The following is a 243793-nucleotide window of genomic DNA, read 5'->3' as shown; positions in this document are numbered from 1 at the left end:
GGCACTGCTGGCCCTGGAGCCGGGTCTCCCCACCAGGCAGCTCTTATTAGCTGCACAAGCAGTCAAAGGGGCCTGGGAGTTGAGGAGCTGCTGCAACCTGGAGCCCCGAGCACCAGCAGCAGACGGGAGGTGGCTGACCACTCCATGGACCAGTGAGAGCAGCAGCTGCCCCAAAATGCCTGGCTCTGGCACTGGCCTCTGACCTGGCTGGGAGACGGGGCCCTGGGAAGTGGGGGAGAGGAGGCAATGGGGAGGTGTGGAGCTGCCCCTGGGACTGCCTGCTCTGGTTAGGACACTGCAGTTTGCGGGGGCAATGCCCCCCATGTCCTCCTCCAATTCTGCCCATGGGCTCAGGGATTCTGCCTCACAGGGCACCGGGGCTCGCAGACCCCCCTGAAACTGGGTTGCAGCTCCCCAGGGAGCTGCAGACCCATGGTTGAGAACCACTGCCTTAGAATATGTGCTAACTACTTATGCTAAACAGAGGTGGATTAGGGGTTTGTGGGGCCCTGGGCCAGAGCAAGTGGGGGCCTCTCCCACCCCTTCCGCCTGCAGTCCCGCCACTATCCCCCCCGCCCCCCTTCACGCTCCTGCCAGGGAAATGGGGTCAGGGCACGGGGGCTTGCTCTGCTCTGCCCGGTGCTCCTGTTGGGGAGCAGGGTTGGGGACAGGAGCGCTGGGTGGAGAGAGTTGGGGCATCCATTTTTCCAGGGGCTCGCAATTGGCTGTGGCTCCTGGGCACAGTTGGCCCAGTGGCTAATCTGCCATTGATGCTAAACAATCCATTCCACCTGTGAGTACTCCCAGTGAAGTTAATGAGAATAGTCACAGGGCTAAAGTCAAGACAAGCGCATGTGTATGTCTTTGCAGGATCAGGGCCAAAGTCAGTGGTAATGTGAGAAAACCAGCACATTAAAGAGTTAAGTTTCCTGTGGGGGCACTGTGACTGCAGAACTCTCTGCTATAAATTCACCCATGTTTTACCACCCCTTTCATTCAAACTCTCTTTAAACTGCACTACTGGGTTTAGTTGGGCCTTGATTTTAAACTAGGTAAGTTTCCAAAATATTTTTTAAAATCTTTTCCTTTCTTAAGCTCAAGCATATAGGTTATCCCTTCAGTTCTATCTGTTTAATTTTAATTACATTTTATTTATGTTTTTCTTTTACTTAAAGTCTGGAAAAAGAATAAGGTTTTCATATAGCTGAGGGAATGATGCAAACAAAAAGGAGAAATGGTAGAAAAAAATAGTGAGTGGCTAGTTTTGAGGTTCTGTCTTCTAGGGGGCTTCCCTCTCCCTGTAATACAGCTCCATACTTAAATTGATTGTAAATTTGGTTTAGCTAAAATTATTACTGATAACATTTGGTTGGCCATAGTTGATGAGGGGGAGGCAGGGAGGATAATCTGTGTTAGATAATGCATTAGCTTGAAGCATGTTTAAACTAAACTTAAAATTTATTCCCTAGGATGGGTAAAAATATCCCCTTACCAAAGTCTTCAAGAAACTAAATGTATCTTATTTTAAGTAATTCAGGAATTAAATAGTCTCTTACCACCTCAGGACTGTCACTTGGTGTCTTGCAGAGTAACTATGCAGGTATAAATTTAGTTACTATGATGGCAAGGATCGTATCATTACTGAAATAGCTACTTTTCCTCAGTTTTTGACTATCATACTTACCTGCTCCTGAGGGCCCACTTCTCAGAGATCTTCCAAAAGAAAAGGCTTACTGGTTTTGAATTTTCAATTTGACAACTAATACACCTCATGTAGCCCCATGGGTGCAATCGCTACCACCATAACACTTAGTCTTTTCTTTAAAAAAAATTATGTATATACCTTCATATTGGTGGGTTCTGACTCTTGCATGGAAAATTGTACCACTACATGATCATGGAGAGCTATTCTAGGAGCTCTTAATACCAAAGAGACATTAGTTTGCTTAGTGGAATAATCATAGGACTGGGGAACTAGAAATAGCAGAGTTATACTCAAGTTTGTATAACTGACTTTTATTGTGACTTTGAGAAGTCCCTTGACTTCCTTGTTACTTCTCTGTTTTCCTCCTGTAAGATGTGGTATTCAAATATCCCATTTCTGTTGTGAGGACTAAAAGCTTGAGTCACAAAAGGACGTAGGTGCCTAACTGCCACTTTAGGCACTTAAGTCCTAGAACCAGGCCCCACTGGGATTCACAAAGCCCCCACTCAGCTGCAATCAAACCCTATAGGTGTCTAAACTTGCTTAGCACCTCAACTTTTGCAGTACAAGTTCCCTAGGTGCCTGTGTTTCTTCTTCTGGGTATGTGCACTGCAGCACCACAACAGGGATCTAAATGTCTAAGCCTCAGAGTGCTACATGAACTGTGGGAAGATAGGCAGTCCTCTACCTAACTCACAGCTGGACCCCCTCACTTATAGGTGAATGTACACAGAATGGGAAGACCTTTCCTCTTAACTTTCAGCTCAATGGCTAGTATACTTGGCTGGGATGTAGAAGACCCCTGGTTCAAGTCCCCATAGGGAGGGAGGGAGAGGTTTGACCAGGGGACCTGTAACCCAGGGACTTCTTGGTGTCAACTGGCAGAAGACATAGGGGCAGGGGCGGCTCTAGGAATCCCGCCGCCCCAAGTAGGGCGGCGCACCACGGGGCGCGCTCTGGCGGTGCCGGTCCCGTGGCTCCGGGGGACCTCTGGCAGACGTGCCTGCGGAGGTTTCGCTGGTCCTGCGGCTCCGGTGGAGCTTCCGCAGGCACGTCTGCGGGAGGTCCACCCGAGCCGTGGGACCAGCGAACCCTCCGCAGTCATGCCTGCGGGAGGTCCCCTGAAGCTGTGGCTCCGGTGGACCTCCTGAGCCGGATGCCGCCCTGCCGGCAAAATGCCGCCCCAAGCGCGCGCTTGGCGCGCTGGGGTCTGGAGCCGGCCCTGCATAGGGGTGTGTAAGGGTTACAGGGATCATCTACATCAGAGTGGCCAGCCTGAGAAGGAGCCAGAATTTACCAATGTACATTTCCAAAGAGACACAGTAATATGTCAGCAGCCCCCTATCAGTGCCTCCCCGCCTGCTCCCAGTGCCTCCCACTCACTGGCAGCCCCACCGATCAGCAGGAGGCTTGGAGGGAGGGGGGAGCGAGGACATGGCAGGCTCAAGGGAGGGGGCAGGAAGGGGCAGAGTGGAGACAGGTTGAGCAGTGAGCACCCCTCAGCACATTGGAAAGTTGGCACCTGTAGCTCCAGCCCCGGGGTCAGTGCCTATACAAGGAGCTGCATATTAACTTCTGAAGAGCTGTGTGTGGCTCCAGAGCCACAGGTTGGCCACTCCATATCTATATAGTTAGCCAAAGAACTTCATGTAAGTTGTCTACTGAAAGCCTATATCTTACTGATCATCATAATACTTGCAAAATGTATGGATGGATAATATGTAAGGAGTTATGTGAAATGTTATTAAGGTCTATGATGGGGCTGGTCACCAAAAGATGAGAAACAGCCTTCTTTCAGACAAGGGATGTTTATCTATTTGTCTGGCTACATGGAAATTGAGTATTGTATGGTTCACAATAGACGCCCATTTACAGTCTGAGCCTAATGCTAATGAAGGTATTGTAAGAACTTCCAGAAAGAGAATTTACAGAAGAATTAAACCAGGAGGAAGGAGCCCTCCTTACAAGATAAGATGATGTATTTTTGGACTATAACTGTAGGTACAGAGCTACACTCTGCATCCTTTACTGAGAGGACAGGCTGAGAGAATGTCTTGTTTTACGACTATAAAGAGATCACAGCCTTCCGGGCTGAAAAGCACTGGTGAGAAATACTAAGTTCTAGAATGCATATTATAATTTTATATGTAGTTAGTTTCCAATACTTCCATCAACATGTTGCTTCTTGAATCTATTGTTAGGGGGCTTATTCCTTCACCCTCTCACTTCCCTGGTCCTTCTCACATGAACAGAGAGCAACAATACCCGAAGTCCAAAGGCGCAAACAATTCAGTGTTTATTGGGGTGAACTTCCAGCAAGCATGATTCTAGTTTTCCTCCTTAGTATCCCCCTTCCCAGCTCTGACACCACAGAACCTTGCCTGTATCCCTGTTCCCATCCCCTGTTCCCATTTTCCCCTTTAGCAAGACATGATTTTAATTCCCCCATCCCCAGTCCCTGTTCCCATTTCCGCCCCCCCATTACTTCCTGATTGACTACAGACTATATAGTAAAACCTGCATTTTGCTTAGCTATACTTTAACCAATCATTTTACTGAAATTTAACTAACCAATCCTAACATTGTAAATTGGTTATTTAACCAATTATATTCCACCACCTTCATTGCTTTACACCCAACAAAATTAATTATACAGCAGACAGAAACAATTACAGAACCAGACAGAAACCATGCAAATAAACATACAAAACAATACAGAAGTGAGGATTTCAAACAACATCTATACAGACATAAGGGTTTTCCAGCTGTGTCTATTGATAAGTGAGTTCTTGCCAGACAGGATGCTATCAAACTAAGTTTCCTTTTACATCTTCTAGGCTTAGTCCTCTCACCTCTAGAGAAAGGGTAATCAGGACAGGATTGTATTCCTAATAGCCCAATAGCACCTTATTTCAATGTGACTAGTTTGGAATGTGAGGATGTGACCATACACTTCCCAGCTTATGGCTGCCTTTGCTGCTTAGCCGAAGAACCAGGCTTTCAGACTGTCACAGCAAAAGAAGGCCATTACACAGATAGTGATTTTTGATTCTTTCTTTTATACCTCTATAACTAGCTAAGTGATAAGAATACACCTAAATTCTTAAAGTATAGGCCTTTGCAGACAAGTCTGAATATCTATATCCTAACCTCTATTAGGTATGTTTATAATAAAAACAAGAAGTATATTTAAGCACTGTGTGTGGAGAAGAGTGATCTTGAGGTGTACTGCAGGCGATGGGGTTCCAGATCCAGGGCAGCCTGTCATCCCCCTGGCAGAGGGGCAGGCATACCAGCACCTTGGCATGCTGACGGGTTTCTGTGTCCAGCAGACACCCGATTACATCATCCAGGAGATCTTGCAGAATGCTGCCAAGATTGACACCTCTCTGCTGGCACTGTGGCAGAAGATAAATGCCCTGAACACCTTCCTGGTCCCCTACATCTCATTCGTCCTAAGGGGAATCTGTGATGGGGAAGGTGCCCCTCAACAAGGCAGACAAGATTGTCTGGCAGCTGGTGAAGAAGTGGCTGTTCCTTCCCCAGAGAGTCAGCAACGAGCTGGTCTACATAACCCACAGGCATGGTGGCGCCAACATCCCCCGCATGGGCAACCTGTGTGATGTTGCTGTGATCATCCGCGCTGTCCACCTGCTGACATGTCCTGACGCCACGGTAAGGAACATTGCGGCAAACGCCCTGTGTGATGTGAAAAAGAAGTGGATCAGCAGAGCCCCCTCCAACCAAGACATCGCCACCTTCCTGTGCGGCTCCCTGGATGGCGAATTCGGACGGGATAGGTGCGACATCGCTTCACTGTGGTCCCGTGCTCGCAACGCCATGCGTTGCTTGGGGAAGTGCATCAGCTGCTGCTGGGAGTGGTGCAAGGAGCGCCAGGAGCTGGGAGTCCTGGTGCCGCAGATCAGGTCCGATAACACCATTGTCACCCTGAGCACCGGGGAACGCTGGAGAAGACTCTGAAGGCCACCGTCCACTCACTGTACATGGAAACCCTGAAGCATAAACCGGACCAGGGTAAAGCCTTCGAGTTGACCAGCAAGTGGGACGGCAGCAACCACTTCCTCGCCGGGAGCAGCTTCACCCGTTTTGCCAACTGGTGGTTCATCCACCGTGCCCGGCTCAACTGCATCTCACTCAATGGCACAGTCCTCCCTGGGAACCGAGACAAGCGTTGCAGGAAGTGCGGCTACTCCAATGAGACCCTGCCCCACGTCCTGTGCAGCTGCAAGACCCACTCCAGAGCCTGGCAGCTGTGCCACAATACCATCCAGAAGCGCCTGGTTAAAGCCATTGCACCGTGCCTGGGGGAGGTCACCGTGAACTGCGCCATCCCCGGTACCGACAGCCAGATGCAACCTGACGTCCTCATCACTGATGAGGCCCAGAAAAAGATCATCCTCGTCGATGTTATGGTCTCCTTTGAAAACAGGACCCCAGCCTTTTGTGAAGCCCAAGCTCATAAGATGGGAAAAGTACGCTTCCTAGCTGACACCCTGATGGCTACGAGGTGCAGATGGATGCCCTGATCATCGGAGCCCTGGCTGCCAGGGCTGCCCAGAAGATTCAGGGGGCCTGGGGCAAAGCAGGGGAGTTGCAGCGCTGGTACTCACCCGGCAGTGGTCCGGGTCTTTTGCGGCATTTCGGCGGTGGGGGGGCCTTCAGTTGCTCTGCACCTTCGGCAGCACTGAAGGGCCCCCTGCCACCGAAGACCCGGACCGCTGTTGGATTGGGGCTCGCAGGGCCCCTGTGGGGCCTGGGGCAAATTGCCCTACTTGCCCTCGCCTCTGGACAGCCCTGCTGGGTGCCTGGGACCCCTGCAATGAGTATGTGTTGCGGACCTGCGGGATTGGTCGATGCTACGCACGGCTCATGCAGTGCCTCATGGTCTCAGACACCATCCGATGGTCCAGGGACATCTACACCGAACACATCACCAGCCACCAACAGCACCAGGAGGCATAAGCCGGAGCAACATTGTGCATCGACTACAAGAAAGAGACTGAGAAACTCCTTTCTGTTGGACCATGTAAACTGGAACCATAAACCTCACTGAACGTTAAATCTCCTCAAATGAGGGTCAGTCCATCCTCATATGGACTCATTATACTCCACACCTGAACATGTTCATTATATGAACAACATACCCTCATATCTCAGTGTCTGTACTTTGACCCGTTAACCTTTTACCCCCAATCGGGGATATTGCAGATTATGTATTCCTTGTGCCATCTGATTTTAAACTGAACTTCGCACCCCTTGATAATCTGTACATTACTCCTGTTCACTTTTTTCTAAACATATTAATAAAAATTTTAATTCCTTGGGGGGGTAGTGGATCTGTGAATTCTGTGAGTGTCTAGTGGAACTGGTTTTGGATAGCTTAGATGGATGCTCAGAGTGCTCAGGGTAGGGGTGCTGGAACAATTTTTATAATGGGGGGTGCTGAGAGCCATTGAACCAAACTGTAAACCGGGTATATGATGGAAGCCAGGGAGTGTGACATCATCCCCCACACCTCTAGTTTTAGCATTTATGGCTCAGGGTTTGGTGTGCACGTATTGTTAATCTGTAAAGAGAGCTAGGGCTGGCTTCTGGAGGCTTGGAAGGCAGTGGCTTGTGTTGTCAGAGGCTGGCGGTGTTGGGGAACTGACACACAGCAGGCACTGACAAGGCTGAGAGCGGGTAGTAGGAAAGTGCCACACAACCATGGGTACTATCACGCTTTCCCGCCAGGGGCAGCTCTAGGCATTTTGCCACCCCAAGCACAGTAAGCAGGCATGCCTGCAGGAGGTCTGCCAAAGCTGCGGGACCAGCGGACTCTCTGCAGGCATGCCGCTGAAGGCAGCCTGCCTGCTGGCCTCACAGCAACTGGTAGAGCACTCCCAGTGGCTTGCCGCCCCAAGCACGCGTTTGGTGTGCTGGTGCCTGGAGCCGCCCCTGTTTCCCACCCCTCAGTGCTCTAACCACTGAGCTATAGGTTATTTTATTGGGGGTGGGTCCTTTAGTCTCCCCCCTCCCCAAGTTGTTTCACTGTGGATTAAATCAAGTCATTGAATGAAAGACCGACTCTGTAGCTTCATGGTTAGAGCACTTATCTGGGAAGTGGGAGACCCAGGATTCAGTTTTTCTGTTCCAATAACTGTATATACAATTTATTCAGTGGAACAGCTGTAACAGAGAACCCTATAGACTAGGAGCATGAAACGGGCTTGAATTAACATAAAATTATAGAAGAATCTTAAATCTGCTGAAGGGCCAGAAAAAGGAACATAGCATAAGAGCGGCAGGGCCCTGGCAGCCCCGCAGGGCCCCCTGCATACAGAAAAGAGGCGCCTTCTACCCACCTTCCACACCCCTTAACTAGGTAACAATAAGAGGTGCTACTCTGAACTGCACACACGCGCCCTGCGCTAACATCGTTCCATGGCAAGTCGACTGCGCATGCGCCATCCTGCATCCCGTTCTATAGCTTCATCCTGGAGCCACGCTCTCCCCGGCCGGCTATGACGACACTAGTCAGCGCCCCTGCCAATAGCTGAATTCCCCTGTTCGGCTTCACGCTGGCGGAAGTGGCTCGGGACGCTATAGGTCGGACTGCCCCTCTTCCGGGTTTGGCTTCAGGTCTGTGTGGGTGGGGCGAGTCCTTCCCGGGCAGGGACCTGAGCGGTTCTCGCGAGAGCTCTCCCTCTTCCTAGGCCGGCGCTGAGAGAGGTAGGAGCTTGCGGCCGCCGCCGCGTCGCGTTTTACCCGCTGTCCCCGCAATACCGCGCCGAGCGCGCACCAGCCCCTCCGGCCGGAGGAGTCGGTTGGGGATGCGTCCGATTAGCGGCCTCCCGCGGCCCGATGGCCGCCCGGGGACCCGGGGCACCCGGCCCCGCGGAGCCTGTCTCCTCCGGGCAGAGCTGGGGCCTCCGGCCGGGCTCGGGGTGGGGGGGAGCGGCTGTGGGGCTTCTGAGCCGGGGGCCCCTGGCCAGGCCCGGCCCGGGATCTGTGCGGCTCCTCTGTCCAGAGGCCGCCCCAGTGACTGATGGGCTCAGCGTGTGGCTCCTGCCGGGCTCGGGCAGCGGGGGAAGGGAGCGGCCCCCGACCCGTCCCCCTCGAAGAGGCAGTGGCCCTGCAGCGCGGCGTGGCCAGGACGCTGCTGGCCCTGGTGCGGACCCGAGGAGAGGCTGCGTCTGTCCGGAGCCTGTTCCCGGGGAAATCTGACCTGTGACTCCCCTGCTCGCCTTCCCCATGTGACCGCTTTGAACTGTGCGCGGCTTGTGAAGCGCCTCAGGTCTGACACACGGATGAACAGGCCTCAATCTCTGCCGTGTCCAACTAACAGAAAGCCCTTGGCTCTGCACTGTGGCTAGTAGTCGTGTGTCTGCTGACAACTGAGATGTTTCTGTTCTTTGGGTTGTAGAAAGGCCATGTTCAGTTCTAGCGCGAAGATTGTGAAGCCCAATGGTGAGAAGCCAGATGAATTCGAGTCTGGTATTTCCCAGGTATGTCGTTACCTCCACTGTCACCTAATAACTTGAACTAAAAAAAACTAATGGAAGCTGTAGTCGTAGCTTATTTCAGAACTGGTCTTTTGATTCAAAACTGAAGCTAAACTTCCCAAATAAGTCTTAGTTTCCTTAGGAATTGCAGATTTTTGCTTCATATTCTGCTTCTGATGGCAACATGGCTTATGCTTCAGATGGAAGTGTAAGAACTAGCCAATCATGCAGTGAATGATGTATCCATTTGGGGTGGTGAGGGTTAGGGTGTTTGTACGTGACCCCATAGATCAGTTTTCCCCTGGAAACAAATATATAGAGGTCGTTTATAACAGATGATTGCTTAGTGTTTAGCAAACTAGTGCATGTACACAAATGCATCAGAAAGTAAAATGATGTAAGAGAAAAGGCAACTTTAAAATTGTCAGTTATCAAAATTTGTTCTCGTTAATTCTTCTCTGTAGGCTCTCCTGGAGTTGGAGATGAACTCTGACTTAAAAGCTCAGCTGAGAGAGTTGAACATCACAGCAGCTAAGGTATGTTTAAAAAAACTCACACCCCATCCAAAAAAGGTGTCTGACTTTGTTACACCAACATACTGAATTGTCAGTTGGCATGTCACAAGTGGTCAAAAAGTTTGAACTAAAGATTAATGCAAGATTTCATGGGATTGTCTTGCTGAATACTGTTGTGACTTAATGGGAGGAGGCAGACTTCAAGCTTTGTAACCTTGTTTATTGGAGCTGACTGCTGTAGCTTTTTATTTTTTATTTAAAATACAGTTCTAGTCTGAAAAGTGACCGTAAAATATGTCATTAGAGCTTCCACAATTCTGACTCCAGATAAACTGATCAAACTTAATAAGTATAAAACCTATTTCTAACTTCCCAGACTAAGTTTGCAGGACTGGATCTAAAAATCCAAATGGCTCCTTGCTTGCTTTTCTAACACTGAAGTTGCAATTTCAGAACCTTCATCAATGAAATGCAGACTAGAATTGTCCTATTTTTATAGAACAGCCCTGGGATGTCTAACGTGTCATTATAAAAAAAATCACCAACTTGGACTATATAAAATGGGAGTAGATCAAGATACCAGTCACAGAGTAAGTGTCAGCTCTTCAAAGTTTAGTTTTTAGTCTAGGATATGATTGTGACAATAGCATGAGGCCTGTATTTAAAAACAAAAAAACCCTTCAGAACAAAATGTATTCAAATTACAAATTCTTTTTCCAGCCTCGCACAGCAAACCTGAGATTCAAAGGTGATCTTCGTACATAAGCAGTAATAAAACTTATGCAGATTCTTGTTGCCCTAATGATATCTCTGCAGATTTGTTGGCGTCTATACAGATATATTGACTGGAATTAAGTAAACAAATCTGAAGTTGCAAACTGAATAGTGGCAAGTGGCGGCAGTGTGCACACTGACTTCTAATGGGGTCTGAATCTGTCTCAAGAAGCTTCTCTTGGGAAGTGCAGTACTTGTGCCAAGAGGGCTCTTCCTAATGAGATAAGAGGAGCTATTGTTGAAGAGATTTTGAAACAGTGAGGACACAATGCATTTTTAGTAAATCCAACATGGCATCCAGTGAAGTGGGTTTCCTAGGGCTCTACCCAAGTGGCTTTTGGGAGCATAGCTCTAAGACAGAGATGAGGAACCTTTTTTCTATCAGTGGCCATTGACCCACAGAAAAAAAATTAGTGCAGGCCACACAGTGAGGGGAGAAACTCGGGGCTTAGGCTCTGGAGTGGGGCCAGAAATGAGGGGTTCAGGGTGGGAGGGGGTGTGGACTCTGGGGTGGGGATGAGGGGTTTGTGGTGCAGGAGAGGGCTCCATGCTGGGACCAAGGGGTTTGGAGTGCAGGAGTGGGCTCAGGACTGGAGCAGGGAGTTGGGATGTGGGGTCTCGGAAGGAGTTAGGGTGCTGGAGGGTGTTGGGGTGTAGGAGAAGATGGGAAGGGTATCATTGAGGCTCAGGGCTTTCAGCATGTGGCACAGAGATTTGCTGCAGGCCGGATGAAATTAGGCAGTGGGCTCAATCCGTCCCACCGTAGGTTCCCCACCACTGCTATAAGGAGTAATGACCTAGAGTCCCATTCTATGATGTTGGAGGATAAGCTTGTGCCCAGCAGTATGGCTGGTGAGGGAAGCATCAACTTCTTAGTACTTGATTGCATACTGGGGAGATAAACCATTCAGGACACAATCATGTTACCGTGTTTATAAAAGTATTTGGAGAGAGGCCAAGTACTATTGAAATAGCACTGTGGATCTTTGCAAATCAGTAGATATGACTGACTAAGCTACCTTTTAATATTTGTATGAAGATGTTGTGTGGAAGACAGTGGAGGGGGTTTAGGTGATCAACCTGTTTGTTGATTTTTACCCTTTTATGTACGCCAGGGGTAACATTACTTTTATTTGAAACTTGATCTCAGTACCAGCCCCATGCAATTTTGTTGCACTGGAGACCAGTTAGTCTACTTACTGATGTCTACTTCTGTGATTCTCCTGTTTGAAAGGGTCAGTGAATCTGAATTGTAATTGCGACAGTCCCATGATGTGTAGGGATACTAGCCTAATGGGTTAAAAGGCTATTCGTTTCATGCAGCAATTCACAATTGCAACAAAATTCATTGCAGCAAAGCTTGCAGGAGAAAACTGCCATTATTATTATGTTTAATGGATTTTGTCTTAAGTGTCTATTTGTCTTCTGTCTTAGGAAATTGAAGTAGGGGGTGGTAGAAAAGCAATCATAATCTTTGTACCAGTTCCTCAGCTGAAATCTTTCCAGAAGATCCAGGTCCGACTAGTTCGTGAGCTGGAGAAAAAATTCAGCGGCAAGCACGTGGTGTTCATTGCTCAGGTAAATAGTTGATTATTTTGTGGTTTATCACTCTGTGGCATATTGGTGCTCTGAACCTGTTGGGACTGGGCAGGTAAACGTACTGTTTTTTTGTTCTAGCTGTAGTAGTTCAAATACCTTTCTAGACACTGTCAGTCTGTTGCTGCACATAAGTCCCAACCGCTTGCATGATTTTACTTTAAGCAGTAGAGAAAAACTATATAGGATGGTTGAACCATACTCTGAAAAGGAGAAATAACATGTAGCTGGAGTAGAGTCCTAGAAGTAATGAAACTTAAGCAGGAAAAATGTAAGCAGAGTATTTTTGCAGACTCTACAGCAGGGATAGGCAACCTATGGCTTTGGCACGCGAGCTGATTTTTCAGTGGCACTCACACTGCCTCGGTCCTGGCCACCGGTCCAGGGGGGCTCTGCATTTTAATTTAATTTTAAATGAAGCTTCTTAAACATTTTAAAAACGTTTACTTTACATACAATAGTTTAGTTATATATTAGACTTTTTAGAAAGAGACCTTCTAAAAAAAGTAAAATGTATTACTGGCACACACAACCTTAAATTAGAATGAATAAATGACTCGGCACACCACTTCTGAAAGGTTGCTAACCCCTTCTCTGCAGTGAAAGTAGAATAAAAGTAAGCTTTAATACAAGTGGTAGGGAGGGGGGAGTTTTATTTGCTGTCTTTAAAGTGAAAAGGAAGAAGCTAAATCTTACTCTGGCTGGAAGACAATAATGTTCAGATGGGGCAATGCTAGTGAGATCTGACTTCCTTTAATCTTAAACTCCCCCCTCCCCCCCACCTTCCCCTACCCCACTGTTTAAGCCAGGGGTCTCAAACTCAAATGACCCCGAGGGCCGCATGAGGACTAGTGCATTGGCCCGAGGGCCGCATCACTGACACGCCCCCTTGCTGCCCCTGGCCCCACCCCCAATCCACCCCTTCCATGAGGCCCCGCCCCTGCCCTGTCTCTTCTCCACCTCCTCCCCTAAGCGCGCGGCTCCCCGCTCCTCCCCCCTCCCTCCTGGAAAGTGCTAAGCGCCACCAACAGCTGTTTGGCGGCTTGGCGGCAGGAAGCGCCTGGAGGTAGGCAGAAAAAAAAAGAAGAGTAATATAGTAGTATAGTATTAAAATATAGTATGCTATTAAAAGTCAATTTATTAACTTTTTTATTAACTTCTTTAACTGTAATGTGAAACGTCAGTGCTAATTTTGACGTTTTGTCAAATTTTGTACTAATTTTGGTTATGTCATTGTGACAGTGTTGGTTGACACTTTAATGTAGAATCTACAGTTTTAATAAATATATACACTCAGTAATGCACCTCACTCAAAGGACAAAACACGCACTTAGATTTACTGCCTAAGGCTCTGGGAGGGAGTTTGGGTGGGGGTGGGGGAGGGGGTCTGGAGTGCAGGCTCTGTGCTCGGTGCAGGCTCCAGGCTGCGGCAGAGGGTGGGGGTGCAGGCTTTGGGACGGAGTTTGGGGATAGGAGGGGGTGCAGGGGTGAGGGCTGTGGGGCTGAGGGTGTGGGGTTTGAGGCATTGGAGAGGCTCGGGGCATTGGAGAGTCTCAGGACTAGGGCAGAAGGGCAGGGGAAGGGCAGCCTGCCCTGGCCCTAGTGCAGGGGGGCGCTAGGACCCTGCGGCAGCAGGTGATGCCGGAAGCCGGCATAGCGGAGGAGTGGAGTCAGCCTGAGCTCCCGGGCAGGCTCCCGGGCGGTGAGGGGGCAGCAAGTGGGGGCTGGGAGACACTGGGGGGAGGCGCGTGGGGGCAGAAGGTGGGGCCAGGGGAGAGACCCGGCCCCAAACATTGGGGAGCAGCGCAGGGGGAGCTTAGGCACAGAAAATAACTCGGGGAGGGGGGCGGGGTGAGGGGAGTTTGGCGGCGACAGGCAGTAAGTGGGGGACAGGGCGGGCTCTAGGCACCAGCGGGCCAAGCACCCGCTTGGGGCGGCATCCTGGGGAGGGCGGCAGATGGCCCCGGTGGACCTCCCTCAGGCATGCCTGCGGGAGGTCCACCGGAGCCGCCGACCTGCAACCGCCAGAGCGCCGCCCCCCGCCCCAGCAAATCCTAGCCGCGGCTGGGAGTTAAAAGGCTCTGGGCTCCCTGCCGCGGCTGGGAGCCCGGAGCCCCCTCTGATTCCCAGCCGCGGCTGGGAGTTAAAAGGCTCTGGGCTCCCTGCCGCGGCGGGCAGCTCGGAGCCTTCTGATTCCCAGCCGCGGCTGGGAGTTAAAAGGCTCTGGGCTCCCCACTCTAGAGCTGGCCCTGGTGGGGGAGCTCCGCGGGCCGCGGCCCGCGGGCCGCATGTTTGAGACCCCTGGTTTAAGCCAAGAAAAGCTTTTTGAGGTGGGAATAGGTGGATGGGAAGCTAACATTAGGAAGAGAGCAAGCTCTTGGAGTTCTTATTACCATGAGGATAACTTTAAATGGATGCATGTGTGTTTTCTTAATAGTTATGAAGGCTACCCTTCATCTGTGAAGGGAAGAAGAGATCCATTTTTTTTGTATTGTGGTTTAAAAGGATCAAAATACCTGAATTGAATTCATGCATGACTGGGTATATTCTGCACAATGAAATGCCTCTGCTAATCCTCCACTTTAAACTTTGGGCTCTCATGCTCATAAGACAAACCTGGGTGTGAGCTGTCACGTAACACAATAACAAATGTATAACACTGTTAATTATTGAAATCTTTAATGGTATAAAAAGGGTGACAAATGTTTTTTAAAGGAATATAACAAATCATACCACTGTTTGTGGGGTACTTTAGAACATTTGTCTTCAGTGGTAGTGGCTTGGCGTTAGCAAGCATGACAGTTCTGGATACTGCAGTATTGGAGCCAAGGCTCAGAAGGCTTGTCTTCACTATGGTGGGAAGTCAACCTAAGTTGTGTTACTCCAGCTACGTGAACATGCTACTCCATCGACATAGCTTAGGTCGACTTACTTTGGTCTTCACTGCGTTGCATCAATGGGAGACGCTTTCTGGTCAACTTCCCTTGCTCTTCTTGAAGAGCTGGAGTGCTGGGCTCGACCAGAGAGCGTTCTGCCTTCAATTTAGCGGGTCTTCCTTCACTAGACCCACTAAATCAATCCCTGCTGAATTGATTACAGCAGCAGCGATCTCCCCATAGTGAAGATCAGCCCTAGAACTCCTACCTTCCTAGTTAAACAATGAAACTTCTCACAACATAAGACAAGGCTGCCTATGATGAGTTGCACTGGCTTACCTAAAGGGATGTTTTATGCTGATTTTTTTTAAACTGGTGTAGACTGTCCAAACAGAAGTCTATCTTAAGAATCCATTTAAGCTAAAGGAAAATCCATTAAAACAATTAAGCTAAACCAGTGTTTCCCAAACTTGAGATGCCGCTTGTTTAGGGAAAGACCCTGGCGGGCCAGGCCGGTTTGTTTACCTGCCGCGTCCGCAGGTCCGGCTGAGCGCGGCTCCCACTGGCTGCAGTTTGCTGCTCCAGGCCAATGGGAGCTGCTGGAAGTGGCGCGGGCTGAGGGATGTGCTGGCTGCTGGAAGCAGCAGCTCCCGTTGACCTGGAGCAGCAAACCGCGGCCAGTGGGAGCCGTGCTCGGCCGGACCTGCGGACGCGGCAGGTAAACAAACCGGCCGGGCCCGCCAGGGTCTTTCCCTAAACAAACGGCATCTCAAGTTTGGGGAAACAATGAGCTAAACCAAAGTAACCCACTTTTAAACTAACATAAGTGTCCACATGGACAGTCAAACTTCTATGCTATGTCTACATGAGGAAGTTGTAGGTGTCCAAAGAACTGACACCAGGAGCAGATTAATAACAATCTCAAGAATAATCTAGCGGGAAATCACAATGGGCAAAACTCCCTGCAAGTGTTTTTTAGCAACTATTTCTAGAAAAGGTTCTCTCTCCTTCTACCCCCCACTCTCCCCTCCATGTGGGTGAACATATTATCTTGGCTTTTAGCTTTGTTAAATACAAACTATTCTCCCCCCAAACCTTTCCTTCTTCCCAATGAATATATTGGGCATGAAAATTTAAGTTTGAGGCTTCAGCAATGCACTACAGAAACTGACTTTATCATAAAGCTTAACTTCTATAATTAGAATGTGGTTTGGGGGTATTCCTTGAGCATTCCTTGATGCTATGTGGAAACAGTTGTGGGACTTCTGCAGGAGAATGGTAACACTTGAAAGAAAGTCATGTTTATGACTTCAAATATGAACATCTCTGATTCTGAAGATATTGACTAAATGTTTCATGAGGCTTGTCATCACTTTGCTTCACAGAGAAGGATTTTGCCCAAACCAACAAGGAAAAGCCGTACAAAAAACAAGCAAAAGCGTCCCAGGAGGTAAGTAAATCTTATGCTGTTAAAGTGTGTGCCATTCCTCTTGTATGACTTGCATGAATGCCATTTTGATCATATGTAAAAGATCTGAGAGATCACAAAACAAATACACTGGGACACTGGCTCTGCAAAGACTCTTCCTTTTGGCATGTAAGGTTAAGGTACAAATAGTGCCCTTTATCATCCCATACTTCCTTGCATCTTCAATATTCAGATCGCTTCTCTTCAAAAATCAGTCCCTCAATGTGTTTTGCCGCAGGTGAGTAAGGGGGAGGTGTCCTTTCCCCAACCTCTACTGTCACTTTCTAATCTTGCAGTTCTAGAATGGCTGTGAAATAGCAGTGAGGACTGTGTTCTACCACATTGGCGTAGTTGTCAATTCTGAGATTTTTCGTGTATTTCTTTAAATACTTGGTTTGCCTAGTTTCTGGCCTTACCTGAAAACTGACAGTGCATTCTGAATGTTATACACGTTTTCCCAATCTTTCCATCTACATCCAGCAGTCTTCTTTTTTTTTTTTCCAGTAGTTGCTAGCAAATATTTGCCAAAAGCAATTACAAATAACTTCTGTTTTTTGGTCTGCCCAGCCACAGTCTTAAGATTGTTTTCCGAGATGCCCACAATGAGGCAATGTATGTAAACTGAGTAACTTAAGTGGGTTGGGCTGGGTTCCTCTCCCAAAAACTTGTTTATCTGTTGTAATGCTAGCCTTGCAACAGATGAACATCCAAGGAATGGACACTAACGCTTCATCTCTACTGCAGAGAATTCAGTCCAGGAATTACGTGCTAGCTAAGCTCTCTCTAAGCTGTGCAGCAGGCTATCAAGGGCCATGCAAGTGGGAAGAGGCATCCTCCCTCCCTCCCCTGGGGCAGCCTGCTCCTCAAAGCTCTCATCCCTGGCTCCACCCCAGAGCCTGCACCCCCCCCAGCTGGAGCCCTCACTTCCCTGGAACCCAAATCCGCTATCCCAGTCCTGAGCCCCCTCCCACACTCTGAACCCTTTGGCCCCACCCCCACCATACATCACCTCCATATTGGTGCACATACACCTCTACCCTGATATAACGTGACCCGATAGAACACAGGTTCGCATACAACATGGTAAAGTTCTGACACGCTGCTCTGAGCAGCGTGTTATGGGTGTCGGGCCAGGCCGGGGCTGAGGGGTTTAATAAGGTGCAGAGGGTCTCGGGGGCGGTCAGGGGCTCCCCTCTAGGGCCTGGGGGACAGGAGCTGTGGGAAGGCACTTTTGGGGGCCAACAGTCCCAGAATGTCCCGGGGGATTAGTGGGGGGCCAGGAGCAGCCCGCTCTGCTTCCCTCGCCCCAGCCATGTCGCTCAAGAGAGGGGACTTGGGGGAGGATTTCCCCCCCCACACACACACACAGCAGCGGAAGCGGAGCAGCCTGGCCCCAACCTGCTCCACTCCGCCAGTTCTCAGCCGCAGAGCTCTGCTTCCTGCCGCAGGTGAGTAAGGGGGAGGTGTCCTTTCCCCAACCTCTCTGCACTCACCAATGGCAGGAAGCAGAGTGCTGTGGCTGGGAGCTGGCAGGATGGAGCGGACTGGGGCCCGGCTCTGCTTCCCGCTGCTGCTGGTGAGTGCCTGTCAGGGGGCAGGGAGGAGTGGATAGGGGTCAGAGCAGTCAGGGGTCAGGGGGTTGGGTAGGAGGTGGGATCCTGGGGGTGATTAGGGATAGGGGTCTCTGCAGGGGACGGTCAGGGAACAAGGAATGGCGGGGGGGAGGAGTCAAAGCAAGTTTGATATAATGTGGTCTCACCTATAACGCGATGAGATGATTTTTTTTTTCTGTTGGTCTCCCGAGGACAGCGTTATATCAGGGTAGAAGTGTAACAAAATTCATTCTGCACATGGATGTTAAAAATTAGAGGGAACACTGCATGCTAGCAATAATTAGACAAGGTAAAATTATAAAATTTGAATGGTGATCGCAGTGTGCATGCCGAGGGATGTAGATGCAACATACTCTTATGTTTTTTGCCCCAAGAGATTTGATTTTTATTTGTGTAATTTTTTGGATATACTCACTTTTGTAGTTTGGTGGTATTTGTTGTTGCTGCCTGTGTGGGTGGGGAAGGAGGCTGGGCTTGCATGGGAAGCTGTGATCCAGGAGGGAATTTTTTTTTTTCTTTAATTCTAACTTGGGGTAGAGAAAAAGTTATCACTCAAATAGTGTCATTGGCACTCTACATTCAAATCTAAGCAACAGTTTGCTTCTGTTAAACATTTTCTCTAGCTACTTGGTCTGACTGAAATTGTGGACTGTCTATGTTCACTGAGTAACTTGCACTTGGTGTTTGTATCCCAGAAGGAAACCATCAGTTTCACTGTAATTGTAATGTCAAGGATAATATTTTATACACTGATTTTGGAACATATGTAAATGGGTATTCAAAGAACTTCATAGGGCACTTAAAAGGAATTTTTTGTGATCTAAGATGTAGAGAACTCTCAGACACTGCAGCAATAGGCTATATGGGGGAAAACTTGCATTATAATTCCCTTAAAACTGCAGACGCTGTTCTACGGCACCTGCTACATATGAGTCTGTGGTCCATTACAGAATCATCTCTAACACTGCAAGTGGGGCATTGGAGGGGAATAACCCAATCTTTTTGCTAAAATGACCGGTTGACACATCCTAACTTAATGCAGTAAATACACTCTTAAAAGTAGTATCCCTCAAATTCTTCATTTGAGGAAGTATTGATCACACTTACAGGTGGCACTGTATATAAATGTGATAACTTTATATAAATACAACTTACACTGAATAGTGAAGCATCGATAGAAATAGTACAGTCTCAGATATCCCTTTTTCTCTACAAACTGCTCAGTTTTATTTTGTACTGCCATGTCCCTGGCTCCTGGAATAGCTTCTGAGATGAATTGTGGCATGGTCACAACTAACTTGTTGATATGTTGGAGTATGGAATTCATGTTAACAGTTTATTTACCAGCCCATACATTCCTTTATCCCAGGAATTGTGGTAGTATCTCGTTGGCAGATTATAGGGGAAGTATGTTTTATAGTCAGACTAAACTTGCCAACCCCTTGAAGGTTTAAATCAGGAGTTCTCAAACTTTGGGGTCAGAACCCCTCAGGGGCTTGCGAGGTTATTACATTGGGGGAAGGGGAGGTCACAAGCTGTCAGCCTTCACCCCAACCCCGCTCTGCATCCAGCATTTATAATGGTGTTCAATATATAAAAAAGTGTTTAATTTATAAGGGGGGATTGCACTCAGGGGCTTGCTGTGTGAAAAGGGTCACCAAAGCAAAAGTTTGAGAATCACTGGTTTAATTCATTAAAATATTGCATTTCAGCCGTACACTTACTGCAGTGCATGATGCCATTCTCGAAGATCTGGTCTTCCCTAGTGAAATTGTGGGCAAGAGAATCCGCGTGAAACTAGATGGCAGCAGACTCATAAAGGTCCATTTGGACAAAGCACAACAGAATAATGTTGAACACAAGGTAAGGAACTAACTTTATACTCTTCTCTGTAACACAAGGGTTGTGATGAGTCATATAGCTGAGTTTAAAACTCAAAACTGCTGCACTGGTGAAGGTGTGAGAACTATGCCCTGATTTTTAATTTCCTTTTGGACTAAGGAGATGCTAATAGAAGGTTTAAAATCAAACTTTAGTTGACTGCACTTGACTGCTTTACACTCTTGGTTAGCTGATTTGTGGTGACCTTTTTCCTACTTGCTCCCTTAGTATGAGTAGTAGAAGATGGGCTTTTTATTTAGAATTAAACACTTGATCTTCAAAGCCAAGGTACATCATGGGGTGGGGAGGCAACATATCTGTGTGGCTCATTTTCAGCTGCCTTGTGGATTGAACAGCTCTGAAAGTCTGAGTCTGTTCTGCTGGCAAATCCTATATGATTGATTAATGGGTTGAGTCTTAATGTTCTGCAGAACATTATCATCTCCCACATAAAGAATTCTGGGAAGTAATCTCTGTATGGAAGAATTGTCGTCATCAATTTAGTATTTCACTCAGTCTAATTTTTCAGGAAATGTGGCTTGATTAGTGCCCCTATATAACCAGGGCTGGCTCCAGGCACCAGCCAAGCAAGCTTGTGCTTGGGGTGGCAGATTCTAAGGGGTGGCATTCTGTCCAATCCTAGGGCGGCTCGGCCGCCCTTTGTTTGCCACTCTGGCTGCCCTGTAGGGGGCGGCGGCAGGGAGGAGGGGAGCGCCCTGCTGGGAGCAGGCTGCGTGCCTCCGTGTGCCCCAGCTGGTGCCAGGTCTGCAGCAAGCCTGGCAGCCCGCGTCCTTCCCTCCCTGCTGACCGGAGTGGCACAGAGCCCTCCTGGCAGGCGGTGCAGCGGGTGGGGCCGAGTGGTGAGCGCCCTGGCTGAAGGAAGCCCTGGTCGCCCCCACTTCTCTCTCTTCTTCTCCTTTCTCCTCTTCTCCCCCCGCTAGCCAGGGCCCGCACTCCACTGCTCGGGGAACGTCTGCAGCGCAGGGAGTCCTGCTAGCTTAAAGTTTGAACCCCGGCTCCGGCCGCCCCGCAGATTGGTGGTTTTTGTTGTTTTTGCTTGTGGCGGCAAAAAGGAAAACAGCGGCCCTGTACATAACTTAAAAAAAAAAAAACTCGTTTAAAATGAGTGGGAAGCCTATCCTTTCCTGTTGATATAGGATTTCTTAGCAGTAACTTAAGAAACTATCCAAATCAAACTTGGAATAACATAATTTTGAATGCTAGATTAAGTTAGTCCTGAATGCACCTGTCATCTTCACCAATATGGTAATCCATTGAGGTTACTCGTGGCTCTGTCCAAGTGGTATATGGGAGCAAAGCCCTAAGTGCAATGGTGTACAATCCCCTTCCACAGTGTTGAAGAGCAAGCCTCTTCTCTGATTCTAGAGCTGATGAGGACAGCATCCTATATATTTTTATAACTTCTTGGTCTCTAGACAATTACTGAGGAGAAACCATGCAGGGTGCAACTTGAAACATACTATACTATATCTGAACTGTACAGCAGAACATGCAGCTTTTATAAAACCTATTGAAAGTAAACTAATGCTGTTAAACTTTGACTTTCTTTCCAGGTGGAAACATTTTCTGGTGTCTACAAGAAGCTCACTGGCAAAGATGTTATTTTTGAGTTCCCAGAATTCCAGCTGTAAAGTGCAAGAATGACTGAATAAACAGTTTAATTGTTCATATCTTAAGCAATTTCATTAAACTAACACTTTTTATAAAAGCACACTACAGAAGAAGAAAGTAGCTGACTTAGGTGACTGATAATAGCTTGGCTATGGAACCTACTAGTTTAACTGAGTTGCATCTATTAAAGTAGGTAAGAACTCATGTCACCAGTACCTAATGGTAACTAGGTAAGAGACTTCAGTTTCTAGGGGACATGTCCATATCCTAAATCACACAGAAAGCCTTGGTAAGAAAGTAAACTAAACAAGCCTAAATAATAATCCCTTCTCTGAGGATGAATTGGCCTGGCAAGGCTGTGCGCAAAACCTTAAACTCCTGAGTTTTGCATTTATTTAAGAAACTCGGGTAGAATGGAAACCTACAATTCCCAAGGTTGGTGGGAACATTAACCTACATAATAAATACTTGGCTTTAGATATGACAGCCTTGTATGGGGCGGAGGCAGACAAAATTCCACTTGCTTATGGAACACAATTCTTAAACACCCATTTCAAAGGTCACAAGGCAGAAATTTAAGCAGTGTTCTTCTCTGCAGATTAAACTGTCTTTGCTGTAAATTGCAACACTACTGCTAATGGGAGAACATCGAAGTACAATGCAGGTTTTGTCAGTCCACAGGTTCTAGCTCTACTCTTGCAAGTCTGTAGGATATCAAAATAGATAAATATGGGTTTCTAGTTGCTTCACAGCTGGAGGGTTGTGCTAGACCCTCGGAGGTGTGTCAGTGGGATTTGTTTGAAGTGGTGTGGGGAAGCCTACATTGTTTACCTCAACAGCTTGAGACATTGCTGATACTTCTGAAAGACAGGTGGGGCGTCTCTGAAATGGATGACTTTTAAAAGTCTACAAGCAAATCTAAGGCATAGGATGACACTCCCAGTATGTAACTGTCTTCCTGTGGTGTGAGGACTCCCAGTTGAAGACACTGGGAATCTGAGTTCCTAGCTAAGCAAGACTTGACTAAATACTAGGGCTGACAAGCGATTTAAAAAAATTGTGTGATTAAACAATAATAGAATACCATTTATTTAAATATTTTTGGATGTTTTCTACATTTTAAAATACATTGATTTCAGTTACAACACCGAATACAAAGTGTACAGTGCTCAGTTTATATTTGATTACAAATATTTGCACTGTAAAAAAACCAAGATAATATCTTTCTGTTGCAAGTACTATAGTGCAATCTCTTTTTATCATGAAAGTTGAATTTACAAATGTAGAATTATGTTTAAAAAACAACCCTGCATTCAAAACCAAAACAATGTAAAACTTTAGAGCCTACAAGTCTGCTCAGTCCTACTTCTTGTTTTGCTAATTGCTCAGACAAACAAGTTTGTTTACATTTGCAGGAGATCATGCTGCCCGCGTCTTGTTTACAATGTCACCTGAAAATGAGAACAGGCATTGGTTCACATGGGACTGTTGTAGCCAGCGTCACAAGATATTTACATGCCAAATGCCCTAAAGATTCATATGTCCCTTCATGCTTCAACCACCATTCCAGAGGACATGCGTCCATGCTGATGACGGGTTCTGCTCGATAATGATCCAAATCAGTGTGGACCAACGCATGTTCATTTTCATCACCTGAGTCAGATGCCACCAACAGAAGATTGATTTTCTTTTTTGGTGGTTGGGGTTCTATAGTTTCCGCATCAGATTGTTGCTCTTTTAAGACCCTTGAAAGCATGCTCCACACCTAGTTCCTCTCTGATTTTGGAAGGCACTTCTGAAACCTTGGGTCGAGTGCCGTAGCTATCTTTAGAAATCTCACATTCGTATCTACCCTGCGTTTTGTCAGATCTGCAGTGAAAGTGTTTTTAAAACTAACGTGCTGGGTCATCATCCAAGACTGCTATAACATGAAATATATGGCAGAATGTGGGTAAAACAGCAGGAGACATAGTTCTCCCCCAAGGAGTTCAGTCACGCATTTAATTAACATTGTTTTTTCTTTTTTAATGAGTGTCACGAGCATAGCCTCTGGAGTGGTGGCTGAAGCATGAAGGGGTATATGAATGTTTAGCATATCTGGCATGTAAATACCTTGCAGTGCCGACTACAAAAGTGTGAGCACCTGTTCTCACTTTCTGGTGGTGTAACTAATAAGCAGGCGCATTATCTCCAGTAAATGTAACCAAACTTGTTTGTCTTCATGAATGGCTCTACAAGAAGTAGGACTGAGTGGACTTATAGGCTCTAAAGTTTTACATTGTTTTGTTTGAGTGCAGTTTTGCAACAAAAATCTACGTTTGTAAGTTGTGCTTTCATGATACAGAGATTGTACTACAGTACTTGCATGAGGTGAATAGAAAAAATCTAATTTTGTTGTTTTTAGAATGCAAATATTTATAAAGAGCACTGTACATTGTATTCTGTTGCAAGTGATATCAGTATATTTTAAAATGTAGAAAGACATCCAAAATATTTAATAAATTTAACTTTCTATTCTATTGCTTAACAGTGCAATTAATCAGTTTTAATCAATTTTTTTTTTTCAGTTAATCACATGAGTTAAGTGTCTGGTTAATCAACAGCCTTACTAAATATCCATGCTACTTTAAACAGTTGACTGTCATCTCCACTGCATGTGGAGTAAGGCATCTCGTTTGCCCAGAGCAATATCTGATAGCTACTTTCGCAAGTGGCCTTCCTGTTGTTGCAGTCGGCATTCAGTTAGAAGAATGAGTTAACATTTACCTCCCTATCTTCTAATATATCTTAAGAGCTTTGGTGTTTTAAAAAAAAAAGAAAACAGCGCCCCTGGGGAATGCTTAACAGCACACATCTCTTCCTACCTATTGAGTGGCTCCAAGAGGATCCTTTACTCAGCCATTTTATGGGTTTCTGATTTTACTGCCACCTTTTTTTTTTTTTTCTTTTTTCTCTTGCTCCCATTTTCCACTGTCCTAGCAATCTGTTCCTTTCCTGAAGCTGTGCAGGAGAAGGACTTTGCTGCTTGCACCTTTGGTCCACCCAGCATGCCCTCTCTTTAGTAGGACAGAAGCAGCCTTGTATTAAGAGGCACCAGCTGCTCACTCTCTCTTCAATACTGCAGAAGGAATGGAACAATTCTGCAGCAGCAAGAGGACTCCTCAGCATTTTTTTTCTTTTCTTTTCTTTCATCATCCCCCACCCCCTGGTGCCTGGAGTGTATAGGGCAATATCTTAGGGCTTGGCTACACTTACAAGTTGCAGCGCTGGGAGTTACAGCGCTGGTCATGCAGCTGTGGAAGGGCCAGCGCTGGAGTGTGGCCACACTGACAGCTACCAGCGCTGCAGTGTGGCCACACTTGCAGCACTTTCCAGCGCTGTATTGAGAGGTGCATTGTGGGCAGCTATCCCACAGAGCACCTCGTCCCGTTTTGGCGCCGTTTTGGCGCTGAGTATTGTGGGAAGGGGAAGGAAGTGTGTGGGTCATTCCGCTTCCTGTTCCAACGCCCCGTGGTGCATCGCTTCACATCCCAGCATTCTGTCTTTCCGGCAACATTTGGCGCCATTGTGAGTGTCTTTCTGTTTTACTCTGTGTGTGAATCGCGATTTCTGTGGGAAATGGAGCCCGAGCTGCTGAGGACTGTGCTGATGAGTGTCGCCAGCACAACACGTTTGGCAGTCGAGCTATTCCTTCAGCTCCAAAGTGACAGTGAGGAGTCTGACGATGATTCGATATCGATTCTCCTGCCGCGTGTGACACCAAAGTGCTTGTGGCATTCACAGAAATGCTCAGCACCGTTGAACGCCGCTTTTGGGCTCGGGAAACAAGCACTGAGTGGTGGGATCACATCGTCATGGAAGTCTGGGATGACGAGCAGTGGCTACAGAACTTTCGTATGAGAAAAGCCACTTTCATGGGACTGTGTGCTGAGCTCGCCCCCACTCTGCGGCGCAAGGACACAAGATTGAGAGCTGCCCTGACGGTGGAAAAGCGGGTGGCTATTGCAATCTGGAAGCTGGCAAATCCAGACAGCTACCGGTCGGTCGGGAACCAGTTTGGAGTGGGAAAGTCGACCGTTGGAATCGTTTTGATGCAAGTTTGCAAGGCAATTAATCGCATCCTGCTAAGAAAGACCGTGACTCTGGGGAGCGTGCAGGACATGGTGGATGGCTTTGCACAAATGGGTTTCCCTAACTGTGGAGGGGTAATAGATGGGACGCATATTCCTATTCTGGCCCCCCCCCCCCACCTGGCATCAGAGTACGTTAATCGAAAGGGGTATTTCTCTATGGTTCTCCAGGCGCTTGTGGATCACCGCGGGCGTTTCATTGACATTTACACAGGCTGGCCTGGAAAGGTGCATGATGCACGCATCTTTCGGAACAGTGGCCTGTTCAGGAAGATGCAGGCAGGGACTTTTTTCCCAGACAGGAAGATCACAGTAGGGGATGTCGAAATGCCCATTGTGATCCTTGGAGACCCCGCTTACCCGTTACTGCCTTGGCTCATGAAACCCTATACAGGGAAGCTTGACAGGAGCAAGGACCGGTTCAACTACAGGCTGAGCCGGTGCCGAATGACTGTGGAGTGTGCTTTTGGCCGTTTAAAGGCACGCTGGCGTTGCTTGTATGGGAAGCTAGACTTGGGGGAAAGCAGCATCCCCGCGGTTATATCCGCTTGCTGTACCCTCCATAATATTTGTGAAGGGAAGGGTGAAACATTCAGTGAGGCATGGACCACCGAGGTTCAAGTCCTGGAGGCTGAATATGCACAGCCAGAGAGCAGGGCTAATAGAGAGGCCCAGCACAGGGCTTCAAGGATTAGGGATGCCTTGAGGGAAGAATTTGAGGCTGAAAGCCAACAGTAATGTTTGCTGACTTGCATGGGAGTGAATTGCACTGTTTACACTGTTATTCTATTATCCCTAAAATGATTTGCAGTGCCTCTTTCTTTACTGGGCTAAGGTATCTTTCACTATCTGCTATAATAAAGACTGTTTTCAAAGCCAAGAATTGTTTTATTGTAAAGAAAAAAAATTCCTTGACAGACAGACAGACACACAACATTTCATGAACACAAGAGGGAAGGGGTGTGGGTTGGTGAACTGTACAGTCACAAGTTTGCATATGTCCTGTCTGGAGTGCTGTTTAACGATTCCTGCACTTCAGGGTGCATATACTGCATGGTTATGGGGGTTGAGTGCAGAGGGTAAGGGTGGTAGGTATCAGGGCTGGTTGGTGAACGTACAGGTGTTGGAGGCAGCTGGTGGTGGTAAGAAACTGAATGCTGGGGAAAGGCGGTTTGAGCTGACATTGGGGCACAAGGAAAAAAGCTTTGGGACGGGGGGGGGGGCTGTGGGGCAGCACGGGACTGCTCTGCCTGCATGGCTACGATAGCCTTGAGAGAGTCCGCTTGGCTCGACAGGATCTCTAGCAGCTGGTTTGTGCTTTTCTTCTTTGCCACAGCGTTTCTACGCCAATGTCTCTGGCGGATCATGCTTTCCTTCTCTCGCCACTCCTTCAGTTCCTTTCTCTCTGCAGCAGAGTGATGAAGAACAGTCTTCAGCATGTCCTCTTTGCTCTTTCGGGGATTTCTTCTCAAATTTTGTAGCCTCTGTGCTGTGGAACATCTGCCCACTCCAGGAGTCAAGGTCACTGTAGAAACCCAGAAATGAAACATTTAACAGGGGCAGCATTGTATCCACTATCTCCAGACATGAATTGTTACACTGAGGGAGTTCGCACTTTAACATTCTTTTCCCACACGCATAACACGACAGAAGCCACGAAATGGTGAGTGAGGGGTGCTTATAGAAGGAGAAGTGGGGCTTGATTGATAGAGGGGGGCTGGTTGCTTCGGGTAATCTGGAGTGATAGAGGGGTTGAGTGAAGATGCAGCTGCAGGGGTGATCTTCACTATCTACCTATCTCTTCACTAAAGAGTCTCCCAACATTTTTCACAGGAGTTAATCCTGCAAGATATCTCCCTGCTGCGAGTCACTAGGGGACAGCGGGAGGCTCTATTACAGCAATGTGGATTCCGCCCGGGACCCTACGCGGCTTCCCTGTGTTCTGAAATGATCTCCCCCCCCCCCACTCGGGGAACAGTGGCGCGGACGCGTCAGCGTGACTGGGACAAGAAACACAGTGGCTCTCCCTATAAACCTGCGCAGGCATATTGCCCACGCTCTGGCTGAAACTTTTGCTGAGATAACTGAAGCAGATTACCGCGACGTGATAGACCACATCAACGGGCTATTCCACATCTAGAGGCTGGCATGCATGCAGCCATAACCCCCCTTCCTCTCCAGAAACATTTCCACCCAGAAAATAAAAGCCGCTTACCGTTAACCCGCTCCTCTGCTTGTCCTTCTGCAACTGCTGGCTGCTGCGATTGGGTACTTTCCTCCTGGCTTGAGAAGAGCTCCTGGCTGCATGCCCACTCTGGGGTGTCTTCCCCCATCCCAGTAGCTTCACTCGTGGTTTCCTCCCCGCCTCCGCCTCCGCCTCCGCCTCCGCCTCCTCCTCCTGTCCCCCAGCCTGCTCAGAAGTGTCCATCGTTATCCTGGGATTGGCAGTGGGGTCACCCCCAAGTATCTCGTCCATCTCCCTGTAAAAACGGCAGGTCGTGGGGGCAGCTCCGGATCGGCGATTACCCTCGCGGGCTTTGTAATAGGCACTCTGCAGCTCCTTAACTTTCACCCTGCATTGCAGTGCGTCCCGATCATGGCCCCTATCCAGCATGGACCTTGATATCTGCTCAAAGATATCGTAATTCCTACGGCCGGAGCGCAGCTGTGCCTGCACTGATTCCTCCCCCCAAACACTGATGAGGTCCATCAGCTCGCCATTGCTCCATGCTGGGGCTCGTTTGCCACGTGGAGGCATGGTCACCTGGAAAGATTAACTGATTGCACTCCACACCTGGCTGCAGCAAACAGGAAGGAGATTTTTAAAATTCCCGGGGCATTTAAAGGGCTGGTCACCTGAGGCAAGAGCAGTAGAGTGCAAACTGATGAGCAGAGTGGCTGAACAGGAATTCTGGGATAACTCCTTATTCCCTGGAGGACACTTAAAGCGCTGGTGAGTGTCCACACCTGCTGAGCAGCGCTGGATCACCAGCGCTGCACTCCTTATACCCCTGCCGGGATGGGTTTTCAGCCAGCGCTGCAACCAGGGAGTTGCAGCGCTGGTTGTGCCCTGCAAGTGTGGACGGGGTGTAATTGCAGCGCTGGAAAGCCTCCACCAGCGCTGCAACTTGTAAGTGTAGCCAAGCCCTTACCCTCAGTGGAGAGGGCCACTAATTGTGGTGGTAGTTTATGGGGTATAAATTTGACTATATACTACCATCTATCCACATGATGCTCACTGATTATCTGTGGGAAATGTACAGGAATCAAGGGTGGAATCTGGGCTAGAATAAGTGCCAGTTAATACAGTGTCAATTGAAGGAAAATATACTCACTGTGCCACCATCACTACTTCCCTCTTTCATGTCTGTCTCCTGTTCTTCCTTGCAGTAACTTAAAATTCTATCTCCTTGGTTTTAATCCAATCCCTGTTTCATTTCATTCACTAAGACGATTAGTGACGTCTAATGAAGTGTTTTGGATTTCAAATTTTGTGCTCCAATTAAGTTAATAGAAGACAGGAGCATTAACATTGTCTGAAGCTATCTGTAGACTCACAACAGCATCACTGCATTGGTTCATATTTGGAAGGCTTTTTGCAGCCTAGAAACTTCAGAATGTAGCTTCCATTATTAATAAAAATGTCCCGAAGGCCACAGATACAAGCAAGTTGAATTTGGTTTCTGAGCCATATGTTGGACAGTCTTGCTACAAGGATCAAGGGTAGCACCTCTCTCCTTAAAACATCTCTAGAGCAGTGGTTTGCAACCTTTTTTCATGGGCGGGCCCCTAAAACACTTCAAATGGAGGTGTGGACCCCTTTGGAAATCTTAGACATAGCTTGCCCAGTGTGATAGTTTGGTCAGACACTTGTCTGGCCATTGAAGCTGATATTTGGGAAGGCAGTGTGTTCACAGGCAGGCTAGTAATGGAGATCTCCTATGCGATCAAAATTGCTGGTTTTGAGTCAGTAACCCTTTGCAATCTCATCAGCTGGTAGCTTGCCTACTTGTTAAGGTGGAGTGGATTGAGTGTGGGTTTGGGTGGGTGGGAGGGGGAGATCTTGTCTCTTACAGATAATGTGTGACAGAGCAACATATTCAGAAATTAGTATATCTGCGTATTGCAGTTCGGATGTGCAGGTCTGTCTCACAGCATTCTAGTTGCCCGCTAGTACTGTAATGTCTGAGCATCTCACAATTTATAAACTCATTATTCCTCACCGCCACCCACCTTGTTCCCCTGTGAGATAGGGAAGTGCTATTATCCCTTGTGCTCTAAGTGACTTGCCCAAGGAAACATGCATGGGAGGCCTTGCTCTTACTAAATCCTATGCTAGTGCCCTAACTACATCCTTCCTCTTCATTTTAGGAGGCTTGCAGAACCTTGGTGCTGTATCAGAACTTCATAAACTTTGCAAATAATTTTTATTAGGTTTAAAAACTGGCACAATCCTACTCTAATGAAATCCCAGTAGACTAGGTTGTCCTTAGCAGGAATATGGCTGAGCAGGTAAGGACGCTGCCTCCTTCCTAGCCACGCTGCCTCAATTGCACCTTTGGCCACAAGTTGGGTAAACAGGGTCCATGGAAGTGGCTCTCATGCTGAGGAAGTGGGTAGAGATGTCGCTCTGCCATGTCTCCCCTTGTCCCTCTTGCAATGATTACTAGAATTGGACAGATGGGATAGAGGAATAAGCACCCTGAAAAGTGCTGCAGTAACTTACACTACACTGTCCCAGAGTAAGGGGAGCAGGGGAGAAATTGACACTCAAACATCTGGTAAGCTGCTCCCTACACAAAGTTGAGCCTAACAGCTTCCTCTAGCCATTGTTTGGGTTTGTGGACTGTCTTGTGACCAAGAAGAGGAAAGTTTCTTACTGCAAGATTTCCTTCCTCACAGCACACAGATTCACAGATCCACGCTGCCTCATTAATTACTGCAATCAAGGTTCTCTTTTATGGGCTTTGCAACAAGTTGCTATAGTCACAGTTAAATGATAAATTTACTGTTTAGCCAGCAAGCACTCTCAATTGGACATTATTGCACTGGCAAGCTCTTCAGGAGGAAGCACATCCCCCTTTGTCTCTGACTCAGATTTAATTTGTCTCCAGAGCAGCAAGGGAGAGACTGGGGGTATATCTGCGCAGCAGTTGTGTGGGTGCTTCCCATCATGGGTAGACAGACACATCTGAGCTCTGCTTGAGCTAGTGTGCTAAAAACAGCAATGTGCTGGTGGCGGCTTGGGCTAGCCATCTCAATATGCACTTGGGGTCACATGGGATCGTACCTGGGTGACTGGGCTGAGCTGTCCCTGTGGCCACACTGCTAGTTTTAGTGAGATCTGCTTGAGCTATCAATCAAGACTGTATAATCATGCTGGGAAGCTGCTGTGCTGGCATACCATAAGGGCAAGATTTATAAAGGTATGGAGGTGCCTAAAGTTGCAGATTGAAGAACCACCTATCTGCAGATGTACACCTAAATACCTTTATAAATCTGGTCTTAAAACTCAGTGGTTGTTAGATTAACCTTTTCCTTCTGATATTTCCCATGTTTGTAGATCTGTGTTGGTAGCAATGGTGGGAATACTAATGTAGATTGTCTGTTTCCCATTGTAAAATGGGGATGATAATACTTATTCCAGGGGTGTATTAATGCTTATGAAATGTTCTAAGATCCTCAGAGGATAGGCCCCAGATTTATCCCCAGACTTTCCTTGGCCCTGAATAACCCTCTATCTCAGTGGTTCTCAAACTTTTGTACTGGTGACCCCTTTCACATAGCACACCCTTGAGTGTGACCCCCACCCCATACATGGAAAAACACTTTATATATTTAACACCATTATAAATGCTGGAGGCAAAGCAGGGTTTCAGGTGGAGGCTGACAGTTCGTGACCCTCCATGTAATAATCTTGCGACCCCCCCCGAGGGGTTCCGACCCCCAGTTTGAGAACCCCTGCTCTACCTGTTGTTGTCTATTTCCCGTGTTGCCATTCTTGTCTATTACAGTGCTTTCCTATCTGCTTCATGCAGGGACAAAGTGTGTTTAGATACCAGCCCAAATGAAGAGTAGCATAGATTTGCACTGCCACAGGCAGGGCCGGCTCCAGCTTTTTTGCTGCCCCAAGCTTCGAGGAAAAAAAAAAGAAAAAGAAAATGATTAAGTTTCTGCCAAAGTGCCGCCAAGGAAGACAGGGAGTGAAGGACCCGCCACCGAATTGCCCCAGAAAATAAAGTGGACTGATTGAGTTGCTGCCAAAGTGTCACCGCCACTTACCCGGACGTGCCATCCCAACAATGGACAGACATGCCGCCTCTTTCGATTGGCCGCCCCAGGCACCTGCTTCCTTCGCTGGTGCCTGGAGCCAGCCCTGGCCACAGGGTGAGCACAAGACGATACATTCCCTTTCTGAATGGCCCAAAGGGCAGGGGTTCTGCACTGGCTGCACCACGAGTGAGCTGTTGCACAGGAGGGCAGGATCACCGAGCTGCTGCTGCTCCCCTCCCTGCCCCTTTGTGCAGTGCTGAGTGCCCACAGAGGAATACAGGGAACAGTTGCTACTCTCTGAAGTACTGGAATTGTATTTGTGACACTCTGGTTAAAACTGTTTAATTTATTATTTTAAATAGCTTAAGGTTTTTGATGGGTTTTGTTCCCTAGGCAGAACTTTCTCCATAGGGTGTGATCCTGCACTCCATTGACTTCAGTGGGAGTTGTTTCAACTGGGTTAAGATCGCTCTCAGTCTTTTCTATTTATTTATTTATTTATTTATTTTAAGACGTGGGTTTAGGGGTCAATGCTTTATTCCAAGTGCAGGGTGAATTCCTGGTGATTTTTGGGAAAAGCACCTTCCAGCTTTCAAGTGGTTTTGTTCGATAATTTTTTCTTCTACTTGTTTCCTGCTAGGAAATCTGTCCTTACCTCTCCGCTAGAGAAACCATTTCTTTCTCCTTAAATGAACCAAAGTCATTAATGATTTCTCTTTCTTTTTTCCCCCCCCTTTTCTTGGGGAAAAAAGCACTCAGGAATGCATTCTCATTACAGTGCCTGGTCTTCCCCTTAGCACTCTTTGATTTAAAAAAAAAAATTTTTTTGCTTCTTTTATTCAACCTTCCTATATTCTTATTTACTTGTAAATCCCTTAATGTTTAATATCTCTTTTCAAAGATTTTTTTGATTCTCTTTATACATCCCTTCTTGTCTCTCAAAGTTGTGTTATGTAGAGAGATTTAAATATGTATCTAAATATGTTACATTGCCATTGTAACATGATCTTCAAAGACTTGAACTGAATGCATTTTGCTGCATTCTTTATGTCAAACAGTTTCCTTAGCATTCCATTGGGAGCATTGCTATATGTACCCAATTCTGTGTAATGCTAATTGCCCCTTTATTGTCACTGAAGTCAGTGGCACTTCTTATGTAAGTAAAGGTAAATAGGATTAGACCCTTAATTTGACATTGTGGCCTTTCTACATTTACATTAGTATGTCCCCTCTCTTTGAGCTTTTTGCACTGACATAATTTTACCATCATCTAGTCAAGTTTTAATCTCTAATAATTATTGAAAAATAATTTTAAAAAGTGAGTTGTTTGCCAGGTTCCAGCCTAATGTGGAAATGAAATGGCCAAGAGATTAAACCCTGAGGATCTATATTTATAATGGAAAAAGTGGTTCAGATTTTTAACTCTAGCTGTGCTGTTGATATTTCTGTAAGAAACTTTACATTGCAAGTTACTAACAAATGTATGAGCCCTTTGTTAGAGACTAGTTAATTGTTAGTATAATGTGGGCCACAGTTGTTGGTTGTGGTGACAAAAAGGGGGGAGTAGGTTTTTTTAACGAATCTGCCTTTGCACATCCAAATGGCTCCCTAAGGGCTTTATCAGTGATACTGACTGTTCAAAAATGCACATGGGGCTTAATCCTGAGCTGTGCCAAGCATGAGCTTGACAAAGCTTGTGCTGGGGTAGTGGGAAGGGAGACAAAGGTGTCTAAATCACCTTTTATGTCCTCCTTGATCATCTGTCCAACAATGGCCAAGATCAGTCAGAATGCGCAGGATTTATCTCTGATCCTTGTCCATCCCTGATGTGTCTCCTGTGCGGAGGGTAGGAGAGCCAGCGACAATGACTTCAGAACACCTGAGGATTCCCATTGGCAAGGTGACTTTTTGGCTGTTCCTTTAGGACCATGGGGGGGAAAATCTGATGCTTAAAGTATGTATGAATTACTTCTCTCTGCACTGAAGTGCCATTATATACCAAAGGGTTAAAGTGTGACAACTGTTTAAGAGTAAACAGCAACAACATAATAGACCAATTCAGGAGTTATACTGTAGAATTTCTGACTGTTCTTCTCCCTCAACAGGCATAGAACTTCCCTTTGTCAATGGGTAGTTCCATATGGGTAAAGAAAACAGAAAGGCTTGGAAGAGACCAGCCATGTGGAGAATTGAGTATTTACATTATTGTGCAGTGTGTGGAGTTTCTGCTCTTTAAACAGTGGTATGCTTTACTCCAGAAGTGAAAAATACTTTAGCCAGTTGAAAAAACAGGGGAAATTGGGGTAGGCAAAGAATGTATTAATTACATACATTAGAATTTTAGTAGGACCCTTGACTCACCAACTTTTGAATATCAGCTGCTGAAATGAAAGCAATGTAGGAAAAGTTGTGCTCTGGTGGGAATGTGTGTGTGGTTAGTTGGATCTAAATGGTTACAAAGGGGTTCTCTGTTAGTGAGGGGGAGGGGACAGTGAGAATGCATTCCCAAAAAAGTACATTCCCAAAATAAGCAGCTTACATCATAGACCTCTTCAGTTTTCCCACACTTCTTTCCTAATTATTGTGCTGCAGGACAGCTGATCTATTTCAAACAGGAAGTTGTTTACAGATAACACTTGCAACTGTTCTGTCTGATTTGTTGAACTGTCCAAAAGCAAAAGACAACATCTTTTCAAATTAAAAACTGTCAGATTTCTGTAAACAGCAGCATGAGGGTCATCTGTGCAATTTCCCTGAAGGCAGAGTGTGCTCTGCAGTCCTCATTTTCTCAGCAATCATAAGGTAGGAGAGACTTTTGCGTTTTACTGATTAGAAGCATGTAAGGAGGAAAAAGTCTGGATGTAAGATAGAGACTGGACATGTGAGTGGCAACATTCAAAGTATGTCGGACAACTGGTGTGGGTTAGGTGCAGGATAAGAAATAAAGTTTGATGTATTGTATTCTGAGAGATAATGTGGAACTTCCTGCTTGCAAAAGCCTGATTTAGCTAAAAAATAATCCCTGTTTAGCTTGGGGTTTGTAAGAGTGTCAAAGATACTTCTGAGCAAGAGAAAGTGAATTAAAATAAGATTTTTTTAAGTTTTGTTTTGTTTTTAACAACTGAAATTGAAATGTATTAACTTTTCATAGCCACTGGTTCTGATTTTAGTAATTTCAGCATATCATATTTGTCTGGTTAGAACACACATGATTTAATTGCCAGAGTGGCAAGAGAGGACCTGGCTGTGATTCTTCATAACATAATCAATATAGCCATTTAAGACTAGAAATGCTGAACACATTTCTCAGTCTCTCAGTCTGTCTTGTTTTGGGGCACCAGGATGTCTTAATCTATTACGAAAGATGAGTTTATAATATAGCCCCCAAAGCAAAGGATAGAAGACATGTGGCAGTAGTGACATACTGAAGTAGATTGTAGAGGATCCAATAATGATAGAATACACCAATGGCTAGTAAAGGGGTAACTCAGTAGAGATTGAGTCAAGGATAATTAGGACTGGGATTAGTGGTATATTGGATAAAGGGAAACTTTATTAAAATTAAAGGTTCATATATATGCAGCTTATAGATATGGATATTGGCTGTGAGGTTTGGGAGGGGAAACATTTCTTATAAAATTGAGTATCTAATTAGAGAATGAAATGCACCACTTTATTTTTCACTTTTCATACAAAGAAATAAAAGAAACTCCTGAGATTAAATTATTACAAATTACTAGTCACTAGTTACTCTGAAAATGTAACTGAAAGATAATAGCAATTTTTCCATTCTCAGCAGCTGGTTTTTGGAGTATTTTGGTGTTAGATACTTCATATTTATGAGCATGCTCGTTTAAAGCAGTAAAGATATTGGAGGATGTAAACCAACCATTGATTTAAAGAAAAGATCATTGATGTCATTTTTATGAATCAAATTCCCAGTCCTTCTATGATATCACTTATTAAAAATGCCTGTAAAATTTTGATCAAGATACCTAAATGTATATTCTTTAAAAGGTATTGCATTTTAATTTTAATGCTTTGAAATCCAACTGATTTTGATTAGAACTGGAACAGATACCAGGCAAAAAGATGATATTGTGGCTCTAATCCTGTAGTTGATTCTGTGAATCTTTTCTTCCATAATCTTTTCATTTATAGTAACCTGAAGGATTACTTGTAAGCTTCTGGGGCAGAGACTGACTTTTACTGTGTTTATTCAGTGTGTGACATAATGCAGTGCTGATGTTGGTTAGGGTCTCTAGACACTGCTGTAATACAAATAAGAGATTAAAAAAATGTTACTGACAAGAAGTGGGTTTTTTTACATTGACTGTCCCTTTAAGAATGTTTGATTGTCTTTAGAAAATTCACCCTAGATGTGAACATCTGCCAACATAGAATCACCTAAAAATAGCATGTTCTGTATCACTAACACTTTTAATAGGAGTATGCAAGTCATAATCCATATTCATAGCCAAACCTGCGACTTTGCCTGATGACCAATACAAAACTGCATTGTGGAAGCAGCAGAGTCCTGTCCCATAACTTGTAGTGGGGCTACCATGTTGATATCTCTCTGAGTGAATTCATGTAGCTTTAAAAACTTCATTTTTACTCTGTTAGGGATTGCTCAAAAGTTTTCTGTTTAAACTTTTTTTTTGGACAGAAAATTGGGGTTTTGACACAACTTTTTTGTAAAGCGTCTTTTCTGTGGAAAATTTCATTTAGTTTTCTTTTTAACCAAAATATTTCAGCCAAAACCTAAAAGTATTTTGGCTAAAAATGGAAGTTGTAGTTTGCTGCAAGTCCCCATTCTTCTCTATGGGCTGGGATCCCTAGCTGCACTACATCTCCTGCACTACATCACCCTTTTGCAGAGGTAAATCCGTGCATTATGGGAGATGTAGTCCAGCTGGTGACCTTGGCCGATAGAAGAGAATGGAGACATGAGGAGCATACTACAACTCCCCGGAGGCATTATATCTCTTGATTTTTGGCTCAAAACTTTCAGTTTTGCCAAAAACTCAACACTTCGTAAGGAAATCTTCCACAAAAATATTTTTTTTTTCATTTTTTGGTCAAATTTCTATGGGGGAAAAAATACTCTGTTTTACTCTCCCACCCACCCTTTACCAGCCCCCAAATAACCCAGAAAATTAGCCGAACTCTAGTCATCAGCCACCTGCAAACTAGCCAGCCTCTGAAATGTTAGCAGTTGAAAACGTCATCTGTGTTTGGAAAACCATGTTGGCTCATAGGCAGTATCAAATCCCAATGCTTATCATGGATTCACTCATATCGAACTAAGGTATTTCTGTGGCCTCCAGATCCTATCATGATGAGCACCTCACCATCTTTAATGTAGTTATCTTCACAATCACCTTGTGAGGTAGGGAAGTGTTATCCCCCTTTTACAGAGGGGGAAATGAAGGACAGAGAGACAGATTTTTAAAGGTATTTAGGATTCTAAAGTTTTAATTAGGCTCCTAGGTGCTTTTGAAAATCCCACTATACACCTAACTCCCAATGGTGCTTTTCAAAATGCCATGAAGGGTGGGATCCTAAAGGGATTTAGGGGTACCAATGCTGAGCATCCCAGAGTCTAGAAAATGAAAGGAACAACACTGTGATCCACAAAGCCTGAGTTGGACATCTAGGTTTCCTATACAACACATGGAGGGGACAGAGATGCCTACCAATGCCATCTCCAAAAGCCAGCACGCTAGGTGGGGGGGGAACTGCTAAAATTAGCCAGGGGAAAATGTTGAGGGGGGAGAGTGTGCTAAGCCCTGCCCGTCTCTCAGAGATAGGCACCTAAGTCCAGACTGCAGGGAGATGCCTAGATTTGCTTAGCATTACATGAATGGGAATGTGCCTCTTGACTCCAGGTGGCTTAGGCACCTAAGATATTTCTTGTGGGACTGAGTTAGGCTCTCCACACAAAGCAGGGGGAAGACGAGGTGATGGTCCCCACTTCTATAACTCTTAGTCTAGCAGTTAGAGCACTCATCTGGGATGTGGGGATCAAGGTTCAATTCCCACCCCACCTTTACCAGAAGAGGAGAGAGGATTTGAACAAGGGATCTCTTAAGCATGCTCTAACCACTGGACTTCGGAATATTCTGATGTGGGGGCTCTCTCATTCTCTCCTGTTGAAACCATTCCATTGCGGATAAATAATGAAAGAGTGATTGGAGTAGGGGGACTGGACCCAGGGTCTTCTACCTCCCAGGGAGGGTGCCCTAACCAGCAGGCAACAGCATCATTCTCTCTCTGGTGTTTGACACTCCTGTCATTAATAGGGTCACTGCAAGTAACCTTCTAGACTGAATCACAGAAGAGAAGGATCTCATAAAATGCATACAAGAAGTTGGTAGCATGGCAGAAATCATAGAATATCAGGGTTGGAAGTGACCTCAGAAGCTCATCTAGTCCAACCCCCTGCTCAAAGCAGGACCAATCCCCAACTAAATCATCCCCGCCAGGGCTTTGTCAAGCCTGAACTTGGAGATTCCACCACCTCCCTAGGTAACCCAGAAAGGGCCAGCTTAAAGAAGAGCCAGTGCAGATATTAAAAAGGGACAGCACCCTATGTAACCTGCACTGACTGTGAGTAGAGCTCCAGGTGTTGGTTTTAATCTCTAAAGCCTTAAATAATTTACGAGTGGGTTACCTGCTAGATCACCTCTCTGTGGTGCCATATTGCTGCGCTTGAGCCCAGAACTTGAGCTAGAACTCTCTGAATGTAGAAAGGAGGAAGCTGCTGGTAGCTATGGGTCATGTTTCTCTCTGCAGCTATTTGGGGAGGATTCGAGAGTAGAAAGGCTTAGTTTATTAACATCCTTATTTGCCATGGAGTTTAAGCCATTACAGCTATATGGAAGGGTTGCCAATTCTCGTGATTTTATTGTGAGACTTGGAATATTAGGTAGTTTTTAAAAGCCCTGGCTCCTAGAGAATCTCAGCTTCCATTTTTTTTTAAAGTATAAGTTTATAAGTGCTTGGATTGTAAAGAAGCTTGTAAATATGACCTGCATGCACCCTAAAGGCTCAGAAATCAATAACAAACTAAAATAAATTGGCTTTTTTTTTTTTAAATCATGATTCTTTGCAGCTTGACTCATGATTTTTGAATACTTGGGGTTAGTAACAATGTAGATCCCTTTCAGCTGAAAGTGCCAAATTTCACACAGCTCTCCCCTGATTTTACTACACAATAAAGAAACAACATTTATTCCAATTTATGGCTAATATTTTCAAAAGCGTCCACTAAATTAGGGTGCCTCACTCTCTTGGTTCCTACAAATAAGTGCAACTGGGTGCACTAACGAGGTCACATGCAATCATTTTTACAGGGGTAGGGCATAACTGAGACAATGGGGGGCCCTGGTTTTCAAAAGTGTTGAGCACTTATAATTGAACCCCCCGGGGAAGTTTGGGTGCTCAGCATAATTGAAAATTAGATCCAATGTGTCTCAAGGTGGGTACCCAAAATCACGGACTACATTTGAAAATCTTGCAGCAGGTGAAAAAGTATCAGGGATCTTGTCATCTGACTGAGACCATGAGTATGATAGTCTGAAAGAAATATTATGTAACATATATAGCAATCAATAACCAATAATTAATGAGAAATGAAATAAAATTATACACTTGTTTCTTTATATCATGTAAAATCTTTACATCTTCAGCTCACATGTAGTAGAATAAACTTATCCTAATATAATTCCATTGATTTCTGTTGGAGCACACCAGGAATAAATTTGGTCCATTGTTTTAAAAACATTTTTTTCTCTGAGAAACTAGTCAACCTCTCCAAGTGTGGTAAGGGGAGCCATATATACACCCAGGTCTGAATCTCTCAAGCTCTGTAGTGGCAGAATAGCTCTGTTGAAGTAGAGTTAAATGTATGTTTATGGAGTAACCCATGACTTCCTATGAGTCAATTAGCCTTCCTGAACGTCACATCAGCTTAGATTTACTCTTTTGCCTTCTTCCACAAACCTTATGGTTCTTCAGCAGCAGAGTCCAAAGTGTGCTATATTTTTGACACAACCTTTTCCCTGCTTCTTGTGTTGTAGAATTTACAGTTTTTTAATGGAGTTTACAGTTGGTTAATGACGCCAACAGTTATGTTCCCATTTACAGAAATCTGTAGCATTGACATTTAGATATTTTTTTCATGTCTCTAGTTTTTTGTCTTTGCAGCCCATCACGCAAACCTTTTAAGTCAACCGTTAGCATTTAATTTCCAAGTATAACAATGTATGAAAATGATCCACCCACCATCATTTAAACTATTTTACTAGTTAATCTTTTTCAATATATTAACATTAGTTGCTCTTATTCCCCTTTTAAAAATAATTACAATAAGAGACAGGTGGGAATCAAAACCTTGCATCAGAACATGTCAAACTTTAGAGCTGAATCTAAACTTTGTGTTTGGCCCCTATCTCTGCAGAATGCACCAACAAATCACTATATCTGAAATGCCTCCAAAACCTGGGAAAATTTAAATCCAGATCTGTATTTGAACTTTCCAGCTTGGGCTGTCCTCTAGTTTCATAATCAGAATGGTTGTACACGGTGTTCCCTCTACACTGCATGGTCGTGTGGCCACCCAGGAGTGAATCAAGGGCCGTGCACTTTGTTAACAGAGCTGTGCACAGTGGTGATGTGTTCAAGTGCCCCTCCCAATGCTGCTCCGCAGCTGTGTTGCTCCTCTGCCTTGGAGCTCCTGGCCAGCTGCTCCCGGGATCCTCCTGCTTGCTGTGCAGAGTAGGGGATGGGGGGATGACATCAGGGAGTCCCCCTCTCCCCACTTTCCTCCTGCCCATGTACCCCATCTCCACAGAGTGGGGGACAGGGCTCAGGAGCAGGAGAGCTCAGCTCCTGTGGTCTGAGACTTCTGGTGTGAGTGCCTTAAAGAGACAGTGCATGGTCTCCCATAGACTTCCCCATCAGCCAGCACTCACACAATCTGTCTTTCTGTGTGTGCGTGCGTGTCTCTCTCTCTCTCATGCATAGGCATACGCACATGCACACACACGCTGTCTCGGTCGGTCTGTCTGTCTGTCTCTCTGACACACACACGCATACTATCTCTGACACACTCACCTCCCAACACATGCTTGTGTTGTTGTTTTGTTGTTGGTACTTCTTGGTACTTCCTGCAATGCACATATATTCTCTGTAATTTTATTCTTTGACTAGTCTATGCATTTCATAATTTTATTTCTCTTATGCTTAATTTTAATTAGTTGAGTAGTGAGTTCTAAAATGCCTAACCTCTCCTGGCTGGAGTAATTATCCCTATGATAACTTTAAAATATATATATATTATATCTAGGTTTTTTGCTTCTACGGGTGGCGCACACCCACACTTTGCCTCGATATTGGTGCAAATAACAAAATTCATTCCACACATGGATGGAAAAAATTAGAGTGAACATTGGACTTGTACATACTTTGGAGAACTGGCTCTATGAGCCAGCAGCAATGACTGAAATGGCAAATTTGTTCACAGTTCTCAGTTCTTGAAAGGCAGAGGACATTCATTGTAATAGGAATTTCTGTAGGTTTATGCAAACCCTAAATTCAAGAATATACAGGAACAGACAGTCTTTTACTTGCCCTATTGTCCAGGCAGTGGCTCCAGTCAGCACAGATTTTATTCTAAGGCCTGGGCTACACTAGCATGGGAGTTCGAACTAAGATACGCAACTTCAGCTATGCTATTCGCGTAGCTGAAGTCGAAGCATCTTAGTTCGACTTATCTGGCTGTCCTCATGGCGGCAAGTTGACCACCGCGGCTCCCCCATCGACTTCACTTACTCCTCCTGCTGAGGTGGAGTACGGGCATCGATTTGGGGATCGATTTATCGCATCTAGACGAGACACGATAAATTGATCCCCGATACATCGAACACTACCCGCCGATCCGGCGGGTAGCATAGACGTACCCTAAGACTCTTAATTCTATGGGTGTCATTGGGCAGACTTGTTGTTAGTTCCAAGGCCAATTTAAGGCAAATTGGGACCACAGGCCCATCCTTACATGGATTCCCCAAGGACCAACCTCCATACTGTGGCCCTGTCCTTATGCTGTGGCCTCATCCCTCTCTGGGATGGTAGTTCCAGGGGCCATCTACATGAGCAGTGTGACGTGCTGGTACAGGGGCCCACCATCACTTTTATTTGGGTTGGTTGGGGCATCCTCCCTTCATCCTGAACCACAACTCCCTCTCTTCAGGTTGACATCATCTGTTCCAGAGGTGGGAAAACTCAGCTCCCGCCTCTCTGGTTCTCTGATGGTCTCTTGATGATCTGTTATTTGGAAACTTGAATGAGTAAAAATGTTCTCGGTGGCTAAGACAGTTTCCCTAAAGTTCCACAAGTCACAAAAGCTTTTCTAAAGTTGTGTTTGCATCCCTAATTGTATTGCTTGTTTTTTTTTCTAACTCCTCTTTTCCGCTGATGCTCCAGGCAGTACTTTATTCCACATCACCCTGCTTAAATCTTTCATGTATGAAAAGTTTTTCTAGTCTACAGCCTTCTTTTTTGGGGGTGGAGGGGTATGGGGAGGATGGTAGCAGCGAGAGGGTGGGATTATTTTTGAAATGATTAAAAATAAGAGGTTTAGGAAACATTACCAATGAGGAAAGGTTGAAAGAACTGGGCATGTTTAGAGAAGAGAAGGCTGAGGGGAGACATGATAGCAGTCTTCAAATACATAAAAGATTGTTATAGAACACAGAAATGTCCAAACTGGGTCAGACCAATGGTCCATCAAACCCAGTAAACTGTCTTCTGACAGTGGCCGTTGCCAGATGCTTCAGCGAGAATGAATGGAACAGGGCAATTATCGAGTGATCTATCCCCTGTTGTCCAGTCCTACCTTCTGGGAGTCAGAGCTTTAGGAATACCCAGAGCATGAGGTTGTGTACCTGACCATCCTGGCTAATAGCCATTGATGGATTTATCCTCCATGAATTTATCTAATTCTTTTTTTAACCCAGTTATACACGTGGCCTTCACAACATCCCTGGCAATGTGTTTCACAGGTTGACTGTGTTGTCTGAAGGAGTACTTCCTTATGTTTGCCTCAAACGTGCTGCCTATTAATTTCATTGGGTGACACCTTGGTTCTTTTGTTATGTGAATGGGTAAATAACACTTACTTTTTCTACACCATTCATGATTTTATAGATCTCTATTATATCCGCCCTTAGTCACCTCTTTTCTAAACTGAACTGGTCCAGTCTTTTAAATCTCACCTCATATGGAAGTTGTTCCATATCCATAATCATTTTTGTTGCCCTTCTATGTACCTTGTCCAATTCTAATATATCTATTTTTTGAGATGGGGCAACCAGAACTGATGCAGTGGTCAAGGTGTGGGTGCACCATGGATTTATACAGTGACATTATGATATTTTCTGCCTTATTATCTGTCTCTTTCCTAATGGTTCCTAACATTCTGTTAGCTTTTTGACTGATGCTGCTCATTGAATGGATGTTTTGATGACTCCAAGATCTCTTTCTTGAGTGGTAACAGCTAATTTAGTCCCCATCATATTTCATGTATAGCTGGGATTATGTTTTCCAATGTGCAGGACTTTGCACATCAACATTGAATTTCATCTGCCATTTTGTTGCCTAATCGACCAGTTTTGAGAGAGCTCTTTGCAGTCAGCTTTGGGCTTAACTATCTTGAGTAATTTTGTATCATCTGCAAACTTTGACACCTCACTGTTTACCGCTTTTTGAAGATAATTTTTGAATATGTTGAACAGCTCTCTCTGGTCCCAGTACAGATCCTTGGAGGACCCTACTATTTACCTCTCTCAACTGTGAAAACTGACCATTTATTCTTACCCTTTGTTTACTATCTTTTAACCAGTTACTGATCCATGAGTGGACTTTCCCCCTGATCCTGTGACTGCCTACTTTGCTTAAGAGCCTTTGGTGAGGGATCTTGTCAAAGGCTTTCTGAAAGTCCAAGTACACTATATCCACTGGATCACCCTTCTCCACATGTTGTTGACCCCTCAAAGAATTCTAATAGAGCAGTGAGGCATGATTTCCCTTTACAAAAGCTGTGTTGACTCTTTCCCCAACATACTGTGTTCATCTATGTGTCTGATAATTCTGTTTTTTAGTATAGTTTCAACCAGTTTGCTTGGTACTGAAGTTAGGTTTACCAGCCTGTTGTTGTCAGGATTACCTCTGGAGCCTTTTTTAAAAATTGGCATTACAAGCTATCCTTCAGTAATCTTTGGTACTGAGGCTGATTTAACCAATAGGTTACATACCACAGTTAGTAGTTCTGCAATTTCATATTTGAGATCCTTCAGAACTCTTGGGTGAATCCCACCTGGTCCTGGTCACTTATTACTGTTTAATTTATCAATTTGTTCCAAAACCTCCTGTGCTGACCCCTCAATCTGGGACAGTTCCTCAGATTTGTCACCTAAAATGAATGGTTCAGGGGTGGAATCTCTCTCATATCCTCTGCAGTGAAGACCGATGCATAGAATTCATTTAGCTTCTCTTCAATGGCCTTGTCTTCCTTGAGTGTTCTCTGACTTCACACCCCTTCCAGGATATGGTAGCCCATGTGGGGGAATAAAGGGACCCTTTTGTGCTCTTATTCCTCTGTGTGGAAGTGTAACCACGGTCAGATCTTAGCCATTAGCATTGTGAGAGTGATTCAGACTGTATGCTCATTCAGTATTTAGCCTTGCTGCTGAGATTCCCATCAAATGTGCCAATTTTGATGGTGGGGTTTGTAATGTGGATTGCATTTGTAACTGGACTGAGACCACCTGCTCATTTCACACTGGCTACTGAATACAGCAATCAAATGGCAAAGACTTTCAATTACAGTCACATTAGGCTAGATTTAAATTGATGGCATGGGGTGAAATACTTTTTTGTTTTGTTTTGTTAAGAGAGGGGAATTTTACTCAGAATCCCATCTTTTTTACCTAATTTGTCTTCTGAATTTTACCTCAACCAGTGTAGTCTTAAAAGGAACTGCTGAATGACCATAAAACCCTATTGTACTGTACAACATATGTTTATTAGGCATACAACCTGTACACATTCTTTTCATGCTATTTAGGCTATCGTATGCACAAACATACTCCATTTGTGGTGCCACACTGCATGCGCTTAGAAACTATTAGAAGCCTTTGGAATTCCCATGACTGTTTATTCATTCTTTTGTTTAGGAGTCAGTGACCTGCAAGCACTCATTATGAAGAGAGATCTGTTTTTTCTGGTGACTCTAATTAGCCTTGCCTTCCTGTCACTGTTAAGATCTGGATATCCTCAACATATTGCAGAAGAGTCCTGCTCTGTTCAGATTCTTGTTCCAGGCCTCAAAGGTAAGGTTTGAGTCTCTCCCTCTGCCTAAATATTAATCCCTTTTTTCTTACAGATTTATTTGAACCAATGACAAGTCATATGCAATTTCTAGCAGGGGCTAATATCTCTACAAGGTGCCTTACAATTGCCCTTTCCATAGTAGGATTTGAAATAATTTTCCAAACATGGCCAAGCACAGATTGTAACATGATTTGTGTCCATTAAAACAACATGGTTACAAACTGCAGGCCTGACTCTGCAAAGCCCACTCATGAAGAGTAGCCCTCCTTACTCAGATGGGTTTTCCTCATGACTTCAGTGGGTTTATGCTCATGAGTAGTACCCAACGTACATAAAGGTTGCAGAATCTGGCTCTGTGTTCTGACAGTCTAGAAAACATTTTATAAGCCTTTATTGCCCCTTTGAGAGGGTTTACTTGGAAGTAATCAATTACTATATTTTCTAAACTGAAGTACACCTTTCTTTGTGGCAAACTTTGAGAATGCTGAGCACCTTCAACTTTCATTGACTTAAATGCTCAGTGCCTCTCAGAGTTTGGCCAGATATGAGCATGAAACTAAAGCTGCTTACTATTTGCTCTACATTTTGGCCAAGAATATTGCCTGATAAAGATGGTATGACAAAATATTGGTCTCTTCATGTAAAGGAATACCTTGGCATCCGTAATTTAAATAGCACAGCACTTCTAAATTAATTATTGTTCTGAAGCAATAGCATGGGTTGCCAACATTATACATAATGATCTGAATTAAGGGTGTGTGCAAAATTTTGGCCCTATTGAAGTCAATAGCAAAACTCCTATTGACTTCAATAGGGCCAGGATTTTGCCTAAACTGTATATAAGGATGTTATATGTGCCATTCCCAATACATGTGTATGGCAAGAGACTCTGTGAGCTACAGACCAGGAACAATTAACGTATCATCAGCTGACAAACTTGCATTGTTTAAAAATTATACAATTTATCTTACAGTTTTTCTCATGGTTGTGCCTCTATTGTCAGATGATGTCACTCATTTAAGATGGGTGCCACCAGCGTTAAGCCCAGTAATAAAACTCTTATTTTTACTGCACAACTTAGAAATGCTTTACCTTATGAGTTTTCAGATCACTGACCTGAGAAAAACGGTAGAGTTTTCTTTTCATAGGCTGGCCCCTGAACTCTTAACCATGTTGACACTAAGGTGGGGGTGAAAAGTAGAGCAGTGTTAGTTTGAAGCATTCAGACAATCCATGATTTGACTGAGCCTTAATTGTTTCCATTCATCTGCTGTCTTTAGTATGGCTGTCACACAAATAACAGCATTATCACATTTACTATTGCATAACCTAGTGATAGAGAAGAATGATCAAGTGGTCAGAATGCAGCATGGGGATTGAGGAACTTTAAACCTGCTTCTGTTGTTGACTCTCTCTGTGTCCGTGGGCCAGTCCCGTCAGGGGCGGCTCTACCTTTTTGGCCGCCCCAAGCAGTCATGCGCGGGAGGCGCCCCGGAGCCGCGGGAGCAGCGGACCTCCCGTGGGCATGACTGCGGAGGGTCCACTGGTCGCGCGGCTCGGCTGGACCTCCCGCAGCTGCGGACGGTTCGCAGGTCCGGCGGCTCTGCTTGAGCTGCCGCAGGCATGCCTGCGGGAGGTCCAGCGGAGCCGCGGGACCAGCGAACCGTCCGCAGTCATGCCTGCGGGAGGTCCACTGGAGCCGCGGGAGGAGCGCCCCCTCCGCAGTCATGCCTGCGGCAGGTCCGGTCGTCCCGGGGCTCCGGTGGACCTCCCGCAGGCATGACTGCGGCAGGTCCGCCGGCCCAGCCTGCCGCCCCCCCGGGAAAGGGCCGCCCCACACGCGTGCTTGCCGCGCTGGGGTCTGGAGCCGGCCCTGAGTCCCGTAGCCTTTCTCCTTTCATTTCCCCATTTGTATAATCAGGATAATTCTGTGTGTACACATTCACCACCTCACAGTAGTTTTGGGAGGATTAGTTGGTTAATGCTTATAAAGCACTTAGTGCCATCTAAATGCTTACATTTCTATTACTGCAATGTAGAACTTTCCCAGCAATAATTCTGGCCTCTTTTTTTTTTAGTAAGGTAATCGGGAATAGAGCCATAAAACAGTGAGGAAGCCTGAAAACCAGAATGCTTTAGTGCTTTCACTCCACCTAATTAGAAACAGTCATTGACATGGTGAGGGTGATTGATGTACAATTTCAGTGAGGCACATAATGGCCTGCTAAGCTTAATGTAAAATCACTAAAAAGCCACCAATGCCCAAACTCAACTGTCAGGGGACTTACTGTCTTAGAGGAGTGGTAGTGATATACAGAGCCTTTCATCTGTTGGCTCAAATCCAGCCCATGTCAGGAATGACCAAGATTTCCGCTAAACTGAGTATATGTATGGTCATATGCCCAAAACTCAGCTCCTGTGCAGAGCTAAATGCTTCTCACAAGCAACACTTAAATATGCCATAGCTTCTCCGCTGCTGAGTTGCCGCTGATATCTGTGGCCACAGTGGAGCAAAGCATCTCATAATGGAGCCCAGCACAGCCAGCTGGGCTCTGACTACCTTAGAAGGATGTCCCAGAAGATCTCCCATCCCTGTTCCTTACTGGGAGCTTATACCTGGAACATGTCTGTCGTAGGCATTGGGGAGAATGGGGGAAGAAGAGAGGTTATGGGGAACCGAGGAAAGAGATGTTGGGGACCCTGGAAAGTGTGGGAATTGGGATACTCTGGAAAGGGAAAGAGATTTCTAGGAGGGGTAGGAAAAAAAGATAACAAGGGAGACTTAGGAATGGACAGAGATAAGGCAAGAGAGGGGACAAAGAAAAGAACAATGGAGAGAATATGGGAAGAAGAAAATGGAAAATAGAGAAGGAAGGAAAATTGGAATGGAAAATAAGACTGGAATAAGAAAAAGAAGGGAATAAGAAATAAAAAAGCCACACACCGATTTACTCATTCATGTACTTACATCCATGTTTTTTTTTCTAAATATAAACCTAATGAAATAGATGAGATGATTTATCCTGGGACCTAGATGGAAATGGGAAGAGGGATACTGTGATTCTGGGGGTCCACATGGCACAATGATGCATGCTTTAGAAATTCAGAAGTATAAGATTAATAATTAGAAAAGCATGATGGTACATGAGAGAAGAGATGGAGGATTAAGACCAACTACATTGCTCATTCAAACCTCTCATAAAACACTAGTACTTCTGCCAGGCCCATAAGAAGTGAGTTTATTATTGTTATGGAGAAGAAATTATATATATAAAATCTTCTGAGCTATTCTAACCTCTGGATTTGCCACTTTGTCCTGTCTTCTGTCTTTGAGACTGTAAGCTCTTCAGAGCAGCGACTGTCTTAATATTCTCAATGATATGTCACACACAAAAATGGGTGACATGAAATACATAAAAATAATTATAATCTTTCTTCCTGTGTATTCACTCCCATGTTAATAGTTCTATTCACACATAGGGAACGTTGGTAATGACAGAAAGGTATTACCAGCTAATGGGTTCTCAATAGCCTATGTGTTTATTATTACTATTATTATTTGTATTATGGTAGAGCCTAGAGACCCCAACTGAAATCAGGGGATCTCATTGTACTAGATACTGTACAAACATATAGTGAGACACAGCCCCTGTCCGAAATTGCTTACAAGGCAAGGAAAAGATACAAGAAAGTGGGGAAAAAGGCAATATTATTATTGTCACCCCCTTACAGATGGTCAAACAAATAGAGGCAGAAACGGAACTCAGATATTCTAAGTCCTAGTCTAGTGTCTTAACCAGTAAGACCAGCCTTTCTCTCTTTGGTGGTCTTAGTCCACATCAGAAAACCCACAATAGTCTTAGATGCTGACTGGCACATCAGGCAGTCTGAGCAGAGAGGCAACAACTTAATGGGCCTAGGAACTGATGTGTTCTTTCATTAGAAATGGTACCTCCAGGTCAAGGTCACTGTGAGGAAACATGTTACTGCAGCCCTCCAACTAGGAAAAAAATGCGGGCAAGCACAATTCCTGAAGCAGGCGTGATCTATGTTAGTGACCCCTGATGCGTGGCTTTCCCTCTGGAATGACTCATGAAGTAATAGGCTCTAGTATCCTGCTCTGCATCTCCACAGAAAAAAAGGCTAGGGGGAAAATACTACCAAGATTTATGTTTGGCAAGTAAGGAGCTTATAATCAGCTCACCGGGGGTGGGGGTGGGCGGGAATAGTAATATGGAGTCTGTTGGCCACTCAATAAAAAGCCAAAAATTCTTTAATGTGCCAAAGACTAGTAAAAGTCATACTAATAATACCATTTACTATGAGTTGTCAGCAGTATCTTTGCATGGAGAGCAGGGGCCTCCCCCTAGCTTTGACTACCTGAAAGTGGCATTGGTAGATGGTCAGGAGCCTGAAGACATTAGTTGGAGCTGCTATCCTCTGGAGGCACAGGCAGCCTTACAATTCTGAATGCAGCTCTCGAATAAGGAGCAGAGGCCTGTGGAGATTGCTGCTTTCAAGTATGTGAGACTCCATTTTGTTCTCAGCTATATTTCTTCTCTGTGCTCTTATGGTGCACACCTTCCTTATGGTGGCTGTGGTTTGTGTTAGAGAACTCCGTGACTACATGTGGACCATAAACTTCATGTTGGCTTCCCTGCTTTACATAGAAGAGTTACTGGAAAACTTATCAATATTCACATTCCTGGGACCACAGAGTATGATGGCGTCAGCTTTGCCTTTAGTTTCAAGATGTCAATTCATCTCATTGTAGTCATTGGCATTGTTTTCTTTGTTTGTGGTTTTCTTCTTTTTCACAGAAGCTTTTGTTTTCTTAGCTGGGACTTTGTTAAATTGCTTATCGAGATTCTTGTTTATTTAATTAGTACAGATATTTGAACTGAATTTTAAGTAATGAAATATAGTAGCAGGGGTACAGAGCAAACCACTCAACCAGAAATACCCAGTTAATGAAAACACAACAGCTTACATTTATGAAGGCTGCTATTTAAATATGAAGAGTCTATATTTTATGCCCTGAGCTACTTGAGCATGAATATAATACATAGAGGTTCAGACTAAAGAAATTAAGAGATACAGCAAATTACCAGGAATGAAGATGAAGGCATTTCCTCCTATAGGTCCCAATCTATCATTACTCAGCAAAACACTTAAGTATGCTTAATGAGACTTAATATGTGCATCATGTTAACCATATGCTTACATGGTTTGATGAAGAGGGATGGATTTAAGCATGTGCTTACGTGCTTTGCTGAGTTGGGATGTGATACAGTTATGCAGTCAAGATGATATAAGTTTGATGGTGCTGATGTACTACTGGATGTGTCTGCCATGTCTACTCGTGGGAATAATCATATTGGCTTCAGATGAATAAGGGCTGCAGAATCAGGCCTTTTGTTTAGGCTATGTCTAACTACAAATTACTACAGTATAACTTACGTTGCTTAAGCATGTGAATAATTCATGCCCCTGAGAGACGTAAGTTATACCGACCTAAGCCCTGGTGTAGACAATGCTATGTCAATGGAAGAGATTCTCCCATTGATATAGCTACTGCGTTTTGTGGAGGTAGGAGTTATTAAGCCGACAGGAGAGCTTTCTCCCATTGACTTAGAGTGTCTTCACCAGAAGTGCTAGATCGGCGCAGATGCACCTAGCCTTAAGAGTCAGTTATGTATTCTCTGCCCTTACTGTAGGTATCCAGTGACTGGTTAATAGGCTGTGCCATGTTCTTCACGCAACACACGAAGGCTACCAAAGTCAAAATCCTTAGCTTTTTCCTTAATGTACATGTGGCTTTTTTCCAAAGGCAAAAAAAAATGAAGTTCCTCCAGTCATTTATTACCGATGGCAATTCAGACTGAGATATCTACAGGAAGTGATGGATCAATATGTTTTATTCTTCTTTCCTTTTATATTAATAGGGGAGGCTGGAGAAAAAGGGGAGAAAGGTGTTCCAGGGCGGCCGGGGAGAGTTGGACCTCCAGGAGAAAAAGGTAACTTGGTTAAAGAAGATAGGTTAAGAAAGTTATTCTTGATCAAAAGTTTTCCTGGTGGATGATGAGAATCCTTTCTGTCTTTGCTAAGGCCTGGTCTACACTAGGACTTTAATTCGAATTTAGCAGCGTTAATTCGAACTAACCGCTCAACCGTCCACACCAGGAAGCTATTTAATTCGAACTAGAGGGCTCTTTAGTTCGAATTTGGTACTCCACCTCGACAGGTGGAGTAGCGCTAAATTCGACATGGCTAGCTCGAATTAGGCTAGGTGTGGACGCTAATCGAACTTAGTAGCTCCGGGAGCTATCCCACAGTGCACCACTCTGTTGACGCTCTGGACAGCAGTCCGAGCTTGGATTCTCTGATCAGCCACACAGGAAATGACCCGGGAAAATTTGAATTCCTTTTCCTGTCTGGGCACTTTGAATCTGACGTCCTGGCTGGACATCGGGGCGAGCTCCGCAGCACCTGCAACGATGCAGAGCTCTCCAGCAGAGGAGTCCGGCCAATCCAAGAATAGAAAGAGGTCCCCAGCATGGACAGACCGGGAAGTCCTGGATCTGATCGCTGTGTGGGGCGAGGAGGCTGTGCTGTCGGAGCTGCGCTCCAACAAGCGGAATGCAAAGACCTTCGAGAAGGTCTCTAAAGCAATGATAGAGAAAGGATACAGCCGGGATGCGATGCAGTGCCGCGTGAAAGTCAAGGACCTGAGACAAGGTTACCAAAAAGTCAGAGCGGCAAACGGACGCTCCGGAGCACAGCCCCAGACATGCCGCTTCTACGAGGCACTGCATGCCATTCTCGGTGGGTCTGCCACCACTGCCCCACCAGTGACCGTGGACTCTGAGGATGGCATAGTGTACCTGGACAGTTCCTCGGCGATGTTCGCCGATGGGGAAGATGAGGAAGGGTTTGTGGAGGACGGCGCAGGCGACAGCGAACACAATACCGCTTGCCCTGACAGCCAGGATCTCTTCATCACCCTCACAGAGATCCCCTACCAACCCTCCCCGCCCGTTAACCCGGACTCAGAATCAGGGGAAGGATCAGGCAGTAAGTGCTATAAACATGGAAACTTTTATTTTTTAAAAAACGGGTATAGAAAAAATAGAAATACTATATACAAAATTTTACATGTCAAACTATATAAATAGTAGGTCCACACATATAGGGATTGAACAATAATCCTCTTGGGACAGTTCAACAAAGCTCTCAGAGAGCAGCTCGAAAAGCCTCCGCAGGAGGTTCCTGGGGAGAGGTGCCTTATTCGGTGCTCCATGGAAGCACACTCTTCCGCGCCAGGAGATCCTAATGTAGAGAGGAATCATCGCCTCCACCAGCATTGCTGCATATGGTCCTGGTCTGTGCAGGGCTTCCAGTAGCATCCGCTCTCTCTGACTGCGAGTGACCCGCCTCAGGGTGATGTCGGTCTGGACAGGCTGCATCTAAGTCGGGCAATTAGTGTATTGTTACTATTGTTAACGGTTTACAATTAGGTTGCATAACAACGACCCTCGCTTAACAGCCACGTGCTGGAGGCCACAGAGAACAAGCAGACATTGATCTTTCCCGTGCACTGGCGGGAGGGGCTGGAAAAGGCTCAGCCTTTCTGCTTTCCAGATTGCCTTTAGCAGGAGAGCACAGCTATCCACTAACTGATAAGCATGATCTACTTTAAGGCTTACCAGGACTGTCTGCAAGACGGAGTATGCTGTATCTCCCCGCTTGTCCGCTCTCCTGTGCAATGGCGCCGCCAATGAGAGCGTATTCCGAAATCTCGAACTTTTCCTGAGATCTCGTGAGACTTGGTGCCCTGTATGGTCTTGTTCAGAGAAACTGACTAGACTGTGTTCACTGTTCGCAAACATGTATCTGTTCAAGGAAATCAGTTACTTTTCCCATCACACAGCTTCTGCTCTTTCCCGGACTGCCCCGGCATCCCCCTCGCAGAGGCTGGCTCAGATTAGGCGGCGAAAGAAAAAGACTCGGGAAGAGATGTTCGCGGAACTGATGTCCTGCTCCAGAGCCGAGGCGGCAGAGCAGAGACAGTGGAGGGAGAGCCTATGTCAACAGCATCGCACACACATCGAACGGGAGGATAGGTGGCGGCAGGAAGACCATCAGGCGACTCAAACGCTGCTTGGGCTAATGAGAGAGCAAACGGACACGCTCCGGCGCCTTGTTGATGTGCTGCAGGACCGCAGGCAGGAGGAGAGAGCCCCCCTGCACTGTATCTGCAACCACCCTCCAACGCCAAGAAGTCCTGTCCCCCCCTCACCGAAAATTACAAGACGGAGGGGCGGTAGGGGCCGTGAGAACTGTCACTGCACCACAGCTGAGCGCTAATGTTCCACACACCTCTGACGCTATAACTGTTTAGAAGCGCTTCCCTTACAGGATCACCCAGTCCCAAATCCAAGTTTCATCACCCCACTATGTAGTAGATTAATAAAAGCTGTTTGCTGTTGTTCACTCTTTCCGTCACGTCTTTCGTGTCAGAAGACTGTGTATGTAGGGGGGGGGGCAGGCGATTTATAATTGCATGGGATAGCCTACATTAGCAGGGTACAGACTATCGGGGGCAGGATCAACTGCAGGTCACACACAGACTGCATTCAGTAGTCACCAGGGTCCCTCTGTGTGGTGTATGCTGCCCCGGGTCATTCTGTGATGTGTACGCTTGTCCACGGTCCTAGTGCCTGCCACCCCCTAATGTTAAGGCATGCTGCCCTTACCATGCACTTCCACCGTAGGCGCGATCCTCTCCGCTGCCCTGAGCCCCAACAAGAGCCCTCATCCACGGACAGATACTCACCCTTCCCCCACACCCCTCACCCCTTCCTACGCCCAAACCCACAGCCTAGAGCCTGCATCCAAATCCCTATGCAAAGACGGCACCACTCGCCCCTTCCTGCAAACCCACCCCTACATGCACAACCACTTGAAACCGTCCCCCACCCCAGAGACCTATGTAGGAGCAGGAGGCTGTCCGTCCTGTATTGTACAAGCGGTCTGTACATCAGTGCACACCGTACCCAGCACAGTATGCGTCCATGTTTCAAACCCTGAACAGAAATGCAAAGTAAAGGAAAGATTTATTAAAAATAAGTGTTCCATTTAATTTGTTTAAAAACGTGTTTTGGAAGTGGGGGAAACTTGGAGAACGGGGTATGTAACCGCAGATCTCACTCAACACATAGAGACACAGGCCCAGGATCAGCTTCTCTTAAAATCAAGTGTAGAGTCATCGGTTACCCTGCTCTCCGAGGAAACTTGCTTTCAAAGCCTCCCGGATACACAGCGCTTCCCGCTGGGATAGTTTTTCGGCACGGGTGTCTGGCTGAGCGTAAACAGCAGCCAGGCGTTTTGCCTCAACCTCCCATCCGGCCAAAAAGGTCTCGCCCTTGCTCTCACAGACATTGTGGAGCACACAGCAAGCAGCAATAACTACGGGGATATTCTTTTCGCTGATGTCCGAGGGAGTCAGTAAGCTCCGCCACCTCCCCTTAAGACGTCCAAAAGCACACTCCACCACCATTCTGCACTTGCTCAGCCGGTAGCTGAAGAGTTCCTTCTCACTGTCCAAGGCGCCTGTATAGGGCTTCATGAGCCAGGGCATTAGCGGGTAGGCTGGGTCCCCGAGGATCACTGTAGGCATCTGCACATCCCCAACCGTTATTTTGTGGTCCGGGAAGAAAGTTCCTGCCTGGAGGCGTCTAAACAGACCAGAGTTCCTGAACACACGCGCGTCATGAACCTTGCCCGCCCACCCGACGAAGATGTTGGTAAAACGTCCCCTATGGTCCACCAGTGCTTGCAGCACCATTGAAAAGTAGCCCTTTCGGTTAATGTACTCGCTGGCCTGGTGGGCTGGTGCCAGGATAGGGATGTGAGTCCCATCTATAGCCCCACCGCAGTTTGGGAATCCCATCGCAGCGAAGCCATCTATGATGTCCTGGACGTTTCCGAGAGTCACTACCTTTGAGAGCAGTTGATCAACGATTGCGTGGGCTACTTGCATCACAGCAACCCCCACGGTAGATTTGCCCACACCAAAGTGGTTCGCTACTGACCGGTAGCTGTCTGGCGTTGCAAGTTTCCAGAGGGCTATGGCCACTCGCTTCTGCACAGTCAGGGCTGCTCGCATCCGTGTGTCCTGGCGCTTCAGGGCAGGGGCCAGCAAGTCACAGAGTTCAAGGAAAGTGCCCTTACGCATCCTGAAGTTTCGCAGCCACTGTGATTCATCCCAGACCTGCAGCACTATGCGGTCCCACCAGTCCGTGCTGGTTTCCCGGGCCCAGAATCGCCGTTCCACACCATGAACTTGACCCATTGCCACCATGATCTCCACGGCGCGGTGTAACCTGCTTTGTGAGAGGTCTGCGCCACTCTGTGAATTCCTGTCCTCACCGCGCTGCCGGAGCCTCCTAGCCCGATTTCTCAGCAGCTGACTGTGGAAGAGGTGGACGATAAGGTGCGAGGAGTTGACAACGGCCATAAGTGCAGCGATGATCGCAGCGGGCTCCATGCTCGCAGTGCTGTGGCGTACGCGCTGTAACTGACAAGAGAAGGGCGCGAACAGATTTCCCGCCGGCGCTTTCAGGGAGAGAGGGCGGGAGTGACGGTTCAATAATGACAGTTACCCAAAACCACCCTCGACACATTTTTTCCCCCAGCAGGCATTGGGGGCTCTACCCAGCATTCCAATGGGCAGCGGGGAGTGCAGGAACTGTGGGATAGCTTCCCACAGTGCACCGCTTCCAAAGTCGATGCTGGCCCCGTGAATGTGGACTCAGAAATTCGAATTAGTGTATTTAGTATGGATACACAAATTCGACTTCATAAGGTCGAATCCACAAATTCGAACTAAGTTGATTCGAAATAGTCTTGTAGTGTAGACAAGGCCTAAGACTAAGGCTTCCCTGTGCCCTACACACCCCATTTGGAGACTGTGGCTATCACTCTTCTGGTCAAAGAGACTCATTTTGGAACCCATGAATGCTGTTTCTTGATTTGCCAGAGGAATCCCTGTCAAGAAAGACATTACGTTATGTGGCCTCCATGTTATTCTTAGCTTTTGCTGCCTGTGCGATACTGCTGCATATCAGTGTGGAAGGAAGTACAGTCTCCTGTTGAGGACCTCCCTTTTGAGGGCACAAAGCTCTTTGCAGAGAAGACTGATGCTCCCTTCACACCCTGAAGGACTCTATGGCCACTCTCCAGTCCCTGGGTATCCACACACCAGGACAAAAAAACCTATTTAGTCCCCAATCCCTGCATAGACACACACACATCTAAATATTAACCTCAATGCCACCATGAGCCACAAAAAGAGAGAGGAAAATTTTCTAAGTGCAAACCAGCTGGACCACAATCTTCTTCGTCCCAGCCCTCTATGTCCAAACACCAGTTCTGATGGGTGGGTCGAGGCGCTGTTAGACCACTTCTCCCAATTGATACAGCCGATCAATGCTTTACACCCATTTGGCCACCAATAGGCAACATTCTGCAGTGCCTGGGAATTCATAACATCAGGCCAGTGGTTCCCAGAGATCATTCAAACTGGGTGCACCATTCATTTTACTTTGCTACCCCCTCCACAACACCACTTTTTTTTTCCTGTGGGTGCTTGAGCCCCTCAGCATCCATGGAGTCAGCACATATGCTCTTCAGGAGTCACCTACAGTGGAGCACCCATAGGGATACTACTTGAAGAAGTTGTTACTAACCTTGTACAGTAATGAAGGTTCTTCGAGATGTGTGTCCCTATGGGTTCTCCATAACTCACCCTACTCCCCTCTACTTCGGAGTTCTTGTCTATGGCTCGGCGGTAGAGAAGGAACTGATGGGGGTTAGTCCGCATGCCTTGACTAGCCTCGTGGCAGGGCATTTGTAGGGACAGCGCATGTGCGGGCCTAAGGGACACCACCACTGAAGTTCTGCGATCAACAGCACAGGGACACAAGCACACCTACGGTGGAGCACCCATAGGGACACGCATCTTGAAAACCATTGTTACTGCACAAGGTGAGTAACTTCTTCATCTTCTGCCATCTGGAAAAGACTTGAATATTGACCTCTACTGAAGTTATGAAAACATTGCATGCATATCTGAGGGAGAATTTAGCCTTAAATTATGGTCCAAGAGTGAATAATGTAGTACAAAGGATTAGCCTTCCACTGGAGTTTAAATTGTGATGACGGTTACAAATGGAAATGAGTTAGGTGACCTCATCCAAGTCTCCATTTGTGCCCATTATGAAATGATTGTCCACCTCAACACAACTTGACATTCTCTCCTCAGAAGATGGATTACTGGTCAACAGTGATCAGAATGATTTTACAGAGCCATGAGCCTCTGTGTTAGGCCCAAACTTCCAGGAACACGAACTCCTCAAAACAATTTAAATAAAAAAATATAGCAAAGCAAACATCCCCAGATCAATAGAAATGCCCTCTCAATACAACCCAAAGTAGACATTCTAAAGCATTTAAAATAAGAAAAAGGGGGGAGAGGTGGGCAGGAGATAGGAGAGTAATGTTGGAAAGCACTGTCAAGCTAACTGGACTCTTAAAAATAAATGTGGCCCTACCAGGTATTTTAATTTACCTACAGTCTTAAATAAACACCTGAAAATATACAGAATGTATTTGAACTTTCTGTTATTACACTGCATAGATCTATAAATTAGGTTTCCTTAAAATGTTGTGGAATACTTGAACCTATGAGCTGCTGAGCATTCTGGCCCTGATCTGGTGAAGCATGTTACCACATGCTAATCATTAAGTGTGCGAATAATCTCATCAACTTCACTGGATTGGGGTCCAAGTGCTCAGCAGTTTGCAGGATCAAGGTCTAAGAGAGAGGTAATAATATCTCAAGAGATATTTTAATATTACCTACTGCTCATTAATATGCAATCTTTTTCATGTCTGATTCAATACTCACATGGCTTTACTGCTCCCTTAGGGGTGTTGCTGGCAGAATTCTGTACAAAAGCCCTGGTGAAAGATGTCTTGTGTAGACAATTATATAGACACAAAGTTGTCATCTGATTCAAAAATATCTTCCAGTTCTACTTTAAAATGCATATACGGTATATTTTGACAAAAGTGAGGTTGATGGATGTCTTCAATTTCCCATCATGTTAGATAAAAGTTTATTTAATAGCTTCATTGGTACATTAGCACAGTAATTCAGTCTAAATTGTAAACCCCATTGAGAAGCTGCTTTGCTTTCATTATTATGTTGGTAGTTTAAAGTGCAAAAATTATCACTAAGAGCCACATTTTAAAACATGTGTGCATAAGTTGTGCCCACAAAAGGTACATGTGTGTACGGCACAAACAGATAATTGATCATGCAGTTTTATGTGTTTTGCATGTGCAACTGCATATTTGACATGCCTTTGCACCTCACAGACATATCTTGCTGGCACAATTCAAGCATGTCATATATATTTGCCCCAAAGGCTGTTGTGTAGAATTGTTGTATTTTAGAGACCATGATCAGTTTTAAGAGCTGCTTTTTGACTTCCTATTATATCTCATCATTTGCCACTTGCATGGTTTATTATTATTATTTATTTATTTATATTGCCAGACAATAATAATGGGTAATTTCAACTATCCTCATATTGACTGGGTAAATGTCACCTCAGGGTATGATGCAGAGGTAAAATTTCTAGACACCATAAATGACTGCTTCTTGGAATAGCTAGTTCTGGAACCCACAGGAGGAGAAGCAATTCCTGATTTAGTTGTAAGTGGAGCACAGGCTCTGGTCCAAGAGGTAGCTATAGCTGAACTGCTCGATAATAGTGACCATAATGTAATTACATTTAACATCCTTATGGAGGGAATAGTACCCAAAAAACGCACTGCGGTAATATTGAACTTTAAACAGGGAAATTACATAAAAATGAGGACGCTTGTTAGATGGAAATTAAAAGGAGCTGTCAAAAGGGTTAATTGCCTGCAAGCTGCAAGGGGACTATTTAAAAACATGTTGATAGAGGCTCAGACTAAATGCATACCCCAAATCAGAAGAGACAATAAGAGGACTAAAAGAATAACATCATGGCTAAACAGCAGTATAATGGAGACCATTAGAGGCAAAAAGGCATCTTTTAAAATTTGGAAGTCAAATCCTAGTGAGGATAATAATAAGGTGCACAAAATCTAGCAGGTTAAGTGTAAAGGCATAACAAGGCAGTCCAAGAAAAAATTTGAGACACAACTTGCTAAAGACCAGGGCTGCCCAGAGTGGGGGGCAATTTGCCCCAGGTCCCCACGAGAGTTTTTCAGGGTCCCTGGAGCGGGGTCCTTCACTCACTCCGGGGGCCCTGGAAAACTCTTGTGGGGCCCGGGCCCCTGGAGCTTCTTCTGCTCCAGTTCCTCGGCAGCGGGGGGTCCTTCCGCACCAGGGCGGAAGGACCCCCCGCCGCCGAATTACTGCTGAAGCAGGACCCGCCACCGAAGTGCCGGGTCTTCGGCGGTAATTCGGCGGTGGGGGGCCCCCGCCGTGGGTCTTCAGGGCATTTCAGCGGCGGGTCCCAGAGTGGAAGGACCCCCCCGCCACCGAATTACCGCCAAAGCGGGGGCCCCCGGCCGCCAAAGACTCCAGGCCCTCTGAATCCTCTGGCCAGCCCTGCTAAAGACTAAAGATAGTAAGAATTTTTTAAAGTACATCAGAATCAGGAAGCCTGCCAAACAGGCAGTAAAGGCCACTATGTGACCAAGGTGTTAAAAGACCACTCAAGGAATTCAAGGTTACAGGGGTGCTGGAACAATTTGTCTAGTGTGGGTGCTGAGAGCCATTGAACCAAACTGTAAACCCTGTATATGATGGAAACCCCTTCAAGCCAGGGGTACGGCAGCATCCCTAGTTCCAGCACCTATGCAAGGTCATTGCAAAGAAGATGAATGAATTTTTTTCGTCACTCTTCATTGCATAGGATGTTGGGGAGATACTCACATCAGAGCTAGTCTTTTTGGGCAACATATCTGAAGTAGTGTCCCATACTGATGTGTCAATGGAAGAAGTTTCAGAACAAACTGATAAATTAAACAGTAATATGTCACTAGGACCAGATGATATTCACCCAAGAGTACTGAAGGAATTCAAATATGAAATTTCAGAACTACTAACTGTAGTGTGTAACCCATTGCAGAAACAAGTCTCCATACCAGATGGCTGGAAGGTAGCTAGTGTAATGCCAATTTTTACAGTTCCTGGCAAATTGGTAGAAGCTGTAGCAAAGAACAGAATTATCAGACAGATAGATAAACATGTTTGTTGGGAAAGAGTCAGCATGGCTTTTGTAAAGGGAAATCATGCCTCACAAATCTATTAGAATTCTCTGAAGGAGTCAACAAGCATATGGATAAGGGTGAGTCAGTTGATATAGTTGCTTGAATTTTCAGAAAGCCATGGACTTATGTAATTCTTTTTGAACCCAGTTATACTTTTGGCCATTACAACATCCCCTTGCAATGAGTGCCACAGGTTAATTGTGCGTTATGTGAAAAAGTACTTTCTCTTGTTTGTATTAAACCTGCAGCCTATTCATTTCATTGGGTGACCCCTGGTTTTTGTATTGTGGGAAACGGTAAATAACACATCTATTATAAGACAAGACAATGGATGGATACAGACAGACAGGAGTACAAGGAAATTAGACAATATAGGTCAGCGTGAGAGACATGGTCTAAACACATCAGCAGCTTAACTTTTGTCAAACTTTTTTTGTAAGCATTTCAGCAAAGGAGAGTTGTAAAGAGAGATTTGTAGCTTTGCAGATTTTATGGGGAGTTCTTCCCAAGCATAAGGGGCAGCGTGGGACAAAGCATGAAGGTGCTTGTTTGCAAATTTAACAAGTGGGTGATGGAGGCTGGCATCATAGGCCACTCAGAGGTGGGAACTGACCTTTTGATAGAGAGATAATGAATGGGGTGGGGATAGGCTGCAAAAGGCCTTTAAAGTACATACAAGTAGCTTATGTTTGATGTGACAGAGAAGAGGGAGCCAATGGAGAGATACAAAGAGACAGGCTAGGAAAATGATCGTTGCAGCAGGATTCTGAATGGAAATGAGCTGGGTAAGACTGCATTTGTCATGGCCAGAAAGAAGGATGTTGCAGTAATCAAGATATGAGTTGATGAGAGTTTTAGTTGCGCAGATGGATAGGAAAGATATTATACCAAAAGAATCTGCAAGATTTAGACATAGCCTTGATATGAGAACTTAGACAGAGGTCTGAGCTGAAGATACCATCCAGGTTATGGGCCAGAATGACAGGCAGGATGGTTTACATAACTATCAGCCAGTGGCATCCCATAAAAGATGGATCCTGTTTTTTAATTTAATATATTCGTAGAGTTTAAGGCCAGGAGGGACCATTGGATCATCCAGTCTGGTGCAGGGCATTACACCTCATCCAGTTACCTTGCACTGATCTCAATAACTTGTATTTGGCTAAAGCATTTTTTCCAGAAAGACATCCAGTCTTGATATGAAAAGATCAGAGATGGAGAATCCACCACTTCCCGGTTGTTTGTTCCAATGGTTAACTGCTCTCACTTAAATTTTTTTTTGTAATTTCTAATTTGAATTTATTTGGCTTCAGCTTCCAGTCATTGGTTCTTGTTATGCCTTTGTCCACTAGAACAGTACCCAGTATTTTCTTCCCTTGAAGGTACTTGTAAATTGTGATCAAGTCACCTCTGTCTTCTTTTTAATAAGCTAAACAGATTGTGCTCTTTATGTCTCTTGCTATAAGGCATTTTCTCCACCCATAAGATCATTTTTGTGGCTTTTGTCTGCACCATCTCCAGTTTTTCAATGTCCTTATTAAAATGTGGATAACAAAATTGGACACAGTATTCCAATACTGGTCTGACCAATGCCTACATAGAGGTAAAAATCACCTTCCTACTCCTGCTTCACTACTCCCGCATTTATACATCCAAGGATGAGATTAGCCCTTTTTGCCACAGTATCACACTGAGAGTTCATGTTGGGTTGCTTGTCCACTGTGACCCCTAAATCCCTGTCAGTCACTGCTTTCCAGGATACAGTTATGGCTGCATTCCTTGTTCCTTTGCATTTGGCTGTATTAAAATGCGTTTTGTTTGAAGTGGCTCAATAGTTCACCTTTAGTATTTTCTGCCTTCTCTTGCTCATGGAAAGGATCTCCAAGAAGATCAGTTGGACTTTCCTCTTTTTTAGCTCCCTTCCAAGATCCTGAAGTCTTCTCTCATCTGTGGAGTTCCATGTGACGCTGAGACATTGGTTTCAAGTGTATCATCACCAGTAGAGACTTGCAGATGACTGTACTGTTTGTCCAAATTTGTAGTTACATCTCTTTTGGTCACTCCAGGGAGACAGCATGTGGACTGCGTTCCCTCCGAGCTTTCATCTTCCCCAGCTTCCTCATGCCGCTTTTGGACTGCTCTTTTGGCAGTTCTGTGGCCTGCTAGAATGGACTCCACAGGTGGTCCCCAAATCATAGTTTGACAACCAGTGATGTAGAAAAATCTCTCTTTTAATTGGTTACTCCATAGGAAGAAATAATTACAGGGAGAGAGGCTTTCCCATGGGTAAATTAAATGGTTATCCCACGGGGAGATTAAATCACAGGGAAAAAGGGATGTAAAGCAAGTCCGATGAAGCCCTTGGATGACACTACAGTTTCCTACCAGCCAGTGAGTGTTTCTGTGAGGATGGAACAAGCAAACTCCTGTAGGGGGAGAGAGACTGTAGAAAAAAATCAAATCCAAACAATTATTTTAATGAGCACAGGATAATTAATATATGTTTTTCCTGGGTTTGAGATAAACAAACTCTTATTTCTGAGTAGAACACAAAGGCTTCATTTTACTGGTTATTATTGATAAGTAGTCTGTTCTGTTTACATAAAAGGATGTGAAGTCACAAGAAGTAAATTAGTTGTGTTTATATATCATGTTATATTTATGGGCTGAATACATGTCTGTTTCATTTCAGATACAGCTGTTTGAAATGAATTATTAAGGACCCCTAGGACTGGGTGTTCAAACCTCTGATATAATCCTTTTATTATAACCCCAGTCTTCCTATAACCAATTCATATTAGAGTGAGCAAGGCCACTTTTTGATAAGCTCAATAAGGTCAGAACAGGCTAACACTTTTTAACACATTTGGAGTTCCTGGGAAATACATCCCCAACATTCATCACATTCCAGCAAAAATAACTCTCTGCAGTTAATACAGTACCACAGACTGAATCCTTAAAGTGTTCAAGGAATCTTGAATCCACCATGTGAGCTGAGGCTATCTCCCAGACAATACTTTTTCAACCGATTGTACAGATTGCTTCTGTTTTTCTACTGGGATCACATGCATTAGGAGGAAAATACCTGTGGTTTCATGTACAGTTTCCTAACTCATTATCTCCAGACTGATTCTTGCCTGCATATTTATACCTGCCTCTGGAATTTTCCATTACATGTGTCTGATGAAGTGGGTATTCACCCACGAAAGCTTATGCTCCAATACATCTGTTAGTCTTAAAGGTGCCACAGGACTCTCTGTTGCTTTTCATAGATAGTACAAGACAGTTAGCCAGTATCCCATCAATTCAGATGTCCTTTCTGACAGCAACCAACAGCAGATGCATCCGAGGAAGGTGGAATCTGAGCTTCCTACCCTAGCATAATGCATCTACTGGTAGCTAATTGTGTGACATCTCCACTCAGGGTAATAAGGAGATTTCTTCCTGACCCTATGGAGACTAAGTTTTACCTAGACACATGATATTTGATTGTCCTTATCTTAAAATTATATTTTTAGTTATAAAATTATCTAGGCTTTAAAAAAAACCCAGCCAAGGTACGTGATTGTGATCTGCAGCAAAGAATTCCACAGGTTGACAATACATTGGGCCAGATCCTCAGCTGGCATAAATTGTCATTGCTCTAGTGACTTCAACTAAACTATGACAATTTATAAGCTGAAGATCTGGCCTATTGTGTATAGTCATTTTTCCTTGAATTCATATAATTGAATGAATGGTTCTTTCATTGTGGGAAAATGCATAAAATATGTTGCACAGTTTAAAATAAGACTGGATTTCCTTTGAGAAGAAGAAGACCACATAGGATTTTTAGCGGAAACAGTTGAGACCAAGCTGCTTCAGGAAATGCTGGGCCAGATTGTCTCCCCTGTTCTAGTCCACTTATGCAGACTCATCGGGCAAATGGGACTGAAAGCTTGTGGAGCTCCTTAGCTGGTGTACAGCTGGCATAGCCAGTTGCTACGCCATTCCCTGTGCAGTCCCTAGTATAGAGGGCTTACTGGTACGAGGAGGGTGTATGGCCAGAATGTGTTGTGCTCTGGCATGTCTGGCTGGGATGCGCGTGGGGGCATAGCCAGCGGGCATACTCTTTTGAGCCCCCTCTTCCTCCTCCCCCCCCATGCCTGGTTGTGGGATATGCAGCAAAAAATCAAGGCTACTCCTTTTTATTGCTGTTTACAAGTCAGGACAGGGACATTTCTTGGAAAGCCTACCTGAAACAAGTCAGCTGATTTAGCAGGTATTCACCAGGTCCAGATTATCCCCCCTCCCCTCCCCGAGGATTAATGATCTTGCTGGCTTCAGAGTTAGTACACTACAGGGAAAGAGCAACTTCCAGCTCAGACAGACTAAGTATATATAGCATCTATATATCTACTTGGATTTGCTTAGAAGAGTTGTGGCCTACTAACCATGGGTGGCCTGGTTTAAGCCAAAGCTCAGTAATGTGCAGGAGTGCCCTGCCTATGCTATTAAAACCACCAGTGTTCAGCAATGGTTGTCAGACACTGGTCCCCCTAGCATTGAAAATGTTTTGGCTGCTAGTGTAGACAGGGCCAAACCATTTTCAGTATTCATTACAGAAAGTATTCTAGACACTGGGTAGCAGGAGATATCTCCCATGCTTTCGAATAGTGGGTTTTGAAGTCTGTTGACATTATCTATACCAACAGGATAATGATTTCCCATATTGGTTGAAGGGTGTGACGGGGAAGAGCCACACTTGTGACTTCTTGGCTCGCTTTCCTAGCTTAGACACATATGGTGGACCAAATTCCACTTTTGACTAGTGATGGTAGAATGTGGCCATTGATTCCAGCCAGTGGATCGGAACATCACTAATTGATTAAAACAACTTTAGTGATAAATGACATGACAGATACCTTCTGGGGAAGAGTGCAGATAAATGATACGAAGACTCACTCTACAGTGATTCATTGGCCAGATAACAGTGGTTTCTCTTCTTCAGCTTACTTTGTGTGATATATGATGATAAAGCAGGCACATACCTCCTACAATGCACTTGTTTTCCATGAGCTATCTGAATATTCTGTTATACGGTACAGCCAAGAAAAAAGGGGTCAAAGTCAGATGAAGAAAGTGAATCCAACCTTTTTCTATTAGATTTCTGTGTATACATAATGGAAAGCCAGGATGAACACTGAAAGGAGAAGAGGGTAAATCAGGGGTTGGCGACCTTTCAGAAGAGGTGTGCCAAGGCTTCATTTATTCATGCTAATTTAAGGTTTTGCATGCCAGTAATACGTTTTAACATTTTTAGAAGGTCTCTTTCTATAAGTCTATAATACATAACTAATCTGTTGTTGTATGTAAAGTAAATAAGGATTTTAAAATGTTTAAGAAGCTTCATTTAAAATTAAATTAAAATGCAGAGCCCCCCGGACTGGTGGCCAGAACCCGGGCAGTGTGAGTGCCACTGAAAATCAGCTTGCGTGCCACCTTTGGCGCACACGCCATAGGTTGCCTACCCCTGGGGTAAATTATGGCAACTCTGTTGACAATTTATGTCAGCTTTTGTAATGTGCATATTTATCCTTTATTCATTAAAAATGGCTGATTTTCAAGTGGCTCATTTACCACAACTCCACTTTAAAGTACTGCATGGTGTCTTCATTAAAATTAATAACACTTTACAATCCTGCTGTGAATTACTTAAAGTGTGTGTGTGTGTGTATCTAGAGGGCAAACATAAGGCTTTCACTACTTCTCGTTATGATACTATTGAGATGTTTAGAGTGTAGAGAAAAGAATAAGTATGCAACTGTCTTCCACTGAATTTATAGAACACAAAGACTAAATTTTGCTCTCAGTTACTTAGTTGCTACTTCATTAGACCAGGGGTTCTCAACCTTTCCAGACACTGTACCCCTTTCGTGAGTCTGATTTGTCTTGCATACCCCAAGTTTCACCTCACTTAAAAACTTGCTTACAAAATCAGACATAAAAATACAAAAGTGTCCCAGCCCACTATTACTGAAAAAATGTGTACATTCTCATTTTTGCCATATAATTATAAAATAAATCAATTGGAATATAAATATTGTACTTACATTTCAGTGTACAATATATAGAGCAGTATAAACAGATCATTGTATGAAGTTTTAGTTTTGTAGTGACTTTGCTAGTGCTTTTTATGTAGCCTGTTGTAAAACTAGGCAAATATCTAGCTGAGTTGCTGTACATCCTTGAAGATCTCTGCATACCTCCAGACCTGTACATCCTGGAAGACCTCTGCATACGTGTACCCATGGTTGAGAACCACAGCACTAGATGAATTGACTCATTATGCTTGAAGACTTTTGTATCTCTTCAATTCCATAATAGATTCAGCCTTTTGATCCACAAGTTTTTCTGGAATCTCCCCTTATTTTCAACAATACATTGGCTTGACAAACTATCTGAGTGGAGTCATACAAAACCTTTTTTTTATGGCTTTCAGTCAAATTCTATTTTCATTTATACCTGTGCAGTCCCAGTGAAGTCAACTGCACTGAGAAGATTAAATAAGCTTCTGTGTTATTTATGTAGCAGGCCATGGATGAGGAAAGAGCTGGACTCCTGGAATTTGACAGACCTTGGTGATCATTCATTGTAATTGCAAAGAAAATTTGCTACAACATTTTCTGCTGCCTGCCATAGAAAATTATACTGAAGTGCTGCTGGACATCTGAATAAAGCAGACAATATTTTTAACTTGTATCTTTGATCTTTTTGTTATGTTTAGGAGAAATGGGGGACAAAGGACAGAAGGGCAGTGTGGGTCGACATGGAAAAATTGGTCCCATCGGTTCAAAAGGTATATTTGATTCAATCTTTTTTTCTCCGGTGGAGTCTCAACTGAATAACCAATGGCCATTTATCTTTGAAATGAATCCCATTCTTAACTGAAATTACTCAGATTGTCTCAGAACTTACCAAAATAGATAAAGTCCTATAATTAAATCACATTCTAGTCAATCAAATGATGGAGATCTCTGGACTAGTTGTCTTATACCCTGACACATAGCAGGATCAAGAGGTTTCAGAAACCTGACTTGTGGGTAGATGAAAGAGTTTTTTTAAATTACATCAACCTACGAGTATCGGTATTTAAAGGAGAGTGGGTGGGAAGTAGGATTGTACTTTGGTAGAGGCACAGATTCAGGAGCCATGAGGTCTGAATTCCTTGGCCTTCCCACTTTTTATGTGACATTGGTCAAATCATTTTGAACAGCATTTTCAATGGAGCTGTCTAATTTTAGGCTTCTAAATCAAAATTTAGACACCTAAATAAAAGTGGCCTGATTTTCAGAAGTGCTACTTCCTTACAGGTTCCACTGAAGTCATTGCTTTTTAAAGCGCCTAAGCAAGTACTGGCACAAATAGCAAGAGATGGAACAGAATGAAACTAGTCATGATGTTTGTCCCTCAGTCCAAACTACACAGTTTGGGCCTGTCTTGATGATGAACCGACTGGGACAACAAATCCAAATTCTCCATCATTTGGGGTCCATCTCTACATTATGCATTTTTTGTGTTTTGCTGTAAATCTTAGTCATTAACAAAAAAAAAACCTGTTTAGAAACTTTCTGTTAATGAAACTGGTGACCCAATCCATTTGCTGAGCAGCAAAATTGATGATATTTTTCATTTTTTAGGTGAAAAGGGAGATAATGGGGATATAGGGCCACCTGGTCCTAATGGAGACCCAGGTAAACCATGATAGATCTTCAAAGTGTATAGTTTTTTTTTAAAATGTATAAATCATGTATAGTACACATTCCTTTTAAAAATGCTGAAGAATGATGCTGGAACTTAAATTTTTGAATAACCTCTTCTGATTTATGCATTGTAATTTGGATTATAGTGCATATCTACAGGGTACTTTTACAGAACGTTTGTTGAGGATTCAATGACTGCTGGGAGTTGTACTGTAATTCCCTCTGGGGGTGGACAACTGCTTGAAAGAATGCTCAATAGCTCCTCACTAACTCAACATGGATTTAGTTATTCCAGAAAGCTAATGGGAGCAGGAATGCAACATGTTCCCAGTCATTCCCACTGTGCAAAAAAGACACCTCTGGACATTCTATTTAGGTTCTCATTCTGCACTGAGAACCCTGTGGGGTCCCATAAATGTCTTCATTGACTTCAGTGGGACATCTCATGAGCACAAAGCTGGGCTGTGCATGTGGTTCTCAGGGAAGGAACAGGGCCTAAGGAGGGATTTAGGGATTTCATGCCAGTGTCTACAAGGCCAACAGAATTTATAGAATTTATCAGCAGGGTAAGAGGGCATATTTTCATCTAGAGCAGAAGTTCTCAAGCTGTGGGGTCAGGTGCTCCGGGGGGGTGGGGAGGGGAGGTGGTGTGCAGAATGTATTCGGGGGGTGGGGGCATGAAAAGCTTTTTGGCGAAAAGAACTTACTGCACACATTTTAGCCCCAGCAATGGATAAATAACTAAGCTGATTCCTCCAGACATATCAGGTCCTCAGATGGCGCTCTGCATTTTTATGGATTTCTGCTAAGCTTGCATAGCATTATACAAAGTCATTGCCCTATGTATGTTAATCCATTCTTTGCTACAACATGGCATGTGGATTTAATTGTAAGCATCGACTACAGTTTTTCTTTTGCTCTTATTACAATGGATCATTGGCTCTGTTTGAGTCAATACCTTATAATATAGTATATGGAGATATACCTATCTCATAGAGCTGGAAGGGACCATGAAAGGTCATGGAGTCCACCCCACTGCCTTCACTAGCAGGACCAAGTACTGATTTTACCCCAGGTCCCTAAATGGCCCCCTCAAGGATTGAACTCACAACCCTGGGTTTAGTAGGCCCATGCTCAAACCACTGAGCTATCCCTCCTGCCTTACTGTTTTTAATATTTAATGAGTTGCATGTTGATTTTTTTTATGGCTATATGTATTTGTGTGTTGGGGGAGGGGGCTGTAAACTACTACAAACACAAAGAAGGGGGCATAATCAAATACGTTTGAGAACCACTGATCTACAGAACTGACTTTATTTTGGTTTTCAAGAATACTGTGATTTTTGCCAGTTATGCTGGTGGAGAGAAGCTGTTTTGCAAAGCCTTTCTACACACCATTTGAGACTTTGAAAAACCATTGGATGATCAACGGGAGCACAGTATCTTGTTAGGAGTATGAAAAGCTTAGGGCCGGTCTACATGTAAAACGTTGCAGTGGCGCATCTGTACCAGTGCAGCGGTGTCAGTGAAGATGCTGCTATATTGATGGGAGAGCTTCTCCTATCGGCACAGCTAATCCACTTCTATGAGAGGCAATAGCTATGTTGACGGGAGAAGCCCTCCCCTTGACATAGTGCTGTCTATGCAGGGGGCTAGGTCGATATAACTACATTGCTCAGGGGTGTGACATAGTTATACCAATGTAAGTTTGTAGTGTAGACCTGACCTTAGACTCAGATGATGGAAAACAATAGACTATCGGTGCTTTTAGGACAAAAATGCAGCCCCTCCCCTGCATTCTAGTATCTTTAATAGATTTTATCTTAGATAATAAAATTGTAAAAATGGAAATGTTGTTTGCATTAATTATGTGTTGTTAGCAACCACTGAATGATACAAATGTAACAGACGTGGTTATTAGGTAGTGAGTAATGAACAATCAATGTTTACTAAAACATCTGCTCTTATGGGAAGGTTAGGAAGGAGCAAGGCTATGCAGTGCCTTGTATGCGAAGAGAAGAGTCTTAGGGATAGATGATGACTTGGACTGTGCCCATGCAAAAGGAGAAGGAACCCCCCTTTCACTCCTACATGGGCTACTTAGACTCTGGTCCAGGCATACACCAGTAAGCAGCCAGGGCCTGCAAAGTACTTTAGCACATGTGTAAGTTCCAAATGTTCTTAAGAGGTTTGTTGAAGTGGGATGGACTTAGACAGGTGTTTAAAAGCTTTGCTGAGTCAGGGGCTTAGTATGTGCTAGCTGCACTAGCCTAGGAATTGCCACAGGGGAGACACTTCTGAGTTAAGTTTCCTCCCCGGCTTTTTCTTTGTTCTGTTGCCGGTTAGTAATTTACTGCTGATTTACACTACTCAAATTACTATCCAGGTGTACTGGCTTACAATCTGGCCTTTAACCTCTGCTGTGTCTGCCATTTTAGGGCCAGATTCTGCCAATTTACTCACCTGAAGTAGTACTTTACTTTACGAGCAGTCCCATTTATTTCAGTAGTACTACTCATGGAGTAAGGCGCTACTCTACCTGCAGAATCTGGCTCAAAGCCTTCATGGGGGAGATTTTTCAAAGGCTAGGTACCCAACTCACAATGAAAGTCAGTAAGTACCAGTACAGGTACATAAAGGTGGCAGAATCTGGCCCTAAAAGGGAAGGTACAGTACAGGTTAAGGGTCAGATTCTAACCAGAAGTGAATTACAGTGCTCTGGGAGCAAGGAAGAAGCAGGGAAGGAAATGGGAGTGGGCACCAACCTGCTATTTTTGACTTTGAAAATTTCCCCTAAGATGTGGAAGGCACCACATAAGTTTTTCTCATGGAATTATCATTTATTATTCTAATTTGTGGGTCAGAATGGCAAGTTAACATAATGCAATTCTCTGACTTGTGTGTTTCAGTTTGCAAATGGGTGCTCAGATTGGCACTTCTTTACTATTTGTATTATTGTAGTGTCTAGCAGACCTTGTCCTGGACTAGGACCCCATTGTGCTAGGTGCTGTACAAACACAGAGTAAATGATATTCCCTGCCCCAAAGAGCTTAACATCTGCATGTGAGATAAGAGACAACAGATAGATACAGACAATCAGATGAGGGAGTACAATGAGATGACATGGTCAGTATCATGGACTGCGGTATCAATGCACCAGCAGCCTAACTGCTGTTGAATTTTTTTGGAGGCACTGTTGGAAAGGGGAGTTATAAGGAGGGTTTTGAAGGAGGACAATGAAGTGGCTTTGCAGATATTTATGGGGAGCTCCTCCCATATGTGAGGGGCAGAATTGGAGAAAGCACAAAAGTGCTTGTTTGAAAATTTAACAAATGGGCCAGGGAGGCTAACATTACAGGCAGATCTGGGGCAGGAGCTGACTTGTCAATACTGAATGAGAGCTGATAGGTGGGGGTGGGATTAGACAGTTAGGTACCTAAACTGGATATTAGCGTGATTAAATACAGGTTTGAATACCTATATGCAGAACTGGGTGCCTTACCTGGAACCTAGTTTTCAAAACTGGGTTCTGAGAAGTTACCTTTTAAATAATCTCATTAAAATTGCTTTTTTCAGACCATTGTAAATTTGGGATAATAGGCAGAATTCTGCCTCTGATTTGCTGTATGGATAGATTCCTTATGCAGAGCAAATGCAGAATATGCCATACAGATTCCCTGTGTGGAAAAGAGATCTGCAGTGAAGATGGAAGAGGAGAATTTTGCCTTATATATGCATCACTGAGAACTCAGAAGTTTAAAGACGTCCTATTTTTGTTCCTAGCGGACCGTTGTCTGCCACATGTTTGGCACTAATTGGCACCGTCATTTGGGATCGCCTCAGAGAGGTCAAGGACTGAGGTGGCATAGAGAGTGAACTGAACTCTTATAGGTAGACCCAAAGGTCAGAGTGAAGGATGTTGGTAGGTCAACATGGAAGTTTGCACGGTTGCTGCCTATTGTTTGGACAGAGAATTTCACTCTCTGGGGTCATCAGGCTAGCCCCTTTTGTGAGCAATACATTCACATAAATATATTTCATGAAACATTTTTATTTATGTTTGTATATACAATTTAACGGCAAGCACCCCCCTGATCTCTGCAGGCATCCCTTGTGAATGCAGCCAGCTAAGGAAGGCTATTGGGGAAATGGATATCCAAGTGGCCCAGCTGACAACTGAATTAAAATTCATAAAAAATGGTATGTTCATTTTGTATGTTTCTCCCTTTCCAAGTGCCCTATTTTTTTTAATGATGAAGCTGCTCTTAAAGAATATGGCCATTTCATATTTGATTTGTGTATCTATTTTTGTGGTGTGCATTAAGTTGGTTTATAGAAATGCGAGTGCTCACTTTTCAGCACTGCCCTCCCCCGCAGCTGTCGCTGGTGTGCGTGAGACAGATAATAAGATATACCTACTGGTGAAAGAAGAGAAAAGATATATGGATGCCCAGCTCCACTGCCATGGAAGAGGAGGAACACTGACCATGCCCAAGGATGAGAATACCAATAGTCTGATTGCTTCTTACATCAATCAAGCTGGGCTCACCAGAGTTTTCATTGGGATCAACGACCTGGAAAAAGAGGGCAATTTTGTGTATTCTGATCGATCACCCATGCAGACCTTCAACAAATGGTGCAGCGGCGAACCCAATAATGCCTATGATGAGGAGGACTGTGTGGAAATGGTGGCCTCTGGTGGATGGAATGATGTTGCCTGTCACATTACAATGTATTTTGTTTGTGAATTTGACAAAGAAAATGTGTGAGGCTGTCTGCTCCACCCTCCTCCCCCGTTTGAAGCAGATTGTATAACTTACCCCTTGTTTATAAAGTACTAGTTATATTTTACAAGTATATAACATCAGTGTTGTACAGCTGTAAATATAATTAGGTATTTCAAATATCAATATTTACCCTTCAGAAGGGAAGAGCAGAGTTAAATAAGACATAGTTTGTCTTGCCCTAAGAAAATATGTGTCTAGATAAGGTCCATATTCTGCCCTCACTGCAATTAATGAATGAGGTTGCATGACAGCAGTGGAGGGCAGAATTTGGCTCTTTGATATTATAATATTGTTTCTGAAGACGTAGATTCTTGATATTGTTTTATCTTAACATTTTTAATTGTTAATGTTAATTGCTCATACTGGTTTACAAAGATGGCATTTCTGGCTATTTCAAGCCATAAGGAAAAGTTTTTGTATACTCTAGCTACTTAATACAACTATTGCAATAGGGTTCTGAATGGGCAGGCTTTGTACCTGTTTCTGTGACACATACACAAGCCAACCAACCCATTAGTTCTACCATTTTTGTAACATCTTTTTATTAAACTGTTTGCAAATAACAACACAGAGACACACTTCAGGGAGCGAACTCATTTACACTGCCTTGGGGAGTCTAAATGGCTCATAATTCAGTACTAGACGGGGATAAGCCAACTTTGTGTTTCTTCAGAAAATGCAATGCCAGGTTCTGTTTGTTTTACATGTTGTTTAACTGAGGGTGGGACTGTGCATAAACTATTTGAGTGATAAAAGAATTTGCCAAAGGAAGCCAGTACTCTAAAGTTGTATTTGAGCCCTGCTGGAACACTCTTGGATGGCATTCCAGCACTTTTTTTGGGAGCTGTAATGGCATTTTATGGCCCTTCAGATACTTGCATTCTGGCACTTCTCAAGTGCAGCACTCACTAGTCTATTTCTGCTTAAGATATTCATGATTGATGTTTTTGGTTACAAAACACAACGGGGGCTTCCTGAGTACATCATTAGTCTCACAAAATCTTTGTTGTCCAACAGTTCCTTTCACTAGGACAAATGCTGAAGTCTTCACTTAGCTTTCACTCTGTCCTTAACTTGATGTCAGAGGAAGATTGGCCTTAGTAAGGACTCCAAAAAGGGCCAAATTCTCTGCAGGCATAAATGAGCACAGCTCCATTGACTTCAATGGATTTCATTCATTTGTCCCAGCAGAGAATTTATCTCTGAGTAAGGACTTCAGGAACTGGTCCTTTATTTTGTTCTTGTGATTACTACTCTTCATGGCTATATCTTCTCTTAAATAAAATCTTATTTATTTAAAAAAAAATGTTCAGTACACCTGTAGGGATATAGTTCCAAAGGAATGCAGTAAGTCATTTTGCCCCTCTTATTTGTGTATCCAATTCACAACTGCATGTGACTGAAAAACATGGTATATTTTTGAAGGGTATAACTGGACAAAAAGAGTTATGAATATTGGATATTTGTAGTGGCCTTTTGCAATTCCTCTCATCTTTTAGTCAACTGCTCTACATATGAAGGTCACTGGGAAACCTCTGTCTATATTGTGTTTTTCAGACAGTGTGGGTATACAATGTTTTAAATATTTTTTTAAGGATAAACAACTCTAAATATGAAACAATCCCAAAGCATGTATGATCAATCTGGAAGAAATATCTAGACGAAACTCAAAACAGGCTTGGCGTGTGATTTCAGATAGCCTCCACATATTAGGCAAGACCAGATTAATAAGCTACTGTACAGTGCTATAGTTAATGGAAGATTACTGACCGTAGGACTTTTGCTCAGTTCCTCAAAGCATGACAACATTTGAAATTACATGTTAATTTTATTCTCAAGGAAATAAACAATTTCATCCTGGCATATGTGACCAAGTGGGGGGTTTTCTTGGGGTTTTCTGTTTTTTCCAGTGGTTTGCATGCACAGGGGCTGGGACTCAGTGTCCCCGGGTGTTACTGGTTTAACGAGGTGAGGGGAGAGGGAGTTTGTTGTTACAGAGGACTGGAGAGGGAACTCGGGACCCCGGCCGATGGCCTGGAGGATGGAGACCCCCGCACCTGGCGACTCGGAGATCTGGCTCAGGAGACACAGCCAGTTCTGGCCAGTGGGAGGACAATGGGCTGTGAAGAGAGGACCCTGGTGACCTGACCAGCCGGTTCCAGCCAGAGGAGGGCTGAGAGGAGAGGAGACCCAGGCCTTCCTGTTTACGACCCTGTTTACCTGGAGAGAAGACAATGGACAGAGGCGGGGCTTGGGGCCGGGGATATCAGAGGCCCAGCTGGGAAGCAGGGGGGCTTTGGGCTGGAGAGGGGGAGCAGGCAGAGCCCACCTGGATGCAGGGGGACTGGGATATGCTCTGCTGAGGGAGGCCAGGCCTGAGGCCCTGAGAGTTTCCTGTGCTGTGTTCAACTCTCAATAAACCCTCCTGTTTTATGCTGGCTGAGAGTCGCTCCGGTCTAGAGAACAGGGTTGCATCAACTCCTTCGGGGGTGAGGAGGCCCGGGGGGTCCAGAGCACGTGGACTCTCTGAGGGGGCCCACGGTGAGAAACTGGTGTGCTAAGGCTCAGAGAGGTGCGGCTCCAGGAGGTGGAGGGGCCTGACCCCGAGAGTGGACTCCCGAGAAGGGCTGTCTCACTGAAAGGGGCACCCCCCACAGACCGCACGGGACCAAGAGTGGGCACGATCTGTGAGTCCGTGACAGCATGCTAACTGTTGTGAAGTTGAACCTGTTATAAAGGTTTGCACATGAACTCCTAAAACTGGTAGAATATTATTCCAATATATGAAAATCATGCAGGCCATAGTGCTAGAGAGCCATAACCCTGAAGAACAATTCAGACAGTGACTGGTTCTGCTTGCCAGCGTTTCTTTCTGGTACAGGTAAAGTATGGCTTATGTGTGTTTGACTCTTCCAGGGCTTTAACTGAGATCTCAAATAATCTTGGTGTGATTGTACACTTACGTACAAAGGTTCTTGGTCTACAAAATCTGAGAAGGGCTAAAAATGTATTCCTGTGGGTCAATTTGCACCCAGGGAATATTCCCTTGTGAGTTTTGTAATGGTTTGCCTCCTGCTAATAAAAATCCCCAGAGGCTTTTAAACCACCACTATGTTTGGGTCAAATCATTGTAGCTGTATGGTAATAAATAAGGGCAATCTAAGCCTGGGTTTCACTTGACTAGAGCTGCCTGCCTAGGATGGCACTTGCCCACCTAAAATATCTTGAAGACACTTCGTGTGCCTAAGCTGTCAGCTTTGCCCACTCTTTACCCATTTTTGCAAGATACTGATGTGGTGGGTTGATTCTGCTTGTATGAATCTGTACTCTCTTTGCAGATTCCTTCGAATGAGCTAGAAAACAGGCCTGCATGCCTAAAAGCCTTACTTGAGCTGGGCAGCAGGCACACAACATTTTCACAGATTTATAGAGTGTTTAGTGAACAATCTGAATTTCTACATTTATTTCCTTCCATTTTTCTGTGTGTGGTGTTCTGTCCCATCGGGGGGTGGGGGGGGAGAGAGAGAGCGAGAGAATTATATATATATATAATCTGCGCTACACCTTAGCTAACAGCCATATGGCTTTTAGCTCATGCAGTAGAGGCTCATGCACTAGGCTCCAGGTTCGATTCTGCCTGCCAACCACCAGGGTCTGTCCATGTTCCAAGCGGGGAGGTAGGGCTCAACGTTACTCAGTCCTCATTGCTCATGGTGGGTTTTTGGCTGTGCTGTGGGGAGTCACAACTCACTCTCTGTTCTGCTGTGGGGAAGGAGGACCTCTGTACTGCCCCTTACATGGGGCAGGTTATAAAGCTACAGTCTAGCAAACTGTGGCCTGTGGGTTGGATCTGGCCCACCAGCTGTTTTAAGGTGGGCCTCGAGCTCCCGCTAGGGACCACGGTTTGGGACTTGCCCCACTCCGGTGCTCCAGCCAGGAAGCAGGGTCAGGGGCCAATCCACATGGCTCTCAAAAGCAGCAGCATAGCCCCGCTCTGCCGCTCCAGCCGGGGAGCAGGGGTGGGTTCCGTTCCATGCTGCTTCTGGAAGCAGTGGCATGTCCCCGCGCCAGCTCCTGCATGTAGGGGCAGCCAGGGGGCTCTGCTCTGCATGCTGTCCCCACCCCAAGCGCCGCCCCTGCAGCTCCCATTGGCCGGGAACTGCGGCCAATTGGAGCTGCAGGGGCAGCGCCTACAGATGGGGCAGCACACAGAGCTGCCTGGCTGCGGCTCCACATAGGAGCTGGAGTGGGGACATGGCTGATGCTTCCAGGAGCCGCTTGAGGTAAGCACCGCCTGGAGCCTGCACCCCTGAGACTGTCCCAGTGCCTCAACTCCCTGCCCCAGCCCCAATCCCCTTCCTACCTGCTGAACCCCTCGAACCCAGCCTGGAGCACCCACCTGCACCCCAAACCCATAATCCCCAGCCCCACCCCAGAGCCTGCACCCCCAGCCAGAGCCTGCACCCCATCCCACACCACAACCCCCTGCTCCAGCCCTCTGAACCCCTCGATTCCAGCCCGGAGCACCCTGCTACACGCCAAGCTTCTCATCCCCAGCCCCACCCCAGAACCTGCACCCCTAGCTGGCGCCTGCACCCCATCCCACACCACAACCCCCTGCTCCAGCCCTCTGAACTCCTCGATTCCAGCCCGGAGCACCCTGCTACACGCCAAGCTTCTCATCCCCAGCCCCACCCCAGAACCTGCACCCCTAGCTGGCGCCTGCACCCCATCCCACACCACAACCCCCTGCTCCAGCCCTCTGAACTCCTCGATTCCAGCCCGGAGCACCCTGCTACACCCCAAGCTTCTCATCCCCAGCCCCACCCCAGAACCTGCACCCCCAGCCAGAGCCTGCACCCCATCCCACACCACAACCCCCTGCTCCAGCCCTCTGAACCCCTCGATTCCAGCCCGGAGCACCCTGCTACACCCCAAGCTTCTCATCCCCAGCCCCACCCCAGAACCTGCACCCCTAGCTGGCGCCTGCACCCCATCCCACACCTAGGGTATGTCTACTCTGGATCTGAGCTTGTGGACTCTGCTTCCAAACCTGTGCTGCATCCACAATGCATTATAAATCTGGGTTTAAAATTGCTGGACCCAGGACTCAGAGCCATGCTAATTTGTCCATACTGCACTGTGTGGACCTTCTGACTTGGGCCTGTGGCTTGACCCGCACCCTCACTGCAAAGTAACAAGGCTTGGACCTGAGTCACAGTAGGACGTAGGCTCTGACCCATCTCCATAGTAGGGTCCTAGGATTTAGGACCTGAGTTCTTGTTGACCCAAGTTGGACTGATATGTGTGTCGATGGAAGTGGGGATTGGGCTCAAACCTGAGTCACAGCCCAGGCTTAGTGTGCAATTTAGACATACCCTATTGAGTTCAGTAGTCATTAGATCACCTGTCACTCGTGATGGAACCAGTGACCACTGACTATTCTAATAAATAAGGGAGATGAAACAGTAACATTTTATGGCATGGACTTTGTTTGAAAATAGTTGTATTGGTGAGTTGTTTGTTTGTTTTTTTTAGTTGGGAAAAGAAAAATTATTGGTATTTTTCATACACATCAAGAAACATATTATACTTATGTACTTCTGTAGAAGATGTTAGGAACACATGAGCAAAAAGCAATTGTAAGTGTGAACTAGGTGGTCTCCCAAGAAGCTAATACAAGGTTTATGTCAATCTGCACTTGGTTGTCTTTTTTTCTTGTTCAATATTTGTCTATAAACATTAAAAGAAAATGTTTTTACCTAAGTGATGGACATGTAGGGTGTGTCTTGGGAAACCTGTCAATCAATCTTACAGTCTTCTAGGTAGTGATTTCTTCAGGCCCCTGAATCAATCCTTCATATGAAACACATTTATTTTAGTCAAAATAATGTATTCAGTGTATTTTACAGAGTCCCCTAGAGCAGACCCTGGCCCATGTCCCCGCCCCCTGGGGCGCTCTGTCTAAGGCAGGCGGAGGGTCCAGGGCTTCCCACAGTGGCCTGGGCTCCATGGGCAGCTCTTACCATGGCCCAGCTCTGGCTTCTGTATTTTACAGAGTAAGGATGTTTTGTTATGTAGCACCTGTCAAGTGTCTTTGAAAATTTGTTTCAAAGACACTTGACAGGTGAACAGTTCACTCACACTGTGGCTATCATGTATCCATGAGTTATAAGCTTGTTTAGATAAAAAAACAGAGGAAGAATAAAGATAAGTCCATTGTATACTAAAAATAGAGCACTTTTATTGGAATTCTATAAGGAAAATGATTGACCCTCTTTACATAAGTTCAGGTAACACCAGTTGAGATAATAATGAACCTGTTACCAAATTGGTGGGAAGCTTTGGCCCTTGTAGGACTCTGGCCTGAACTGGTCCACAGCCTGGAGACTTATTTCATTGGGCTCTAGCTTTCATTTTGTTTCAGCCTATCCGCTAACTCCTAACTTTCCAGTTCCCAGTCCCATAGCATTATGTGTATGTGTGTCTCATATCTATTTAGTCTCCAGCTTTTAACTGGAGAGTCCAACTTTAGTTGTCTCTCTCTCTGGCCTCTGGTGTTGAGTGATCCTCTGCCACCTTGGAATTTGTAGTGAATTTTCTGTGCCTCCTACTTGTGTCAGGCAAGGCACACAGGAGGTGTAACCAGGAGCAGATAAAGCATCCTCACCCTCCCGACTCTACAAGATGTCTTTGCCTTCCTGTTCCTTCCTCTCACTGAAGGACCCTGCAGCACCAAACCCATCCATCAGCATCATTCCCTGTGAAACAGTGCTCTTAGGGGGGAGCTGAGCCTGCTGTTGTAATGGAGAGGTGCCTGACCACTATGAGATACTGGAGGGAAAAACTGATTTTGTGTTGTGATGAGTTTTGACTGTTTGGGAGGGGAAATTTTTTTTGTTGGGAATTGATTTTATGGATGGAAAGAACTGATCATGTGAATGGAGAACTGATTAATTTTGGCAGGTGAAGAGAGAACTGATTCTGTGTGGATGAAATCTTGGTGGACTATGGAGGAGGGGTTTGAGGAAAGTTGCGTAGTTAAGGTGTTTAGAAGGGAGCATTTCAATTTAGTGTGGGGAAAAAATTACTTTTAGGAGAAGGGAGGGACAAAGAGGGAGGAAAAGGTGAGAAGTGGCTATGGTGGAGTTAACAAAGAGTATGCACATCTCATGTAAATGTTACCTAGATGAGTGCTCAGGCTTTTTGGTAGGCCAGAGGAGGCAGGTCTGTAGATGAATGCCTGTGTGTGTGTTAAACCAGAACAAAACAGTCTGCTCCCTTCCAGCAGGAAGCATGGGAATGCCAACATCAACCACCCATAAAAATAGAGTTATAGAGTCATAGAGTTTAAGACCAGAAGGAACCACCAGATCATCTAATCTGACCTTCTGTATATCACAGGCCACCAACACCACCCATCCACCTGCACACTAAACACAATAACTGGAATTAGACCAGGGTATTATAGCTTTTGGAAGGCTAAGCAATTGCGTGACACAGGTAGAGAACAAAAGAGACTAAGATGTACCTTTGCCAGACATGAAAGTTAGGAAAACAAACCAGCACTTCCCCTTCCTTCTGAGGTGAGTGACAGAGTGAGGAGACGAGGGATAGAGAGGATAGAGGAGAGATCAAGTGATAAAGCTGAAGGAAGAAGAGCAGATGGGAGAGGTGAGTGAGAATGAGTGTGTGTGTGCTTGTGTGAAAGAAAAGACAATGTGTATGGGTGCGGGTGTCTGAAAAGAGAAACTGAACATCTGATCTTGGCCACATGAGGGATGTCTACACTTTGATAAAAGACCTGCGGCATGGGTATGGCTGGCTTGGGTCAGCTGACTCAGGATTGTGGAACTCAGGCTGCCGGACTATAAAATTACAGTGTAGATGTATGAGCTTGGCCTAGAGCTTGGCCAGGCTCTGAAATTCCGTGAGGGAGAAGGTGTCAGACCCTGGGTTTCAGCCTGAGCCTGAACATCTACCCTACAATTTTTAGACCAGCAGCCTAAGCCCCTCAAGCCTGAGTCAGCTGACCTGGGCTCTGAGACTTGGTGGCATGTTTTTTTTTAAATCGCAGTGTAGACATACCCATAATTCGTGACTGTGGGACTGTGAACAAGTACCAGTGCCCTCCACATTAGTGATATAGTAGGGATAATAGAGAGGCAGACAAAATGGGTGAGGTAATACATGTTATTGGACCAACTTCTGCTGGTGAGAGCAGTGGTGGATTAATGCCTGGGTCCTGGGTCCAGGAGTCTCGGCCAATTTGGGGGCCTCTGCAGGAGCACTGGAACTTGTGCAGAAGTGTGGGGGCCACTGGCACTGGAACTGTGACCCTGTCTCCTGCTCCTCCTCTTCCCCCAAGGCCCTGACCATAGCAAAGCCAGAAGCCAGAGCTGGGTAGTGGTAAGAGCTGCTCAGGCAGCCTGAGCTGCTCTGCAGAGCCCTGGCCCTTCCACCTGTCCTGGCCAGAGTGCCCTAGAGCAGACCCTGGCCCATGTCCCCACCCCCTGGGGCGCGCTGTCAAAGGCAGGCGGAGGGTCCAGGGCTTCCCACAGTGGCCTGGGCTCCATGGGCGGCTCTTACCATGGCCCGGCTCTGGCTTCTGGCCTGGCCGAGGGCAAGGCCATGGGGGAAGAGGAGGAGCAGAGGGTGGAGTCCCATGGCAAGGGGGGTAAGGCCCACCTCAGCCATCCACCAGGAAGACGCTGGTGACACAAGCAGGGATTATGCTTTGTGGCAGGGGACTTTATCAGTTCCCCTGCCACGAAGCACCTCCCCTGCCACTGCTGTTCCTCACCTGCCCAAGGCTATCATGCCCATGTTAAAAAGTGGACAGGCATGCCCCTCCAAACCCACCTCCCCCTGGTTCCAGCACCTCTGAGCCCCTGGAGTGTGGGGAGCCCAAATAGGGTGACCAGATGTCCCGATTTTATAGGCACAGTCCTGATTTTTGGGCCTTTTTCTTGTATAGGCTCCTATTATCCCCCACCTCTGTCCGGATTTTTCACAACTGTTGTCTGGTCACCCTAGACCCAAATGTTCTTTATGCCCAGGACCCCAATAAATCTTAATCTGCCTCTGGGTGAGAGAGAGAAGTTTTTGAGTTTACACAGAGCTCTTTTTCAGGTCTGTGGTTCTCTCGGAGTATTTGGGTGGCTCTTCCATGATGTGATCCACTTTTCTGGTGGATTGTCCTCTCACCAACAGAAGCTGGCCCAGTAAAAGATATTACCTCACCCACCTTGTCTCTCTAATATCCTGGGGCTGACATAGCAGCAACAACACTGCATACTAGTAGGGATATGTTACTGTATTCACTTTACTGGGAGCATAAGCCAGTGCTGATAATTCAAAGGTTAGATACCTAGCATAGGTGCCTGCCTGTTTGTGTAAGTATAAAAATATTAAATACTGTCAAAAATTCAGCAGCTGCTGGTCTGGTGTGCAGTGTAACGGTCTCTGTGTTACCATACTATCATCTAGTGGCAGTAAGAGGCAACTAAGGCTATGTCTACATTACAGTTTATGTCAGCATAATTTATGGCACTCAGGGATGTGAATAAACTACCCCCCCACAAGTGACATAAGTTACACTGACATAAGTGCTGGTGTGGGCTGTGCTATGCTGGCGGGAGAGTTTCTGCCCCCGACATAGTTACTGCTGCTCACGGGGGCTGGAGTAGTTAAGCCGATAGGAGAGCTGTAAACTCTCTAGCGGAGCTGTGCCTTAAGCTTTCTACTCTCTTTGCTTGACTGAAAGCTGATTTATAACAGGTTGGTGCCACCTACTAAAGGAAAGGTATGTTACACATTGCAACATCCACAAGTCAAATTTTATTCCTGCTTCATCCTTCAGTGCAGTCATAAGCATAAATAGGTGCAAAATTTCAGGAATAGGAGAATTAAGTTATGCAGTCAATTAATTGTGTTTGTCTTTCACTGAGATAAAATGTAGCAAAATAGGATGGTATAAAAGTGCAATTCATTAACTTTATTATTACAAAATGGCATCCTTTTCTACACATCAGCTCTATTGTTTTTGTCTTAATCTAGTTCCCTGCTGTTTTATCCCCATAAATTCTATCCTGCTCCGGACACAAATTTAATAGGGAAAATTTGTCCTTTAAACCAGCTAAGGTGTGAAATCTCTTCTAAGTGCCCAAGAAGTGAATGTAGAGGAAAAGATTGTACCTGATCACCGTGCAAGGTATCACCATGGCACACTGATTTCATGGTTGTTTCTTACCATGTCTTAAATTCATACATTTTAGGAGTAGACTAGAACTCCCGTACCCTTTAGTCTTGCCCTTGTACAAACATAGGTATCTGTCCAGAAGCCAGGGACAATATCAGTTGAATGTCCTCTCAGAGATGCATATTTAATAGTAAACAGACTGTGGGAGATTATTTGTCATGGGTTAAAAAGAAGAGAGAATATTTAAACCAGAAATGCAAATTTAAAAGATCTAATCGAGCATGACTGAGATTATGTATGCTAAATTTGTTGCTAGGAATATAATGAAAATGAAGAGGACTCAAAGACAAACAGACATAGGAAGCAATATTAAACAAGGTAGCCTAGGATAGAAGAAAAAAAAATCCAATATGGGAAGGTGTTCGGTTTAGTAATATGTCATGTAAAAAGAGCTGTGGGAGAAATGCAGTCATAGGGCATAATTAACCAGGTATTTCCTTGCTTTTATGGCTTTGAGTTGGTGGATATTGTCTTTAATTAGCCTTAACTCATTTGTAATGAAGTTTTACTTCATGAATGAGAGATTTCAGTTTATCCTCACATAGAATATCAGGGTTGGAAGGGACCTCAGGAGGTCATCTAGTCCACCCCCCTGCTCAAAGCAGGACCAATCCCCTGACAGATTTTTGCCCCAGATCCCTAACTGGCCCCCTCAAGGATTGGAGCCCACAACCTTGGGTTTAGCAGGCCAATGCTCAAACCACTGAGCTATCTTTCCTCCCATGTTTCTTACACCTTCGTAACTCCTGAATTTATTGGTGGTAAATGGTGTCATCTGCTTTAACTGACAGTGCTTACTATGTGAATACATTGGGAACATTATTGCAATAGCAAATGGGTAGACAAGCTGACCTCTGAGATGTTTTACTCATTTGAGGCTAAGACATAGCTTTGCCATAAACCCTGGGTAAGGGGCAGCACACTATTGCATTGCCCCATGAGCTGACTGGGAACCAGACAGTGACTCTAGTTATGCCTACGGCTGATAGAGTTCTATGCCTGGTGCAGATTCCTTCCCCTGGCAGGCTGGCTTGCCTGTGCTGACCGGCATGTTAGATGGAGGACCCAAGCTTCTTCTCTTATCCTCTCCCTCCCAGCTCTCCTGCATGAGAGGGGACTAGTGCCCCCGGAGGCTGCTTTTCTCCCTTTGCTTGCACTTGACAATATACAGGAGCCAGTAGCCCCCTTGCTCATTTGTGCAGCAGCATAAGGCTAGTGATCTAGCTCTCTTGTTGGTGCACACATAGCTAAATGGCAGAGAGAGACAGGATACAGTGGTCAGCTCAGCGCTTAAGTCCCAAGAAGGTAACTTGGGTGCCCTTTGGGTAGGGGGAGGATTGCTAGCCTACATCCAGTGGCAAAAGCTTGAACTAGAAGCATGGGGGCAGGTTCCAAATCCCACTTAGGAACCATAGTGTTAAGTGTTTATGTCTGAGGATCTGGGCCTACAAGCATTGTTAAGTTCTGTGCCTCCTGAGATTCGGCAGGGCCCTTATTGTGTGGGCAATGGAAGGGCAGAGCTCTGACATCTACACTGGAATAAAAGACCCAGGGCATGGCCATGGCTGGCCCGGGTCAGCTGACTTGGGCTTGGGGGGCTAAAAATTGCTGTATAGACGTTCGGGGTTGGGCTGGAGTCCAGGGTCTGGGAGCTTCCCCCCTCTGGCTGCAAGTCAGAGGCTCATTTGCTGCTCAAAGTTCCCTTCTGTAACAGGCCAGTTATTGAACCAAATAAATAGGGTGGGTTTTGGGGAGGGATGAAGGGGGTTAGCTTGTGGTAGGGATTGATTTCTTAGGTATGGGGAATGGGTAGGGGGCATACAACGTAAGGGGGTGTATAGACCCCAGGTGCCTTGAAGACAGGGGAGGACGCTCAGGGGAAGGCAGAAGCTGAGACAGCTGGGCTCAATTGCAGCTCCACCAGCAACAGGCTTTGGTTCAATATGCATCAGACCTGGGAGGGGTAGAGAGAAGGAAACTCTCCTTGAGACCCCTATGGAAAGGGCTTGAGACACCTGTGTCAAAGGACCCTCTGAGCCTTATCTGCATTTCTTTTAAAAGGAGCCCTAAGAGACCTCTCTTTACCTAGACCTTCTGAGAGTGAAGAGGATGTTGTATGGTGCAACCCCCTTTTTAATGCAAAAGAGCAAAGAAATCTTTGTGAATCTAAAATACAGGTGCGGGGGCCTTTCTCAAAGGGATGGAAGCTGCCAATGGAGGTATCCACAGCAGGGAATCTCTCACACATGGCACCATGGGAGGGATTGTGTTTATGTCTTTTTGGAACATCTTGCAGGGAAAGGGTGCCTCCTGGTACAGCAGCTGCATGTGGTCAAGGAGCAATAGAAGCAGATGAAAGCATGGTGAGTCAGTTTCTGCAGTTCCAGCAGCAGCAGAAGACACAATTGGTCTCATAATGCCAGAAAGAAGTGCACTTGGCTGCACAACAGAATCATCAAATGCTTTACTGTAGTACAGATATTGCAACTACTATATACCCTTCATCCTATACATTTTTAATTTAGTGGAGGGGGAAAAAAACCTTTGCCTACCTCATTCCACTATGTATAAAGACCCAGAACCTCAGGTGCAGCCATGGAATGCCCAGCAGAACTTGGGAGAGAAGCTGCAACACTAACTGCAAGTTTCACAATCCTAAACTGTCTTGGTCCAGTGTCTGGGGGAAGTCTGAGCAGCCTAAAGACTGCACAAAGTTAAAATGGCTTCTAATGGCCCTAAGAACTTTAGAGCAATCAGGAATTGCTGGGGTTCAGGGATTACTTCACCAGGACCCCTTTTCCCTAGTCACATCTCCTGTGCCAACAACCAGTGTGTGTGGCATAGCAGCCAGTATGCTGGCTCTGTACCAAGGGAAGATCACAGGACAAAGGGGTAATCCTCCTGTGGCTGGTTATGCCAGCTTTAGGGCTGCTTTATGCTTGTGGCATGATGCAAAGCAGCCAAGTGCAGCCAAGAAAATGTGCCCTGAGCTAAATCCCTCCTTGAATCAGTTAGGCTGACCATGGAATAAGCTGCAGAAGTCAAGATATAAATAAGCTGTGGCTGTATATGTTTAAGCTGCAAAATGAATTGCACAGAAAAATATTATATCAGTCTAAAACAAGGAAAGAGGAGCTGTTAATCTTTGCTTTTCAGAATCAATAAGTCCAGTGGCTGTTTACTGATCAGTTGCATCACTATGCCTATCTTGGGCTGCAGACAAACATTTAAAGACTTTGACCTCTTAAAAAATTCTTATTTCTTTAGCAGACACGGGAGTGGAACAAATCATAAGGTAACATGAAAAATCCATTGCTGATGCATTTTATTTTTGATAGGCTATTTTACATTGCATGGGAGTATAAGGATATTTCAGATGGAATGCATCTTTATAAGAATTTAAGTATTTGTTTTCCAAAGTAAAGTACCTTCTAAGGTATCATCTCAAACAATGTTTAATAACTTTTAGGTTGTCTAATTTATTTGTGATGGCATGCCTAGATCAGACAATGATGTGTCCATTTAAAAATCTCAGTGGTATCTGAATTATGAAATTCTTCAGCACAAGAAAACTATAATTTTCCCCTTGAGATCTGAAGAGATATGGTTTGGAAAATACCAGTTATGAAACATAAACCTTACCCTGACCTTTCATCTTGTGTCTGCAATTGATTACAGACACAAATCATAGAATTCACACCTCAAACTTCCTAATTGGAATTGTTAGTTGTACCTGCAGATCAGATAGTTAGACCCTGAAGTGTTTATCCACAATCAAATGTGACTATAAAATTGCACCAACAATCAATTGCAGGTGCCAAAGTAGAGGCTGTTATTGAAAATCTCTCTCTTAATATTTTTATGGTACCAATGTGATGGATGTAAATTTGGGTGTAAAATGAAAGAGGTCCCTTTTTTGATAACAGAAATACTGAAGAATATAGCAATATTAGAAATTTTATATGAGATTTCCCAAGAGACAGTGCACCAAATTTTTGATTTCTTTTCCATAATCCTGATCAATGTCAGTGTAACGTCATGGCATTCATTTCTAATAATGGACAGTGCCATTTGTCAATACAAGACATACAAAGAGTACTGAAGGAATCACTTTTCTCTAAAAAGTAAAGTATCTACTGTATAGTAAGGTTTTGATTGCTGGAGTTGTTCAGTAAATGCATGTTTAACAATAGGAACCTGTAGTGTAGCCTCATGGTGGCAGAATGTAGTAAAATGGAAGAAGTTAAATATATCAACTGGCTGCTGATTGCTCTAATTACAGTTAATAATAATAATAATAATTAATAAGATAACTCAATCAGATTATAAAGAAAGCATAAAACAACCAACCATTATGGAGGAAAAAAAATCATATTAGAAATACTTTTGAGGGCAACATGTGGTAAATTATAAAAGCAGAACTGGGCTTAAGGGTGTGTCATGATGGGGTGAGGACGGAATCCTCTCCTTTCAGTTCCTGGGGGAGGGAACAAGATAATCTCCTCCCATCTTGTAGAGCAACAGCAGAACTGCTCCACAGCTCTGAGCTGTAGTCTCAGAGCTACAATAACACCCACAGCAACTGCATCCCCAAGCACTGAAGAGAATAAGTGGTGAATCTGAAAATTCTGGACCACAGGTGCCTCTTCTTTCCCAGTTCCCAAACCCTATGCTATAATCAATTCCAGGGAGCTACTGCATAGCTGATATCTACAGGTAACAGAGGTGCAAACCTCTTGCACAGGCTCCATAAATCTTGCTCCTAGTATCCAGTAGAATCACATCAACTCTGCATCAGCCAGGGGTCTCCTCAGCTGTGGAGGAGATGGCAGGGTTTGCTTCTTAGGGTCCTTGTCAGTGATCTGGTGGCAAACCACTTTTGAGTTCTGAGGTCAACCTAGAATGAAGCCTTCAGGCTTTTGTACGCTCCTCTCACTGTCCTCCCCCTTCTTACCTTTCTGTGCTATCCCATTCTGCTGTAAATTTGAAAACAGCAAATACTGTTTCTGTAACCAGACGAAATGGGTCATTTCTCATGATTGCAGGCTCACTGCAGAAATGTCACCCAAGTAGGTGCTGATGTTCTTCAGGGGCAGCATATTTATTACAACTAGGATTACAGTACTGCAGAGGTGCCTGGTGCTTTACAGATCAACTAGAGACAGAGTCCCTGACCCGAAGAGCTCGTAGTTAGACAAGAACATAACACAGGGAGAAGCTATGAGGAAACAAGGGTGGCCCTACATGTAGTTCCCCTCCCCGAGCTGGCAGGAGCATGAAATATCTACACAAGGAGTATGTGCGTATACCTCCTGACACGGGAACCACTGACAGACCATGCCACCTGGCTCCTAGACAGTGGTCTGGGATACAGTAATTATTCTAATATGATTGTTGGTATAATGTTAATCTACAGACCAAGGAAGGGTTCCAACCTTGGACCAGAGTCACCCACACTAGATGTACATTTTCCTGTATCTGAATGACAAGGGGATTCACCCTGAAGGAGGGGAGGCCGGCAACAAAAATGATTAGGGTTTCCCAGAGGGAATGAACAGGTAATCATCAAATGATCCATTCCCTATCACTCAGGGAATGGCAAACAGAGCCTATGGACACCATCCCTGCACATCCTGACTAATAGCCATTGGTGGACCTATCCTCCATGAATTCATCTAGTTCTTTTTTGAACCCAGTTATAGTCTTGGCCTTCACAACATCCTCTGGCAAAGAGATCCCGGGTTGACTGTGCGTTGTGTGAAGAAATACTTCCTTTTGTTTGTTTTAAACTTCCTGCCTATTAATTTCATTTGGTGACCCCTAGTTCTTGTGTTATGAGAAGGAGTAAATAGCATTTCCTTATTTACTTTCTCCACACCAGTCATGATTTTATAGACCTCAATCATATCCCCATTTAGTAGTTTCTTTTCCTAGCTGAAAAGTCCCAGTTTTGTTAATCTCTCCTCATATGGAAGTTGTTCCATACCCCTAATCATTTTTGTTGCCCTTTTCTGAACCTTTTCCAGTTCCAATATATCTTTTTTGAGATGGGGTGACCACATCTACACACAGTATTCAAGATGTGGGCATACCATGGATTTATATAGAGGCAATTTTGTTCGCTTTTTTGATTGCCACTGCACGTTGAGTGGATATTTTCAAAGAACTACCCACAATGACTCCAAGATCTCTTTCTCGAATGGTAACAGCTAATTTAAATCCTATTATTTAATACTTATAGTTGGGATTATAAACTCTCTAGGGAAGGGATATTGTTTGTTTTTACAGCATCTAACACAGTGCAGTCCCTCCTGATTGGTGCCTCTGGGTATTACTGTTAATAAAAATGATGTTGTTGATAATTAATATAAGGTGAACTTTGATATCGTGATGCAAGAAGGTAAATTAAGAATCTACTATTTAGAAAATAACTTTGGAAAATATGTGGACTTTTTTATTTATTAACATTTGGTTTAACTCTCACACCTAATCATATTTTTGTTTATCTCAGATAGATGCATATTATAAATCAATAGAAATGGTAAAAGTGTATCCTGAATGTATGTGCCGTTATTTTTCTTCCAACAAGTAAATAACCCATTCCTGGAGTCCAAGTTTTCTTTGACTGCTGAGAAGCCAGGACAGAATTCATGAAATGACAAGTTATGCTGAACATGCTCCTTTTAATTTCCTTTGTTTCTTCTTAGAATTGAATAGAATACTTTACTTCTGCTTTTAGAGGAAAGATGGCTGCTCATTTCAAAGGAGAAAAAAATCAAGTTTTACCTGACTTTCTACAACTGAATGACTTGGCGTGTGAAGCTGTAGGAGGAAAGGTAAATGTATGCAGTTCAAAAGACAAATTGTGCTTTTAGTGCAGATTATACTTGACATTTCTACAGCTATTTCCTACTGAGGATCTAAAAGTGTTTTGCAGACACCAATGAATTAAGCCTCTCAATATTTCTGTGTGCTAAGTAGTATTATCTACATTTTACAGATGGGAAAACTGATACACAGAGAAATTAAGGGATTTGCCAAAGGTCACACAGGAAGTCTTTGGCAGAGCCAGGAATAGACCCCACAAGTCTTAATGTGCAGTTTTATAATCGGAACACAAAGTCTTTCCTAGTGTTCAAATTCTGAAGATCTAGTCAACAAAATTTTGATCTATGTTGGAGCTATCCGATGAAAGAAGTTAGATATACCCAGTGAGATACACCCATGTTTGGGTTTTCTGAGTCACTCATACTGCTTCCTATGTTCCAAAGAAGGGCACGATGGTAGTAATGCTATTGATGATGCATTATGACAAGGTTGTAGAAGGAGGCAAAAAAGAAACCTCACATAATTCTCCAGTAGAGTGACAAAAGTGGTGTAGATAACAATGACCATCTTGCAAGAATGTAATTCCTACAGATGCAAGACAAATAGGTGGCCAATGGTTCTTTTCCTCAACATGCTTGATGTTGCTGGCATTTCAAGTTTCATCATTTAGGTCAGTGACAATCCTGCTTGGCACCACATTTGCCCAAGATAAAGAAGGCACTTGTTCCTTGTCAATCTAGGACAGGGATCAGCAACGTTTGGCATGCAGCCCGCCAGGGTAAGCACCCTGGCGGGCCAGGCCAGTTTGTTTACCTGCCGCGTCCACAGGTTCGGCTGATCATGGCTCCCACTGGCAGTGGTTCGCTGTTCCAGGCCAACGGGGGCCGCAGGAAGCAGTGGCCAGTACATCCCTTGGCCTGCGCTGCTTCCCGCAGCCCCCATTGGCCTGGAGCGGTGAACCGCAGTCAGTGGGAGCCGCGATCAGCTGAACCTGCAGACATGGCAGGTAAACAAACCGGCCCGGCCCGCCAGGGTGCTTGCCCTGGCGGGCTGTGTGCCAAAGGTTGCCAATCCCTGATCTAGGAGAATGACTTGTAGATGCACATATAAAGAGAAGAATCCTTCACACACAACATCTTACCATCCCTATCAAAGCAGCACTTCATCCCTTGGCTACCATCAAAAAACATTAGAAAACTTGGCAGTGGACACTGCTAAATTTGCCCAAGGTCAGCTGACCATAAGAACCACAAGCAATGTGGAGAATGTAGTGAATTTGTATGCGCTGACAACTCCACACTGATGCTGATGTGTGAAAATTGCATACGGACTCACATTGAATGAGACTCCAGCTAGTTCTTTCAATTTGATATTTAAATAAAGATTTTTCACCTAAAACATTAAAGAATTGTTCTTAGTTTCTGAATGCATTTGGGGGACAAAAGTCCCCCGCAATATAGTTAATGTAACTTTTTTCTCAACACTAGACGAAGGTTAAAGAAAAAGGTGCTCTGCTGTAAAATGAACCATGTCCTTAAGATTGTTCAGTTTAACACATGTATGTACAAAACAGAAATACATATTCACAGATACAGGATTGTATCTCATTGATGGAGGTACCAATAGTATACTTCCACTAGCAGGGCTTCTTGTCCTGCAGCTAAGGGGAGGTAAGACTCCTCAGTGGAAGGACAGCCTGGTTTGTGATTAAAAAGATATTTTGTCCACTTGTTTTTTCTGCATCATGTCATATGAATCCTCATAACAATGCTTCTAGTCTGAGGAACCACTCAAGAAGGTGGAGATTTTCCAGGTGTACGCATCATGAGTTATTTACAAAGAAAATGAAACAAACCCTTCTCTATGTCACAGCAGTAGGTAAAAATTTTGTAAATAAAGATGCAGAAAGAAGAGTGAGGCCCTGACCCTCAAGCAAACAATTGAACTCAATGGGGTTCTATGCAGGTTCATTGGAGTACAGTATTGGAAAGAGAAATGCATACAAAGATGCAGAAAGAAGAGTAGGGGCCTGATCCTCAAACAAAGAATTGAATTCAGTGGGTTTCTATGCAGGTTCATTGGAGTATTGGAAAAAGAAATGAAAGAAATCCTTTTTTTTTAAATATGGTCTTATATGTATATGTCTATAAGCCTTTAGGCAACTTAATATTTTCTTTTTACTGGATAACATTTCACTAGGAAATGAAATAAAATAGTATATATTTATAATAATAATTTTTTTTTATTTGTGTAGATTATATTTGCAACGGATGACTTTTTTGCTCCTGCGGAGAATCTCTTAAAGGTATGGTTGGCTGACATTCACTGCTTTGGAGGGTTTGCATGGACTGGTAAGGGAGGCTGGGGGGGGCGGTGCCTCTCCAAACAGCCAGGCATGGCCACGCCCACACTCCTCCCCACCCTAGGACCCTGCTTTGGCGGTGCTGCATGACTCCAGAGGGTTGGGGTCATGCCGCCCATCTTCCCAGGGCTGGGGAGGCTTCAGTGGCACTGCCACATGCTCTCCCTCCCAGCGCGCTCTCCCTTAGGTAGCCTCTCCAGCCAGCGGTTCACCTGCTGCCCATGCAGCGCCGGCCAATTGCATCACCCCGCAGGGCCCCCCAAAGCACGGGGCCCAGAGTGGTCGCCCCAATTCGCCATCCCCTAGAGACGGCTCTGGCTGCAAGCTCTAATTTCTGACATTTATTTTGTTTATACAGTGCCAAGCACAATATTAATGGATCTGAGCTGGCTGGCCTCTAGGCACTGTCACAATATAAATGTTGAACGACAACTGATCTTTGTAATGTATCTCTGCAATTTCATGTATACGTTACTTGGAAACTACTTCCATTGGCTTTACAGGAAAATTACTTACCTTGTAATTCTGCTTCTCCCTTTGCAAGATTCTTGTTCTTGGCTCCCTAGTTGAGACAGGCAGAACTTCCTTAGTTGTCTAAGGGCAGTGGGAGTGGGTAGAAGCACAAGACCTCCTTGGTCCCCATTGGTTTTTGTGTGTGGAATGTAACTGTAATACGTAGAACCTTCCAGTCACATCCTAAATTAGCAAGAAGCAAAAGTTCACCAAATAGAATCAAGCCAATCATTGAAAAATTAATGCCTCTGAAATGCAGAACAATACAAACACATCAAGATGTAGAGCTAAACACCACCAGCTGAAGATGTTTGTGCAGGAAGCAAACCCCATTGTGTACACTGATTATGCAAAAACATGCTTGCATTATTATGAGAACATAAGACTAGCCAGGCAGCATCAGACCAACAGTCCATATAGCCCAGTATTCTGTCTTCTGACAGTGTCCGGTGCCAGAAGTTTCAGAGGGAAAGAACAGAGCAGGGCAATTATTGAGAGATCCATACCCTGTTATCCAGTCCCACTTTCTGGCAGTTAGAGATTTAGGCACACCCAGAGCATGAGATTGCGTCCCTGAATATCTTGGCTAATAGTCATTGATGGACCTATCCTCCATGAATGTGTCTAATTCTTTTTTGAACCCCATTATACTTTTGGACTTTCCAGTGTCCCCTGGCAATATGTTCCACAAGTAGACTGTGCGTTATGTGAAGTACTTCCCATTGCTACTTCATCTTTTGCATCCCGCCCATTGGCTGGTTTCATCCAACTCTTGCCTCTTGTCATAAACCAGGATTGTTGTCTGGGGCAGTGACTGCCATTTTACTGTGTGTTTGTACAGTGCCAAGCACAATAGGAGCTAGTGCAATACAAATAAATAATAATAAATAGGCTTCCCTTCAAACTTTGAGGGAGGTGGGTGGATGAATGTGAATCCTAAACGATAAGTCTTCTGAGAAGCAGAATTACTAGGTCCAAGATTTTTCTCTAAAGATGCCATCCAGGCAGGAGTCTCACTCCTAAGGTATGTCTACATTTTGAGAGGGGGATGTTGAGGACACATACTCACTCCAACTGCGATCAAGCTATTGCAGTGGTATTCAACCTTTTTTCATTTGCGGACCCCTAAAAAATTTCGAATGGTGGTGCAGACACCTTTGGAAATCTTAGACTTAGTCTACGGACCCCTAAATATCCGTGGACCACAGGTTGAAAGCCCCTGAGCTAGTGCACTAAAAATAGATTGTAGTTGTGGAGATTTGATCAGCATGAGGGGCTAGTGCCGCCCCCCCCAAGTAAAATCCTGTCAGAGATGCTAGTGTGGCAAGCCCCTCCCACCACTTGCATCACCATAGGTACACTCTATTTTTAGTGTGCTAATTTGATCAGAGCTGGTGCAGATATGTCTCCTCAAGCTGGGGACATACCCTTAGAGATTGAGGAACTTGAGGGATGCACCAAGAAAAACCCCACGAACAATGAAACCACAACAAGCCCCAAGAACAAGCCCAATGCTAACACCATGAATACAGCTGGCTGAAAAATGGAAATTTCTTCGAGAGAGAGAGAGAGAGAGAGAGAGTGTGTGTGTGTGTGTGTGTGTGTGTGTGTGTGTGTGTGTGTGTGTGTGTGTGTGTGTGTGTGTGTGTGTGTGTGTGTGTGTGTGTGAGAGAGAGAGAACCAGAGCAGGATAAAATGTTAAAAATTTGAAATTTTGTGCAGGAAAGAATTTCCAGAAACATTCAATGTTGGGAGAATCGAAACGGAAGTTTTTCGCTTGCTGGCTGCCTGCCTGTCAAGCTCCCTGGCTGGCGGCTTCCCTGGGAGCCTGGGGAAGTGACTAGCTGGGCAGCCTGGAGATTAGGCCTGCTGGAGAGTCAGCCAGGTGGGCTGCTGGGTAACTTGGTGGCCAGAGACCTGGCCACCCACCTTCCCAGGTAGCCTATAGTCCACGGAAGCCAGCTATCAGGGAGATGGCCAGTGGCTCCCCAGTTAGCCCTTAGAGACAGGAAGCTGGCTAGACAGGAAGTGGGCCACCAAGCTTTCCGAGTAGCCCAAAGAGCTGGCTACCGGACCACTCAGCTCCGTTGGTAGTCTGGGAGCTGGGGAGCCTGGAACAGGCTAGCCTAGTGAGCCTGAGGGCCCTTGCTCCTCAACATCTCACTTGGTGGGCTGCTGGAGAGCCTGAGCCCGGAAAGCTGGCCATCCTGGGGAGCTGTGCTGTCTGTCTGGCTTCCCTGGCTGTGCGGTGAGCTGGATGCCTGCCAGTTGAGAAGCTGGGCAGCCTAGAGAGCCAGAGGGACCTTAGGCTCTACAATATCTTACCAGGCAACTTGCCAAGCAGTGGTGGGGAGCCCAGGGAGGCAGGCAGTGGGTCGGCATGCTGGCAGGAAACCAGATGCCTGGCTTCCATCAAACATTATGAGTGAATGGACACATTCCGCAGGAATACGTCAATTCCACAGAACAGAATTTTCCAAAAGAAAACATCTGACCAGTTTTAGACATGAAAAAGAAGGAATTTTTGCATGTGCATTTTTGTTTTGAGCATAAAAGAAGGGCCAGATGTCTCCCTGTCTCACGGCACCTCAGTCATTACCCCATGTAGTGCACTGCCTGGCCAGTCTGTGTGGTCTCTCAGTCACAAACATACCACACATTTTCACCACATGTGTATTTATTCTTTCCTTACAAAGTATCACAGGGTACTGCAAGGTTACAGCAAGTAGAAGATTCCACACAGCCTTCACTCCTCAGCCCGAGGCTCACCGTCTGATTGCTATGTTTCTCCCACTAATATCCTCCCAATTACTGAGCCAATTGCCCCATTATCCCAGCAATCGCCACCCAAGTGGTCAGTGATCCCCAAAGGAAATTGATTAGTTGGCTTCAATTAAGCCTGTACTCTTCTCAATGCTGGAGCAACCTCAGTGACCAGGGTGCTACTAATAGAGTCCTGTCACGTGCCCCAAAACACTGTTATAGCCTGTAGGCAACCGGAAACAAAGGATCTGGTTCTGCATTGTCTTTTCCATTATGAAGTCATTTACACTTGTGCAAAGTGACTATAAGGTAGCTGTACAATGAGCCAGTTGGTAATAATGAAGGGTGGTGGCCCCTATTACCCCTCTGACATCTTCATTGTGACCAGTGGCTCTTGCTACTTTTGATAAAGGAAACATTTGTAGAGGCTTGATTATGATTACAAAATTCTTGATTAGTGATTTATTTCAATTGCTGTCTCATTACTAGGTTCTCAGGTATAATCAGAATTCAGGCATTACAGTACAGTGGAAAATATTTCGGTGATTTCCCCTCTGCCCTTGCCTCAACTACCATTTCCTTTCATCACCTGATAAATACTAGCCCAAACATTTAGGAACATAGGAACTGAAGAGTGGAAGGGACCTCCTATGTTGCAGAGTCCAGTTTCCTGCTATTTGCTGACAAACCTGCCATATAATCCTGTTCATACACCTTTCAAGCTCCATCTTAAAACTAGTTAGGTTAACTAGTTTTCTTTGCACACATTCTTCCTGTGACTACCCCTCTTTTGAGGAAGCAACTTCAAAGTACATTTTTGCTCTGATTAGAATTTATGATGAATTTCAAATACTTCCATTTAAAATACAAAAAAAGTTAGCAAACTGTTCCTACAATCATTACACAGGCAAAAATTCCACTGAAATCAGTGGGGTTACTCTGGATTGATACCTGGATATGTAACTGAAAGAATAAAACTGGCACATGGAAGTCCAGCTCCTCAGCCCGAGTAGATCAGTATAAACCCATTGTTTGATGCATCTGATATTTTTCTAGAGACTAGAATGACACCTATATGCTCCTTTACTAATAAAATCAGTCAAGTGACTTGAAACCTGCATGTTCTGTGCTGGTCAAAATTCAGTGCTCAGTACACTAAGCTTAGTGGCATAGTACTGGTATAACTGAGGAGAGAATATGGCCTGTTGTTCATATTTATTTTTTAGAAGGAGAGTCCAGTTCTTAAACCAGACGAATTTACTGATTATGGCAAGTGGATGGATGGATGGGAGACAAGGAGGAAAAGGATTCCAGGTAATACACTTAATATTAGTCACTTAATAAATAGTAACAGTAGGGGATTTGCAGAAGAGGTGGGAAGAGGAGATGACATTGACTGACATCATTATGAAGCCTTCCAGTTTTGAGAGTGGTGAGCTTGGGGTTGCTGGGACTGAATGAACCAGAAACTCCAAATGAATCTTTCACAGTGTGAACCACCACATGGACTAAAACTACTGGCTTGGGTTCGTCCAATCTATATGAATCCAGACCTTCAATTTTTACACAGTCCTACTGAATGGCAAGCGTTTAACCAGTAGATAAATTCATGAGTTTAATGCATACTGAAAAAGCTCCAGAAACAGCTTACAAACTTCCTGGGAGTTTGAGTTCTTTTTGTGCTTTAAGTGTACATTCTGTGATGGCTTTTGTTGTCATGACCTGCTCTTTTGTGTTTTGTTTTTATCTGAAGTACAAGTACTGTATATACACTTGTAGTGATTTGGAGAGACTCCTAAACCTGCCATTGCTCACTCCAAAATAGAAATGGACCCAAACCAAAACGCTAGATCCAAATGCCCCTAAACTTAGATGTATTCAAAATCTAGACTTAGGTCTTTGAATTTTTAAAATGTCCTCTATTTGGTGTGAAGCAAACTCCCTGGTACAAGCACACTCAAAATTCTGGGTTTCGAAATCCAGATCTGAATCCAAATTCTGTCATCTGAGCTCATCTTTTCTCCCAAATACATGCACATCGCCACATCTTGAGAAAAGGCAACCAGATAGCCAAGTTTGGCATAATTCTTTATTAAAGAGTTGTCAGCTTATCTTTTGATTTTCTGTCCAAGGCCTTAGGAAACCACACAGCTTTTTAAAATCCAAACATCTAATGCTCTTCAAAATGCCACTATAACAATCAGCAAGTTGGTACTATTCATGTTTTGTCAAGTATGCTTAGTGTCTTTATGGAGTTCTTCAGGTTTTGATTACATGAAAATTCCTTCAAAACTTAATTGGAATGTGTTGTAGCTTTTGGATTGTTTTACACATAAGCTGATTTTACAAAACCACAGAACTGAACACCTCCAAATTTTGGTCATATGGAGGACTGTATCTGGATTTAAAGTTAACAGCTTGAGCCCTTTTCTTAAACATATTTATAAAGCAGGATTGTACCTGCTAAATATTGTTGAAGTAAATTGCTGCTTTTATTCCCTGATGTTATATTAAACTAGCTAGAAAAGCAGTTTGTCCTCTGTCTTTCAGGACATGATTGGTGTATTATCCAGTTGGGAGTACCAGGTATTGTCTGTGGATTTGAGGTAAACACATCTTTCTTTGCTGGAAACTGTGCTCCTCGTATATCAATTCAAGCAGCATGTCTGACGCAAGGTAACTAATACATTAATTTATATCAGATCTCCAGGTATCTTAGTGGAAGAGCTATTTGTGCCTTACATTGTATTGCTACTATTAGAGTCTTATTATTATGGGATAAAGTTAAGTACAATAAATTGTTTCTTATGGTAGATAAAATAGTTAAATTTCAGGCATTGCAGAGTTAGTGGTTGGAGTGATGTAATTCCTGGAAATATCACCTTGGGAAAACAGCACTTCTGGCAGTGCAGTGTCAGAAACGTTGGGTGACCAAGGCTGTGAATGATGGGAGAATACAGCTGTTACTTTCATTGTTTTAGATCACAAGTTCACATCACTTACCCCACGGTGTTGTGTGTGCTTAATAACAAAACACGTTTTAGAGAATTACACATTTTTTAATTCTTAAAGAAAGAAAATCCTCCAAAAAGGGCTAAACCTAGAGTCCAGAAAACCAGCCTGAGTAGTCAGGCTGGGTGCCAAGCAGATGTACCATGGGAGAAATCTCACCACCCTTCCCACCAAGCTTTAGATGGCTCAAGAACTACCCCATTAGAATGAATGAAGTGTATCCATGGCTCTGGGTGTGGCCTTTCCACAGTGAATGATGGGAAAGAAGTGGAGAAAGAAGTAGTTCGGGGCTATTTAGGAAAGCTGGACGAGCACAAGTCCATGGGGCCGGATGCGCTGCATCCGAGGGTGCTAAAGGAGTTGGCCGATGAGATTGCAGAGCCATTGGCCATTATCTTTGAAAAATCATGGCGATCGGGGGAGGTCCCGGATGACTGGAAAAAAGCTAATGTAGTGCCCATCTTTAAAAAAGGGAAGAAGGAAGATCCAGGGAACTACAGGCCAGTCAGTCTCACCTCAGTCCCTGGAAAAATCATGGAACAGGTCCTCAAGGAATCAATCCTGAACCACTTAAAGGAGGGGAAAGTGATCAGGAACAGTCAGCATGGATTCACCAAGGGCAAGTCATGCCTGACTAACCTAATTGCCTTCTATGACGAGATTTCTATTTACTATTTCTGGATTTTAGCAAAGCTTTTGATACAGTCTCCCACAGTATTCTTGCCAGCAAGTTAAAGAAGTCTGGGCTGGATGAATGGACGGTAAGGTGGATAGAAAACTGGCTAAATGGTCGGGCTCAACGGGTAGTGATCAATGGTTCCATGTCTAGATGGCAGCCGGTATCAAGTGGAGTGCCCCAAGGGTCGGTGCTGGGGCCGGTTTTGTTCAATATCTTCATTAACGATCTGGAGGATGGTGTGGACTGCACCCTTAGCAAGTTTGCAGATGACACTAAACTGGGAGGAGTGGTTGATACGCTGGAGGGTAGGGATAGGATACAGAGGGACCTAGACAAATTAGAGGATTGGGCCAAAAGAAATATGATGAGGTTCAACAAGGACAAGTGCAGAGTCCTGCACTTAGGACGGAAGAATCCCATGCACTGCTACAGACTAGGGACCGAATGGCTGGGTAGCAGTTCTGCAGAAAAGGACCTAGGGGTTACGGTGGACGAAAAGCTGAATATGAGTCAACAGTGTGCCCTTGTTGCCAAGAAGGCTAATGGCATTTTGGGTTGTATAAGTAGGGGCATTTCCAGCAGATCAAGGGATGTGATCATCCCCCTCTACTCAGCACTGGTGAGGCCTCATTTGGAGTACTGTGTCCAGTTTTGGGCCCCACACTACAAGAAGGATGTGGATAAATTGGAGAGAGTCCAGCGGAGGGCAACAAAAATGATTAGGGGGCTGGAGCACATGACTTATGAGGAGAGGCTGAGGGAACTGGGATTGTTTAGTCTGCAGAAGAGAAGAATGAGGGGGGATTTGATAGCTGCTTTCAACTACCTGAAAGGGGGTTCCAAAGAGGATGGATCTAGACTGTTCTCAGTGGTAGAAGATGACAGAACAAGGAGTAATGGTCTCAAGTTGCAGAGGGGGAGGTTTAGGTTGGATATTAGGAAAAACTTTTTCACTAGTAGGGTGGTGAAGCACTGGAATGGGTTACCTAGGGAGGTAGTGGAATCTCCTTCCTTAGAGGTTTTTAAGGTCAGGCTTGACAAAGCCCTGGCTGGGATGATTTAGTTGGGTTTGGTCCTGCTTTGAGCAGGGGGTTGGACTAGATGACCTCCTGAGGTCCCTTCCAACCCTGAGATTCTATGATTCTATGATTCTATGAAAAACCATGTAGGAGCAAAATCTTTTAGCATCATTTCTCCTCCTTCTTGCCCTGGCTCTATCTCCTCCTTTCCCTGCCTGGTGCCACACTCGTTGCTTGAGTGGGTCCGTTCTGCCCTGATATTACATATCCTGGCTATGTTCCTCCACTGTCTTCTATACAGCCCTCCCTTTGTACAGCAGAACTGCAGTGGTTCCACTGCTAGGGATCACCCTGGGGCTGGAGAAGATGAGGTGGGATTTAGCTCAAAGAGAAAAATCTGAGCTATTGTAAAACAAAAAAAAATTGAAATAATTAAGCTAAATGACTTATTTTTGTTAGTAGAAATAATATATCAAATACACTTCCAGCATAATATATTTTTATAGGCATGGTCCACCCAAAATAAGTATTCCTACAAAATGATGAGCTTCTTGTGATGGCATTACTCAGCTGATCAAATAGTGCTTTTACTACTTCTGTCATTCTATATATTTTAGTGTAAAAACAAAAATATTACAGTAGCACTAGTTACTGATTATGCCTGTGTTTATATTGCTCCTGCAGTGGATTTACCAGAGTTTTCGCCAAGAGGGGACAGGATAGGAACTGCAGCTTCAGATGAAGAGTTAAAAGCTGTCAAGAAGGTATAGTCCGTTGGAGGCTGGGCGGTTCTTGGGATTCTAATGGGATACAGAAGCTTTTACTTCTAGATCATAGTTGGAATTAGGCCTAATTTGATTCTGCGTTAATGTTGAACTCTGATGGCTTTTCAGAGATCTATTATTAGAATGACTGTTGATCTGAATCCAGATCCTTGTGAGCGGGTGTCCATAATACCAATTGTGCTGATGGCTTTAACGAGCACATTTACTTTGGCACTGTCAGCAAAGAGGGCAACAATTTAGTGGGCATGGAAACTGAATTATCCTTTCACATTTAGAAGGGGCACCTCCAAAACAGTGTTGAGATGTATCTGTAGGAGAGCCTAGAGAAGTTTGCACGCCTGTGCTGTACCTCTGCCTTGAGTATAGGACTTCATTTTTCAGGGCTGGCACCTTTCAAGAGTTCTCAAGTCACTTATTATGTTTTAAAAAAATAAACAGGCCATTACTGTGAAGTATATAATTGACATGACAGTTTAGTTGTCCTGTACAAGGCTTTTCTTCATTTAATTCCACTTTGTTCCAATGAATCTTGCTTACTTGTGGCCTCATGTTGGATGCCTCCATTTTTAGGTGTCAGACTTTAGATCAGGGATCGGCAGTCGTTGGCACACGGTCTGTCAGGGAAATCCGCTGGCGGGCCGGGACGATTTGTTTACGTGCAGCATCCGCAGGTTTGGCCGATCACGGCTCCCATTGGCTGTGGTTCGCCGTTCTAGGCCAATGGGGGCTGCAGAAAGTGATGGCCAGCATATTCCTTGGCCCACGCTGCTTCCCGCAACCCCCATTGGCCTGGAAGGGCGAACCGCAGCCTGTGGGAGCTGCGATTGGCTGAACCTGCTAATGCTGCAGGTAAACAAACCGTCCTGGCCCGCCAGCGGATTTCCCTGACGGGCCGCGTGCCAAAGGTTGCCTATCCCTGCTTTAGATACTTTAAACATATTAAGCTGGGTACCCAAATTTAAGGGACTTTTGAAAATGGTCATGTACAGGTCACATAGGAAGTCTGTGGAAGAGCTGGGAATAAAAATTCAATTTCCTGACTCTGAATCACAAGATCATCCATTCTTCCTCCCTTGAATACCATGGGATATTTGCCTGAGTAAGGACTGAAGAATCAGACCTATAAAGTCTGTGTTGCATTGCACCTGGATTTAAGGTTGTTCTAGGAATATATACTAGAGTTACACTAGTGTAAATCAAGTCAGTCCACTGAAACTCAGTGGAGTTACTTCAGACCGACACCAAATGTAACTGAGAGCAGAATATGGCTCCTTAACTCTTTATTTCATTTTTGTTTTGTAATGAAAATCTCAGCTTCAACATTATATTAGCGTTATGTATTTATTTATTTGTAAATAAAACATTGGGAAAATAGAAAGTACTTCCCTACGCATTTAATCAAAGAAAACCCCACCTTCATTTGAATGGTCAATCCTCAAAAATGGATGGTTTATTTCAAACTTTCTTACATGACTGATGAATTTCTTTGAAAGTTCAACTCAAAGGTAATTATTTTGAAGCTGTATAAACACTGGGGCTTAGAATGCAAATACCACACAGGTGATTAATAAAGGAATTCTAGCATGTATGGGGTAGAGAAATAAGGGCTCAAATATATTAGAACATACTGGGCTGTATTAATCCTAATTAATAAACATATGGACTAAAGAAGAATATCCGTCACATTGACTCAGACAACTAATTAATCAATATTTGTTATCAGATGAAGTCAGATGAATGGACTCTTCTGGTTCCTATGAAAGAGTTGAAACCAAGATACCTTGATACTAGCCACAATTATTTTTCTGTCAGTTGTAAGAGGAAATGGACTCACATAAGGCTCAATATCTATCCAGGTAATTTATTTTTATATATCCAGATAATACATATATATATATATACATATATATATACACATATACACAGAGAGAGAATGAGAGAGAGAGACTCCTGAACTATGGTATTTAAGAGTGGTAGCTGTGTTAGTCTGTTCTGCACGGCTGAGGTTATGGAGCAAATGATGCCGCTTTTCCACAATTTCAGCCCGTGCACATCAGCTGATGCCCTCTACACCAACATTCCACACAAAGATGGACTACAAGCTGTCAGGAACAGTATCCTTGATAATGTCATGGCAACCTGGTGGCTGAAATTTGTGACTTTGTCCTCACCCACAACTATTTCATATTTGGGGACAATGTATACCTTCAAGTCAGCGGCACTGCTATGGGTACCTGCATGGCCTCACAGTATGCCAACATTTTTATGGCTGACTTAGAACAATGCTTCCTCAGCTCTCGTCCCCTAACACCCATACTCTAATTGCGCTACATTGATGCGCTTCATCATCTGGACCCATGGAAAAGAAGCCCTTGAGGAATTCCACCATGATTTCAACAATTTCCATCCCACCATCAACCTCAGCCTGGACCAGTCCACGCAAGAGATCCACTTCCTGGACACTACAGTGCTAATAAGCGACGGTCACATAAACACCACCCTATACCAGAAACCTACTGACCGTTATACTTACCTACATGCCTCCAGCTTTCATCCAGACCACATCACACGATCCATTGTCTACAGCCAAGCTCTAAGATACAACCAACCACATTTGCTCCAGTCCCCCAGACAGAGACAAACACTTACAAGATCTCTATCAAGCGTTCTTAAAACTACAATAACCACCTGCTGAAGTGAAGAAACAGATTGACAGAGCCAGAAGAATACCCAGAAGTCACTTACTCCAGGACAGGCCCAACAAAGTAAGTAACAGAATGCCACTAACCATCACCTTCAGCCCCCAACTAAAACCTCTGCAGCACCTCATCAAGGATCTACAACCTATCCTGAAGGACGATCCCTCACTCTCACAGATCTTGGGAGACAGGCCAGTCCTCGCTTACAGGCAGCCCCCCAACCTGAAGCAAATACTCACCAGCAACCACACAACAAAAACATTAACATAGGAACATATCCTTGTAACAAAGCCCGTTGCCAACTCTGTCCACATATCTATTCAAGGGACACCATTGTAGGACCTAATCACATCAGCTACACTATCAGAGGCTCATTCACCTGCACATCTACCAATGTGATATATGCCATCCTATGCCAGCAGTGCCCCTCTGCCATGTACATTGGCCAAACCGGACAGTCTCTATGCAAAAGAATAAATGGACACAAATCAGATGTCAAGAATTATAATATTAAAAAACCAGTCAGAGAACACTTCAACCTCTCTGGTTACTCAATTACACTAAAAGTCACAATACTCCAACAAAAAAACTTCAAAAACAGATTCCAAGAGAAACTGAAGAACTGGAATTAATTTGCAAACTGGACACCATTAAATTAGGCTTGAATAAAGACTGGGAGTGGATGAGTCATTGCACAAAGTAAAACTATTTCCCCATGCTAATTTTCCCCCTACTGTTACTCACACCTTCTTGTCAACTGTTGGAAATGGGCTATCCTGATTATCATTACAATATTTTTTTTCTCCTGCTGATAACAGCCCACCTTAATTGATTAGTCTCGTTATAGCTGGTATGGCAACACCCATTTTTTCATATTCTCTGTGTGTATATATATCTTCCTACATTATTTTCCACTGCATGCATCCGATGAAGTGGGTTTTAGCCCACGAAATCTTATGCCCAAATAAATTTGTTAGTCTCTAAGGTGCCACAAATACTCCTAGTTCTTAATGGTATTTAACAACCTCTTGGCTGGTTCTGTGTCTATCCAATCCCACTTACTGCTGCCATCAGAACAGGAAGAGAGCAACTAGTTTGAAATAAAGTAACTAGCAAAATGCTGGGCTAGGTATAAGACTTGGTATGATGATTAGATTAGATGACTGCTTTTGGTTGGCTAGTGGGATGGTCAAGCAGAAACAAGACACAACAATAGGCAGTAAAGTCTATTAGCACGGCATAATCTTTATAAATACAAAGCAAACAAATTAACAAAAACAAAAGGGTTACAAACAAAAAATTTCCCAGCCAAGAGGCTAGCCTAACCTTCAGAGTCTGGGTAGGGAGCCCTGACTTCCCCCAGGTATTGTCCTCTTCTCTTCTTCCCTTCCTCTTTCTCTCCAGCAGCCCTTCCTTTTTCACAAGTGTTCAAAGGGCATCTGGAGTTCGCCCTTGTGCACTGGGGATCAGGAGTGCCGCCAGCTTTTTTGCCACCCGAGGTGGCAGAAGGTCCTGCCCCCGAAATGCTGCCCCCGACAAAGGCGGCGGAAGGTCCCGCACCCGAAATGCCACCCCCAAGAGAGGCCGCGGAAGATCTGGCCACTGCGGTCACCGCCCCCAAAATGTTAGCTTCCTAGGCGACTGCCAAGGTCGCCTAATGGGTTGTGCCGGCCCTGCTAGGGATTAGATTGTATTCCTGCACCCTGCCACACATGGGGTTCATGATTCTAAGTCAATAGACTTAATTTGCATCTCATTAAGTTCACTTGGTGTTTTGGGGTTCAGAACCAGAAAATGTCCTGTGAAATTCAAAGTGAATGCAGCAAAATCTGACTTTCAGAAATCAGCAGAAAAACAAGGAAGCACCCTCAAATGCTAGGCTCCTTGTGCAATGAATGCTAGTGTTTTAGGCTTGAGTCTTTTTTGCCTTAAATGTGCTGAGGTTTCTTTATCTTTGGGTCACAGGATTAGGCAACCCTGTCTCAGACAATTGCTAGATAGTCAATAGTTCCAAAATGAACACATCAGCTAACAGGGAAATAGTGGGAATCTATTTTAGGCATATAACCCTCTCTCTGACAATTGGATTGCATTTAGTGATCCAAAGGTGATTTTAGCTATGTGAGATAGACTTCAGCCCTTAGGAGACTAGCCTGTCCTGAGCAGTTTTATACTTTCAGGGGTCTGGCAGTTTTCCAGGGCCAGAGCACTAGACTGTGAAGGAAGGAGGACCTGAGATGGAGGAGGTGCCAGACCAGGGCTCCCAAGCAATGTCAGTCCTGGCTAAAGCTGTTGTTTCTGGTAGGAACAACCGGTTTCTCCCACCCTTCTTTTCTTCATTTCCCTGATACTGATCTCACTTATGTATTTATGTGTGAAGCATGCACAGGAAGCAGTATGGGGTGAATAGGTGAGAGAAACTGGCTGAGGATGGAGCAGAACAGGGAGACAAAAAAAGTAGCTCTGTACATAAAAGTTGGTGGCAGGGAGCAGAAAGCTCATGGACAGTCAGAATGGGGCCTTCTTGCAGCAATTATGAGGGACCAGTGGTCAGCTAGAGAAGCCTCTTTGTGTTATGTGCATATCTTGGGATTTCAAAATTTGTGAGTTTAATTAACTTTTTGGTGATTTCAATTTAAAAAATATATACACCACTGCCCGGCAGCCTTGCACACCGCCGTGTAGATCCTGTGGAGATAAACACCACAAGAAGTACCATGTCAGAAAGACAGCTTCCTCTTTGGCCCCTGATTGGTCTAGGCACCCTATATAAGCCCAGGAGAAGTTCCAACAAAGTGGACTCTATTGCCACTGCCAGTTGTAGTGTTGGGCCTGCTTCTCTAGCTCTTGGACTCCTGCTCCTGACTCTAGCTCTGCCTTTGGTGCTGTTCCTGGCCTTTGACCATCACTGCTCCGACCATGAAGCATGACTGCCCAATCCCCAGACATGACAGTTGCCTGATTGAAATTTCCTAATGCATTAGTATACATCTGGATAAAGGATGCACTGTATAACAGCAGCTTCTTTTGTAGAAAAATGTTCAATTGTCATTTAAAATAATATTTTGGCTTTTTAACAAATTTCTGAAATGCTCATGAGAAGTAACCTTGAAGCAATCATAGAAATGCAAGGCTGGAAGGAATCGCAAGAGATCACCTAATCCATCCCGAGCACACCGAGACAGGACCGAGTATACTTAGAATGCCCAAATATATCCAGAACTGTGTTGTTGTTATAAAACTTGTTTGATGTTTCTATCAGTTTTGCCCTTTGATTTTTAGTGTGAATTTTATAAACTACAACTCTACACAATGGTTTAAAGGGATTGCCAGTATTCTCAGATTCGACTGCACTGTGGATTATTAGCACACTGACGTGTTGCATGGATATCCTACTGGCCTTGATGTTTATTAATGACATCATAAACTACAGAATCCCTGTGTGGAAACGTGTCGTGATCAGCTTCCACACTGAAATCCAAGCTCTTTCCTTTCATTCCAAAGTCTGTAGATTAAAAGGAAAGTACATCTTGCATTTGCCATCTGTGCTGTACTCTGCTTCTGAATATGTATAAGCAAGGCCCTCATGGTTCTATTCATTCTTAAAGATAAAATCATTCACTGTAATTTTATTTTTTGACAGATGGTGGGATTGCACGTTTCAAAGTGTATGGTTTTGTTCAGAAAGACAGGTCAGCTTCTGGCCCAAATGACTTGGATGACTTGGTGGCAATGGAGAATGGAGGTATTTGTGTTGGATTTAGCAGTGCTCAGTTAGGCCACCCAAGAAATATTCTAGGTAAGTTAAAGGCATTACTATTTCTGGTTTTAAATACTAAAAGTAAACTGTATTCACAGCATAGAATCAATGTTAATCATTCTCCTATGCAGTTTAACAAAACTCCCTCTTTGGGCACAGTAGTCATAATAACTGGTTTAAAGTAGAATTTACTGAACTATGATTCAGTCCTGTAGTCTTTTCTCAAACAAAACTCACATGAGATGCGGGTCTGGGCCCTACCCACATAGCTATATGAACTTACCAATTCAGTAAATTTGTTTTGATAACTTAATTTATGATAGATGAGATCTTCCATAGGGGCCAGGATTTCTAATGCCCTCTGTAAACAAGGATTTCACTTCTAGGCCACTGGTCAGTAGTAAATATAAGTTGTTACAATTAGATGGCTCATTCTGTAGCCAGAGCCCAGATTATCTTCTCCTGTGGCAAAAACTTTGGGAAGACCACAAGGATTTCCTCATGGAGAATCCCCTGTAGCATGTAGACAATACGGTTTTGTTCCTTCTACCACAGAAAAGCTGCCCCAAACATGGCAGATATCTTGGAATCTGCAAGATTCATCCATACAGAGGTCCTGAACTCCCTGCCATCCGCTTCTCCTATACTCCTCAGCTCCCTGGCAGTGAGACTCCACTGGAGCCATGCTACCAGGGACTCCCTGTTGGCCTCAAGTGGCTCGCAGGGACCCCAGTGTGTTCTGGGAATGGTGGAGGGTGTGTTATGCAAAATAGTGAATAGTCTGGGGTGGTATTAACTCTTTCAAGGAAATTCTACTGGGCTAGGGCAGGGGCTGTAATGTTTCCACCACTGGTCTGCCCCTTCCCAAATTCCATCCTCTCTCTCACATAGACCCCAGATCATGTGGAGAGGAGGTCTGGAAAGTCAGGGAGGGAGAGGAAATGGTGCTTTGGAGGGGCCAGAGCCTTCCTTCCGTGTGGAAGAAGGGAGATCCATGGGTGGAGCACTCCTCCGCATGTGGCTCTTGGGGGATATGATCTGTCCTCTCTTTTGATGCTCTCGGTTTATATCCCTGTGTAGAAATGTTCACATCACAAAACCCACCACCACTGGCAGTCTCAGCAGAAGCAAAGGACTGAACTGAACATAGTAACAACTATTCTGGTCCCTCTAGAAATGGGCTTGCCTGGTTATGGTTGTGGCATACTGGTGGGACAATGTGATGAAAAAAGCATATCCATTTCCTGCAATGTACATGTTCAGTGGATATGCAGCAAGCTGACATACCTGGAAACTACAATCTAGCATCTTTCTTGAGCACTGAATTCAGAAGAAACATTGAAAGCAGAGAGAAACCACAGCTGATTTATAGAGAATACCCTCCACTGTGTTACTGTGACAGGGTGCTCTTAGTAGCTATAAACTGAGCCCTTTGGAAGCCAGCACCCTGGTCTCGTAGAACACCCAGAACACTGGTTGTAGTTAGGGCTAGTCTACACTAGACGCGCTACAGCAGTGTAGTTGCACTGATGCAGCTGTATCACTGTAGCATGTCTGGTGAAGACGCTATATGCTGACAGGAGAGAGCTCTCCTGTTGGCATAATAAAACCACCTCCATAAAGGGAGTAGCTATGTCAGTGGGAGAAGCTCTCCAACTGACAGAACTGTCCATACTGGTGCTTACGATGGTGTAGCTTACATGTTATATCAATATAACCTGTAGTGTATACAAGCCCTCAGAGTAGGAGGGACTTAGTTTGGGTTTGAAAGGGCAGAAGAGATCACTTGCACCTGTAGGAAACCTGGGGGGCTGATGAGCTAATTAGCTCACCAGCTGGATAGCTCTGAGAAGAAAGGAAGCAGTATAAAAGGCTGAGCCAGGGAGCAGTGTGGGGGCTGGAGCTAGCTGTTGGTGAGGTTGGGAGAGGCTGAGAGCTGGACTTGGAACTCTGGGGCAGCTTGGGCTGGTGGCTGACTATAGCTGGAAATAGACTGAAAGTGAAAGGCTGGAAGTTATGTTGGAAAATGAGGGAGAAGAAGTAATGGGGTGAGGAATGGCTTCAGATTAGGAAGAAGAAAAAGGAATAGAAGCATTTGTATCTAAAGAACAGGGAGCAGAGAGGGATGGGATATATTCTTACATGGCTGAGTAGAATATAAAGATGACATATTACATGAAAATTTCAGCATATAGGAACTCAAAAAAGCTATAGACCACAGTAAAAACAGTCTCAGGTAAAGATAGTATATGTAGTGAAATGCTTAAGCACTTACCAGTAGGGAGTTTAAAAGATTTACTGAAGTTATATAATATATGAGGAAAAGGAATACTATTGGCAACAAGCAAAACATGGCAAATTATGCACAGTACCTGATGCGTATAGACCTATTGCCCTCACATCATGTGCAGGCAAAATTATGGAAAGAATGATAAATTAGAGAATAGTAGCATACTTGGTGGGCGGGGGGGAGGAAATAAATTATAAATTGTGTACAAAGTGATTTCAGGAAAGTAAGATGCACAATTGATCAGATTGTAAGATTAGAAACAGAAATACAAAAAAACATGAGGAAAAGAGAGTTTATAACAGTTGTCTTTTTGGATATTGAAAAAGCATATGACATGGTATGGAGGGAAGGCTTGCTGTATACACTATCCGCAATTGGAATAAAAAAGAATGTTCTGGTGGATAAATGATTTCTTAAGTGATAGAACCATACAAGTCAGGGTGGAGGGGGCTTTTTTGAATATTTATAAACTTACTAACGGTATTGCACAGAGGAGCATTATCAGCCCAACCCTATGTAATGTTATGATTGATGATCTCCGGAGAGTATATGAGCAGGAATAAGTATTACTCTATTTGCTGATGACTGTGTTATATGGACCAAGCACAGAAGACGTAAGATAGCTGTAGAGACAATGAAAGAGGTGGCTGGGAATGTCAGAATGGGGAGATACTTGGGGATTTAAGTTCAGTTGCTAAAACAAAGGGAATGATCTTCACAAAAAAGGAAGTTTGGGGAGAATGGAACTTATATCTCTATACAGAAAGAATACAGGTAGTTCAAAATTTTACATTCTTAGAAGTTATGTTAGATGATAAACGAACTTAAAAAGGTTATATAGATAACATCAAGACTAAATGTAAAGATAGGATGAATCTGCTGGGAACAATTGGGGTACAGATAGGAACACGTTGTTATTGCTGTACAGGACATTTAAAAAGACCAGTTATATATTATGGATGCTAAGCCTTTAATTCAGCTTCGAAATCAGCATACACAAAAAAGGAGGCTGATCCAAGCCCAAGCTCTGTGACTTGCATGTGGTGCAAGTATTATGACTCCTTTGTGTCTGTAGAAATGCCTATAAATTTAAGGATTAAATTGTTAGATTTTGTCTTTTGGGCTAAGGTTAATGTAAATAGTGAAGATAAGAATACAAAAATATATGAAGACTGTTGAGAATTAAATAGACAAGAAGTAACTGGGCACCACAAAAACTCCCTTATGCTAATTGGGTCATAAGATGCATAAAAGATTTGGGTGAAAAGGAAGGTCTGGAGAAATTAAAATCTTTAGTCACGGGAAATCGAACTATAGCTGGACAGTTGTCTCTCTCGTTGTGGATTTGGAATTATATGAAAAAACAAAGGGAAGAGCAGGACCATTAAATATGACGACTATGACTTATGAGATTATACATGGCAAATGGCTCAACATTTCTCTGGCCAAATCTCTACCAATGACTCTACAGAAGACTACACAGGTAGAGTGGGAATGGCCTTTTGTATCTCTGAATTTGGAATTCAGAAATCTGAGTCTATCCAATTTTGTGGTCATTATGATGGCTGAATTGACATGCATACTGTTGGCACAGTGTTAATTGCTTTGCAAACCTGCACAACCATGATGCCAACAGTGCACTTTATAACCCCTCATTGGTTTGCAACTGACAGGTAGCTGTCTAGTGTTGCTAGCTTCCACAAGGCAATAGTCACTTGGTTCTGCACTAGTATGGCTTCTCTGAATCGAGTGTTCTGGTGTGGGAGGTTTGGTGCAAGCTCATCGCACATCTCCATGAAGGTCTGTTTCATAATTTAGAAGTTCTGAAGCCACTGCTGGTTATCCCAGGTTTCCAAAATGATGTGATCACACTACACCATGTGGTTCTCCTGCACCAGAAGCGATGATCCAACCATGGCAATAGCAGCATTCACCATATCTGTTCCATGGGACACAAATGGATTCACCTGGATAAGGGATGTATGCCCAGCTATGACTGTTATTCTATCCTATCTGACTCTTTATCAGGTATAATGGTGGTTAGAAGGGGAGCCACATAAAACAGGAATGACTAAATCAAAGGTAGTACAAATGGGTATACACATTGTAATAGTGTGGATTCTGGTGCATGTTGGGATACTGGGCAATGAAATGGCAGATAAAGCAGTGAAAAATGCCTTAAAATTAGGAGGTTGATATACAGATCTCTTTGAGTAAACAGGACATCAGAAGTTTGGTTAAGAGAGAACTTAAGAAGCAATGGCAAGAACTATGGGCCAAAGAGAAAAAAGAAAGAAGGTTCTATGAAATATGTCCTAAACTTGAGGATAGTAGTGTACTTAATAACTATGACAGAAGAAATGAATTAACTATATTTAGTGTGCTAACAGGTCTCTGTGACCTGAATGGTAACTTATATTTGCTAAACAAGAACAAAGATGGGTTGTGTGATGCATGCAAAGTCCAAGAAAGAGTTGAGTATCTGCTGTGCAATGCAAGGACAATTACATAGAGAAAAAGTTAGTCCTAAAGAATCTACAATGCCTTGGGATGAAAGAAGATAGTCCAAAAGGACTGGCAAGAGTACTGGGAAAGTGGGGTAACATTAAAAAAGGGTCACTTCGCTTTCTTAAGGATACAGGACATTGATGTTTGCTTGTGTGAAAACTGAGGTAGGTGACGCTCATAGTCTCACATGCTGAGTCTGCTGCACCATAAAACGACAGGAAAAGAAAGGAGAGGGGCTACATATGACTGCTGCTATGTTGTGATGTACTTGGAATATAAACATCAATAAAGACACTTGGTGGAGATACCCTGATGGACTGTATGTGCTGCTTAATTCACAAAAAGCACTTACCAGCCAGGGTTTCCAGGAGCTGAAGGGGGAGCCTGTTCACAGTTACATATTTTTGTAGGGCTAGGAAGAGCATCATCCATGGAAGATGGTTGGGAAACAGCGAGAAGACCGGACAGGCCACCAGTTTTAAAAGTAAGGAATAAATGAGTTACAGTTCTGATTTTAGATCTGTTTACAATTCTTTTTCCCCCCAAGAGGTGTATGTATATATATTTGTGTGTGTGTGAGAGAAACTTGAGAAGATTTAAAAGAAATCTCAAAATAATGTTTTCTTAGAGTGTCTTGTGTTCCCAGGAGGTAGCAGAAACTCATGTTGTAGGCACTGCAATATATTCTCTAGGTCTAGTTCAAAGCTATTAGGCCCTATATGGATTGTCTTTTTCTCACCACCTCTGTCTGGATTCTTAACCTCTCTTGATAATGAAATGAACTATACTAATGTGAGAGATGATTATTACTACAGCTCTATCATCTTTGGGAATCCAGGTTCTTAAGAGAGAGAAATGGATAAAATAATAAAGTTAAAGGATGCAACATTTATTGAGAAATGTGCAAGCAGGTTTAAAGGGAGCAAATTATTAGTGGCCTAATCCTGCATCCATTGCAGTCAATAGGAGTTTTGCCACTGATGGCAAAGGAGGCCCTAAATAATGGAAAACAGGTTGAATGCTTATTGTAAGAATTACATATGATGTGATATGTGGAATGATTGGAATGCTGGGACCTGCACCTGGAAAGGGATCACTTTGTTTACTCCTTTAGTTCACTTTTCTTTATTGGAACTTTAAAATTAGGATGATTTTGGCTTTCAGCCTCTAAAAATGGGATTTCTTCTTAAAGAGAAACTACTCATCATCTTACAGCTATCCATAACAAAACATACCGAATCTCTTGTGAATTCTCTCTTTAAATGCATTTAAATACACATGTATTTGTATTGACCTGCAGATTCCATATCTTACTCAGTCCTGTTAATAGGGCTCTAACCCATTCCGTGAAGGTAGCTTTACTGGGGTAATGTAGTTCTTTGCAGAAAAAATTCTCATTGTCAGAAGGGAGGTTGGGGATCCGGTGTTTAATCAGATTCATTCAATAGTTTGAAAGTAAAATGTACTTTTAAGAAACCAAGTTCAGCTAGTAAATGCAAAAATGTACCATGCCTTGCCTTTACCTTTTTGATTTTTGTGATTCACCGAACCATGTAAAAGGTTTTTCCCTCTTATTTTCAGGCTGATGAGAAAGGTATCCTCCTCATGCCAGGGAGTGAATGGGCAGTTTTCCGGCTGGCACATCCTTGTGTAATAACTCACATTGAAATAGACACTAATCACTTTAAAGGTAAAACAAATGCTTCTTGTTTGTCCCCTATATTTTATTGATCATACCAAAAATATATGTTGTACCATAGATATATTGTGCAGGACCACTGGGAAAGGTGGAATTAAACTGTTTCAGCAGTTGATGATCAGCTAAGTTTGGGGGCATCTAGGGCGTATCTCCCTTCTGCTGGGCATATCAGCACCAGGACTGCCCTAAGTCAGGGGAGGATTCCTCGATGCTGGGGGAATCTTTGAGGGCAGTCACTGGGTGAAATCCTGGCTCCATTGAAGTCCGTGGGAATTTTGTCATTAAAATCCTGATTCCATTAAAGTCACCCAATCAAACGGATTGGAGAATCTGAGCACTCTATATTAATTGTTACAAAGAGTCAAACCATATTCCTTCAAGCAGTAGGTTTCAAGTATTTGTAGAAAAATGTATTTTTTTGAACAAATATCGTATGATGAATGTGGAATTTATGGAATAAATTATGTGTATGTTTTCCATTATTGGTCCTGGTGACAGAGGCGGTGAATAATTCACTAATATTAATGAATAAATACAAGCTTTGTGATTTTTTTATATTAAAATATTTGTAAATAGCATTTTAATTATTTGTCCAGCTCTACTTATTTTTTCTAGCCATCACTGCAGTACAAACGTAAAGAATCAAACCTGTGTTTTGTGAAATTCATTACTCTGTGTTTCAGCTCTGAAAGCCTAAATTTAGTTCATAAAATAAATTTATCTTAAGAAAATTATAATGCGACAAAAATATACAAAAGCATGTTACTGTTTGCCATCAGGTAACTTTCCAGATACTTGCAAACTCGAGGCCTGTGTTTTGAACACAGAAGAAGAAAAAGATTGTATAATACAGAAATGGAACCTTAAACAGAATCCAAAATGGAACCCTTTGCTTTCTGTTACAAAGGTAAGGCTTTTATTTCTAGATCATATGAGCACTGTGGACTGTTAGCCTATAGCCTGTTGGCTGCGTTGAAATAATGCTTAAAAAAAAAAGCGTTTTGTAGGTTTTTATATGAGTAGATCAATTTCCAAACACTACAAGGACAAAACTACACAGTATAGTAAGCAAAAGTGGACACACATCTTGTTTTCATGATCTTTTTCTTTTTGTTTTCTTGGGGGATGGAGAAGCATTATACAGTATATCAAATGATAAGGAGATTATTTTGGATTCTTGAATTTTGTAGCTTCTTCTCTGTGTACCTGAATTTCATCTATTTTATCTGTAGCTAAAGTTTTAGTGGACATATGCACCCTTCTGTCTATATGTAACAATTATTCTGTTAAAAGGCAGTATTTAAGTACGCCAGTTTTACCTTACATTTTTGTTTTAGCTTAAGCCTAACAAGAGGCATTTCTTTGACGGTACTGCCCTACAAATGCAGGATGTAATCACTCATGTGAGACTCGTTATTGTTCCTGATGGAGGTGTAAGTAGGATGCGTCTCTGGGGTTTCCCACGGACTCTGCTTTATACAAGCAAATGAAGAGGATTTTCTAAAAAAGACTTTAAGGGTTATAGAATGGATGTTCACTTTTCCTCCTGTTATAGAAACTTGAATATATTCATTGAATGGTACACATGCATTAAACTAAGCATGACTTTTTCCCAGCAATAATTCAAACATAACAATTCTGTATGTATTATGGCTGTACAATAATACAATGACTTCTCTACTCCTAGGAAAATAATGAATGTAATATATTTTTGCTGAAATGCATTTTTTGGGGAAAATCAATCAATGATAACACAGTGCACCCCTGGGTGATCATAGCTCATCATTATTTTAACCACTATGTAAATCCACTAATTACCCTAAAATGCACTGCCTGCAGTGTCTTACTGGTGAAAAGAAATGGCATTTTAAAATAAAAATAAATCAGAGACAGGCTCTGCTTTATTGTTATGTCTGTCTTAATTATAAGCCAGTCAAAAAGCTCTACTTATGGTCTACTGCTTTCACTCATGTCCCATATATAGGCATTTCATAATTATTCATAATATAAATTATGTATTCATAAGCATCTCTACAGCCTATCCTTCTGATAGTACAAAGTGCTCTCCTGGATTATTTTGCCAAGATTCCAAACCCTAAGAAGAAAGACAGGTTGAATCTCCCTGTCAACCTCAAGTTTGTGTGTGTGTCAATATATTGGTGGAATTTGGAAACATATTTCTTTATGAAAACACACAGAATGATTTTAACCCTCCTTTTCCTTGCACTTTTTTGCTGTAACCTAACACCCAAATATTGTCTGTTTCTCTACCAGCCTAGGCTAAGATTTTCAAAACGGAGTGCTTAAGGTTATGTTGCTAAATCTATATTTAGCGATCCAAATCAGTGACCTGATTTTCAAAAATGCTGAGCATCCCGGGGTTCTCTTTGACGTCAGTGGCAGCTATTGGGTGCTCAGCACTTAAAAAAATCAGGTCACTGAATTTAGTGCGTAAATATGGCTTCAGAAGCATAGCTCTAAACACCCAGTTTTGAAAATTGTGACCCTGGGCCTAGATTGTACTGAATAAGGCAACATTTCTTTTGGAGAGAAAAAAGTGCTCAGCATGGGGCTGATTCCACGTGGCATGGCGAGGTTTTTTGTGTGATGGCACATGATCACGATATACTGCAGATAGGAAAAGGTGGCCCCAAGTACTGCTTTGCTTTCCTTACTCTGGGCACACACCTGCCTTGTTCCCTATGCACCTCTCATTTGCACCATGGCTTCTGGGTGGAAGTGCTGTGATGATGATGGAGAATAGTTGGGGCCATGGACAGGCATCTTTAGGGTGTGTGTGTGTGTGTGTGTGTTTCTAAATTTTTGTACTCAAGCTTATACTGTAGTAATTAAAATGCCGAATGATATATATGAAGGCAGATACGGCAAACAATTTTCTGGAATTTTGCATAATAATTGAATGTAAAATAGCATTGTCTGTAACAATTATGGAGGCACTGGCAGTGATTCTATAGTTTAAAGCTGAATTGTCCATGGAATGGGGACTATTTTTTCTTTATATGTAAGTGGTCTTTCACTGTGAAATTTGATATAATGTATATTTTATATAGGGTCAAAACTGGGTATTACAGAATTGTATCTGATTTTACTTGTTTAATGCACTGTATTTGGGAGCATTCAAAATATGTTGTGGCATAACATATACTGTTTGCAATCTATGTTTTTGATTTACATCTAATTAATATTTTTGACATCACAAGAGTGATAAATAACATAATACTAATGAAGTATTGAAAAGTGCTTAATTTGTAATACTACAATCTATCCAAGGTATTTGTTATCCCTATCTTTAATGTGTTTCTCCTCATAACACTCAGCTTGGTAGGGAAATGCAATTATCCCCATTTTGCAGATAGAGAATGGAGATGCAGAGAGATTAAGTACCTTGCTAAATGTCACACAAGAAACCTATTGCCAAACAGGGGATTGAACCCACAAGTGCCAGGCCAGCACCCTCCCCACTGGACCATCCTTCCTCTCATGAGTCATCTAATATGTGTAATGTCTTGTTCTAAGGATGGAACTTTTCTCCATTTTGTTTCTTAACCCTTGTAGCTTACTTTGTATTCTGTCCTTTAGTTTGCATAATAATTTGTGGCCATGGTGTGTGGTGCTATAATAAAGAAATTCCCATTTTCTATTGTCTGCTTTATCATGTTGTGGATTTCCACCTATCTACCCAGTCCCTCATAGACTTTAAGGCCAGAAGGGACCATCATGATCACCTAGTGTGACCTCCTGCATGTTGCAGGCCACAGAACCTCACGCACGCACTCACCTCTGGCTGAGTTACTGAAGTCCTCAAATCATGATTTAAAGACTTCAAGTTACAAAGAATTCACCATGTATACTAGTTTAAATCTGCAAGTGATGCCTGCCACATGCAATCCCTCCACCCCTGGTCTCTGCCAATCTCACCAGGGGGAAAATTCCTTCCTGACCCCAAATATGGCGATCAGTTAGATGCCTGAACATCTAGGCAAGACCGTGCAGCCCGACATCCAGAAAATAATTCTCTGTAGTAACTCAAAGTCCTCCCCATCTAGTTCCTATCACCAGCCTTTGGAGATATTTGCTGCTAGCAGTCACAGATCAGCTACATGTCATTGTCGGCAGTCTCATCATTCCATCCCCTCCATAAACTTATCAAGCTCCGTCTAAAAGCCAGTTAGCTTTTTGGCCCCTCTGCTCCCTTTCTTCAGTTATTGTAAGATTGAATCCTTTTTGTTGTCATATTGTTTTCTGTATAGCAGCTTGACATACAGGTTACCAGTTCTAGCTTTTGGTTTAGTAGACCACTCCCACACAAGAACTTTCAACATCTGAGCATCCTTTTTTGTGCTATTAGAAACTGAGCACTGCCCTTTTTTAACAGAAAGTGAAGGAATGGATTAAAAGAACTCAGATAACCAAAACAAGCAATCTCATAAGGAAAGAAAACTGAGCTGTGCAGCAAATGAGAAGTAAAAAATCATACATATTTTGGCTAGGTATTAATCTTATTTGGAAGGAGAGACTCCCTAATACCCAATAAATTTTGAAGCAGTTTTTAAAATCTTTCCTATAATTATGAGATTTTTTTCAACACAAGTTTCAAATTTCTGCCTACAAATATTCTAAAATTTCCCTCATCCACAGTGTCATAGCATGAGAATTTCTCACCAATAAATCCCATACAAGAGAAGCATGACAAAATCCTCAAGGAGCCTGAAAATAATTCTAAAACTGGTACCAAATAATCACAAACTGAAATGATGTATTTAAAGCAGTAGCAATCAAGCTTTTGCACTTGGAGAACCACAGAAGTGATTACATTATTTTTTAAAAATTGCCTTTCCCCCCACCGGGGACAGCTGCCAAAATGTTGTCAAGGAGTCCTATGCCACCATTTTCCAATGTGGAACCAATGGCTTTAAAATGGGTCTTCAACCAGTTTCCTGTTTAATGAGACTGGCCTGTTTTCTCTGACAAAAATTCTGCCAGTTCGCTTGTTGCCAAAGGGAGCTCTCTGGGCTTTTAGAAGGGCTACAAAGCAGGGGCAGGAGCAATGACAGTCCTGAATTTAAGATGGCATGATGGGAGAATAGTAGCAGGAAGGGAAGGAAGGGAGTTTGAGGAAATTTTGTGCTAGGGAGAAAGGAGGAGAGACGGAGGGGATTTCTGCAAAGGGGGTGAAATGATTGAGGGTTGGGAGGAAGGAAGGGGATCTGATGGGGGTGAAAGAAGGGGGTGAAGTGACGGGGTGGGGAGGGAGGGAGGAAGGAGATCTGATGGGGGTGGGAGAAGAGGTGGTTGGGGGAGGGAGGAGACGGGGGAGGAAGGAAGGGGATCTGATGGGGTGGGAGAAGGGGGTGAAGAAGGAAGGAAGGGGATCTGATTGGGGCTGGGGAGAGGTGACTAGAGGAGGAAGGAAGGGGATCGGTGGGGTGGGAGAAGGGGGTGAAGTGGGTAGGAAGGAAAGGGATCTGATGGGGGTTAGGGAGAGGTGACGGGGAGAGGAAGGAAGGGGATCTCATAGGGGTGGGAGAAGGGGTGAAGAGGAAGGAAGGGGATCTGATTGGGGTTGGGGAGAGGTGACGGGGAGAGGAAGGAAGGGAATCTGATGGGGTGGGAGAAGAGGAGGAAGCGGGGAAGGAAGGAAGAGGATCTGGCGCGGGGCGGACTCAGCGTGGAAGGATCTGAGCGAGCGGAGGGGATGTGCGGTGTGGGAGTCGCGGGCAGGAGGCCAGGGAGGAAGCAGAGCCTGGGGGAGACCAAGGCGGGTTGTTCGCCCCGCCTCCTCCGGCCGGGCTGCCCAGAGGGCGGCCCCGTGGCGGGCCCCGCTCGGCCGGTTGCCGGGGAGACCAGTCTATGCCCGGGGCCCGGCTTGCCCCCGGCCTGCGGGGATGGGGATCACAATCCCCGCGGATCACGTCAGCCCCATGCCGGGACGGCAGAGGGGGCCGGCTCGGGCCAGCTGCGGGATCCGGGGGTGGGGGCCGGGCCGGGCCGCTATGAATTAGGAGGCCTGGGGAGCAGCCCCAGCTGGTGCCTGGTACAGCTCAGGAGCCCAGATCGCGTCTGTGACTAGCCCCCACCGCTGCCCTGGCTGGGGGCTGGGCGATTGTGTGTATTAGCCTCACCTGCCCCTGCCAGCCCGCCTTGCCCCGGGACCATGGTGCCATCGCCGCGGCCCCGGGCCAGCTACAGCCTGACGGGGGTGACCCCGGCCAGCACGGTGCTGGTGTACCGCAACGGGGACCCCTTCTACTTGGGCAGGAAGTTCGTGATCCACCACCGCCACGTGAGGACTTTCGAGGCGCTGCTAGCCCGGCTGAATGAAGGGGTGGAGGTGCCCTTTGGGGTGAGGACTCTGTACACCCCCCAGGAAGGGCACCGCATCCGCAACCTGTCCGACCTAAAGCAGGGCGGGAAATACGTGGCCGCTGGGCGGGAAAGGTTTAAAAAACTGGAGTAAGTATGAAAAACTGGCTCAGCATTTAAATTTTGCAAAAATCTTTTATTATTACCATAGTTCCTAGAAAACCTAATAGAGATCGGGGTCCATTGCGTTAGGTGCTGTACAATTACATAATAGGAGACAGTACCCAAAAAGCTACCTTTTAAATAGACAAAACCAACAAAGGGTGAAAGGGCCTGACACTGCACAAAGATGTTACCTAAGATTACATAGTAAATCTATGGCCAAACAGGAATGGAGTCCTACACCACTGCCCTCCATACCCACTGGACTACATTGCCAAACTGAAGCCAATAGAAGTGTTTCCAAAAGTTAAAATGAAAAAAATTATATCTAATGGAAATAGTTGGTTTTAAACAATTCTACATTTCTCTGCAGGGTTTGCAATCAAAATGTTGCTGCACTAAGAACCTGAAACTGACTGAATAAATGTGAAACTGACTACATTGAGTTTTACTTGTCCAAGCTGAGAAAAATGCAAAAAGCAAACAAAGTATAAATAGTGAAAAGTAATTTGCCTTGTTAAAATGTTAACTTGTTATGATTACATATAATTACCCATTTCTTTACCCATCTGTAAAGTGTCCCATCTAGTGATGATAGTTTCAAAGCAGGTGGTGCCAACTCTTGGGCCTTGTTTTCAGCAGGAACAAAGTTGTGTTTTTTAATTTAACTAATACACGGTAAAATCCTAGTGAAGACAGGGCAATTTGTAGATTTAACATGAGTTAATGTGTTAAAGGTCAATTAGGCTTAAAGAGAATCTCCAGTAATAGAATAAGGACAAAGTTTGGATTTTACCCCAATGAGAGCAGTGGTACTGACAGGAATCGGCAAATTACAATAGGAAGGGCTATCTTGCAGATACTACAGCTTCTAGGACAGGGGTAGGCAACCTATGGCACGTATGCCGAAGGCGGCACGCGAGCTGATTTTCAGTGGCACTCACACTGACTGGGTCCTGGCCACCGGTCCGGGAGCTCTGCATTTTAATTTAATTTTAAATTAAGTTTCTTAAACATTTTAAAACCTTATTTACTTTACATATAACAATAGTTTAGTTATATATTATAGACTTATAGAAAGAGCCCTTCTAAAAACGTTAAAATGTATTACTGGCACGCAAAACCTTAAATTAGAGTGAATAAATGAAGACTCGGCACACCTCTGCTAAAAGGTTGCCTACCCCTGTTCTAGGATGTTATGCTCTATATTGAGCTTGAATGGAAATGATGGAGTTGTGATTCCAGATGTTCAAACAACTCCACTGCCTCTGCTATGTTTCATAGTTTTGCCAAGGAAGAATAGAGTGAAATTAACAAGATTCCAGTCAGCTTCACTGAAAAACTGTAGGCAGCACAATTTCATGCACCAGCTTTGGTTGCTGCTGCTGGTTGGGGAAACTGGAAGTTATTCCTGAGTAGATTTGGGCTGGTTAAATGCTGCAAAGCAAGTGTTGAAGAACATTTATTTGAATTCTGAATTACTGTTTGATTAGACTGTGTTTATGGCCTTCATTGTGCTTTTTAAAAAACATTTGTGAATGTTTTTTTTTTTTGCAGAAACTCTCAGAGAATAGGTTTAATTTGTATGAATACCCATATTTGCCTGGGTATTTGTACATGATCAAAATTTCGTTATTGTTTGTTGTTCCAACAGCAAGTAATTGAAAGGGACATAACTGAGCACTACTGATTATTTTCCCCCTGTATTTTGAACGTGAAACTGAAATTCAAATAGTAGAACAGAAATCAATTTATATAGTTCCTTATGAAGCCCAAAGATCTGATGTTGACACAGTTCTGGAAAGAGTGTAAGATAACTGCTGCTATAGTGCCATCAGTGGGCCCATGAACATTTTTGTTTATTCCAAATAACAGCTGCTTTTTGAACAAAACTTGGCATTGGAATCCATATGGGATTTTATAACAGTTTTAAAATAGAGTAGTTCAAATTTAGGGCCCAATCTTACAAGCTGCTGAAGAATCTTCCAGAGAGGTGTTGTGCATTCTCAACTCTGACTCAAGATCATGGAGAGGATCTTCGCAGGATACTCAATAACTCAGCAATGTTCCTTTAAACTTACAATATCAGCATCTTAAAAAATAAAAAGCTTCCAGAGACTCAAATGATATTGAAGCCCCATTGTGCTTTTCACTGTACACACACAATCCCTGCCCCTTAGAGTTTACAATCTAAAATAAATAGTCAAGACAGATGAAGTCTGGAACGAGGGGAGTATTATTTCCTCTTTACAGATGGGGAGCGAATGTCCAAAGAGTAAATGACATGCAAACAAGTCTGTTGGAGAACCATGGAATAAATCTAAATATGCTGAATCCCAGTCCAGTGCCTAAACCACTAGCTCATCCTTCCAATTTATAAAATATACTAAAACTGACCAAAATCTGCAATATTTTGTCACTAATGCAGGGTGTTACAACTAGGCTAAAATGTTTTATGAAATAACTAATCTATTGAAACAGATGTATATATTTTGTCTAATTTTCCTTTTTTCCCCCCTCCTGCAGTTATATTCATATAAGCATTAAAAAACCACAAAGACGAAAGAAGGTAGTGGTGGTAAGTATATAACTCTTAAAACTACCCTTTTAACATATTTTCAGGAGTTAGGCCATTAATTGGCCATATCTTTGCTTCTTTCATAAGGAAAATTTGGAAGCCCAAAAAAAAAAAAAGATTGCACTCCAATACTCTTTAATCACTGGACATGTCCTTGAAATCTCTCTCACCACAATTTCTCCAACAATTAACACCATACAGTTTATATATGTGTTTCTCTAAACAAAGGTTCACTATTGTAATGATTATTGTTTTATATCCAATATTTACATGGCAAGGATTGGTAAACCTGTTAAAGTTTTCTAAATAAATAAATAGTTAAAAAAAGATTTCATTTGCAATGTTATAGTAGAAGATCATGTACAGTCATGACACTCATGAAGAACAAGACATGTGCCTGAAATTAATTGTCCCAAATTTTAAATTCCTCCACTTACCTTTGAGATACACATCACACTTGAAGTTTGTCATGGCTTTTCTTGTCTGTCATGGCTTTCTTGTCATGGCTTTAAGTACACTGCCTTGTTAATTAGATCAGCTTGCTGAGACCGCAGCTGCTGCAAGCTCCCTCTGTCCTGAGCCCTGGTGTGTCCCCCCTGCTCTATGGAAGATGAGGGGGAGGAGGACACCCTGACATTAGTCTCCCCTTCCTTCCCTCTCCCCCCCCCCAGCAAGCAGGAGTCTCAGAGAGCAGCTCCAAGGCAGAGGGCAGGAGCAGCACATGGCAGTGGGGGGAGCAGCTGCAATTGCTAGCCTGCTGGGCAGCTGCTGCACAGGGAACTTAGGGGGAGCGGGGAGCTGACAGGGGGGCTGCCAGGCCATCCTGGTTACAAGCCCCCACCAGCTAGCTGCAATGGGCTGCTCTTCCTGCAAGCAGTAGACAAAGCAGGCGGCTGTTAAACCACATTAGAAGGGAGCATTACACAACTTTAAATGAGCATGTTCCCTAATTGATCAGCAATGTAACAATGAAACAACGTTAACCGGGACGACTTTAAGTGAGGAGTTACTGTACATCATGTAATGTGAGACAGCTAAAAAGTGACAAGTTTTTAAAGTGCTTATATACCAATGCTAGAAGTCTAAATAATAAGATGGGTGAACTAGAGTGCCTCCTATTAAATGAGGATATTGATATAATAGGCATCATAGAAACTTGGTGGAATGAGGATAGTCAACGGGACATTGTAATACCAGGGTACAAAATATATCAGACAGACAGAACAGGTTGTGCTAGTGTGGGCGTGACACTATATGTGAAAGAAAGTGTAAAATCAAATGAAGTAAAAATCTTAATGAACCAAACTGTACCATAGACTCTCTATGGATAGTAATTCCATGCTCAAATAATAAGAATATAGCATTAGGGATATATTACCGACCACCTGACCAGGATGGTGATAGTGACTGTGAAATGCTCGGGGAGATTAGAGAGGCTATTAAAATAAAAAACTCAATAATAATGGGGGATTTCAACTATCCCTGTATTGACTGAGTACATATCACTGCAGGATGGGATGCAGAGATAAAGTTTCTTGACACCTTAAATTACCGCTTCTTGGAGCAGCTAGTCCTGGAACCCACAAGAGGAGAGGCAATTCTTGAGTTAGTCCTAAGTGGAGCACAGGATCTGGTCCATGAGATCAATATAGCTGAACCGTTTGGTAATAGTGACCATAAGATATACTCGTTCATTAGCCTGTTCGTTTATAAGCTGACCCCCCAAGATGGTTAGGTAAAAATAGCAAAAACTGTATGACCCTTTCATAAGCTTACCCTATATTTCAGGGGTTGGCAAACTTTGACTTCTGGCCGTCCGGGTGAGCCTCTGGCGTGTTGAGACGTTTTGTTTACTTGGAGCATCTGCAGCCATGGAGCCCCTCAGCACCCTGTGGCTGCGGTTCACTGTTCCCAGCCAGTGGGAGCTACGGAAGTGACGCCACTTCCCGCAGCTCCCGTTGGCTGGGAATGGCGAACCGCGGCCACAGGGAGCTGAGGGACTCCATGCCCAACAAAATGACAATGTATTAGATATTCAATTCAATGATTCCATAGAGTTTAAAATCATCAAATTTTGGTGTAGACCCGTTTATAAGCCAACCTCCGCTCTTTGATGTTTCACTTTTTTACCAAAAATATTCAGCTTATGAACGAGTATATATGGAAATTAAATTTAACATCCCTATGGCAGGGAAAACACCACAGCAGCCCAACACTGTAGCATTTAATTTCAGAAAGGGGAACTACACAAAAATGAGCTTAGTTAAACAGAAATTAAAAGGTACAAGCACCAAAAGTAAAATCCCTGCAAGCTGTATGGAAACTTTTTAAAGACACCGTAATAGAGGCTGCTCAAATTAAATGTATACCCCAAATTAAAAAACATAGAGAGCCAAAAAAGAACCATAGTGGCTAAACAACAAAGTAAGAGAAGCAGTGAGAGGCAAAAAGACATCCTTTAAAAAGTGGAAGTTAAATCCTAGTGAGGAAAATAGAAAGAAGCATAAACTCTGGCAAATGAAGTGTCAAAATATAATTAGGAAGGCTAAAAAAGAATTTGAAGAACAGATAGCCAAAGACTCAAAAAGTAATAGCAATTTTTTTTTAAGTACATCAGAAGCAGGAAGCCAGCTAAACAACCAGTGGGGCCACTGGATGATTGAGGCGCTAAAGGAGCTCTCAGGGGTGATAAGGTCATTGTGGAGAAACTAAATGAATTCTTTGCATTGATCTTCACGGTTGAGGATGTGAGGGAGATTCCCAAACCTGAGCCATTCTTTTTAGGTGACGAATCTGAGGAAATGTCCCAGAATGAGGTGTCATTAGTGGAGGTTTTGGAACAAATTTGATAAACTAAACAGTAATAAGTCACCAGGACCAGATGGTATTCACCCAAGAGTTCTGAAGGAACTCAAATGTGAAATTGCAGGACCACTAACTGTAGTCTATAACCTATCATTTAAATCAGCTTCTGTACCAAATGACTGGAGGATAGCTAATGTGATACCAATTTTTAAAAAGGGCTCCAGAGGCAATTTTGACCCTGACAATTACAGGCTCGTAAGCCTGTCTTCAGTACCAGGCAAACTGACTGAAACTATAGTAAAGAACAAAATTGTCAGATGCATAAATGAACATAATTAGTTGGGGAAGAGTCAACATGGTTTTTGTAAAGGGAAGTCATACCTCACCAATCTACTAGAATTCTTTGAGGGGGTCAACAAGCATGTGGACAAGGGGATCCAGTGGACATGATGTATTTAGATTTTCAGAAAGCCTTTGACAAGGTCCCTCACCAAAGGCTTTTAAACAAAGTAAGCAGCCATGGGATAAGAGGGAAGATCCTCTCATGGATTGGTAACTGTTTAAAAGATAGGAAATAAAGGGTAGGAATGAATGGTAAGTTTTCAGAACGGAGAGAGGTAAATAATGAGGTCTCTACTGGGCCTCTACTGGGCCAGTCGTATTCAACATATTCATAAATGATCTGGAAAAAGGGGTAAACAGTGAGGTGGCAAAATTTGCAGATGATACAAAACTACTCAAGATAGTTAAGTCCCAGGCAGGCTGTGAAGAGCTACAAAGGGTCTCTCAAAACTGGGTGACTGGGCAACAAAATGGCATATGAAATTCAATGTTGATAAATGCAAAGTAATGCACATCGGAAAACATAATCCCAACTATACATATAAAACGATGGGGTCTAAATTAGCTGTTACCACTCAAGAAAGAGATCTTAGAGTCATTGTGGATAGTTCTCTGAAAACATCCACTCAATGTGCAGCGGCAGTCAAAAAAGAAAACAGAATGTTGGGAATTATTAAGAAAGGGATAGATAATAAAACAGAAAGTATCATATTGCCTCTATATAAATCCATGGTATGCCCACATCTTGAATACTGCATGCAAATGTGGTCGTCACATCTTAAAAAAGATATATTGGAATTGGAAAAGGTTCAGAAAAGGCCAACAAAAATGATTAGGGGTATGGAACGGCTTCCGTATAAGGAGAGATTAATAAGATTGGGACTTTTCAGCTTGGAAAAGAGACGACTAAGGAGGGATATGATAGAGGTGTATAAAATCATGACTGGTATGGAGAAAGTAAATAAGGAAGTGTTGTTTACTCCTCATAACACAAGATCTCAGGGTCACCAAATGAAATTAATAGGCAGCAGCTTTAAAACAAGCAAAAGGAAGTATTTTTTCACACAACGCACAGTGAACCTGTGGAACTCCTTGCCAGAGGAGATTGTGAAGGCCAAGGGTTAAAAAAAGAACTAGATAAGTTCATGGAGGATAGGTCCATCAATGACTATTACCAGGATGGGCAGGGATGGGGTCCCTAGCGTCTTTTTACAATAAACTGGGAAAAGCGACAGGGGATGGATCACTTGAGGATTACCTGTTCTGTTCATTCCCTCTGGTGTACCTGGCATTGGCCACTGTCGGAAGACAGGATACTGGGGTAGATCGACCTTTGGTCTGACCCAGTATGGCCATTCTTATGTTTTTATGTTATTTTTTTTACCTTGCACCTTCTATGGAAGTGAGACAGAAATGAGAATAAAGGCTAGAAAAATTAAAGGAGAGATTATGCAAAACTATTAAATGTAAACCAGTACATGACTAAGCCTTAGTCTCTACCCACTATACCTCTACCCCGATATAACATGAATTCGGATATAACGCGGTAAAGCAGTGCTCCGCGGGGCGGGGCTGCGGAATTGGGCGGATCAAAGCAAGTTCTATATAACGCGGTTTCACCTATAATGCGGTAAGATTTTTTGGCTCCCGAGGACAGCGTTATATCGGGGTAGAGGTGTATTTATTATGCCTTTAAAATAGCAGAGTTGGAAATACCATAGCTGCTGTTTCATGTCTTCATCATCTGATGGGCCAAGTAGCCTTGGTACTCATTTTGCAAACACATGTAGCCCTGTTTCCTGTATCTTGTATTTTGAATTTATCGTGCTACTGTGTTTTGCATTATAGGCTCTGGTATTGCACACAATGCACAGTGTGGTAGCATGCTAAATTCAGACACAGTAGGGCAAGTAGTGTTAACTCAAACTGACACATGAGTCCCTGCCTCCTGGACTTCTTAGCCCCCTCTTCTCCAAAAATAGTTGCCACAGTTGGATCATCTGGGCCATGGATCCCTGCCAGCCAGGACACAGATGCAGAGATCAAGGGGATCTGTGATTAATTTACCAGTGCTTGGAGGGCCTCCAAGCCTTTAGAGTCTTCTGGGAAATTTCCCTTAATCCTTGGATACCATTCAAAACATGGTGAGAAAGATACTCACAGGAGAAAGTGGCAGGATCAAGACCATTGTGACAGAGTTTTTTCAAGGTCCACGCAACTTCCGTCACATGCAAAGAAATGCCGGAACATCTCTAGCAAGTGTGCTTACCTTGATTTTGACTAAAAAATTCAGAAGTCCAATCCACAGACAAATTAATTGGCCTGGTGTATTTTAAGTCTCTCTTCACCTCTTCAGTCCCTTCATCACCTTTGCAACAGAATTCCAGAGCATCCTAACATTCTAAACTCCTCAACATGCTGCTTAGCTCAGAATCAGAACCTGCATGAGCCTAGCAAGGTCTACATCATAGAGAACACATAGAGCCCAGGTTTGTCACTTGGTGTGTAAGGGAGGGAGCCCAGTTCTTCACTGGGGCTGTTAAATATGCATGTAGGTTTTGATTTAGATTGTAAGGCTTTTTGGATGATGGGGATTACATCTTTCTTTTTCATTTTATGCAGTACTGAGCCCACTATCTGTGCTCAAGAAATACTTACAGGAGGAGCTGGTATAAAGTTTGCCTAAAATTTTGAATGATAAAGGATTCTTGTAACCTTTTCTTTGAGAATAGTTAACACTTACTAGTACTATGTTGTATGTAGAGGGTCGGAGAAAAAGCCAGTTTGGGTTCCCTTCATGACACATGGCCCCAACAGCCCATCATCCTGCCCTGTAGGTACCACATGGGCAAGGAGACCCATGAGGTGGGAAAGCAGGAGTGCTAGGCTGCATATTGCCCCAGCAACCCATCCCTTCAACTCTGGGATAAGAGGCTTCCCCTGCTGCTAGCTTATGTAGTTGGTCCTGTAGGTTTGTTTGTTTGTTTTTGTTTTTTTGAAGTGGTAGTTTTCTCTCCTGAAGCCTCAGGGTTCAAACAGTAAAGCTAGTGCATGATGGGGAGGTTGTTAAAGTTGTACAGAACATAATTTGTTTTAATCTTTGTCCTTATGCCCACCCCTCACAGGAAATTGCATTTAAAAAGAAGGTGCAGGGAGCAGGGCGGAGGACAAATGAATATTGTTTGTTTAAACATGTTGAAGAGATGTTACTTAGGTTGCAAAGTCAAGCACTCAAAAGTTAGGAAATGCCAGATTTACAGTTGCCTATGCAGCCTTAATTTGGCCCCTTAGTGTGTATGCATTATGACATTTAATTACATTATCACATCCTTTTTTCCCCCAGAGAACCCCTGTGTCATTCAGTGCACAGGTTAGATATACAAGTGGGCAGAATTCAAGTTGCATGTAAAAGTGACTTTTCCTAACTTTTGAGTACTTGATTATGTAACCTAAGTAAATGTTTTTGTATTAAATAGATATGATAACAAAATAGGCATTTGAGACCAGAGTCCACTTGAATATACAAATGCTAAACTGGACACCCTTATTTAGGTGTACAGCTTTGACAACTGGACCTATCGCATACGGTATATATTTGTGTTGCAGTCTGCATCTACCTCTATGATCTTTTTATTTTGCCTTACTCATAATAGGTGATATTTACACCAGTACGGAGAGCCCACAGAAAGCCTGTGCACCATTTAATTCCCAGGTTAGCCCTTAAAATAGGTCTCAAGTGGTGCATAGAACTTGTATTGGAATTTAAACCAAATCAAACAGGATTTAGCCTCACAAAGATCAAACTGTAAAGGTCCAGATAAACATCTACGTTTTGAGATATCATTGGATTTAAATTGAAAACAAAGATTTGCAGTATATATATTGTTATATTCATTGATACATTTGCAGTGAAATGTAGTGAACATGTACTAGTTTCCTTAAAATTACTGGTTTAACTGAAAATGTATCTTTTCGGTGAAAATGAATTGGAAAAATTAAGAGGGAACCCCAGGCGACATTTATGTAAGGAAGAAATTCCTTTAAAATTAATTTTAAAAGCACCGTATACTTTTAATATAACCTATTAAAATCAAAGTCTGGAAAGCACCATAGTAAAATACATTTAAAATCACATTTTATTTATTGGGAGGAAAAGGTTTTCAGTAAACTCCCTTGGGATCCTGAAGCCACACATTCAAGTTTGTTTTAATGAGAACATCTGAGTCTAATTTGGACAGCAGCACTTCTACTTTTACAGCTGTTTGTGACATATCTTTTATTCTAAGAGAGGTTTGACTGCAGAGAGACTGATAAAAAAACACAGGTGAGGACGGTGCACCCTTTGCTGAATTTTCTCACTTTCTTTCCATTAATAGCCTAGGATCCAAATTCTACCTATTCATGCATGCAGATGAAGGCAGAGATTGGACCCCACGGCAAACCTTGTGTAGTCAGCAATGATGACAGAACAAATTACTCTGTTTAAAATGTGTGGGCCAGATTCAGCTCTGGAGTAAAACCATTGGCTTCATTGGATTTACACTAATGAAACTGAGAGCAGAATTTGGTCCTATCACCTTTAAAATTTGGGAGTTTATGGAAGTACAGCCCATGTAAGAGACTGGGAATGTCTTACACAAGGTAATAATACACTTTTTGGCTAATTAAAGAGCAGCGTTGATAAGCTCCAAAAAGAATCCTTTTCAGCCAGAAAGATGGTAGCTGCCATGTACCTTGAACATGAGGGGATTAAAAAGTGGAAAAAAATCACTGCAGCAAGTAGTTAACGTGTGCCCAGTGGTTCTCAAACTATTGTACTGGTGACTCCTTTCACATAGCAAGCCTCTGAGTGTGACCACCCCCCTTATAAATTAAAAACACTTGTTTATATATTTAACACCATTATAAATGTTGGAGGCAAAGCGGGGTTTGGGGTGGAGGCTGGCAGCTCGCGACCCCCTATGTTATAACCTTGCGACCCCCTGAGGGGTCCTGACCCCCAGTTTGAGAACCCTTGTTCTATACCCTGGGCTGTGATGGCACTCATTGAGGGGGGAGGGGGAAAAGGAAGGCTAAATATGACACAAGATAACAAGAAATTTGTGGTTTCTTACACATGGCCACCCCATCCCTTTAATATTGTTTGTTTAAAGTCCTCTGGGAGACTCCTTCAGCGAAGAAGCCTGTGCTATAAATGTTTATCATTAAGGTTAAGACTCCATCACGGGTATTTTTAGTAAAAGTCAGGGACAGGTCATGGGCAATAACCAAAAATTCATGGAAGCCCATGACGAGTCCCTGACTTTTACTAAAAATATGCTGTTGGGGAATAACAGATGAGCACTGCTGGGAAGCTGAACTCTGGCAGCTGCTCCAGGCCCGCTGCTGCTCCTGCAGCCCCAGGGGAGCTGACCCAACCCCAGCCGCTGCTTCAGCCCTGGGGCTGATGCTCCAGCAGCCAGGGGATTGCTGCTACAGAGGTCAGCCTGTTTGCCAGCTGCTCCGGCAGCCCCAGGGCTGACTGCTGGCCACTGCTCCGGCAGGTCCGGGACTGGCTGGTTGCTAGCTGCTCCAGCCTCTCTGCTGCCCTGCGGCAGGGGTTGGCTGCTGCTGCTCCAGCCCCAAAAGGGCTGACCCAATCCTGGGTTCTGCTTTAGCCCTGGGGCCGCTGCTTCGGCGGCCTTGGGACAGACAGCTGCTCCAGCCCTGCCACTGTGGAAGAAGTCCCGGAGGTCCCAGAAAGTCACAGAATCACAGAATTGTACCCTTATTTATCATCATAGCCTTTTCTATGTTGCCAGTCACTTTCATATCTAAGCCCAGGATCCGTGACTGGAAGAACTGTCTGTGCCACTCCTGCTTTTGGCACTTTGCCAGCAGCACTAGTGAGAGTGGTAGGGTAGAACTGATGCAATTCTACTTTGGTTTTAATTTTTGCTTCTGCTGAGTCCTCAGTGCTGATCATATGCTACTGTCAGGGCAGAGGAGGAAGGGGGAGGGAAAGAATAACTAGCATTCCCAGAAGCAGGAGTAGGATCATTCCTGTGCAGCTCCAGCATACTGTATCTTGCTATGGTGCAGTTGGAGAAGCAGTGAAACTGAGTAGGATAATGTCAATTATTGCCTTTTGATGCCATGGAGAAAAGTAATAAAAATACAACAAACAGTTGCTCTTACTCCTGTAGGAACTGAAACACCAGAGTTCAAATTAAACTGATGAATTCTCTGAATCATGCTTCTGACCTAGTTTTTAACAGCGGCAAAGAGTTCTGTGGCACCTTATAGACTAACAAACATATTGGAGCATGAGCTTTCGTGGGTGAATACCCACTTTGTCCATCCAACGAAGTGAGTATTCACCCATGAAAGCTCAGGCTCCAATACGTTTGTTAGTCTATAAGGTGCCACAGAACTCTTTGCTGCTTTTACAGATCCAGACTAACACGGCTACCCCTCTGATACTAGTTTTTAACAGTTAATCTAAACTGTTACATTTTCTGTATCTTCTGTTTGTCTCCAGTTATGCTTTGCAAAATCTTTCCTAGTTTATAGTGTTTTCTGAAAGTGAAACCACTGTTCAAGCTCCCCAAGGAATAGTAGTTCATTGAAATTCCATATACAGATTTAGGGCCGTGTGAAGGTATAAGGGTTATTATTTGACTGAGGTTAGAGGCCAGCAGAGGGCTGGCTGGCTGGCTGATTAGCTCCTCCTGCTGCACCTGCAGGAAAAGAACTGCAGTTTACCTTGCTGATCCTCATAAAAGGAATAGCAGGAAATGGAGAGGAGGAACTGCAATACCTACTAGAGGCTGCAGCTACTGCTGGGAAGAACTGCTCCTAGAAACAAAAATGAACAGACGGGAGATTGGGGAAATCCTGTTATCAAAAGGCTCTGAGGTAAGAGCCAGGAAATTTGGACTGAGAAACTACAGGGAGTGAGGGACAGACCATGGAAAGTTTTGATCTTGTTTGTGGAGGAGACTTGAAATAAAAGTATCATAGAATATCAGGGTTGGAAGGGACCTCAGGAGGTCATCTAGTCCAACCCCCTGCTCAAAGCACGACCAGTCCCCAACTAAATCATCCCAGCCAGGGCTTTGTCAAGCCTGACCTTAAAAACCTCTAAGTAGGGAGGTGGTGGAATCTCCTTCAATAACCCATTCCAGTGCTTCACCACCCTCGTAATGAAAAAGTTTTTCCTAATATCCAACCTAAACCTCCTCCACTGCAATTTGAGACCATTACTCCTTGTTCTGTCATCTGGTACCACTGAGAACAGTCTAGATCCATCCTCTTTGGAACCCCCTTTCAGGTAGTTGAAAGCAGCTATCAAATTCCCCCCAGCCCATTCTTCTCTTCTTGCAGACTAAATAATCCCAGTTCCCTCAGCCTCTTCTCATAAATCATGTATTCCAGCCCCCTAATCATTTTTGTTGCCCTCCTCTGCCCTTTTGTTGCCCTTTTGTTGCCCTCCTTCTTGTAGTGTGGGGCCCAAAACTGGACACAGTACTCCAGATGAGGCCTCACCAATGCCGAATAGAGGGGAACGATCACGTCCCTCAGTCTGCTGGCTTTGCTCCTACTTATGCAGCCCAAAATGCCATTAGCCTTCTTGGCAACAAGGGCATACTGTTGACTCATATTCAGCTTCTTGTCCACTGTAACCCCTAGGTCCTTTGCAGAACTGCTGCCTAGCTACTTGGTCCCTAGTCTGTCCTAAGTGCAGGACATAGAAAAAAGAAACCACAACAATTGACCCTGCTGGAAATTGCCTTCCCTGGACTCAGTGAGAAGATTCTAGGTAGAATTCCCCCAGGGACTTTGCTGGCTCAGAAAGAGCAAGCTGGGGTGCAGCCGGAAGAAGGCGTTATAAGACAGGCCCCAATCTCTTACATGCGGTGCCAGTAGATCTGAACCCCCTCCATAAAGAAGGGCCATGGAGGAGATACTCCAAATGATGGTGAATCAACAGCAGGTGGAAAATGAAAGGAATTGCCAGTTCCACAAGGTACTCCTGGCCTCCTAGCAATGCTTGCAGGAAGCCCAGTTATCTGAGCTTGAGTGGAACAGACCGTTCCAAGAAGACATGGGCTGCTTACTCTCATAGCAGCTGTGGGGAGACAGAAACAGCCATGTCTCACCTTCACCAAGATGGGCAGCACTGATGACCCAGAGGCCTACCTGACCACCTTTGAGTGGGCTGGGAGAAGAGTTCCTGGGCAGCGTGGCTGGTCCTATAACTCACTGGTGAGGCCCAAGCAGCGTATTGGTCCCTGAGTGTGGATGAAGCACAGTCCTATGCAATACAAAAGGCTGCCATCATGGACCACCCTGGTCTTTCTACAGAAGCTTATTGGAAGATATTTTGGTTGGAGACATTCCTTAATGGGGCATGCCCCTGGGCATTAGCTTAGTGGCTCTGGGACTACCCAATGGCTAAAACTAGAGGCTGAGACAGTGGTGGGGCTTATTGACAATATTGGCCAAGAACAATACCTACACATTCTCCGTATGGTGGTACAAGCCTGGGTTCAACGGTTTTGGCCTGCATCCATGGCAGAGGTGGTCGAGACAACTGAGGGATTCATGGAGGCTGAATTACCTATGGGTGGGGAAGGCCAGACTCTCGGTCAGCGAGCCACATTTAGAAAGGCAGTGAGAGATGATAACCTACCAACCCAGCGAGAGTCTACCAAAATTCTACCCCCCCCATGGGACCCTACACCCAAAACCAAAGTCCCAGGCTTCCAAGGAACCACCATTGCTCTCCTGTGAATGACTCTGGTATGTTATCACTGCAGGTAACCTGGGCTCATCCAACAGGGATTGCCCAATGATGGAATGTGACAGCATAATAAAGGGGCTAGAGCCAGGGAATTCCAGTCTGGGGACTGAGTGCTCCTACTTCTTCCCAGCTCAGAGAATGGGGTAGGGACAGACTTGGGGAAGTTTTGATCTTGTTTGTTGAGGAGACTTGAAATAAAAGGAAAAAGAAACCACAACAACTGATCGTGCTGGAAACTACTTTCCCTGGACTCGACGAGAAGGTTCCAGGCAGAGTTCCCCCAGGGAGGGCACTGGCTCAGCAAGAGCAAGCCAGGGTCCAGTTGGAAGAGGGTACTATAAGACAGGCCCCAATCTCTTACAGGCCCAGTCCACCAAACCTTTGCATGAGTGGTCCTTACTCATGTGAGTAGTCTCATTGTGTTTGCAGGAGCGATTCCTTAGTGATTTCTGGTTTAGGGCTTTGCCCTTAAGGTAATGCTAACCCAGAAATGATTGTTGGAATCAATGTTATAAGTCGAGCACCATGATATTGTTTTATAATTTTTCATTTTATTTTTTGGGAATGACTTGTTTCATTTTATCCATTAAAACTGTTTTATTTTATTATATTTACGTGAATAAAATAACTCAAATGCCCGTACAATAATAAAACTAGTGTATAAATCCATGCTTATGTGTACTACATCATTTTATTAAATACTATTCATTATTCCATGCCTTCAGACCTCACCAACCCCACCACAGTTAGTCACCCCAAAATACTCTGGACAGCTCCTTAACACTGGCCATAGCACTTCCCTAAAATAATTCCTGGAGCATATCTTTTAGAAAAAACATCCAGTCTTGATTTAAAAATTGCCAGTGATGGAGAATCCACCATAACTCTTAGTAAATTGTTCCAGTGGCATTACGTTCACTAATAAGATTTTACACCTTATTTCCAGTCTGAATTTGTCTAGTTTCAACTTCCAATCTTTGGATTGTGTTATAACTTTGTCTGGCAGATTGAAGAGCCTATCATCAAATATTTGTTCCTCATGTAGGTACTTGAAGAATGTAATCAAGTCACACCTTAACTTTTTCTTTGTTTAAGCTAAATAGATTGAGTTCCTTGAGTCTATCACTATAAAGCATATTTTCTAATCCTTTAATCATTTTTGTGGCTCTTCTCTGAACTCTCTCCAATTTGTCAACATTTTTCTTGAGTTGGACACTAGAACTGGACACAGTATTTCAGCAGGGGTCACATTAGTGCCATATACAGATATAAAATAATCTCTCTGCTCCTACTCAAGATTCCCCTGTTTTATGTTTAAGGATTGCCTTTGTCCTTTTGGCCACAGTGTTTCACTGGGATTTTATGTTCAGCTGATTATCCAGCGTGACCCCCCAAGTCTTTTTCCGAGTCACTGCTTCCCAGGTTAGTGTTCCCCATCCTGTAAGTATGGCCAGCATTTGTTGTTCCTAGATGTATATCTTTACATTTGGCCATATTAAAAACATTTATTTTTTGCTTGCACCCATCTTACCAAATGATCCAGATCTCTCTGTCTTAGTGACCTGTCCTCTTCATTTATTTACCACTCCCCAATTTTATGTAATCTGCAAACTTTATCAGTGATGATTTTATGTTTTCTTCCAGGCCATCGATAAAAATGTTAAATAGCATAGGGCCAAGAAGTGATCCTTGCTGGACCTCATTAGAAATGTACCCATTTGAAGATTCACTGCTTACAATTAAATTTTGAGACCTATTTATTAGCCAGCTTTTAACCAATTCAATGTGTGCCACAATAATTTTGTATTCTAGTTTTTTAATCAAAATGTCATGTGGTACCAAGTGAAATGCCTTAAAGATGTCAAAATATATTACATTAACACTTTATCACCCAAACTTGTAATGTAATAAAGAAAAAAATTCAAAATACTTTAACAGGGTCTATTTTCTATAAACCCAAGTTGATTGGCATTCGTTGTATTACCTTTCTTTAATTCCTTATTAATCTTTCCATTATTTTGCCAGAAATTGCTGCAGGCTGATAGACCTATAGTTACCCACATCATCTCATTTATCCCTTTAAAATATTGGCACAAAAGTATTACCAGTGTTGTTAAACTGATATAGTTATACTGGTGGTATCCCCAGGTGGACACACTTATCGCAGAATAAGAGTGCAAGTTTTTTTGGTTTGGCTTAAACCCCTTCCAAAGAGACACAAGCTAAATTGAAAAAAGGCACTTTCATACTCGAAAGTCCATAGGGAGTTATGTTGTAATTACATCTCCACCTCGATATAATGCTGTCCTCGGGAGCCAAAAAATCGTACCGCGTTTTAGGTGAAACCGCATTATATCTAACTTGATTTGATCTGCCAGAGCTCACAGCCCAGCCCCCTGGAGTGCTGCTTTACCGCATTATATCCGAATTTATGTTATATTGGGTGGCGTTATATCGGGGTAGAGGTGTATATTGGTTTAAATTCACACCTTAGCTTATAACTTTGTTGTGTAGACGAGCATTTCTGGGCCTCTGTTGTCCTCTAAAATGGCTGTAGTAGCGCTTCCCTGTCTTACTAGGATTTTGGGAACATAAACACATTAAAGATTGTGAAGGTGTCAGATACTTTGGTAATGGGTGCCATATAAGAACTTAAAATGGATAGTGGGAGTAATGGTAGTAAACACTGTACCAGGTAATAAGAGTTAGCAAGATGAGGACTATTGTTTGTGTTATTACAACACAAGCAACAAAACATGCTTGATATTTCTCAATGTTTTACTTGAAAAACTTCAAAATTGAGTACAGTCCATTATTGGCAATATCTTAAGGGGAAGGGGCACGCTTGCAAATCCTACTGCACTAAATTAAATGTTAATAGGTGAGGAGTGGTCACAGGTGGTTCCTGATGTGTTATAGAACAGTTAACCAAGAACATTGTATCAAAATATGCAAACAGACTGCCAGGCAATCATACAGAAGATTATTCCATAGTTTTATTGTTCCATGATATTAATAAATACACACACACACAAACAGGCAGTCATCAAAGCATAAGTAAGTATACTGCTATGGTCTGCATATTGAATCAGTTTTTGTCCTTTTTGTCTTTTCACTAATCTTTGGAAGAAACGAGCCAACTTCTGCAATGGTTTACAGCCCCTGCAAAGTAATTAATGGCATTGGGATTGCATAGGTTATAAATAAGGCTAAGATTTAGTCATGGGTATTTTTAGTAAAAGTCATGGACAGGTCATGAGCAATAAACAAAAATTCATGGCCCCTTAACCTCGCCATGATTTTTACTATAAATAGCCCTGACTAAATCTTAGCTGCTCTGGGGAACCTTGGGGCACTGCCTCTTTTTGGGGAGCCTGGGGCTGATGGCTGGCCCCTGCTCCAGCGCCGGAGGCTGACTGCCTCCGGCCACCCGCTGCTCCGAGGATCCCGGGGACCGCTGCTCCGGGTCTGCACCGGGACTGCTGCTGCTCTGGAATTGCTGCTCCTGGGCCACCCTGGGACCGCTTCTGCTCCGTGGCCCCTGGGGCCAGCCGCATCAGGCCGCTTGAGCAGCAGCTGGTGCAGCTGGCCCCAGGGCTGCCTGATCAGTCTGGGAAAGTCATGGCATTCGTGATCTCCGTGACAGACTCACATCCTTAGTTATAAATTAATGCAGAATTTGATATTTGGTATCTGGGTTAATGTGTTTGTGTGCTAATCCATCTCTCTCTCTCTTCTCATGGATCTCACTCCTTTCTTAATGTTTTCTTAATGACTTTTAGCACTTTGTTTCCAGCCATTGTTTATGTGGGTAGCTTTCAAGGGGTTTAATGCACTTGCAGTTTTATGATCTGAGTGCATATTACTGGGTACCCTGTTAGTGTTATGTGACTGGCACTTTTACATTGACTGAGCCTGGTTACTCCTTCTGTCTCCTTAGTTTGCTGTTCTTAGGATCCCAAACTGGCTCTAGAATTCAAGTCAAGCAGTTGGGAGTCAATATGCAAACACTTTTTTCCTAAGTACTTGTGTGTGTGTGGGTGGTTTTTTTTTGAAAAATCAGGACAGCTTAGTATCAGTGTTCTGCTGTGTTTACTATATTCTGAACTGTTGCGTGAGACCCTGTTTGAGTCTTAGTCCCAGTTTCTCACTTCCTGGAAAGGCTGCTGAGTCTCTCAGGGAGAGGAGTTTATTATGCCACTTGACAACGATCCCTCTGGTTGATCAAATAGTGTCAGCAATCTCTGAACAGAATCCTCTCCTGGAAGGATGGTGGATGGTGGTGACACTAAGCCTTGAGGATGGGAGAAGTAGAGCAATGAAAAACTTTGGGGTTCTTTGAGCCTCCGACAGTTTCTCCAAAATGATGCTTTTCAGAATCTGAGTATTGGATGGGATGGAGCTAAAAAATAATCTAAGTGTGGCCCCAAAACTAAATGAATACTTTGCCTCAGTTTTCAGTGAGGATGATAATATGGAACATGTGTGTGAAGGCACTATGGCTGAGGTTAGTGTCTAGAAATGGAAATTAGTGTCTAGAAACGGAAATCTCAGGTGGAAGAAAAACTTAAAGAGCTTGATGCACTCCAGTCAGGGGGAATGGATAATTTCCATCCCAGAATACAGAAAGAATTGGCACATAAGATTGCTGGTTTTATAGCAAGGATTTTTAATAAATCTAACTATTTAGGGGTAGAACCATGTAGCTAACATCATACCTGTAGTTAAGAAAGGGGAAAACATGTGATCCAGGCAATTACACACCTGTTAGACTGATCTCAGTAGTATACAAATTAGAACAAATTGAGAAGGAAACAATAATTAAATTCATGGAAGTAAATGGCAAAGGGAATGTTGTGACGTTATTGACATGAACTGTGACCATATAGATCATTGTTGCAACCAAGGTCCTATAGTTGAACCAAATCTTGTACAAATGAGGTCAAGTAAGGTGTCTATGAAAAGGTTGTAATTTGCTGGTTATGATTATGCTGTCTGTATGTGTGTATCATTTTTGTATTTGAAGTTATGAATATTGGCTATGTACTTGTATCTCAATGTGTTTGATTCTAGGGATGGGGGTTCCACGACCATCGCTCCCAAGAGAAGGAGTAGGGTGCTGGTGGTCGGGAACTCCCTTCTCAGGGGGACTGAGTCATCTATCTGCTGCCCTGACCGGGAAAACCGAGAGGTCTGCTGCTTGCCAGGAGCTAGGATTCATGATGTGACGGAGAGACTGCCAAAACTCATCAAGCCCTCAGATTGCTACCGCTTCCTGCTTCTCCACATGGGCACCAATGATACTACCAAGAATAATCTTGAGTGGATCACTGCAGACTACATGGCTCTGGGAAGAAGGATAAAGGAGTTTGAGACGCAAGTGGTGTTCTCGTCCATCCTCCCTGTGCAAGGAAAAGGCCTGGGTAGAGACCATTGAATTGTGGAAGTCAATGAATGGCTACGCAGGTGGTGTCGGAGAAAAGGCTTTGGATTTTTTGACCGTGGGATGGTGTTCCAGGAAGGAGGAGTGCTAGGCAGAAACGGGCTCCACCTAACGTTGAGAGGGAAGAGCATCTTCACAAGCAGGCTGGCTAACCTAGTGAGGAGGGCTTTAAACTAGGTTCACCGGGGGAAGGAGACCAAAGCCCTGAGGTAAGTGGGGAAATGGGATACCGTGAGGAAGCACGAGCAGGAGAGCGCCAGAGGGAAGGACTCCTGTCTCATACTGAGAAAACGGGATGATCGGCGAATTATCTTAAGTGCCTATACACAAATGCAAGAAGCCTGGGAAACAAGCAGGGAGAACTGGAAGTCCTGGCACAGTCAAGGAACTACAGTGTGATTGGAATAACAGAGACTTGGTGGGATAACTCACATGACTGAAGTACTGTCATGGATGGATATAAATTGTTCAGGAGGGACAGACAGGGCGGAAAAGGTGGGGGTGTTGCATTGTATGCAAGAGAGCATTATGACTGCTCAGAGCTCCAGTATGAAACTGCAGAAAAACCTGAGAGTCTCTGGATTAAGTTTAGAAGTGTGAGCAACAAGGGTGATGTCGTGGAGGGAGTTTGCTATAGATCACCAGATCAGGGGGATGAGGTGGACCTTTCTTTCTTCTGGCAACTAACAGAAGTTGCTAGATCACAGGCCCTGGTTCTCATGGGAAACTTTAATCACCCTGATATCTGCTGGGAGAGCAATACAGCGGTGCACAGACAATCCAGGAAGTTTTTGGAAAGTGTAGGGGACAATTTCCTGGTGCAAGTACTGGAGGAAACAACTAGGGGCAGAGCTGTTCTTGACCTGCTGCTCACAAACAGGGAAGAATTAGTAGGGGAAGCAAAAGTGGATGGGAACCTGGGAGGCAGTGACCATGATATGGTCGAGTTCAGAATCCTGACACAAGGAAGAAAGGAGAGCAGCAGAATATGGACTCTGGACTTCAGAAAAGCGGACTTTGACTCCCACAGGGAACTGATGGGCAGGATCCCCTGGGAGAATAACATGAAGGGGAAAGGAGTCCAGGAGAGCTGGCTGTATTTTAAAGAATCCTTATTAAGGTTGCAGGAACAAACCATCCTAATGTGTAGGAAGAATAGTAAATATGGCAGGCGACCAGCTTGGCTTAACAGTGAAATCCTTGCTGATCTTAAACACAAAAAAGAAGCTTACAAGAAGTGGAAGCTTGGATAAATGACCAGGGAGGAGTATAAAAATATTGCTCAGGCATGCAGGAGTGAAATCAGGAAAGCCAAATCACACTTGGAGTTGCAGCTAGCAAGAGATGTTAAGAGTAACAAGAAGGGTTTCTTCAGGTATGTTAGCAACAAGAAGAAAGTCAAGGAAAGTGTGGGCCCTTTACTGAATGAGGGAGGCAACCTAGTGACAGAGGATGTGGAAAAAGCTAATGTACTCACTGCTTTTTTTGCCTTTGTCTTCATGAACAAGGTCAGCTCCCAGACTGCTGCATTGGGCAGCACAGCATGGGGAGGAGATGACCAGCCCTCTGTGGAGAAAAGTGGTTCAGGACTATTTAGAAAAGTTGGATGAGCACAAATCCATCCAACAGTGCTAAAGGAGTTGGCAGATGTGATTGCAGAGCCATTGGCCATTATCGTTGAAAACTCATGGTGATTTGGGGAGGTCCTGGATGACTGGAAAAAGGCTAATGTAGTGCCCATCTTTAAAAAAGGGAAGGAGGAGGATCTGGGGAACTACAGGCCAGTCAGCCTCACCTCAGTCCCTGGAAAAATCATGGAGCAGGTCCTCAAGGAATCAATTCTGAAGCACTTAGAGGAGAGGAAAGTGATCAGGAACAGTCAACATGGATTCACCAAGGGCAAGTAATGCCTGACTAACCTAATTGCCTTCTATGATGAGATAACTGGCTCTGTGGATGAGGGGAGAGCAGTGGACGTGTTATTCCTTGACTTTAGCAAAGCTTTTGATACGGTCTCCCACAGTATTCTTGCTGGCAAGTTAAAGAAGTATGGGCTGGGTGAATGGACTATAAGGTGGATAGAAAGCTGGCTAGATCGTCGGGCTCAATGGGTAGTGATCAATGGCTCCATGTCTAGTTGGCAGCCGGTATCAAGCGAAGTGCCCCAAGGGTCGGTCCTGGGGCCGGTTTTGTTCAATATCTTCATTAATCATCTGGAGGATGGCGGGGACTGCACTCTCAGCAAGTTTGCAGATGACACTAAACTTGGAGGAGTGGTAGATACGCTGGAGGGTAGGGCTAGGATACAGAGGGACCTAGACAAATTAGAGGATTGGGCCAAAAGAAACTTGATGAGGTTCAACAAGGACAAGTGCAGAGTCCTGCACATAGGAAGGAAGAATCCCATGCACTGCTACAGACTATGGACCGAATGGCTAGGCAGCAGTTCTGCAGAAAAGGACCTAGGGGTTACAGTGGACAAGAAGCTGAATATGAGTCGATAGTGTGCCCTTGTTGCCAAGAAGGCTAACGGCATTTTGGGCTGTATAAGTAGGGGCATTGCCAGCAGATCGAGGGACGTGATCGTTTCCCTCTATTCGATGTTGGTGAGGCCTCATCTGGAGTACAGTGTCCAGTTTTGGGCCCTACACTACAAGAAAGATGTGGAAAAATTGGAAAGAGACCAGAAGAGGGCAACAAAAATGATTAGGGGGCTGGAACACATGACTTATGAGAAGAGGCTGAGGGAACTGGGATTGATTAGTCTGCAGAAGAGAAGAATGGTGGGGGGGGGGATTTGATAGCTGCTTTCAACTACCTGAAAGGGGGTACCAAAGAGGATGGATCTAGACTGTTCTCAGTGGTACCAGATGACAGAACAAGGAGTAATGGTCTCAAGTTGCAGTGGGGGAGGTTTAGGTTGGATATTAGGAAAAACGTTTTCACTAGGAGGGTGGTGAAGCACTGGAATGCATTACCTAGGGAGGTGGTGGAATCTTCTTCCTTAGAAGTTTTTAAGGTCAGGCTCGAGAAAGCCCTGGCTGGGATGATTTACTTGGGGATTGGTAATGCTTTGAGCAGGGGGTTGGACTAGAGGACCTCCTGAGGTCCCTTCCAACCCTGATATTCTATGATTCTATGATTAAATAGCACCAGTGAAGCAGTTGACCATCTTATTGAGAAGGGACTCTTCAGATTAAGTGCCCAGTCAAGAAACACTTAACTGACAATGGACCTTGGGAGACTCAATCCACATATGAAGAGTCTTCCTGGGAACGTTCAAGCTAGCATGTGAGCAATGGCTGCTCTACCTGTAAAGAACTGAGTCATGCATGGATTTGCCCATGTGACTCTAAACTCCATCTTGCTGCTGTGATTTTCTGCAGTAAGAACAAAGGGGTGTCCTTCCACATGAGAGAGGTTATAAAAGGCCCTGGAATCCCCTCCTTTTTGTCTTAAATCCTGCTTTTTACCTCTGGCGGAACTTTGCTACAAGCTGAAGCTCTGAACAATGGACTGAATGACCCATCTAAGCTGTGAATGTACTCCAGAGACTTGATTTGAGCCTGAAGTTTATTCCATCACTGCTACAAGCCTGAACCAAGAACTTTGTTCTGAAAAGTGAATTATCATACTGGAGGAAGATTACTAGTGGAGTTCCTCAAGAACTGGTTTTGGGACCAATCTTATTCAGTATTTTTTAATCAATGACTTAGGTACAAAAAGTAGGAGTGTGCTTATGTAATATGGTGATGATACAAAGTTGGGAGGCATTGTCAATTCAGAGGAGGATCAGAATATTATACAGGAAAATCTAGATAACTTTGAAGACTAGAGTGACAGAAATGGGATGAAATTCAATAGTACAAAATGAAAGATCATGGACTTAGGCTCTAATAACAAGAATTTCTGCTAGAAAGTGGGAGCTAATCTGTTGGAAGTGACAGGAGGCAAGAGACTTGGGTGTGTGGGATGATCATAGAATGCCTGAACCATCAATGAACTACAGCTATGAAAGAGGGCAACAAAATTCGATCCTAGGATGTATCAGAAGAGGCATTTCCAGTAGAGATAGAGAAGTATTCATGCCATTGCACAAGGCACTGGTAAAACCTCATTTGAAATACTGTGTACAGTTCTGATTTCCCATGTGCAAGAAAGATTAATTCAAAGTGGAACAGGAGCCAAGAAGAGCTACAAGGTGATCAGGGGAACAGAGGGCTTGTCTTATGAGAAGAGACTGTTAGAGCTCTGCTTGTTTAGTCTAGTAAAAAGAAGGCTGAGAAGGGATATGCATCTATATATGCATCAAGTAGGTGAATATAAGGGAGGGTGAAGATCCATTTAAGGTAAAGGACAGTGTTGGCATAAGAACAAATGAATATAAATTGGCCATGAAAAAATTCAGGTTGGAAATTAAAAGAAAGTTTCTAATTCTAACCATCAGAGGGGTGAGGTTCTGGAACAGTCTCCCAATAGGAGTTGGGGGGGCAGAGGCAACTTAACTTGTTTTAAGAGAGAGCTGGACAAATTTATGAGTGTGATTGTATGATGCGGTTGCTTGAGATGGTAGAAGGCAGAGACCAGCAGCCCTGGGCTCACTTCCAGTTTGTGTCTTATGTCTTTATCTCGTGTGTGTGCGTGTGTGTGTGGGTTTATTTAATTTCTTTTCTCTAAAGGATGCATCAGGGATGGCCATGGCTGGAGATGAGACTCGGGGTGGGAGGGCATGGCTCTGAGGTGGCACTAAGAATTCTCTCTCTCAGGTGCGTGGCTTGCTCATTCTTGCTCATATACTTAGGGTCTAACTGGTCACCATATGTTGGATCTGGACAGAATCTTCTCCCAGGTCAGCTTGGCCATGGTCTTGGGATTTTCTTCACCTTCCTCTGCGGGTGTGGGTCACTTGCCAGAATTATCTGAGTATATCTCACTTAATCATTTCCCTGCCATTGTGGGGGCCTTGACCACTGGTGCACATTGGTTCCTCATGTTCACTGCCTGTGGACATAATAGTCTAGTCTCCTATAGTCTATAATACTTTGGTCTAATTTTGGTTATTGGGTTTAGTGGTATTGTAGCCTTTGATATACAGGAGGGTAGACTAGATGATCCGGTGGTCTCTTCTGGCCTTAAGCTCTATGGCTCTATGACTCTATAACATTTGAACCTGGGTCTGCCATGTGTATATCTGAGCAGCACTTTTAAGATTAAAATGTTTTAAACATCCCACATAATGTGTTTTATTTTTCTTGCAGATTAAACCAGTAGTTCATAGTAAAATACGTGTGCCTTCCAGGTGGCAATTGATCAGTAATAAGCCACGTAATATCAAGTAAGTATGTTGTAAATCAAAACTCTAGATTTGGTTTTAAATATTCTGCACCTATAATATATGCAAAACTCCATATGTCTAGTTCCGTGGAAAGAGAAATGTTTATAATAAAGCTCAGGTAAAACAAACGTAATTTGAAAGGGCCAAATTCAGTCTTGATTTACGCTCCTATTAATTTAAATGTAATTTGTATCATGTGTGAGCCAGAGCAGAATTTGGCTCCCTCTGTCATTGTAGAGGGAGGGAGGGACGGACAAGAGAGAGGGCGTTGCATTCATTATAATTATATTGATTGATTTTTTTTGGCAGCAAACTATTTTTGGAAAAAATTACATATTCTAGGGAATTATGTGATGTAGCTTTTTTGTGTCTCAGATAATATTGTAAAAGGACACTTAAAACGAAAGTCATATTTTAAAAAAAAAATCTGTATTAGAATTACTAAAATAGATTTTTAAAACACTGAATTGCCATGAATGGAGGGATCAGAAATAAGCAGATTCTCATAGGGGTACAGAAGGAGGGAGTTGCAAAGGAATGGTCACACTTGATATTGGTCTGTGATGAAATATATTGCTCTCCATATGTTGTTGATAAGGAAGAGTGTTGTATGGCTGCACTACCTCCACTACAAGTTTGATGCTCTGCAGGGAGTGGAATCAGTGCAATTCTGTTGCACAAGAAGCGGGGAAGGAACACTGGATGAGGAGGAGAAGAGCCAAAAATGCGGTGTGCTTTAATATATGATGCCACTTTAAGTTTCATTCGAGAGAACTACAGTGATAATACTCAGGGGCAGCTCCAGGCACTAGAGCACCAAGCTGCGGGGGGCGGCCCGCCGGTCACCGTGAGGGCGGCACTCAGGCTGCCTTTGGCGGCATGCCTGCGGGAGGTCCGCCGGTCCCGTGCTTCGGTGGTAATTTGGTTGCGGGTACGCCGAAGACACGGGACCGGCGGACCTTCCGCAGGCATGCCGCCGAAAGCCACCTGACTGCCATGCTTGGGGCAGCAAAATACATAGAGCCGCCCCTGATAATACTCATAGGTTATTTAAAGTGATGAGCATTCCAAGAAGAGCCCTTTTCAAAGTTTATGTATTTTATTTACTTATTTTTTCAACTTTTAAAATGCCCATTGTTCCTACTGGATGCATGTACAAATATTTAAGGTACAAGAAGTCACAAAATCCAAAAGACAATAATAAGATTATCTGAATCCCACCAATTAATCATTAAGCCTCTGCCATTGCCCCCGCCAACAATTTATCTTTCCTAGTTGAAGCTTGGGAAAAGTAAACGAGGCTGCACCAGACCTAAAGTTAACAGATTTGGGCTCTGGCAAATGTAGAATTCATTTTACACCCCCATTTGAGGATCCTACTCTTTAAGAATGGCCTGCCTTCCATACTCCTTGCAATTACATAAAGAGGTTTTTAGCCCAGGAGTTTTGTATAATCTCAGCTGTTATGGTATCATATGGGGAAAGAGGTGGTTTCTGATGTAATTATGATCCAATCCATTCAAGGCTTTTGAGATTAAAACCAATAACTTTTAAATTGCACCCAGAAGTAAATAGGAAGCCAGTGCAGTTTTCAGAATCCAAAGGTATTGTGCTTCTGGTGAGAAATGTAACTAACAGGCCAGTGCTGAAATGTTTAATCTTCCATAGCCTTAAAGCAGTTTAAAATAATGTCAGCATCAAACCCAGAAAGAGTTGAGATTCAAAAATGTAGACTAAAGAGTATTTATGACATCACCTATGATTTGAATTGCTACTTCAAAGAAAGGAAGAAGGTGTTTGTTTATATACATAACTATCCAGTGTTTGAGGTTTTCCATGAGTAAATTAAGATAACTGAACTTAGAGATAAAAAAGATCTATTAGGTCATCTGATCCATTCCCATGACAGTCATGGCTTGCTCCCTACAATATGTTTTCTAGTGCTTTGTCTAATTTGGTTTCAAATGTTTGGACCCTCCAAATCATCAGTCGGGATTATTCTACAGTTTTATATTTCTCACTGACAGGCACTTTTTCCTTTGTGTAGGCTATTTTGTTCTTAATTTTATTCTATAAAAATTACATCCATTAACATAGTTAGGAAAATAATGGTATTTAAAATGTACCATAGCAACCTTTTTTTTTTTTTTGTAAATCTGATTCACTGTTTTAATGCATGATCTCTGTGTTTTATAATAATTTACTGAAAATTCCACTAGATGGCCCCAAATATCTTCCAAACCCAGCCTTCATTATTTTAAAATATTGTTTTAAAGTGGCATCCAGACACAAATATTTGCTCTTGGCTGAAATTTGACATACTGTACTATTCATCGTAGGAATTATGATTATTATTATTTTTTATACTTTTTACGAGTAGTGTTCATGTTCATGTGTTCATGGGAAGCACTGACCATACAACAGTATTAATCTATACAGGAGTGGTACTATGGTACAGGTAACTTCAGTGTGTATTTATAAAATATAGTGCACAGATGCTCTTGGGGAAAACTAAAAGTCAAAGGGATGGGTGGAAGCCCATGTGCAAAGAGTATTTAAAGCTGCACTGAACAAAGCACTTATAAATTCATAATTGGCAATTAATTTTTACAGTGTTCAGGTATGTGCTGGGTGCCCTGAATTACATGTAACTAGTATCTGGTCCCTGTTTCAAGTGACATATAATCTAAGTTCCCATGTGATGTAATAAAACAATGTTGGGTCTGGGGAAGGAGAAACATAAAGGTAGATTCTCACGGGCATTGCAGCAGCTTTTCAGCACCTGGGTAGCATAACGTGGCTGAATTCCAGCCAGAGCTGGCCAGTGGAGAACTCTCCTTGCATAGCAAAATTCTCTGCTGACATAAAGCTTGCAGAGCTGGCTCCTTTCCCAGCCCTCCCCTCTTGCCCCAGTGTAGGGGCATGTCTCCAAAATGCTACATTCATTCTGCACAGATGCAAAGTCAATTATGGACCTTACATGAATGGTGGGAGTTAGAGCAGGCACTGAGCTACTATATACTGGTGTAGGATCTGGAAGCTGTAACTGGTGAAGACGCTCTGAGCTGATGGGAGAGAGCTCTCTCATTGACTTAATTACTCCACCTCTGCAAGAGGTGATATCTACACCGGCACTTAGGTTGGTGTAACTTATGTCGCTCGGGGTGAGGATTATTCCACTCCTGAGTGACGTAAGTTATACCGACATAAGTGGTAGTGTAGACAAACCCTGAGTTGAAAGGGAACAAAAGAAGGGAAGAGAAAAAGGGAAAGGGAAACATGGTTTTAATAGGGCTAACATTTATGGAGCCAGTATTACTCACTGTGAGTGAGAGTCGCAGCATATGACCCTGAACATTCAGTTGCTACATAAAGGCCATATACTATCTGTGATCTTTATGCTAACCTCTGCTCTTGGGTAAATCTGCTTTTGTGTAGTAAACAGCCTGAAGTGTATATTCCAGTCCAACAACTATACCTACGAATGGAACTCAGCCATTCCCCCGGGAGGAGTTTGACAGCCCTGTTTTAGGGCTTTTGTGTAGGCTGCAGTCACCTGATGCCAATTCTTGTGTGGAACCTACCACGTGGTTGTAGCATGGTTCTGCCTCATGCAGTTTTGGCATTTTGGGTGTGCCATACCATGCTAAGCAGAACCAGGTAGGTAGCACAGTTTGGTGCTTCAGTGTAGGCAGGTCCACAAAAAATGTAGTCACTTTTGGATTGTTGCACTACTCGTTGTTAATGGGTTAAAATTTCATTAGGATGTTAGTGGCATCATGAAGAGTAATAAGGAAATAATAAAACATATTCAAACATTGTTCAAATCACCATCTGTGCTTTATAGAGACGAGAGGGTCAGGATGACTAATAGATTAGTCTTTTTAATTTAACTGGTTTTAAGCAGAGAGGTGCTTTCTCTCCACTCCCTGGTTTAGCCAAGCTGTGCTCCCCCACCGCTGGTCTTCCTCCTTGGTGAGACGGTCAAAGTTTCTCCTCCTGTTTCAATCTATTTTGGACTGCAGGATCCCTCACCCTTTCTAGGGAGAGAAACCCTATTATCTCCTTGAAAATGCTCCCCATGTAATCAGCACAAGGGTTTGGGGGTGGGATAGCAGAAGCTGCTTGTTCTTCTGAGAGAAAAGAACACCTATGCCTCAAAAAAAATCTGGATGGAGTGTGTGGAGCTAGGGAGAAATATTAATGTACTAGTATGTGGCTAAGCAGGGGGAACAGGAGGGAGCTCATTTTACACTGTATGTAGGTGACCTTGACTGCCCCCTCCTCGTCCACCACATCCTCTGTTATTCCGCAGAGCTTCTATCCATTTTGTGTGGTAGGGATGGTGCTTTTCTGCATGTGAAGAAGCACAAATGCTCCCTCACTCCTACAGCAAAATGTTCTAGGGCCACTGGAGTTACTGGAAGCTGCACCAAGAACCTGAACATTCTCTGCAGTCAGCCAGTGCTTACTCTTGATCCTGCCCCCTGTTGCAGGTATAAAATACCACCCCTCCCAGCAGAAGGTGAGGCTGCTTTTGTGGAGGGGGCCTATAGGGCTAATGGCCCAAATAGCAAAATTAGTTTTAGAGAGACCAACAGTGCTCTATTATTTACTGTGACTCCTTCTAAGAAGTGAGGCTGAGCCGAAAAGTGATTCCAGCCACTCTTAAAGGTTGAGTAGGAACAGCTTTCTAATATGGACAGCAGTGAAGAAATCAATTGATTCTATTATCTCTTTTAAAGGATTGTACATTATTTCCTCTGGGAATTGTGAGGACATCTTTGGACAATATGGAGAGAAAGTAATTGAATTTTCAAGGGCTATATTCTTCTTGGCTTCTCCAAGTGGACATATTTCACTGACTCTCCCATCATGTCAGACAGAAACATATTAAAGAATACAATTCTGTCTTTTTATGGATGAGTTTTCATGTTTTATGAAATGGACTAAGATTTAAAATGTATTGTTGAAATCTACAGGGCTACACTACTAATGATCCAGATTACATAATGTTGTCAACTGATATTTTTAGTTTTTCTTTTGTCTCTGTCTTTCACTACTAAAAAATATGGCTTCTTTTGTCTTTTGGCAGTGTTTTCACAAATGGAGATATGCTTATACCACCTATAAAATTTATCATACCCAGGTTTACTCTGAAAAACTGGAATTGCGTCCTTGCATTAATAAATGAAAAAATCTTTCCTCGCTCCGGTGGTGTTCATAGGTAAGAGTACAACTGGTAATTTAATATAGCTAACAAAAGTTCTGAGTCTGGCAATTTAGGATTCTTTTTGTATTCATATGCCACACCAGTTATTAATGACAATCTAATATTTTGATTGGTTATGTATGAAAGAAAACGGAGTATCAAGGGCAGGACTTTTTCATGTTTCTGATAATTTGTGTTTCCTATTGCATTTAGTTCAGTACCTTTTTATATATCTACATTTAATAAATGTTCATAGCAATTGGTTTGGTTCATCAGGACACCATTGTGTGTATTTTTTGCTTTAAAAACCTGGTGTTCTGTATTTAGTATAGACATTTAAAGGAGAAGATCACAAGAGTAACATAAAAGACATCATCTACTCTTGAAAAGGAACAGTCTTTATGGAAGGGCTGGGTTCAGGAAGATAAAATGGACTAGTGTTAAGATAGTTGTGAAGATGAGATTAACCAATGCTTTAAGTGTGAAATAGTGGGTCAAATTTATAACTGGTGTAACTTCAGCTGATTTCCTGTTTGGCTAAGGTGGTTGTTTTTTTAGTGACTATTTATTTTTGGTAGTGATCGGAGTGTGCTATGTGGTTTCGAAACAGAAAAGAAGGCACGAAAGAAGGAAGAAAAGAAGACAAATCATGCCCTGAGGAGCTTGCAGTGTATAGATAGACAACTGAATGAGGGCGAAAGGAAGTGGTTCAGCATATATGCCCAATTTAGATTTTTTTGGGTTCAAAGCTCTTGGATGCCCTTCAGATTAATGGGAAGTTTGTTTTCTTTTCTGCTCACAGATCCTCTCATTAGAATTTAAATAAAACGTCCGCACCATGGACAGACTTCTGTCCCTTCCTCAACTTAGCAGTTCAGAGACAATCTATACTATTCAAAGAATCCACTTAGGAAACAGCTTTAAACTGTGAAACCATTTTAGTGGTTATACCAGAAAGTATATTATATCCTCACATATGGTAATTCAAAAATGGCTCAACCATTCTTTCTCAAATTTTCCAGCAAAATGTCCCATTAGGTTAAGCATGTAAAGTTTTGGCACTGTAAGCAGTGCCTCCTGGTGTCAGAGCATGGTATTGCAGGGTCTTTGCCTCTAGTGCCCTCTGTTGATCTTTTGGCACTGCTCAGCCTGTTTCTGTTCATGCCTACCTCTCTTGCTTAGTCATGTCTAGTCCGGACCCCCTTCAGGGATAACAAAAATCCAAACAAAAGTTCACATAAACAAAAGGTTAGACTCACAGACTTTAAGGCCAGAAGGGACCATCATAATCATAGTCATTGCAGGCCAAAGCACCTCACCCACACTCTCCTGTAATAGCCCCATAACTTCTGGTTGAGTTACTGAAGTCCTCAAATCTTGGTTTAAAGACTTCAGGCTACAGAGAATCCATCATTCACTCTAGTTCAAACCAGCAAGTGACCCAATGCTGCAGCGGAAGGGGAACCCCCCAACACCCCAGGATCTCTGCAAATCTGACCTGAGGGAAAACTCCTTCCCAATCCCAAATATAGTGATTAGTTAGACCCTGGAAAATAATTCTCTTTGGTAACTCTCCATCTCATTTCTCATCTCTGACTGCTGGAGATATTTGCTAATAGAAGTTGCATATGCCATTGTAGGCAGTCTCATCATACCATCCCCTCATAAACCTATCAAGGTCAGTCTTAAAACAAGAGAGGCTTTTTGTCCCCATTACTCCCCTTAGAAGGCTGTTCCAGAACTTCATTTCTCTGATGGTTAGAAACCTTTGTCTAATTTCAAGCCTAAACTTATTGATGGCCAGTTTATATCCATTTGTTCTTGTGCCAACATTGCCCCTTAACTTAAAAACTCCTCTCTCTTGCTGATGTTTATCCCTCTTATATATTTATAGAAAGCAATCCTGTTTCCCCTCATCCTTCATTTTGATTAGGCCAAAGAAGCCAAGCTCCTTAAGTCTCTTCTTGTAAGGTAGGTTCTCCATTCCTCTGATAATCGTAGTAGCCCTTCTCTGCACTGGTTCCAGTTTGAATGAATCTTTCTTAAACATGGGATCCCAGAAATGCACAGTTTTCCAGATGAGGTCTCACCAGTGCTTTGTATAGTGGTAATAACACTTCCCTATCTTTGCTGGAAATACCTTGTCTGATGCATCCTAGGATTGCATTAGCCTTTTTTCACGGCCACATAATATTGATGGCTCACAGTCATACTGTGTTCAACCAGTACACCCAAGTCTTTTCTCTACTCTGTCATTTCTAGATGATATGTCCCCAGCTTTTAGCAAGAATTCTTGTTGTTAGGTTCTTAGATCTTCCTTGGGCTCCTCTTCAGTCTGCTGTCTGGACTCTCTTACCGACACTACTTAAGGGCCTTCCACAGAAGTCCAGGTGTGGTTCCTCCTGCAAATAGAGTCTTCTCAGCCTTTTCATGAGGCCTAGATGTTTCAGGCTGTCACCTGATCCCACTTAGTTCTGCCCCTTCTGACTAAGATGCTGTTGATTATTGTGGAGATGGGCTGATGGAACAGGCCTAGCTAGCTCCATGCCTCTTGACCCATAAAGGAGCAGGCCAACCTACTACAAGCCTAAAACAGAAATGTTTGTCAAAGATATAAACAACTGAAAAATCTATAACTGATCTGTTTTCTCCATTACCTTATTTACACTTTCGTTCATATGTCAGGAAGTGTGCATATTCAGATTTAGTTCATACTCACTACAATATTTCAGATATTCATAACCACAAATTAAAAACTTTTTTTCTGTTAGCAAATGCACTATTCACAGAGGACTAATTCCATGCTAAGTCTGAGTTTTCTGCACCAGAATTTTGAAGTTTGAGGTCCGTGCACAAAAATATGTGCAGGTTTGTGCCCTTCAATTTTGGCATCTACCTATCTGCAATTGGAAATCCTGATTTGCACATATTGCAGTAATTGTATGCAAAAATGTAGGTGAACAAATTCATGCACTTTTTTGCAATGGAACTTGGGCCTCTCCCTTTAAAACTAGAGTTCAAATCTTCAGTAATTTCCAGTCCCTCAACTCCCATTGGCTCAGTTCCTTGCAAGAGGTATGCAGCACCTTTGGGGAAGTAACTCGTGGCACTCAAGGTTCAGCTGTTTTTGTGTTACAATATGTGCATGAAAAAAATCTTGGTCAGAATGCGTGTCATTTTCCTCATCTTATTATAGCTCTAAACTGACTAAATGGATTTTCCTCTATTTTTATAGGAAAACCCAACATTCAGAGACACAGCATGGATATGTTCAGCCAAAATATGAAATTTTTAGAAAATTTGACCAGCTCCTCAGCTGGTGAAATTGAGTATAGCTCCACTTAGCTTCACCCATTTACACCAGCCGAGTATCTTGTCCATTGTGTCTGCATTTAATAGAAACCAGTTGCAACCTTAACTATAGCTTTTGCTTTATAATTGTAGCTGTTTCCTTTTCTATTGTATCATCAGCATCATGGCAAAGCCCAAAGGGATATGGTCTTCTTGCATATCAAGTGCCACTTGGATTGATCTCTGGCTGCATCCCTAACCTGAAGTGACTGAATATTCAGATTATGTCCATTACTGGCAATCTTGTCATTCCATAGCAGCATTCCTTGGTATATGCATTTTAGAATTCAGTGGTCTTCCATTCTAATGATATGTTCATACCAAGAAAGCTGCTGAAACGGAACCAGTGCTGATGGAGGTGATTGCCGGGTTTGGCTTCAAATATCCTAATTTCTGATCTTGTTCTTCCACTTGATATGAAGCAGCTGACAAGAACTGAAAATGTCAGTCTAGTGTTCTTCAGCCTTCCTCAGTTCCCATGTTTCACTGCAATGCTGATTTGCAACTTCATAGCAAGCTTAATGTCACAACAACCTCACGAGGTTGCTGAAGGGTCCAAAACATGTCACCAGCTGCTGCTACTATAAGTGTCTATATCTTTTGAACATTCTCCAGCACTATGTAGGCGCTCCCAAATATATAAAATATCTCATTCTTATTTAATAAATATTTAATTTGCTTCCTAAGGCTTTGCAATAAAATGTTGAATTGTCCTCCAGTATTAAAATAGTAACTTAATTTATGTGTATAATTCCTCTGTTCTCTGGAATCACAGCTGTGTGGAGCATTGAAAAAACCTTGAAATTTGCACTGCATTATACTCTATTCATTGTTATTTCATAATCTTTATTTCAATTTCTTTTGCTTAAGGCTGTACACATTGGATGGTCATGCTGTACGTAACTCAGATGGCTTAGAAGACAATCATTATTATGTTGCAGCAGGCAAAGAGAAGTTTAAATCTTTGCCATACTGGCGTTCTTCCATAGTTTCACCAGAAGTTCAGCGGTAAGCTCTTTCTTAATGTAATCTTAATTTGGAGGGCTTGATTATGCAAGATGCTGAGGACTTTGACAGTGAACCAGCAAAGAATTTGAGCATGTGCTTAATTTTAAGCATATGAGTTGTCCCATAGGATTTCAGAGTTTGGCTAGTTCAGAGTCAGAGTGCTCAGTGGGATTAAAGTCCATCGTTACCGTTTCTGACAGATCGTTTACATTTTCTGAATTCAGTGCATTGTTTCATATTTCTTAGTTTGACTATTGTACTAGTAACATTCATTTCACTGACAATGAGGAGTCCGGTGGCACCTTAAAGACCAATGGATTTATTTGGGCATAAGTTTTTGTGGGTAAAAAACCCACTTCTTCCATGCATCTGAAGAAGTGGGTTTTTTTACCCATGAAAGTTTATGCCCAAATAAATCTGATCTGTTAGTCTTTAAGGTGCCACCAGACTCCTCATTGTTTTTGTGGATGCAGACTAACACGGCTACCCCTCTGATACTTGGATTCATTTCACTGAAGTGTTTCAGTCCTTGTCAGTTTTTTTTTGTTTTTGTTTTTAAATATTGAAGGCAAATGGTGACCTGATCTTGTTAATATTCTTAATGACTGCTGTCATTGCTAGTTTGTAGATTATCTAACGTATAATAGTAAAGGCAGGGCATGTGCTGTCTTTGGGAAACTGAGACATGTTTCTGCATAACCAGCCTTATCCAGCTTCACCATTAAAATATCAGCCATTTCTATACCGGTATATATTGGCATTTATTTCTGCAACAAATGTTTGCCAAAGAGTTTCAGTATGTGATACTTTTAAAACACCCTTTCATAGTGCATATTGCTGTTGTGATGTTTTCTCTGAATTTCTTAAATTCTGTGTATTTTAAATCACAGCCTTAGCACTGCATCCACACACACACATAAATATATATTACATTGCATTTTCTTATTATTTAAACACAGTTATCATTCATATCTAAGATGTATTTTCAATTACTGTTCCAGAGTTATATTGCTGGATCTTTTACTTTTTAAAAATAAAAGCTAAAAGTATAATTTTATTGAATTTAATTATTAAATTGGTTTCTTTCTTGGAATTTCTACTAACTGCTTTCTAGACTGTAGAAGATGTCAGTTAAAGGGCACCGACAAAGGCATTGCTGAACAGTGACTAGTTTTCATGTCTTTCAGGAATTGCTGAGTTAAGCAGTTTCTGTAAAGTGTCTCTATGGGATGTGTGTTGTTGACTGCTCTGAACTGATTGCTATATTGAAAATACAGTTGAAGTATCAGGCAATATTTGTGGGTTTTCTAGTGATCTTTGCTAAAGCTATTTTTCTGTCAAGTTTTTTAATGGTCATTATTATCAAGAGAAGAAAAATATCCATCATTTTCTCTTGTATAGTGGAACTGGATGCATGGTTCAGACTGTTCAGCTTATTCATATGTGGTACATTATGGCTTCTGCTTTTTTGTTTTTGTTGTCCTTCCAACTTCATTTTTATTTTCATACTTCACAAAAATACTACAGGCATTATTTTGAAATGACTAATTAATCAGCCGAATGCATGGATTCTCACTTTTTTCTGTAAATTGCCTGTTGTATATAAAGTGCTTCACATCGGTTTGATATTAGAAAATTGATATTTCCAGTGGGCTTGTTCTTATCAAGCTTTCTTTTATTAGTTTTTGAACTAATATCATGAATGTTGGAACCTAGATCCATTAGGAGTATGTTGGTTTACACATATCTTTTGGCAGTTTTGTAATTTTGAAATATACAAGGGTGTAATAATTTTTTACAGTAAAATGCAAAATTAGAGCTCTAAATATTAGCTTCCCCAAAAACCCTAATGGTGAAATTCAGCCCTGGTGGAGATAGATAGCTCAAGGTTCTCCACTTTGCAGAATTCACCTTGGGGAGCACTCACCCATGAGGGTCTCCACGCTGGTCAGATGTGGTAGATTCTCTTTGTAGCGATGGTCCCTGTCTATAAAAATATATTTGGTTGATTGGTCACTGAAATATAAATTAGGTGGTGGACCTCTGCATTTTGAGTCTGTCAACTTATATCTTTCTTTCAGACCTTAAATTGGATGCACAAGAGAAGTTTCAGCTTCCGTTTCAGTCTATTGCTCTTGCTTTTTTGGGAATCGTTCAAAACTCCATTAAGTCAGCAGCCTTCCTCCTATTTCTGGGAAGTTGCTTATCCAGCATTCAGATTTCTTTCAAATGACTGTGTTGTATTAGAATGTTAGAGCTCATAACAGGGTTAATCCTAATAGATTTGGCCTGTGTACAGTATGCACACATTTCATTAGTTTATGCCCACATCGTTTTTCTTCTTCTAGGAGAAATTGCTTGATCAAGACTATTCATCTCTTTCCAGCTGTAGTGAAATCAGTTAAGTGGTGGGTTCAGCTAATTAAAGACATGGTAGGATTCCACTATATCAACATTTCTCTAAGGTGATGGGCAGTTCCAATACTACAAATCATTTGCTTGGTATCATTTGCTTGGTGCTTTATTGCCAGTGCTATGATACAGGGTGATAAACACAGTAAACAACTTTGATCATCTCATCATTCATAAGCGGTTATAGTTGAAATGTAAATGATAGATGATCTGGCATCTGCCGTTCTGGAAATTCTGGTGACAATCTCTGAATCCTCCCACCTGTTTATATAAATATTGTACCTGAGTTATCGTAGTCTTAATCTGTGAATCCAGTTCATCTTGAACTGTAAGAAGTCTTTATAGAAAGTGGTCAGTGTTTTGAATTTCACCTGAAATTGAATTGGCAAATAGCACAGAATATGGAGCACAGAGATACTGTGGCTATCAGAATGGGGGCTGGAATATACTCCTCTATCAAAGGCTGCTGAATGATTTTGAAGAGTAGACCCACACAGAAATTACACTGGCCTAACCTCGATGTGACAATTTCATAGATAATTGTAGCAAGGACTGCATCTGTGATGAAAGGATGCAATCCATTGTCCAGCTGAAGAAGAAATTATCAATTTCTGGTAACCCAATGTTATCAGGAGCAGAAATTACACCACTAAAAGCCTGAGATTGCAAACCACTTTAAAAATTTGTAGGCAGAGGCCCTCATTTTCAGGTATTGCAGCAATCTCTGCCAACTCCACTTCTCTCTGCCAAAACCCCCTTATCTCATCTGAACTGACTCTAGTTTCACCAAGGTTCTTATCTCAGCCAGATACTGAGAACACAGGAAAACAGGAGCACTTGTGGCACCTTAGAGACTAAGAAATTTATTTCAGCATAAGCTTTCATGGGCTACAGCTCACTTCATTGGTTGCATAGACTGGAACATACAGCAAGAAGATATTTATACATACAGAGAACATGAAAAGGTGGAAGTAGCCATACCAACTGTAAGAGGCCAATCAATTGAGATGAGCTATCATTAGCCGAGGAAAAAAAAACTTTTGAACTGATAATCAAGATGACCCATAGAAGGTGTGAGGATACTTAACACAGGGAAACAGTCATATTCAGGGCTGATATAACTCAGGTCTAAGCATCGTTTACATCAGCATATTCATAACACTGTAAACCATAATGCCTTGCAGTCTCCCCCAGTTGCTTTAAATATACATTGAGTAAAAAGGGTCACAACAAGATTTTCAAACTGTGTGAGACTTCACAAGTGATAACACTCATGGAGGATCTGCCAAACTCAGACCGCTGGGCTTTCTCCAAAAGGAATGTGTAATCACCTTAATAGCTCTGTCCACTCATTCCCAAATGTGAGTTCTCTTGAAGCCAAAACATTCCTTATCTATAAAGCCTCTTCTCTTAAGCATACACTTGCTTGGATGGGTGGTATCTGGTAGATTGCTTCTTGTTTCTTTATGTGTATTGGATTTCATTGACAAGTCTGGGTTGAAGACTAATCCATCAAAATGCACCTAGAATTGCTTGCAATTGATCTTGTAACTATTGAAGTTCTCCCAGTGAGTCATAAGTCACTTTCTAAAAGGCCTTCGACATATTTATCTACCAGTTTGGCTTCTCTTCATGATTTGGATCTACTTTAGACTTGAACAAGTTAGAGGATCCTCCCTCTGAGCCTATTAATGATTGTCATTTGCATTTCATATTCTTTATTTGAGGCAATTACATTGACTAGATGGGGAAGTGAGCTTCAAGTCCTCATAGGTCTTTTTGGTTTTTCTGAAGGACAAGGTAGGTAGTAAGGGCCCATACAAAGCCTGTTGATATCAATGGGAGTCTTATTTTTATATGAACCAATTTCCCCCTCTTCTAGTGTTCATTCCCCAATCTAATCTTTCCAGTGTGAAGTTGTTTATCATAAGATTGGTGTCAAATGAGCTCTTTGCTGCTACACTGACAATTTGAGGGACTTTTACCAATCCCCTCATCTCCTTTTGACTTATATTGGGTTAAAGCGAGGGAAACTCATTTTCAAGCAACACTTGTCAGAGTGGATAGTTGAATGTACTTCCATACACCTTGATTTAGCCCAGATGCCTGTTCTTAAAGGTCAGTGAACTTATTTTACTGGAATGCTTCTTGTGCAGTCTGTATTATCAGATACCTATAGCTGAGTTCCATGTGGTGGAGTTCTTACCACACACTTATTCAGTATATTAACTTGATATATTTCCTGAATAGATACTTTTTTAGAAGACTTATTCTTTGTTTAATAAAGAACTGTTTCTTCTGATAGCTTTGACCCTTCCTGGGGGTACCCAGAGCTGTGAGGCATCTCGCTACCACCTGTGCCTGCCAGGGGTCAGCTCCCCAACTCCACTGGCCATGGGCAACACAAGCACACCCCTATAGGTCTATGCAGGCCCCAATGTCTCTTTGCATGTTAGCAATAGGCACACTCCAACCTCTAAGCATCTCCCTGGAATATCCAGTCCCTGATCCACTGGACATTCACAGTAGTCACAGATTTGCTGCTCCCAAAGAACCAATACACTCCAGCTTATCAGTTCCACCTTAGATCACCGCTCTGCTTATCAGACAGCGCTTAGATAGGGTTATAATGAAAACAAATATAAGTTTATTTAACAAAGGCTAGAGATTCTAGTATTAGCAAATAGAAGTATTGGAAACAAATGTTTACATATAAAATACAATCATAACATACATTCCAGACCCTAGACTTATTTAACTAGATACGTTTATGTCTTGCAGAACAATGCTCACCCAAAATCCTAGCAGAATTTTACAGCCAGGCTGGGCTGTGATCCCACTTTCATGAGGCAAACACACATTTTCAGCTTGCTTCCTGGGTGGTGTTGTCCCCTCTCCTTTTCTGAAATGCAGTTACAGACTATTGTCTCTAATTACCCCAGGAGGTCCCCTTTTCAGAAACTTATCTTGGGGTTCCTTTGTTTCTGTAAATTCTCAGGTCTGCACCTGGCTCAGATAGGAAACATAGCCTGTCTCCATGGATGTTTTTTGTTCTACATGCTGATAAAGTTAGCTCTGAGGTTCACCTCGCCTCAGGTCACAAGCTTTGCTTCAACCGTTTTGGAACCTAATATTTTATATTTTACATATTTCTTGAACTATTTCCTATACAAATTTCTTGCAACAATTATGATGACCAGTGGGCTACTAGCTTTTGGCAGAGACCTCACATGCCACACTTTGGTGAACTAATATACATGTATTTGACCTTGTAAAACTGTATGCATCCCCCTGTGCCCTCTGTCAGTTGGCACCAGGAGGTCCCTGGGTCATAACAGTATTTGTGACTCTTTGACAAATTCTTTGCATAGATATTCTACTTGTGATGTGTGCACCATTGGTGCATAAACCTGGACCTTTTTGGAAAGCATTGCCCACTGGTATTGGATGTGCACCCTACTTATGCCCTCTTCTTCCCCAGGAAGAGATCATTTCCTTTCACTAAATCAAGAATCGAGTATAAGATTGAAATAACAGGGACAGCAGGTAGCATAGATCTATGTAAGCAGGCAATCTTTCCCAATCCCCCACAATTTAACTTGGTAAGTAACCATTCTTGTTCTTCAACAATTCCCCACTATAATTGATTTAAAAACAATCCCCAGACCCAAAGGAGGTGGGTCTGAGGAGCCTTACTTGGATAGATTGCAAGAGTGCTATCCCAGACCGAACATCTTAGCCTCAAGGGTAGTCTAATGCTTCATGAAGGTGTAGGGTGACCAGATGAGAGGAAGAAGATATCGGGACACATGGGGGGGGGAGGGTTCCGCAGGTGGAGCAAAAAAAAAAAAAAGGCTGAGTGCTGTGGACGGAGTGAAATATCGGGACAAATTGCGTCTCGACCAAAGATCAGTTGGGACGTGGGACAAACACCTAAATATCGGGATGGTCCTGATTTTATCAGGATGTCTGGTCACCCTATGAAGGTGTGAGCCTTTTATATCTCAGTAAAGGGGGCATTTCTGAGACATGCAGTGGAGGCTCCTTAAACCTGGTGTAATATGCCTTAGCACCTGTTGGTACTGGAATACAAGAGAATATGCAGAACCTAATCCTCTTGGACAATCTCTGAGTGGAAATTGACTGCCCTCTATTATTATCTCCTGTATTACAAACAAACTAGGTGTTTTGTGGAATTACTTGGTTTTGTTTGGATAGTAGCTAGAAAGTGTAGCCTACCCTCTCCTAGTAGAGAGGGTCTTGGAAGAAACTACTGGAAAATTGATCGGGACACAGAGATCACTTTTCACATGAATGTGGAGTATGAGGGAAGGACCAGGTTATCATTATAAAACTGAATATGGCAGGTCTCTCATTAGGGCCTACATATTGCAAACTCTCCACAAATGCAATCTTAATTGAGAGAATCCAAGGCCTATTATGGCAATTGCTCAGAGAGTGGTTCCATTAATTTGGCAAGCACCACATTTACTTATATCTGAGAAAGGAGGCAACACTTGAAATTAAACCTTTAAAAATAGAAGACAGAAGAGTTCTATAGTGGTTTTTGACTTGTGAAATCTCTTCTAAATGCATGAACTGTGGGAGAGACCAGATTATTTTAAAGTGAAGAGATAGTCCAGATTAAAGAAAATGGAAGACTGGTGAGGATGAGATCCTTTTTGTTTTGCCCAGATGAAGAACCACTTGAATTTTACAGAGCAGATTTTCTGGACTCTCACAGAGCCATCGCAGTCCAAGTTGCTCAGCCAGCTGGCATCTTTGTTCTCAGACTTGGGCACCTTGGATTGAGGTGTAGAATCTGATCCTGTTCTTGAGATAAAAGTTCTGGAAGGTTGGGCAGAAGTACTGGAGTTTATGCTGCCTGGACCAGCATATTGAACCACCAAAATTCATAGGCCCGTTCTAACCCTGTGAGTAGTAGCATCTGTATTCTGTCTTGTCTGATCTTCCTCAGCATTTTTGGATGAGAGAAATAAAAGGAAACACATTGAAAAAAAACATCTGGTCCAAGAGGAATCCATCTACTGGAGACCAGGATTATTTACAGCAGGATTAGTTGCACTTGATATTGTGTTCTTTGGCAACCAGGCTTTCTGGAGTGTTCTCCAGATTGGGAACAGAATGTTGATGAATGACTCTTTGAGAATTACTCTTACTGTGCATTGTATTTCCAGATGAGATTTTCCATTAGGATTTTTACTTTAACTGGAAGACAGAGGCCTGTGGTTGTGTTATGGTGATGAACATAAATTCCAAAATACCAAGGTTATACCACATTGATGTCTTGATGGGGGCAATTTTGCAATTTATGCAGAGAGCAACACACTTTTGCAAAATGGTTGTACATGTACATTTTGCAAAATTGCTGTGCATCTTTGCATAATGTTGTGATTGCCTTCACATTTACTGGAATCAAATCTGGTCTTTGTGGTTTGCTTGTTACTGGTCTTTATATCTTGGTTGTAATCTCCATCATTAGTTGTAATCTCCATCATTAGAGATTTTAAAGAGCAGGTTAGACAAACACTTGTCAGGGATGGTCTAGATAATACTTAGTCCTGCCATGAGTGCAGGGGACTGGACTAGATGACCTCTCAAGGTCCCTTCCAGTGCTATGATTCTATTTTTAATTAGGTGTGATCAGTTCTTTCATTGCTTGCTAGCACTTTCATTTGTAAGGCATGGTTTTTGCTAATTCTGCAAATATCTTTTGTTTGCAAAGTCAAATCCATTTCTCTCAATAACCTTGCTTTGACCTGGTTATTGGTTACATTGCAAATAATGTAGTCCTTTAATTAGTGCATCTGTTAACTGTTCAAATTCATATGGACTGATGTGCTCAGTGAAAAGTATATGTATTTGTTTCATCTTGGTATCTCTTAATATATCTCCAGAAGCAATTTATGGTGCCATAGTAATATTCTGTGGTGTTATGGCACGATGAATGGGTCCCTGAAGCCTTTCAAAGAACCATGTGGAAAATATAAGCACTAATACAGTGAACACAAATACCTGCACTATAAATACTGGACCTCTGAAACATCCTTATTTTTTTATATTTGAATAACTGTAGATTATATTGTAATTTAAATAGTTTGTAGTTTTGTTGAAAACTTTGATTTAAAAATATTTTTGTAAAGCTAATTTTGCAAATAGTATGTAGATAATCCGTATATTTTTAAAATTTGCAATGCTGTTAAGTTTTAAGGAATTTTGACATTTTATATTTCTGAGTATTGTTAAAACTGTCTGCCTCAGGTACTTCAAGTACCTGAAGAAGAACTCTGTGTAACTTCAAAAGCTTGTCACTTTCACCAACAGAAGTTGGTCCAGTAAAATATATTACCTCACTCACCTTGTCTCTCATGTACTTAAAGCAATCTTTTTTGGAACTTGTTGAATCTGCTGTCCAGTTCAAAAGAATCTATGAAGAGAATTCACATTATTATTGTGCGTTGAGAGAGACTGGATGATTCAGGGGGATTTGCACTGAGATACAGAACCTTTCACCTGTAGGTAGTCAGTTCAATTCAGATCAGAGTGGTAATGACTAAAAGCTGTCACCATTTGAAGATCTTTTGAGGGATCAAAGTAAAGGGAGTTGAAGTTCTACCTGTAGTTACTAGTGGCCAGGTGTATACTTCACAATAATCCCAAATGCACTAACAGAAATCCATTTCAGCCTTGGAAATTGAATGCTTTCACCTTCAAGTCAGGCTTTGAACCATATTGAGGAAAATTGTGCCATCAGTTTTTGGGCAGAATTCTTCTTTACTGGTTTCTGTGTGGACTTCTGCTCAAAAAATGGTGGCATGGTATGGCCCATGAGCATGGAGCTGTATGGGATTTTTCCCTGATGCTTATTATTCTGTGGCTGGACTGACTTTACAGTCATCAGCTACACTACAAGTTGTGATGACATGGACTCGGGGTTGCCACTATGCTCTATGCCAAAAACCACATGACCCTATAACTTAGAAAATGAGACCTTGATTTTGCAAACAGATGAACTGATGCAGACCCTCAGGCCTGCACTGAGTCCTAATCAAGTCAGAAAATATTAACCTAAGGGATTCTGTGTGGGATTAAGAGTCAGCACTGATACATCTGTTTGCAGGATCAGGGTCTAAATAAGACATCTTCTGTTGCGTTAGTATTCAGGTTCATGTCCTTTGTATGCTAACCATTAATGGAAGACATGATCACAAACATGTGAGTAGGTCTGAAAGTCCAGCCAAGAGAGTTCAGTCTTACACATAAAAGCTATCCCATTTCAGTACATTACAAACTATGTTGTAAACAAGTTCTTGGTTCCCAGCAAAAAGTTGCCATTATCTGAAAGTTGCCAATAAGTGAAAGGCCCCCATTTTCAAATGGATGTATACATGTACTGGTATGGAACAATGATGTACTATAGTCATATTTTTGTATTGTATTATTGTTCCATACAACGTTAACATGAAAAAGCCACACATACAAAATTGTTTCCTTTAATATTATAATTTTTCTCTGTGTAGCTTCTGAAGTAAAATGGTAAGTTAAGTAAATGAAGTAAAACAGTCAGACTGTATCCTCCCTCCCTACCAACTGTTTATGTGACAGGCACAGGTAAATTAAAAAAGAATTTTTGGTATACTTGCAGTCAATGCTTCAGGTGTGTCACACACAGTAAAATGTCACACAGTTTTAAGACCACAATTTGTCCAGTGTCATCACTGTTCTTTAGAATCCATGAAACAACAAATTTTAAAGACACCACACTTCTCAGCTACTCACACTAGCTTAGCCTGGGACTCTCCTAGGACCTCTAGAACCTGAGCTTTACTGGTGAGACAGGTCCACATGTTTGAAGTCGTGACACAAAGCCAAAGTGCACAACTGTGCAGCACTGTGCAGTGTGTTATGAATGTTGGCTAAAGCATGTACAGCAGTAATGTGTATGCACTATAGGTAGGGTGACCAGATGTCCCATTTTTAAAGGGACAGTCCCGTCTTTTGGGACTTTTTCTTATATAGGCGCCTATTACCCCTCACCCTGTCCCATTTTTTCACAGTTGCTATCTGGGCACCCTAACTGTAGGTCCGGGAGACACGCAGACAGTCATGTACGGTCCCGCATTTGGAGCCAGCAGATTCATTACAAGTGGAACCTCTTCTAATAAAGTTATCGATAAGTGGCATGAGAGTTGCTCATATATGAATTCTGTTAATACTAAAGTCAATGGAACATGATTGGTTCTTGGAAAAATGTTGTTGATAACTGAAAGTTGTCTTTATCAGGATTGCTAATAACTGGCATCAATTGTGTGGACTTTTACAATGTGTTATACGCTGCCCATGTTGTATCTATTTAATAAATGGAGGAGTTTTTTCTTTAGGGCTGTCATAAGTAGTGCATTCATTTAAGATATGTTTAAAATAGCAAGAAATGGATCATCATGGATAGTAATTTTTTTTAGTTTAAAATTGACAAATACTCATATTAGGGTAACTATGTTCTATTTTTAGCAGATATGGCGAGTCTCCAAAAAGGCCCAGAAAGAAAAAGGCAAGAGTAAGTGAAAAAATAAAATTAATCATTTTTATACTTTTGCTACAATATATTTTAGTGTTGTTTTGTACAATCAACACTGTAGAAGTAGTAAAATGTTTTAATATTAACAGTTTGATAAAAATAACTTATTACTTAATGGAGAATGGGAAATCTGCTTTAATTTATATTTCAACTCAAATGGTCTTAATTTTAGGCTTTTGCCACATCAAGTAGATAAAATGCAGACAAATATGAAAAACATATTGATACATTTTAAAACTGGGCAATCTTTTAAAATTTTTCATTCTAATCCAGTTGAAGAAAATCGTTACTAAATCTCTATTTTGGCTGCCCTCCCTATCTTGGCTTTACTTGTTTTTGAAAATCCTAGTGGAAGCTTCAGTAGTTTCATTATTTAAATTTAGAGAAATGAGATATTTTATGAGGAGCGTCTTCATGCTATGGAATGAAACCCCCCCAAATGAACCAAAAATGTATGGCTTCCTTTATCCATAGCACTGTCAATTGTCTGTTTAGATTGTGAGCACTTAGGAGCAGTGACCATTTCTACCTAGGCGCTAGATTGTGACACAATCTCACTCCTACTGATAAACAGGGACTACTTGTGTGAGTATCTGCTCATCAGTGGACTCATTATTTGTATTTCAACAAAACAAATTAGTATCAGGTCCTATTGTGCTCCAATAGGCACAATAGGACCAGATACTAATTCGTTTTGTTGCAATACAAATAATAATTTGAGAAGGAGACCCATCTTATTTTATGTCTGTAAAGCACCTATGTCTCTTTGGCTGTTTTATAATGATTAATAATTCCGTTAAAATTATGTTAAGAGAACACAATGATTACGTGGTTAATACATTCAAAAGGCAGGAAATACATTGAAGCTCTGTTGATACTACTATAAAATAGAAATATTCTGGCACTGTTTTCTTATTTGTCCAAGTCATTGCACTGACAGACAAAAAACATACTCATAAGGAATGCTGGGTTGGTAGCTCTCCAGGGTACCCTGTAAAAGTCTGTGTTAATTTCTGTGAGCAAGATGAGGGTAATGCACTCTAGTTATGCTGCATCTAAGCCCCCTGCTGTTATCCAGGCCCCCCTCTCAGCCCTCCCAAATTTATAGGAAAGGAGTCCTTTCTGAAGACTTTTAGAGATCTGCATGGGGCGGAGGGATATGGAATGAGAGGTGGCTGAAAGAGCAGGGATTTGGGGGGCTAGGCGATCAGAGGGGTTGACAACTATATTTTGGTCCATTGAATGAGTCAAACGAGGGTTCCCTGAGGAACCTATTAGGGCTTGTGTGGATTCAGGAGGCCTCCAATGAGCCTCCTAAAGTTCACAAGAGGCAGCATGACTCCTAGGAGTCAAGGGCTCACTAGTCTCCTCAAGATTTCCACAGTGATCTGTCTAGTTTGCCATTCTGGTTATGACAGTGACCAGTACCAGATGCTTCAGAGGAAAGTACTAGAAACTCTGATGGACAATTGTGGTATAACCTACCCATAGAGGAAGTTTTGTCTTAACTTGTTTCCTGGCTTGTTCCCTGGCTTTTTATCTCTTATAAATTGTGTATACTGTCTAATGTAACTGGATGCCTTCATTATCCGTATAAACTATATATAAATAAATAATCATATTTTGAATTCTACTAAACTCTTGGCTTCAGTGGCGTCTTATGACAATATAATCAAGCTGTAGATCTTATGTTGTGTAAAACAATGGCTGGTTGGTTTTTATCAGTTTTATAATTCTATTGCTCTTGTGTTATGAGGAAGGGTAGACAGCAGCACTCGACATACCTGCTCTGCACCATTTATTATTTTATGTATCTCTAGCATATTCCTTCTTCTTTGTTTCTTCTCTAAATATAACAGCCCTAATCTTTTCAATTTTTCTTCATGTGGAAGTCTATAATATAAAAAGTAAACGTTCTCATGACTAAGGTGAGTTAATATACTTGCAAAGAGATTTTTGTACAGATATTATATGCACAGCTGATTTTTTTCCTCTTTTAATCCTCCAGACTTATTTCCCTCTGATAATATTGCATCTATGGCACTTTGTGCTGCATACCAGTTACCGTAACAAGAAATAACTCTGCAATGATGTCACAAAAACTTTCGATTCTTGTGGTACATTCAGAGATTAGAGCCCAAGTCCTGCCATGACTGAGTCTTGATGCAACTCCCATGAGTTTATTGATGTAAGTCACAGCAGGTTTGGGACTCTAGGGAGGTTGCAGAAGCTTTCATACCGTGGGGGTGCTGGCAAAGAAAACAGCAGACTTAAAATTTTCTCTTTATCTCTTCTCTAAACGTAACAATTTAACAGCCCTAAAGTTGAAAGTTAAAAATATTTCTTAAAAGTAAATGGGATTATTTTCCAGTATTGATAGATTTGTGTACGGGCTGAAAATGAAATGTCAAGGGTGTAGTAAAGAGAGCCTGGAGCACAGGGCCTGGTGTAAGACTTGAGGCCTGAACCAAAGTCAGGCCCTATATTAAAGCAGATGCTTACAAGTTCACTGCCTGGAACTTGGCAACAGTATTGCTAGTGTTGCTAAAACACAGGCACTTCTAAGTATTAGGTACTTGATATTCATGTAAGTACGTTTCTGGGAGATGGTACAGGAACACACCAACCCTCAGTAAGACAGGGATGGGGTGACAGTACACTGGATGGAGATGTTATGTTCAAACTAACAGGTACAAGTTGTAGGGTGGTAATTAACCACGGCAGGGGGGAATATGTAACTTGTTTATATTAATGTATAAAAGAGAAATCATAGCGGGGGCATCTTTGTCTGGCCTTTGGGAGCAGTGGAAAGTCCTGCTGCTGACTGAGCTGGTGCATTATAACAGGCATACTTGTGTTAGTGTCCCTTTAACCATTGAGCCAGGGCACTAGGACCCTGCTTCGTTAACAATAAACCTGGCTGAGTCATCAAACCAAGTCTGTGGTCTTTCTGGGTGGTACTGTTGAGGTGTGCTGAGCCGCTGTCTGCGGGGCTAGTACAGCGTACTGAGAGAGCATACACACACGCCAACTGACAACAAGGAATATGAAGTGAAGTCAGGGGATGCATTATGGTACATTTACTGTTATTTTGATGGACTTTCTTATGGCAATAGGAAATAGGCATGGAAACATGGAGGTGATGGATTTGGTCAAGATCTGGGATGCAAATAGTATAATTTAGGGCTGTCAAGCGATTAAAAAAATTTCAGGTGACATTGTAAATAAGAAGCGGGTAGAATTATCTCCCGTGTATGTAAACAAACTGGTTTGTCTTAGCAATTGACTGAGCAAGAAGTAGGACTGAGTGGACTTGTAGGCTCTAAAGTTATACATTGTTTTGTTTCTGAGTGCAGTTATGTAACAAAAAAAAATCAACATGTGTAAATTGCACTTTCTCGATAAAGAGAATGCACTACAGTACTTGTATGAATTTAAAAATACGATTTATTTTGTTTCATTTTTACAGTGCAAATATTTGTAATAAAAATAAAAATATAAAGTGAACCCTGTACACTTTATATTCTGTGTTGTAATTGAAATCAATATATTTGAAAATGTAGAAAAACATCCAAAATATTTATAATAAATTTAAATTGGTATTCTGTTGTTGTTTAACAGTGTGATTTAAACTGCGATTAATCATGATTAATTTTTTTGAGTTAATCACATGAGTTAACTGTGATAAATCTACAGCCCTAGTATAATTATTTTTTTGTACATTGGATTGTTGCTGTGACTGTAAGCTACAGAAAAGAATTGGGAATTATCTTTTTGGAAAGCAAGATTATGATGAATTATGAAGAGCTCAGAACTAATATGACAGAAGAAGATGGATGTGGATAGGGTGGAGAAGGGATTAATGGATTGATTTACCTGTGGCAGTAAAGCATGAGAAGAGATGCTTTCTGGTTGTGAAAATATCTGGTAGATGTGAAACTCCAGAGCAGAAGAATCTATAGAATATGAATAAGGTAAATCCCACTGGACACTTGATGCAAACAACCTATTGTTTTTCTATTAACTTTTTATTAAATTTTTAAAATATATATACAGAAAAAACATAACAAACTATATATAAACTTGTCATAATGCATAAACTTCGCATAATATATTAATCATGTGCTACCTTATCTTAGCTATACTTGAAACATTTAGTTATATATAATATGAATGGTTTAAAATATAAATCAATTTATTTATATTACTCAGTTGACAAACAACCAAAAGTTGTTTATAAAAATCCAACAAGCTAGAGTAAATTTATTAAAATAAGATAAAAATAGAAGCAAAATTCAGAGGAGGGGGGGTAAAGACAGGGAGGGAAGGAAGTTGGTTGAGAGAGAAAGGGAAGAAAAAGAGGAGGCCCATGTATTTAATAGAGTCATTCAAATACTCCCAGGTGAGCATCCCATATCTCTGAGAGTTTTTCCTGGGTATTTCTGTTGTGGTATACCATTCTTTTCATAGTGGCCAAATTTATGATGTCTATGCTCCGGTCTCCGTTTCCATTTTTGTAGTACTAGTCTTTTAGAAGTTATTAGTGCTCTGCTGAGCCAAAGTTCAGATTTATTCAGCATCCAATTAACATTCATTAGGTTTAAAATGACCTGTTTAGCTTGTAACACAATTTTATTTGATAGGAAAAAATTAACTCTGCAGTCTGCCAAAAACATTGGTATAGGAGCATTCCCAGAGCATATGGGTTAAATTAGCGTCTGCTGAATCATAGTGGCTACATTTATCTGACTTAGTGGCATGTGGTTTGAACAGTTCGAGAGGGGTCCAATGCATTCCCAGTATGATTTTCTGCTGGATTAATCTTAAAAGGAGGTCCAAGGAACAAGTCAGAGCACTCGCTAAAATTTGTTTCCATTTTTTACCAGAGATGAAATAATTTGTCTAGTTCCTCCTTCCATTTCTTTTTTAGGGAATCAGTGTTTAATTAAAATTTCTTGGCCAAGTGTGTATGTACTGTTGCCATAGGTTTTGGCAATCTGAATAATATTTGGAGAAATGGGTAGTGGTAGCGCAGGTATTGGGACCAAACAGATGGGAGATGGCATGTTTAAATTGGACATATTGACACTCCTTAGTATGTAGACTGAAACTTTCTTTTAATATTGTAAAAGGGAAAAAAGTATAATTTTCAATAAATTGACTGATGGTCAAAATCCCTTTCCTAATCCAGTCTCTGGCCAGATGATGGGTTGCTTGCTCTAGAGTTTTGAGTTACTACAGCTAGATGCTTTGGTATGTAGAAGAGGGTGATTTTTAGATTTAGTAGACTTGGTATGCCATGTATTTCTGGCTGCCCACAATAGTTGGTAATTGTTCTTTAGGGAATCAGTAGTAATAATCCAAGTGCAGTGCAGTGCATTCGAAAGGTCTAAAGAAACAACCAATTCTTCTTCCATCTGGAGCTAATCCAGGGTTCTATAGCATGAGGGAATGAGCCACTGTGCTTCTTGGCTAAGAATTATTGCCTGATGGTAAAGTTTAAAGTTCAGAAATCTAAAATTACCTGTTTTGACAGGGAGCTGTAATCTTTGTCAGGAGATTCTGGGTTTGTTACCAGCACCCCACAAGAAGGACCTGAACATGGTGTCAATTTTGGTAAAATAAATTAGGAATGTGGATAGGGAGGAAATTCAGAATAAAAAGGATTCTGGGAAGGGCATTCATTTTGATTATGTTTTTTTCCCCAAAGAGGGAGAGATAGTATCTGCCATCTATTTAAATCATGATTAATAGGGGCTTGACTATGTTTTTAATTTAATTAGGGAACAGATGAGGTGCATCTGTTGCCATCTAAATATCCTGATAGGAGAGCTACTGCCAGCTAAATCCAATAAGATCTTCATTGTTTCCAACTTATCCCAATGTATCTTGTAGCCAGATAATTTACCAAAGTTATCTATTGTTTGTACAATATTTGAACTAGCTTGATCTGGATTTTTAATTAATAGGAGGATGTCATCTACATATAGAATGATTTTTGTCTCTGGAGACCCTGATTTGATCCCTTGAATCTCTTGGTTTCCTAATTAGTTCTGCATGTGGTTCTAATGTTACATTGAACATGGCGGGGGGCAGGGGGTAGGAGCATCCCTGTTTAATTCCCCGAATCATATCAAAGAGAGGGGATATTATGCTATTTGTTAGAATATGAGAGTTGGGATTGGAATATAACAGTTTGATCCATGAAATAAAGGGTTTCCCCAACACAGTTTATCCAGGGTAAGAAACAGATATGTCCAGTTCACTCTGTCAAAGGCTTTCTGTGCATCAGGTGAAATGATTGCATGGGAATTTCAGGAGTGTTGATGGAATGCCATAACATTAATCAACGGATATGTGTTGTCTGCACTATGTCTTTTTAATAAAACACAGCTGATTGGGGTGAACCAAATCACTCATTACTTTTTCAAACATCTTCGCCAATATTTTTGAGAGTAAATTTATACCAGTATTGATTAAAGAGATGAGTAATACATTAAAGAGAAATGTAATACATTTGTGCATCCTTACCAGGTTTATGTAGTACAGTAATTAGGGCTTCCCTCATAGTAGGAGGTAATGTACCTTTCGTTAAGGCATCTTCGTAAATGTTTAACAGCTTAGGGCCAGAATATCTTTGAAACTTCGATAGAATTCTATCAGAAGGCCATTAGGGCTTGTGGTCTTGCCCAGACGTATTTCCTCCATGGGTTTGATTATTTCCTCTGATTGCAAGGGAGAGGTTAGCCTGGCCTGCTGCTCTTCTGAGATTTCTGGGAGGTTAAGAGTTCTAACAAATTATTCAGTTCTTCTGGGTCAGGTGGTGAATCATTATTGTAAAGAGCCTGACTGAATTTCAAAAATAGATCACTGATCTCTTTTTGATTAGTAATAATTGGCCCTTGTTCTGATTTGCCCTTGTGATGCTTTTTGGAACCTTTGATATTTCTCTTTTAATCTGTAGGAGAGAGGTTTCCCTGACTCCCAGTATGTTTGTGTGAGTCTAAAAAGAGAAAATTTCAGCTTGTGCTAAAGTCAGTCTGTTTACTTCATATGTTAGATTAATTAATTTTTTAAGATTTTCTTGGGTGGGGTAGTTTGGACATTTTAAATCCATAGCTTTAAGTAGATCAGTAAATTTCAATAACTGAGCCTGGCTAGCTTTCTTCCTACCTGCTGAGTAGGAATGAACCTGCTCCTAATAAATATTTTTAGTGTATACCATAGAATGGATTGGAATATCTCTGGTCTGTCATTCTGAAGAAAAACTTTAATTTCTTTTGTGACACAGTTCTAAAAATGTTTATTTTTCAAAAGAGAGGGGTTCAGTCTCCATCTTTTATGAGTCCAGTTTGTCTGAGGAGGGGAAAATCTGATCATGATAAACTTGATTTCTTTATTAAGCACTGAGTCCACCAGATTTGTAGAAATCAGGAAGAAATTTATCCGTGAATATGGGGCATATGGGAAGAAGAAAAAAAAAAGTGAAATCCTTCATTGTAGGGTTCTATAACTACCATACATCTTTTAACCCCAATTCTTCTATACAATCTTATAATTTTTCTAGCCTATGATTGTGTACACTGGGGCTGACTGGCTTGTCTACAAAGGGGTTCAACACCTCATTAAAATCTCTTGCTATGATTGATTCTAGTGGGATATTAATTAATTTGGAAGGAAAACTTGGATCATCTTTATTGGGTCCATATATGTTAATTAAGGTATATATAGTGTAAGAGATCTTAGCCTTCACCAGCAAAAATCTACCTTCCTCATCTTTATTTACTCCTAATATTTGTAATTTGAGTCTTCTATGAAATGAAATTGCTACACTTTTGGCAGTGGAGGAGAAATTGTTAAACACCCTTTCCCCCAGCCCCTCCTCCTAAATTTTCTGCCCCCAAATAATTAAGGTGTGTTTCCTGTAGGAAGATATCTTTTATTTGAATAATTTGTGCAAAGGAGGAGGTTAGGCATCAGTTATAAAGGCTGAGTCCTTATAGTGAAAGAATGAGAAATGCTCTGCTGTGAAAAGTGTATGGTTGTAAAAATGTGGATCAAGGTAAAAAGATTATAGTAAATTAGGGCAGGCATACTACAGTTTGATTATCAATAGTGCAGGAAATTAATGGTGCCAGGGAAGGCGTTGTAGCTATTTTTATAATGTAGGAAACAAATAGAATGTACGTAAGCCTGTGGTATTTTTGTGTATATCTTTAATAAAGATCTGCGTGTGTGCACATGCATTCACATTTGGAGGATGAGTCATGGGAGGAACTGCCAAGGCAAGTAACAGTATTTAAGGAATATTATAGTATATGCTATACTATAGTATAGTGCCCTAAGTGCTTAGGAAATATTTATTTACACAAACTCTTTTCTGGCAGATGTTCTTTATTTTTGTGTAATTCAAATATAGAATAAATCTTAATTTGACCAAAACAGTGTTTTTGTCAGATTCACCTAATATATAGCTGATTCTTTTTTCAGTTTAATAATAGAATTATCGTCATCCAGCTATAGTGAATTGGAAGAAGGCTTGAAAGAGTAGCAGAAATGTGACCTTACAACAGTGTTAGTGATTACAGATAACATAGAGTATCATAGATGAGTGCAATGTGTTAAATTGTAGCTTGATTGCTTATTTGATTCAGATGGATGAATATCTGAAGTTATATATCGAAACCAACCTTTCAACATTCATGTGCTGTACAGCTGACTTGTTAATATGAAAATTCCTAACATAATGAAAAAAGACATGGACTATAGGGTATATTTTGTATTATTACACATGCAATAAGGATTAACCATGTCTAACGTGTAAGGTTGTAATCACTATTCCAGCTGCTAGAAAGAAAGATTTAGTAAGATTGTAACTACTGAATGCATAAATTAAACTCAATAAAGCTTGTTAATATAAGACTTCTTTATTAAAAACAACTAGTTCATTCACAAAAATTGCTGAAGAGAAAAATTATGTAACCAGTGAAAAATTCAGGTCAGGGTAAGATTTAATTTTTTGGCAATTTTTTTTGTACATAGCAGGGGCACTGCAGTTTAATAAATTAAGCCTAAAATATAAATAAAGTTCAGTGAAGGACACATGCTTCTTACTTGACATTTTAGGTTAGTAATTTCAGGGACAAGGCAGTATCTCACGATAAATGTGAAACATTCTCGTCATCAATCAGCATTATAAAGAAGCAACACCAGAGTTAAAATGTTAGCAAATCTTCCATTTTAATACATGTTCAGATTAGATACATGTTCTATGATGGAAAGCACAGACTTCTCTGTTCTGATGAGATTCACTTGAGAAAACAGCAAAATGTCTTTTGCATGCACCTTCAGTCATTTTGTGTATGGAGATGGATTGACTTCAGAACAGGCTGCTACTGTTCTTTGTTTAGGTGGCTATATAGTTCATCCAAGACTGTCTTGGGAAACTATTTTTTTAGTATCGAGTGTTCTAATCTATTACAATAATACTGAAATGTAACTAGGTTTCTTGAAATAAGTGTTATTAATTAATAAGTATAGTATTTGTAATAGAATGTTGCATGTTTAGCGCTTTCTTTCCTTTTCTGTAATTGTAACTTCTGAATATGGATAGGTTAAATGGGGTTTATTTTTAAGTGAATTAAGAACACCTAAAAGGTGCCAGAGCAAAAGCTGAATGACTGGGGATGGATCACTTGATAAATTGCCCTGTGCTGTTCACTCCCTCTGAAGCATTTGGGACCAGCCACTGTCGGAAGACAGAACACTGGGCTAGATGGGCCCTTAATCTTACCCAATATGGCCATTCTTATGTTCTTATTTAAAGCAATGGAAACTGAAGTCCTCTAAGTATAAAATAAGCACAGTGTGGATAATTACAATGAAATCTTCCATGTACTGCCTCTACTAGCATAATTCTACCCAACTGAGAAACTACATCTAGAAATGAGAAAGTAGTTCAAATCCCATGCTGATTTATGTCTTGGATTATGGTTGCTAGCTAGGGTGACAATTGGCATCAATTATGATACTTCACTAGGAACTGTACTGAGACTTCTTGCTAATTTCAGATAGGCCACGGAACAGACATCAGATATTAACAACATTCAGTCATTTCCAATCCAGTATGGACTGAGACTGTATGCAAGAAGTGAAAGATTCTGTATTCTAACGATCTATATTTTTATGGATTGTTATGGCAATATAGGTTAAACCTAAAAGACACATGTACTGTATGTAAATCTCCGATAAGTGTCCTGTTCTGCAGACACTTACTACTGGGCACAGTGCTTACTATTGTGAGTTGTCTCCCTGACGTCAGTACAGGGACAGGTCTGTTTGTCGAAGGAGTTCAATGGAAGCTTGCCTGTTTACAGCAGCGCTGAACTTGACCACTTAGGTGATTTTTGACATCTTACCTGTAACAAAGTTAAAAGTGAATGTATCCTTAGGAATTTAGACTATAAAAATTACAAATATATTCTAAAATAAAATATTTGACTTTCAATTTCTTTTCAGTTCTCCATGCATGTTGCCCTAGCCCAATTATCCACTAGCCGAATATAATAATCTGTACATTATTTGGTCTGAAATTAAATGAGCAAATGTACCCTGCACAACGTCGTTAGTCGACACTATCTTTAGGTGACATGTTGTTGCCCCATCTTACAGCACTTACCAATGTGAGTAGTTCCAGTGACTTAAATGACAACCAACAGCCATTTCACAAGTATTATTTGTTAGACAACCTCTTAAGTGATGCTGATCTATACAGTAACAATGATCAGTGTACCAGCAGCACTGATGATACTAGCAGTAAAAGAACTATGTATTTATAATTTAGATTGGGTAGATATTATAAAATCTGCAAAGTCTTTAGTATTTGGATTCATAGTAGCAGCAGTAGCCAACATCCTCTATTGACATTTCTCCTCTGTATTATGTTTGAGAAAGATACTTGTTGCACTACTCAATGGAGTTTGGCTGAGGTGATGGAACTCTGAAATATAGATGCACATCATACATGCGCGCGCACACACACACAGCCCCACCCACCCACCCACCCTATAATACGTTGCAATGACAAGTTTCTGTTGGAAGCTGATCTAGTGAGATAAAATTCCTGATGCAATAACAGAGACTATTTGAACCACCAAACTGAAGAGAACTTTTTAAGGTGTCACTCTTGGTCACAGTAGTTTTCTATAAATAAGTTCCTAGTTAACTTACCAACTAAGCATTCGCTGCTCCCTGCAAAAAAGATAAAAATGATGTCAATACAAGCATAAGAAAGGATAGGGGACAAATTAAAGTAGCTGACAGGATGTTGTAGTTACATCAGAGAACTCAAGTGCAACTTCTAGAGCAATATAAAACATTTCTACAGAATGCTCAATACATTTTACTATCTTTTAAATCTGGTTTGAATGAGTATCTCCAGATGATGTACAGTCCATTATCACTAATAAGTATACAGTACTTCACTTTTTCTGGATCTGTTCTCTAATATGTATTTTTAACAAATCATATATTCTTCTCAAATTTGCTTTAAAATAATCTACGAATGTAATTTTAGCGTAACATTTTTCATATCTAATTAAAGCAACAGTATATCTGTTATGTTAAAGGTATAAAGTATAGAGGTGTTTCTTACTCTACAGTGAAATCCCTAATATAGGAAATCAGATGAGAAGAAAATGTTTGCTTTTATGTTTTAAATGTTGTAATTTAAAAAAGATTTCTTTAAAAAAAAAATCACAGCTCACCGTACATTGATACATGCATATGTGAATGCCACTTGAAAGAGGAAAGGTGGTCATAGTAAAGTCAATATAACAACAGGAAAGTAAGAAAGGTTCTGTTCTGGCTCCCAAATATCAACCAAATCATTAACTGAGGCCAAAATTTTCAAACTTTAGTCCTTAAAATTAGGCATTTAAATCCACATTTAGGCACCCAAATAAAGTGGCTGGATTTCCAGTCTGCCTTCACTGCCAATAAAGGTGTATTTTTACAGTTTGATAGTTAACTTGAATTAGCTATCTTGCTGTAAAATCCTAATCGAGTCAAGGATCAGGTAGTTTTTATTTCAGTGTCGCTAATCGAGATCAACCTTGTTTCCCTCACCTGGCGTTTACCTCAACTAGGTCCATAGAGGTAAAAACTACAGTATGTTATGACAGGAATTTTGCAGCAAGATATCAAACTCAAGTTAAAACACACCATTTTTGGCAGTGAAAACAACTTCCAAGTACCAATCACTGGGAACATCTATGAAAATCAGGCCACATTTCTGGATTTGGGCAACAAAGTTTGAAAATTTTGATCTAAATTGCAGTTGCAGGCCCGAATTTCACCCTACTGAAAGCACTATTTAAAGAACGCTTCCCTGCCCCCACAGCCTATGAAACCCCAGCTTGAGTTTTCAGAGCTAGCAATTACAATAACCATATTTCTGCTTGCAAACAAAGTGAATTTAAATCATAGAAATGTAGGGCCGGAAGGGACCTTGGAGGTCATCTATCCAGCCCTCTGTGCTGAGGCAGGATCAAGTATAGCTAGACCTTCTCTGACAGTTTCACTTTAATCTGTTCTTAAAAATCTCATTTTTATACATGCATATGTGAATGCCACTTGAAAGAGGAAAGGTGGTCATAGTAAAGTCAATATAACAACAGGAAAGTAAGAAAGGTTCTGTTCTTTCTGTTCTTCCCTTGGAAGCCTATTCCAGAGCTTAACCACCTTTATAGTTAGAAAGTTTTTCCTAATACCTAACTGTGGTGGGGTATACAAACATCAGACTGGAGAGCAAGGGGTTATGGAGCTCCTCTGGGCCCAAGAGGCCCTGCCCTACTGCACCTGCAATGTAAGCACAGGCTGGAGGAGGAGCTTAGAAAGGGGAGCAGAGTAGCTCAGTGGCAGGCAGATAGTAGAGGTGAGCTGACCGACACTCTGAGCTCTTGGGAAGGAGCTCCACAGGAGCTCTAGCTGCTTGAGGCCTGGCTACAGTGATGTGAACAAGCCTACAAAGAAAGGACCTGTAACTCTTTGAAGGTTAGAGACTTTATCTTTGTGTTTAATTCTTTACTTTACCCTGTGGGAAGAGCGGGGACTGGTAGGAAGTGATCCAAGGAGGAAGCTGCATAGCACCTGAAGGTGCAGGACTTAGCTGCCTAACACTGGGCTCCAAATTAGTACCCACTGGAAAGGGTGGGCCTGTGCTCCCTTACCAAGCCGTAAAGAGGGACAGTTAGGGAAATCCATTTCTTGGTGGGGAACCTAGTTGGGGGAAGACCCTAAAGATGCAAGGGTCTGGACCACAAGACCCCAACCCAAAGGGGAAGTCCTGAATCCCTTGCTTAATCCTGATGACCTCCCTGTTATGGGACTCTCTATATATACCCTGAAAGGGGTGGACTAGAAAATGTGACCTGGCTGGAGAACTAAATCATGAAAGGACAGATCACTGCAGGGTAGAGCAGTAATAAGAAAGGTGAATGCTGGGGAAGAAGTCAACCTGCCACATCCCCTTCTGATCATTAGGTGGCATTGGTGGTGAGTGTTCCCCTTCGCACTAACCAAAATCTCCCTTTGCTGCAGATGAAGCCAATTACTCCTTGTCCTACCTTCAATGGACATGGAACACTGATCATCGTTGTCTTTAACTGCCCAGAACTGGACACAGTACTCCAACTGACCAATGCAGAGTAGAATGGAACAGTTGCCTCCTTTGTTGTACATACACCATTTGGATTGATACACCCCAGAATGATATTAGGTTTTTTTCCTCAACTGCATCACGTTATTGACTCGTATTCAATTTGTGATCCACTATAACCTTCAGATCCTTTTCAGCAGGACTACAGCTTATCAAGTTATTCCCCATTTTGTAGTTTGTTCATTTTGATTTCTTTCTTTGCACTTGTCTTTATTGAATTTCATCCTGTTGATTTTAGACCAATTCTCTAATTTGTCAAGGTCCTTTTGAATTCCATTCCTGTCCTCCAAAGTGCTTGCAGTCCCTCCTAGCTTGGTGTCATCTGCAGATTTTATAAGTATACCCTCCACTCCATTATCCAAGCCATTAATGAAAATACTGAATAGTATCAGAACAAGGAGAGACCCCTGAAGGACCCTACTAGATACATTCCCCCAGTTTGATAGCAAACCCATTGACAACTATTCTTTGAGTTTGGTCTTTCAATCAGTTTTGCACCTACCTTATAGGTTTCATCTAGGCCACGTTTCTCTAGTTTGCCTATGACTATGTCTTAAGGGACTGTGTTAAAAGACTTACAGACATTGTCATACCATGTCTACAGCTTCTCTCCTATCTGCTAGGCCAATAACCTTGTCAACAAAGAAAATGAGTTGGTTTGGCACAATTTGCGCTTGACAAATCCGTGTTGGCTTTTGCTGATCATCCTATTATCATCTAGGTGCTTACAACTTGATTGTTTAATAATTTTTTCTGGTAACTTTCCAGATATCAAAGTTAGGCTGACTAGTCTATAATTCCTTGGGTCCTCTTTGTTCCCCTTTTAAAGATAGGTACTGTGTTTGCCCTTCTTCAGTTCTCTGGGATCTCACTTGCCCTCCATGAGTTCTCAAAGATAATTGCTAACAGTTCTGAGATTGCTTCAGCTAGTTTCTTCAATACTCTAAGGTGAATTTTGTCAAGCCCTGCTGACTGGAATACATCTAACATCTAAATATTCTTCACATATTCTTTCCCTCTTGTTAATTTCTGTTCACAATTCAACTTTTTAATGAAGACTGAAGCAAAATAATCACTAAACACCTGAGCCTTCTTGAGGTCATTCCTTATTAGCTCTCTTTCTCCAATAAGAAAAGGACCTACACTTTCTTTTTTTCTTTCTCTTATACTTAATGTATTTATATAACTTCTTGTTATTGCCTTATGACTCTTGCTAGGTATAACTCATTTTGTGCCTTAGCCTTTCTGATTTTGCCTCTATATACCGCTGCTATTCTTTTGAACTCATTCTTAGACATTTGTCCATGTCTGCACTTTTGGTAGGATTCCTTTTTGATTTTCAGGCCATTAAAGAGCTCCTGATGGAGCTATATTAGCCTCTTCCTTTTCTTTCTGTCTTTCCTTCACATCGGGATAGTGTACTGTTGCTCCTTTAATGCAATCTCTCTGAGAAACTGCTAGCTCTCTTGAACTCCTTTTCCCCTTAGATTTTCTTCCCATGGGGCTTTACCTAATATTTTCCGAGTTTGTCTGCTTTTTTGAAGTCCATTGTACTTATTCCACTGTTCTCACTCCTTCCTTTCCTTAGAATCATGAATCTGTCATTTCCTGCTCACTTTCACCCAAATTGCCTTCAGATTTGCAACTAGTTCCTCCCTGTTAGTCTGAATGATGTTTAAAATGTTTGTCCCCCTTGTTACTTCCTCCCTTCTGAAACAAAAGGTTGTCCCCAGTACATTTCAAGAATTTACTGGACATTTTGTGTTATGCTGCATTAAACCACACATGGCTGGTGTGATTTTGCTATGGAAGTCATTGGGTGATTTTTAACATGGAACCTTCAAGACCATTTTCACAGTAGCTTTGCAGAGTAGTTCCACACCTTAACTCTTGTTAATAAATGTGCTATTTTGTTTGTTTTTTACAGTGTTTGCTTTAGCAAAGCTAGCTCAGGATAAGCTGATGGGCTGTCAGTTTAAAGTGGAAAAACCAAGGGGGTTGCAAGTAGAACTTGTTGGGAACTGGAATTTCCATTCTGTGGGAAATGCCAACATTTAAAAATATTTTTTGTTTCAGATTGGAACAAAAAGCAAAAAGCTAAACTTTGAAGTTTCCTATGAAATGAAACCCCCAAAACTGTTTGTTTGGAACTTTTGAAACATTTCATTTTGATAATGTTGAATCATTTCATTTAGATATAAACATGTTACTGTAATAACAAAATGTTTCATCTTTTCATTTTGACTCATTGTTTTTAATATAAAAGTCTAAATGCAATTAATCAAAATGATAGTTAAAACAAAACATTTTCACCTTATCAAATGAAACATTGTGACCTCATGAAACTGAAATGAGAAAATCTAAATTGTTTTCCCTTTTTCCCTATTGAAAAACTCATTAAAAACTATGCATTCTCACAAAATGTTTTCTTTGACAGAAAATTGTTCCATCAAATTTTTCAACCAGCTTTAATTGCAAGTCTGGTTAGTCTTTCCTGGTACCTTCATGCTATCACTACATAAGGACTACTGTATTAGAAGTCTCATAAAGATACGTATATTGTCTATACCAGGGATTGGCAACATTTGGCATGCAGCCCGTCAGGAAAATCCACTGGCCAGCTGGGACGGTTTCCTACCTGCAGCGTCTACAGGGTCGGCCGATTGCAGCTCCCACTGGCCGCGGTTCACCGTTCCAGGCCAATGGGGGCTGCAGGAAGCGGTGGCCAGCACATCCCTTGGCCCGTGCCGCTTCCCGCAGGCCCCATAGGCCTGGAACAGCGAACCGTGGCAAGTGGGAGCTGCGATCAGCTGAACCTGCGGACACTGCAGGTAAACAAACGGTCCTGGCCCACCAGCGGATTTCCTTGATGGGCCAGTCCCTGGTCTATACATATTTAAGTATAACTTCTCAATAGTATGTCCCTGCCTACAGTGGAAATCTAATGAGCATCCTCAGTGAGCTGACCCACACACAAACGTAGCAGCTTCTTTGAAAAAAGCATAGTCATAATTTTTAGACACACACATCTAAAATTGCAACTGTAAAGTATGAAAATCTACATTATAACAGCAATAATCATGATTTGGATTAGTTTTTTGCCATTGTAAATTACAGTCATGGTCCGGTCATGGAAAAGGCTTTATAGGTTAATAGAAATATCCTTTATAGTGCAGTAAAAATTGATAAAAGCCATTTAGTAATTTTTAATACTATAAAATCCATTTTATCTCCCATGTCCAGCTGTTGCTTCTTGTTTAGCCCTGTAACAGCAGCAGTGAAGGAATGCAAGTGGAAGGGCTATTTTTCTTTTCCAGCCTTTGCAAAGTCAAAAGGCCTTCTAAGAACTAAAGCAATAAAGCAGATATGTGTGAAGGATGCTGAACTGCATTGTTGTTAATACTGAATGTTCACAGTTGCAAACAAATTACTTGGGCATAGTTAACAGTTAATATAAAAGAGATTGTTAATCATTTGGATGTTCTCTGCTTAATGTTTCATTTAGTCAGAGAAACATAGTGCAAGTCAACCTTCATGTAGACATTCAGCAAAATCACCAAAAAGTCCCAAACCAGCAGATGGAAAAGCACACTCAGTTTTTTATGCCAAAGAAAGCAAAGAAGTCAAGAAGGCAAGACCTGAAAGGACTACGCCCCTGGGATCTGATAAGGGTAATATGAAATGCTGCTTCTCTTGTGTAAGGCAACAGTTATGTTTTAAGAATTTTGTTTTGATGAACTATTTCCATTTTTCTGTTTGTTTTTTTTAAGTCGATGGAATGGTTGCTGAAATGTTTCTATTAAATACTGTATAATGTATGAGGAGCAGAGAAGTGAAAATATTTATTGCTCCTTTGGAAGTAGTACAGAGAAAACACACACACCAACATTTAAAACTATAGGTGCATATAGACAGGCTTCTTAATCCATAATTTCTTCACAATGTCCAAGTCATTTGGTCAGCCATTTTAGAAAGGATTATGATTAACATAACAGTATCAAAATCTATCCATTTATCATATTTATATCACTTATTTCTTGTATAAAATCATACTTTAGGAAAAAACATAGCAGTTGTACTGTATACATACTATGTATATTTGTGTGTATATTTCTAAACATTTCTTAGCCTGTAAGCTCATTAGACTGGGGTGTCAGGACCGCAGCTGTTGGGGTACAGGGTTGAGGCTAAGACCTGGGTTGGAGGGGACTTGAGAACATGGTCTGAGGTCAGTCTAGAGGGTCAAGGCCAGAAGCAGCAGTCCATATCGTGTCATGCCATAGGATCAGGTCGTAGTTGTGGTCAGTGAGCTGCACCAGGTTGAAGTCAAATGATCCAGCTGAACTGGGTTAGTGGAACCAAGGCAGAGCGAGGCATTAGAAGTGGAGCAGAGGACCAGGAACTGAGGTGCCAGGAGCAGAGCAAGGGTCCAGCAGCGAGGCCAGACGTCGAGAGCAGGGCTAGGGTCAGAAACCAGGAGCAAGGTAAGGTATCAGGAGTGTGCAGCACATCTGTTTGCAGCAGCAAGCCAGGGACCCAAATAGTTGTGCAGATAGCCTCCAGGTATTTATCTTAGACCTTAAATAGTGTTCTTGTGCCAATCAGGGAACACAGTAGGCTTTGCCACTCAGGACTTCTATAGATGGGACATCCTGTATGCTTGAACCTGTAGGTCTCATAATCTGCTGTTCCATGCTTCACCGGAGCTGTTGGGTAGCAGTGTGGATGGAACCAGCAGACCTGGGTTCCAGAGGCCCAGCTCCTCACATGGGGATTGTGTCCACCTGCCTACTTCTGTTTATATGCAAGTTTCTTCTAAACATCTTAGGTTGTAAGCTCATTAGACTGAGGGTTGTCTGTACCTGTCTACTTATATTTGTACAAAACCTAGCACAGTAGGGCTAATCAGGGCTTCTGCATACTTTAATATTAAATTATGCAAATTGCTGATCTTCATTCTGCCTCAAATTTCTGAATGTGTATTCTTGCTTTTTATTAAGAAATAAAACATAATAAATATAAATTAAGACAAGAAGACAAGAAGAAATTATGTTTTGGGCTATTTGATTGCCCTTTATTCTTCTAGGGCATGAAGACTGATAATTCAACATTTTTAGTCTGTTTCTGTAATAGTTTTAGTTTACTGGACATTGATTTTTGCACTGCTACATAACCCTTTCTTGGCCAAGTGTTCTGCACAACACTTCCTAGTAAGTCCTTTCAGGCAAAAATAAAATATTTCAACTGTAATACATTTTTTTCTTTGAAACTGATTAGGTTGTGCAACTTTGGGAAATAAAGCCAATAAGATTAATGTTTTTTTCTTATTATAGAATTGATTCTTTACTTACTAAGAAAAATAATGAATTTTAATAATCCTAAGCGTGAATTTGATGAACAAGGAACTGTGACATATTCATGGAGGTATACAAAGAGTATTTTATAACTAATGTTTTTCATTACTTTCCAGCACCAAGTATTTTTAAAGCTGGTAAACCCCGGGGAGAAGTCCAAGGGGCAGCAGAGGTACAAGAAGACAAAAATCTGAAAGTGGAGATGCCTATCGATCAGGTAAATTCAGGGCAAATTTATTGCCCTCTAATAAATTTATTGGTATAAATATTCTTGGTCCTGTAAAGTAGGAAGAAAGAATTTAATTAGCATATCCCGTCTTGCCCTCTATCTGTCTTTGACAGGAATAAGGTAGAAATAGATTTCCTGGAGTCTCTGGGCAAAAGCAACCCTTTGTTTAAGTTACTGTAACTATTATATTAGAAAAATTAGTGAGACCTGACTAAGCTATTAGTCTGTAAAAATCCCATGGTTGAAATAAAAATAGAAGAAGTGAAACAATTTGGTGTATGATCTTCCTTTTTCCTTACAGCTTGCTGAATTATACATATCAAAGCATATGTCTTCTCTATTAGTCTTAATGAAAAAAATCAGCAAGCTTTAAATAAGCTTGTCTACTTGGGGGTTTTAATTTGCATTGATTTTTCTTGCACATTGATTGGTGCATATTAGTCAGTCTGCAATAATTGTGCATCAACTGTAAAATATTTTCTGCTTCAGTATGGATCAGTGTGTATACATGGTATGGATTTGGGCAGAGTAGGTGAGTAACATTCTGTGCAAGTATCCCAGAGTGCTTTGCTTTGCTGCTGTTCTGTATGCATTCTGTGACTTCTCTTGCTCTGAGTTGTGGGATATTGTAGCAGGGCGTGCACTCACCGCTGCAGTGCCTCCTGCTGGTCGTCCAGGAATTAGCTCATCCCAGCCTCTAAGCGCCTCCTGCTGGCCGTTGTCTCCCTACTGGTACCTGCTTCCTGGTCAATCTCCACCACTTACAGTACTTCTGACCCCACATCCCTCACGACCCTGCAGTGCCCCTTCTCCTGGGTACTGCCCATGGCAGTACCCCCACACTTGGGGCTCCTCCCTTCCCCAGGGATCCCCTGTCCCTTAAGCCCACCTCGCCTCAGTGACCCACTCCCAGTCTTCATCTAGCCCCTTCCTTCAGGGGCAAACTGCAGTCTGAAGTGGCCACTCATCATCAGCCAGGTGGTTGGACCTGCTGCCTCTTCCTTCTCTGGCTGCTCCCCACAGCTCCAGTACCTCCTCAGGGCTAGGAAGTAAAGCCTAAGCCTGGGAGTTCGCCAGGCTGGAGCTCCTCCTGTTCCTCCCACCACTACTCTGCCCAAGGTACCCCCTTCTGCTTACAGGCAACCAGTCTTTCCCACTCCAAGGCTGGAGAGGGACGGACTACCTTCTGGCCCTGCAGCCCTTTGATGGGGCCCACCTGGCCCTGATTGGCTGCTTCCCAGCCTTTTCTGATTGTTTAATTATTATTGTTTAATGTATCAGTTTGTACCAACACATCCCTCTAACACAGGGGTCGGCAACCGGTGGCTCGCGGCTCGCCAGGGTAAGCACCCTGGCGGGCCGGCCCGGTTTGTTTATCTGCCGCGTCGGCAAGTTCGGCCGATCGCGGCTCCCACTGGCCGCGGTTCGCGGTCCCAGGCCAATGCGGGAGGCAGGAAGCCGCGGCCAGAACATCCCTCAGCTCGCGTCGCTTCCTGCCTCCCGCATTGGCCTGGGACCGCGAACCGCGGCCAGTGGGAGCCGCGATCGGCCGAACTTGCCGACGCGGCAGATAAACAAATCGGGCCAGCCCGCCAGGGTGCTTACCCTGGCGAGCCGTGAGCCACCGGTTGCCGACCCCTGCTCTAACACCTCAGTCTAGGACAGCTCCTCAGATTTGTCACCTAAAAAGAATGGCTCACACCATCTGTAGTGAAGACTGATGCAAAAAATTCATTTAGCTTTTCTTCAATGACCTTGTCTTCCTTGAGTGCTCCTTTGGAATTTCGATTGTACAGTGGCCCCACCGATTGTTTGGCAGGCTTCCTGCGTCTGATGTACTTTAAAAAATTATTAGTTTTTTATTAGTTATTTCAAATAGGGTAATATTTTAACATCTGTGTCTCCGGGCAACTGTGTACAATCAGGGAGCATTAATAAAATGCATGTGCAGCCCATCAATTATGTTTATGCTTTGTCCAGGCCGAGAGCCTCTGGAGTGGAGATTCCCAATTCATTCAAAGTTGGACTAAGTTCCTGGCTAACATAAGGGTAGATTTCCTTGTGAGGGCCTGCCTTGTCCTTTACAACTTCTGGGATGTGGACTGCAGTAGCAAAGTCATTTAACCGTCTACATACTCTCAAAAATAATTAGTTTTTAGCTGCTCTTCAGATTCTTTTTGGCCTGCTTATACTTTTGCACTTGACTTGCCAGAGTTTATGCTCCTTTCTATTTCCTTCAGTAGGATTTAACTTCTAACGTTTAAAGGATGCCTTTTTTGCCTCTAACCACTTCTTTTACTTTGTTTAACCATGGTGGCACTTTTTTGGTCTTCTTACTGTGTTTTATAATTTGGGGTATACATTTAATTTGAGCCTTTATTATGGTGTTTTTAATAACATGCAGCTTGCAGTCATTTCACTTTTGTGACTGTACCTTTTAATTTCCATTTAACTAGCATCATTATTTTTGTGTGGGTCCTCTTTCTGAAGTTAAATGCTAATGTGTTGGGCTTCGTTGATGTCCTCCTCACCCCTCCCCATAAGGATGTTACGTTTAATTACATTATAGTCACTATTACTATTACTACCACTATTACAGAGCAGTTCAGCTATAGTCATCTCTTGGACAAGATCCTGTGCTACATTTAGGACTAAATGAAGAATTGCCTCTCCCCTTGTAGGTTCCAGGACTAGCTGTTCCAAGAAACAATCATTAGTGCTATCTAGAAATTCTGTCTTTGCCTCTGGTCCTGAGGTGACATATATCCAGTCGTTATGGGGATAGTTGAAATCCCCCATTATTATTGAGTTTTCAGTTTTTGTAACCTCTCTAATTTCCCTGAGCATTTCACAATCACCATCAGGTCGGTAGTATATTCCTACTGCTACGCTCTTATTATTGAAGCATGGAATTTCTATCCGTAGAGATTCTATGGTAGTGTTTGGTTTAAGATTTTACTGTATTTAACTTCAGGCTTCTTTCACATATAATGCCACTCCCCATCCAGCACAACCTACTCTGACATTCCTGCATATTTTGTACCCTGGTATTATCGTATCCCATTGGTTATGATTGTTCCACAAAGTTTCTGTGATGCCTATTTTATCAATATCCTCATTTGATACCAGGCATCAAGTTCACCCATCTTAGTATTTAGACTTCTAGCATTTGCATATAAGCACTTATAAAATTTATCAATATTTAGTTGTCTGCATTTGTGTGATATAATTCAATGGGACTCTTTTTCTTTTGACTGTTTCTCTTCAGTTCCTACCTGTACTTTATCAACCTCTGTCCTCTCATCTGTACGAGAACATAGAGTATCCCCTTTAATAAATCCTCCCCTCAGGGATGTCTCTGTCTGAACCATGTACTCCTCTGAACCAGTCGGCTTTCTCCCAACCCTTAGTTTAAAACCTCCTCTAAGACCTTTTTAATTTTACATTCCAGCAATTTAGTTCTGTTTGGTTTAGGTGGCGCCCATCTTTCCTGTATATGCTCCTCCTTTCCCCAAGGGTTCACCAGGTTCTAATAGACTTAAATCCCCTCTCTGAACATCATCATTTCATCTATGCATTGAGACCCTGCAGTTCTGCCTGTCTAGCTGGCCCTGTGTATGGAACTGGAAGCATTTCAGAGAATGTTATCATGGAAGTCCTGGATTTTAATCTCTTACCTAGCAGCCTAAATTTGGCCTCCAAGACCTCTCTCTTACCTTTCCCTATGTCACTGGTACATACATGTACCATGACAACCATCTCTTCCCCAGCACTGAATGTAAGTTTATCTAGATGTCTCAAGAGGTCTGCAGCCTTCACACCTGGCAGGCAATTCACAATGTGGTTCTCCTGGTTATCACAAACCCAACTATCTATATTTTTAATCGAATCCCCCATTACTATTATCTGGCTCTTCGTAATAACTGGGGTCTCCTCCCCTGGGAGGGGATGAGAGGATGACATCATCTGTAGGAGAGTCCTAATTATGGGATTGTTTCCCTCCATTCCAGCTTGATGTTCTCCTTCCCCCAGACTTTCATCCTCCTCCACAGCACAGAAGCTGCCTGAGTGGGGGTAGGACTGTTCTGTTGTGTCCCTGAAGGTCTCGTCTATGTACCTCTCTGTCTCCCTTAGCTCCTCCAGTTCACTCTGATCTCAAGAGTGCACTGAATGGACACATACACCACCTGCCTACAGTCAGGTAATCGCTCATGCTGCATTCAGTGCAATAAAAGACATTCCAGAATGCATGATTCTTTTCTGTCTTTGCTGTGGTATCGGCAATGTTTTTAGTAAATCAAAAAGTTTTATGACCTGATAGATAAGGGTTGTCTTGATACTGTTAAGTTTTTAGAGTAGCACGTATTGAAGGTAGCCACATAAAACTTTTTCCTCTGCTACTTAAATACTATTCCTTAAATTTTTAAACCGTCAAGGTAAGGAAAAATGCTAAAATCAAGTTCATTCATTCATCTACCAAAAACTATGGGCTAAGTATTTGCATGTAACTCAGAGGTACGAACCAGGGATTTAAATTGCAGTATATAAACTGTAAAACATGTATTTATAACATTTTAGTCCCTCTGATGATAGAAATGAGAGAAAAAGCTGCAGCTTTTTACTTGCTCCCTTGCACTTCCTCCTCCAGTGATTCAAAGCATAGCTTCCAGCTTTATACTCCTGAGCAAGGCTATGCCTTCTAATCCCTGACAGACACTGGATCTGGGAGATGATGTATGGATATTTGCTGAAATTCTGTGCCTTTGGGAGAATACTCTGATTTCCTAGTTTGTATATATTAAAAGTTTTTTGATCTGGAATCTATTAGATTCCCCGGAGATAGACACAAAACCTGATAGTGTTTACTTTCTGCACAGCACACGTAGGAAGAGAGACGTAGCCAGTTTCACTGGCAAAATGAGAGCAGAGTGGGGACTTGGATCTAGCTGAAGAGCATATGAAGTGGCAAGATTCTTCTAGTGCTTACACTCAGTTACTTTGTGACAGAACTGCACCTGCAGATGTACAGATTGACACAGACAATTGCATATTATTGTGCAGGAATGCAGACACTCCCAAACAATATAACAACACAATATTATAAAAACTTACTACTGGACAGTTGCTGAGCATAACTGAGTGTGAATGCATTATTCATTTCATGTGAACGTCAGCTTTTTTTTGCAGTGTGGGTAAGAATCATTCAGCCTTTACTGTACATGTAAAAAACAAGCTTTATTGTCTATAGAGGAAGGGATTAGACCAATTCCGTGTTTTAAATATCTGGATAACAATACTTGCACAGTACTCTAACAGATTGGTTAAAACACCAGTGTTGCTGATATTTTAAAAATGAAGCAAGGTGAAGTGTTTACCAGTCAGGATCCATAATATATGCTACTTCATCTCTATCTTGATCTTTTCCAAATACAAATAATGGCTTTTATGTTTCTTTTTTGTATAAACAAAAACAAATCTGATTAAAGACACCATCATCTTTCAATTTCAGGAAGAATGAGAGAGATTGCCTAAGGGCAATGAACCATCACCTCCTGTCAAATCTCTCATTCAGTTCATCTATCAGGTCAAACCACTTGTGACAGTAAAATCTTTGTTTGTATTTTAAATTGAATTTAGAGCTTGTGAAAGGTGCCAGATGGGCAGCACAGGGAAGTGAAGTCATCTGTTTATTCATGGAACAGATGCTGCTCAGGATGCAGCAGTGGTCTGCTTCTTACTAGCCCACCAATATGTATGAACTGTTTTGGAGTGATTAGCTCAGGTTAGCTTGCTTCATGACCTGACACTCCTTTGCCTCTCTGTTCATATAAATTCCACTCATATAGAGTGTGTGTGTGTGTCATACTCCTCCTTAAGACATCCCAGTGGCAGCTGCTGTTATAAAAGGAGACATAGTTTCTTTTAATTTTGCACAGGGTCCCCTAATTCTAGTAACAGTTGGAAGTTACTAGAGTAAGAGATACATTTGGTCCTGCCTGCACTCTAAGCTACATAGTGTTACTTTTGGAGACTGAGAAAAAGACAGCTGTTTGAGGGTATGCTAAGAGCTTAGAAGCTTTCTCTTCTGTTCTGTGACTAGTTTTAATTGGCCTTGGAAAGGAAGTGGGTCACACACTCTTGCATAGAAAATGCTTTATCATCACTGCTCTCTGAATTTCCCTGAATATTTCACTGGACACTTTTTTTGTAGCTCTGTATACAGGTGCAGAATAAAACCTGACTTTATAGGCTCTATTAACTAGGCTTTCCATATATTAGTGCTCCATTTGGAGCCAAACACTCCATCATCAGCCTGTTAAAAAATGGCTTTTGTACAGACCCATTATTTACTTTTAATTATAAGTCATCTAACTGCTAACTAGATCAATAAAAAATTTACCAAAATACTTTTGTTCTCCACTGTGAATACTTAAACACAAGAACGATGTGCTCATTTGTTGAGAGACAAAGATCATACCTGTGTTGTTCGCTTCTATGATACTAATGCTAAAAGAAATCTTTAGTGACTCATGTTCACAGTTTGAATGGGTTTGCATATACATTTCAGCTGTCTAGTCATGATGTTTTATTAACTCTACTAGCCATCTAGAGATTGGAAACTGGTCAGCTATTGTAAGAATTTCTTTGCTGCCATCTTTGAATTCATATAATATTTCAGAAACTGGGCCTGCCTGTTACACAGCTTCTTCCTGATATTATCACAAGATAGACCTCAACCTGTTATATATGAAAAGATTATCCTGAAAATAAACTGGCTTCATCTGTCTCTTTTGCTAAGAAATTAAATACAACTTTGGTGTCTCTCTAACTGATACTATATTTACAATGCTGACATTTTTTGAAGATTTCATTCAAGAGACTGACAGGGCGTAAGACTGCATTTCCATTCTACCATCAGTGGACACTTTGAAATTATACTTTAGGGCAAAAAATACGGATAAGTGGAATTATGAAATCAGAAATATTAAACACTGTTTCTTCACTGTTTAGCCACACTAAATCATTAGGTTGACCTAACTACAATGCACAGGGTGCAAAATTTTTCACAGGCCTGAGAAATGTAGCTAGGTCAATCCAATTTTTAAGTGAAGACTAGGACTAAGACTAGCAGGAAAAAAAATTCAGCTAAAGAATACAAATATCATTCCCATTGAAATAAAACCAAAAAGTGAAATGTAATCACCAGTCAAGAAATTTTGTTGGATAATACAAGCCTTTGGGACTTGTGGTAAAATTTGCAATGGGGATAGTTAACACAGAACCAACCTAGCTTGGTAAACACGACCTCGTGGAAAGATGGAAACAGAAAGCTTATCTGATTTCCAAATCTTGCTGCAATCTTAAAAGGTGTATCTTGGAAGCCCTCCAAGCAGTCTTCCAGGAGAGAGTCTGTTCAGTTTTGCTGAAGATATCAATGCAGAACACCACTGCAGACTTTATTAGAAAAGTCAGACAGGCTTTTGATGTTAGAATGCAGTTTGCCCATAATTAAAGGGACACCAAAAATTTAAAAATCAAACTTATTTCTCAAGATGTTTTGTCTACTGTTGATACAAGTAACCCCTAAAATCAGTATAATTGAGGAAGAAAATCCCCCACAAAAATTCTCTTTATGTTGTGTATTTCACAGCCCGTTGTGTAAAGTTAATTTTCATTGTCTCCACTGTATAGTCCATTAGTTGGTCACTTCCCTCTTTTTGTGTGTGTGTGTGAATCTTTTACACAGCAACAGGGAAGAGAAATGTATTTTTAAAAATAAATAGGGCTCTGAAACCACAACTGGCAGGGTACTCGGGTGCCCTTGTAGTACCTGAAACAACTTTCAACACACTTTTTAACTGGTTTTGTGCCTCTAGTGCTAAAGTACTTGGGGTCAAATCCTGGTCTACTGAAGAAAACAGGATTTTTGCCACTAACTTCACTGGCATCAGGATTTGGTCCAATGGTGAAGATGAAAAGCTTTCAGCAATCAGGTTTGGGACTCCTGATGTGTTAGGCTTTGTTTAAACACTTAGGAAACCTTGGTCTGCGGCCTGGTCTACATTTAAAAGTTTTGCCAGCATAGCTATGCCAGTTAGGAGCATAGACACAGTGATAGTGACATCAAAGCCCTTTTGCTTATTTTTTCAGGGAACTGGTATAAACTATACTGGCAAAATAATGAAAATAAAATAGACTGTATCTGTACTAGGAGAGGCTGCTGGTATAGCTCTTCTGGTATAGCTATACCAGCAAAGCCTATCTAGTGTAGATAAGACCTATGTCTAAAAGAGTTTATAATATAGAGCAGCAAATACCAACACTCCAAACTACTTATTTATTTGTATTTTTAAATAATCACGTACAGTGAGCATGCATTTCACTATATTTAGTCATAAAGACTTGTAATCAAATTGCATGGCTTTAAATATTAAAATATTTGAAAATATATTTTAATTTTAGATCATATTTCTGAAAAAAGAGTATTCAACAGGGCAGGTTGCCATTTTTGAGGCCCTGCTCCAAAAATAATCTCATGAAGTTAACAGTCTCAGTCTCTAACCTTTCGCTTTTGGGGAGGTTATTGGAAAGATGTTGTTTGAATAGCTCCAGTTATATCTTGAACTTGCAAATGTTGCAGATTACTGTCACTTTTGTTTTAGCTGTAGGTGCAATGCACAGGTGATTTTGTTGATGGCATTATCTCTAGCAATGGTGTACATGCTGATGAGGATCAAAAGCTATCAGCAGCCTTTGATACTAATAACTACTGGGCTTTGATGACTTGCCTGTGGGATCTTTCAGGAAGATAACCCTTCAGTGGACTCTTTTCTTCCTCTCTGAAAGGTGCTAAAGGGTACAATGAAAGCATTATTTTAGTTCCCCAAGGTCTTTTACAAGCAGAATACTGCAGGGTTCCAACTTGCCAACCATCCTCTCCAATATGTATGTCAAGACCTCAGGGGAAATAGTGAGAATTTTGTTTTGCAATGTCATCAATCTGACAAATGTGGTGAAGTGGTTGGGAGGAAACTGGTTTAAAAAGAGCCCAGATAAGATGGAGGAGATGCTGCTTTGAGGAAGAGGAAATATCTAGAAGGCATGGTCTTGGCTTTGGGCAGTTTTCTATTTGAAGTGTCTTTGATCTTCATTATTCTCATTCTTGGAGAGGAGGAGGGAAGTATTGGATGCATCTCTGCTCTTGGTGATATGCGATGCTATTTCAGATACAACTAACCTGGACTGCCATCCTTTCTTTCTGATTCTTCATAGTTTCATAGAATTTAAGGGAGAGGTTCTCAAACTGAGGGTCGTGACTCCTCAGCGGGTCACAAGGTTATTACGTGGGGGGTCACGAGCTGTCAGCCTCCACCCCAAAGCCCGCTTTGCCTCCAGCATTTATAATGGTGTTAAATAGATTTAAATTTTTTTTTAATTTATAAGGAGGGTCGCATTCAGAGGCTTGCAGTGTGAAAGGGGTCCCCAGTACAACCACTGGTTTAAGGCCAGAAGGTACTATTAGGTGTCATCTAATCTGACCCCTTGTATATAACAGGCCATTACATTTCATCTGGTTACCTAGCATTGAACCAAATAACTTGATTTGACAACATCCAGAGGTGAAGAACCTCCACCACTTCCTTTGGTAAGTGTACCAATAGTGAATCACTCTGACAGTTAAAAATGTGTGCCTAACTTTTCATTTGACTTTGACTGGTTTCAGTTTCCAGTCATTAGTTTTTGTTTATGCTTTTTTCTGATAGAGTCGAGTCTGCTATTTTCTCCTCATGAAAGTATGAATAAACTGTAATTAATTCATCTCTCAATCTTTTTTTTTTAAATAGGCAAGTTGCCCGGAGACACAGATGTTAAAATATTACCCTATTTGGCAGAAATATAAGCAATATTCAAATACTGGTCTCATCCATGCTGTACATGATGCAAAATCACTTGCCTACTTTTACTTTCTATCCCCCCAGTTTATACATCCAAGGGTCTCAGTGGCCCTTTTTGCTATCTAATCATTCTGGGGACTCGTGTTGATTTGCTTGTCCACTGTAACCCCCTAAATGCTTGTCAGAGTCACTGCTTTCTATGCAGTTACCTTTATCAGCCAAATTTGCTGTCTCACCAAACAATGAAATCAGCGTTATTTGACAAGAAAGACTTACTTTCTATAAAATCATGTTGACTGACATTAATTATATTCTTGTCTTTTAATTCTTTATCAATTAAATCCTGTATAATTCTTTATCAATTAAATCCAGTACCAGCTTTTCCATTATTTTTCCTGGAATTGATGTTAGTTAACTGACCAATATTTAACTGGGTCATCCTGCTTTCTCTTTTTGAGTATTGCCACTTTCAACATTAATACTCTTACAGCGTTCTGGAATTTCCCTAGTCTTCCAAGATTTATTAAAAATTAACATCAGTGCGCCAGAGATTTCTTCAGCCAATTCTTTTTAGACTCTTTAGTGCAAGCTATTTGGGCCTGTTGATTTTAAAATGTTTATCACTAGTAGATGATGTTGTCTAGCATCCTCCTCGTTAACTAATGGACTGGAAATTGCTTCATCATCCTCATGTTATATGAGTACATCCTTCCTCTTCTTTAAAAAAAAGTCAGAAATATTTATTGAACACTTCGGTCTTTTCTGCACTATTATTAACAATTTTACCACCTCCATCTAGCATTGGGCCTATACCATTGCCAGGATTTCTTTTGTTCCTAATATACCAGGGATGGCCAAACTGTGGCCCACGAGCCACATGTGGCTCTTTTACAATTAAAGTGTGGCTTGCAAAGTCCCCCTCGCGGGTCCTCCATTCTCCACCTACCAGACTGAGGCGGGAGCATGGGACCTCTGCCTTGCAACTGGGTGGTGGGATGGGGCTTCTGCCCAGCAGGGAGGAGGGTCTCGGAGCTTCAGCCTCACAAGGTGTGCCTGCTGGGGTTCAGGGCTTCAGCAGGAGCAGGGCTGAAACCCCAAGCCCTGGCAGGTACCTCTCAAGGCGCTGAAGCCCCGATTCCCAGCAGGTGTCCGCCGGCTCACAAACTTCTCAAAATTTTCGTATGCTGCTCAGAGGTCTCCTTCCTATTGTCCTTAGCCCTGTCAGCATAGATTTTTCCCTATGTGACCGGAGTCCCATTGGGGGCCAGCTATGGTCACTCAATTAGGGTGAACTGCAATGAATGGGCCAGACAATCCCTATAAAGCTGGCGGATATTCCAATACTTAGATTTACCAAGACAGCATAAAACAGTCTCTTTATTACCTTACTGGTTACTCAGAAGTCCAAACAACACAGTTCCCTTAAAGTGATCCAGCCTCAGGCCTCCATCCAGGTATTTAAGTCAAATATGATGATTTCTGAACATTTTATTTCATTGTATAAAAGAAAAGGTTCTACCAGTCCCAAAGGATTGGACACATTATCTCCCAGGTTACTGAATATTCCAGATCTTACCCAGATATACGCCACAGCCAATTCTTATTAACTAAACTAAACTTTATTAGAAACAAAAGAGAGAGTATGGTTAAAAGATCAATATACATACAGACATGAGTTCAATTCTTAAGATTCAGATTCATAGCAGAGATGTGAGCTTTGTAGTTGCAAAGAGTTCTTTTGGAAATGGTTCGTAGGTTATAGTCCAATGTTCAAATCTCATATTCAGGGTTTACCAGCATAACTGGGACCTCAGTCTTGCAATTCAAACTTCCCCCGATGAAGCTTAAGCAGATCTGAGATAACGGAATCAGGAGCCAAGGATCTTTTATACAATTTCATGTCCTTTTTGACAAGCTGGAGTTCAAAAGGTGTAATTAGTATGATTTTGAAGGCGGTCCATCACCGGTACTTAGCTATAGAATTAACATAAGGCAATTTGCTTGTTCCTCCACCATTCATAGATTATTTGCTATAGATCTCAAAGACAGATGTATACAGAGCTATCCCATGTTTAGAATTAATTTAAATGCTAGCATGTTCTTTTGATCTCTGAATTATCAGAATACAGCCTGGACAGGGACTGTTGATTACATCGTTGACCCTACTCATACATATGTAAATACATAAAAACACAAACAGTATCTCCCCACATGTCTTTTGAGGATTATTTATTTTGCATGATGTTTAACCCTTTCTAGCCTTGTGTGTCACCCTAATTCCTTCAGCTTCCCATATCAATTTTCCACACTTCAAAATTTCTAATTTATATTGATTGCTATCTCTTCCCCCCCCTTTCCATTTGTTATATATTGCTTTTTATTTTTCATTGCTGACTTAATTTTGCCACTGAACCTGGGTATTCTTTTTGCCAATATTGTCCTCTTTTATGACTGTGGAATTGTGGCTTTTTGGCCTGTAGGGGTTAGCAGTAGATCCTCCTGCTCTGGGTCAGTGGGAGGCCACTCTGCCTCACTACACCAGTGGGCATCGCCCACAGTCAGGGATTTAGCAGAGGAGTAAACATTTGAAGGCTCTGGCCCTTAGGCAGGGCAGAACCGCAAAGGCAGATGGCTCTGGCCATTGGCAGGGCAGAGTCCTAAATGATCTAAAAATTTCCAGTCCTCATGCACAGTAGACCAACAGCCAGTCATTGGGTTCCGGCCCTCAGGTTGGGGCAGAACAACTGGGCAGTATATGAGCTCTGGCCCTTAGGCAGAGGCAGAGCCGCAATTTAATCTTGGGACCCAGGCCCTCAAGCAGGATGGGGGATCAAACAGTCTAGGAACTCAGGTCGCTGGCAAGGTGGAGCACCAAACAGTCTAGAGGGTAAGATGAGGGGTTCTCTGACCTCTGAGGCAGGCAGAGAAGTAGGCAGTCTATTGCCTGGTGCCTTGGGTCAGGTAGGCGGCAGACAAAAGCAGGCCTCATGGCCTACAGGTGGGGAGGCTGCCACCCCAGGGACAGAGGGACCTCCACCAGGTCCTAGCTGAGGGCCCTAACAGGGGCAGAGTGTTCCACCGCTGGGTCAGTGGGGAATCCAGCCAGAATACGCTGACCGCATTTCAGGCAGCAATGTGGTCAGACTGGTGTCAGCTATCCCTGGGCCACTTCCTCCCCTCCCCTCGGGATGTACCTGGATCCATGAGGTCCTCCGCTTCCCCAGGGTAGATAGGCAGTGGCAGTCCCGGCCACTCCTCAGTGCCTCAATTGGCTGCTGGCTCCCACTGGTCCAGCCAGTCTTCAGCAGGGTAGGATCCTCCTTGGGCTCCAGTCCCTGGAGCAGACAGAAGGCATCTGTCTCCTCCTGTGGCTCCCACCCTACTGAGCTGCAGGGCTCCTCCTTTATACTTCCTGTCCTGCCCTTTAACCAAGCCTGGCCAGACTCCACCCACCTCGGTTCAAGGGGCGACACCTCCCCCTCTGCATTGGTGGGAGGACACTCCACCTCACTACATGGCCATCCAAGAAACTCATCTTAAAGAACTCCCAATTTTCCTTCGTGTATTTCTGTCTAAATTTTTCCTCCCAATTAGTTTTGCCCATATTTTCCCTCAGCTTTGGGAAATAAACCCTTTTGAAGTCTCCACCACAAATCTGTGCCTAAGTAAATATAAGGCTAGAGTGCAATGTGCTTTACTGGGGAATATTCTTGGAAAAGGCATAGTTACGCTTCTAGGAAATGGTGCAGAATGAGTGAGAGAAGGACAAAGGGTAAAGAAAGACAGCTGTGGAGAGTTGGTGATTCAGAGAGATGTGTGATGGAAAGAGATCAGAAGATATGGGGATAGCCTTAGAGGGGGAAAAATGTTAAAGGTCCTAAGGAAAGAGAGAGAATGGGACAAACGGAGGATGGGAACAGAAATAACAAATGAGAGAGAGGAAAACAGAAAGAAATGAAATGTGATACAAAAGAATAGAATGTGTGTGTAAATGAGAGAATGAGAGAGAAATAGTGGTAAATACACATTTCTTTTTTCTATTTGCCAGGTAGGGTTGCTCCTAGCATAGATATGATTTTATATTTGTAGTATAAAATTCTGATGATATAGTTTTGTTCGGTTTGGGGAGATGCGTTGTGGGAGGTGCAGCAACATTTTTCCTTGCCTGGAAAAACAATACATCTAAGGTTATCCCTACTCTAAAGCTACTTTGCACTACTCTGACTGTTAATCATTTTCCTTCTCTTATATTTTTCTTAGAATGTATTTAGTCAGGTAGTTTTCCAAAATCTATTTTATTCCATCAAGCCAAAATGAAAGTCCTCTGCTTTCTGCAGAGCATTTGCAGCTTTTTGCTCTCACAAACCCTCCTAGATAAATTTTCTCTCTCTGTCCCAGTCCCTTTCACTCCCTATGTTCCATTAGTTAATTACAGTTCATTCTTGTTTTAAAATTCCAAAGCACCTGCTAAGCTGGTACTTGCAAAGTTAAATACCTATGTTTCCATGGAGAAAGGGGTGTTATAACATTGAAAAGGAAACTAAGGTGTCCTGACAATGGATCAAGCGCTGCTTGCTTTACTCATACAACTAGTCCCTACATAGTCAATATAACTACTTATGTGAGAAAGAAGTGCAGATCGTGGCCCAGTAGGTTTAATCTATATCCTCATTGTATAACAGGAAAAATAGTTTACTTTTCTTTTACTTTACTTTTTACTTTTAGTGGTATACTGTGAAAAAGAGATTTTTCCTTTTCATTGTTGGAATTACTTTCTGAAATTCTTTTTATTCCATATTCAGTCTAGTGAGGATTTAAATTCCAGTAAACTTTATAGAGATTGTCATAATTATGCTATTTTGTAAACTTCCTTAAATGACCTGTTTACTCAGTAACCTTCTGCTAAGCTAACCATTATCCATTTCAGCATCATGGAAGGAGGTTTTGGTATTTGGTATAATGTTTTTGGTGTTGTAAATGTGACACTCATTCCTTGTGGTTCTGCTAAATCACTTTCAAACATTAATGTTAATTATGAGTTCATATACATTATTTATGAACTGACTTTCTTTTACTGATATTAAATATACACATTTAGTTATTTAAATACTTTGAGCCAAATCCTTCAGCCATAACTTAGGCAAAAGTCCCATTGAAGTCCATACTCAGTCCTGAAGTCAAAGGGAGTTTTATCTTAAGTAAAGTCTGCTGAATCAGGGTTTCTATTTCTTAACAAGTACATATTTTTTGTGTGTGTACACATTTTGAAGCATAAATTATTAAACTAGTATTTCTCAGTCTATTATTAATTTTTCTAGCATCATGAATATAGGGGGAAGGGTAGCAACCTTTATGTATACTTGGCAGCTGTACTGGATTGCCTTACCTGTAAAGGGTTAAGAAGTTCAAATAACCTAGTTGGTACCTGACCAGAAGGACCAATGAGAAAAGAAGATACTTTCAAATCTGGGGGGGGAGGATTTATTTGTTGTTCTGTGTGTTGTTCCCTCTTTGGATGGAGGGAGAAGCCAAGCAGTACAATATCTCCTGAACATATACCTGGAATAATCCATCTAAAACCACAGAGTAGGGCAAGGAAATGCGTTAGGTTATCTTTTGTTTTGGCTTGTGAATTTTCCTGCACTACAGAGGTAGTTTTGTTCCTGTTTTTGTAACTATGAAGCTGAGCTCAGAATGGAATGCTCTGTGTTTTAAATCTTTTTATTATCCTGTAAAGTTACTTTCCATCTTAATTTTGCAGGTGTGATTCTTTTACTTTTTCCTTCATAATAAAAGTTCTTCTTTTAAGAACCTGATTGATTTCAATGTCCTGAAGACAAAGGGTCTGGTTGTGCTCACATTGCTGAAGCAACTGGTTGGTATTTTAGTTTCAAGCCTCCCCAGGAAAGGGGGTGAAAGGGCTTGGGGAGATATTGGGCGGAAGAGGGATTCCAAGTGACCCTTCCCTGAATTTTTGTGTAAATCACTTGGTCGTGGCAGCAATACCAGTCCAAGGACAAGGAAAGGGATTTGTGTCTTGGAGAATTTTTAACCTAAGCTGGTAAAATATAAGCTTAGGGGTCTTTCATGCGGGTCCCCACATCTGTACCTCAGAGTCAGGGGGAGCCCTGACACATAGACTAAAATTTTCTTTTAAAATGTATGTTAAAATGAAATTGAAACCAAAAGAAATGTAATAGAAAAGTAGTTAGTAGCTAGGATACAAATTTTATCTGTTAATTGATTTTTTTCACCTAGGTTCCAGCTCAGATTGTCCAAGAAGAAGAAATTGTGGCACCTGCCAGTACTCTTGCTGATGAGGTTAGATTTCTTTGTTTTCTCAGTAGGGAGGAAAGTGTATAAATCTGTAAATTAAGAGTGGACTAGAATAGGAATCCTTGAATCTATCCTCTTTTTGAATTTCAGGGTTGAATGTGAAACACTTGTATTTGATTCTGAGATCCAAACCAACTAATGTAGCTTTAGTCCTATGTTGGATCCCAAACTGGGCTGGATCTATTTTCTTCTTTTGGTTTTGATGCCACTGAACTCTCACAAGAACATCTGATCTCATGAGATAAACATTATTCAAAGGTAGTGGAAATCTTGCAGGATCATCTGAACTAACTACATTTCTGTCATTTGGGGCTGCAGTTTTACAATAACAGTTCATAAAATTTCAGTTGCTCCTGAGCCAGCCTTGACTGAGACTTGAACCTAGCCTATATTTAGATCTAAACATCACTTCCTTAACCCATCTGTACCATAAGTTAAAATGCACTACATTTGTAGTAATGTAATATGTCCTTAATTTCAAAACCAAGTGCCTAAAGTTAGGTTCATAAGTCCATATTTAGGCACTTAAATAAGTAGTTTGATTTTCCAAAGTGCTGTGCATCCAGCAGCTCACACAGAAGTCAGGGGAAATAGCTGGCTGTTGAGCACTTTTGAAACTCAGGCTATGTATTTTTGTCCCTAAATTTGGATTCACGAACCTAACATTTTGAAAATCTTGGCCTGGATTTTTATTCATATTTTATTTTAAAAGATTTTAAGAGAAAGTGCTAACTCTAAGCCTTGCGCAGTACACAGTGTGGCAGAAATCCTAGCCCCATAGAAGTCAGTGGGATTTTGCCATTGATTTCAATAGGGCTAGGATTTCATCCAGTATGTAGTTTTCATTCTGAGGGAGTTGTTAATCTGCAAAGCATTGCTCCTGTATCAATGCCTTCCCCTTTGGGCACTATAAAATGAAAAATGGAGTCAGTGTGGTCTAGTAATTAGAACAGAACACTGCGCAAAGGATACCAAAGTTCAAAGGATACCAGTGTATGCTGGCTTCAAGGTACACCAACTTGTACAGATGAAAGGCTGGTCTGCCACAGTTGTGATAACTACAAGATTTTGGTTGGATAGCTTTACTTTTAATTAAGGCTCAGTACACTCAAAAATAATAATCTTTATTATAGGTGTGTGGTGATGTAGAAGACAGTTTTCTCAGATTAATTAAACGATATAAAAAAGGAATAAATAGAAGAAAAGTGTTCGTAATCAGTATAGTTTAATCAAAATGGTTCAAGCCTGTATTAAACACACATTTGCTTCTGGTTTTTTTTTTTAATGCCACAAGTAAGCCAAAGGCTGGTTTGTAGGCTCTGTGCCCTTTGCAACATAAATAATAGGTAACTAAATGATTCAGTAATGGAGTAAGTAGCTTTGAGCCCAGATTCCACAGGATAATTAGAAACAAACCTTTAAGATAATTATTTGTAAGAATATGCCCAATAATTATTAATCAGATTGTTTACTAACACACATCCCCTTCCATAGATTTATAACCAATTTACACCCTGTAGCTAGAGAACTGGACATACTGTTAATAATCTGATAGATTATTTTAAAGACCTAATGCAAACCTAGATATTATTTTTATAATCTCTCACATAGTGCTTTCCATTTTCAGATTAATTTACAAACATCAGTTAATGATCACAGTGAGCCTTTGAGTAAGGCATTATCTAGAGTTTATATGGAAGAAACAAAGATGCTAAATGATATGCCTGAAACACAGAATTAATCAGTATCAGAACAGGGATTAATAGTATCACAAATAATAAACAATACATAATTCCATGAACTAACTGTTCACTTCCAGCAAACTTTTTTTTTCTTTTAGTGGGGTTTGCAGAATGAGGAGTGGGGAGGAGGTATTTGCAAACCACAGTGATCACAAGGAATAGTGGTGAAAACTAAGGCCAATTATGGTACCTGGATCCTGAAACCTTTGTTCTGAATGTGTTTGCTGAAGTTATATGTGGTAGATACACACTCACTCACTTTTTCCTAGCTGGAACTGGGAGGGTTTTTTTTTCATTATTTAATTCTTTTTTTTTTTTTTTGGTGGAAAAAAGAAAAGATTATGGGTGAGGCAGTTACTATTTGTAATGACTTAGCAGCTGGGAGATGCATTGCCATCTGCTGCTAAAGCAGTTTAATGGCTTAGGCCAAGATTTTAAAAAATGGGTGCCTAAGGTTAGGGCCCCATAATCATTATTTAGGTGCCTTAATATGGATTTAGGTGCCTGACTTTAAGCACCTTTTTTTGTGTGCAAATTTTGGACTTAGAACTTTAATTCACTGTCAAAACTGAGATAAGGCCCAAGTCATAAGCAGGGAACATGGACCTAGGAGTTTGGATCTGCCTACATAAAACTAGTGTGAAGGACGCACACAAATGAAATATAGAGTCTCTTATTTCAAGTAATAACTCCAATAAAGTCAGGATATGGGAGTTGTTTGCTGGCATTGTGTGGAAGGAAAGGGAAATCTTCTAGATTTATTGTGGCATTGCCCAAAAAACAGATACCGGGAAGAGGAAGCTAAATATAATTTTGAATACAAATCTACTGAGAGATCTGATATCAAAGGAGTGCTCTGATTAGCAAATATATAAATGAATAAATCTGAAAGTTGTTAGGTGTTTGTGTCCTCCAAAACAGTTCTGAGTAAGAACATCTTCATTTGTGAAAATTTGCAAGAAACTGAAAATCATCTATCAATCTGAACATTGAGGACTGAAATAATGAAATGAGTGACCTTGTGGCACTTGAAGGGATACTGTTTAAGAGGAAGAACAAATAATTTTAAATAAACATGGAGTGTTTTTGCACCTTTATATGGCCTTTAACAGTCATAACAGATCAAATCCAGAAGTATTTACACTTTTGTCTGAAAAAAAATAAGTAAAAGCCAAGTAAGGACTTTAGGCTCTGTATGTCTGTGTCTGATCATACTTCCAGTGTACTGTACTGTCACTGTTGTACTGCTTCTAATATAGTTGTAACAGATATTTTTAAATATCCTTTTATTCCAAGTTCTAGTTTTACATTTTTATATCCGTATTGCAGCTTTAAGCAATTTTTCCAGGAGTGTCAGGGGAGCAAAGTGTGTCACTTGCTATACTCTTTGAAAGGGGGTAGTGTATGTTCCACTCTGCAGTCTTCACCTGCCTAGCTCCTAGCTCTTTGCAGATGTGGGGAGAGAAGACTGCTCCCTAGACCCTTCCAGCCCCATAATCACAGCCTGAGACACAAGACTCTAGCAGGCTATTCACAGGGTGATCTCAAGGTTGAGATTACAGAATGCTTCTGCTTGAGAAGAGGATGAGCTACTTGTGGCTTTCCTTCTCTTCTATAGTTACGCACGTGCAAAGGGCTAGTCCCAGTTTTGCCCTGAGGGCCATACTCTGCCCTTAGAATTGAACACAAAAGAAATTGTGCCTGCATATCTGACAGCAGAAATCAACTCCTTGTACAGTGATAAAAAAAAAAAGTAAATGACAAAACATGTATAATTTGGCATGTTGATCCAAAATGTTAGCATACCTGAGTTCTTGTGATCATGTCATATTCTTCATGGAAAAAAGATTAAACTTGTTTGTCTTTGTAATTCTCCAAGCACTATGTCTCTTGCAAAATTGATGCCTATAACTTACTTTTAGTAAAAATGTACAAACACTGTTCAGGTCATTAAAATACAGTAAAAATGTCAACTTGAGATTTAATAAAACTTACAGTAAAAGAAAAAGGTGTGCATGTCAAAACTATTCTTTATACATTTTCTGTGTGTGAGATTAAAACTGAGAGCAAAGAAAGAGTGATAAATGTTAGTAATGAGATTGCAACTGAAAGTGCAAGGGACTGATCGTTATATCTTTTTTTTTTTTTAATAGGCTGAGGAAGGTGGCAGTCCCTATGAGGATATTGAGAAAAAGGTTTGTATAAAAAAGAATGTCAGGTTACTGTTTTCCTGTATAGGAAAGAAAGTATGGAACAATAAGCTGAGTACAGTACTGTAGGTTAGAAGGAAATTTATATGTATTTCTAACTGTTGAGTAGTAGTTCAACTAGAAAACAATATATCTCAAGTGCAATACCACTCCTAATTACTGTGGGCTAGATTGTATTGATGACCACATAGGTAAATGAGTAACCATGGACTATTCATTTGAGTAAGTTTCCACCATAAGAACATAAGAACGGCCATACTGGGTCAGACCAAAGATCCATCTAGTCCAGTATCCTGCCTTCTGACAGTGGCCAATGCCAGGTGCCCCAGAGGGAATGAACAGAACAGGTAATTGTCAAGTGATCCATCCTGTAGCCCATTCCCAGCTTCTGGCAAAGAGGCTAGGGACACCATCCCTGCCCAACCTGGGTAATAGCCATTGATGGGTCTATACTCCAGGAATTTATCTAGTTCTATTTTGAATCCTGTTATAGCCTTGGCCTTCACAACATCCTCCAGCAAGGAGTTCCACAGGTTGACTGTGCATTGTGTGGAAAAAATGCTTCCTTTGTTTGTTTTAAACCTGCTGCCTATTAATTTCATTTGGTGGCCCCTACTTCTTGTATTATGAAAAGGAGTAAATAACACTTCCTTATTTACTTTCTCCATACCAGTCATGATTTTATAGACCTCTATCATATCCCCCCCTTAGTTGTCTCTTTTACAAGCTGAAAAGTCCCAATCTTATTAATCTCTCCTTGTACAGCAGCCGTTCCCTAATCATTTTTGTTGCCCCCTTTTCTGAACCTTTTCCAATTCCAATATATCTTTTTTGAGATGTGGTGATCACATCTACGTGCAGTATTCAAGATGTGGGTGTATCATGGATTTATATAGAGGCCACCATAAATTTCCCCATCTGAGGCAGAAAGACAGCTTGATTGCTTCTAGATTATAAGCTCTTTGGGACAGGGGCCATCTTTTTGTTTCTTTTGCACAGCACGAGCACATCAGAGTCCTGGTGCATGACTAGTAATACAAAGTATAATAATAATAATAATTAATAGCAGAGGCAATGCTTGGGAGGCATGTTGGGTCATGTGCCCCCCTAGATTTGCTGCTTGGCTTGTACTGAGCATACTCACACAGACTGAGTATGGTTAGTAACACTGCTGTAGCGGGCTGCCCTCACTCTGCCCCGCCCCTCACAACTATCGGCAGGCCTGGGTGGTCTCTGAATAATAGATTTGCAAAAAATGTGTAGTGTAAGATTATCTTTACCACATACTAAGATAGACTTATCAAGTCCCACTGGAAGATTATTAAACTGTATGAGCAATATGTAGTTACTGCTGAAATTCTGTGACTGTTTCTGGTAATATGGGGAAAAACACGTGTATATTCAAAAACATAATATATTTTTTTTTATTTTGCAATGAGAAGACAACTAAAAATTGCATTTTGAAATGAAATGTCAAATTGTTTAGTTTTGATGGCAAATGTCAATATTTTTTCTTTTGACATTATACTCAGACTTTTTGGGAGTATTTTGATCTATGGATTATTTATTTATTTATTTATTATCCTCATTGATATTTTGAGTTTCTGTTCCAGTTTAGACCAGAAACTAATTTCAAAATGTTGAAAATTCCCCATGGGGCAAAAATTCCATTTCACCTCCAGCTCTAGCAATAAGCAACTAAAGTATTGTTCCTGTTCTTAGCAGCAGTGTGTTTAGTTCATGGAGGATGGGGCCATCGATGGTTATTAGCCAAGAAGGTCAGGGACGCAATCCCATGCTGAGGGTGTCCCTAAACCTCCAAGTGACGGGGAATGGATCACTTGAAATTGCCCTGTTCTGTTCATTCCCTCTGAAACACCTAGCACTGGCCACTGTCAGAGTCAGGATACTGGGGTAGATGGATCATTGGTCTGACCCACTATGGCCGTTCTTATCAGGGGCAGCTCTAGGGATTTTGCTGCCCCAAGCACGGCAGGCAGGCTGCCTCCAGTGGTTTGCCTGTGGAGGGTCCGCTGGTCCCGCGGGAAGCCGCGGAACCAGCGGACCCTCCGCAGGCAAGCCGCTGGAGGCAGCCTGCCTGCTGCCCTCGCAGCGCTGGCAGAGTGCCCCCCAGCAGCTTGCGTGCTGGGGCCTGGAGTCGCCCCTGGGGCCTGGAGCCACCCCTGGTTCTTATGTTGTTATATTTTTCACTCCGTTTTTTAAACTTTAAGTGGGGTTGTACTCTGAAAAAATGGCACCATGGAGTTCCATGTTTACTGCCTGTCAATGATTTTCAGTATTTTGCAACATCACTAAAAATAAAGATTCTGCATTTGGAATTCAAGGCTTGATTCCGTAATACCTTAGTCATGTGATTACTTCTCACTCATATGAGCAGTCACGTCAGCTGAAATAGTATTACTTTTGGGGGTAAGGTTTGCAGGAATGGGCCCTAAATTAGAGATTCTGCAGATATCAATAAAGCAAAATAAAATCCAGGCCATTCCCCATAGCTCTATTGGCTCTTCAGTACCAATTAAAGTAAAAGGTAATACAAACTTATTTTTGTCACACTAAGCAGATACGACTCAGGTTATAATCCAGGAACAGACATATTGAGTAAGACTATGCCAGGTCAGATTTTCCACTATGTTATACCAGTTTTACATTGGTGATACTCTATCACATGTCTTCCCATTACAAAGAAGATCCTGTGGGCTAACACAGGCTGCTCTATTGGAGAGAGATTTAGAGCACACTTCTGATCTCCTGATTTACAGAGGATTTTCAGGGGCACGATGAATCTCATTCATGGCTATGGAAAGGGTAATATTGCAGGCAGCAAAGAAACTGGATTTTCAAATAGAGGTAGAAACAGAGAGGCTCTGTGGGGGCAAACCCTAGGAATAAGTGAAGCTTAGGAGAAAATTTAGGCTGAAATATACCGTTAACAATAAAGGCAAATACCAGGGAGGTGAGTTTGGACACCAATCCATTGTGCATGTGTGCTGTGTAACAGGGATTTTGCCATTTTACATGCATACTGTTAGCGGTCTTGAAATGCAATGGTCACAATCTGCTAGCCAGTTGTTCTATTTTGTTGTTTTTGTTGTTTTATATTGAGAAAGTACATTTTCTCTGTAGGGCTCTGTAAATTCTGCAGGGTCCACTTGCAGCACCTTTATTTCTTATGTCTGACCTTTCTGTATGGCCAGAAATTCAATATATTCAAGACCAGATTATGTCTGATCACTGTATAAGTACACATGGAGGATTCAAAGAGACTTTCACCCGTCACTTTTGTCCCCTGTGCACCAGCTGGTTATAGTAATCATCCCTCTGCTCTCTTCTTGTGGTCACCAGTAGGACAGGGGGTGGCAGGGTAGGATGAGCATACTACACTTGATTTAGGGGTGTAGCAGCAGGTGCACATCCCCTGATCACTGGGAACTCCCTGAGGCCTTTCTGTGTTTCCACTGGGTAATGGGGCTCCACTGTTCAGATACCACAGTTTATTATACAACTTAGACTAGAGGGTCATACACTTCCTAACTGCTGTAGGCTGAGCTGTGCACCCAATGAGAGAGAGCAACACATGAAGCTGCTGTATTTGACACAGGTAGGCAACTTCAGGGTGGGGCAGATTCCTTTGTCTGCAACAATTTGGTGGGGGGATGGGATGTGTAGGGAGTCGTGTAGGCTGTGGACCAGGAGTGGGCAGTGCTACAGATTCTAGCAAGTGCCCCTTCCTGGCCACCCACTAGGACACTGTGAGGGGAATCCAGGCCCTTTTGCTCTGGATCCCCAGGGTGTTTCAAGTTCCTGGTGTCTGAATGGAGTCCAGCTACTGCTCTCAATCTTAGGCACACTCTCAGAGTGCAGCCCTTCTATCCAGCACTCCCTCCACGTGTTGGAATCTGCTGTGCTGCTGCCTGGCCCCTCTGGGCACAGCTCTGACCCTTCAGACTTCCCTGTACTTAAACACACCACTCTTCCAATAGTCCTCTGAAGAGGTGTGAAACTTTTGGGTTACAGTTTAACACTTACAGAGGCAGTCAGTAGTTAATGGAATGCTTTATGAAATTGCATGTCATCCTTAGGCATGGACCGTGCTAATCTTCTGTGTATCATTCCAATTTTAGTATATGTGCTGCTGACACAAGCAATGGTTGTGAAACAGACAAAACACACACACACACTATGTACAAACCATCACCTCTATGCTCATTACTTAACTGATAAAGCACAGACGAGAACAGATCATACAAAATAATAAAACATCCAAAAAGCAATGTCCCTCACTAGCTTACCCTTCCCTTGGAAGTCCTTGGGGGATCATCTGTGTTCTGGCTGGTACGTAAGCAGGCAGGCAGCGTCCTCCACCTCCTTGACAATCCTGGCCCTGAAGCAGCCTCCCTTCACCTTAATCTGGTGCAAAATGGTTCTTGGTCTCAGGTCTAGTCCACCCTACAGACTGTTGACCCGTCTTTCCCCACTATCCAGAACACACAGGTTCACAGACTCTTGAGCTGAAGAAATATGTTGATTATTTGCTGCTTCAGTGAGTGATCACTCCACTGAAACAAGACACAGCATATGGTTAAATGCAAGCGAATACTCACATTCAGATGCTAGCTCCCTGCTGGTCTAATTTTATCAATCTGAATTAGTCTAATCTATCAGCATAGCTGAACCTTTATTGGTGCACATTGTGAAAAGTGATAACCTCATGCAGCATCACTATCTAAGAAAGCATGACAAAATATGGGTGATCAACGCAATATGAGGGGGTGGGGGCAAAGGTGACATTTTCAGCTTCCAACCCTCAGCCTTCTCAGTGTTTGGCTGCTCTAACCTGTGTATGCCACCTATCGCCCCCACAGTTGGAGATTTGCTGCTATGCAGGGAGGCCTTTGCTAAACCCCCTTTTTGCTCAGACATAAGGGTATAGGTCTGATATGTATGGTGGCTCTGTGCCATCAGAGGAGACCCCTATACAGAAGGACTCCTCCACTGACCAGATCTGCTTTAGGTGCACCAGGAAAAAAGGGTTAATAGCTGTGCAGCAGGAAAAAAGCACAAAGCTACCATAATGGAATTTGTTTCAATTTTTGTGTTTTGTTGGAATGGGCGCAAAGGCCAAAAAGCTACATTACAGGTTTCATTTTAACCAATCTCCATCCAGTTGATCCACTGCCTCATATCAGGGCAAACTTTTACTTTTCAACAGGGGTTTTACAGTTCAGGGCAATTGCATCTGTATTCCCCTTCTCTGGTCCCTTGAGGGCACCTGCTGAAGGCTCCAGGCTCCTCAGCCATTACCTCTCCTGGGAGTGTCTCTCGCTTCTGACTGGGGATTTCTCCAGGCTGCACAGCTGGCTGCCTACACTGTGATGTTCCCAGCAAGTCAGGCTGCCTAAATAGGCCAGCATCTTCACTTTGCTTTTTCTTTGAAGGTGATGGAAAGCTGTAACTGCCAGAAGTTAGAAGTTACCACACAGCTCTTTATAAGCAAGCACATTTATTCTTAAGGTGAAATCATTACAGAGAAATCATGTTTAAAACAATAAAAGAACCTAGACACATGCTAAAAAGCTTACCAAAGGTCACTCCAATTCTAGCCTCAGGCTCTGACAGGTGTCAGCTCTTCTAACGCTTTCCTAAGAATTGCCCCTTCCTGCAAAAGGTTCTGTCTGTTCGCTGGATCAGACAGAAAACGCTGTCAGTTTAAACTCAGGCATTTATCGAAAAGTCCTTTCTTTGTCTGTTGGCCTGTGAAGAATCCAATTTGAACTAGTGTAGGTGAACCTCCCCAGTAGGTGGTACTTTCTGGAGACATTACAATCTGAGTGAATTTTCTGGATCACTCTCTCCACCCCCACCCCTCCCAAACACATACACACTCTGTTCTTAGTATCTGGAGGACTGTGATTACCCTCCCTCATGGAACTACATACAATCCCTGGCTCACAGTGACACCTAAACTTAATATAATAAGATCTCCCAAAGATATTGCAGGAAATTGTCGTATTTGGCACAAGGGCTCTCTCTAAATACGCACAGTAATACTTAGCATCATACAGAGCTTAACATCTTTACAAACATTAGCTAATTCATGCATCTTTTTTTCAAATGTATTAACAGGAATAGATTTCACTGTGCCATTGGCTATAGCCAATCACATTTTAATGACTAGGTGAAATAGATTATATGTAATACTTGAATAATTTTTATGAGGTGCAGTGCATCGGCATTTGGAAGCCTTAGCTTGCATTACTGATGATCAGCATTAGGAACATACTGTAGAACCTGAGCTTGAGTGTGACAGGGTATACCAGGCCCTTTGAGGTCCCCTGCTGGAGGCCTTGCGGTCCTATCACACCCCGCCCTAGAAAAAAGCAGTGAAGGTGAAGCTGCAGGGAAGCAGCCAATCAGACAGCAGCAGGCTCAGTTAAAAGGAGCTGCAGGGCCTGAGCAGATCAGTTACTGGCTGGGACCAAAAGGGTAAAGAGGAAGGGGTTATGTGGGAAGTGGCCCAGGGAATAGCAGCAGCAAAGGAGTTAAAGGAAGCAGCTTGTAGCTGCTATTTGTAGAATGCCTGCGTTGGGATCCTGAGTAATGGGCAGATCCAGCCTCCTCCCCGCCCCGGCAATGTCCAAAGCCTTGAGAAGGGGACAAGTTTCATGGAGAAGCCCAAGCACAGGGATGGAATTTAAAGGGCTCTAGGGCTGAAGACCATGCAGAGGGCCAATCATTTGTTGGACTTTGTTACTCCAAGAAGGGACTGAACTTGAAGGAGTGAGCTAGCTGGAGAGATGGGGCAATAAAAATGGATAAGGCAGAGTCTCCAGAAATGAAGCCCTGGGGGCATTGCTCTATACCAGGGCAGGTATGGACTTAAAGCTAGCTGAGAAGGGGCTGAGGACGACCCCCAGAGATAGGCTAAAGACTAACAAGGGCATAGGGATAGGCCCTGTTGGACCTTTTGCCCTGGAAGGGATTTGTGTGTGACTTGGCCAGAGGGCTGGGCCACTGAAGTCCCACCTGACAAGGTTAACAGCCCACAGAAGGTGTCGGAGTAGAGAGAGAGAGATTGAGTGCAGGTTCACACCGAACCGACAGGACGTGCTCACAAGAAATGAGTGCGCCCCATCACAGTGAGTTGTCATGATAGTTCCAGGAACGATTTGTTTAAGTCTATTCACTGTATTAGAAACATGATCATACATGCTGTCCCCATGGGAATTTTGGCATTGAAACTTGGCCAGTGCTTAGGAGAAATGTACAATTACCCATTGTTAAGAGGTAATATCTTCCTATAGTATACAAAAATCACTTAATAAAACTCCTTAGGATTAAAAATATGACAGAGAATCTGTCAAACATTTGTAGAGTTCAGAGTGAAAAAATTTGTGTTTCAGAAGTAGTAAACAAATTAAATATATATACAGCAACCCATTAACAGTCACCAATTCAGGAAAGCATCTTTATTCAGTGTACCATTTTAAGCATGTTCTTAACTTTAAGCATGTGCCTGAGTCTCATTGATGTCAATGGGACTCAAATGCACACTTAAAGTTAAGCATGACTATAAGTTCTGTCCTACTAGGGACAGAGTAGAGCACATGCATAAGTTCTTTCCTGACACAAGGCCTTAAACAACTTTATGTTGGAGTAAAATGTTATTAACGTGAGTAAAATGGTTTACATCTTTTACTTCTGATTCTAATGAAGGGAATGTTGTGTGTATATATATCTCTAATGTATATTTAGTTTAGTTTCATGTGACATCAGTACACTAGTTTAACCTACATGTCAGCATGATTATCCTTTAGTATTTACAAATCATGATGTCCTGTGGACCAAATTCTGCTTTCAGCTATACCCTCTATAATTTATAGGGTTTGGATCTGTGCATGTTACTAGCTTTTAAGAATTCAAATTCAGATAAGTTTTTCTCCCCCCCACATAATCTCTGTAATATGTTGTAGAACATATTATATATCAAATATTATTAATTTGCAAAAACAACAGATATAAGATACATAGATGCTTCAAGGAAACTCTAAAGGAAAAGTGGAGAAGAGTTTAATACTCAGAATGGGAATATGATAATTGTATTTGAAATGTACATTTGAAATAGGTTTGCAGGCATGTAACTTAAAGCAAAACTTGATTTTGGATGTTTAAAATTTAATAGCCAAAATAATTTTATAGTTTGCTTGTTACAAATCTTCCTTTATGAGTATTAAACTCTTCCCTATTTTTTGTGTCTAAAAATATGAAGGTTAATGTTTGTAAAATGCTTTGAGACCCTCAGCTAAAGGTGACAAGTACCATGGAGAAATTATTATTTTTCCCTCTCATGAAAATTTTAAATTGAAAATTAGATATTTGCACTGGCTATATTATCAGTGTGTGTACAGCTGCTTACGTAGGTTTAAACAAGCTATTGGACTTGAATATATGCAAAAAACTATAACAATAATTGATTTTTTTTGGTTGCTTTATCAGTATACTAGCAAAGGGTTTCACTTTAATTAATATTGTTTGAACTGCCAATAAAACTCAGATTGTTTGATCAAGTGTCTCTTGCATAGAAATTTTGTGATTAAAAAATCAAAGCCACATTGATTCTGTTTATTGATTTAATAATATGTTGCCCATACAGTATCTTAATTTTTTTTTCTTCACTTATTTCCTTTATACTGTTCTGTGGCTACATTTAAGTATTTTAATACTTCCCACTTAGACAAGGTCACCATTGATCACCTAGAAGTTGTATAAACTAAGAATCAGTTATCAATAATGCTAAACAGGAAAACAATGGAAAGAACATTCAAAACTGAACTTTTAAATGTCCTATCCATCCATTTAGGTTTTTATCCATATTCCTTAGTGAAGGGACAGAAATTCGACACCACGTAGAGTCAAGCACGAGGGTTTATTATGCACAGCGCTGGCAGAGTGTCACTTTGCTTATTAGGCTCAGTGAGACACTACTAAACAATTGATTACAATAAATTATATAGGGTGCAAATGGGTGGAAAGAAACTACGGGGTGGGAGTTCTTGAGCCCCTGGATAGGTTCTAGCAGCAAGACAAGATTAGCAGAATAAGCCAATAGTCTAAAAGATTACATAATGGCTCCACCCATAGCTCAGGTCAACATGTTTGCTAATACACAGGTGTTATTCCTCACAATTCTCCTCTTGCAATGTGCAAGTTAAATCCTTATTTCAGGTCCATAGCAATGACGTTGACTCTTTCCAGACAGGTTGGTCCACAGGTACGTTTCTGGAGGGTTTAAAGCAAAAAGAAGAGTAAACAGTACACAACCATACACAATTGTGTGTGATTCACCCTTGCATTTCTGCAAACTAGGATTGGCATCTGTGAGGGAGGATGCCATAACTCACGCTATCGTGTTAGGCCTCTCCCTGAAGTCTGGTTGGGATTTGGGGAGTATGTACTGCTATCCTCTTCCTGAATCAGGGAACAGACTTTAAGGCTCCTCTCAGTGAGTTGTGTGCCTGTACCTCCTGATAGGCCCCCAATTATTGCTCTCCATCTGCGGTTATGCTGACTCAGCTTATCTCATGTATAGTTGAAACAAACAAGGTTGTCTCCTGTTTATCCCAGCTTTCTTTTAGCCATGGTTAGGCTTGACAAAGCCCTGGGTGGGATGATTTAGTTGGTGTTGGTCCTGCTTTGAGCAGGGGGTTGGAGTAGATGACCTCCTGAGGTCCCTTCCAACCCTGATATTCTATGATTCTATGTATTGTCCATTGCTAACTAGGCCTCATGTCTCAGACCAAGCCGTGGAATTTAGGCCTATGTGAAAGGTTCTTACAGAGACTGTGGTCAAGATTTTACATAGGTATTATTGGGATTTTGCCCCTTCACTTAGCATATCATCTGTAGAGGAATATCAAGTCATTAATGCAACAATGAGTTGGAGCAGTCACAGGCGCCGGCCTCTATTTTTCTAATGAGCAGTGGTGCGCAAACTAGGAGGCTCACCCCTCTTAGGGGGCACAAGAGGTTCTTTGGGGAGGCACAAAGGAACTGGGATCCTGCAGGACTCGCTGCCATAATAGCAGGACTGGGATAAAAATAGAGTGGGTATAGCAGGGTGGTACGGGAGCAGGATTAAAAAAAAAGATAGTCTTCCCATGCCACAAACAACATGAATGTCCTGATCAGCAGCCACCCCTCTCCCATCACCCAGCTATGAAGGCAGCACTGCTGCCAGCAGAAGCACCATTGCCACCCTTATTTCTGTTGGCCTTCAGAGCGGGTAGTGGGGGCGGGGGACGACAAATTCTGTGACTAGTAAGGGTGGCACAACTGCAAAAGTTTGCACACTCACTTAGGAGTTATTTTATAGCCCAATGCTGTAATAGCTCCCCATAAGGAAGTTTTTCACTGTATCTAATCTTCCTTGATTCCATCCGATTACTCCAAATTACACCTAAATAATTCTCTCTTATCTTTTGGGCCAAATTCTTCCTTGGAAATGATTCTGGACATTTCCACTAACTTCAGTGGGAATTGCATTTGTATGTCCAAGAAAATAATTTAAATTGTTTTTTTGTATGCTTCAGATATTTGTAAGCTGCTAGCAAGTCTCCCCTCATTTTCTTGTAGCCATTCTATACACATTAGCTGTTTTAATTTTTCCTTATAAGTCAATCCGTCACAGTCTCTGAACCTGTTGCATAGAAAAATACTGATGATTTGTATTTCAGGAAAAGAAGAAAGAATGGAGCTTGAAAAATATGTTTGGCTTCTTTCTCAAAAAGCCTGGAGAATCTAAAGGTATGTTATGCAGTTATTGATGGATTAGAAAGAACTCATGCACAAGACAAATTTACAACAGAAAACTAATACAATCATCCTAATTTTGTGTTAGATGTAGCAGACTTTCACCTTCCTGCATAAACACTCCCAGTCAAATCTCTGATTGTAGGTTTCATACACTGAATGATGTAGATTAGGAGTCTCTTGAATCAGCAGATTTGAAATTTGAGCTACAAGCCAGCATGTTATTTTTATGCTGTCTCATAAAGCTAATAGGTTGGCTAGTGCCTAGACTCTGGCTGTCCACCTTGGGGTGGCAGCAGCAGCACAGAAGTAAGGGTGGCAATGGGGAGTGAAGTCTGCTGTGAAAAGTGATATCACTTTTCACATTGCCACCCTTACTTCTGTGTTGCTGCTGGCAGCAGCGCTGCCTTCAGAGCTGGGTGCCCGGCCAGCAGCCGCTGCTCTCTTCTCTGCCTTCAGAGCTGGGTTGCTGTGTGTGTACTTGTTTGTGTGTGTGTAAATGCAGACACAAAGAAAGGGGGCCCACCTTCCTGCATAAACACTCCCAGTCAAATCTCTGATTGTAGGTTTCATACACTGAATGATGTAGATTAGGAGTCTCTTGAATCAGCAGATTTGAAATTTGAGCTACAAGCCAGCAAGTTATTTTTATGCTGTCTCATAAAGCTAATAGGTTGGCTAGTGCCTAGACTCTGGCTGTCCACCTTGGGGTGGCAGCAGCAGCACAGAAGTAAGGGTGGCAATGGGGAGTGAAGTCTGCTGTGAAAAGTGATATCACTTTTCACATTGCCACCCTTACTTCTGTGTTGCTGCTGGCAGCAGCGCTGCCTTCAGAGCTGGGTGCCCGGCCAGCAGCCGCTGCTCTCTTCTCTGCCTTCAGAGCTGGGTTGCTGTGTGTGTACTTGTTTGTGTGTGTGTAAATGCAGACACAAAGAAAGGGGGCCCAATCAAATAAGTTTGAGAACCACTGCTATAGAGGGCTCATGGAATAATTCCACGTTGACAGCTGTAGCCTGAACCCTAACTCTTGCCAGTTCTCTTGGGAATGCATACCACTGGAGCACATGTGAATGGAAAAGAGAACGTGGATGGTATGACACAAGCCATCACCATGGAAAATAATTCATGCCCGTGATTTGATGATGAAGGAAAGTTTTACAGTGATGGGCAAGTGGCAAAGCCACAGGTGTAGTGATGCTGGTGGTTGTAGTCACACATCTGAATGTAGGTGGCTCACAACACCAATTATAAATGCTTCATGGAATATTAGGACTTTCTGCAACAACCCTACCACCAGCCGACCTGAGAGAGGCACAGCACTTGTTGTAAGGAAACTGGCGAGGTATAGGATTGACATTGCTACACTTGGTGAAACCAGACTCTCTGACAAAGGGCAACTCACAGAGATCAGTGCAGGGTACATATTCTTCTGGTGAGGTCACCATCCTCAGAGCCACAACAATTGGGTGTTGGCTTTGCCATTAGCAACTCCAGTGCTTCCAAGTTCGAAAGTCTATCTAATGGCATAAGTGATAGTCTTATGGCTCTATGGTTGCCATTGAAACATAAGTGGTACGTTACCATAATTAGCGCTTGTACTCCTATCATGACAAATGCCGACAATGAGAAAGAAAAGTTCTATAGTGACTTAGACAAACTTACTGTGTCTACATCAGTATCAAACTGATTATCATGGGGGACTTTAATACAAGGGTTGGAAGTAACATGGAAATCTGGCAGCCTGCTATTGGACAGTATGGCACAGGAAAAGAGAATAGCAATGGAACGCTGCTACTTAGTGACTGTTAAGTGGCAATTAGTGATCACAAATACATTTTTCTACCTACCAGACAAAAAACAAAAACAAAAAGAGATCATGGATGCACTCAAGACCCAAACAATGGGATCTTATTGACTACCATCCATCCATAAGATCTACAGGATGTACAAATCATTGCAGCCATGTGTGGGGCAGACTACTGGACAGACCATCACATGATCTGCTCCAAACTATTACTAGTAAATCGACCAGTGTGTCGTAAGTCATCTAAGCCAATCAGACTGCTTAACATAAAGCGATTACAAGATGAAGCTACACAAGTGGAACTCTGTAATAATATCACTGCAGCTTTGTCTGACTGTGCTGGCTTGGTTACTATTGCTAAAGTAAACAGTGGGTGGGCTACTTTTCATGACATGGTACATCAAGCTGCTCCTGACAATTTGGGTATTGCAAAATGACATCATCGATTAGTTTGACAAGAGTGGTCCAGAAATTCAACAGCTACTCACTAAAAAACATGAGCTGCATCCTCAGATTGTTGCATCCCATGTGCCTGTAGGTAGTTATAACACAAGAATCTGTGTCATGAGTAGGGATCCTAATTTTCTATGTTAAAAAAACAAAGTTCTCCAATTAAAAAAAAATAAGAATCTGCATTTTTCTGTGATTAAAATTAAACACTGTACTTTAGTTTCCCTAGCTACAATATATAAGGTATCAGTTAAACACAATATTTTATTAATATATTTACAATTTTTAAACAAGTTTGAAGCCTACCAGTGCCATCAATCATTATAATAAAATTAATAGAATTGCAATTTATATTTGTCTGCATTCAAACATAATCTACAGCCTTGCTGTATACAGTATAGAACAGCATCTTAACATCAATGTGAAATTTGTCCTTGCCAAACTCAGTGCCATGGTCTTTAGGGGTGATTTTTAAAGTTTTCAGCATCCTTTCATAACTTTAATTACTCATGTCTGGAGGCTGAAGTGAAATTTGAGATGCATTAAAACTCAAACTCCTGCATGCTATGGAATAACCTTTATACACTGGAAGCAGTTTATTGGAGTATGTTTAGCCATGTAAATTTAAATCACATTAAAAAATCAGCCACAAGACGGGGAGGTTGCTCACACTGAATAAGTGACACTGGTACTTTCAGTAAAATGTAGTTAATAGATGTTTTTATTTTTTCACAAAATGTAAAAATTAAAGATTCTGTAAAAATGCAAATTCCCCATTTTTCTGTGGGAAATGGATTTCTAGGACCCTGGTCATGAGATCCAATCTAAGCTTAGAGACATACAGAATCAATGGTGGAATGCCAAGGCATATGAAATCCAGGGCTATGCTGACCCTCATGAGAACAAAGACTTTTGTTTTGAAGACATATATGTTCCTACACATACCACTACAGTGATCTAACACACTGACCAACATCACAGACAAGACATTAATAAGAGTAGTTGAGCAGCCAACATGTAATAACATGGATGCAATCCCATATCTTGACAAAGTCAGCACTGCAGTCAGTGCCACAAAGAAGTTCAGGGCTCCTGGATCTGATGGCATTCCTGCAGAAATATTCAAGTATGGAGGTGAGATCCTGCTGAGCTGACTGCATGGACTATTTCTCAATACACAGTACTGAAGATATACCACAAGACTTCAAAGACACCACCATTGTCACCATATACAAAAGGAAAAGTGAAAAGTCCAGTTTGGTAACTATTGTGGTATTTCATTACTCTCCATGGCTGGAAAGGTTCTGACTAAAGTATTCTTTGATCATCTGCTATGCAACATAGAATCATAGAACTGGAAGGGACCTCGAGAGGTCATCTAGTCCAGTCCTCTGCACTCAAGGCAGGACTAAGTAGACCATCTCTGGCAGGTGTTTCTCCAACCTGCTCTTAAAAATTCCCAATGATGGAGATTCCAACACCTCCCTAGGCAATTTATTCCAGTGTTTAACCACTCTGACAGTTAGGAAGTTTTTTCCTACTGTCCAATCTAAACCGCCCTTGCTGCAATTTAAGCCCATTGCTTCTTGTCCTATCCTCAGAGGTTAAGAAGAATTTTTCTTCCTTCTCCTTGTAACAACCTTTTATGTACTTGAAAACTGTTATCATGTCCCCTCTCAGTCTTCTTTTCTCCAGACTAAACAAACCCATTTTTTTCAATCTTCCCTCATAGGTCATGTTTTCTAGACCTTTAATCATTTTTGTTGCTCTTCTCTGGACTTTCTCCAATTTGTCCACATCTTTCCTTAAATGTGGTGCCCAGAACTGGAAACAATACTCCAGTTGAGGCCTAATCAGCGCGGAGTAGGGCGTAAGAATTATTTCTCATGTCTTGCTTACAATACTCCTGCTAATACATCCCAGAATGATGTTTGCTTTTTTTGCAACAGCGTTACACTGTTGACTCATATTTAGCTTGTGATCCACTATGACCCCAAGATCCCTTTCCACAGTATTTTATCCTAGGCAGTCATTTCCCATTTTGTATGTGTGCAACTGATTGTTCCTTCCTAAGTGGAGTACTTCGCATTTGTCTTTATTGAATTTCATCCTATTTACTTCAGACCATTTCTCCAGTTTATCCAGATCATTTTGAATTTTAATCCTATCCTCCAAAGCACTTGCAAACCCTCTCAACTTGGTATCATCCTCAAACTTTATAAGTGCACTCTCTATGCCATTATCTAAATCATTGATGAAGATATTGAACAGAACCGCACCCAGAACTGATCCCTGCTGGACCCCACTAGTTATGCCCTTCCAGCATGACTGTGAACCACTGATAACTATTCTCTGGGAACGATTTGCCAACCAGTTATGCACCCACGTAATAGTAGCTCCATGTAGGTTGTATTTCCCTCATTTGTTTATGAGTTCATGCGGGACAGTATCAAAAGCCTTACTGTAGTCAAGATGTACCACATCTACTGCTTCCCCCTGATCCACAAGGCTTGTTACCCTGTCAAAGAAAGCTATCAGGTTGGTTTGGCGTGATTTATTCTTGAAAAATCCATGCTGACTGTTAATTATCACCTTATTATCTTCTAGGTGTTTGCAAACTGATTGCTTAATTATTTGCTCCATTATCTTTCCTGGTACAGAAGTTATGCTGACTGGTCTATAATTTCCCAGGTTGTCCTTATTCCTCTTTTTATAGATGGGCACTATATTTGCCCTTTTCCAGTCTTCTGGAATGTCTCCCAACTTCCATGACTTTTCAAATATAATTGCTAATGTCTCAGATATCTCCTCAGTCAGCTCCTTGAGTATTCTAAGATGCACTTCATCAGGCCCTGGTGATTTGAAGACATCTAACTTGTCTAAATAATGTTTGACTTGTTCTTTCCCTATTTTAGACTCTGATCCTACCTCATTTTCACTGGCATTCACTATGTTAGGCGTCCAATCGCCACCAACCTTCTTGGTGAAAACCAAAACAAAGAAGTCATTAAGCACCTCTGCCATTTCCACATTTTCTGTTATTGTTTTTTCCCCCTTCATTGAGTAATGGGCCTACTCTGTCCTTGGTCTTCCTCTTGCTTCTAATGTATTTGTAGAATGTTTTCTTGTTTCCTTTATGTCCCTAGCTAGTTTGATCTCGTTTTGTGCCTTGGCTTTTTTTTCCCCATCATTAACTCCATGCTACTGGAATCGCAATGCGGTTTTAGGCCAATATGAGGTATGGCAGACTTGATATTGGTAGCCCATCAGATGCATAAGAAATGCAGATAACAGCAACAGGACCTTTACATTGTCTTTATTGACTTGTCTAAAGCATTTGACATCATTAGTAGACCTGGGCTTTGGTAAGTGTTATGTAAGTTTTGTTGTCCAGAAAAATTCACCAACATTCTGAGACTATTTCATGATGGAAGTAGTAGATGGTGTTCTGTCCAACCCATTTCCTATTACTAAGGGTGTTAAGCAGGGCTGCATTACTGGTCCACTCTTGTTCATTCTCTTCTATGCAGCAATGCATGATGATGCTACAAAAGACCTGAATGCCGGTATCAGGATAAGTTTTCAATCCTCAGGAAAATTATTTAATCTGAACAGACTGTGATCTTCCATGAAGCTCTTTAAGGCAATTATTTATGAGCTGTTGTATGCCGATGACTGTGCTCTAGAGATATATACTCCAGAAGATATACAATGGATTATGGACAGATTCATACAGTCTGCAGAAAGGTAAGGGCTGACAATCAATCTGAAAAAGACAGAGATCATGTATCAACATGCACCAGGAAAACCCTACATGAAACCAAAAGTCACTATCAGCAACACACAGCTGAAAGCTGTTACAGACTTTTGCTACCTTGGCAGTATATTGTCAAATGATGTTACTGTAGACAAGGAGCTGACAAGTTGTATCAACAAGACCAGTTCATCATTTGTCAGACTATAAGGCAGTCGCAGCAACATGATATTAAGCTTCAAACTAAATTAAACTCTATAAAGTGGTTGTACTATCCAACTTGTTCTATGGCCATAAGACCTGGACCTGCTACAGGCATTATGTTAAGCTGCTAGATAAGTTCTATTTACAACGTCTATGTGCTGTACCCTGCATCAAATATGGCAGATAAAGTTACTAGTAATGAGGTTCTGGAATGTAGTCACTCTACATAGATTGAAGCCATGTTTATCGCATCACAGTTCCCCTGGGCTGGTTGTGTGTTGAAGATGGACGACACCAGCATGCCAAAGCAGTAGCTGTCTGGCGAACACAGTGCTCAACTGCATATGAGGCAGCACAATAAATGCTTCAAGGACACACTGAAGCATAACTTGAAACAGTGCAATGTTGATGTTGACAGCTGGGCGTTGTCAGCAACAGACAGATCATGCTGGCAAGCAGTGGTCAATGATGGATTTACCCAATTCAAGATTAACTGCACTATGGATCTTAAAGCATACAGGCAGAATTGTAAACCTTGGCAGACACATCAGGCACAGACATGGGGTCCACTCACCACTAGGGTTGCCTCCACCTGACCACTCTGGGGATTAGCTCCTTCCACATGCTGCACTTTCCTTTGGCAGTCTCTTCATCCATCTTTGTAACTCCAGGTACTCCTTCTTCATAACTTGACCCTCTGGCCAGGTCACTATGCGCCCTCATCTTTTGAGGTATCAAAGTCTTTCAGAAAAAACTGTCCCAGGCAGTCCGCTCTCCACTGCCTGGTCTGTGCCACTTCCCCAGTGGCTGGTGGTAGAACCCGGGCCCACTCTCTACTCCAGGTCCCAGCTCAGGGGCCCCCTCATCAGCAGCCAAGATCTGCCCTATCCCATACCTTGCTGCTTTTCCCCTGAGTCTTTTCTACCTTTCTGGCTTTCCCTGAAGTCTGGGTTTGCCAGCTCACACTCCCTCCCCCAGGGAGTAACTGTAGACTACCCTCTATAGTCCCAAACACACCTCCCTTCTTCCAGGGAGTGACTTCAGACTCCTTCCCTGCAGCCCCTAGCTGCTCTCAGCTCCTGGGCTTTATACAGGCTCCTCCTGTTCCTGCCCAGTCGAGCCTTATCTAATTAATCCCTGCTCCCTGACTCCTCCAGATGTGGCCTGGGGACTTAATTGGCCCAGCTAGCTACTGTAACCCTGCAGACCTTGTGTTGGGTGGACACCCCATCACATGCACCTCCTTTTGTGTGCTGGTTTTCATTTATGCATATAACTAGCTGTTTATATGCACAGTCACAGGAAATGGACATTCAGGGTTGGCATGCAATAGTTCGTGTGTTTTTACAAACATTTGTGAAAATTTGACCCATCTTGTCTAATTTTAAAAACTTACTTAGCTGTTATACAAATCAAAGGACAAAGATAGAATTATTTTAAAGTTACTGCTGTGATTAAGTTTAGGCCTTGTCTACACTAGAAACGGTTTGTCGGTATCACTGTACCTGTACAATTATATCCGCACATGTTCTGAGTGTAGATGCAATTGACACCTGCAAAAGAGTGCTTTGCTGGTATGGCTTATACCAGTTCCCTGAAAAAAAGTTTTTGTTGGTATAATTGCATCTACATGAGGGCTTTTGATGGTATAAAAATGTCATAAAAAGAAAAATCACAGCCCTAAGCAATATTACTATACTGGCAAAGGCATCTAGTGTAGACCAAGACGTAGTGAAAGAATTGTTTTGTTCTGAGCACTCTTTCAGATTTGAAATCAGGCTAATCTGTTTGATTGTTGATTATCATGTAGACCAGGGGTAGGCAATCTATGGCACGCGTCAAGCTTCTTAATGTGCTGTTGGTAACAGGTCCATGTTTCACATCCATAGAGCAATGTTGTGAGGACAATAGCATTATACACTTCGATTTTTTTTCTGTAAACAGGTTCTGTGTTACTTCCAGATTTGGTGATAAAGGTGACCATATGCAGCACCGGCTTTCTTAATTCATGGGTCTGCAAAGATGTACTTACAGGCTTATTGCATTTTTAACCCTGATAGAGTCCTACTTTATATACTCTATGGGAAAGGGGGCGGGTTACAGTAAAACCTATTGTGTATCTTTCTGAAAACCCCTTAATACTGCTGAGTTGGTGTTTGTCATTTTCCGTACTGTTTTCCAGTCTCTTTTGTTGAACTGGAGTTTTTAGTTCATTTGCCTGTTTGATTTTTTACATTTGTGGCAACAGATTTGATAGAGTTCAGCTATCAACATATATTGTACATAACCTGCTCTATTTCCAAAACTCTTTCTTGTATGGAACGCCTAAAGGTTCTGAACCTGCATTCTTTATACACCTAAAACTTCCACTGCTTCCAGTGGTGGTTTTTGGTGCTGAAGGAATGCAAGATTAGGCTAATAGTATAGCTGTCTGAAATTTTTTTGCTGAATTAAAAATAAATAAATGCAGATTTGGTGACATGGAAATGTTTTGCAGTTTCACTGAATTGTTCATGTGGAAAACAAAACAACCCCCCCCCCAAAAAGAAGTTTAAACATTTTATTTTATTTTGTTTCCAAAACAAAACATTTAGATGTTTTTGGTGCAAAATTATTGTTTAGAAATTTCTTTCAAATTTTATTTAAAATACCTTCAAAGCAGGCCTCTCCCTTCCACTTGAAATCTAAACAAAATTTTTAATTTGACGTTTAAATTTTTTTTTGACTATTCAGTTTGGTGAAAATTTCATTTTCAGTGCAGTCTGAAAGATTTTTTTAAAAATTGTCAGCAAACTGAAGAATCCATTATTTGCACAGCTCTGGCTACTAGTGGTAAAATGGGTTGGTTTTCAATATCCTTGCTATACCGTTTGTTCTCTGTGTTGGCAGCCTTACTGGTGTGCCAAATAGTGTATTATGGAACAGACACCATTGGGTGTTTTTCTCAAATGTAGATTTCATAGGTCTTCAATCTTTGGTTGACTTATTGTGAGTAGATGACTGATGAGAGGAATGCATCATGAATGTAGTAACAAAATAAAGTGTGCTTTCATTGATTTTTTTAACTGTGAAAGCAGAATCGTATATGCAAACAGTATATGTCCTGTGTATATATATATTTATGTATGTATACATACTACATATACAATGTACTCTATATATTTCATATGCCTGATGAACATATAATTTTTTTAGGTATTGCTTTTTTGTCTTCCCTTTTTATTTTAGTTTTATATCATTTTCATTATTAGCTTGGATATTTTGTATCAACTATGATCAACTATGCCTAGTTGTTCGACTTCTTTAAGTGAAACTGCCTACTCTCTAAGCGTGCAAGTGAATCACTTTAACATGCATTAGTTTTGTTGTATATTCTTTGTTGTTGTATATGTTTGGTTGCTACCTTGGCAGATCTTCTGCAGCAGGAAAAAAAAATCACCTCTTGCCATTTTCTTTCACAGTAGCACAGAACACACAAACAATGTCTGCTCAAACTATCATTCAGGTGTCAATATCAATAAAAACTCCTCCCAACTTCTGACCTGCAAAAGGTCATACATGCTGTGAAAGATTACATCTTGCCTGGGCATAAGTACCATGAAAGGACAAGAGTTGTTACTGAAGCTGACCATAAAAACAACTGTCCTTAAAGTGATGATAAGGGAATGGACTAGATAGACAACAGGGAATTAGATGACTAGATAGCAGTGGTTATTCATAGCTTTTAGGGGATTTATCTGTTTGTTTATTAAATTGTAAATCCTATTTTTGGCATCTATGACTGTTCTACTGGAATTAGCTGTACTTAGGCTTCCCTGCTCTTGGAATGCAGTGGAGATGTGAGTAGCTTCCCCCTCCCCCCTTAATTTTATAGACAAAAAGACCCTTATAGCCCAGAGCCCCTACACTGGCCTCTCTGGAGGGGAAGAGAAGAAGCCTGAACTGCTCTTTTTTTTAACTACAAAGCAGGAAGACAGAAGAAACCTAGACCAGGGGAGGGGCTGTCAATGAAGAGTGAGAGGAAGAAATAAGATAATTCAACCACCTTCTGCACTCAGCTGGACATGTGGATGTCTCATTGAAATCATTAGGAGTTCTACATATATATCTGGGTACAGAATTGAATCCATCATGTCTAGTGAACTTTAACACATGGTTATTTGACATGGAAGTTGTTTTCACTTTCTTTTCCTGTAGCTCCAAATGTTATTTCTTGAAGGGTACTAGTTACTTTAATGAAACCATAAATTAGTATTTATATAGTGTTTTACATAATTTAGGGAGACTATAGCTTATTGCAGTCAAAATCTGTATTATTTTAAAGGAAAACAAAGAATCTGATTATAAAATGTTTTATAACATTTATTTATTTTGTAGACAAAAAGGGAGAATCCGAACAAAACCAGCCTGAAGAGGAACCCCTACCAGAACAAATTAATGAAAAAAAACGAACATAAAGAGATGATTTCAGATGTCATGTCATGTTGTGCTATAGAGGTACGAAAGATGTGAATACTTAATTTTCCCCTTATATTCTTCCTTTCTGATTCGCAAAATGAGCTGGATTGAAATGATTGACTTTAATATTTTTTAAAAAACAATAGGAACTGAAGATTAAATATCCCTGATATTGAAAATGTCTCATTAATGTGCTGGAATATAAGGCCCATGCCTGCACTATAAACTTACACTGGTATAACTAAGTCGCTGACGGGTGTGAAAAATCCACACCCCTGAGTGACGCAGTTGTACTGACCTTACCCCATTCTCACGGAGGTGGATTAACTATGCCTATGGGAGAAGCTGTCCCGTCAGCATAGTAGCATCTTCACTGAATGCACTGACCCAAATTTTTTGAATGCAGTTTTTTAATTTCACAGTAAATTTATAGATTTTGAGGCCAAAAGAGAGCATGATAGTCTAGTCTGACCACCTGCATAACATCATAGAATTTCACCCCACCCATAACTTGTGGCTGAACAAGTACATACCTTTTAGAAAGCCATCCAGTCTCAATGTAAAGATTCCAAGTGGGGAAAGGTTACTGAATTCCTTAGTAAGATGTTCCACTGTTTAATTATTCCCATAATACAAGAACTAGGGGTCACCAAATGAAATTAATAGGCAGCAGGTTTAAAACAAATAAAAGGAAGTTCTTCACGCAGCACACAGTCAACTTGTGGAACTCCTTACCTGAGGAGGTTGTGAAGGTTAGGACTATAACAGCATTTAAAAGAGAACTGGATAAATTCATGGTGGTTAAGTCCATAAATGGCTATTAGCCAGGACGGGTAAGGAATGGTGTCCATAGCCTCTGTTTGTCAGAGGATGGAGATGGATGGCAGGAGAGAGATCACTTGATCATTGCCTGTTAGGTTCACTCCCTCTGGGGCACCTGGCATTGGCCACTGTTGGTAGACAGGATACTTGGCTAGATGGACCTTTGGTCTGACCCGGTACGGCCATTCTTATGTTCTTATTATCCTCCCTGTTAAAAATGTCTTCTTTCTAGTTTGAACTTTTTTGACTAAATGAAGGAAATATATTTTGCCTAATAAATATACTTTACTTTGTACCATAAATATAATAACTATATTATATAAAATCATGGTGTTCGATCCATATTATTATTGCTGAAATTACTGCTTCAGGGCATGGATTTCCCCTACCCGTTTCTTGAGGATACCATCATATCTGGTAGCATCCATTGATTCAGCATGTCTAGTATCCTGTTTGCAATGCTGTTCCTGAGGATGGGAAGGTGAAACAGCCATAAGTATGCTACAATCATCTCACAGTAGCTGCTGGACACTGGCCTGATCCTCAGGGCTGGCCTAGTTCTCCTGGACACAGAACCTGAGTGGGGGCCTGAGGGTGGCTTTATGCTGTCTGTGGGTTTTCAGGAGGAGTTTAAGGTACAGGTTTTGATCTATAGAGCCCTAAATGGCTTAGCACATACTGACCAAAGAAACCACCATCCCAGCATGCCATGCATTTGTGTTGTAAATCAGTAAAGGTGCTTGAGCTGATGCAAGAGGCCTCAGGGCTTAGGAACCTCCCTTGGTCCATAGTAGCACAGAGGTAGGGTATGCTGCAAAGCTAGTCTTCAATATTTTTTTTAAAAGGCTGGAGGAGAATTGTGTGGGTGGTGAATTATTGGAAAGGGATGGTGATTTGAGGTTTTAAGTTGTCTAGCTTGCTGATTATGGGATATACTGAATAGCATTGCTGCTGTTTAGGGATACTGAAGTGTTACTTTAGAGGTGGGTCTCTAATTTATGGGAAGGACTCCTAGAGTATATGACAGCTCAAGTGACTCTGCTGACATCCACTATGATAGTGTGGGGTGGGGACAGAGGTGGTTTTTCAGGTAGGTACATCCTAAACCATTAGCTTAAATTCCATGGGGAAAACCACAGGCAGCATAAAGTCACCTTTTTAGAGTGTGTATAAATGCAGATACATTAATAAATAATTCTTAAAAGTGAAACTCGTAAGCAGATGTGTGGGGGAGGGGAGAAGGGAATGGAGATAAGCAAACCTGATTTAAACATTAAGTAGTTAGTCCTGATTGAGTAATCATAATAGTGCATCTCTATATAACTTTTAAAGCTAGCTACAGTGCTTGCAAATTCATATGGCCAGTGAGGGAGACAGTGTTGTCTAGTGATAACAGTATTGGACTGGGAGTCCAGAGACCTAAAGTTCTGCTACTGATTCAGCCACGGACTTGTTATGTGAACCTGGGTGCATGTGCCTCACTTGTGTGTAAAAAGACGGTAATAATGATACCTACTTTTGTATATTATTTTTAGATCCTTGAATGAAGGAACCTATAAAGGTGCCAATGAGTTTTATTTATCTGTCAATGAACTCTATCTCAGATCAGGATTGAGCTTTAAATGTCCAACTGTTTTAGATTGGGATTTTAGTAGGTTTTAGATTGGGATTTTAGTAGGTGAACTGGTGAACTCTTCAGTGCCTTACAGTGATAGTTTTTGTTTGCACACTTTCATGTACATTTTGTTAGGCTCCTAACCTGCAATGTATAGTGTGATGCACTGTTGTAGAGCCCCACTGACTTCAGTGGGGCTCTGTGTGCATGTAGCCATCTGCTTGTGTACTGTCACCTATATATAGGACCAGAGCCTTAGGCCCCAATCCTGCAAAGACTTTTGTGCCTGTTTAATTTTATGCACTGTGAATAGTCCAACTGAAGTCAATGGGACTGATCACAATGCATGAAGTTAAGAACGCTAGCAAGATTGAGGCCTTAGATTGTAAATTGTTGTTTGTAGGGACTGTGTCATCCTATGTGTCTATACAACATTGATCATATTTTGGGGGACTTCAGTAATAACAACAAACAACAACAGTCATCTATGTTTTGACATTATCTTTTCATTTCTCTGTTTCAGGATTTTAATGTTGCAGGCCAGGATGTAGTTTGCAACTACTGAAATATCATGTTTACTACAGAGGACTATCTTCCATACCATCAGTTAAGACAGTTCCTCATAAAGAAACAAACAATAAATTCCTCCATCTTTCTTGCACAATTAGAAGTGTAAACCTTTAGTGAGTGGTTATGTGATCTTTACTCATTCATTGGGTATGTATACATGCTTCCTATTAAGCCTTGGCTAGTACGTTTGAGAATGAAGGAGTTTAACTGGAGACTGCCAAGTACTGTAATCTTTACTATACATGTTGTTGATGATTAATTCATTTTGTAATTTTCTGATGAGTTATTTCTCTGTTTCTGCCTAATCAGCAGTCATACTGCGAAATATAATTGCACTTGCAAGAAAATTACTGTCTCATGAGATGAATACGTTTGATGATTAAATTAGTTAGAATAAAGTAATAACAGTCACGTACTCAAGCAGAATGACATGTGGATCCTTTGCTGTGGTTTGATGACCTTTATAAAAAACAGAATAGCATTTTAGAAATAATCCAATCTATTTCAAGTCAGTCCCAACATAACAAGGAAATGTAAAGAATCCTCAATCAGCTATATGCTTTTGGAAAATGAAGGAGTTTCACCTCAGTTAAATTAAAAATACCAGCCTTGATCTGAGGTCAACATGACATAAATCACCGAGGTAGCAAAAAATTCTCAAACCTGATAAGAAAACATATTTGCTGCTAAATTTAATTACTAAACTTGATCAGAAATGTGCTTGCAGCCTAGCATTCATATCAGCAAGAGACAGGCTTCTGTGCAAAGAAAATGAAATATCTGTTGTTTCCTGCATATAAAATAAATCCTTTCCTACCCACATTTTCCCTAATGATAAGCACCAGTTTTTAGCCATATCTTTACATAATGTAGTATTCATGAATTCGTAACTGTTCTTCCATGAAATACAAATGTTTGATGTAGGGCCAGCACAATTCTGATTGAGAACTAACATGCAGGAGATGAAAGATTTGGAACAACTTAGGCGATATTATTCCTTGAGCTGTCTGTGACTAAGGCCCTGATTCAGGACAGTACTTCTGCAAACACGTGTGCTGTCCTGAACCATGCTTTCCTGAATCAGGGCCTATATGCTTAGTGTTTGGAGAACAGAGTGAGAGAGCATGTATTATGTATTCACACCCAGAAGGAAAAAACAAATTTATGGCATCCTTGAATCTCAGATTTGTTTCTGAGTGTGATGGGATGTACAAACCCTGCACTAGAATTGAAGGGGTTAAAGAGCAACTCCAGGCCCAGACGACCCCATCCAGCCACACCTGCAGAGCATGCTCCAGCTGGAGGTGGAGCCAAACAGCTCAGAAAGAGGCTGACAAGGAAGGGAGAAGGAGCTGCCCTGAGAGCTCCTGGGCAAGGGTGCTGCAGAAACCATCTCCTGGAGGAGAGGATCCTACCTGCTGAGCCCAGATGGACTGAAGGTTCAATCAGCACCTTGTTCTGTTACTGTTTTGGGACAGATCGCAAGACTTGGACAACAGCGTGCGTGGTAGAAAGTGGCCCAGGGACAGCCTTAAGGTGTTCCTGGGTACTGGACATTTAGTAACCTTTACAGGGCCTGGGCTGGAGCCTGATTGAGTGGGAGGGTCCAGGCTCCCCTACCAACCCTCTGCCCAAGTCTCATTAAAAAGGGCCCAAAGCCCCTTACATTCTAGATTCTACCCTGGTGGGGAGGAGGGGAAGGATAAATGTCTTTTGAAACCCATAGCAGGGGTTGGATTCTTGTGGGGGAGTCAATAACCAAGCCCCTATCTTCCCAGGTACTCTGCCACACTGGGAAGAGATAGGATTGAGTGGATAACCCGACCAGAGGGTTAACTCCATCCCAAACAAAGACAAAGACAGACTGATACCAGATGTGAATTTGGTCCAGGGGGAAGACTAGGAATGTGGTGACTAAAGGCCTGACCCCCCTAGCCACTAGCCAGGGCTTCCAGAGAGCACCTGGCCATCACACTGGGATTCTAATGGAAGGAGAAAGTATCAGTGCAATACTGAGGGCTGTGAACTGCCAGTTTTTTATGTCCAAAGGGCAGTTCGAACTCCAGAGTAAAAACCCTACAATGGCTAGGCTGCTGGTGTGCTGAGATTACTGCCCATCATGCTGACCAATATTGTCTTATTGTTCCCTGTCAGTCTGTTTGTATCCATATATTGTAAGCTCTTTGGACTGTCTTTCTCTTCTGTATCTGTACAACTGCTAGCACAATGGGGTTGTAGTCCATGACTGGGGCTCCTTGGCATTATGATAATACGCATAATACATAATAGTAGAGTAGTGCTTGCACTAATTAATTCTGTTCCCAAGGAGTAAGACAGGAGATGTAAAAGAGGTCTTTCTAAGGTATTGGTTTGGTTTGGCAACCTTTGATGCAGGAATTATGGTGGTAAGAGTTGTTGCTTTGAATTAGATGTCCCTGGCTGCGTACATGTATCATTCATATGAGGAAGAACAGAAGCTAATCCACCCCCTATTCTGTGGAGAATCATTTTGGTGAAAAGGCTGAGGTCAGTATACAGAGTTAAAGGAAATCAAGGCCCACTTTGTTCACTCTATTCCACAAACTCTGCTACTGTAGAGAGGCAAAGGGGAAAGTGCTAGCCCTAAGGGACCTTACGCTAATGGAGGCTCACCACAGTGGAACAGAATTCCACCACAACATCCTCCCTCCCTCAGCACCTTCCACACTGCAATCAGGACAGCTGGGGCAGGAAATATTTCTGCCAGCATTCCTCCAGTGAAGAGTTCACCTCCTTTAGGGAAATTCTTTGCTGGTGAGTTATGGTTATAATCTGGTAGCTTTGTGCAGCTCCGGTGATGGGAAAGGGCTGGAGTGTAATTCAAAATCTAGCCTTCTACTCACCCACATGCCAAACCAAACTGTACTCATTACATTGATTTTTGTTCATCCTGTCAGATAGCTCTTGTGTGTTTGTTCCAACGGTGTGTTTATGGGAATTTTTGCTTGCTATGTTGTCAGGAACTTACTGGATGGTTCTAAGGGGGACCCTGACAATTGGACTGGAGGGATTTGGGTGGGGGATCAACTACCAGTACTACAGAGGTCCTAAAAGCTAGGAGAATTCTTGGACATTGTGCTTCCAACGTAAGGGGCCAAGAGTCGGAGTCATTTGATGCTGTCTTTACAAAAGAGTTATTACGGGTAAGCAATTTTCTTTTCTAATAAGCTGAAATGTAATTTGAATGTAGAAAAACAATACTAACTTGGGGATACACAATGCAGCGTAAAGTACAGATACTGGTCTAGTTAAGTTTGTTTCCCATTATAGCATAATAAAAATAGCTCTGAAATGACAAGCTCGTGCAACTCTGAACTGCATAGCCTCCCTAAGTAGCTGTCAGAACTTGCATCTTTGGCATGAAGTATAGGACAGTTCCCATTCCAACTTGTGAAATTTGTATTTCTGGAGCTTTTACCAGGTTTAACCTTCATAAACTGAGATGGCTCAAGAAAATGGAATAGAGGGTAATATCTCATGGCCTAGACAAATGTCTTTAAATCACAAGGTCACCTTGTGCCTCAGCAAATTAAAAAAACACAAATTACAAGAACAAATTAACTTAGGAAAAAGAAAGGTACAAATGACATAACTACAGAGCACTGAACAGGAAAGCATTGTTGTGTAGCTTCTGGATGGCAAGTATATGTTTAACACAAGATCTTGAATGGAAAAGCTGAACCTGCAGGTTTTTGGTTAGGATCTGTTTATCAGGAGGGAGAGAGAAACTGGGTACTCTATTGACATATTGACTGAAGTAATGTAAACAATGAGATGTTGGTCTTAATGCTATCAAAGATGAGAAGAGCTCTCAAGTTGCAGGTAACGGAGAGATGAACAAGATATTTACTAATTATGCAGAGTTTATTTGACCCAGATGTGAATTATTTTTTGTTAAAAGAGCAATCTCACTTGATACTGGTAGCTAGTGTTTGATATGTTTGAATAAGGTCAAGACACCAGCATGGAGGATATTATATTTTGGGTATGTTTAATGTGATTTAAACATTTTGCACATGTACCTCAGCCACATTAGAAACAGAACACATTAGCTATAAATAAAAACCTCATGAAAACCAGATTTACTTAACATTTAAAATGAGTGTAAAAAGATATGATCAGCACGGTCACCTTCCCAGAGTTCATAAAGTGTAAATCCTCCTTGAAAAACAGGTTTAACCTTAATGCCACTGCTGGCACTGCTAGATTTGTCAAGAGATGTTGGAGTGGGGCTCAGGGTCCCCAAACTCTTCTGCAGAGGCCATTGTCAGAAGCTAACATGGCAGAAAAGAAGGCAGCACATGCCATGCCTTGTTTCAGAGTACAGCAATGGGTCCTCTCCCTGACAATGCTACTGTGCATCTCTGTGAAACATCAAGGCAGTTGAATTCCTCTCGAATGATATAAAGGAGAAAACTTGTTCTTAGCTGAAAGGAATCCAGCTGGGTCCAGAATTCTAACAGAAGCCTGAGAGAGACAACCCAATATCTATCTCAATGCTGTCCATTTTTCAGATATTAGATGCTAATCCTAGATTCAGAACCCAGGGTATGTCATTTGACAAAACATGCAAGATAGGCTAGGACCAGTGGTGTGCAGAGTGCAGGGGTGAAGAGGTAGAATTACTCCTTTTTGAGAAACGATGGGCCAGAGGCTCAGCTGTGTAAATTGGTGCAGCACCAAGTAAGTCAATGCAACTAGGCCAATTTATACCCGCTGAGGATCTGGCCCCATAACTCTGCATTTCCAATGTTCAGGCCTTTACTCGTTTTAGGGCGAGTGTTTTTTGATTTCAAATGTTTTATTTTAAAGACGTTATAGCTCTAATTAGAGATGGGTCCAAGCCAGGTGATTTGATCTGAGCATCACTGAACTTTTGTAGGGGAGGGGTGCTAGATCACAGATTCAAACTATAACGGATGGTTCCATTCTCTACGACTGGCTAAACCAAAACTCTGGAGCCGAACACTCCTGCTATTTGGGAGTTTTCAAACTCTGGATCTGAATTTCACAGCTCATCTATTGATCTGAAAGGTTTGGATTATTTTCCTTATGTTATTGATACAAGTTTAGTGTTAATCCCAGTTTAGCAAAGTCTTTTGTCTAGGGCTGAGACCTTTGAGTCCTGATTCCCAGTCCTGTTAAGTAATCAGTAGATCGCAACAAAGATAGACTTTCTTTTCTTTCCTGAGACATATGAATTACATCTGTTCCTTGCCGTTATAGCTACTATAGAACTTGGCTCCTTTTTTTATACATGTAGTTTAAAGACAAACTGATTATAACAATGATAACAATGGGAAGGAAGGGGCATCTTTTGATATAAAAATATTGAAGAATTTCCAAATATTAAAAAATACTCTTTAAACTCATAATAAACATTAAGCTCCTACCAAGCAAGCTACAGGAGAACGCTTGTTCTTTCTGAGCTGTGATGTTAATAAGCTATTGTCACTCAAGGCGCATAAGTGGACATTGAGTTATGAGACACCTGCTTTATTTGATAAATGACATTTCCAACTAGTATTTAAAAAATCAATTTCTATGTAGCAGTTGTCATGTTTCACCTTCTATTTGAACTGAAGTGCATGGATGCTATAGTGAAACTCATGAGAATGCAGATTATCAATCATTTTAACCTTCTTCTCAATTTTTTAAACTCCCGGTTTAGCAAATACTGAAGATAGCGGCAGATAAGACCATAAGGATTAGGTGGAAAATGTGAAACACATTAGCTGACCTTTACATATAAACTCTGTTGTTACAAGCCCCACACATCTTTGAGCTGCAAAAGAAAGTAATAGATTTTTGTGGAAATAAGAAAAATGTATCAATCACACTCCCTCCCTCCCTCCCTCCCTTTTGGAATATCCTCTGTGGCAGTTGCTAATAATTTCTGGACTATAATAAGTAACATAAAACACTTTGAATGAGAACAACTGTAGATACAGGTTTATTTAGTTATTTACAGATGCTTTATCTATTTTTGAGCAGTGAGTGTATTTGGAGAAGAAGGGACCCAATCATCTGAGTGCTCAGATCCCAGTGGCTTTATGGACGTGCTCATCCTCTTACAGGACTGGAATCAAAGGGGTAAATTTAGTTTAGGAAGGGAAGGAATTTTGCTTTGTCATCATTTAGACTGTAGATAGCCTTATTAGTCTTTGACGCCATGAAGGATTTAAAATATAGTATTGCTTATGAAAGCCCAACAGTTGTAAGATAGGGAAAATACACGTTCCTTTTACAAGTGGTAAATATATGGGCATAAGTAGGCCAAAGAGCTAGCTATGAATATGACAAGATACTTCTTGTTAATGAAAAATAGGACTAAAACTATACTTTGCTGAGCTATATCTGGACTCATTCTGAAAATTAAGCTTCAACTTTCATATGAGTGTCACCTTAAATTGATCTCTAGGCTTTTCCAATCAATCTTCACACATTAGATTGCTAATTCTGAGTTATAACATCCATTTGACAGTCTACACTATGGATTAAGTGTGAAATCATGCAAATACAAGTCACAAATCACAAAAGAAGAGGTTAGCCTCTGGCATGCTTAGCTGACATCTCTTGAGAAATTTCTCAGAAACTGTTTATAGTATAGATCTTTGCCAAGATCAAAGTGCAAGATAGCAAATCCCTCTGGTCCAGCCTAGCCCTTTCTACCTTAGTGCAATAATTGCCAGCAGGTCAAGAAAATTTGGTTTCTAGAGGAAATAATTTATCGAAACAACTTCAAGTGATTTCCAAAATGGAATTTGGAATTATGACTCTCTGGCTTATTAAAGTATTGATAGTTGTGATATTGACTTGCAGTAGGAAGTTTTACATTCTATTGCTAAATAACACTATAGTATGTAGAAGTAAAGACAGACAAAACAGATATTTGCCGTGTTGGTTGCAAAACAGCTTTGTTTGAACTATTGATTTCCCCCCAGAATGAAAACACAGCGGTCCAGATGCTCAGCTGCTGAAAATCAGTGCAGCTCCATTGTCTTCAGTGGTGCTATATGTCAGTGTATACCAGTTGAATATGAGGTATCTTAAATAAATAATAAAAATACATCCTAAATAAGCTTCCCTTTTAAATTGTGCTGTCAGCCTAAAGTATCCTGAAAGTCTTCACGTACTGAGGGCTAACGCCTACCCTGTGGTGCACTAGTGTGCAAGGCTGGGAAAATGGGAAAAGGGAGCCCTTCCCACTGCACACACAGCCAGGCAACTCCCTCCATAGTTCATAGGAATTGTGCTTGGTTAAAATGCTGGAGGATGCACCATGTCCCCAGGCTGTGCCTTGTCAAAACTGGCCTCAGGTGCAGGAATTCACTGGCAGATGGTTGGGTATGCTCATCTCCCTTGCTCAGAGAAGCAGCAGAAGATTCCAGCCTGTGGATTCTTGTCTTCCAAACAGAACTGACCTTGGATTCACCTTTGAAAGAAGTGTTTGCTGCCCATCCTTGCACAAAAACTAACGGTAACTGATTCCTTTTCACCAGAGTCCTATTGCTATACACAGGGCTGGCCTAAGGATTTTAGGGAGGGTGGGAGAGATGAATACAGGGCGTTGGAATACAAACCAAACGTAGTAACTCATTTTTGTTACAAATGTGTGTGGTATTTTATGCCTTCCCAGCTTTCTGCTGCAGAAATGGAGCCCCGTTACTTTCCCCTTTCAGTCATAGGGATCAATTCATGTCAGTGTATATTTATTTATTATTATTACTATTTAGGGCTGTCTTCACTTACTTTTAAAAAAATAAATAACAAAGGGAGGTCCACAGCTTCTGCTGTCACAGGACTCAAGGCCAATGCTGAGTATCCCTGTGTCAGAAGATGTGCTGGGTAGCATATATTAATTTCATTTACTGAACTGGCAATGTGTGGTGCTGCACATAAGGCACTGGACTGGGAGGCAGCAGACCTGGCTTCTATTACTGGCTTTGCTGCGGATTTGCTGTGTGACCCTGGGCAAGTCAGTTCCTTTCTCTGTGCCTTCACTGAGGTCAAACTAGATGATCTAGTGGCCCCTTCCTGTCTTAAACTCTGTGAAACTGGACAAAGTAATATTCAAGCTTATACATATTTATGTATAAAATATATAAAAAAGACACTTATCTACTCCACAGCTGCCCCTCTCTGCACAGTTGTTCCAAGGAGCGGATAAGGTGCAACCTGTTTTTGCTCCTGATCACAGGGCTGTGATTCTGGGGAGTCATTACATAGCTCAACCAAGGTCAGCTTTATTCCTCTCTGCTTCCCTGCACTTCCTTTGCATAAGGCAAGGGCACAGTCAAGCCTCAAGGCTTTTGGAGGGGGAGGGGCTTGATGGAGGTCAAGGCTTGAGTGAAGGTTGGGAGCTTTGTAGTCCTTGATTGATGGATGTCTAGCTGGTATTTATTGTTAGTTTCTTTGAATCACTTGCCTCCATTGATTCTCGTGGGGCACTGCAGCTTCCATTCCAGCCTTTACTTTGGCCTGTGCTTGGACAGCACAAGCAGTCCCTTGATAAATAGCTCTTGCTGCGTGCTCTGCAGTGAGCAGGTCTGGGCTCAGACCAAGGAGGAAGCTGGTCCATAGCTGACATAGAGAACATTTTGCTATCAGCTCCCCGTCTTTTAAACTAAGGATGATCGAACTTGAGAGCTTCCACTTATTTGTGGTAATATGGCACAGGGAGAGAGGCATTCCCTCAAGTAAGAAGACCTGAAGCCATTTAGGGATTTAAGGGTCAAAATCTACACTTTACACTCCATCTAGAAACTATTAAGCAGCCAGCGCAGACCATAGAGCACCTTGGAAAATGTCAGGAAATTTGTTTATAAGAGGCAAAATAAATGTTGTCTTTGGCAAGTTTCAAAGTCAACAAAGCATGTGCTTCACCCATAGATTTAGGGATCTGAGAGGATTCTTGGAATTTATCAGACAAATCTGCAAGCTTGAAAATCCATCAGGATCTGGCCATTTGCCTACAATAATCTGTTTGTTTACACTATGAACCTTGTAAGAAAGATATATATTTGCTTATATATTTGTAAGATATAAAGCAAATCTTAGTTAAGCAAACTGCTTAGCTGAATACCCAGGCCACCTTTCTTTGGGTTCTTTGAGTTTCAGTAGTGTAACTATCCTTAGCAAAAGCATCCAAAAGTATAGGATATAGGGAGGTAAAAATAGTATTGAACTACAATTTTGCCAATATAAAAAAAATTGGTCGATATGATAACCATCCGGGTTTTCAGAATCAAATAACACAACCACAATAGACAATAACTGCTACTTAACCACGATTCTGGGAAGGGATTTTGTTTAGATTTTTGACTAAATGTCCCTCGAAATAGGACCTCACTTGTGTCAATTTAATTTGTTATGAGCTCTGCTGTTGGTAACACAACAGAGGAAAAACAATCCAAAGTTAAGCATAAGACAATTCCTTACATACCAGTTCACTAAAGTCTCCATCCCAATGGGTCCATAGCAGTCAACCCTTTTAACCTACTTCCCAACAAGTTACATTAGCCCCAAGATCTATTAACACATCTAGACACAAAGAACTTGAAAGGTTGTCTGTGTCAGGCACTGCAAGTCTCAAGCTCAGGTCCCGAGAGCTGCTAAGCAGATGCCTGATCCTCTGCAACACGAAGCTCCAAGGACTAGTTAAGGGTACTGCTGCTAATACACCACCAGGAGAAGCTACAACCACTGACTCAGCAGGGTAAGATAACTAACAGCAGACAGCTGATTGGCCTCCACTTCCTCTTCCTGTCCCATCCCTTGTCTGAGCAATTAGTTGTGTGGCTTGTTGCTGTCCAGACCTCTGAGACTGAGTCCCTGGTTCCTGCTACCATGCCTTGTCCCTGTCACTATGCCTGATTCCTGCATCCTTGCGCTGACCTTAATTCTTGACTCTGGTATTAACCCAGGGCGTGACTCTGGCTTTGATCCTTGGTGTGATTTCTGACCCTGATTCCACTCTTGGCTCTAACCAGTAGGTCAGGCAGCCTACATTATGGGCCCTCGTTGTCCTCTTCCAATCCAATCAGGGAACGAGGCATCACCTTTGAGTTCTTGCAGCTGGGGCTAGAATTTTCCAGAGTCTTTTCCAAAACATCCTGTCACAACTCTTGTGTCAGACAAAGTTAGGCCATAGCTGTTGGTACAACCACCTTAGGACATACATTGAACACTGGCTGGTTTGCTTTGATCGGCAACTTCTCTCTGTAAGTGCTTTTCATGGGCCCCTCTGCAGTGCATCAGATAGCCAACTTTGCATGCTATGCTTGGTCAAGTTGCAGTTTCTCCAACAACACTCTGCTAGCTGCTGAAATGTCCAGTTTAAAGTTCATATAGTTTATACAGAGTTCCTCCACATTCTTTAAACTTGTTTTAACAGTCCATTATACGATGCAAAGTCACTTCAAGAACTGTTGTTCTCCAGCAGGTTGGAACAGCTGTATAAATATTCCATTTCTGTTCTCCTTGTTTTAACAACAATGGTGGGACCTTTTCTATGTATGGCTGAGTTGCATCTGTGCCTTATTGATCAGTTACATTTCTGAAACAACGAGGAGTCCGGTGGCACCTTAAAGACTAACAGATTTATTTGGGCATAAGCTTTCATGGGCAAAAAACCCATTTCTTCAGATTTATGAGTGAAAATTAAAAATACAAGCATAAATATATATTGGCACATGAAAAGAAGGGAGTTAACTTACAAGTGGAGAACCAATGTTGAAGGCCAATTCACTCAGGGTGGATGTGGTCCACTCTCAATAATTGATGAGGAGGTGTCAATACCAAGAGAGGGAAAATTGCTTTTGTAGTGAGCCAGCCACTCCCAGTCCCTATTTCATTTCAATTCTTTCATTTCTATTCATATTTCAATTCATTTGCAAAATTAACACCATGAAGTTGGGCTTGAATAAGGACTGGGAATCCAGGTCTTCAAGGGATGAGAAGAGTGTCCATTTAATGCCTCTTGGCATGTCTTCTGTTGTACGCCGCATTACCCAGTCGATGACAATGTTGAAGATAATGTAATATAATGAATTATAATCTTAATATTCTATACCAATATTTCAATTCCTTCATGCAGGGAAAAAGGAAAAAGTCTCTTCAGCTGCCCTACTAGTACATTCTTGTGAAAGGCTGCAGAAACTCTGAGTTTCCTTTGCTATTTGGAAAGTCCGATGAAACCTTGTGTTAGATTTGATTTGATTTTTTTTTATTCTCTCCACCCTCTGTCCTTTCTTTTCTAAAAAGCCTGAATGCCTGGGCGATTCTAAAATAGTAATAGCTAATAATTTTGGGGCCTTAGTTACTACAACCTCTTCTGCATCAGATCTATCTATGCTTTTCTCTAGGGCTGAGATTTTTTGCTGCACCTCTAAGAGGTGTCATATAGAATTCTCATCATAGTGGAGGGAGAGCTATGATGTATTTAAGCCATCACTGTGCCCTCCTGATTCTGGGCTGCTCTGGGGACTGGAGATGCCCTGATGTAACTACAACTTATGGGCCATAAGACTTCCTGGAATCTCTGTAGCACTGAGTGCTGTTGCCCCTCCTTTGGAGCGTGTGAAGGGGTCCTTGAAAGACCCAGTTCCCGGACTGGGGTATCCTCATCCAGCACTAACTGGGGCATCTCAGGTACCTTTATGCTACTCTGGCCTTCTTAGGTGCTGTAAAGGGCTGAGGGATGGGGTTGATGATCTCATCCAAGGTCTTTAGTAAGAGTGGGTAAATTCGCACATGCTGATCTGGTCTTCATTATTTTGCCTTTCACTTGTATATAATGAGGTATAAAAATTCTCAGAGACTGTGTATTTCTTCTGTTTAGAGTAAACTTTGCCTTTACCACCCCCTTTTTTGCAAGTATGTTTTTCTTTTTGTTCTCTAGCCTCAGTTTATAAGTTACTATTTTATGAGATTTAGTACCCAACATAATTAGGTGACTGCATGAGCATTATTGCTCGATTTGAAGCAGTCAACACACCTGGTTTCAGAAGTAACCATTTTTTTCCAGACTAGTTTGGTTCCTCTTCTTTTATCTAGATCAGGGGGACGTGGACTAGATGACCTCCTGGGGTCCCTTCCAACCCTGAGATTCTATGACGTTGGCAGGTTTCAGGGGGTCTGCCAAGCAGGGCCAATGTTAGACTCACTGGGACCCAGGTCAGAAAGCCGAAGCCCCGTTGTGCAGGGCTGAAGCCTGGGGCCCTGAGCCCTGCCACCTGGGGCTGAGGCCAAAGCCTCAGCAACTTAGCTTTGTGGGGCCCCCTGTGGCCTGGGTCCCTGGACAATTTCCCTGCTTGCTCCTTCTAATGCTGGCCCTGGCTTGTATATGCAGAAAAACAGTTGTTGAGGCATCGGTGGGCCATGGACTCTTTATAGCATGTTGGGGGGCCCTCAGAAAGAAAAAGATTGAGAACTTCTGATCTAGATAACATGTCAAACTCATAAGGTTTCAGAATGAAAATGTAATGGTAATGGCATTTTTTGTTTTAAAAGAATTTCTATTTAATATTGCTGCAGCATGTCACATTTGAAGAGGTTCCTGTGTTCCATACAGAGGAGAAATTCATACTGGTAAGTACTAGCATGTTTCAACTTCTTAATTTCAGTGGCTAAGAAAAAATGCAGGCATTTGGAAGCTACTGCAATACAGGCACAATAGAGATGATGATGGTCTATTGCAGTATCTCTCAACCTTTTCAGGTTGGCAATCCCTTATTCAAAGTCAAATGTTCATGACCCTCTTACATTTACTGTAAATGTAAGAGTAACATGTGTCAATGACAGGCCTATCTAATTTATTTGTGTGTGAGTATTTCAAGAGGATGACAGAGTTTTGAACCTTGAAGGGTAAAGGTGTGAGAGGAATGGAAAACTGAGATTTTCTTTGCTCTAAAATGTAATAAAATTTTCAACACCATTTAGTGGTCGCCTGGAGGTCACGATCTACTGGTTGAGAAACATTGGTCTATAGATTTGTTAGCTGA

The 243793-nt window shown here is 42.3% G+C and overlaps 4 protein-coding genes, 2 long non-coding RNA genes and 2 other non-coding genes across 18 annotated transcripts; 5 read left to right on the top strand and 3 right to left on the bottom strand.

Moving 5' to 3' along the window:
- Positions 1-1002: 1002 nt before the first annotated feature.
- On the top strand, positions 1003-21624 carry RPS7 (ribosomal protein S7). Of its 2 annotated transcripts, none has more exons than XM_045009179.1 (7): positions 1003-1052; positions 9132-9213; positions 9675-9746; positions 11934-12077; positions 16357-16421; positions 19765-19915; positions 21508-21624. In XM_045009179.1, the coding sequence occupies exons 2-7, from the start codon at positions 9139-9141 to the stop codon at positions 21583-21585; spliced, it is 585 nt and encodes a 194-aa protein (XP_044865114.1). In that variant the 5' UTR covers positions 1003-1052; positions 9132-9138; the 3' UTR covers positions 21586-21624. The 2 variants fall into 2 exon arrangements, with proteins under 2 accessions (XP_044865114.1, XP_044865113.1); XM_045009178.1 differs by lacking the exon at positions 1003-1052 and adding an exon at positions 8363-8437.
- LOC123367729 lies at positions 21192-21404 on the top strand. The gene has a single exon (XR_006578611.1). It is a non-coding gene; the product is annotated as a small nucleolar RNA SNORA73 family (small nucleolar RNA).
- A 10438-nt stretch (positions 21625-32062) lies between the features above and the next one.
- Positions 32063-75098, top strand: COLEC11 (collectin subfamily member 11). 6 transcript variants are annotated; one of them, XM_045009176.1, is made up of 7 exons: positions 32063-32082; positions 45207-45362; positions 51309-51380; positions 67466-67537; positions 68379-68432; positions 72546-72641; positions 72801-75098. In XM_045009176.1, the coding sequence occupies exons 2-7, from the start codon at positions 45233-45235 to the stop codon at positions 73208-73210; spliced, it is 834 nt and encodes a 277-aa protein (XP_044865111.1). In that variant the 5' UTR covers positions 32063-32082; positions 45207-45232; the 3' UTR covers positions 73211-75098. The 6 variants fall into 6 exon arrangements, with proteins under 6 accessions (XP_044865111.1, XP_044865108.1, XP_044865106.1 ...); XM_045009173.1 differs by lacking the exon at positions 32063-32082 and adding an exon at positions 33457-33868; XM_045009171.1 differs by lacking the exon at positions 32063-32082 and adding an exon at positions 33888-34770.
- LOC123366073 lies at positions 72886-129001 on the bottom strand. The gene is made up of 3 exons (XR_006577904.1): positions 128887-129001; positions 93196-93375; positions 72886-73015 (listed from the first exon to the last, which is right to left on the bottom strand). It is a non-coding gene; the product is annotated as an uncharacterized LOC123366073 (long non-coding RNA).
- ALLC (allantoicase) lies at positions 85580-118065 on the top strand. 3 transcript variants are annotated; one of them, XM_045009158.1, is made up of 12 exons: positions 85580-85666; positions 90229-90325; positions 92572-92622; positions 97182-97269; positions 98506-98631; positions 101350-101429; positions 103174-103306; positions 107793-107948; positions 113118-113191; positions 114289-114397; positions 115186-115313; positions 115744-118065. In XM_045009158.1, exons 1-12 carry the CDS (start codon positions 85599-85601, stop codon positions 115894-115896), a joined length of 1263 nt encoding a protein of 420 aa, XP_044865093.1. In that variant the 5' UTR covers positions 85580-85598; the 3' UTR covers positions 115897-118065. The 3 variants fall into 3 exon arrangements, with proteins under 3 accessions (XP_044865093.1, XP_044865095.1, XP_044865096.1); XM_045009160.1 differs by lacking the exon at positions 85580-85666 and adding an exon at positions 86757-86784 and having other exon boundaries at positions 90197-90325; XM_045009161.1 differs by lacking the exon at positions 85580-85666 and adding an exon at positions 86760-86784.
- Positions 120174-231271, top strand: DCDC2C (doublecortin domain containing 2C). 3 transcript variants are annotated; one of them, XM_045009156.1, is made up of 13 exons: positions 120174-120880; positions 123419-123470; positions 146104-146180; positions 151276-151407; positions 155614-155751; positions 166699-166741; positions 183985-184150; positions 185950-186050; positions 202217-202279; positions 206190-206231; positions 216998-217067; positions 227663-227782; positions 230704-231271. In XM_045009156.1, exons 1-12 carry the CDS (start codon positions 120582-120584, stop codon positions 227740-227742), a joined length of 1263 nt encoding a protein of 420 aa, XP_044865091.1. In that variant the 5' UTR covers positions 120174-120581; the 3' UTR covers positions 227743-227782; positions 230704-231271. The 3 variants fall into 3 exon arrangements, with proteins under 3 accessions (XP_044865091.1, XP_044865092.1, XP_044865090.1); XM_045009157.1 differs by having other exon boundaries at positions 120176-120880; positions 151330-151407; positions 166696-166741; positions 230704-231270; XM_045009155.1 differs by having other exon boundaries at positions 120178-120880; positions 166696-166741; positions 230704-231266.
- On the bottom strand, positions 161062-178017 carry LOC123366074. Its single transcript, XR_006577905.1, has 6 exons — positions 177992-178017; positions 177057-177180; positions 170639-170718; positions 168547-168655; positions 164543-164611; positions 161062-163132 (listed from the first exon to the last, which is right to left on the bottom strand). It is a non-coding gene; the product is annotated as an uncharacterized LOC123366074 (long non-coding RNA).
- LOC123367722 lies at positions 210306-210412 on the bottom strand. The gene has a single exon (XR_006578607.1). It is a non-coding gene; the product is annotated as a U6 spliceosomal RNA (small nuclear RNA).
- Positions 231272-243793: the final 12522 nt, after the last annotated feature.

Source organism: Mauremys mutica, chromosome 3, assembly GCF_020497125.1.
Source record: "Mauremys mutica isolate MM-2020 ecotype Southern chromosome 3, ASM2049712v1, whole genome shotgun sequence".
Taxonomy (NCBI): domain Eukaryota; kingdom Metazoa; phylum Chordata; order Testudines; family Geoemydidae; genus Mauremys; species Mauremys mutica.
The sequence above is the reverse complement of the archived record's forward strand: the minus strand, read 5'-3'. Positions and strand labels throughout refer to the sequence as shown.

Bases quoted from the DNA above. Each gene is read 5' to 3' on its own strand.
- ALLC (XM_045009158.1), top strand. From the start codon at position 85,599: ATGTTGTATGGTGCAACCCCCTTTTTAATGCAAAAGAGCAAAGAAATC. The intron at 101,430-103,173 runs GTATAGTCCGTT...ATTTGTTATCAG, and splicing joins AGTTAAAAGCTGTCAAGAAG to ATGAAGTCAGATGAATGGAC. The intron at 103,307-107,792 runs GTAATTTATTTT...ATTTTTTGACAG, and splicing joins AAGGCTCAATATCTATCCAG to ATGGTGGGATTGCACGTTTC.
- DCDC2C (XM_045009155.1), top strand. From the start codon at position 120,582: ATGGTGCCATCGCCGCGGCCCCGGGCCAGCTACAGCCTGACGGGGGTG. The intron at 151,408-155,613 runs GTAAGAGTACAA...CTTTTGCTTAAG, and splicing joins CGCTCCGGTGGTGTTCATAG to GCTGTACACATTGGATGGTC. The intron at 202,280-206,189 runs GTTAGATTTCTT...TTTTTTTAATAG, and splicing joins CCAGTACTCTTGCTGATGAG to GCTGAGGAAGGTGGCAGTCC.
- COLEC11 (XM_045009176.1), top strand. From the start codon at position 45,233: ATGAAGAGAGATCTGTTTTTTCTGGTGACTCTAATTAGCCTTGCCTTC. The intron at 68,433-72,545 runs GTAAACCATGAT...TGATCTCTGCAG, and splicing joins TGGTCCTAATGGAGACCCAG to GCATCCCTTGTGAATGCAGC. The intron at 72,642-72,800 runs GTATGTTCATTT...CTCACTTTTCAG, and splicing joins ATTAAAATTCATAAAAAATG to CACTGCCCTCCCCCGCAGCT.
- RPS7 (XM_045009179.1), top strand. From the start codon at position 9,139: ATGTTCAGTTCTAGCGCGAAGATTGTGAAGCCCAATGGTGAGAAGCCA. The intron at 9,747-11,933 runs GTATGTTTAAAA...CTTCTGTCTTAG, and splicing joins TGAACATCACAGCAGCTAAG to GAAATTGAAGTAGGGGGTGG. The intron at 12,078-16,356 runs GTAAATAGTTGA...TTTGCTTCACAG, and splicing joins ACGTGGTGTTCATTGCTCAG to AGAAGGATTTTGCCCAAACC.